Source organism: Podarcis muralis, chromosome 16 (genome assembly GCF_964188315.1).
Source record: "Podarcis muralis chromosome 16, rPodMur119.hap1.1, whole genome shotgun sequence".
In the NCBI taxonomy this organism is placed as follows: Eukaryota; Metazoa; Chordata; class Lepidosauria; order Squamata; family Lacertidae; genus Podarcis; species Podarcis muralis.
The window spans coordinates 40,234,340-40,519,182 of NC_135670.1; the positions used below are offsets into that span (position 1 = coordinate 40,234,340).

The window sequence follows — 284,843 nt, forward strand, 5'->3', positions numbered from 1 at the left end:
TTGGGTAAATAAGAACACCTTTGCCTGGCACCTCAAGGTTAATAGGGGTGGCACCAGGTGCATCTCCAGAGAAGGGATTCCATGGTTTGAGATCCCCCACTGAGAGACGGTCTGATCACATGTTGCCACCCTCCATTATTGTAAAATAAGAAATAGCAAAATGACCATAGTGAGTGACAATTGTTCCTTTTTTACTTGCAGTATCACCATCCTTGGGACAGGTGCCAAATGGCTGGCGGTGCTGGAAGAGAAGAACCTTAAACCATGTAAGCACCAAGATACTCTTTGAATTCTGTTTGCCTCTGGAACTGAACCACTTTGCTTCCCTCCCATTTCTAATTAGTTCCACAAAGGCATTATTGTTCCCCAATATAATAATAATAATAATAATAATAATAATAATAATAATAACAACAACAATAATAACAACAATAATAATAATAATTTATTTATACCCCGCCCATCTGGCTGAGTTTCCCCAGCACTCTGGGTGGCTTCCAATCAAGTGTTAAAACAACACAGCATTAAATATTAAAAACTTCCCTAAACAGGGCTGCCTTCAGATGTCTTTTAAAGATAGGATAGCTGCTTATTTCCTTCACATCTGAAGGGAGGGCATTCCACATGGTGGGCGCCACTACCGAGAAGGCCCTCTGCCTGGTTCCCTGTAACCTCACTTCTCGCAATGAGTGAACCGCCAGAAGGTCCTCGGAGCTGGATCTCAGTGTCCGGGCTGAACGATGGGGGTGGAGACGCTCCTTCAGGTATACAGGACCGAGGCCATTTAGGGCTTTAAAGGTCAGCACCAACACTTTGAATAGGTAGATAGTTACCACAATGGTGGGAGATGGAAACGTACTGGGAGTTGTTACTTTGCCCATGGATTGTGGAAGCACAGGAAGCAACCTTACACCAAGGCAGGAAGTAGGTCCATTTACTGTTGCATCAGGGGTGGGGAACCTGCAGCGCTCCCAGATGTTACTGGACTCCAACTCCCAGCAGCCCCAGCCAGGGAGGCCCATGGTAAGGCTTGATGGGAGTTGTAGTGCAGCTGTCTGTGTTGGTGGCCCATGTTCTAGAAGTTAACAGGAAACTTGGGGGGTCGGGGGCGGTGTTGATAATTGGCCAGGAAATAACAGTGTAACTCTGCCTGGTAATGTTGTTCCAAGGTGAAACTCATAACCTCCAAACGCTCCACACCATCCTGTCAACTGGCTCACCCCTCAAGCCTCAGAGCTACGAGTACGTCTACAAGCACATAAAGAGCAGCGTTCTGCTGGGATCCATATCAGGTAGGGGTTTTCTGAACTTGAGCCCTTGAATGTTTAGTGGGTTGGAAAGTTAGAGGGAGGAGGATGCAGTGGTTGCTAAGCAGTCCCCATTTTGGGTACTATTTTGCATCTCTTACATTGTCTTGTGTGGCCCAGAGGTGGGCAGAAGGCAGAAGGGGATCCACTGGTAGATCTGTGTGTTGATCGACAAGGATTCCCAATTCCTAGTTGTTTTAACAAGAGCAGCAGCAACATTTGGAAGAAGGTTTGAGCGGTAAAGAGCATTTACATTTATTCAGTTTTTCAAAAATTTACAGACAAATGAATTACAAAAACACAAATCACATACATTTCTAATACACATATATACACTTCCCTCCCTCCCCCTTTTGTGGTTATTTTAAAGTTTTACTATTTATACTCCATTTCGGCATAATCCATTAATTTAATTAGCCACTCTTCCTTGGTTGGTACTACATCTTCTTTCCATCTCTGGGCGAAAACCATTCTAGCTGCAGTTGTAGCATGCATAAACAATTGGGGGGAGGGGTCTTTTGGTATCTCAGTGTCTACTATCCCTGTAAGAAAAGTTTCTGGTTTTTATTGTTACCTTCAACATTTTCTTCAATTCATTGTAAATCATTTCCCAGAAGGCTTTTACTCTCTTACAAGACCATATGATAGAAAGTACTGTATTTACTCAGGGATGCGGGTGGCGCTGTGGTCTAAACCACTGAGTCTCTTGAGCTTGCCGATCAGAAGGTCAGCAGTTCAAATCCCTGCGACAGGGTGAGCTCCCGTTTCTCAGTTCCAGCTCCTGCCAACCTAGCAGTTCAAAAACACGCCAAAAAGTGCAAGTAGATAAATAGGTACCGCTCCAGCAGGAAGGTAAATGGTGTTTCCGTGCGCTGCTCTGGTTTCAGTGTTCCGTTGTGCCAGAAGCGGCTTAGTCACGCTGGCCTCATGACCTGGAAAAACTGTCTGCGGACAAACGCTGACTTCCTCGGCCTGTAAAGCAAGATGAGCGCAGCAACCCCAGAGTCGTCTGCGACTGGACTTAGCTGTCAGGGGTCCTTCACCTTCACCGTATTTACTCAGATTGAATGCTCACCTCATCTGGGCTGCAGGGCCAGTTGTCGTGGTGGGCTGGGGGTGCAGCCCGTGGAGTGGTGATGCTGGTACTCTCTGCTCTCTACTGAAGCCAGCCCATGCTAGTGGATGTGAGAAGCATAGAAGCTTCCTTATTTACTTGGTTCCACTTACGGATCACTTCCCACGAAAGCACTTCAGAGAAATTTCACAGTGAGAACACCGATAGAAACAATTGCGGAAACAACTCCCTATGTAGAAACAATGACAGACAGTTTTGTCTATAAAACAGAGTTTCATATCCGGTGCAAATACAGTCTGCATCTGTATCCTTAAACCAGTGTTAGACTATTGATCCATCTTGCTCATTATCTTCCCTTGACTGGCTGCTGGCTGTTGAGTAGAGTGGAGTCTTAACCCATCATCTACTCTCTGATCTGCTTATTTCTTTTAAACTCTGGAAACCAGGTTCTCTGCCACTGGGTTTTAGTCCATCAAAAGTTACCAGCCCAGCAGAGGACAGTTCTGATCCGTCAACCTCTGGGCTGCAGGCCTAGCACACTTTCACAGTCTCAATGACCTGGGAGTGAGGTCAATTCCAAGCGTATGCAGATTGATAATAATCAAACCATCATTTCAGAGTAATTGTACCACTAACGTGTTTTAAGCATGAAGGAGAGTTGCAGTTCAGCAACATCGGAATGGATGTATTTAAAGAGGTTTCAACCCTTTTGAGAGATGAGCTTATGGAAGTCCGTTCTGCCCCCCTCTCGTTTCAGGAGGCACAGATATAGTTTCCTGCTTTATGGGTCAGAATGTGTCCATTCCGGTTTACAAAGGCGAGATCCAGGCACGGAATCTGGGAATGGCAGTGGAAGCCTGGAACGATGAAGGTATTTCCCCCAGCCAAAGCTATCACTTTTTCCAAGTCAGAACTGTGGTTGGGGAAGAAGGGCTTCTGACAGCACAGACAACTTCAGGATCTCAGGGCGAATGGGGGCCCTTTTCTCATCCTCGCTGTCGGTTGTAAGGCTATGGGCTGGGGAAGGTTCTTTGCAGACCCCCACGTAGTTTAATGTGGGCTTAAAAAAGAAAAGGTATCACCAGAATTTATGGAGAGCCTTATAGCAGGGATGGAGCCTGGGTGTGGCCCTCTCTGGCCCTCGGGACTCTCCCAAGGCTGCCCACCTCACTTGTCCTTCTCTTCCCTTTCTGGGTGTTTTTGCCTGGCTGGAATGTGTCCTGGGATGATGATACAGTCGTACCTCAGAAGTCGAACAGAATCTGTTCCGGAAGTCCGTTCGACTTCCAAAATGTTTGACTTCCAAAGCAGCTTGGGGTTCATTGTGGGAAATGTAGAGAGAAATTAGTTCTCCCATTTCGCCTTTGTTGGATCCAAGGCCCCGTCTGCACTACATATTTGGAGCAGTATGATTCCACTTTAATCAGTTGTGGTTTTCCTCCAAAGGCTCCTGGAAACTAGTTTGTTATGGGTGCTCCTGAACAGTGTTAGAAGACTTCTATCCCTCTCCCAGAGCTACAGTTCCCAAAGTGGCTTAACAAGCCTCCTTCCCAGGAAACCTTGGGAGTTGTAGCTCTGTCAGGGGAATAGGGATCTAAAAACTCCCTGCACTCTTAAAAAAAGACACTTCCCAGGATTCTTTGGGGGATGCCGTGACTGTTTTAAAGTGTATGACCCTGCTTTCTAAGTATAGTGCAGATGGAGCCACAGTGGCTAGGCCAAGTCTTCTTCAGCCTTCTGATGTCCAGAAGTTGTTGAGCTACAGCAGTGTGGCCTGTGGTCTCAGGGATGTTGAAAGTTAGTCTGGCAACATCCATAGGGTGCCAGGTTGGGGAGGGCTGGGCTAAGTGATGACAGACCAGGTCTTATCCCACCTCCAAAGAAGCTGTAACAGGGAAGAACTGATCAATTGCCTGAGAAAATACTTGAGCTATGCATTCCAAGGGCTGGAGAGAGGGAAACGAGCCACCTTTGTTCTTGATCCTTACAACAGGCAAGCCCGTTTTGGGGGAAAGCGGAGAGCTGGTCTGCACCAAGCCTATGCCCTGCCAGCCAACACACTTTTGGAACGACGAGAATGGAAACAAGTACAGAAAGGCTTATTTCTCAAGATTTCCAGGTATGTATTGAGGCGGTGCTTTTTGTGTGTGTTGTGGGGGCACTTACAAAGCCTGCAGAACTAATATTTGAGCATGGCATTTGGGAACTGCTGTGGGTACCAATATTTGCTTGTGAAATTGTAAGCCCGAAAGCAGGGGTTCCTGCTTGTTTGCCCACCATCCCACCCCCTCACTTTGCTCTCTGCAAGTGCAGGGGCTGACCTCTTAATCTTTCTGGGGTGCTCCTTTCTCACAACTTCAGAAACCATCAGGGATCACAAACAGGTTTGATTTCTTTTTAAAAAGGGGTCTTCATTGTTGATTTGATAACTGAGGCTGCAGTCCTGTGCCCACAACCCACAAACTGTGGAGTGCTGCAAAAATGGTCTTCTGGGGTTCTGTTGTTGCTGCGTTCTAGAATATGGATGGTTAACCTGTTGTCCTTCAGATGCTGGTGGATTGCATCTCCCATTGGTCTCAGGCAGCAAGCACGATGTTCAGGGATGATGAGAGCAGAAGTCAAGCAACATCTGGAGGGTGACAAGTCCCCTCCCCTGTTTTAGAGGCTTGTCTGTGTTAGTCTGTTAAGCAAATGTGCAAGACTCTTAGGTTTTTTTTTTAAAAAACACACATGTATTTAAATATCTGCAGGTTCTCCTATAGGGAAGAAGGGGATGGGGTGTCACTGCCCACCTCTCCGCTGGCAGGAAGTCAAACTCTTTGAAAGGGTCAGCCAAGTGGGCTGGACAACCCCCCTCCACTCCAGGACGTTCTTGCCAGCAGCTCCTAGGGCTCATCAAAAAGCAAGTGGCAGAAAACACCATTTTAAAATGGCTTTCCTTTGCTTTCTCTGCTCCTTCACTGCAAAAATTATTCAGTCTCCTTCACTGCCTGCATTCCAGTGACCCAAAGCTTTTTCCCTTTCCAATCCTGGCTGCACGCATCCTGTGTGTAGTTGCCATCATTCACCAGAAGCTCCAGAGCTCACCTTCTAGCTTATTATTAAGCTCCTTAGTTTTCCTGCTGCAGCATCTCACCTGTTTTTGAGCAGGGCTTGCTGCATTTTTATCCTGGCTTTTAACACTGGCTTGAATTTAAATTGAAGTCGGATTTTCTAAATGGTTTTTAATAAGAGGAATAATGACATTTTTTTATTTATACCCCACCCATCTAGCTGGGTTACCCTCACCACTCTGGGCAGCCTCCAGCGCACACAATAATAATAATAATAATAATAATAATAATAATAAAACATAAAACATTAATAGTAAGAATCAGATCCTATATAAAAAGTCACAAAAACTTTAAAGTAAACAACTTATATCAAATAAAGTAATATTCAATAATCCATTAGAATCCAGTATTACATCAGCAAACAGTAATTTAACAGTTTACACTTATCAATTACCATAAAGAATTACTAATCTATAATCAATAAAATAACATTGAATTACAATGCATAAAATTCCACAAAGGGTCAACTTGAGAAACAAGGATACACAACTTAAAAGTTTATTTTTAAAAACTATCCCTGAAATCCTCTCTTCCCAGCTGTTTCTGCTGTTCTCAAAGTCAAGGTCTGGGAAAGGCTCCCGTCAGTCACTGGTGGACGAGGGGGGGTGCGCCCCGGGTGCCATGCCTGGGGGGGGTGGCGTGGCGGCACTCGCACCCCCGGTGGGCCAATCCTCTCAGGGGTGCCAGCTGGGGATGCGCCCCCCGGTGGGCGGCCCCCCAGAGGGTGATGCTCACATCCCTGGCAGCCAGCGCCACACGCTGGGTGTATTTGTGCGATCGGCGTGCGGCGCTGGCACCCCCAGGAGGATTGACGCCCCCCCCCAGGTGCACGTCATATTTGCCGCTCCAGCAGCTTCCTCCGCCACTGGGGGCAGTACTGGGTTTTATGGATATATAGTTGGTGAACCGCTCTGTGAGGCATTGTTGCTTTGAATATGTGTGTCGGGACCACTTGCTATTGCTGAACCACAACTCCCATCACCCCTGGACGTAGGCCATGCTTGCAGGGGCTGATGGGAGTTGTAGTCCAGCAACGTCAGGTGAGCCAGAGGTACCAACACTCTGGATGGCCATTTTAAGCTGTGATTCCTGCTTTGCGGGGGGGGGGGGGGTGGACTAGAAGGCCCTCGGGTCCCTTCCAACTCTATGATTTTCAGGAGTTAAATAATAATAATGCTAAAAATTATTATTATTTGACCATTAAAAAGGAAGGGAAAGAAGAAAAGGGGAGGTTAGGGGTAGGGTGACATGAAGAAGAAGAAGAAGAAGAAGAAGAAGAAGAAGAAGAAGTTGTTTAGAATTAAAAGGAAAAAGTGTGTGTGTGTGTGTGTGTGTGTGTGTGTGTGTGTGTAAAAATATAAAAGATTAAGGGAGAAGAAAGTATACAAGGGTAAGGATAGGAATTTAGACAAAGAAGTCAGGAAGACTATTTATAGTCAAGTGAAAAATGGAAGATGAGGTTAAAAATTCAAAAAGAAAAAATGTTTTTTTCTTTTCTTTTTTAATAACAACATCAACAAGGTCTAAAACCAAAATGGGAATTTTGTGTGGAGTTAAAGGTTTTCCCTGGCTTGGACTTTAGATTTATTTTGCAACGCGACCAGCATGGCTTTCTCTTGTTTCCCCGGGGGGGGGGGGGTGTTCAGGCACTGGTAATGGTGGTGACAGAGGAGGAGAAAGAAAAATTAATAATAATGGTAATAATAATAATGAAAAATAGAACCTGAAATAAAAGTAAAAATAAGGGGGGTACCCCAAGATGACCGTGAAAGGAGATCAGAAAGAAACAGGGGAGATAGTAAGAAGAAGAAGAAGAAGGGGTTTGGGCCCCCCCCCCCACCAAGGGGGAAAAACTGAACAAAGATACAAGGGAAAACCCTTGTCGGTTCAGGGCTCTTCTGTGCCCCCCCCCCCCATTTTCATCCTTTTAACAATACTGTATGCAATCCGTAATTTTGAAATTACTTTTCCATAACTTTTCCCAATCCTCCATTTATATATTATGTCCTATTATATATTATGTCCCCATGTAATCATTACTGATTTAACCTCCTCATCTTTGGTCTCCCATTCTAACAATCAATTATACATTTTCTTTAATAATTTATTGTTCTCTTCTATTATTTCTCTTTGGAATCTAGATACAGTATAACTAAATCCTTTCTTATTATCTTCTTTGAAGATCTAATTTAATTGTCGATGTTGCAGCCAATCATGGACTGAATCTTTTATCTCATCGTAATCTTTAAGTCTTATTTTCCCTTCTCTTTCTGTCAGTAAATCTCTATATGTCAGCCATTTTGCCTCCATATTTGTTCTTTTAATTTACATTGCCTCTGTTGGGGCCACCCACCAGGGTGTTTTTTGCTCTAACAAATCTTTGTTTTCCCCATACTTTTATTAATGCTTTCCTAATTATATGATTTAGAAATCCTTTGTGTATCTTCCCTTTATTATGCCTTAAATATGCATGCCAACCAAATCTATTATCATGTCCTTCCAGACCTAATAAATCGGTATTTTCTAATTTAATCCAATGCCAGATCCAAGTAATGCAGCTTGCCTCATAATAAAGTTTTAAATTTGGAAGAGAGAAGCCTTCTCTATCCTTAATATTTAATATTTAATATTTTATTCTCGGCTTCTTCCCTTTCCAGATAAATTTAGATATATATTTTTGCCATTTCTTGACGGAATCTGCATCACTTATTGTCTGGAATAAAAACAACATTTTTGGCAATACATTCATCTTGATTGCTGCAATTCTTCCTATTAAGGAGAGATTCATTCTTCCCCATATTTCTAGATTCCTTTTTATTTCATTCCAGCATCTTTCATAGTTATCTTTATAGATATTGATATTTCTAGTTGTGAGGCAAATTCCTAAATACAGTATTAACTTTTTTATGGGTTCTATTTCTGTAATTTGGGATAATTCTTTTTTATCTGCTTCTCTTAGATTTTTAACTAATAATTTGGTCTTGCTTTTATTTAATTTGAATCCTGCTACTTGTCCAAACTCCTGAATTTTTTCTGTTACTTTTGGGATAGAGTCTTTAGGGTCTTCTGCTGTGATTACCAGATCGTCTGCATAGGCTTTCAATTTATATGACTCTTCCCCTATCTTAATTCCTTCAGTATTTTCATCTGCCCTAATATTTCTCACCAGGACTTCTAATACCAATATAAATAATAAAGGTGATAACGGACATCCTTGTCTTGTGCCTTTTTGTATTCTACATTCCTCTGTTACCACCTGATTGACAATTAAGTTTGCTTTTTGGTCTGAATATATGGCTGGAATTCCTTTCCTAAATCTATTTCTGAAATTAATTTCTCCTACAATTTTTCCATAAATTCCTAAGAGACATTGTCAAAGGCTTTTTCAGCGTCTATAAACATCAATGCTACTTGTTTTTCATTTCTCACTTCCAGGTATTCTAGAATATCAGTGATATTTCATTTTTTCCCTTTTTTTGAATTTGCATTTTATTTATTTGTTAACATTCTTATATTACATCGATAAACATTGTCATATTACATTACAGGACTTACTATAATATAATTTCCAACATGTATACAAAAATTATATACAAATTTTATATACCTAGAAAGAAAATGAAACAAAAAAAGAACAAAGAGAAAAAACAAAAACAAATCCCCCCCATATCATATACATATACACTAGACTTCTTGTCTATCCCGTTGTATATTCCTTTTTTACAAATGAATGTACTCTTATTATTGTATATTTATTTATCTAATACATTCCTATATCAATATGTGCTCTTAGTCTTATTTTTCAGCTCATTCTCACTCCAACGTCATTCAAATGCTAGCATAGATAGCGACCCTTTACTGTATTTTTGAACATATGTTTTATATCTATCCCCCTTTTCCATAAATTTTTGTTTTGAATTGCCTCTCAGGGTATTTGTTATCTGCGCCATTTCAGCAAATTCTTGTAGCTTGTCATTCCAGTCCCTTATTGTCGGGGCTTCTTGTTCCTTCCCCCCCTTGGCCACCAAAGTCCGAGCTGCGGCCGTTGCACATAAGAACACCTCCCTAAAGGCCTGTCTTCTATTAGCCTTCGTCTGTATGCCTGGAAGGAATCCTGCCTGATCATGATGTATATAATCTTTCAATACTGATTTCATTCTGTTGGCCATTATGTTAGCAAATAATTTATAATCATTATTTAATAATGAAATTGGTCTGTAATTATTAACTGCTAACACATCAGCCTCTTGTTTTAGTATTAAAGTTATATATGCCTTTTTCTATGTCTCTGGGACTTTCCCTGAGATTAAAATTTCATTTATTATATCCTGTAATGGTATCACCAATTGATTATTTAATTTCTTATAATATTTTGCTGATAATCCATCTGTTCCTGGCGATTTCCCTGTTTTTTCCAGCTTGATTGCATCTAATATTTCCTGGCCATTTAAAATTGCTCATTTTTCTTCTGTTATCCTTGGCAGATTACTAGCCTTCAAATATTGGTCTATCGCCTCCTTTCCTATATAATTCTGTAGAATATTTGGAGCTGGTGACTTTGGACCCAGGATCCCTTCCTTGGTGGGGGGGGGGGTCTGGGATCGGAGTGGGATATGGGAGGTGGGGGCCCCACTGCCCCTTCTTGGCTCCCACCCTACTTTCCCTAGGCCCCACTTGGAAGCTGGCATGTAGCGCTCTCCCCTGGGCTCAGCGGTTCTCCTACCCCTTTGTCTATCCCCTTGTTTGTTTCAAGAGTTGGGGTGGACTTTCTAGCCCTTCAGCCGTTCAGTTTGGGGGCTCCTGGTGCGATACCATGTCCCTGGGTCCTGTTCATCGGTGGGTGGCCTGGAAGAGCACTTGAGATTGCTCCCCCAAGTCTGCCATCTTCCCCAACTCTGATTTCATGATCATATGGAGGGCCAACGGTTCCTGACCACTGGCCTGAAAGGTTATTCCAATGGTTCTCAAAGGGTGTGGCAGGAACTCTGACAGATGCAAAAGATCAGAAAAGACAAAAGCTTATTTGTGTTGATGAGGAGATAAGAGTTTGTCTGTCTTAAATTAGACCCAAAATTAAGGAGGCGAGCTAGTGGGGGAAGGGAGAAAGGAGGGACCGCCTCAGCCCGCCCAAGCCAAAATCCTGGACATATGCTTAAATATTTTAAAAATTCCCCCAGGTGCACATGTTTCGTGTACAAGATGACCCCCAATTTCTTACTAATTTTTTAAGCAAAAAACCTCATCTTATACCTGGAAAAATACGGTATATTTTGGGAATGACTTGTGTTCTTATGCAGTTGCATTGCTTTTTACTTTCTGGATGTCTCATGATCATATTATAAAGTAGTTGTGTTCTGTGTTATAAATCAAGCACTACTAGGATTTCTTATCAATAAAAAATTCAGTGTGGCACAAGCAAATATTTATTCTGAAAGTGTGGTCCAGAGGAAAAGGTTTGAGAACCACTGGGTTATTCAGTAAACAAAATAAGTTAAAAGGAGGGTCACTTGAATCCCCCTACAACCCTTCTAGTTTTCTGTGTTCTTGTAAATATATTTTTTAATTGAATTTATACACCGCCCTATACCCAAAACATTGTATTGTTTAGTTTTTTAATCTGTTCCATCAATTTCCACTGTTCTTGTGAATGTGAAAACAGATTTGAGTGCCATCCAGGCCTGGATTGTTGATAATTGACCTGGTTGCCCTCCATGTGGGTTTTTCTGGACAGGTGTCTGGGCTCACGGCGACTATTGCAAGATCAACCCCAAGACAGGAGGCATCGTCATGCTTGGCCGCAGGTAGGCCCATCACTTTGGCGTGACCATATGCGAGGGATGCTTCATGGCAGTTAGCAGAGGGGCTGCTGCGCACTTGTTGGCTGGGAATATAGGGACACATTGTCAGTCTGGCTCTGCTGACTGGCTGGCATTTCAGAGACTCCCTCCACTCTTTCTTCCCCCTCTCCTCTGTTTCAGCATCCTGTGGTCTTTGTCAGGTGGCACAACCTTTCCTTTGATGCAGGGCTGGCCCATGGCATACTGCTGCCCGAGGCAAAACAGCAAATGCCTCCTTCTCCCCCACGTCAAGTTGCATGATACCCAATCCAATGCCAAGCAAGTTGCTTTGGCATCTAAGGCAGGCTCCCAAGTCTCATCAGCCCCAGCCAGGGGAGCCGATAGTCTGCTGTGGCTCTCCCAGTGCAACGGCATCTGGGAGGGCTGCAGGTTCCTCTTCCTGTCTATAAAAGGCCCTTGGGTGGAGGAGTGGAGGAAGCTGCCTTAGTGAATCAGGCTACTGGTCCATCACACTCGGTATTGTGTACTGGCAATGGCTTGCCATGGTTTGGGGAAGAGTGCTTCTTCGCCCTCTTGAAGATGCCTGGGATGGACCCTGGATCTTCTGAGTACAGGGCAGATGCTGTGCCAGGGAGCTGCATCTCTTGCTCCTGCTGTACTGCAGTCCCCATAATTCTTTGGGTAGGACCCACAGTCATTAAACCTATTTAGATCTTTACAGTTCTTGTGGGCCTGTTGTTTATGTCTGTATAAAACGTTCTAATGGGTATGAATCTCTAACAAACAGCGGCCTCTTGGAATCCCAGCCTAAGGATCATTTTTTGTTGCCTATTTGACACAGTTGTTTTATTGAGAACCATGATAAATTCCCTATGTTTTGTCTCTTTTCATCAGACTGTGATTATGCTTTAATGATGCTTTAATAATGGTTATGCTTTTCCTCTGTGGTTTGTACTTGTTTCCTCCCCCCAGTGATGGCACACTGAATCCAAGTGGTGTGAGGTTTGGGAGTTCTGAGATCTATAACATAGGTATGCAATTTAATATTTATCCACTCTTCTTCCTCCCATTAATTACAGTATTGGCTAACTTGATTTCTCATTTTTCTATCTTGACTTCATTCAACAACAACCCTGTGCGGTAGAGAGCAGTGTGTGGGTGCTGTAGGATTTGAAGAGGCTCAAGCAAGCCAAGTCACGATTGGCCTCACCTGTAAGGCGTAGAGTACTGGGCCCTGCATGCACTCTATAAGTCTCTTCGTCTCTAAGAGTACAGTTGCCATTTCTTCACATGCCCTGCACTGTGGCTTGGTTCACACACAATGCTATGTTGTTGTTCATTTGGAATTTGCAAACCCAGCCCAGCAGACTAACTATGGCTTGTATTTTGCCAACAAATCACAATGTGAAGCCAAGGTTTCTTGTTGGTTTGAACTACGGTTTGACTTTATGGCCAAACTCAACAGTTTTGCCTAATAATGGTTTTTTTGGGCACCCGACCCCAGGCACAAAGTAATAGCAGCTAGAAATCAAACCAAGCTTTGGAGAAACAAGCTTGGCCTGTCTGCTCACCTAAGAAACCACTCATGCTTGGTTGCACAAACCATGGTCAAAGTGTGCAAACAATGGCTTAGTATTATGTGTGAGTGCAGCCATTGAGACTTTCCCTGAGAGGAAACTGCTCAGACAAATAGTGGCATTTTCAGGGATGGCTGCTTGCTTTTGGAATGCCCACCCATAGGAGGCACAACTGGCAGCATCTATTTTTAGGAGCCAGGCAAAGACGTAATTTGAAGGGTGGCATTGTGCCCTCTTTTAGCAGGGTGGGATCTGCAAGTCCTGCCTTTTACCTGTATAGCTGCATTTTTAGATCTCTATTGGATGTCCTTAATTGGTTTTAATGTAAGATACTTTGGGTCGCTTTGTAAAAAAAAGCAACCAACAAATATAATAAATCATCATCAGAATTTGTCCGTCTCTGTATTGTCTGCTCTGACTGGCATCAAGTATTGAAGGCAATGGGTTGGGAAATACTGCCCTGCAAATGTTGTTGGGCTTCCACCATCCCCAGTCAGCTTGACCCAAAGATCAGGGGTGATGAGGGGCTGCGGTCCAAAACATCTAGAGAGCGTCAGGTTGGGGAAGGCTCTTTAATATCTTAGACAGAGATTCTTTCTCATCATTTGCTACTTAAGCCTTTTACCTGGAGATGCCATTGTAGATTATCTCACGAAGGAACACCTGAGATACATGTCCAAGGTCTCCTGGAACCTGGGTTTGAAAGCCACTGGGCTGCACAGGATAATTTGCAAAATTGCTTGAGGAAAACTCTTGTTCTGGGTAGATGAGAGAGGCTTCATGATTTATTGTGAAGTTTACGCCCTGCCCTTCTTTATAAAATGATCCCAGGGCAGGTCACAGCCAAATGCTCGTGGTTTTAAGGTCCAGAATTAAATAGCCTTACGTTGTTCCTTTAGTTGGCACTCCTAAAGCAGGCTCTTAACAACATCAAAGGAGGCTTGCTCCATTACAGTGAATGGGGCACTGCCCCACTAGGCTAGTCTGCTCTCAGCACCCCCACCTGCCTGCTTTCTTAGCTGCATTCAGTTCAGAGGGCTGGCACTGCCTGAGAGCTGCCTCCTCCTTGGGCTCAGTGCTGCCCTTGGAGAACTGAGCAGGGAGGAGAAGGAAGGTGGGGACAAATCTAGAACTGGTTGTCTCTGCCTGCTGTTGCCTCTGGCGCCACCTGCTGTTAGTCTCCCTGCTTCTGCCCTGCCAGTCTCAATGGGTAGCAGCCACCATTCAGCAACACTGAGTCCTTTTTTCAACCACATTTTTTTTCCTTTTAAGCCACATGGAATGAAAGCATAGAGACACGTTGTGGTTGATGTCTTTATCAGCAAATGTGTGTAGCAAATCCTCATTTCGAGGGTTGCCTCAAACCATCTGGCGTGCCCCGTCCCAAGGCAGTTTGCTCTTTGCAAGAGTCCCCAGTGCCCACAGGGGCCCGGTTGTCTCTGGTGATGCCCTGTCAATGGATTCCTTTGAGGGTGCTTCACCGTCATAACTCTTGCGTGAGCACAAAAGTGATTGCCAGCCTGGTCCATGAAGTCAGTGGAGGGTCTGCAGGAATGAGGGCAGGAAAGGGGGAGGGCAGAAAACTCAGCAGTTGAGTGAAGCAAAGGACTGTTTGGCTGCAGGCCTGGTCCTCCAATGTGGGCAGCAGCTGAACTTTAACAGCCTTCCTTTCTCTCTCAACATCATCGCCCCCCCTTCTTTATTTTCTTGGAATGATCTCTCTGTTTGGCTCCCCCCTCCTTTTCTTTGGAGAGGGGAGGTGATTAGGAGAAACGGCAATTGAGAAAAGATAATATCCGTTTCCTATCACAATCACTGGCTATGCTGATGAGATACGGATTCCACAATGCCCAGAGTGCCCCCTTCCTCCTCTAAAGCTATTCAGCTGCCCAGGGGGAATCTCATCTGAGGTATTCTGAGATTCTTCAAGAGGAAGCAGGATAAGCATCAAAGAAGCTCCTACTTCCAATTCCTGCTTGAATGGCTTGGCACTCAGTTGTGTTATAATTTACTTTATGAATTCAATTCTGTTTTTAAAGTCTGCCTTTACTGCTGTTATTAATAAAGGCAGCATTTTATGTAAATCACTTTAAAAAAATATTAAGCAGTATATAAATCTTGATGGATGGATAAATAAATAAATGCCCTCTATTCTACCACTGGATTTCATACTGCACCTGTGACCAGCAAATTAATTATATTTGTATTCTGCCCAGCCAGTCAAGTTCATTGCGTGGTTTACATAAGTAGTTGGGGTCTAAGCTGGGAACCGCAGCTTAAGTGACCGGAATTACTTCTTACTGTGAATACATCTTATTTTAGTCTTGTTTCATAAAATAATCAACTTTTTCCTCCAAGGAGCTCATACATGATTTCCTTTCTCCCTTTGCCCCACCAATATTTTCTCCTCTTAACAAACTTGTGAGGTAACTTAGGCTGAGAGAGAGTGAGTGGCCAATCTTGACGAGTGGGATCTCTTCAGGCCTAACCAGACCCTTTAACTACTAAAAGGTAAAGGTAAAGGTACCCCTGCCCGTACGGGCCAGTCTTGCCAGACTCTAGGGTTGTGCGCCCATCTCACTCTATAGGCCGGGGGCCAGTGCTGTCCGGAGACACTTCCGGGTCATGTGGCCAGCGTGACGAAGCTGCTCTGGCGAGCCGGCACCAGAGCAGCACACGGAAACGCCGTTTACCTTCCTGCTAGAAAGCGGTCCCTATTTATCTACTTGCACTTTGACGTGCTTTCGAACTGCTAGGTTGGCAGGCGCTGGGACCGAGCAGCGGGAGCGCACCCCGCCGCGGGGATTCGAACCGCCGACCTTTCGATCGGCAAGTCCTAGGCGCTGAGGCTTTAACCCACAGCGCCACCCGCGTCCCCACTTTAACTACTACTTTAACTACTACTCCACACCAATTAAGAATCTAAAAGCCTCATCTGCCCTATACATTTAAAGAGGCACTATCCTGCTTTGAACAGTCAGGGCTTCCCCCAAGAATCCTGGGAACTGCCGTTAGTTAAGAGTGCTGAGACCATCCGTTCCCTCTGTACGAAGGAAAATGGGGACAAAACTAGACCAGGTTGGCTGTGCCTGCCATTGGCTCTGGTGCCATCTACCTGGTTAAAGTGTCAGCTGCCCCTGCAAGCCACCATGGCCTGGTTTTATAATGGGCACATATTTACTATTCCCTGCTGTGGGGGCACAAATAAGTCTAAGCCAAAATTTCCTTTGTCTCTTCAGTGGAAGCTTTTGAGGAGGTTTCGGACAGCCTCTGCGTCCCTCAGTACAACAAAGACGGCGAAGAAAGGGTGATCCTTTTCCTAAAGATGGCCACCAACCAGGAGTTCAGCCCAGATTTGGTGAAACGCATCAGGGAAGCGATCCGCGTCGCACTCTCTGCCCGGCATGTTCCCAGCCTCATTCTGGAAACTGAAGGCATTCCGGTATGTCAGCACAATCCTTTTTTCTTACTACTTGCTGCTGCTATATATATTTTTTCATATTTACCTTGGAATAGTCATTAAGGAGCACTTGTCATCTCTCTTCAAAGCCCCCACATGCCTGGAAATTTTAGTCTCTTATTTTTTAATTTAAAAAGTGGAGCGGAGTTTTATAGTTTGTCTGTGTTGCTTAGCAACTTGTGTGTGCTTTTCTTCCTGAATAAGCCTTCTCCTCTTTTTCCTCCTTTTTTTTTTAAAACAACTAAAAAAGAGTCCCCTAATAAACACCTCTCTTCAGTTTATAAATATACATGCGTCCTGTTGATATACTGAGAACTCTTGGGCGTTGCTGATAAGTATAAAATGAGATGATTGCCTTTCTGGTGTGCCAAAAAGCTGCTCCCCGCAAAAGCATTTTGGATAGTTCTGTTCTCTAAAAAGATAGGTTTTTGATTTGTTTTGCAGGAAGTCTCTCTTTAAAAAAAAACCTCAAAATATCTTGCAAAGCTTGTGACCTAATTTTTTCACAGCTGAAGGCTCCCAGAGACAAGTAAGGCCCGTGAATGAAGTTTTGATCTACTTCTGACTTTCAGGAACGTAGGAAACTGTCAGATCACTAGTCCATCAAGCTCAGTATTCTCCGCACAGACTGGCAGATCCTCTCCAGGCTTTCAGGCAGGAGTCTCTCCCAGCTCTACCTGGAGATGCCGAGAATTGAACCTGGGACCGTCTGCATGCAAGGTGGATGCCATGCCCCTGAGCTACGCCCCTTCCAGTGATAGCCTTGTTCTCCGTGACTTTGTCCAAGCTAGCACTGCCTCCCGTGGAAGCAAATTCCATAGTTTCAATTATGCACTGTATGGCAAGTACTTCTGTTGCCTGTCCTAAATCTCCCAACATTCAGCTTCACTGGATGGCCCCAAATTTCAAGCCGTGTACACACGACACCTTTTAAACCAGATTCAGAGCACTTTTCCCCCCTCAAAGAATTCTCAACAGAGTTAAAATTCTCACTGATCCTTAACTAATTACGGGGTCCAGAATTCTTTGATGGCGTTTTAATGGTATAGTGTGTATGGAGCCCTAGGGTAATGACTGAGGGAGAAGAGCAGTATTGGACAGACTTTAAAAATGATGTTGAGTTAATCACTCATGGCTTCTCATATATATATATATATATATATATATATATATATATATATATATATATATATATATATTGTGTGTAAGAGAAGAGAGGCAGAGATTTCACACATGGCTGAATCCCAACCTGTTGCATTTGGGAAGTTGTAGGACTGCAACTTGCATCCTGCCTTCCCATTGGCCCATGGAGTAAGCTTGTTCGTTTATAGAAGCATTTATTATACTGCCATATCATTAAAGATCTTGGTGTACAACAAACGAAATACCATTTAAAAGTAATATAAATAATAATTAAAGTGGCTGGCTAATTAATCAGTATGAAAAAGTCTCCAATAGAGGCCTGGAAGTCAAAGAAGCAAGGATGCCTCCTGCCACATCTCTGCATGAACCATGTTCCACAGCATGAGGCCAGCAGCACCAAATGCCCCACTTCCAGTTGAGGCCAGTCGGGCCTCTTTAACATGGAGGGCAACTAACAGCACTCCTCAAGATGATCTTGGTGATCCAGCAACTTCTGCAGGGCACCACGTTGGTCTAGCCAGTACGTACTTTAATGGGGTTGTTATAGTGTCTTGCCAGCCTGGGGCGAGCTGATGAGTGTGGCAGAATCGCTCACCCACATTATAGAAGCCATTGTCTTCAGCTTTTTGGTACCAGCATGTTTTGCTTTAAGCCACACTTTGCCCCAGCCTGCCTCCCTGAAAAGCAGCATCATCAGGCCCAGTGTGTGGGGTGGGTCTGGTCCTGATCTCTAGTTGTATGCTCCCATCCCTCTGCAAAAAAAGCTATGGAAGATCAGCTTCAAATGGCTCCATAAACTGAAACGAAAAAGGAAAAGGAGGCTTTGGGGTGTTTATATGACAGCTGGTTACCTAGGAGTCCTAGTTTAGATCATTAAGTAGCCAACACTCTGAAGGTATGTATAACTGAATTCTAATCACATTTTGAGGTAAAATATGTCCCTACAAGAAAGCACTCAGAGCTGCATTCTTGCTTTCCTCCCATTCTTTTTGTTTTGTTTTGTTTTGTTTCCTGCCTTTCTCCTTTGACCTATGCTTTTTTTGTCAAATATAACTCCTGGATCTGCAAAACAGTATTTACCTGCCACTGACCTCCCTTTTGGGAGCAGAGAGCTTACTGTTTCTTCGTGAGCCAGTGTGTAGGAAGAGTGGACTTTCCAGAGGCATCTGGCTGGTGACTGGGAGAGAACTGGATGTGGGATGCAGAACTTTTAACAGTCTGCAACCCAAGCAAGCACATTTATTGCTGGTTAGCCAGTCAGGCCTTTTGCATACACAGGCAATGTGATAGGTATTACGAAACACATGGAACCATAAGAGTATAATTAAAATGATACCATTACAGTAACTCAGTTACATATATTAACTTGTGATTTGGTGTCTTGGAGTCATGATCACAGCATCACCGTTTGCCTAGCAGTGGCTACTAGGCATGATGGCCAAATTTTCCCTCTGCTGCTGGAGGCAGCGATGCTTCAGAATACCAGTTTCTGGAAGCTGCAGAAGGAAGGAGGGCTCTTGTGGTCATGTTCTGGTTTCCCCCAGGCATCTGGTTGGCCGCTGGACTAGGAGGGCCATTGGCCTAAGGCAGCAGGCAATTCTTATGTCCTTATCTGCTTAATTTCACAGTACACAATAAATGGGAAGAAAGTTGAAGTTGCTGTCAAGCACGTTATCGCCGGGAAGGAAGTGGCTCAGCGGGGCATCTTCTCCAATCCAGAGACCCTGGACCTTTACCGAGACATTCCTGAGCTCCAGAACTTCTGAAGGAACCTGCCTTTTCCCCATCTCTGTGTTTGTGTGTGCGCGTGTGTGCGTGTATGGTTTTGTACTGTGTATATAATATGTATATGGACGCTGTATGCAAAAGAAACTATTTAAGCAATGGTGTTTCTTTTGAAAAAGGAGAAACGCTGTTTTGATTTGCCAAGTGCTTCATGAAAAGGCTTCTGGAAGGGCAGCCCTGCAAATTTTGGTGTATCGGCGTTGCTTTCCTTCCAGCCTAGAAGATCTAGCTTGCCTCTTTTTAGATGCAGCTGGGTACAGAGACTTTTTAAATGATCTACACTAAAAAAATGTGTCTTCTAGTTTGAATTTTATCTTTTAAAATCGAGGAAATAGGGTGGTAGGCATATATACCATTTGATTATGGTTGGAGGTGGGGCACCTGAGATGCTGTTGGACTCCAACTCCCATCAGCCTCAACCAGCATGGCTAATTGTCAGGGATTATAGGAATTGTAGTTCAGCAGCATCTGGAGGGCTGCATGTTCTCATTCCTGGTTATGGTTTAAAACTGCTCAAGATTCTAGGAAACTACTGGTGGCTTTTCAGTGGGAAGACTAGAAGACTATGGGCATGTTTCTCATGCTTGCCACTGTTCTTCACTTGAGGTTTTTTAGGCAATGGGGATGTTGAGTGTGATAGAAAGAGTGCATTCTCAGTGGTGATAGTGCCCAGTAGGCTTAGATAGCAGCATTCTGAAGAGCTGAGGGTGTTTTCCCTAGACCACATCCCCCAATCCTCAACAGGAGACGGGGGATTGATCTGTCACTGACAATTGCATGTGGGAAGCTTTCCCAGATGCAAGGAAGTGTTCACAGCAGCTGGATTCACTTTATTTTTACTTATTATTTTTTAAATAAAGAGATTGACTTCTGGCTCTGTGTTTAAAACTTTTTTTTATTTTTTAGAAATACCTCTTTTTAAGATTAGCTTTTAGGATTACTTTTGGACTTCTGCTTCCATCGGAACCAGCCAGAAAAACACCTGGAGGGCACCAGTTTGGCAAAGCCTGTTTTGGAACAGAGCACAGATTTGCTGCCACTGTTTGAAATAATACTTGACTTTCCTGCTAAAATATGAAAGGTTGCAGCCCTCATTTAGACACATCTTGCAACCAGTGGAACCGGCTAGCAGTGACTAGCAGATCGTTCCATCAGTTCCCCGGGACTTTGGGTTGGCACCAGGATTTCAATGCCTCATCTTCCCAGCCCTCAGTCTCTTTTGGAGAAAGGGGAGATGCTGGAATTAGAAGCATGACTATGCACTTAGTTTCATGAAACAGTTTTCCTGCTTTAAAATTTTATACAGATCTGAAGAAAGCAGGTCAATGTGGTTTTCATGCACAACCCGTTGTGGATCCTGAGCGTGGAAGTAAACGGCAAAGTCACTGATCTTGTACATCCCCATTTTTAACTGTGTGTGGGCTAAAGGAGGACATTGTCACCAGTGAAGGTCAGTGTGGTGCTCTCTGGATGCTGATGGATGCCAGCTCCCATCAGCCCAGCCTGCGTAGCCCAGTGGTCAAGGGTGATGGGCACTGTGGTCCTTGCAACACCTGGAGGGCATCGCATTGGCTCTTGAACCTTTTCTTCCACACTGCCAACAGCAATGGTAGCTTTGGCAGAACACATCCCATAGAGACTTTGGGTACTTAGCCCCCATTTGCCTGTGTTGGTTTACAAGTAGGGCCCAGGAAATTGGGTATGTAAGCGGGAGAGTGCTGGCAGAACCTCTCTTCCATTAGCTGCTGGTGGACTTGGAAAGGAAGTTTGAGAGCCCTTTATCTTAAAATCAGGTCACAACCACACCATCTGTTTAAATCACATGGCTTCCCCCAAAGAATTCTGGGAACTGTAGCTTTGCAGGGGGAGTATGTGAATGCTCCTGGGGTTACTTGAGCTGGAGAGAAGCCATGAGCTTGAAATGGTTGTGACCTCGGCTTTTGTGGGAGAAAACGAGAGAAGAGAAAAATAGGTGTGGAGAGTCCATGAGATTAAGGCTTAATACCAGGGCCAGAAGAGAAGCCCCTTTGTGGGCTGGATTGAGTATACAGGCTGCCGGCTGCCTATCCTGTGTCCCAGAAACGCTCAAGACCTTTGTGTTTGGTGGCCAATATGAGTAACTTCCTTTCTTTAAAATAATAACCCTACCGTGTGATCTTTTGGGGGCGTGAGGGGGGGAGGTGGAAGGAACTGTTTCTTGGTGCTTTGTAAAGGGATTTCCCCCCTAATAAAACAAATTGTTACTTGTGTATGGAAAACAACTAAACAGATTTTTTATGGTCCATTGTGTTTTTCATAATGGAAGATGTAGTTGTGTGAACTCTGCGAGAAGGAAAGGTTTGGTGCTTCAAAAACTCCTGCGTTATTTGGAATGATTGGTGAACAAATTCTGTCTTGGATCCCTCCCCCCTTTTTAAAATCACGTTGAGTGATCTCAGTGATGCTTTAAGGAATTTAAACTTAATAAAACTGCAGAATAAATTCTCATCTTTATTGTGGAGTGAATTTATCATACTTTGTAAGGAGCAGAGGTCAGTAAATCCTCCCTTCTTCCCTCCTCTTCAGCTTCTCCACACTGCTGCTTCTCCTAGTCCAGGCAGGGGGGGGGTTGTAGCCTGGGGGCCACATTCCCTCCTGGACAGCCTTCTGAGGGCCATGTGCTGTGGTGGGTGGGGCCAGTCAAAAGTGGGCGGAGCAAGAAACGTAAATGTTGCCCCATACAGTAGGCCAGTTTCTCCACACACTCAAAGCTCCCTTCTCTGTCCTCCATGTAGGCGATTCTCTCCGTTCCGTGCCCACCACACATTCAGAGGCCCCCGGAAGCAGGCATTGCATCATCCTTGCCGAAGGAAAAGAGGTTTCATCACAGAGCCTTGAGAAGGGGGGCAAAAGTGAGGCTGCATCATAAACTGGGCTGCTGTCCCTTACAGGGATCAGATCTGCAACCTTGACATGATCAGCACCACACTGTAACCAAACGAGCAAGTGCTCTTTATTGGGCATGATTTGTCAGGGTGGTTATACATGACTCTGCTTTCAGTAACGCTGGCACATGCAAACGCTTTGGGGCAGGCATATGGCTTCATTTCCAATCAGTGCGTGTCCCATAACTTCCTCCTGAAATTCTGTATCTTTTCAGAGCATACATATTCTGAGGTTGCTTTATTTGTGTGTGTCCTGATGTTGTTGCCTCTCCAGACCCCAGTAACACTGCAGCAGTATCACAGAACAACTAATAAAATGGAATAATTTGCACACTCTCCTGCTTAAATCCAGCACTCGTGCATTATTTTTGCTGCACAGCACCCCCACAAAAATCACCAGTCTGGAAAAACCCTAATATTGCAAATAAAGACACCATAAGTCCGTGTGGGGCTGCTGTCATTTAATTTCAAAGGTGAGATACCTTTGCAATGTGATGGCAGTTGTGGGGAGTCCTACTGCTCAGGAAAAAAGGAGTAGATTCAGTTTTGACAATGTCCCTTCTATATTTTCTAATTTATGCATGTAAGACTGCAGGTTTTGTTGGAAGTTGATCAATGCCATTTTATTATAAAATCAATAAAATATTCTAAAAAGAGAGCGGTGCTGAGTACACCCCTGGTCCATGCAAATGGTATTCCTGCCTGGGGCATCCACAGTACTGGTCTCATCTCACCTGCACCGCCACAAAGCTGCCCATGACCAAGTTCCTCCAAAGCCTTGCGCCCCCAGCTCCTTCTCCGGCATTCTTAAGCGTACATGTATTCATCATTCATGCAAAATGGCTGGCACTTACAAAGCACTGTGATCTTTATTAATTAGCAAATATGGAATAGTACATTAATTTGGTAGTTTGTTAAGAGTCATTGGGAATTGTAGCTCTGCTTGGGGTAAACTTTACTGCCCAGAATTCTTTCAGGGAAAGAATGTACTTTGAATATTCTTTAAAGGCATCATGGGTCCATAGCCTAGGGGTGTAGGGGGGGGGATTCAGCACTGCTTCCAGTCCCGCGGGGCGGGGGCGGGCGGACTCCGCCCTGGACGAGGGAAGGCGGCTCCCCGGAGGAGGAGGCGGCGAGGGCGGCCGGAGCCCCGCTGGGAGGAAGGGCCAGGCAGCCGGCCGGGCGGGGGCGCGGGGCCAGCGGAGAGTCTTTGCCGACGGGGACCTGGCGGATTTCTGCCTGCCTGCCGGCCGGCCGCCCCCTTCTGCTCGCCTCCGCTCTCTCGGAGGATTGCAGCGGCCCAGCCGGGATGCGCAGAGACTTTTCTCGCAGGTTTTCCCGAGGGTTTTGTTTTTCTGTCCTGAGCCTGCTCACCTGGAAGCAGCTGGGGAAATTTAGGCTTGGCTGACAGCTTGCAAAAAGGTAACACTGATTTATCATTTTATTTATTTCTTATAAAAATACATCATGAAAAATTTAAAACAAGTTAAAAACAAAAGGAAATTAAAAACAGACACCAGTAGCCCATGCTTGGAGTCATCTGTATAGGCCTGGCAGAAAAGTTTTCAGCAGGTGTTTAAAAGTTGGCACAGGAGGTGCCTGCTGACTCTCCAGTGACAGAGAGTTCCACAGGACTGGGCCAATGACACTTCCATATGGATTGCTGTACTGGGCAGTCTAAAAGAGACAAGGCTTCATGACAGCAGGGCATGTAGTACAGCACAGTCTCCAGGGAAGGAGCGCCAGACCTTTATTTAGAAGTATGTGAGCCAGGATTGGCGATGAGGCATCACACTTTGTAGTTACTTGCACAAAAATGAACTTTTGGGTGGAGGTGATGGTGGGGCATCTCATGGGGCAGAAGTGTGCACACTTCTGTATTAAAGCTTAATAAGCAACTAGGAACCACATTCAGCCACAGGGTTTTGAAGTCAGGCTTGCCTCTTTTTTAACCAGAGTAGGCCACCACACAAGAACCCTGGTTTCCTGCCCAGGTGCTAGATCAGCCGGCCAATGCCCCTTTAGGTGGCACTCAGGCAATCCCTGCTCTTTGTTGCTAATAGTCAACTGCTTGTAAACGATGCTAATTGAGACTTCCTTTGGCTGTTGGGAGCAGCTCCATGGACCACCTGGTTTCACAATGAGACTCTTGTGTGGTCCACAGCAGCTGGTCTGTGTGGTTGAACTTGCACCATGACAGCTGGGGGAAGGAGCTCTTCTGCTCTGCACCCAGAAAACTCAAAACCTGAAGATCTGTAACTGCCTCTTGCTTATTTTCATCATTTTTCTTTTCCATCAGTTTCTTCGACCAACTGGCAACTTGGAGGCATCTGTGTCAGTTTGCATCAGCAAGTGTTTAGGTAGCTGGGCAGCCACTTGCCTTTATTCTGATGCTCTTGGGGCAGAAATAGTTAGAGAAATGTTAGCTAAGGAGAAAAGAACATAGTTGTGTGGTGACTGAGGGAGGGGGTAAGTGAGTGCAGATTATAGGAGCAGAACTAGGAGCTTGCGTGTGCCTGAGAGAGGGATTCTGATCCAGAGCTTCATGTCTTTTGCAGTACACAGATGGAGCTCTTGTGCAAGTAAGCTTTGCCACTGATTTTACTTGCAAGGCACAGCTCCATGTGGGCCATGGAAGGTGTGTATTACACTAGGTATTACACTATGGTGAAATCATAGGTATAACCTCACTTGCACGTAACACCGTTTGTGAATTGGATTCCGCTCCATCCCACTAAGAGTCCTAGTTTTGAGCCAAATGCCTCTATGTCTTCAGTTGTGTCTTTTTACAGTCATGAGAACTACTCATTTGCTTTTTGTGTGTCTGGTGGGTTGCAATGAAAGTGGCAGTTCTTGGAATCTGATGCCTGCGTGGAGCTAGTCATGTTGGCTCACCCAAAATGAATGCCCCGCTTAGGGTAGAAACACTGAGAAATTATGTCCTGGTAAAAACAATAGCAAGGGCCTCAGGAAGACAATTTACAAGGATGCTGAGGTAATAAGCAGGTCTGCAGTATTTAATTGATTAATCTAACCAATTAAAAAAACCCTTTGATTACATAGTGCTCTTTGATTAATCTGTAGCAGATTTGACATACGCATAATCTTAACAATATGAAGTACTCATAAAACTGAATTTGGCAACTACTGTTTCCCTCTCTTCAGCAAGGAACTGTGTTGTTGCTTCAGCATTATTTTTGCTCAGATTCAGATTTGTTCAATTAATTTGCTGAAACTCATACTATTTATTTGCTAAGATTTCTTTAATTGGGTTGACAGCCCAAGTAATCGGGTGTGGGGTTGTGTGATTTTATCAAGGTAGTAGGAATCCCACCTGTGCTCATAGTATTTCAAACAGAACAGATTTTGTGCTCACTTGCTTAACTTAATACAGAGCACATGGAAAAGTAACCTCACAGTTGTCCTCCACCTTTGTCATGTAGGGGTTCAGTTCTCCGACATTGGTTGAGATGCAGACCAGGATGAGAAGATTCTCGGTGTACATCTTACCAGCTCTATTACTTGCATGCTTGGTCTACTTAAGGAGAGATGCCAAGCTGGTGGCGTCTTTGGCAAACAGAGAACTGCGCAGGCCAAACGTAAGCGTTCCCAAGCTGGTGAAATCAAGCAAATGCTTGCCAGACATGATGGTCGCGAATTCCTTTCCCTCCCTCCCTGAGGTTCACCGTGTTTTCTTAACCTATAAACACTGCCGGAATTTCTCGACATTGCTGAAGCCCTCCAGATGTGCTGCAGAGACCTTCCTCCTGCTAGCAATCAAGTCCACCCCTGTGAACATAGACCGCCGCGCAGCCATCAGGAGCACCTGGGGGAAGGAGGCCATTATTGGTGGGAAATTGGTGAGGCTCCTGTTCTTGCTGGGCCGCTCAGAGATCAAAGTTCAGGCTCACTCCCTCCACCAGCTTTTGGCCTATGAAAACCTGGAGTTTGACGATATCCTCCAGTGGGATTTTGTTGATAACTTCTTCAACCTGACACTAAAGGAGCTGCATTTCCTTCGGTGGGTGGCAGAGGACTGCCCCCATGCCTGCTTTGTGTTGAAGGGCGATGATGATGTCTTTGTGAACACCTACAACATTGTAGAGTTCCTTGAGCATCTGGACCCTGACAAATACCTTTTTGCTGGGGATGTCATCAGCAAAGCCCGGCCAATCAGGAACACCAACACCAAGTATTTCATCCCAGAGTCAATGTATCCGGCATCCTTCTATCCACACTATGCTGGTGGCGGCGGCTATGTCATGTCACGGCTGATGGTGCAGCAGCTGCAGGTGGCGGTTGAGGACACTGAGTTGTTCCCAATAGACGATGTCTTTGTTGGGATGTGCTTGGCCAAAATGGGGATCATCCCAATGCACCATCCTGGCTTTAAGACCTTTGGAATCCAGAGGCCCTTTAATCCCTTTGATCCCTGCCTGTACAAAGAACTGATGATTATACACAAACTGAACCCAACGGAGCTGTGGGTCATGTGGACGTTGCTGAAAGACGACAACCTCCGATGTGCCACGTCAGTAACTCAGAAACTATAGGATAGATTAGGATGTGTCTGGTGCAGTAAAACTACCAGACTGAGACTTTGATAGGAGCTGGCTTAAATTGATATAAACAGATATCTTTCCTTTTTTTTTTAAGATTATTTATGGTAGAATAATTTTATTGCACTGATTTCCCACCCCCGAAATTGTTTACAGATGTCCTCAAAAGTTAGCAACCTGCCATGCCCAGAGGCAGCTGCGGAGGAGGAGGGGGGGGAGGGTTTGCTTTCATGCTTTTCCTGGTAGCATCTTCTCCCTGGTACTGGAGTAAATGGCTGTGGCCAGGCTCTCCCTGCATCCTAAAATAAAGTCGTCTCTTGTTTCTGTTTCTTTGGTTACCTGCTGCACCAGCTTCACCTTGACTGGAAGTACTCATCAGGAGTACATTGGTTCATAAAGAGAAAAAACTTCAACTTGAGAGAAAACATTAAAAAATCGTATTTTCTCTGTTGAAGCACTACGGTCAAAGGTCAAGCAACCAGTGTAATACTTTTGGCAGTCTTTGTAAATGTCTCACTAGCGAATATGTGAAGTCTCAAATATTCTGGGGGATTGTTGATTGCAGGATGTGGTCTGAGGGCACACAAAATGGAGCTACGCAGGTTCAGTCTGTTCAGTGCCTGATAAGGCTATCAAAGACTACCAGCCATAATGACTATGTTCTTCCACTACTGTCAGAGGAAACGTCCCTCTCAGCACCAGTTGCTGGTACTTTCAGATGAGGAGACTGCTATGATACGCAGGTTCTACTCATGGGCTTCCCAGAAGAGCAGGATGCTGACCACTGGCCTGGTCCAGTAGACTCTTTTTATAAGCAGAGAGCACCAGTGGATACCCTGGGTTACATGATGGTGAAAGGCAGGGGTTTTTTTTTAACAGAAAAGGCACAACTAATAACATTCCCCATCAGACCATCCCCATGTCTCCTCTACACAGGTTTAAAAGGTAAAGGTACCCCTGCCCGTACGGGCCAGTCTTGACAGACTCTGAGGCCGGGGGCCAGCGCTGTCCGGAGACACTTCCGGGTCACGTGGCCAGCGTGACATCGCTGCTCTGGCGAGCCAGAGCCGCACACGGAAACGCCGTTTACCTTCCCGCTGGTAAGCGGTCCCTATTTATCTACTTGCACCCGGGGGTGCTTTCGAACTGCTAGGTTGGCAGGCGCTGGGACCGAGCAACGGGAGCGCACCCCGCCGCGGGGATTCAAACCGCCGACCTTTCAATCGGCAAGCCCTAGGCGCTGAGGCTTTTACCCACAGCGCCACCCGCGTCCCCTACACAGGTTTAGATCAGTTTAAAACATGTTTAATAATTTTCATGGCTTCCAGACGAGGGATGAGCTTGTAAAAGTACAAATCCCATAATTCTCAGGGAGAGAGGACCCACAACAGCTAAACTTGTTAAAATGTGTAGTGTTGCTAGACCATTGGAGTCTCCTACAGTAGCAAGCCACCTTGGCCTTGGCATAAAGTCCAGGGGTATTTTGAGCTGTTCTTCAAACTCAGGTGCTTCTCTTCCCAATTTGAGGGCCCTCCAGATGTTTGCACTTCATTAGCAGTAGACAGGGGTCAAGGAAGATGGGGTTGTACTTAAGCATCTGGAGGAAGGAAGGTGCAGAGTGCTTCACTAGGCCTGGGTCACTGGACTCTGAAGATAGAAACCCCGAATTGTCTTTTACGGTAACCTCTGTATTAACCTAAGGGGTAAGTCACTGTGCTGTAACAAAATACATGTTGCACAATATATTCATGCCTAACCAAGAGCCATAATATGTCTTCATGGTTTTCATGTTTCAGTAGTCATTTTTCTCACTGGAATTTGGGCAGGAAAAGTACTGTGTGTTGGGGATGGAACTGCAAATAACCCTGGCTTGCTTCGTTTCCTTCCCTTTCACACCAATGCTGAATTATTTGGAAGAATAGGGGTTGAACTCCCATGTGACAACAGAGAATAATGGATAGAAGAAATGTCTATGCAGCATTTAAAATTAAAGATTGCAGGGAGACGGGGAATAGAAAGTGGGCAATGCAGCTGATCACCTGCATGTGTGAAGTGTCTCCAGGTGACCAGCTGGTGGGGGGGGGGGGGGAGATGTTAATAAATAGGAAAACCGTTTTTTCTTCTTCTCCCCTTCACCCATTTTTTAGTCTTGTCAGCTCCATAAATTTACATAAATAGGGTAAGTGAACAGGCTAGTAAAGATGTTAATGGGCAGGTAACTTTCCTGGGCTTAGTTGTAAGGGTGATGTGCATTACAAGCACACATAGACACATCTTTTCATATTATTGTTGTTGAAATTAAAATCCTAGTTCAAATTTCTGTATTGATTTTTAAAAATTATTATTATGCAATGTCATCAGCAAGGTTGGATTCTCCCCTCCTTACATTTTCTCAAGCTGCATCTTTTGCATTCCCCTCTCCTGAAAATCTCTGGGCCTTCCATGCTGCAGTTTTTGTTTTGATGGACTGCCTTGTCGTCTCCCAAAAAGCATCATGCATTGTCAAACAGCAGAAATCCAAATCATTGCAGACAAGGCCCACAAGTCCCGGCTGTTCCTTTTAGCATACCTTTCCTGTATTTTAAAAAAAGAACTGTGACTACTTTCTTTTCTGATGCAATCTGATTTATGCTTCCCTAAAGTTGGGAGCTGGTGGCTGGAGAATAGAACATTAAATTTCGTTTGCAATCTATGAGAACGGTGTCTTTCTTGGGGAGGCATAGATGTGTTATTATTTTTGCAATTAGTGTGTTCATGCAGGGCTGTAATTGATAGCAAGGGGCATTCAATTATGGTGGTATGAAGAGGAGATGAAAGGACACTTGTGGTGTGTCTCTTGAGCCATGATGCGTGCAGCAGTGAGAAGTGAATGTTTGTGTGCAACAGTTCCATCTGACCACAGGAAGTGATTTGCCTTTACAAAAAGCCTAGCCCACCTTTCTTTCGCATTACCTGGCTCACATAGCATTCCAAAGGGTTCTCTTCACTTTGTGTTTGAGCAAGATAAAACCCACCTCTATATGTCATAAGCTCCAAGCTATATAGAGGTATATTTGGTTTGAAACACAGTTTTTGTTGGAGTTAGATTAAATGCACTTATGAGTAAGTCATATTGAATGTGCAAGATTGCACTGAAAATTTGAATGACTTGTCTCGAAAGGTGCCTTTTAGTAGTGTGACAGATGCTGCACAACCTATTCTCCCGATCCCCTTTTGAATTTTTTTACTCCATAATGTTAGGACAAGAGATTATTCCCATTGCTGGGTGCAGCTATCTGAACTGAATGATTAAATTACTGTTGGTGGTGGTGGTTGTGTAATAGTGGTGGTGGTAATGAGACACCCTTGTGTGACTTCAGCTACTGTGTGCTACCTGTGCCATATTGGGACTATTGTCTGCATAGTCCACTTTTGAGAATCTGCCTTTAGCTACAGTTAAAAGAAGTCCCACTAACTTTTATTTTTAAAAAGAGGTTGCTAAAGTTCACATAATTAGGGGGGAGCATATACACACACAAGTGACATTTATCTTTTAAACTGACTTTCTGGCAACTTACTTGTGAAATTTCAGGTGCAATAATAGTTGGCATGACTTCATTTCCTTTACAACCCAAGTAAATATTTTCAAAGAAAAAACCCAACCCTTTTGAAATTGAAGGTACAATTAGCTCCAGGCTTTTGAGAGTTTGAGGACCTGTTACTGAATCATCTTCATTAGCCATTCTAACAATAGATCCCCACAGCCAAGAAAGGACCCCTCAGCTGGCTACTTTCACATTTGCATAGTTGATTTAAATAGAAACACTTTCCCACAAATCAGAAATACAACTTCCAATGTCCAAGACCTGCAGCTAACAAGGTTGGTATTTAAACTTAGTGCCTCCTTCCCCCATCAAAGTTGGGGGCAAAATCCTCAAGGCTAGCAACACTTCAGTCTTCACGCAGGTAGGCTTCTTCATCGGTTTCCTCCACGCTGGCTTGTCGACCGGCTGGCAGCAACGGTGGCTCTTCTGTCAGCTTCATGAGCTCCTCAGTTTGAACTTCCGCCAGCTTAGTCTCTGCTTTCTGCGACAGCTGCCGCACCTCTTGCACTTGGGTTTTCACCAGCTGAATGTGGTTATGTGTTGAAACGGATGCTTGATCAGCTCCTGAAAAAGTAAGGTTAAAATCAGCAGTTTTACACCACAACACTGATTGGACTTGGGTCCAGGCACAGATCCAAGGGTGTTCATGGATGGGCACATGTCATTCACATTAAGACATGGCTGTCATATGACAGCAACGTGCAGACATACATGGTTGCAGATGCAGACTTCCCTTGCACCCGTATTGCAGAATTCCTTCCATTATTTTCTTTCACCACATCACAGGACAACAAATCCTGAGGCTGGTTTAAAAAGATCTCTCCAAACATGGTCTGCATTTGATGAAACACATATATGCATGTTGTGCTATTTTCTTTTAACATCTCCAATATGCTTTTGGAGGGGGGGGGGGGCTTCTATGGTACAACCCAAACTCCAAAATCAGGTGTGAGAACACCCCTACACGTACACTCTTCTGGACCAAAGTGTTTGAGAGACAATTCAACTGAATACAACTTGTCCTAAGATGCAAATGCCTTGGAAAGGACAACAGTAGGGAGCTATTCAGTGATGGGGATATGCTTCAGTGAATAATACCAGACTGATACGCTGCTTCTGCTGCCATCTCTGAAAGGCGCAATGCAGTCATCCACCTGGATTCTAACTTGAGGTACTCCTGTTGCTTCGCAGTCATCTAAAGACAAAAGCTACAATGAGAAACAGCGTCTGAACTTGCTTATTCCACCAAAAATAAACATTTTATAAGCAGGTTAGGTTAAATAAAAGCAAACTTCTGATTTGGCACAATTCGTTTACAACCACTCTCATTTGAACTTACAGCTGTATATATTAACGCATATGTTGTTTGAGAGAGAAGGGTACCAGTGCTATCGGTTACTAAAGACACAGCTCTTCGGATTAACGCTTCATTGCTAAGTGAGCTTGGATCATGTTTCTGAAAGACAAATATTATGCGTGGGATCACTGTTAAGCCTGCTTTTTTTTTTTTTGCTTTTTTTAAATAATAATAAAAAAAGCTGTGTTTCAAGTGAGAATGGAGTAAGGAATTTGAAATCAGGCCTTTGGGGTCCATATCCAGAATATCAATGCTGGAATACTGGTTCCTGAAAAAGATGCATTGAGTCCAGGTTTCTTGCTGGTTCCTTACCTCTACTCGAGCACCAATGATCACCTGCCAAACTGCATCCTCCTCATTGGAATTCATTTTCCCAAGGAGGTGTGTGTATTTCTGGTACAGTGACACCAAGGTGTAAACTGCCTGCAACAGGAAACAACCCATACTCAGTAGCACCCAGTTAACTAAAAGTTCGTGTTATGCTACAGAATTCAGAAGTTCAGAGACAGAGCATCTTACCGTTGTATACTCTGTTAGAGCTTCAATTAACGCATATGTTGTTTGAGAGAGAAGGGTACCAGTGCTATCGGTTACTAAAGACACAGCTCTTCGGATTAACGCTTCATTGCTAAGTGAGCTTGGATCATGTTTCTGAAAGACAAATATTATGCGTTTGCCAGCTTGCTTTTCAAAATAATAGCTCTTCAAGATCTGGAAACCTGACATGGCTGCTGGCAAAAAAGAAAAAAGCCAGAAGTCATTAACTTTAAAAAATATTGTATTAGCGTAACAGTGAGTACACCAATCAAAAGTATAAATATATATACGAATGTGTAAAATATATAAAATGATACCAAAATGATAATACTATCTGTTACTTATAAGAAAAAAATGACCTAAAACAACTGGAATGGTAAAACCAGTGTTTGCTCAGATAAAACCCATTTAAATTAATGGACCTAAGTTAGACATGTCCATTAATTTCAGTAGGTCTGCTGTGAGTAAAACCTGTTAACTAATTATTGAAACCTAGTACAATGTTTACTTATCCCCAGGCAATTCCTAATAAAGTATGTGGCTCGACATTATCCCATATTTACATAATTAAAAAGTCTCTACTTTTCACTGAACAGATTGCCAGGGCTTTTCTTCTTTTGTTCTGAGTTTGTCAGTTTTCTCACACCTTAGCTCTCCACTCATCTGAAGTCAGAGCATTGGGTTTCCCCCAGTTATAACTAATGGCGATCTGTGCAGCTGTCAATAGATGAACTGTTAGTTCTTTACCTTCTGGTAAAACTAAAACCTTTCCATAACCAAATAAAATAACTAGAAAATGCATTGGGGAAAGCCAAATGTTGTGATTTCTCCGTTAATTATATGAGAAAAAAATAAAGCAGTAATGATACCTTAGCAGCTAGGTGCTCTATGCTTATAATAAGAACCTAAGAAAAGCCTGCTGGTTCAGGCCAATGGGCCATCTTGTTCTCACAGTGGCTCACAAGATGCAGGTGGGAAACCAACAAACAGGATTCAAGCACAAGAGCACTCCCCTTTCGTAGTTTCCAGCAACTGGTATTCAGAAGCATTTATGCCTCCAACTGTGGAGGCAGAGCACAGTGTTGAACCAGACCAACAAGGATGAGCAACTGAATTTTTAGTTCTTTATTAGCAAAGCACTTGGTTACATCACAAGAATACTCATGCTGACTCATGTCTAGGCACCTACGACTAGCAGACCCGTGCTCTGTCTTGGACAGTTGGAGCTACAGTGTGGCCCCATCCCCTCCTGTCTTAAACTTGGAAGTGCATGGATCCTCCTCAACAGCAGCTCTACCTGTTCCAGGCACTACACGCCTCTCCTTGAGCGTGGAGACAACAAAGTGGGGTTTCCAAAACCATGACTGTCTCTAGAAGCACCCCGGTCTCTCCAATATCCGAGGCCTCCTGCAGCTCTTCTGTCTCTCATTGCCCTGTCTCCTCTTCCTGACTTACCTCTTGCACCACCAGTCTCTGCCTCCCTTGGCTCACACAGCACCCACCTCCCATTCCTCTGGCTCCTGCCCATCCCTGACAAATAGCCACATTTTCACATACTGTTTAAACAGCTGCAAACAAGTAGAGACACAGATGTCAGGAGGCAGCAAGTTCCAAATAAAAGAGTAACAAGGACAGAAAGGCTGGAGGTGTAAATAGAAGAAAAATTCAACCCCAAATGGAAGGGAAATGATTTGTTTTTAAAAAGAGAGACTACCAAAGAATTTAAAAATTAAGTTGAACCTTCGGTCCTGCCATTGTAACCGATAAATATTTCCCAGAGGGTTACCTGTGTAATAGGAATTGCAGACAAGGTTACTCCAAACCCCAGTGCTACCACTTTGCTCCATGGTCCCCTCAATCCTGACATGCAACGAGCTTTACCATTTGCCAAGATGGGAAAACTGTGCCTAGGGGGAAAAACATATCCATCTTAGGTACAAGTGCTATAAGCAATATGAATTCTGGAGGACAAATGAGCAAAGATCCACCATATTTGGAGTCCACTGCCAGCCAAGTCCTGCTTACAGTCCTCTCATTTCAAGAGTCAGGCTGTTAGGAAACTGAGCAGAAACTCCTTAACTGTACACATCAATGTATTCCTGTTGTGTTTTATGATTTTCCTGATATTGTAAGTGAGCTGGAACTGGTCTGTGACCATAATAATAAAATTCAACTGTACATCTGTCACTGCAAAACAGTCTACCTCCTCCAGGATTTAGACTATAAAACATTTTCAAAGATACCTTGTACCTTTGAAGATGCAGATATTGATTTCTTTATTTGCTCACGGTGCAATACAAGCAAAATAATCCAAATAAAACAATACAGGCAAACTACGTCCAGAACGAGCAGTTAAAAATCACAATAGCAACAGTTAGAAGAGAGATTTGTACAGTGAATACAAACTGGGTTCTGTTGTACTTAGTTGGGTGTCCAGATCAAATTTCGCTTCAATTATCTCCCGAGGATTTACTAATTCACTGCAGGGGCCGCTCCTATAGGAGGCGGCAGCACCTCCGGGAGCGAATTCATCCCAGGCGGACGTCGCTATGGAAGTGAACTGAAGCCAAAGGCGCGGCTGGGGGGAGACAAAGCTGCGGGGGCAGCAGAGCGAAGTGGAGGGAGCTGGTTCCTATCCACAGATACCTGAAGAAAGCGTAGCAGCTCCGCAGCCACCGGCTACTCCAGGCCGTCGCCATCTTGGTTCAGTCAAGGCGCAGCGGAAACACGTCATCACCAGCGCCACGGCTAATGCCATAGAGCTATTTCGTAAGGAGGGACGTAGCCCTCCGCGCCCCTTTTCTTCTGCGAGAGTCGTTTCGCGCCGTTGCCTTCCTCGGAGGCTGATCCCGGCTGGGTCTACGAGGGATTTATACAGCTAGAAGGACGACAAAAATCCTCATTATTAGGAAGCCGCCGCCTTCTATCGTCACTTCCGCTCTGGAACGGCTCTGCTTCTGTTTATGTCTTCGCAGAGCAGGAAGGAGAACGTGCGCGCTGCAGAGATGCGAAAGTGTAGAGTGGCGCTCCTCTATGGACACGGCAAGCCGGGCGGCGACGCGCCTTGCTGGAAATCCTGAGCGAGATGGAATTGGCGTCGACGGCTATGGGGACGGAGCGTCCTTTCGTCTGGTCCTGCAGAGTCCATCTGTTTAAATGACCCAGCGGCTGTTTCTTTACCGGAAGTTGAGCCCTTGTGGCTCTGCTATTTTTCTGGCTCTAGGAGGTTTCAAGCTTTTGCGCATGCGTCGGGGTCAGAGCGGGGGGGGGGCGAGAGGGCCTCTTGCGTGTTAGCACGTGATCCTTTGGCGGGAGAGACCCCCTGGCGCGTGCGCGTGGCGAGCCGCCCCCCCCGCCCCGCCCTCGCTGCGCCCTGAGGGGAAAAGCGCGCCTTTCCTCCTCCTTTCGCGCTGTTCTCGTGTGTGTGTCTTTTATGTTGAATAGAGTTTGCCTCAAGTTTATTCTGTATATTTAGGCCTCAGACTTCCAGAGTAGCTGACATATTAAAACAGAAAAAGCACGCAAATGAAATCAAAATAATATGAAAAATCGCAAGAAGCAGAAGAGCAGCATGACAAATCAGCCCAAAATAAAAGCAACAAGCAAAAACCCTCACAGGAGTAAACACATCTACAGATAAAACAGATGAAAACATAGGGAGGAATCAATAATGAAAAACAATTAAACATTATCGTTGCACCAAAAGCATCACAGCACCCGCCCTTTCCTTAAAACCCGTGGGTTACCCAAAGCCTCTTGAAACAATCAAACTCTCCCAAGTCAACAAGGAGGAAGCCAGTTTAGCTTGTCTAGGGAGGGAGCTCCCCATTCTGGCTGAGAAGGCCCTCGCCTGTGTGCCTGGGAGGCTGGCAGCGCCCAGAGAAGATCTCCACCCAGGCAGGACTGTATGGGGGAATAGAGTCCTAAGTCACGGAGCTACAGTCCCATAAAGGTCCCATCTGCATATGCCTGTGTGATGCTTGAAGGAGATCAGAAGAGCCTGCTGGATCCGGCCAAGGGGACCCATCTAGTCCAGCATCCTGTTCTCACAGTGACCAACCAGATCCTGCCTGTGGGAAGCCTGCAAGCAGGACATGAATATAACAGCACACGGCCCAGCTGCAGTTTCCAGCATTGCTTGCAGGTACAGTATTACTCTTTAATAAACATAACATTTCATAAAATGGCATCTAGACCAGATCTCAGCCCTTCTGAACATCAGAAACATTAACTTGTAAATACATATACATTATACACCATTACAATGGTAATGAACATTTCCCTAAATATAAACTGAAAGATTTGATGAACATTAAGCAAATTAAAACCTATAGTAGAATAGCTAACTTTAAGTGTTAGTTTCATGGTGCTCAGATTTATACAATATTTAATTAGATGTTTAAAATACCACTTCTTTTTTTAATTTAATTTTTTATTGAATTATTATGCAGATACAAACGAAACAAAGTATGCAAACATTTCAATTGAATAAAAAAACAAAAGAAAACAGAGCAAACACATAAAGTAAGAACATAAGCATAATACAACGTAACTATAATAGGCGTCCCAGAATTTCATTTCTCTACCGAGATGCTGACCCTTCTGGGGTGGATCTCTTTTTATTATACTTTTGGGTTTTTGACTTCCATCGACCTCACAGTGGTTCATTTCCTATAACTAAAACAATATCTCTATATTTCAATAAATTCCTCATCTTGGTATAAGGAGACATTTTCCCACTTACGGGTTTATTCAAAACACAACCAATCTTGGTTGTTGAACCTTAACTTGATAGGTGGGTATTTAGGCATTCCCAATCTTTCTGGACTATTTTATTTGACTTGTTCCTTAAGGCTTCAGTCTACTTAGCGAGTTCCAAGTACAGATGCTCAGCTTTTGTAGCCATTCTTCTCTAGTTGGTATATGGTTACCCTTCCAGTACTTGGCTATTAATACCCTAGCCGCCGTCACTGCATAGAAAAATAATTTTAATCTTTCTTTTGGAATATTGTCAGTTAGAATCCCAAGAAGGAATGATTCCGTTTGTTTTTGTTTTGTTGTTGTTTTTTTTGGTGAAATGTAATTTTTAGTAATTTTTTCATTTCCTCATAGATTGTGTCCCAAAATATAATTTCTTTCAGGGTTTAAGGTAACTATCTTAGCAGACCTGGTACCACGATAAACAATGTAGCAGTTGAGAAACTATTATATAGGTAACAGAAAGGTTAAGTGTTGTCACGTTTTCCTAAAAAAAAATTTAATATCAATTTGCATTGATTACTTCAGGTATCCCATGTAAATACCTTCAGAACATTCTGTTTTTTAAGTCCTCCTATTATTTGTGTTTGTTTTTGTTTTGCTGTTACAAGGTGTAGTGATACGTTTTTATCTTATGTTCTGCTCTGCAGTTATTGAGGATTTAATGCAAACAATCCCAATCTGAAGAACATAAATTATACAAGACCCACAGGTAACTCGGTTGCTTTTATTTTTAGAGAGAACAATTGCACTGGGGTTGAATCCTTCTCCAGACAGCATTGTGCCAGAGATTTTGTAACAGAGAGAGAAACTAAAAGCAGAAAACCAGGCGAGGGAACAAATCATAATTTAAAAAGTCAGCATCTGAACCTAGTTACAGCTTGATCAACTAGATTCTGTTTTTATAGCAGTACTCCCATGGAGACAAGAGAAAGAAGACGAATTTCAGAGGATAAATTTGTAATTGATCTTCTAACTGAAATACCAACTCCTGAAACAATATGCAAAAAGCACAATAAGATCTGCACCAGCAGTCTGTACTTCCAGAAGGCTGGAGAAGAGACTTACCATCATTGCCCTCCCTGATATTTGCCTTTTGCTGCAGTCAGCCTCCTCTGGAGTAAGGAAATGGGAGGCAGCTGCAGCCTGAAAGCCAGCAGTATGTCATTCTGAATTGTATTTAATTAAGCCAGGCTCCTTCGGGTGCAGCAAGACTAGAACCTTTACTGTTGGTTAACTTGTTTTACTATGTATTTATGATGTGGTGTTGCTGTTTAGTCGTTTAGTCGTGTCCGACTCTTCGTGACCCCATGGACCAGAGCATGTCTTCCACTGCCTCCCACAGTTTGGTCAAACTCATGTTGGTAGCTTCGAGAACACTGTCCAACCATCTCGTCCTCTGTCGTCCCCTTCTCCTCCTCCTCCATGGATCACTGCCTTGCCATGGCGAAGGGGCTTGAATAACTCAGAGAGGCTATGAGCTATGCCATGCAGGGCCACCCAAGATGAACAGGTCATAGTGGAGAGTTTTGACCAAACGTGATCCACCTGGAGCAGGAACCAGCAAGCCACTCCAGTATCCCTGCCAAGAAAACTCCATGGACAAAGGCAACAGGCATATATTTATGTACTTTAGCCTATATTGTTTGGAGATGGTTTGGGTTTTTTTGTTTTTTTTTGTAATGTTTGCCAAATTGTTTTTTTGTTTTTGTTATTTTGACAGAATTTACTCACGTGTTCTGTATTTTATATATTTGTATATTTCCAATGCTCTTCATTTCAGTGTTTTTTAATGTTTGCTGTGAAACTGCTTTGGGTACAATTCATTGTGGAAAAGCAGCATATAAGTAACCTCAATCAATCAACCAACCAAAAAATAATTAAAATAATTTGCCTTGCATTTTATATATCTAAAAGGTACATAATTAAGCAGGTAACAAAATAAACTTGTCGAGTCTCTAGAATAGAAATGGAATTGTGTTTATTGATTGGGTGTTGGATAGACAGTGCATCTGGGCTCCATCTGTAAGCTGCTGGTGGAAAACATGAGCTGTCACTTAAGCACCAGGAAATAAGTGGTCCAGCCAGCCAAGAGCAGCGCCCCTAACAGCACTGTGTAACTGAACAGCACAAAAGCTAGGAGTTCCTTCAGCACCTTCAGGAAATGGACAGCAAACGATTCCTGCATGATTCTGGCTTTGCAATGTGGTGGAAATAAATGCATGGGAATAGTCTGATCTGCAAGGGAGACAGAGACAAAACAAAAGTAGGATTAAAGATGTATTGTAAAGCAGAAACTGATCTTGTGATATACAACAGTGACCTAAGCCGATATATATAATAGAGCAATCACATACACGTTAACTCATAAGTAAGTTCTGCTGAATTCAACAGGGCTTGACCACAGTTTAAGTTGGTTAATGGCTAGAAATCTGTGCTCAGGCCGCTGATGGTTGTAGTACTCTGGGCAGATTTGAAAGTGGTTCTGCAAAATCTAAATTTGGAGTTTGAGACCAAGTAATATGTCATCTACACAAATGATTACTACACAAAGGGGTCAGCCAAACATGAGGAAATTAGACCCCGCAAATGGATTGTGTGCAGTTGGAGAACAAAACCTCTCAATATATAGCGGATAATGCATTAATACCACCTAAATGCACCAATAAAAAGCAGTCTGTTCCTCCAAAGGGAGGGAGCCTCCTTTAATATTTAATGTTATAATTGCATCTAATGGACAGACTGGCAGAAAACTTTTGCTTTGATTTAGGGTTGAGTACATATTGTTTAGCTTGCATCTTTTTATCTGCCCCAAATAACCAGCATTAAAGTGGGAAATCCATTGTGGTAAAATTGATATACAGCACTACTGCAACATAGCCATCTGCAGTGGCCCTTAAACTTTGGGGAAGTAAGGGCGCTGCACCCTTTCAGTTCCCAGGGCTTTGGAGCTTATATGCTTGGCTGCCCTATTCCATACTGCACATTTTTGCCATTATTAAGTATAAAGATAAAAAAATCCTATTCTATCTCATGGTGTTTGTATATGAAAGGGTTTTTTTTTTAAGAGGCACACACACATTGAGAGGGTCACAGACTAAAGAAACACACTTTTGTCTCAACAACAGAAAAATAAAGCCAGGAAGTTAATCCAGGAAGATTATTTTTCTCACACAATATGAAAGCTGTTGGAAGTGAACTGAGTTTCCATAATGCAAAGCACCTGCAATAATTATTAAAAGCAATGATCGGATAAATTTGTAAAACTGTGTTTAATAATCTGTTAATTATTCTTAATATCAATATATGTCTGCTGATCTCATGCAAGGTTTTATTATATATATGAAGAAAACAATATAGTTATCAGACCACAAGTTTAAAATATTTTACATGATATAAACTAAATTAGAAGAAGTTTCTTACCCTGGGCAAATGACGGCATTTACTTAAAGTTGCTCTGCACCTTTGTTTCTGGTCTCTCCCTTTAGCGTCTGGCTCGTGGGAGGCTTGTGATGTAGCTGGATCTTCTTCGAGTCTGTTAATCTGGAGAGGCAGGCATAATGACGCTGTATTTACAAGGCAGCTTAAGTAGGAATGGACTAGGTGTGGTCAGGGACAGGACCGCAGGATATACAGAACTCCTTTGTTCATCTTCATTGTCACACAAAAATATCCCTACTGGGTTTTTTAAGTGAAAGTTAAATGCACGCAGCCTGGGTGTCTTAAAAATTGCATTGTACTGAATTTCATAAACTCTCATTCCCGCCCCCCACCACTTACAATTGTGCTTTTGTTTCTGGTTCTCACCGTCCACAATTTTCAGTAACAGTTGTGTGTATGATTTCAGTTATATATAGCAGGTGCTTAAGACAGGCACAGAAACCAGGGTGGCAAGGGCTGGGAAGTTGTGGCCCTCCACATGTTGTTGGGCTCAGTGCCCCCTAAGTCTTAGGCAGCATGGCCAGAAGTCAAGGATTATGGGAGTCATAGTTCAACAGCAACTGAAGGGTCACAGGTTCACCAACCCTGTAGAAGGGAAACAAGTATGCATAATCCAAACTAAAAAGTCCTCTAATATGTATTGACAACTGTTGGCCGTGGGCTCAGGTGTAAGGAGAAGGAAAGATAACTATCAGGGTGACTCATACCTCCACCTCAGCTCCAATGTTTCAGGAAGCTTATGATTTCCTGTACATTTCCTGTTACAATATTTTTAATGGTCCTGTGCATAGAAGCCAACTCCTAGGGGCCTAGGGGGCCTTGCCCTCCCCAATAAAATATTTGAGGGTGCCATGCCCCCCCCCAGTTGTTGGGCATTGCCATTCAAATAGTGTGTGTACACCACATTGTGTGATCAATTATGCAGGGTGGGGCTTACCTGGGCCACCACAATATTTTATTCAAGTTGGCACCCCTGGTCCTCTGGTCCTTAACACCAAAGGCAAAAATCCCCTTGTTTAAGAAAAACGAGTGGGTGACCCGTGATGGTAAAGTTGCTGTAATTTGGCCCACTCAGCTGCCTGGTTCTTTCCACTTGGGATGATGGTGTGATTGTGACGTTGCTACCATTTTGATTTTCTCAAGATGACTGGACCACCCAGCACCCTATTGCATCAGAGCAAAGGCATCTCCATATGTTTTGGATGACAATTCCCATCACAAATATCTCATTTCTTGGTTGAGTCCAGAGAGACTGGCACAGGGCCCATGGCTGATTCTTTTATTAAGAGTCCTAATATAGCTCAATTTGCATTACTGAATCGGGAATAAAAGGCATCTTATCTCATGACAGCAGTGAGACAGGGCACACAGACCTCCCATTTCAGAACAGCCATGCCTCCCACCATAAAACTATATTATAAATTATGTGGTTTTAAACCAACAGCTTTATGTCTCCTGCCATAAACCAATAACACATTAAGTTTTTTTTAAATACACGTGCCTTGGATCGACTACACATAAATTGCAAACAATAAAACCATCAGTTATAGTAAAGGCATAGTAAAGTAAAGGGACCCCTGACCATTAGGTCCAGTCGTGGCCGACTCTGGGGTTGCGGTGCTCATCTCGCTTTATTGGCCGAGGGAGCCGCCATACAGCTTCCGGGTCATGTGGCCAGCAGGACTAAGCCGCTTCTGGCGAACCAGAGCAGCGCACGGAAACGCCGTTTACCTTCCCGCCAGAGCGGTACCTATTTATCTACTTGCACTTTGACGTGCTTTCGAACTGCTAGGTTGGCAGGAGCAGGGACCAAGGAATGGGAGCTCACCCCGTTGCAGGGATTCGAACCGCTGACCTTCTGATCAGCAAGCCCAAGAGGCTCTGTGGTTTAACCCACAGCGCCACCCGCATCCCATAGTAAAGGCATACATGTAGTAAATTGTTACTTGAAATCAATTAATTTGAACAACTTACTTTCTCGGGGTTTACCCCTGAAAATTGACATCTTTTCGAAACATATTGGGAAAGAGAATGCAATACTGTACTTGCTTAAGTTCTGTTTAGTAAAGGAATGTATTTATCTGCTTGTTAGCCTGAGGTTGGTTTCTCAACCTACAATTTTTGTGTGCTAAAAACAGGAGGCTAATTCTCCCCTTAATGCAGCATCTGTTGTAGATGGAAGTTAAGTGATTGAGCGGGTGGTTGCTGAACAACTCCCAGCACACCTGGAGGATGTGGACCATTTGGATCCCTTCCAATCGGGATTCAGGCTTCATCATGGGACTAAAACTGTCTTGGTTGTGCTGGTCGATGATCTCTGGCGGGCTAGGGACAAAGGTGAGTGTTGTTCCCTAGTCCTGCTGGATCTCTCAGCGGCTTTTGATACCATTGACGATAACATCCTTCTGGAATGTCTAGAGGGGCTGGGAGCTGGGGGCACTGTTATACACTCCTTCTGGCTGTGTCCAGAAAGTGGTGGTGGGGGGTGAGTGTTCAGACCCCTGGGCTCTCACTTGTGGGGTGCCTCAGAGCTCCATCCTCTTGCCCCAAGTTTTTTAACATTTATATGAAGCCACCTAGAGAGATCATCAGGGGGTTTGGGCTGGGTGTTCATCAGTATGCAGATGATACCCAGCTCTCTCTTTTAAATCAGAACCAGTGATGGCGGTGAATGTCCTGTGAGTGTCTGGATGGATGGCGGCTAACAGATTGAAGTTGAATCCTGACAAGACAGAAGTACTGTTTTTGGGGGACAGGGGGCGGGCGGGTGTGGAGGATTCCCTGGTCCTGAATGGGGTAACTGTGCCCCTGAAGGACCAGGTGCGCAGCCTGGGAGTCATTTTGGACTCACAGCTGTCCATGGAGGCGCAGGTCAATTCTGTGTCCAGGGCAGCTGTCTACCAGCTCCACCTGGTACGCAGGCTGAGACCCTACCTGCCCGCGGACTGTCTCGCCAGAGTGGTGCATGCTCTAGTTATCTCCCGCTTGGACTACTGCAACGCACTCTACGTGGGGCTACCTTTGAAGGTGACCCGGAAACTGCAATTAATCCAGAATGCAGCAGCTAGACTGGTGATTGGGAATGTCCGCCAAGACCATATAACACCGGTCCTGAGAGATCTGCATTGGCTCCCAGTATGTTTCAGAGCACAATTCAAAGTGTTGGTGCTGACCTTTAAAGCCCTAAACGGCCTCGGTCCAGTATACCTGCAGGAGCATCTCCACCCCCATCATTCAGCCTAGACACTGAGGTTCAGCGCCAAGGGCCTTCTGGCAGTTCCCTCATTGTGAGAAGTGAGGTCACAGGGAACCAGGCAGAGGGCCTTCTGGGTAGGATGCCTGCCATGTAGAACGTCCTTCCATCAGATGTCAAGGCAATAAGCAACTATCTTACTTTTAAAAGACATCTGAAGGCAGCCCTGTTTAGGGAAGTTTTTAATGTTTAATGCTGTATTGTGTTTTTAATATTTGGTTGGGAGCTGCCCAGAGTGGGTGGGGAAACCCAGACAGATGGGCGGGGTATAAATAATAAATTATTATAAGTGTCAGACCCAGAGTCTGCTATATACACATCACACTTAGAAGTCCATTTTGCACAGAAGAAAAATTGTCACAGCTTCTCCAGAACATTACAGCAACATTTAAAGGCGACTTCTGCTGTAAATGCAAGTCTCGTTTCCTGAGCTCAATCCAAGACATCTTTCCTCTAAACACCACATGGCAAGTGCTTTCTCAGCAGGCTTACTGCTCAAATTGTGTCTGTACACACCCTTTATCAGTACCACACTCACCTACACTTTAAAAATAAAGTATATTTTTGACCCTTAATGCTGCCTGCCTCCTTCTGGTTATTTCAGATGAAAGCATCTCTATTTAAAGTGACATGTTTCACTGAGATGCATTATAGCTTAGCAAATGGACTCTAAATTTAATCAGGCACCCTCATTATCGAATTATTATCCTTGGGATAAGCAAGCCCTTCCCCAGAAACAGATCAAAATCAAGCTACTCAGGAAGCCATTTAGGATGCAATTACTCCCCCAGTGATATGGTGAAAAATGCTAGCTTTTCCCCAGAAACATGCAAGCTCTTCCTCATGTACAATCTATAAACTGACCCTGGAAATTTGAAGAAAGCAATGAAGGACACAATTGCCTTTACAGCAATAACTGAAGCTTAATGTGAAAGTATCACGTACTTGTTCTGAAGGAGATTCATTTACTTGTGCTTCTGATACAGAAACATTAGTACACATTAACAATTGCAGAAAGAACTATTTTCCTTGCGAATTTGGCACTTGCGCGTTTTGCTTGAATTATAAATTCTAGTAGCTACTTTTCTTGTTTATCTTTATAGTTGCCCATTCTTTATTGGGAAATCCTGACTCCAGGTAATAATAATTTATTATTTGTACCCCGCCCATCTGGCTGGGTTTCCCCAGCCACTCTGCGCGGCTTCCATAGAAACCAAAGATACAGTAAAATATCACAGATTAAAAACTTCCCTGAACAGGGCTGCCTTAAGATGTCTTCTGAACGTCAGGTAGTTATTTATCGCTTTGACACCTGATGGGAGGGCATTCCACAGGGCGGGCGCCACTACCGAGAAGGCCCTCTGCCTGGTTCCCTGTAGCTTTGCTTCAGGGAAGGCAAAAGAAACCAAATTAATTTAGTTTCAGGGCACAAAAAATTACTTTTAGGGAACTTTAAGCCCATACAAAAATTGAGTTGATGGAACAGTGCTACAACACTGGATTTGCTTTGTGAGAATGCTTGCTCCCTCTGGAATACCCAAGAGAATGTGCTAGAACTTGACATGCAACACAACTTAAAAGTTAAGAGCAAGCAAGTCTCCAGGAGCAATGACTGAGAAAAGCACCTGGATGTTCAGGTGAACTATCAGGAGAAAGGCAAATCCATCAATTGTGGCTTTCCTCAGTTCTCATTTTCCCCATCTTCAGTTTTCTACATTTCACAATCAGTTTGAGGATTTTTAAAGTGTTTATGACAATTCGTCAGCATTTAGTGCAAAGTCTTCTTAATATAATTTTTTTGTATGCAATTTTGAGTAATATACACATTTTTGCAAAGCAGTGTCCCCTAATTTAATGCAGTTTTTGTATGTTATTTCCACCAGTACATTTTTTTTGTACACATTACTTGGGCTGGAGAAGTGCAAATTTCAAAGGTTGGTTATGTTTCAGTAGGTGTAAATTACGTTGATTTGCCTTTAAATACAAATTGAATCAAATTTCTCCACTATCCCCTAATTGTCAGAGACAAAAGTCATGATCCATCATTGTCCACAACCCAAGACGTGCAAAAGTTCCTACATGTTCCACAATCTCTCTGTGTATTTTTACCAAGATTAAACAAGTCTGACCACAACACTCTGCAACAGCAGCACCCTGAAATTTAAATATCCGAGATGACTTTGTCTTGAGAACTTATTTCGAAGAATAATAAAGACAATTTAATACTTATTTGTATTAAACAACATATACACACAATGGAAAACCGTTGGAACTGTATCTTTATAATCAACATTTGTCTCCTTGAATTTACACATGTAGAACTCCAGCACCCTCAAAAAGGTATCAGCATTAATCTGACCACTGCTGTCTTCAGAGAAAAACAGTAAAAACTGGAGGCACACCAAAATGATCCAGGATCTTTTTGCAATCCCCGCCCATTACATTCACTGTACAGGTTACAAACATACTTAATGTAAAGCTTTTAAAGTAAATTTTTAAGGAAAAGCTGACATGAAATGAGAGATTTAGATACATTTACAGCACACAAGAAAAATTGAGAACTCCCTCGTTTCTGCAGAGAAAATTGTAGGAGAGGGGGGAATCAGATTTTGTTGCTGTATGTCTCAGGATGTGTGGAAAGTAAAGCATGGGTTGAGAGAATGGAGGTGTTACCAACAGCATCATATAAATGGTCGGGACCAAAGAACTGAAGCCATTTGTAAACTTAACATATTCAGGGTTTTAGAACATGCTTTCAATAGGACTTGCAGAATGGTGGCCTAAGAGGAGACATAGCCATGTACAGGTCTACAAACGTTATACAACATCGCATGCGGAGAAAGTTTAAGAATGGCATTAAGAGGCAGAACTCAAAAAACAAAGTGACAGTACAAAGGATGGAGGGGGTGAAGTGAAGTATCAGGGAAATCTTCTTGAGAGATGTATGGAATTGTGGAATATGTTAATTCCCAAGGAGATGCTTAGAAACTGCAATAAACAGATAGATAGACAACCTGGGAATAATGATAGTGGATGCACTGCAGGGCCGAGTCAAAGCACAGGCCACATAATTTAAGTTTCCTCCCAAGCTTATTTTTCAGAAAGCAATGTAAGGAACTATCTTCAAGGCATTTCATTTCTTTTATCGTTCCCTCTTTCAGAGAGGCATCAGCCTCTTGCAAAGTTATGGACAGAGTCAATGCAAGAACACCACGCTTTCTGCCCTGTATCTAGCAGCAAGGCCAGCTTCCATTCGCACTGCCAGGATACCTCTTCTCTGCTTCTTATCATTACACCTATGCAGATTCTCGTTCTAAAAGGGCGGAGGCTCCAACTTCTCCATTAGAGATTTGACCCAGCTTGTTCCATTGATGAGTTTAGTTGTTGCAATGACATATTCTGTGCCCCCATCTTCCATTTGAGACAGAAAGCGGAGGGCTGCAATTTCGGCATATGTCACTCCACCCAGGAAAAATACCAGAGTGACTCTGTTTTCTCCATGCTGACCTGCATTGTTTACAAGGTAGAGAGTGGAAAACTGACTTTGAATATATTTTTGGTGCAACACAACTCCTACCCAACCCTCACTTCCCCCAGCTTGGTTTTAGATTGGTTATTTGACAAGAAGGTTGCTATGCTGCAGTTTGGAAGAGGGAAGCTAACCTAGGCAGAATGAAGCAACAGCGACTAAATATGCAACATCTATCACTCAGATACAAGGCCCAACCCACTGGGAATGCCTACACTGCATTGAAATCAGTGGGAGTTGTGGGAGGCTGAACCCATGCATCTGATCCAGGGCTCCATATGAGCTGCAACATGCAAGAAGAGTGGTTGAAATTGCATGGCCATTTTTTTAAAAAGTCCATACAAACTTGCACCCTCTAGGAACAAGGAAGCCTTTGTTTGCACTGGAGCTCCAGTGTTAACAAGAAGCCACTGTACTGCAGGTGAAGCTGCAGTTGTCATTAGCAGCCCTTTAAGCACTATATTACAACACAAATTGTGTGTCCAAAGATACCTACGTTTTTTTTGAAGCCCTGTTGGCAATTGCTGCCTCTCTTCAAAGTGTGGTCCTGGAAGCATCTTTAACACTTCTTCTATACTTCGCCACCCTGGACGGGCAAGCAATTGTGCCAGGCGCACACTTAGAGGAGCATAGCCACTGTATACATAAGAGATGTCGTTGGGATTCTGCAGGAAGGATGGAAGGAAGTGGGATCAATGAAGAGCAGCTTATCACCACAGTGCATTTCATAAAATTTTTAGCAATGCCATAACTGTGTGATGAAGCACTTAACTTACCTGTTCATTGACATCATCCATCCACAGACGCAGAGTTTTCCGAATTGTTGGGTAGTTGTTTCTACTGGTTAACTGGGTCTTCAAGAGTCCAGCCTTTTCTAGATTATTTAAAGTCAGTATATGTTCATAGCCATAAGTCTGTAACAAGAACATGTGTTGTCAGGGGTACCAACTTGAATAAAATATTGTGGGGGCCCAGGTAAGTCCTGTCCCACATAATCAATCACATGACACAGTGCACACACACCATGTGAATAGCAGTGCCCATCAACTTTGGAGGGCCCACCTCTTCAGATATTTTTTTTTTGGGGGGAGGAGCCCCCGTAGCCTCTAGGAGTTGGCTCCTATGTGTGCTGCTTAGTATTGGTTGTATTGGTGGACTGGTAATGTTGTTCGGATGCCTGATTATTGTTTTCCAAAGCAATCGCTCTATTTCAAACTTAAAAATGGAAAGCGTAATGCTGGTGGTCAACAAAATAAGTTTAAAGACTCTCTCAAGGCAAATCTTAAAAAATGCCGTATAAACACTGACAACTGGGAAACCCTGGCCTGAAAACACTCCAGTTGGATAACAGCCTTTACCTAAGATGTAATGGGCTTTGAAGACACTCAAACTCAGGACAAAAGGGAGAAATGTGCTAAGAGGAAGGAACCCTCACCGTGATCAACTCTTGCCCAGAAACCTATGTCCCCACGTGGAAGGACGTGTGGAGCCAGAATTGGTCTCCACAGTCACCTACGGACTCACTTTTAAGACCATGTATGAGGGCTCGGCAAAGAAGAAGAAGGTATTGTAATTTTCTTTTTTTTAGAAAAATGTTCTTTTAAAATTTATATTTTATGGATTTTCAGTTACAAATGAATTAGATATTAAAAAGAAGAAAAGAAAGAGTATAAACAATAACAAGTTGCGAGTACTGAGACATCACACACCAAAAGGGAAAAGTATTACAGACGCTATCCCAGTTGTACAGTTGAAAGTACTTGTCATTCCACTATGTTCAGTGTGATGCTTGGAGGGGGGTGTGGAAGTCATGAGGGTGGCCGCAGTTACAAGTTATAGGTCTATCTTACTATTTAATAATACACAGAAAAGGAACTGAGGCAAGTAGAGAATAGAGGAAGGGGATGGTACTGAAAACCATTGGGGGGAGTGTCAATGATACTATACTATATTGTATTTTATATAATATGTATGGATTGTCATTTGACCTGCTTAAGAGATGCACGGTCTATCTGCAAGAAAGCAAAGTGAGGTTGTTCAAAACCATGGACTGATTTAGCATTACCAGTCTTGGGTTCATTGACAGTATAATCCTGTGTACAGTCGTACAGTACTTTGGAAGTCCGAATCCATTCCGGAAGTCTGTTTGACTTCCAAAACGTTCGAAAACCAAATTGCAGCTTCTGATTGGCTGCAGAAGCCTGTCGGATGTTCAGGTTCCAAAAGAATGTTCGCAAACTGGAACAATCACTTCCGGATTTGCGGCATTCAGGAGTCAAAACGTCTGAGTTCCAGGGCGTTCGGGATCCAAGGTATGACTATATGTTGTAGGAGTCAATGTGATCAAAGGGAATTCCTCCAAGGTAAGTCTACATAGTGCTGTAGCCCAAGACTTCAATCAATAAACCATTTGATTTAAAGCTAAGAACACAGTGAAAAGTAAAAACAGGAGCTGAGCAAGTCTAGATTGAACCAAGATAGATAGCTATAGATTGGGCAAAAACAACATTTCTTTATATTTTTAACAAGTTTTTCTTCTGTGCCACCCAAACCTGCAGAGGTAACATTCAATTTAAAAATGCAATGCCCTCATCTGCATGTAACAGTAAGTCATGGGTCAACGGCAATGTCAGGATGGAGCAGTGTGCACAGTCCCCAAAAGTTCTTGCATTGCTCCTTCCTGGGTGTGAGCCATGAAGCCTTAAGTTATCATTATGTCTGAACCTGGAATTGTGGTTTGTTTCTCCTGAATAAACAACAAACATGAAGCCACTGTTCCTGCTTTTGCAATCATGGTTTATACAAAAGGAAGAAACCACAACCATGGTTCATATATTGATAAGTCAAGGTTGCCTGGCTTGTTGCTCTCACTTGCTCCAGGGGAGGAAAAGGGCAGCATGAGCTAGCAGACTGCAAAATCTCAATAAACTATTAACCATGTTTGTTTCTCTTTTTAATTATTATCCTTTAAAAAAAATGCTATGCAAATAGGAAATAGAATATAAATACATCAACCTTGACATTAGGTTTTAATTACTGAGATGAGTTAGCCAGCAGCTGGCGCGATGACTTGAGTTTCCCCACTAAACAATCGTGCATAAGGTTCTCCCAAGAGTGATCTATATTTGATTTGGCTAACCTGGAGAATCTCTCTCTTATAATGATCCAGGACCTTCTGTTTCAGTCCGCTGTTGCACACTGACTGCAGACAAACAAGTCTTAAAATCTTGATCAGAGGATGCTTTTGGGCAATACAGTCTTCAATGTAGTTGTTGACCTAAACAGAAAAATCAAACCAACAAAACTACACCAACTTTTGAAATGGTAGCGAAACAAAATGTTTAGCTCTTATTCGTAGGGATGTAAAAGTGGACATGGAACCTCCTCCATCACAATGTCAAGAACAATTTGCATCAAAGTGAAACCAGCCACAAAACAGGATGCAATTTTTGGTGAGCAGTTTTTCTTCATCAATAAGAGTGGTTGCAGTCTGGGGCAGAAGGTGGTGTTGAGGATGTTGGACCAAGGAAGTTTAACTTCCAGAAGATTCAGTGGAACAGAAACAGGTTCTATTTAGCAAAAACGACACCCACCATTATTCCAAGAGATACTAGATAACAATGGGGGGGAACTATTTTAAGAGCATTTTCACCTACCTTATCAGTGTCTATTCCTGACATAAACTCTTGTTCCACTGTTAAGTTATCAAAGAAGTCTTCTGATGCTTAAATAAATAATAATAAACAGTAAATGAACACGCTGCGTTTGAAAATAGTTTTCAGTCAAGAACAGTGCTGATATCTGGCCACTGGCAGCTTATCCACAGGGAATTTATTAAAGCTATAGCTGGAATATTCTGTAAGCCACCTTGAGTCCCATCTGGGGGGAAAGGCAGTGAGTGAGTGAGTGAGTGAGTGAGTGAATGAATAAATAGGTAAAAACTCACTAGTGATATCTTTGATGAGTTCCGCAATAGAAGTGTGGTTAGCTAAAGAGCTTCTTGCTGCTTGCATGTGCGGCAGCTGTGAGACAAACTGTTTGATCTCTCCAACAGTTTTAGCATGGTGTCTTTCCTAGGAAAACAGACCCAGCAGATAACAGTTTAGAGTCAATCCCCAAGAAAACATGGAAATCTTATGTGTCTCCTTTACAGTGTTCACTATTTTCAGTTAAGGAAAAAAATAGTTACGCTGCTGATGAGAGAATATCCAGTTCCCCATCCAATATTCTTTCTTTGTTGCATGATCAGTTTTGCAGTGTAAAACTGCTAAATGAATGGCAAGCTTGAGCACTTTCCTAACCATTTCTAACTAACTGGCATCTTTTCATGCATGTTGCAGTTTTACACATAATAAAAACATTCTTCCTTTTCTAACACCAAAAAAGCCTGTGGGGCAGTGGAAACTGTGCTGAATCAGGAGCTGCCTGGGGTGAGTGTGACCAGGTTGGATACCGGCCCCAGCAGAGTAAAACTCTTCTCTAACCTAATGAACTTCAAATATGAAACCAGCAGGAGACATTGTAATTCACACCGAGCTCATGACAGAGTGGAAAGAAAACCTCTATTTAAGTCCAAGATGCGCCCCTGCCAAATTACTAGAACACACATGCCTTCTTTAATGACCACCATGCACTCCCACGGTTACAAATTGTCCCTTTGTTTGGATGTTTGCATTTTATTGATTTTACGTTTATTTTGTTTCTAAATTTTGCTCTTTGATTTTGAGAACCCTGATTGAAAAGCAGGTTATAAATGATCCAAATAAAGAAATTGGTCCAACATAATGAAGTGAGAAATTATCTGAGTCCATAAGGATGTTTCCTGAAGAGACATAAATCTTGTTATCTCAGTAACGATGAAAAGCACAGAGCTTAACTCTAAGGACTAGATTGCCAGAGGTGTCTAATGACTATTAATAAGGACAATCCAGATGTATGTATTCCGCTTCCAGTTTCTATCAGACCAACAAGAAAGAACTACACATCCAAACACATTTATTGAAAAGTGGAATTTGGTTGAAGTGTAAACTATATGAATGGCAAGCCCAGGCAGGAAGATAATAATGAAGTATGCCATTAATAAGCCTTTTGCTACCCACAAGCTGCTGTTTCATTATCACCTATTATATCTGACAACCTTGCACTCTCTCTTGTTCCTTCCAACATAAAAGTGCCAATTATAGCACTCAATTTTAAATGGTTCCTCTTTCAATAGGCAAGTGCAGCTGGTCTGGCCTTCTAAAGGAGCAGAAAGAAATGCAGAAAATGTGACCAGATTACACAGCTCAGAGCTCAAGTCATCTATGCTTTTATGTACTATCATACTAGGCCAGGCATGATGGAATTTCCTGAAACTGCACAACATGGAAACTGCGCACACACACAACATGTAAACTGCACACACATTTGTGACTGCAAGGACAAAGCCACTTGCCCAAATTATTATATGGCTACACCATCCCATGAGATATGTGACATCAAGAAGATACATCTGATTCCAACATGCCATAGGAAAGTCCACATGTATGCCTTGGTAGTATGGAATTGGGGTAGGATTCAGTTCCCTAAGAATCTCAGCTTTCGTTAAAATACAAGCAAGTTTCCATGTCTTATGACTGTAATGACATGTTCAAAAGTGTGCTTTCTGAATTCTCAAAAGCTAATGGGGAGGGCTTCAGTGTCTTCCATAACTTATTGTCTCTCTTCATAAGCAGTAAAACTAGAAGGGTACAAAATGTGGAAGTATAGATTGTGTAGATCTATACACTTATATGCATAACACACTTATATGTTGCTGATTCAGGTTCTTCTTGGTGCGGGGTTTGGATTGCACAGGCACAAATTTTCATTGTTTTTACAGAACACACAGCCTTGATCAAGACTAGTGCTGAAGCAAAAGTGCAGATCTGACTTCTGATTTGACCAGCATCCTGCAACTGCAAGGTGTATGTGGAACACTTCTGAGGCTGAATGGACAAGCCAGTTGAACCTGGACTCATCTGTGGGGATAAGATAACACAGGTCGATTACCTCAAATGCGGCTGAGATTATTTTGGCTCTCTTGCTCAGCACAGAGCCCACAGCATTGAAATTCTTGTCCCGGATCTCTGCATAAAGCTCCTCAGCAGAATTCAGCTGCAGCTTCTTGGGCTCTGTGGGGAGATCCTTGCCACCCTCCCCCTGCTTCTTGGGGGCAAACTTTTCTGGAGGGAGTTTCACGTAAGCTGCCAAAATACAAGCCAAAGGAAACAGAGCTGACTTGGCTTCCCAACACACAGAGGAATAAACACTGGGAAATAAGGAACCTGAGCTGTCACTTGGCAAGTGCTAAGCTGGCTCTTGAGGGGCACCAGTTTTCATTTTTCCCAACTGAAACTGATCCAGGGGAAGCATCTTATTTCCCCTCTTCTCCTCTGCTGCCCACTTGTGGAACACTTTCTATACCAGATAATACCACTGGACAAAAGAGCAAAATACTTTCCCATTAAGTCAGGTGAAATAAATGAGAGTTACTAAACTGCTGCTAGAAAACTTGGTGGGATGGGGGCCCTGTGGCCCCCCAGGTGCTTTTGGACCATCCTGGTTGGGGCAGTCCAACAACAGCTGGAGAGCCACAGGTTCCACACCCCTGCATCAGACAAGATGAGGAGAACTGGAGTCATCCTATCATCCTCAGTGTCTCTAAAATGCTGCTTAAGGGCACGGGAGTGGGAGACCCTGAAAAATCCTCTGAAAAAGAAAGAAAGAAAGAAAGAAAGAAAGAAAGAAAGAAAGAAAGAAAGAAAGAAAGAAAAGCAGAAGACCTACAAGGAAGAGGAGTAGCCTTCCTTGGCTGGGGGAAAAGAAAGGGGACAATGACAACAAAAGACCAATTGGCATATCGTGAGGAAGCTGAGAAAAAATCTGTTACTGGGGATTGTTGTCCCTTCTCTGAACAGAACTGCTTACCTACTCCCTGACTAAGGAAAGGATGTGACCGGTAAGAAGAAACCGTCCACTACAACGAGAAGAGAGAATAAAGATGTATGTACTGGTCTAAGACAGGGTCTTTTTCCATCTGAGAACCAATTACTCAGAAATTTTGTTACATCCTGGTCACAGCTGCTAACTTACTATTCTGAATTCCGTATATCTCATCAATAAGCCCCTCATAAGTCAGCTGTGTGGCCAGAGGTGACATCAAGTCTATGTTGCGGTCAAGCAGCAAGAGGGTATCAAAGACTGGGAAGATTGGATTCTGGCTCCCAGAAAACTCCCGCTTCATCCTGATCATCATATTTGCCACGTGCTGAAGAAAGAAGCGTTTGGAAGATTATGACTCAGGCTACAAGCAGCAAGTAACACATCCAACATTGCAGACATCTCTGAATATGCACCTCTCACTTCCTGCAGTGGTGAGCCAAGCTCTAGAGTGGTGCTCTGTCATCCCCTTTGTGCAAGAGACAGACCCAGACTGACTGCTGCTCCTCAACCTCCAAGGACAGGGGCAGAATAACCAAAATCCGCAGCCTCATCTTCTTCATGTCTCTCATATACACCTCATACACCCACACACCCATTCACTATAACACAGAGTGTGTGGATTCATTAGACATTAAAGACCACATGCCTCTTTATATATAAGCAGGGTTAAGAAAAGAAAGAAAAAAGTAGAGCAATTCCAAAGCGATTGTTGTCCATACAAAGAGGCATTCACACAGTGAAATGGCAGACAAGGGAGGCGTTCTAGATCATATTTACCCTTGCGCATTCCCCTTTCCCAAAGATCTGTGGGATTGTTCCATAAAGTGCCTGGAGTGTCATGAGTCCCTTTGCTGCGTGATAGAGGCTGGTCTGGTCATTTTCTAAGTAACACTCCTATATTTTAAAAAAAGACAAAGAAAGCATGGTAAGAAACTTAGGATGCAGGTGGTATCCTCAGCTTACAGCAATAAGCAGAAAATAAAAAGGCACCCTACAAACACTGTACTTTAAATAAACAGGATCAGAAAACTGGCACAGATGACAAAGTGCTTCCTTGTGCTAATAGGTGTGTGTGTCAAACGGAATTTATTCTGCTGGCTCTCCTAGCTCCACAGAAGACCTTCATTCAGTGATCACAAGAAATGAACACACACGTATTAAGGACAGTTGAGGACAGGGATACTCTTTCTCCCCTCCCTTTCTTAACTTACTGGCAGTGTGGGTCCTGCTGCCAAAATTGTCACACTCACTTCTGTAGGCTGAGACTAGGTAGGGACAAGGTGCGTAAGCTAAGTAGTTGCTGCCTGCTTAAATTGTAATTTTACTGTCTGAAACAGCATTTATATATCCTCTCAATTTCATTTCATATAATAAAGCAAGCTTTCTTTGTCAATGTCTCTCAATAATCTTACTGTAAAGCCATTTGTTTGCCTCTAAGAATTACTGGGTTGCCCATCTGGCAGTTAATAGGTCTTTAGGATCACCAGCCCCAAACAAAAAGTATCAGGTGTCAGTTTTATTTAGGCAGGAATGGAGGCAAACAAATGTTCATAAACGGACACACATTATGATGTTAGCAAAAGATCCCAATCTTCTTTGACAGTGTGTGTATGAATACATGTGAGTGGTGGACACGCATGTGAGTTCAGACACATACTGTAACACCCCCAAGGTGGTAAAATTTGCTGTAATTGATTACTATATACTGTACCATATATATTGGCCAGCTTCCTTTTAAAAACCTCCAAGCAGAAGGCAGCCACCAGCTAATTAATTGTCACTGTCGAAGAGGGTTTCCATAGTATTCGTCATATTAAAATATACATACCCCACTTTTAAATCAATTTTTTCAAATCAGTTTATATAAAAAAACAGTATGAACAAAAAAACACTTAACACACCTTAACAGAGCAGCACTAAAATCAGTTGAAGGCCTAGGTGAAATTTTCACCTGTGGCTCTAGGAAGATCAACCAATAATCAACACTCAGAAGGCGGCTCTCTTTCTGGTCACCAAAACTCAAGAGAAGGGCCTCTGAAACAGTTCTTAATGCGTGGGAAGAAGGAAGTGACCCTCTTAATATGAAACCTAGATCTGTTTCCTTGCAGTTGAAGCTCATGACCTTGTCGTACAACGCAGAGAATAGTTGCTGTCCTTATAGCACTGAGGTGGTGGGGTATGCAGAAGATCTGGTTCCAGTCTAGACCTCAAGTCAATAGGAAGCCAAAGCCACTGCCAACTAATGACTCCTATGACTGAGCATTGGGATGCCAACTGGGGGCTATCAGCAGCCAGTTTAGAAATATACCCCACACTGTGCCACCCTATGCAAAGAAACCCAATACTGACTTTGAAGGCGCTTTCAGACTCCATGGATAATAGGTCTCCATCAAATGGAATGAGGTCCAGGCTGTACTCCTCTCTGTGAATGAAGGAGCCCAGAACTCCTTGATTCTTCAGTCGCTGCTCACACAGCAAGCTGCGGCGTGGCACAAACAGGATGTGGAAATCCCTCTGTGGACAACGGACTCTGTCTTCACTAGAAAGGACACAAGGAGATACCTCAAGAAATACAGAAACTACCAGTTAAAGTGAGAAGTTGGCCTTCAATATTCTGAACCAAGTTCGTAAGTGATGTCACCTGAGTTCAGGTGTAACTTTTCAGTCAAGGAAAACAAGTAAGGTAACCATGAGGTTTCTACTCAGACTGCAGAAAGCAAAAAGGTAGGTCTGGAGAGCTACTCTACCTGAGCACATTTTCAGCAATTATGTCCATGAGTTCTAGCCTTGGTCTGACAAAGAAAATAATATTCTTGACATCTGCAGGTGGGAGGCGGCCTGGTTTGAGAGTGAACATTTTCTCCACCTCATGTTCCTGGAAGGAGACAAAAGTAATAATAATGTGCAATCTTATTTTAGTCTTTAGAAGTTTATATATATGAGAAAGGAATGGATTTATGGTCAACTCACTACTGGGAGCATCTATCCTTGTGTTTTGTAAACTTGGTGTTTAGGTGGAATAACTACCCACCTAGGACACCAAAAACATTTTCATCACACCTACTGGATAAAACTCTCAATAGGAAAACACACTATTTATGGCAAAAATCAGACTTAATATTTTTTTAAAATCTTGCCCAATCCTACCTTTAGAAGTGAATACTGTGCAATCAGCCCAAATGGACCTGTAAGATACTCATCCCACACAATGGCCTATGAAGAGGAAAGCAGAGAATCAGCTGACATTTCAAGCTACGTCCAATATACAGAAGTGAGTGGGGTAGAGGGAAAGTCTCTGACAATTCTATGCAGAGAAACTTCATTATTTGCCCTCCTTCCTTGGCAAAGGGGCCTGGCTTCGCGAATGGGGCCCAAAGGAGGCCGAGGCCCCCCTGCTCCTGGCAGCGGACTCCCGAGGAGGAGGAGGAGACGGGGAGAGGAAGGGGAAGAGCCAGGCGGAAAAGGGCCGGCGGCGCGCGGCCTCCCCTCCCTCCCTCCCTCCCTGCGATCCCGGCCGACCTTGGATCCGGCGCACTTGTCGAGGAACTCGCGCAGCTCCTTGCGGCCGGCCTCCCGCAGCGCCATCAGGTTGACCCGGCCCGAGTTCAGGTGCGCCGCCATGGCCGCCGCTCCTCGCCGCCGCCTCGCTCCGCCCGCCGCCAGCCCAGCCCCGCGCCGGTCAGGTGGAGCCCGAGACCGACGGGGAGGGACCAAGGGGCCGCCGCCGCCGCCTCCAGCCCGGCGCCGGGGCCGCCTCCTCTCCTCCTCCTTCTTCTTTGACGATCCCTCGAAGCCGAGTAAGATTGTTTTCCATAAACGCGGTTTTAGCAGTAAGAGACTGCGGAGGCCAATTCTGGAGCCAGGAGTTGATCCCGGTGAGGGTTTGCCAAGCCTGCCTTCCTCTTAGGCGGCATTTTTCCACCTTCGCCGCATCAAGCAGTTGGTCCCTTACCTTTCCCACCCCGACCTGGCCACAGTGATCCATGCGACGGTCATCTCCAGGCTTGACTACTGTAATTCGCTCTACGCGGGGCTGCCCTTGAAGCTGTCCCAGAAACTCCAGCGGGTACAGAATGCTGCAGCGAGGCTCCTCACGGGGTCTCTGCCATGGGAGCATATTCACCCAGTGCTTTTCAAGCTGCACTGGCTCCCGGTGGAGTACAGGGTCAGGTTCAAGGTGCTGCTTTTGACCTTTAAAGCCCTTCACGGCCTAGGACCCTCGTACCTACGGGACCGCCTCTCCCGGTATGCTCCACGGAGAGCCTCAAGGTCCATAAATAGCAACACTCTAGTGGTCCCAGGCCCTAAGGAAGTTAGATTGGCTTCAACCAGAGCCAGGGCCTTTTCAACACTGGCTCCGGCCTGGTGGAACGCTCTGCCTCATGAGACCAGGGCCCTGCGGGATCGGATCTCTTTCCGCAGGGCCTGGAAGACAGAGTTGTTCCGCCTGGCCTTTCGCTTGGAGCCAATTTGATTCCCTGCCTCCCTCTCTTTCTTTTTCTTTCCCTTCTCCTCCTGCAGTGAGGCTACATTTTTAATATTTTTATGTTTCAATATTTTAATGTTGTATTTTAATCTTGTTTTCAAGTTGTAATCATTCAACTTGTTTTTATTATTGCTTGTTAGCCGCTCTGAGCCCGGCCTTGGCTGGGGAGGGCCGGGTATAAATAAATAAATAAAAATTATTATTATTGTTAGCACGTTTCTCCCTTGTGTCCTGAGTTCGAGTGTCTTCAAAGCCCATGACCCCTTTGGTCAAGGCTGTTCTCCAACTGGAGCGCTCGCAGGCCAGTGTTTCCCAGTTGTCGGCGTTTATACTCCATTTTTTAAGATTTGCCTTGAGACAGTCTTTAAACCTCTTTTGTTGGCCACCAGCATTACACCTTCCATTTTTAAGTTTGGAATAGAGTCGTTGCTTTGGAAGACAATAGTCAGGCATCCGAACCACATGACCAGTCCAACGAAGTTGGTGTTGAAGAATCATTGCTTCAGCACTGGTGATCTTTGCTTCTTCCAGGACACTGGTATTAGTTCGCCTGCCTTCCCAGTGATGTGTCACATTTTTCGGAGACACCATTGCTGGAATCTTTCAAGGAGTTAGAGATGGCGTTTATAAGTGGTCCATGTTTCACAAGCATACAGCTGGGTTGGTAGTTCAAGAGCCTAGACTGAAGCACAAAAGACTAGTTTCAATGGACCAAGAATGGTTTTCATGGCTGGTTCTGACTTTTCCCAGTGGGAATTCCTACTTGTAGAGCAGAGGCCACGGCTGGTCGGCAGCTGCAGTGCCTGTGTGCTTTGTTCTGTTTTTGTTGTTGTTGTTGTTTAGTCGTTTAGTCGTGTCCGACTTTTCGTGACCCCCTGGACCAGAGCACGCCAGGCCCTCCTGTCTTCCACTGCCTCCCGCGGTTTTGTCAAACTCATGTTAGTAGCTTTGAGAACACTGTCCAGCCATCTGGTCCTCTGTCGTCCCCTTCTCCTTGTGCCCTCAGTGCTTTGTGCTGGAGGGCACTGTTTTGTGGCACTCACTATTGGACAGTTCTTTGGATAGTCTGAGCAGATTGGTTGAGCGAAAGGCTCAGCCTTCATTAGGGCAAATGTTCTACCCTTATTTATGGGAGCCTTTGGAATAGAAAAAGGAAATGACTGTGTCAGGATGTGTTTTGTGGGGAAATTTGCAGAAGTGAAGATGTTGATTTGGGGTACAGTCGGAGGGGGGGTATGGTGCCTGCTGGAGGGGGAAACCCCCCCCCCACCCTTTCCAAAACTTCCGGTAACAATGTTAAGAATGACCCAAAGCTCTCCCCTCTCCCTATTCATTTCATTTGCTTCCTGAAATTTATACACTGCTTGACTGCATGAATGAGGGGACCAGGCCCTCTGGGTCCTGGCATGGCCATAGCTCTTGAACCCAGAGCGCTTGGGACCTCCTTTCTCTCTCTGCCAGCCCTCCATGCTCTGGGCTGCCTCTTTCAGACTCTGATGATGCCCCTTCAGGTCACTGATCTGCAGAGAGATGGAAGGAATTGGTCGTGATGGGCAGGCAAGGATTGATTAGGCTCCACATAGGTATTTCTGTTCTGCAAATTTGGCAGGGGTTCACTGTTTTCTCCAGATGCCCCTCCTCACACACAAACACCCCCTCAAGAACTGGAGCGGCCAGCGTCTGAGTTGCTCTTTCCGCTCATCTCTTCTAGGATCAGGTGCTTAAGGCGCCTGTTCAGACGCTGTCACGTCTGATGCCACGTCTGGTGGCCCCCCAGCAAGACCCAGAGCAGCCTGTGGTGAGCCAGTGGCCCTCCTTTTTTGGACAGAGGAGGGCAGGAATGGGCATGGGGGGCAACTAGTCCAAGGATGCAAAAGAGGACTCACTTGTTCCCATGTCCTTCTGTTTGCAGTTCTGCTGCGGTTCCGCATCCCAGCCCCAGGGGGTGAGTATTGCAGAAAACAAGAGCAGGGACTGGATCCCTCAGACCTGCCCCCCTTTGCCCCCCACTCTGCACTCTCAGATGCGGAGAAGCCCTCCCCTCACGAGGAACTGACAGCCTGACTTTTGCATTTCAGCTGCTGGAGGATGAACAGCGCTACCTCCTGGGGGCCATCCAGAGCTGCCAGACAGCTGAGCTCAGGGGGCTCCGATCCCTGAAGTGCTCCAAGCAGGAGACGGCCCAAGCCATTCTGGTGAGTGATGGGGGGTGTGGGTGGAAAGGGTTGTGCATCTGCGTAGAGGAAGACCCTGCCAGCTCAGGGCATGGGGTTGCCATTCCCCTGCAAAGCCAAGCCTGGTGTTTGGGGTCAGAGCTGATTTTCCTCCTCTTCCAGGACATCTTGGGGCCCTTGGAGCACTTCAGGGATCGCCCCCTGACCCTGGCCCTTGCCTTGGAGGCCCTCATCCAGCTAAGGTCGGTGGGGTCTTTGGCGTGGATGGGGTTGTGGGTGGGGGGCAGAACTCCAGGGGGAAAGAGCAGGCGGGAGGGAGAAGGGGCAAGGGAGAATCTAACCCCCTTCCTTTCATTTCTGCAGCACCATGAGGCCCAAATTCAGCTGCTATATGATCAGTGCCATCCTGCACAGGACGTTGGAGGCCGTGCTGAATGGGGCCGAGGAGGAGGAGGAGGAGAGAGAAGTATGTCCTTGGTTTTGACTTCCCTTCACAGGCTCTTTCTTCTTCTTCGTCACACACTTGCAGAATCCAACCCAGCATTCACACTCTCTTCTCTCTTTTCCCGCAGGAACTGAAGAGGCACTTCCGGCTCCTGCTGGGGAGTCTCCTTATGGAAGCCCCCAACCCTGGCACCCTCCTCCACCTTCTCAGCGTAAGTGTCCCGATGGCATCAGGGGTGGTTTTAGGGTTGTCCCCCCCGTCCCTTACCCAATGGACTGCCCCATTTCTGGGGCACAGAGCCTGTTTGGCCCCCAATTTGGTCCAAGACCAAAGCTGGCAAACCCTCATGGTCCAGAAGTGCCAGGGACTCCGTGGTGGGGGCAGTGGGGGCTGCTTTGGCCCAGACTGGCCCCTGACTCTGAGATGCTCTTTCCTCTTGCAGGACCTCCAAGGCTCAAGAACTAGCGGCCTGCAGCACCCCCTTGCTGCTGGCCGTTGCCTGGAAATACCCCAACCTCAGAGTAAGTACCTTGCCTTCTTCTATTCATTTCTTTGGTTAATTTCACCTCCCCCCCAAGATCACATCCCCAAGTGATCTTTAGCGCAGATGATGTGGGGTGTGTCCCTGGGGGCCAGGATGAGGCCAGAGGCTTTTCCTGCCCCCTTTCCTACTGCTGCCCTTCTACCTCTGCCCAGGAGGCTGCAGGGCCCAGGGAGGTCCTCTGGAACAAGGGATTGGGCCCAAGACAGAGGGAGACCCCTCCTTCCAGACTTGGCGCTGCTTCTGTGCTCTCTTGCTCCCATCTGACCCCGATTTTTCTTTCCTCATCAGCAGTAGTTTGGCCGGACCTGGCTTGCTTCCGCCTGAAGACGGAAAAAGGTAAGCCCCACACTTTGGAGACAGCGACCTTTGACTAAAGGCCTGTGGGAAAATCTCATTTTCATTTTCATTCTGTTCTCATTCTCATTCTCTTCCATCCAGATGACATCATCATTGAGGATTTATAGGTAGTGCGGACCTCGGGCTCCACTGGACACCCGAGAGAGGCCAACATCCAAATGCACTCAGCACGTAAGACTTTCTCAAAAGCCCATCTGTAGTTAGAGATGCCCTGTTTCATCTGTGAGAGAAGCAGGCACTCCTGGCGACCTGCTTACCTTTTTTCTCTTGCAGGTGACAGAATGATGCCGGCAAGACCGCCTTCTCCATCTTTTTATAGCAGCAGAAGGGAAGCAGTGGCTGTGGGACCAGATCAGGTAGGGGGAAGCTGCCTTGTGGGGACAGAGGCCAAGGGGTGGAATGGTGTCATGGACTGGTTGGGCACAGAGGAATGGTGGGAGGAAGCTGCTGGAGAACCAGGAAGGGAAGACGTCTCAGAGCCCAGGGAGTGGAGGTAGTGGAGGGGGCACAAGGAGCAGCAGTCCGAGGGAGAAGAGGCCGAGGAACCAGGGGAGGGGAGCCAATGGGTCTCAAACCCTCGGTGAGTGAGGGACTTTCCCCTGTGTCAGAAGACAGGCTCCGGCAGATGGAGCGGACAAGATCCATAGAAAGCTGTTTGTGCACGTGCCGTAGAGGGAAGCCAGGGGCCGATGGGGCTCATCCCCCTGGAAGGGAGCCCATCGAGGAGAACTCTGATTCTAAACCTCCACTGCCTCATGGGATGGCTTCAGGAGAAGAATAGGCTCCAGAGTAAACCCGACACAGATGTAGAGTGGAGTCCCTAGGATGGTGGGGTGGCGTTTTGCAGGCCTCCTTCTGGAAACTCCTGCAGCCCAGCTGGTGCCTTGTGCCTTGCTCTTCTTTCCTTTGGACCACCTCAGGGAGGCCGAGGGGGGGCGGCTCTGGGCACAGGGTTGACACCTTTGTTTTGACAAAAGACAGGACAGGGCAGGGGACAGAGAGAGATCTGAAAGCTGTTAACATTATTTTGCCTCAAAAGTTCTCACGGAATTTTGGGTTTTTCCATTCCTTAGGTTATATAATCTATTCCCTGTGTAACTCCACGTGTCAAGAAGAAAAAGAACTGGAAGAGAATGGAATAAAAATAAATATAAAAATAAAAATAAATATTTTTTAATGGATTTTGAATAAATGCACAATAAATTGTTACTGTTTTGAATTTCATTGTGTTATTGTCTTCCATTGATCTGGACACTTTTGTTGTTTCAGCCTTAGTTGTGGTCCACTAGGATCCCTAGATCCTTTTCCCTACCAGCAAACCAGTGTCCCTCATCTTTTATTGGTGCAGCTGCTTCTTCCTGCCAAAGTGCAGAACCTTAGATTAACCAGGAGTCCTCTTTGCTCGCCTTCAGGGTGTGACCATGTCGCAGTCAGTGCTGTGGTAGTTCTGTGTGACATTAACACAGTTCAGTGCAATTGCCTGGTGACAATCCAGTCCAGCTGGTGCCAGTGACCTGAGATCTAAGATGTCTCCAGGACACTGAGTGTTTTGCCTTGGTAGAGCATACCATGTTCGTGACATAGAGGCTGTGGTATGAGCACACTTCAGGTAGCCTTTGTCCGTTCTTGTTCAGGTCCCGATACCAAGGGGCCTCTGCGGTTATGCCAGCTGTGATGAACTCTTTCAGCAGGAATAGTAATAGTAACAATAAGAATAATTTTATTGTTTATATCCCCCCCCCAATCTGGTTAGGTTTCACCAGCCACTCTGGGCAGCTCCCAGCAGAACACTAAAAACAGAATAAAACTTCAAACATTAGAATCATAGAATCATAGAGTTGGAATAGACCACAAGGGCCATCGAGTCCAACCCCCTGCCAAGCAGGAAACACCATCAGAGCACTCCTGACATATGGTTGTCAAGCCTCTACTTAAAGACCTCCAAAGAAGGAGACTCCACCACACTCCTTGGCAGCAAATTCCACTGTCGAACAGCTCTTACTGTCAGGAAGTTCTTCCTAATGTTTAGGTGGAATCTTCTTTCTTGTAGTTTGGATCCATTGCTCCGTGTCCACTTCTCTGGAGCAGCAGAAAACAACCTTTCTCCCTCCTCTATGTGACATCCTTTTATATATTTGAACATGGCTATCATATCACCCCTTAACCTCCTCTTCTCCAGGCTAAACATGCCCAGCTCCCTTAGCCGTTCCTCATAAGGCATCGTTTCCAGGCCTTTGACCATTTTGGTTGCCCTCCTCTGGACACGTTCCAGTTTGTCAGTGTCCTTCTTGAACTGTAGTGCCCAGAACTGGACACAGTACTCCAGGTGAGGTCTGACCAGAGCAGAATACAGTGGCACTATTACTTCCCTTGATCTAGATGCTATACTCCTATTGATGCAGCCCAGAATTGCATTGGCTTTTTTAGCTGCCGTGTCACACTGTTGGCTCATGTCATTAAAAACTTCCCTAAACAGGGCTGCCTTCAGATGTCTTCTAAAAGTCAGAGAGTTATTTCTTTGACATCTGCTGGGAGGGCGTTCCACAGGGTGGGCGCCACTACCAAGAAGGTGCTTGCAGGCTCAAGACATCCTGGTCTAGTTCCTCGCAGAACTTGTTCTTGATCGGTATATCAGAGCACACATCTGTGGAGCGTAGGGGGCATATGCCATGATTTATTGGCCCATAGATGGTCTTTGTGGCTTTAAGGAAACTCTGTGCATCATGAGCGTCAGCTAAGTGCTGGATCTCTTGAGCTTTTTTTATCCTCCAGGTGTTCTTTAGTTCTCTGGTTCTTCTTTGAACCTCAGCCTTAGCATTGGCATAGGTTTTTTTCTTAGTGGCACAGTTTCTATCTCTTTGCCAGATCTGAAAGGCCTTCCGTTTCTTGTCAATAATGTGTTCAGTCTCACCGTCATTCTTATCAAACCAGTCCTGGTGTTTCTTGGTTTGGTATCCAATAGTTTGTTCACCGGCTGCAATAATGATGTTTTTAGCTTGGTCCAGAGTTCCTCAATGTTATCAGGGAATTCTGAATGCGGATGGTCCTTAAGAGTCGTTTGGAAGCAATCCTGCTTAATATGATCTTGAAGGGCTTGAGTGTTCATTTTGTTCATTTGAGTGTTCCCTTTGCGCCTTGGTTTCCTTCCTTGAAGCCTGCGTTGAGGATAGCCATCGTGGAGCATAATAACCGGTGATCTGTCCATCAGTCGTCAGCACTCGTCATAGCTCTGGTAAGGAGCACATCACGGCGATCTTCAGCTCAGACAATTACATAGTCTGAGAGGTGCCAGTGGTTCAACCGAAGGTGCCAATGAGATGCACCAAAGCCTTCCTTGTCAGCCCAGACTTACAACCCTGCGAGGTAGGCAGGGTTGAAGAACCACATCTGACCACAGGTCTCTTTCTGGGCTGCCTCTGAAGGCAGTTCAGAAGCTTCAGCTGGTGCAGAATTCAGCAGCCACATTGCTCACTGAGGCAAGACGGTTTGAGCATCCTGGCCCGACTGTTCCAGCTGCCAATTAGCTTCCTAGCCCAATTCAAAGTGCTGTTTTTGACCTATAAAGCTTTAAATTTAACCCAGGACCACAACACCTGAAGGCTGGCAGCAAGAGAATGGGCCACAAGACTATTGTGGTTTTTGTTGAAAGGATTAATATATTTGGAAACTGAGAGATTGATGTACTGTTTTATTGCACATTCTTGCCCTTCCATGCTCTGCTGTTCTAATGCTGTTGGGATGATGGACATGTTCACTGTGCAAAAGTGGTGCACAAATAAAGCTACAATCTATGTGCCTGTGTACACTTGCACAGGTAGGTGCGTTGCCACCCAGGACCACCCCCCTGCCCATCTGCAGTTGAAACTCCTGGTATGGAACTGGCTGTGGAAGCAGCCAGATGTTAGGCCCCAGAGGCCAGGAGTCTCTTCGTGGGCAGAACTTGTCAGGTCCAAGCAACCTTGCACACCTCCCGTCAGCAGAGGGTGAGCTGAGACTAACAGATGGGGGGAATACACTCTGTGATCTCACTGGAAGGACAGATCCTGAAGCTGAGGCTCCAATACTTTGACCACCTCATGAGAAGAGGAGACTCCCTGGAAAAGATGCTGATGTTGGGAAAGATTGAGGGCACAAGGAGAAGGGGACGACAGAGGACGAGATGGTTGGACAATGTTCTCGAAACTGACTTCTGGGTTGGCGCCATCGGTAATGGCAGATTCCCTCTGACTTTGAGGGACCGGCTCTGCGGGAATCGGGTCTGCACCGCTACGGCGAAGCAGGGACCCTTCAAAAATCACAGGCGGGTGAAGCCTGTGAGCGTGGGACTCGGCGGGCACCTTTCGCGCGCGCCCCCAATTTGCAAAGGAACCCATTTTTGGGCTCCAGAGCAAAGCGGGGCGAGTGGCGCGGTGCTGTGAGTCGACTGCTTCTTCCGCGGAGCGAAGCCGCACAGCCGTTATTGGAGAGCGCTGACTTTTTCCTGGGACAATTCGGCCATAAAAGCAACTACCCGTGATTAAGATAAAATCGGAAATAAAGAAAGAAAAAGGATTATTTCGGCACTGAAGCAGGGAGGCATAAACAGGAAGTCCGCCTTCCGTTTCTTGTAAATAGACTAAAGCAAAGAGACTGTAAGCTAAAACTTTGAGAGATGTTTGAAAAGGTCAAAAATCCTAACGTCAAATAAGCAATCTCCCCTCCTGATTGCAGGAGAGGAGGGTGGTAAGGTTTGAAACGTACTTTCCTGCAAAAAAGAGAGGAAAGGAAGCTAAAATCCACCGCTTAAAACCTGGGAACGGACTGCCTATGGACAATAGGAATGCCGTACTGTGAAAAGCGCTGCTGGCAAATAGAGTACTTTTGACAGCTAACTCTGCAAGAGAGATACAGTGTTTCTGGCTGGCTTCTCCTGGTTTTAAAGTAACTGGAAATTAAGTGTAATTGAAACTGTTGTCTTTTTGCGAATTGGGGGATTAAAAAAAAAAGTTACCTTTTTTATGGTAACAAGTTTTGACTGCTACTGTGTCCCCCTAGAGGAAACTTGAAATTGTTACAATAACAACTGGGCCAGGGGAATTTTCCACTTCAAAACAAACTCAGGCCGTGGGACTGACCTTGGACTTTAACTAGAGTGTTATGGCAGATGGAAAACAAAAGATAAGAGTTGCTTCAAGAAAAAACTACGAGGTCTGGTAGATCCTTTCATACAGATATTGGGCTGCAGCGAAGAGCATCAACATCTGGTCCTTCTGGACCATCAGGGGCTGCACCTGTACAAGTTAAATCAAAAGGAATGTCGTCTGAAGATGTTTTAGCTTTGGCTTTAGGAAAAATTAATGAATCTTTGGAAAATTTAACTAAACAAGTAGCTGAAACAAATAAACAAGTGGCTGAAGCATCAGTTAAAATTGATCAAAACACTACAAGTATTAACAATTTGGGACAGAAGGTGAACACCAATACAGAAACTATTGAGAAATTGCTACAGGAATCTACTTCGACCCGAAAGACAGCTGAAGAAGCAAAGGAAATAGCAACTGCTACTGAAGAGAAGATACCACCGATATACAGACAACTTGAGGACCATAGGTCGATGCTGTCTATGATTGAATTGAAGGAGAAACAAACGGATTTGAGGATCAGGGCTGTACCTGAACTTGAGAAAGATAATTTGATTGACTTTCTTATGCAGGAATTTGCAGACTTTTGGAAACCAGATTTGGAGAAGGAAGAATTTAAGATAGTGAGTGCATTTAGGCTTGGAAGTGGAGGGAAGAAGAACAAGGTGAGAGACTGTTTGATTACCCTCCGAACAAAAGAGGAGAGAGACAAAATCTTGAGTCTGCATTTCCGAAAGACTTTGGAGATACATCAGTCAAGAGTGGAAATATTTAAGGACATTCCGAAACATCTTCTTGATCTTAGGTTTAACTACGGAGATTTGGTGGCCCTGTTGAGAAGTAACAGAATAATCTTTAGGTGGGAATTTCCCCAAGGCCTATCTTTTAGCTACAAAGGAAGAAAGATAAAAATAAAATCAGTTGACGACAAAGACAGATTTTTGAAAGATCACGGAGAAGATTTGCAGAAAGAAGCTGAATCTGGAGAAGAGCCAAGAGCACTGGAAAGAGGAATACTAGATATAGCAAACCTATCTTTTGGATTGCCTGGTTCAGAGAAGGTGACACCACCGACAGAACATGAACAAACACTTGGTGCAGTTGGAGGGAAAGCAAAGTAATTACATCATGGCTCTGCAACTATTAAGTTGGAATTGTAATGGCCTCAACTCTCCTCAGAAAAGGAAAATAATCTTTCATTTATTAAAAAAGGAACAATTGGACTTGATTTGTTTACAGGAAACACATGTGATAAGGCTACATAGAAAAGTATTGATCAATAAAAGACTGGGTCAGGAGTTTATCTCATCGGATAAAGTTAAAAAAAGAGGAGTAGTGATTTATGCACAGGAGAGTTTATCACCGAAATTTATTTTTAAAGACGACCAAGGAAGATTTGTGGCAATTGAGATTCAAATACAAGGAGAGAAATTTCTGATAGTAGGAGTTTATGCACCTAATGAGGGGAAATCTGAATTCTTTAAAAAGTTGCATGAGATCTTGATGGACTATTTGGACTATAATCTGATTTTGATGGGGGACATGAATGGAGTGGTATCTACAAATATGGACAAGGAACAAAGACAGGTAGTCACCAAGGATGGTAGATTACCGAAAACATTTTTTGAGATGACAGACAATTTGGACTTAGTAGATATCTGGAGAACAAAGAATCCCTTGGGTAGAGAGGGAACTTTCTTTTCTGAAGCCAAAATGACATGGACAAGAATTGACCAAATATGGGTTACTAGAGGAATGGCACCGAAGACAAGAAAAGTGGAAATCTGCCCAAAAACCTGCTCCGACCATAATGCTGTGAAGATGGAGATGAAGCTAACACCAACTGGCTCTTTCAGATGGAGGATGAATGACACCTTATTTAGAGACAAAGAAGTGACTAAGAGGGCCAAAAAAACCCTGAGAGATTATTTCGAGATAAACATTAATACCAATGTTGAAAAAAGAGTAATCTGGGACGCAAGCAAAGCGGTCATGAGAGGGTTCTTGATACAACAGAATGCAATAAAGAAGAGACTCCAAAATGAGAAGAAAGATAAAATTTTGGAGAAAATAAAGTGAGAAGAAATTGAGAGCAAAATCAAAGTCGCAAGAGATCTTGAGAGAAATAAAGTTATATCAAGTACAATATATGAAAATGATCAATCAGGAAATAGAATGGAAAATTAAACAAATGAGACAAAAGACATTTGAGTCAGCTAACAAATGTGGGAAATTGTTGGCCTGGCAAATGAAAAAAAGACAAAAATTAAACACTATTATAAATATAGAAGTGGAAGGAAAGAACATACAGAACCCAGCCGAGATTAGAAACTGTTTCCAGAGGTACTTTAAACAACTATATACACAAGGGCCACAGAAAGAAATTGACATAGACCGATTTTTGAAGATTAATGGATTACAAAAAATCTCTCAAGAAAATAAATTAATGTTGAACTATAAAATAACTGAACAGGAGGTAGAAGGTGCCATTCAGAATATGCAATTGGGCAAATCTCCAGGACCAGATGGACTGACTTCTAGATATTACAGATCTTTAAAAGAATGGTTAGTACAACCTTTAAAGGAAGTCTGTAATGAAATACTGGAAGGGAAAAGGGCACCAGAGTCGTGGAAGGAAGCGTATATCACTCTTATAGCGAAAACAGAGACTGAAAAGACTCAGCTTAAGAACTACCGCCCCATATCATTGTTGAATGTGGATTACAAAATCTTTGCAGATATTTTGGCTACAAGACTAACAAAAGTGTTAGTGGAAGAGATTCATAAAGATCAAGCAGGCTTTCTCCCGGGTAGACACTTGTCTGATAATATGAGAAACATAATCGATATTTTAGAAAAACTACAAGTGAATATCAATACTAAGGCAGTTTTGATATTTGTGGACGCGGAGAAAGCCTTTCAATATTTATTGGAGCTTTATGAAGAAGAATCTACAGGGGATGGGGGTGGGTCAAGGTTTTGGAAATGGTATAAGTGCAATTTATTCTGAACAAAAGGCCAAATTAATTGTTAACAATGTGGTTACGGAGGAATTTAAGATAGAAAAAGGGACACGACAAGGTTGCCCAATCTCCCCATTGCTTTTTATATCGGTCCTGGAGGTTTTGCTGAATATGATTAGAAGGGACCGGTTGGTTAAAGGTATACAGGTCGGAGCCAAACAGTACAAACTGAGAGCATTTGCAGATGACTTAGTATTGACATTGCAGGAGCCAGAATCTAGTACTCAAAGAGTTTTGGAACTGATTCAAGAATTTGGTCAGGTTGCAGGATTTAAGCTGAATAAGTTAAAAACAAAGGTTTTAGAGAAAAATTTAACAGCGATTAAGAGAGGTTTCAGAACGAGACAGGTTTAATAGTGGTTAAGAAAGTGAAATACCTGGGGATTAACATGACAGCTAAAAATGGGAATTTATTTAAAGATAGATGATATATAATGAAATGAAAAAGGTATTTAAATATACCTTCCTGAAGAAACCAGAGGCCTTTCTCCTGGGCATGGTCGGCCAATTGGTGCCAAAGAAGGATAGAACTTTCTTTTTGTACGCCACAACAGCAGCAAGAATACTTATCACAAAGTATTGGAAGACACAAGATCTACCCACCCTGGAAGAATGGCAGATGAAGGTGATGGACTACATGGAATTGGCGGAAATGACCGGCAGAATCCGAGACCAGGGAGAAGAGTCGGTGGAAGAAGATTGGAAGAAATTTAAAGATTATTTACAGAAATATTGCAAAATTAATGAATGTTAGAACGATGTTGGATTGAAGCTAAGTGGTTTTTAGCAGTAATGTTATAAAGATGTGTAAAAATGGACTGTTAACAGGGGATAATTCAAAGTTCTAATATATTAAGATTAAAGATTAGGATAAAAATAAAGAGGGAAAGGATTTGATGAACCAACCAATTGAACTGGATACAAAAAAGGGAGGTGTGAGGAGGTCTGGGGAACAAGCGAATGAAAGATAAGACACGAAAAGATTGAATTGTTTTTAACTGTTTTTATTTTGTATTTTTTCTTTTTCTTTTTTTCTTTTTGTAATACTTTGAAAACTTTAATAAAAATCTTTAAAAAAAAAAAGACAATGTTCTCGAAACTGCAAACATGAATTTGACGAAACTGAGGGAGGCAGTGGAAGAGAGGAATGCCTGGTGTGCTCTGGTCCATGTGATCACAAAGAGTTGGACATGACTAAACAACTAAACAACAACACACTCTGTGGTCTCTCTTTCACACACACAAGGCAGGCTTGAGAAACTAGCTCCCCATGTAAGGCATAGAATTCAAAGCCATATTTGTAAATATGAAGAAAATGTAAGTAAAGAACCATTTTTTTTCTGCTTCCCAATGGGACCTGTGTCTTTTATTTACTCTTTTAAGCAATGATAGTGATGTGTGAATGAGACAGAGGTGGTGGAGGAAGGATTGGTTAGATCCAGCTTCTAAGTTTTTAACTCTGCTATATAAACTATAAGCCAGTTTTATTTTTTAAAACCCAAGAGAACTTGCACAGATGTTGTCTCTTACAGCCTGTAGTGCTGGTGGCAGGTGCAGAAGGCACAGGGGAAGCAAAAGTATTAGAAACCTCTCCCTTCAGCATGTCACAAAGTCTCCAGAGCTTGTGTTACTGAATATGTGTCTAAATGACAACCAGGACTTGGTGGATAAACCACTAACTGGATTTCTTTTAGTGGCAGCACATAGAGTTATAGCCACATTCTGGAAGGACTTAAAAGGTGTGAACTTGAATGCTGGGTAAAGAATGTGGTGTATGGCCCTCATGGAAAAGCTGACTCACAAAGTAAGACTGGCAGAGGAACGAAGCACAAATATACCTTTGCCTGAGGGGTAGAGCTTCATTTTGTTTACAAATTCTCCAGAAAACCGAAGACCAGTTTCAAAGGTTTAAACTAACTTGTGGATCACTTAATAAATAAGATGTGTACCATTGCAAGTTGTGGTTTTAATACGAGAATTCAGGTTTTAATAATGTATTTTGGGGGTATCTAGGGAAATAAAAAAAACTTTTCCCCAGCTGTCAGATGCTTCAACTGCACTGGAGTGGTTATTTTTCTAATGAAAAAATATACACATATAAAATCAACTCAATAAGATAACTATATATAATAAAGTGCAGTTATAATATATATTATAAAGTGTATATGTTCGCTCACAAAGTTTAGAAATAACCTTATTCTTTTTTAAAAGATCTACTGCTAGTTTCATTGGATTGGGGCATCTGAGCAACTAGGTTTCAACCTTACTTTCTTAATGTTGCTTCTCTGAAAAAATCTGTTCTTCTTTGGAAGGATAAGAAAATTGCCATGCATGCAACACAACATTTTTTTCCATGTGGCATGTACTGAAAAGTCATAGATGAAGACAGCAGCGGTAGTAGGGAGAGTGAGTGCAGTTACCTGCTATTAAACAGATACAGAAGTATGATAAATTGTCTAAGGCAGTGCCAAGAAGATACACTGGTTTGGTATATCCATAAAATAAGGGCTGGGAACATTGGTGGGCTTGGATAGAATGCCTGAGTCATAAATGGTGTCAACACGTGCATTGTAGGGGAGGGGATGATATAGGCCTACTTTTGGGAAGTCATCAGGTATTGGAGCAGGCAAACATTTTCCCGATTCTAGGTTCAGATGTCCTATAAAGGGTTCACATTATGGTATTTCTTGCTCCTACTGGAACCTTCAGCGGCTAGCTTCCCACCTCTCTCTTCCCACCTCTTATCAGTGCAATCTGATGCATGTCTACTCAGAAGGAAGTGCTACTGCATTAATGGGGCTCACTTCCAGGTAAGTGTGTATAGGACTGCAGTTTAAAACTCTCAAAGGTTTGTCTTAGAGCAGGGATAACTGATCTGGGACTATCCAGATTTTGCTGGGAGTTGGGAGTCCAACAACATCTAGAAGGCACCTGGCTACCTACACCTGCCTGAGACACAAGTAAGAACACTTGCTTCTCACACCCAAATTTCCCTTAGCAAACCTGATGAAAAACCATTGCACCCTAATAAGATGATAAAAACATGTTTAGCATTAAGTGATGATGACAAACAAAAAGAGCAGAACCTGTCACAGAGCCGACTTAACACTTTCTTGGGCATGGTCCCAGTCCAACCTGGGCACTGCAGAATTTTTATTTGTTTACTTACTCACTTATACGCCTAAATGGCTTGTAAGCAGTTTGGCATTCTGGGTTTTGTAATCTCAAAGAAAAAGAAAAACAACACAGGTGACAAGAGAATAACCGTTTTATTAAAGCTACAGTACACTCCGTTTAGTTTAATACTGATTTCCCTGCTTTTTTCCCTAACCCTTTTATACATTCATTACTCCAAATTTCCAACAATTACATTAAATTGTACTCATATGCCAAATACTGTCTGTAATCTGGAGGAAAAATACATCAGAGGTGCGCATATATATATATATATATATATATATATATATATATATATATACACACACACATACACACAAAGTTATACAAGAGTTAAATTCCTCTAATGTACAGAGAGCAGGGAACATATAGCTTCTCTTTTTTACATTTGTTTTTGAGACATTCAAAAGAAGAGAGACCTAAACCAGCTTAAGTGGTGTCACCTTGACCTGGGTTCAGTGACCCACAGCATTAACTCCATCAGAAATTTTACATCCACTTCAATGCATGGCACGATTTCACCCATAACAGCACAAGCCTGTTGGTTTTACATTTTCTTCATTTCATATAAGGTTTTTTTTGCTTCTTAGAAAATCCATAATTCTTAAATATTGAATTTTCTGTTTTACATTCATCTGGAACTAAATTCAGACCAAGGGGGAAATAAATAAATTATTTGTTCATTTAAAAAGTCTTGATTTGTGAATGGGCTTTAATAAAAACCTTTTACAGGATACAAATTTGCTGATTTATTTTCCTTTTTTTGCAAACACACACAAAATAAACTCAGTCAGAAAAAATCTCCCAAGATTGAGGCTATCTAAAGTTATTAAATCAAGTGACTGTGCTGTGCACAAAGGTCCTCTGAGGAGTTCAGATGAAAAGAAGCACTAAAGACAACAAGAATTTTTCAAAATATAAACCTTTTTCTTAAATATATTTATATATGTACTTATTATGTACAACTCTACAGAAGCTGAAAGAACGTGGAAAGGGAGGTCCGTCCATGTGCGCAGCTTAGAGGCTTTGTTATAAAAAGTTTCTGCACAGTAGCTTGTTGGCTTACCTGCTTCATGATATTTTTCTAAACAAAATTTCACACCATTAAGAAATCTTGCTGAAATAAAGGCACTACTGATCTCTAGGTAGTGCACCAGAGCTCACATATTCTTTGAACAAGAGATAACTGAGCAGTTGAAAATAATAAAGAAGAGCTCATCTCTTAACTCATTCCAGTGTTGAAAACTTTACAAAATCTAAAAACGTACAACTGCAGCTTTAAGAGCATAGTGCAAATATGAAAATTAACAGCATAATTTTAAGGTCTTTAAATAAGCTAAAACATAACTAGAGTGTTGCTGTTTCCCTCTTACAGCTAAACAACATGACATATGGGAAGTTCCTCTTTAAAGATAATGCAAACCCAGAAGTTGGAAAAGAAAATGGCAGCAATCTGCCTAGTAAATTATTTATTTCTATTTTCATTTAACTTAGGGTTATTTTGCTATGGAAGACCAAAATATCTCTATGTCTGTTGGTTGTGAAGAGGTTGGGGAGGGCAAGGGTGGCTGCCCTTTTCTTTCCGGCGCCATCAGCCCCTCAATGGTTGGGGGTGGACACGGTCCGACTAATGCACAGAGCAAAGTTTCTTTTCCCTGGTCCTCTCCTGCATCAGAAGGTCTCGTCGTCATTGCAATTTGTAGCCCAGTGCCCAAACACTTCGCAGATTTCGCAATAGGGGCGCTCTTCCTTTCGGCTGCCATGGTAAGTCGAATGTGGAGGTTCGTCTAACGCCTGTGCTTGAGTCGGACAATCTTCAGTGTCATGGAGATCAAAACAGTCACAAATGTCACAGAAAAGGCGAGGCTTCTTCTTGATTTGGTTTTCTTCCTCACTGCCAAGATCAAAATTTGATAAGTAAGACTAGAATTTCATTATGTTTTTACGGAGAACAGTGATTCTAAAGAGACAGGAAATCTATAGGAAATAATAATAATAATAATAATAATAATAATAATAATAATAATAATAATAATAATTTATACCCCGCCCATCTGGCTGAGTTTCCTCAGCCACTCTGGGCGGCTCCCAATTGAGTGTTAAAAACAATACCGCATTAAATATTAAAAACTTCCCTCAAGAGGGCTGCCTTCAGATCAAAACACTTCCTGCTTTTGTACTGATTTGGGAGGGTTTGGGCCCGCAGGCAAGATCATCTGCCTTTTGCAGAAGCTTTCTACACTTTACCTTGGAAACCTACACAGAAATACATTACTGCTTGTTGTGAACTGCAGAGATTTCTCATATCTCAACGTATTTGCGGGGGGGGGGGGAATAGGGATACAAACAGTCTGAAATTCACACCAAGGTTTTAGACTAATTTAAAAGAGGATTGTCCTGTGTCCTTGACTAGTCTGGGAGTCATGCACTAAAGAGAAACAGGGTTAAAATCTTAACTTGTCTATATCCTTGACAATTGTGGGTCAAAGTTTCAGCGAGTCTCAGATGGGGTAGCTGTTAACTCACTTCCTGCCATCTGTATGTGGGAATCAAATTCACTGGGCTGGAGGAAGTCAAAGCTCTATCCACACTGGCAGCACAAAAACAGTGGCTTAATCATGACACTCAGCTTAGTAAAGATGAACAGTAAATAAAGGTGCATGATGTGAATTAGTAGTGACATAGCCATAGCATTTAAAAATCCTTTCTGGGCACTCAGAGGTTCCTCAGAAGCTTACCAAGTGTTTGTCAATTAGAAGGTCAATACTGGTGAAATAACTCCCCAAAGATAGCCTGCCCACCATAACTGTGTGATGCACAGTTGCAGGAAGACCCTGGGGGTGTCTGAGGTCATCTCTCAATTGACCTAGTGGCCATGGGGAGGTCTAAAATGCTCACTCTGTGAGCCCCATGAACAGAGTGTGCACTCTACAGATGGCCCAGGATCCTCTGCAGTCCCAAGGTTCTTCAATAGGGTTACTTGCAAGTATACAGTTTGAAAACCACAGTAATACTTCAGGAATTTCTGGCTGGCATTTAATGAGGCCAGTTCAACAGCCTCAATTCTAAAATGCTACCAAAATTTCCAGCTGATATTGTAAGTAACCAACCTGTCATAATTAATAGCTTCTTCCTCATTGCCATTGAGTGCTGCCTCAGACATCATTTCCACTTTCAATTTCAGTTCTTCATTTTTCCTTTGAAGATCCACGATCACTGAATTTAGAAAGTCAATCTGAAGGGTACATGGTGGAAGAAAGAAGAGACAGGATTATAAACTCAGAATATTTAAGCTGAAGGTTTTAAAAAACACAGCATGTGATGTAAGCAATGAATAGGGCAGAAATTGGGCACAGAAAGAAATTGTGCTGACTTAATTTATACATAGATAGAATGCTTGTAACTTTTATTTTTAAACACAGAACACTTTTAAGCATTAAACAAATATTAATAAACCTCATGGTATGTAGAGGAGTGAATTGTCAGAGCTGGAAAACCGTAATGCACAGGATAGCAATTCTCTTAGATAAACATGTTTTGCTCTGATGACCTGTTTCTAGTATCATGGCAGATTCTGTTTCCATTTTCTCAACACTATGCATAATTTTATACTCCCCTATTGTGCTCCCTCCCTTGTTTCTAAACCAAACGAAAAACCTTTCATAAAGGGGAATTTTTCCAGCCCCCTGGAACATTTTGGTTGTCTGCTTCTGGGTCTTTTCTAAGGAGACCTGTCAACTTATCCTGTGAAAGCTAAGCTCACTTGGGAGTCTTTGGAGAGGGACTTGATCAAACCTTCCAGTATACACTCCATATACTTAGAGAACCAGATGCCTCTGAGAAGGACATCAGCAGGGGATGAAGGCAGCAGCCGGGGACACAGAGGCTCCATGACAAGGAGCTGCTCCTGCTCTTCACAAATCTCTCTGGTCACCCAAGTCACTGACAGCCACTGTGTCTTGCTTTAGTGAATTCCATAAATTCTGCAGTGTGTGATGTCATTTCTTTTGTCTGTTCCGAATCTACTGCCAATTCATTTTATTGGGTTACCCCATATTCAAATCTTATGGACCATGGAGGATCCCTTTCCCCACACACTATTTATTCACTCTTTCCACAACATACATAAACTTACAGACCTCTGTCACATCTTCTGTTAGTCACCTTGTCTTTAAACCAGGGGTAGCTAAACTTTTTTGGGCCATAAGCAGCATTGACCAACAATCCTGAGAGCTGAAGTGTAAAAGTGGATGTGGCCAATTTTAATTTTTGTATAACTGGCGAGCCACAAAAAAAACTTTTGGCATCAAAGAAACTATGGGAGCACTCAGCAAAATAGAAAAGAAAAATGTAAATGATTTTTTTTTTAATTACTGGGATGCTTTGGGGGCAAAAAGAAAAGTGTTTCGCATCAGAAGACCTGTGGGAGCACCCAGAAAAAAACAGAAAAGTGTGTGTGTGTGTGTGTGTGTGTGTGTGTGTGTGTGTGTGTACTTGGAGTCTTTGTGGGGCAGAACAAGGCTTTTGGCATCACAGCAGGGGAGCACTAAAAGCAGTCAAAACTTGGCTTTAAGAAGGTAATTTATATTTTTTTAAAAAAATGACTAATTTTTGTTTTGGGGCCAAAAAATCCATTTGCTTAAATTAAAAGCCCCCAAAGCTGCAACATTTTTGTGTCGGAGAATTCCCAATATTTTTTTTAAAAACTGCCCCTTGTTTATTCCGATGGGTCTTCCCCCCCCCCCCATGATATCTCTTTGAATATATGGCACCCCCAAGTACTGTCCTCTGGCAGATTTCCTTAATAGTTAACCCTGGTGGTTCAGTATCCAAAAGGCTGGCTCACAACACCCAGGGCATCCTTCTAGGACAGGTGTCAATTTATTCATGTAAAAGTTCCCAGAATAGTGCAGGTTTCCTCCTTTACTTGGGTACAATCAAGGGGTGGTCCAGAAGAACAAAACCCTGGCTCTTCTGCGTGGGTCCTGTCTCTCTGGGCTGTTTTATATACAGTTTACGCTGCTCTGCAGGACCACTGGGTGCACTGCAAAGTGCAGTACCAGTGAGACTGCAGCCACCTGCACTGGGTCTAGAAAATCCTGTTGGCACCCCATAGCTCAGGGTAAGCTCTAGAAGCAAGAGCTGGGGTTTACCCCCCACCCTGAAAGTGGCCCTAAATATGCATCTATCCATATCAATTAGCGTATGCCATTTTTCTGCAACCTTGTGCCATGGGCCTGTGCCCCTAAGCTTGAATAGCTAGCACCCCCCTGTCTCTTTGCACTATTCCTCTTACAGAAGGCAAAGCAGAGGAGAACTATGGGGCAGCCGCACAAGGGATAAGACAGTGAGAACTGCCCACAGCAAAAAGCTTGAAACTGACTAAGCTATTTAAAAAAGGAGAGAAAGTGGAAACAAACCATATGCTGATTGGAGAAAAACGTTCCCAGAGGCAGATGGAAGCAAGGGAAGGTGGGGGGAAGAAAAAGCAAGCAAGCATTAGTATGTTAATTATACTATAGTTCTAATTAAGCCTATGTGAAGTGTATTACACTGAAGAAGTCCCGGCAGATACAATATCTAAGCTTGCCCTTCCAACCTTTTACCCCAGTTTGGGTGATGAAGCTGCAGCCTGGAAAAGGGGCTTCCCAGGGATTTCAGGAGGGCCAGTGCAGGAGCCTCTCTTCCCAGTGCAGCTGCTCTCTCTCTGCTCTCCAGAGCTGGGCTTCTGTAAAGGTTCCACACCGATGGGGACGAGTGTGCTCTTTGTCCCTGAGTCAGCAGGAGACCATTGTGTATCGGTTTATTTGTGTGTGTTTTCATTCTTCTTGTGTGGTGTGTCAGACCCTCAAAGTGTTCCTATTTTCTAGGGATGTCCCTGACTTAGAGAAGCTGCTCCGGTTTCTGATTTGATCCTGGAATGTCCCACTTTTCCTTGGGATGCCCCTATTTTCATTGGAGAAATGTTGGAGGGCAGGGAGATATGTGACCCCCCAAGCTGAAGGCAATCCTGTATAAGGAAGGGTTTTTTTTAATGTTTAATGTTTTATTATGTTTTTATATATATGGGAAGCTGCCCAGAGTGGCTGGGGCAACCCAGTAAGATGCATGGGGTATAAATAGTAAGATTATATGGAATGGGATGTCCCTATTTTCATCAGAGAAATGTTGGAGGGTGTGTGTGAGCCCTGGGTCTGTGTGTGCATGTCGGCCTTTGTGGGGTGTGTGTGAGGGAGACAGTGGGATACAGTCACTCTTGCTGTATCCATAAAAAGAAGCCTGTAAAATCTGCTGAGCTGGTAGCTATCAGTTCCTAATGAAACTCATCACTAGGCTGGGTGATATTAGGTTTTTAACGTTGCAGTGCATCACCAGTCAAACATTGTGGTTTGGCGATATACCGTGATGCTGAAAGAAAGCTGCATTGGCCCCATCCCTTGAGGTGCTGGGTAAACTGCCACAGCTCTCACCACAGGAGCTGAGGCTCTTTCACCCCAGAGCCTTGCAGGTCGGGGCCAATGCAGCTGGCCTAAGTCCGCTGCTCAGCTTGTGGGGAGGCTCCCGCCTGACAGCCGAGTGAGCCAGACCACGCCCCAAGATAGAGGGAGCCTGGACAGGCAATGGGAAGGGGGCAGGCAAGCAACCTCCTTCTCCTTGGAGAAAGAGGCCGCTTGCTTGCCCCCCACCCAGCTGAGGGAGCCCCAGTCCTTCTCCCGCTTGCGCACTAGCACCTGGGGAGTGGGAGCAGTTAAGGAGTGCCCCTACCCCACCAATGTATTGTGCGAGCTGGTGTCGGGTCCGGGGCTCCATAAAACTTCTTGGCTGAGGAGAGCCAGTGAGGAGAGGACAGCTGGCAGGAACAAGCTGTATTGGAGCCTCACCGATGCAGCTTGATTCTCCCTCTGCGCTGGTATGAGGGACCAACCATGATGTCGGTTTCACTCAGTGGTATGTCGCTGGTGAAACTGCCGTGGCTCCTGAGTCCCACTGCCTCCAGCACCCGGTTACAGCTTGTTTCTCCTTTGCTGTGCTGGGTGCTGGAGGGGCTCAGGAGCAGCGCAGTTTCACCAGCCATATACCACTGAGTGAAGTCACCATCGCAGTCTGGCCCTCATACTGGTCCTGGGCAATATGTCAATATGTCACCCAGGCCTACTCACTGCCTTTTACCCAAGACAGACGCTTGGTAGTCAGTCTGCTCTGATTTGAGGCAGCTCTCCAGAGCCTAAGCCAATGACGGGTGCAGGGACCTGGACCCAGGACCTTCTCCATGCCACAAAGTGGTCTGTTGCTGAGCTGCGGCCCCTTCCCATTCCAGTATGGGTGGAAAGGATCCATCATAAAAGGAATCAGGGTGCAGTGATTTTGCATATTATGGGGCAGGATTAGAAACTGATATGGATATGTTCTACCTGGACACTGAGGTCCAGCGCTGAGGGACTTCTGGTGGTTCCCTCACTGCAAGAACCCAAGTTACAGGGAACCAGGCAGAGGGCCCTCTCGGAAGTGGCACCTGCCCTGTGGAACGCCCTCCCATCAGGTGTCAAAAAGAACAACAACTACAAGACTTTTAGAAGACATCTGAAGGCAGCCGTGTTCAGAGAAGCTTTTAATGTTTGATGCATTACTGTATTTTAACATTTTGTTGGAAGCCGCCCAGCCAGATGGGCGGGGTATAAATAAATAAATAAATAAATAAATTATTATTATTATTATTATTATTATTATTATTATTATTAGGTTTTGGAGGCAATTTCTAATGTCTGATAATGCAATAATTCTACTCAAATACTTTCTTATCTGAGAAACGACAAATCTCACTGCTGATGTTAGGCCCAGCTCTTACTCCTGAGACATAGATTAAGTCACTGGGCCCAGAGAAGGGTCGGAAGGGAAGAGACGTGGTTCCACTACCAGAAATTAAGTACACCTGAGCAGCTCCTACATCCAGTCATACCTTATTCACCCCCACCAGTGGCTCATCCTTCACTCAGCCAGACAGGCACCACCATCTCTGGGATGCTGCCCTACCAATTGCTCTTTCACAGGTTGCTTTTCTTTACGCAAATTAAGACATCATTTTTCTTCCCCCCCATGAGAAACAAATGAGGTAGGAGTCATCCCATGTTAATCGTACGCGTAACCAACCCGTGAAATGCTGCTTTGCAGCTGTCTATTTCTGCATGGGGCCAAGAGGGTATAAGAAATACCTGGCTTTCTTGGTTATTTTCATCCTGGAGGGCATCACTGGCTGTGTCATCTTAGAAAAGTAGAAGAAAAAAACACTTATGAAAATATTTCCAGCAAATAATCATTACTTATGTGCTGATTCAACTGGAATTTAGGAGAGAACCAGGGGGGTGGGGAGAAAAATGGAGAGATATGAGAGAGGGAGAGAAAGAAAAGGAAATCTGGCCTCATATCTATACTCTGATTAAAACTTCCAGATTGGAGTAATGTAGTGAGCTGTACCTAAGACTGCCCCTGGAGGCTAGACAAAATCTTCATGCCTGCTTTGAAACTGTAGCGTGGGTTACTGGTCTGGTTCTGAGCACTTCAAGCTCCTCATTCTTACCTTTAAAGCTCAAAATGGCATGAAGGGACTAGGATACTTGGTTCTGCAAGAACCTGCCCATATATTAGGACAATGTTTGAAAACCCTGCGCCAAATCTCTTACCTTTGGAAGTGATGTCTGAGGTGACCAGGGAATACTCTGCCATCTTTATTGAACCATGTAAAGACCTTACAAGGTTTTATTTTAGATCTTTTTTAAACCTGGTGCTCCATATGCTTTTATTTGATTCCTCAGCTATAAAATGCTGCATTCTGCGACTTATTTTTCAAAGTATTTTGAAATCATAATCAGATCTCAAAGTGATTAGCTTACTAGAGTGAGTTAACAATAAATAAAATACAATTTTTGTTATAAGTGATTGTTCAAGGAAAAGTAAAAGCACCAATGTCATAGAATCATAGAGTTGGAATAGACCACAAGGGCCATCGAGTCCAACCCCCTGCCAAGCAGGAAACACCATCAGAGCACTCCTGACATATGGTTGTCAAGCCTCTGCTTAAAGACCTCCAAAGAAGGAGACTCCACCACACTCCTTGGCAGCAAATTCCACTGTCGAACAGCTCTTACTGTCAGGAAGTTCTTCCTAATGTTTAGGTGGAATCTTCTTTCTTGTAGTTTGGATCCATTGCTCCGTGTCCGCTTCTCTGGAGCAGCAGAAAACAACCTTTCTCCCTCCTCTAGATGACATCCTTTTATATATTTGAACATGGCTATCATATCACCCCTTAACCTCCTCTTCTCCAGGCTAAACATGCCCAGCTCCCTTAGCCGTTCCTCATAAGGCATCGTTTCCAGGCCTTTGACCATTTTGGTTGCCCTCCTCTGGACACGCCCCAGTTTGAACCACACACAAATCCCATATTCCTTTTAACAAAGGAGCAAATGCAGCAAAGTTGGAGGGATTTTGCAAAAGGAACATGGTGGGTGGTGTGGTGGTGAAAGGACTTAAACACAGACATGCAACAGGAGTGATGCATTGGATAGCAATATGAGGAAAAAATACTCCTCCCCAATTATCTGAAACCATATTATCCCATCTCTCTGTTGAATGAATTTACTAGGTGCATGGAGTCTCATGCTACTTAACAGTATGGCAATATCAGCATTAAACTCATAATCAAAGTCTCTGACTATTGAAATGCCTTGCTTATTTCTGAGGGTGCTTTGATAAATGAATATGGGGACCATTATTTCAGGTTCCAGAGTTTTAAAGCCTGCAAGTTATAAATCTGAAACCAAATGCCTGCAAACCTATTGTTTGAAAATCCATGCATGAACAACTGAAGTAGCCCCACTTTTCTAAGGCAGGGAACTGACCAGCAATATCATTATGCCAATAGGTGCAAATGTACAGAGTAAGACGATTGTCACCACATGTGACAACCATACATTCTGAGCAGTTTATTCCGTGATTACATGCCCACTGTGGCAACCCTTGGGAGAATGGTAATCTGTGTTCGCTCTCCAGTTAGAACAGGAGATGGTCATGGTTGCAGAGTGGACATCTGGGAGGGAAGGGAATTCAGGTCTATAAATTACACATCCACTCAAGCTGTTAAACTACTACCATGTGGTAACATTCTCACTGTTGAGTGCAATATTGGGTTCAAAGGGCCTCTGAAGAGCTACAACCCCAAAGGGCTTCTCCTACTTTGTTTCCAAAGACACAGAAACATATTTGAGTACTACAGAATATAAGACAGTTATTTAGGATTCTGTTGCTGCTGGAATCCAGTGATGGCCCTTTCACATCCCAAAGGTTATCAAGCAGTAACATCAACCACCTACGTAATGTGGCATCTCACCCCTAACTGAACTAATAAGTCACTTAAGTGATGCAGGTTTTTACCACCACATGAAGGGACTTAACTCTGTCATCCGATGGGATCTGAGGTGCCATATACCCTGCAGCCAACTCACTTTCAGCGAGCTGCACAGTGAAGATACAGCAAGCAGACCAGAGCTGGTTTTACCTGAGGAGCCACGTGGCTGTTTCTGGCTCTCTCTGAGCTTCTGCTCCAGGTTCTTTACTTTTAGTTCAAGTTTCAACTTATCAGACTCCAGAGACTGAACTACGGAATGCAAATTCCTCGCAGTGGCATTCTCTCCACGGAGCACGGTCACCTGCAAAAGTTAAACAAAGAGAGGATGCGGCGGCTCAGGGGAGGGAATCCTTTTCAGCCCGAGGGCCACATTCTTTGGTGGGGAACCTTTCAGGATCCATAATCACTTTCTGCTACTTCCCTTTCCATGCCCACAAATTCCTCTGCACTTTTTTTTTTTTTCTGGCTGTGCGCATAAATATTTACAGAATGCACCTGAACTGAGGAATATATACATACTTCTGATCCCTCAGATTTGAGCAAAATTTGAACACTGCACAAGGAAACTACATAAAAAAAATTATACACCAGAAGTATTGAAAAGTGTGTGCTGAGAATTTACAATCGCTTTCATTTCTTTTTCAGCATGTTAGTAAGGGTGTTGTTGTTGTTTTTATTATTATTAATAATGTATTATTTATACCCTACCCATCTGGCTGAGTTTCCCCAGCCACTCTGGGCGGCTTCCAACAAAATATTAAAATGCAGTGGTCTGTTAAATGTTAAAAACTTCCCTAAACAGGGCTGCCTTCAGATGTCTTTTAAAATAGGATAGATGCTTATTTCCTTGACATCTGATGGGAGGGCGTTCCACAGGGCAGGCGCCACTATCGAGAAGGCCCTCTGTCTGGTTCCCTGTAACCTCATTCTCGCAATGAGGGAACCGCCAGAAGGCCCTCGGCGCTGGATCTCAGTGTCCGGGCTGAACGATGGGGGTGGAGACCATCTTTCAGGTATAACGCTCCTTCAGGTGTTTCAGGAGCTTAGACTTTTATGAATATTCTTTTCTTCTGATCCCTCAGATTTGCACAAGAAAATTTAGAATTGCCTGACTGGGTGTTTCTGCACACTTCTTGGGTAGGGCAGTGGCTGCGCTGAGCCCTGCCAGGCCTACTCATACCTGTGATGGGCCCTCCCCACTGGGCCTCCTCTCGCCGCATGATGTAGTGAGCGCATGCCAGGCCTCCTTCACCCAAAATTGGGCAGAACCCGGCGCATGTATGTGGGCAATGGACTTTGCTGCTGCGGAAGGAGAGCGTTTCCCGCAGCCGTGAGGGAGGCAAGCTGCGTGGCCGCCAGCCAGCTGGTTGGCAGGCGTGCAACTCCTCGCCCCCCAGCTGCTGTGGGAGACGCACACTCTAGGGAGCATTTCCCACAGCAGCGTGGGGGGTGGGTGGGAACTGTGTGGAACCCAGTTCAGCTACTGATTGATTGATTGACTGCAGAAATGGATAAAGCCCTCCAACCAAACAATGACTCTCATCAGTGCAGGTAAGAATTTTTTTTAATTTTCATTTTTATCATCTACAATATTGTTTTATTTATTTTATAGTACAGTACATTGATAATTGTTTTCATTATATGGATAAATTGTCTCATTAGATAGTAAAATTAATGTTAAATTGCTGATTTAGGGGTTGTTTTTAAAAGTCTGGAATGGATTAAACCATTTTGCATTAATTTCTATGGGAAAGCACGCCTTGGTTTAAGAACACTTTGGTTTAAGAACAGACTTCCGGAATGGATTAAGTTCATAAACCAAGGTACCACTGTATTTGAAAGGTTTTTTATATTGTATTTTTATATGTCTTATCCCATACCAGCCCACCTCATCACCCGAATTGAAGGGTACATTTTGCAAACCAGCTAAAAGTCAGCAGACAGTGCTTCTAAAAATAGTACCTCATTTCTGAGCTTTTCCAGTTCTTCATCTTTCTCTGTGATCAAGGCACTAGTAATACTGATGGATTTCTGCAGGGATGTTCTCTCTTCATCAATTTCTTTTTTTAAGTCAGATTCTCTAAAAGAGAGAGTCAAACGGTTTCATGAGTTAGGTGAAGACTTGCTCCATTACTATTGCTTAAAAGGCCAAGTTGGGCGGGGGGAAGAGGTGGATTTTTTAAAACTATTATAGAAGTAGAAAAGGTTCTTATCAGAAGTTTCAGTTCTAGCTTTGCTTACTGAGATTTAATACTTGGCAAAATTATTTGGGATTTTACAGCAGTAGAAATAAAGTGAAAAGTTTTACCTATGTAGATTCATGCCAGAATCTGCATATCATTGTATCCATTTGAATTTAAAGAAAAATGTTAATAGGATTGGGAGATAGAAAACTGAAAAGGAGGGGTGAGGTCGCATAGAGTGAGCCTAATTTCAAACTTTTGTTACTTCTTGGAACCATTATTAACAAGCAACGAAAAGTGCGTGCAAAGCTCGGGTACACAGCTGTCATGCAAAGCAGGGGTGAAGCTGGACTTATCAGCTGGTCCTCACTAATTTCTGTTAACATCCACATTTCCAGAGAATGCACTTTTTGACCCAGAGTAACTGGGAGCGTATTAACAGAGGGTTGGTTGGTCTGTAACAAACTAAAACACAAATGTACAGTTCAAAGGGTTGTAAACTATTATTATTCAGCATATAAAAACACTAAACACCTCTATTTTTTGCTTGCATCACAACAAGTGGCTTCCTAAGCAAATAGCATGATAGATGGCTATGGAAAAAACCCCACCAAGGAGTTGGCTGAGGGGCCTTCAGAACACACTTGCCCAGCTGTGCGGCTGGAAGCTATTTACATTTGCCTACATCTTAAAATTGGTTTTGTAGCATTTGGATGGTGGTGGTAATGTATACCTCTCTCAGCATTCAGGAAAGGCTTGGCAGCTGAGGCTTTTAAGACTTTCTTCTTAAGCATTTGACATCCACTTGTTTTGATAAGAAACTTTTAAAGATGAAGAAGGCAGTCTGAAAATCCAGGCACAAGCACTTGACGTAGCCTAAATTTACTAAGGGAGCTGCCACTAAACAGGGAACTGGTGAAGAAAACAAAGTTGCCTTCAGATTTGTTAAGACACTGGAAACACAAGAATTGAAATGCCTTGGCCTTCCAATATTTCTGCATCACTGACTCAGCGCGTGAATCACAGGGGGCTCTGCCCTTCGTAGCAATTCTGACAGCCCCCTTGACTACTGCCTTCAGAAGGCCACAGGCCAGGGCCAGGACTTGGCTAAGAAGAGAGGAAGAGACACTTTGTGCCGTTCATTAAGGGCCCCTTCTGTCTTTCCCCCGACAATTCAAGCTGACTCCGCAGGGCTCCTTCATTGGCCTTCCCACCACCACAGCGAGCAACTGCTGCTGCCAGGACTGGCCCTTCCAGGAGGCAGAGGGAGGCATTTGCTGGGGGGGGGGTGGCTTTAAATGTGTGCCATGTGGTCTGCCCAGCGGCCCCTAAGCTAGCTTGCTGCTCTGCGCTTCCACCATGAATGCTGAAGTAAGAGCCAACTACCAGTCTAGTCAGGTTCTGTGCACAGAATGGGGAATGCACCACCTTGCCCTTTGCCTCAGGCAGCAAAATGGCTTGGGCTGCTCCTGGCTGCTCCCTTTCTGCCACCTGCTTGCCTAATCGGCTGACGGGCAGCGGCCTCTGCTCCTGCCGCCTCCCATCCCCACGGCTGAGGGGGCCAGAGGGAGAGGCAGGTGAACTGCCAAGAAGGCTGCAATGGGGAAGAGCCAAGGGGGCTCGTGTCAATGGGTTCATCCTGGGCCCTCAGCAGATGACCGGCAATATCAGCCCTTGAGGCAGGGCCCTGTTACTTTTCTGAACACAGCCACAGAAAACAAGGCCTCTAAGAGCCGCACTGAAAATAGCGGGATGCTACTGTGCAATTCCTACTTATTTAAATAGGGCCTGAATGGGAGACACTACAAATTGGTTCAATCCCTTTACTGGGAGAGTAGGCCTGTTTTTTGTTCTTGTTTTTAAAGACAGCCAACAATTGCTATTGGAGGAAACTAAAATCGAGCAGAGCTAGCCAGAGAAAGAGAGAGCAAGAGAGTATCTCATGCACATCCAGATGGAGCAAAATGCAAACTGAAGAAAGGGATAATCAATAGCCCTAAACCAAAGGTTGTTAAGTGTCCATGGTATCTACAGTTAGTGAGAACCACGATAACCAGCGGGTGAAAAACAGCACAGTCCTTGCAGGAGCCCAAGAAATATGGCAAAAACAAACAAACAAACAGCAGTGATAATACATCACAGAATTCTATCTGAAGTTATGCAGATGTTTAGTCTTAGTCATGGAAGCAGCAACTGGAGAATCTGGGATGTACAGACATGAAGGCACACACCACAGCTGGGTCAGGGTTGTTGTTTTTTAAGACAGAGAAGGAATTGAACAGAATCAAGCCACAGCCCCGAACAGCTGCCCAGAGTGTCTCTTCTAAATATCAGAAAGGCTGTTTTTTGTTCCAGAAAAGCTCCATGGCATTTAAGTCTGCCTTTGATTCTGCAGAATGCTTGTTGAGCACATGAGTGACAGCTCCTATATGTCAAGCATTGACCACTGGTCTGCTAAAACTAACAGTAGCATGCCTTGCCTAATTATTCGGGTCGTCTGTGCATCACTGGGTATAACTGTGTGCATTCGGGGTATGTGCTTGAGTGTAAGTAAAAGTGTGTCCATATAGGTAAACTCTGCACACACAAAAAGCAAGTTGTATTCACAATTTTGGGCTAGTTTTGCATCATTTTTGCACTGGCTTACACAATTTGAGAAGAAAGGAAATGGCAGGAGGACACAGAGAAGAGTATAAGCTTCTCCTGACAACCATGGGGACTAGGAACTTGATTGAAAAGCAGAAAAGACGAGCCAGGATTATTAAGATGCCAGTCTTTGCACTAGACAGAAAACATTGTGTTTCGGGGGGTGTGTGAGAAATGCACCTAATTTTGGAGGTGTTCACAGCTTATCATACAAACTGTTCTTTTGGCCAGTGACATTCCACACTTCCACATTTCACAAGCCCTTCTGTAAGTGGGAAAACACATGGCCAGTAATTACTTGGGCTGCAGTGCTTAGTCAGTTAAAAACTGTGGACAGACTAAAAAGGTGCACACACACACACACATATATATATATTTATATTATTATTTATAATACAACTACTTATGGAAGTGGCAAGTACCATCCTAACTGAGGGTCTCTCTCTAATGTGAGAGACAAGGGCGAATATATGCCTTTTCTAAGATGATGTACAGCTACAATGCATGCACACATCATCTGAAAAGCATGCTTTCTGCATCAGAGCATTTCTTTACACATATGAAAATTTAAGCAATTAATTAGAAGCCATATAATTAATTAGGTAAACTATTTCAAATCAAGTGACAGGCCTAATATATACACATTTCAAATGCCCTTTCTTCTCAGACACCTCTCGCATTCATTCCCTTCCACCTTGACTTTGAAAAATGCCTCTTGCATACACCTCCAAACACTTCAACTGGATCTGCCAGCACAGAACCCCCATGATACATAACAGAGGCCCAGAACCATTGGGCTCTTAAAGGTAAAGGTAAAGGGACCCCTCACCATTAGGTCCAGTCGTGACCAACTCTGGGGTTGCGGTGCTCATCTCGCTTTATTGGCCGAGGGAGCCGGCATACAGCTTCCGGGTCATGTGGCCAGCATGACTAAGCTGCTTCTGGCGAACCAGAGCAGCGCACAGAAACGCTGTTTACCTTCCCGCCAGAACAGTACCTATTTATCTACTTGCACTTTGACGTGCTTTCAAACTGCTAGGTTGGCAGGAGCAGGGACTGAGCAACAGAAGCTCACCCCGTCGCAGGGATTCGAACCGCCGACCTTCTGATCGGCAAGTCCTAGGCTCTGTGGTTTAACCCACAGCGCCACCCGCGTCCCATCTTAGCATCAGGCAAAATGAGACAGTCCACCGCTGGCCGCAGTAAGGTAAGGCACAGCAAATAATCATTTTATTATGTTTTTACTAACATAAGGGAAAATAGTCTTTTGGAAATTCTGCCTTGGCACCAAAATGCTTGGAAAACCTCTGCCAATATTTATCCTTGGGTTAAAAAATGTGGCCATTCTATGGTTAAATTGGAAGATGTGCTTTGAATGACAAACTATATATATTTCTATGTATTTGTGTGTATGTGTATGTATGTATACACCCACATCCCCACACCCAGCAATTTGAAAGCTCAGTCATGCTGAAAAACCTCATCCGTTTTCTTGTAGGATGGGAGCACAGTTATTATCAACTTGAAAAGTATAATTTCATGGCTCAAAAGACCCATTTAACAACAGTTTCCAATTGGTTTATTAGGGCAGGGCTCATGACCATTTTGTACAGTAATTCCCATGTTTTGCACCAATTTTTTTTAGTGACATTTAAGGTTGCAAGGGGCTCACCCCACCAGAAGCATCTCCTGAGCAAGTTCCACTGAAATGAATGGGATTTGCTCCACTGAGTGAAGTAGATTTGTGCAGGAGACATTCTTAGTGGTTTGTGCCCAGAAGCAGCTACTAAATAGATCACATGGGTGACTCCAATAACCCCCAGCTAGAAGCACACCCAGATTCTTCGCTTGCCACAAAAGAAACCAAGAAATTCAAATAATGAAGCAAGTACCTTAATGTGATACTGGGCAAGCTTTAAAAATGCAAGATAACAAGAACCACATGTTAGAAACATGGAAGAGAAATGCAAAATACAGTAAAGGAAGAACTAAATTTGCACTGAAGTGGATTCTGTTGTTGTTTAAAAAAAAAAAGATTTAATACTGCTGAGTATTTTACGAAACAAAAAACCAAACAAAAAAGCAAGACACTAAGGAAACAAAAAGGCAGCCGAAAAATATGTACAACAATTTTTATTGGCAAGGAAAAAAAAGTTATTTATTGTAACGTGGATAGACTTTCTTTAGTCTTACCATTAAAGACACACAGATATAGCAAAGGAAGCAAGGGTAGGAAAGGGGAGAGAGAGGAGTGAAATGAGTATTGAGAAAATAGCGCAGGCTCAGAGACAAGTCAGACAGTTAGCAAATCCACCATGGATCTAATGAGCTGAAGCAACACTGAGCCCCCTTTGAGCTAGAGAGTCCCAAAATTCTCTAACTCCGCCTTCATCAACCTCATGCCCTCCAGAGGTTTTGAACTACAACCAATAGGAATCAGTGGCACTTAGCTGACCTCCCACCACGTGCGTCACTTTGGCTTACCCAGGGAGAGAGGGAAAGGGGCAAAGCCAGGGGGGGAGCGCCCCAGGGGCTCCGATGGTACCAACCTCGCTGCCACCTCACCTCTCACCCTCCCGGTACCCTGAGGGCTGCTCTGCTCCCTGTTGCTGACCCTTGGCTGCGCTGGCTGGGGCAGACGGAAGTTGTAGTCCAAAATATCCAGAGGGCACCAGCTTGGAAAAGGCTGTTCTAATACCTACTTTCACAAAGACAATTTTGGGGGCAGGAGAAGAAGAACTATTGTGGGTGAAAGGGTGATGGGCAAGACTGCTCACTCCATGAGGTCTCTCTATATCAACTGACCAAAGATCTCTTGTTTTTGCATCACAAAACCTGAGAGGTTAGGCAGAAAACCTACTGCTAATTCCTGAGCCTTGAAAATGAACTGTTTGGAAAGTCCCTGGTTATTTAAAACAAAAAAATTCCTTCCAGTAGCACCTTAAAGACCAACTAAGTTAGTTCTGAAGAAGTGTGCATGCACACGAAAGCTCATACCAAGAACTAACTTAGTTGGTCTTTAAGGTGCTACTGGAAGGAATTTTTTTGTTTTGACTATGGCAGACCAACACGGCTACCTATCTGTACCTGGTTAATTTAACTGTCTCAATCACTACAAAGTTACATAAACTACAAGGCACCCTGTAAGCATACTTCAGAAATAAAACTCATTCATGTTTCTATCCAGTATATTTTCTATCCAGAATATTTATGTTTGCTAGGATGCTTTTTTTCTAAATTAGTTATCCCCTGAAGGTGTTAAAATGTCAATGTTAAGATGTTTATAAGTTTTATAAGTTGTTGGCCAGCTTTATAAGTTGTTGGCCTCTGTCTGTCTAAAGAGACAATGGACAAATGTGCCATTGGGGTGGGGAGGTTTAAAGTCAAACTGAGAGAGTTATTTGCCTGCAGTGGGTGTAGAGTTTAGCAATATTTTGACAAAACCACTTAATGAAGACTTTTGAAGCTGATCCACGGGGAGGCTTTGCGCAGTTTCCAGATCTGTTAAAGCGATTCAATAATCTAGTGCTAAAAATGGCACAATTATCTAGGTGCTGAAATGCAGAGAATAGAAGGGAACATCTAACAGAGTATGGTACATGCTAGATTAAGCAATGTTAAATGCTTCTTAAGGTCAAGCCTTTTCACACAAATTTTAGTGATGAGAAGGATGAAACTTTTTGCATGTATTTAGTATTCCACATGTATTGTCAACAGCTGAAGTGTGCAGTCCTGGGTTATTTCAACTAAAGAAGGGTAGATGGAATCAAACAGCTTCACTGTGGGTTTATTTAGTCCTATTTTCCCCAATTGTCTGTAGGTACACACACCCAAACACCCCCCCCCCTGTGAGAAAGCTTACCTCTTTTTCATCTCTAGCAACTGGTTATTAAGGACAGATCTCTCTTCGTCCAGCTGAAAGAGAAAATCAGTCTCATTTACCATTTAAGAATCAAACAGTGCTATCTTCTAATTCAAACATCCTGCAACTTTGGCTAATTTGCAGATTGTCTTCTCTCCAGAGGTGAAAAAAGGGGGGATCCTCTGCAACTTAAGCCATTTTCACAGAAATTTTTTATTTTCAGCAGGCGCATGAGGCAACGCTGCCTCTTCCCCAATTCTTTCTCCCCTCTTCACATGCTCTCTTTGACCAGAGGGATTTGTTGAATCCTGACAGGAGAGTCCTCCTCTGCCCCTTTTAATCCCACAACAGCAGCCAGCCAGATCCCCTGGCCCCCAGATCTCCCTAGCTATAGCCATTCCCCTCCATGTCTCTCAGCTCTGAGCTTTGGCCCTCAGTTCCCAAGAGAAGCTGATGCTCTCTCTCTCTCTCCCACAAGAGAGAGAAGGAAAGTGCAAACCATGGGAGGTTTGGCCTAGAACAGACATCATATTGTGCCGAGAATGTGCTTGAAGTCTAATATAGCTATTTTCAGTGACAGCTCCAGAGGACAGCTCATCTGCCTCCCCCGCACAGGCAGGCTGCACATGCTACTGCTCTCAATTTCAAGGCTTGCTGTAGAGGCAAGAAAACTGAAACTCCAGAGGTGGAAGGAGAAGAATTTGGAAGGGAAAGTGCCTTTGTTCTGAAGGATGGAGGATACAAGGGCTTAAATCGGAGGTAAACAAGGGCAGCCCATGAAATCTCCTTCCTGCAAGCTGCAGAGATGTAACCTACTACAAAAAGGTAAAATTCACATTTGTTGCTCCACCCACCACGGCCATGCCCCCACCCCAATTGACTTCAAGGGGCATCTTTGGCAATAGCTTGTCACGGAGAGCCCTCAGAGATCTCCTCTGGACAGCAGACTTCCTCAGAACTGAGGAATGTTGTGAGGTGACAGGCACCCCCTCTGCACCTTCTGAAGACAATTGTTCCAATGGGTTTTCCCAGCTAGATGAACGGCTCTATGGGTGTCTATTTTGTATTCTTTTGATTTTAAAAAAACATGTATTTGTTTTCCTCTTTCTACTGTACATTGCCTCTGATGCACTTGTGTGGAAGAATATTAATAAATTACTAACTATAATAATAATAATAATCTGCCAGTTTAACTGCTCCACAGTCTGAAAATCCTTATAACGCCCTAGAGCTGGGTCAGTATTCATGGAGGAACAGGTCTGCTGTACACAGTGTTTGATGAGAAAGTATCAACTCCCTCTCCCACTCAAATGGTGCAGCCAGACTACATGTACTTACTACTTAGGAACACCACATCTCTACATATTATGTGATATAAATAACCACCACAAAAGCTCTGAATATGACATACTTATTTTACAATTTATTTTTAATATATCCAAGAAAAGACCTTTGCTTCTTGCTGAGAATTTCTGGCAGTAGCCCTTCTCCCTGCCCCCATCAACTGAAAAAAATTGCATATGCTACCCCCAGCAGGACCAAATGGATGCTGGGAAATTCTTTCAGCAAAAAATACGTAGAATGGAGGATTATTTTTTTTAAGTAATAAGACTTCCTAATTTTAAATTAAGGGCTGCCACACGAAGATTTGAAATACTGCAAGTCAGAAAATTTCCCCAAGGTAAGGGTCTAATATATGATTGAATATCCTTTAATTAATTACAAAGCAGCTAATTACTTAAGCAGTCATGAAGAGAACACCCATATTTCCTCTACTCAAATACACAAACTTCAGATGTAAATATAAAACACTGATGAAACAATACCAATTAAATCTGCAAAATGCCTCAGGCATATACAGATTCACTAACAGATACTGGCCAGAATTTATATTGTTATCATAGCAGTACCAATCAAAAATACCTGCAAGGTAAGTGGAAGACTCATCTTGCTAGTTTTAAAGACATTAAATCTCACTCCGAAAAATAAGCTCATTCTGGACAGCTTTCATTTACTGCTTTCTAACTTCCTCTGGACAAAGAAAGGCTGGTCATCTGAATTTTATGCAAGCCCCTCTCTGACGTACATTCTAAAGCAGAGGTCTTCAGGGACCCTTTCCACACTGGCTTCTCCGCCATAGAAGCAGAGAGTTCTTTTAGGGCTGCCAGGGCAGGAGCCTCCCGCGTCCTGAGAGTTCAGGGCCAAACCTGAGACCTGGGGGCGGCTCCTGGAGATGTCATGGATCAGGCCTCAGGGATCTCATTAAGCACAGTCCTTGTTATTTTCAAACAAAAAACACAAGGTCCAACAAATGAGCAAATAGGTCACTCATTGGAATTTAAGTCAGAAATCTTAGTGAAAGGGGGTACAGTGGTACCTCAGGTTAAGTACTTAATTCATTCCGGAGGTCCGTTCTTAACCTGAAACTGTTCTTAACCTGAAGCACCACTTTAGCTAATGGGGCCTCCTGCTGCCACCATGCCACTGGAGCATGATTTCTGTTCTCATCCTGAAGCAAAGCTCTTAACCCGAGGTACTATTTCTGGGTTAGCGGAGTCTGTAACCTGAAGCGTATGTAACCCGAGGTACCACTGTATTCCCAGGTCCAGCTGAATTAAGGGGATCATTCCTTCTTACCTGCTTAGGCAGCCTGGGTAGGGCAGCCCCACATGGAGATTCAAGCCTGCCAGCTGGAGGCGGTGGGTGTACCCGGAGACTTCAGGCCCAAGGGGCCTGACAACCGTACACACACTCAGTTTACATGGGTGCTGGTCAGGTTTCATCACTGCTCTGTGTGAGCTAACAGTGCGCCCTAGAACATCTTGCTGAGTTATAGTGGTAATGATAAACCAATGGACTTGGCTGCCATTACTGATCTTTTTGATAAGGTTCCAAGGAACATCCAGGGTTGCTCACAACACTGTTGAAAAAACCTTAGCAAATCAACATGTTTCACTTATGTTTTAGGGCTAGCCAATTCACATTCCTTGGCACCCCAACTTGGTAGGTGGATATTCTTCCTAGGCTAACACTCCAATTCCAGTTACCAGATTTCTTTACTCTAGGACTTCTGTGCCAACAACTGTCATATGCAGCAAGGGAAGGTGAAGAAGAGGCAGAAAGTCCTTGGACCAGATTTAACTTTGGGTTAAGCTCTTTCTCTTAACCAATTTACACCCAATCACCCACCCACCCACCTGGAAGCCCCTTCCGAAGCCTTATGTAATGGGGGCAACGGAAATGCAGATAGGTGAGCAACTTCTTCTTGTTGCAAGAGGGCCTGTGCAGGAGAAGGGACTGGCAAATTGGGCTTCCTGGTGTGATTTTGAATTTTAAGAAGTTAGAGAGGTAAATTTAGGATGCCTCCACTTCAGCAATCCTTACCCACCAACTAGGTAAGCTACTCGCTTCTGCTGGGCTGGGGGTGCTCCTGTATTGAAAGGGAGCATTGGGATGCCTTACAGAAGTGGCTGATCTGGGCTAATTAGCTACACTAGGCTTTATCACGTATTTAGCTCCATGACTACCATGCCTTGGGCAGACACCCATTATTAGTGCCCCCTCTTTATCCAACAATTTAAAGTTGCTTACAAATCAAATTTAAAATTCAATTAAAAAAAAAAAAGTATGTCTGCAAGCCATACCCAGAGTTCTTTGTTGGCGCACATCCAGCATCGGAGCCTGTGCTTGCAATAAGGTCTACATACTATTTTAGTTCACATTAATTAGTCCAGGGACCCCTGCAGGTTTCCCCAAGAGACAAAAGGACAAGAACTGCTGTAAGAGGCTGAAATGTAATGCCCGGGCTCTCTGCCTCCTCAGTGTCCCAGTTTCTTCTCAGCTTCCCAACTACTGCTGATATAGTTTTCTCAGCTTCCCAACTACTGCTGATATAGTTTGGGCATTGTCGGCCAGAGGGTGTTAAAGAAGGATTATACATTTTTCATGTATGCAACAACAGCAGCAAGAATACTCATAGCTAAACACTAGAAAACTCAAGACTTGCCCACGCTGGAAGAATGGCAGATGCAACTGATAGACTATATGGAACTAGCAGAAATGACTGGCAGAATCCGTGACCTGGGAGAAGAAGTGGTGGAAGAGGATTGGGAGAAATTTAAGGACTATCTACAAAAACATTGTAAACTGTATGAATGTTAAGATGATGTAAGAGTAAGAAGAAAGGTGGCATCAGTAAATTAGTTGATAAGAGTTTGAGAATAGATGAGATTTGAGAAAAAGTTAATTCACTGGTTAATATTATGCATATATAAGTATCTAAGACTTTGGAGAACAAATTTAAAATTGGAAGACATAATATGGGAAAAATATAACTAAGAAATTGAAACAAGGTGATAATTTGCTGTCTAGAATTTTATAAATTTGGAAGTGGGAACGAAAGACGTGAGGAAGTCCAAAAGTGAGGAAAGTAAGAAATTGACGATGATGTTATAACTTTTTCTTCTTTTCTGTATGTTTTTCTTTGTTTTTTCTTTTTGTCTGTTTATTGTATTGTTGGGGATGGGGTTATATGTGTTGGAGGATAAATGTTTAGAAAATTTTGATTAAAAATGAAAAAAAAAATGAAAAAAAAATGATATAGTTTTCAAGTCCAAAGCGATACTAATGACAAAGCTTGGGCATTCTGCATATCCCAAGGTTGCTGAGGACATCTGCTTCTCTTTTGAATAACCAAGTTCCTAGTCCTCATATTTGCAAATAAAAGCTTGTAGAAGAATCCATGCTTGTCTCCTACTCATTCCTCTCGCACAAAAACTCTAACCCAAATCAAAATACGATTGCAAATTACTTCAAAACATGATGCATGTGGCAAAATTAGAAAGATATTAAGTAGATGTACCCAGATACTTGGTTCTGACTACAGGTTTTGGATCGTCTTGTTACCTTTGCAATGAATACACTTACTACCCAATGAGGAGAAGGATGAAAAGATGATAACAGATTGTGTGAACATAATATGCTCTCTAAGGTGTTGGGGCCATTGCAGAGTTTTTCTTAGATCCCTGACTTAGAAGTTAGCTGAAAGTTGCTTGTGTGTGATGTGCAAAGGCTGAAGCAGAACACAGATCCCTTGAGTCAGCACCAAGTGTGTGATCCTGGCCAACTCCCATTCATTTCAACAGAGATTGTGCATGAAAGGCCCATACTATATGTATATGTTAATAAATGGTATGAAATAGATTTTAAACAGCTACTAAATGACCACACATCTATCCCAAGCAAATCTCACAGCAAGCACAATGAATCTCATTTGCACATATTCCAGTTCAGAATCATCAAACACAGCTTTCAATACTTAAAAACAGTTTTGCTCACTTGCTCAAACATCCCTTTTACAAATTAGTGCTGGGGTGTGTTGCTGGTTTGGGAGTGGGAGGGGGGAGGGGGGGGTTCAGCAAGCAGCTTCAGAAGGTCACTGTGATGAAAACCCCATTATAGAGATATTAATGTAAGGAAAGCCACTGACAGAAAGGTTGACCAATCTCTAAAGCCAATAGATGTAGACCCCTGCTAACAATCAACACTTCTTTCCATCAAACCTCCTCTCTCCTGCAAAGGATTTGTTGGGCATTATGCAATTTTCCCCCTTTCTTGGATATCTTTGAAGATATTATGCTCAAATGCTTTAAAACCCAATGGAAGAGCCACAAACGTAGCACCTTGGAGATAGACTGGCTTTCCTGTCAGGGTGGACTTTTGCTAGCTTCAGCCGCCCACAAGAGATCACACCACAATACACACTGAATTCATTTTAAGTTCTCATTGCCTTGTTGCTGCTGCTGCTTTCCTGGCATTTATACTCTGAAAGACAATTCCCCTCAATCATCAGCATATGCCGAAATCTATCTCTCTCTCTCTCTCTCTCTCTCTCTCTCTCACACACACACACACACACACACACACACACACACGAATGGAAGAGCATGGCTAGCTCTTAAAAACTCGCTTATAGCAAACTCCACCCCTGGAAAGTCAATGTGAAAGGACATACCTTCTGGTGACTGGAGACTTCCCCTTTGCCAAGCTCCTCGGCAAGTTTAATGTTCTCTTCTTGCAAGACGGCAAGCTGCTGGGACTTCTCAGCCTCTACCAGCTTTAGTACTTCTCTGTGAAGACAGAGAGCGCATGGTTACCATAGGAACAAGAAGGGCAAGGGAGGGGAACAGTGGGAGAGAAATCAGCTTTGCAGCTTGCAAAAAAAGGAAGGGAGAGAAAATCTCATGCTTGATGAGATATTTAATAAGGTGACACCCACATCCCAAATGCCCTCCTCTGTCCAGCATCGATCTTCGAAAGGAAGGCAGTGGATGCTAGGTGTGGAATCACTTCTTTTTAAATGAATTACTTTCCATGCCATTTGAAACATGTTTTTAAAAAGTAAATACGCACATTTATCATAGCTGTAAGTGGGCTGGGTCAAGTATAACCGTGTTAAGATTCTTCTCTCATGAATGGTGTGAGCTGAGAGAGACTGAAGAAGAGTTCAGGCAACAGACTGCCACAACCCCCCCCAACAACACACACACACAACCAGTCCCCAGATGTTGCAGCAATTTGTTTCTAATTAAAACCCCGCTCAACGATCTTGCAATAAGTACAGGGTGAAATATGCAATAAGATTTACCATATTTTTCGCTCTATAAGACGCACATTTTTCCTCCTAAAAAGTAAGGGAAAATGTGTGTGCGTCTTATGGAGCGAATGCAGGCTGCGCGGCTAAGCCAGAACAGAGAGAGGGAGCGCTGCGCAGTGCTCCGTCTCGCTGTTCTGGCTTCTGGGACAGCCCGCGAAGCCTCCGCAGGGCAGGGGGATGAAGGCTGTGCAGCGCTCCCTCTAGCTATTCTGGCTTCTGGATAGCCCCCGTGAAGCCTCCGTAGGGCAGCGGGACGAAGGCTCCCTGCTGTCCTGCGAAGGCTTTGCCTTCCTCTTGCGGGAAGTGGGGGGAAGGGACAGAACGTGCGACTCTGTCCCTTCCCCCACCTCCCAGAAAAGCCCCCAAGAACCGCACTCCCTTTAAAGAGCGCACGGTTCTTGTGGGAGATGGGGGAAGGTACAGAGGGCAGCTTACCCGCGGGCAGCCTCTTCCGGGCAGGGAGAGCCTTCATCCCGCTGCCCGGGAGAGGCTTCAGCGGCTATCCCAGAAGCCAGAACAGCCAGAAATTGGTTTTGAAATCACACCGCGTTAACGATTTTGACTCGGCAATACACAGCAATATGAGTGCAGGGCAGCCAATGTCAAGGCACCGCTGATATCGCATGATGATCTCAGCCGATAACGCTGCTGATCTGAGCTGCCTTCCCTCATGCTGAGGGAGACCAGGGCAACCAATTGCGAGGCACTATCTTCCCCTTATGCTGACGGAGAACAGGACAGCTGATCGCCCGCACGTCAAGGCACAGTGGCACTACCTTCCCCTAGCACCGAGGTAGAGCAGCTTTTCTCAGTCAGCAGGAAAGCAGCAGCAGCCACAGAGGACATGCATCTTCACTGGCTGCCCCGCCGACGAAGGCTCCATCCCTATGCCCTCTGACTCAAACCACGTGATGAAAGTGCCTCCGCTTCCTCTCCTCTCCCCACCCATCTGATCTCTATGGCTGCTCCCTCCCTCATCCCCACGCCTGACTTCAGACACTGTGATATATTGGAATATCGTGATGTTTAGTTGCTGATATATTCCAATGTTGAAAACCAGATATCGCTCAGCCCTGGGTTTGTTTGTTTATTTTTTACTATGTACCTAAAATCCTTTGCTTATTAGGGGCCACCTCATATTTTGTTCAAAAAATTGCTTTGCAGAGGTAACTACCACAGTTACCAAAATTTTCTAAAGCAGGGGGTCTGTGGCTTGGCTTTTGATAAACAGGGAGTCCTCAGTAATTAGCTAATTGGGAACCACTGAACTAGAGAGAAGAAGTGCAGGAAGCATCAAGAATCAGCACAGTGCAAGCAGCACACCATCTAGTGTGCTCCTGGGTTAATTTCCATCCACAGAGGGGTCATAACCAAAAGACTCAGCCACCCAGCTCAAATTCAAAATGTTGTATGGTGAACGATCAGTGTCAGCAACACTGAAGAGCCCTGAGATCATCTGCATTAGGAGTTCCAACATCTAAGGGTTTTCTAGCTGTTTTGGTTTGTCACCTCAAAAAGCAACCATGCACTTGTTCTGTAAGTGGTCTTGAGTGATGCTTGGATTGCTGAGAGTAAGAATGAGGCCCACTAATATGGTTGTCCAGAGGAGGGCAACCAAAATGGTCAAAGGCCTGGAAACGATGCCTTATGAGGAACGGCTAAGGGAGCTGGGCATGTTTAGCCTGGAGAAGAGGAGGTTAAGGGGTGATATGATAGCCATGTTCAAATATATAAAAGGATGTCACATAGAGGAGGGAGAAAGGTTGTTTTCTGCTGCTCCAGAGAAGCGGACACGGAGCAATGGATCCAAACTACAAGAAAGAAGATTCCACCTAAACATTAGGAAGAACTTCCTGACAGTAAGAGCTGTTTGACAGTGGAATTTGCTGCCAAGGAGTGTGGTGGAGTCTCCTTCTTTGGAGGTCTTTAAGCAGAGGCTTGACAACCATATGTCAGGAGTGCTCTGATGGTGTTTCCTGCTTGGCAGGGGGTTGGACTCGATGGCCCTTGTGGTCTCTTCCAACTCTATGATTCTATGATTCTATAATAGACATTTTTGGAGAAGGAATAATAGAATTGTAGAGTTGGAAGGGACCCTAAGGGTCATCTAGTCCAATCCTCTGCAATGCACAAATTTCAACCAAAGCATCCATGAAAGATGAGCATCCAACCTCTGATTAAAAATCCTCAGAAGGCGGAAGAATCCATTCCACTGTCAAACAACTCTTATTGTCAAATAGTTCTTCCAACTGTTGAGTCAGAATCTTCTTTCTTGTAACTTGAATCCATTGGTTTGGTCCTACCCTCCAGAGCAGGAGAAAACAAGTTTCCTCCATCTTCCATGTAACAGTCCTTTAGATATTTGAAGACGTCCATCAGATCTCCTCTCAGTCTCCTCTTTTCCAGCCTCTTCAACTGCTCCTCCTAAGGCTTGGTTTTCAGACCTTTCACCATCTTGGTTGCCCTCCATGTTCCAGTTTCTCAATATCCTTCTTAAACTGCGGTGCAGAACTAGACACAGGACTCCAGGTGCGGTCTGATAAAATGGGACGATTACTTCTCTTGATCAGGACACGAGACTTCTGTTAAGCCCTTTTGCTGTTGCATCACACGTGTGAAGCTTGTGGTCTACTAAGACCCCTAGATCCTTTTCACATGTACTGCTTGCTAGTAAGCTAGGTGTACCCCATCTTATATTTGTGGTTATTCCTGCCCAAGTGCAGGAATACATTTGTCTCTATTGAAATACATTCTGTTAGTTTGGGTCCAGTTCTCCAACCTTTTAAGGTCATCTTTAATCCTGATTCTGTCTTCTGTGGCATTAGCTGTACCTTGTAGTTTGGTGTCATCTGCAAATTTGATGAACAGCCTCTCAATTTCTTCATCTAAGTCATGGAATAACAACGGGCCCAGGATAGAACTCTGCAGTACCCCACCTGTCCCTTTTTTCCAGAATGATGAGGAACCATTGGTGAGTATGCTTTGGGTTCTGTCAGTCAACCCACTACAATTCTACCTAACAGCTACCGTATTTTTCTCTCTATTACACGCAGATTTTTTCTCCTAAAAAGGAAGGGGAAATGTCTGTGTGTGTTATGGAGCGAATGTGGGGGGTCCCTGGAGCCGATTAGGGGAGCGCAGGAACAAAAATCAGCAAAAATCAATCGTGCGTTGTGTCCGAGAGGGAAACCTGAAAAGAGGAAGTGGTTGCTTTCCTGCATTCTGCCTCAGGGTCTTACTGCCCACCCTCCTCTGTTTCGTTGCTGTGTTTGCTCAAACGGAACAAAGAGCAGGCAAATCCCCTCCCCTCCAGGCAAGCAGAGGGGAAAGCAGAGGTCTTTCCTTCTAATTCCTCTCCGTGCTCTTCGCAGGCAGCCAGAAAACATGCAGGAGGAGAGAGAAAGCTGGCTTCGGTTTGTGGAAACTTTTGCCTTTCTTTCTTCCCTCCCGTAAAATCCCTCTCCTGCTTTCTTAGCCAGCTGCTTCTCTGCACACCGCTCTCTTGTCCCTTCTGTGTTTTTCCTTCACTCCCCACTTAAAATGTAGTTACAAAGCATGGATCCACATGGATCCTCAGGATCTTTGCATTGGGCCACCCCAAATTCACCATCAGATCACATAGCAGCCTGCCCCCCAAAAATCACACACCCACTGTTGCCTGGGGCTGCAATGGTGCAAAAATGTGGTTAAAAAGCATGGATCCACATGGATCCTCAGGATCTTTGCATTGAGCTACCCCAAATTCACCATCAGATCACATGTCTGTGGCCACAGCATGAAGCACAAAAATGATACATCCAATGTTTCATTCAGAATTTTTTCCCTTGTTTTCCTCCTCTAAAAACGATGTGCGTGTTATGGAGCGAAAAATACGGTACTTCCTTCAGTGCACATTTTGCCAACTTCTCTGCAAGAATATCATGAGGGGCTTTGTCAAAAGCCTTACTGAAATCAAGATACACTACAGTGGTACCTCGCAAGACAAATGCCTCGCAAGACAAAAAACTCGCTAGACGAAAGGTTTTTCCGTTTTCGATTTGCCTCGCAAGACGAATTTCCCCTATGGGCTTGCTTCGCAAGACGAAAACGTCTCGCGACTTTGTTTTCTTTGTCTAAAAACAAAGACATGTTTTGTTTATAAAGTTAATTTATTTTCCCTTCAATTTTTGAACTGCTCTTTACAGTATGTGTGACTTTAAAGAGCAGTTAATAAACTGTTGTTGTACCAAATTTGGCTTTGTTTGGACTTTTTTTGACCATAGGAACGCATTAATTGATTTTCAATGCATTCCTATGGGATTTCGTGCTTCGCAAGACGAAAAATTCGCTAGACGACAAAAATTGCGGAACGAATTAATTTCGTCTTGCGGGGCACCACTGTACATCCACAGCATTTCCCTGATCCACCAAGTTTGTAACTCTATCAAAAAAAGGAATGAAATTCGTCTGGTATGACTTGATTTTGAGAAACCCATGCCTTCTATTTAGCCAGACCAGTTGTGCCCAGTATGGCCAAGACTGGCTTGGCTAGACCAGCATTCAGATACAGGTGTCCCCTCCCCCCCCCAAAAAAACCTGGAGAGTCACTCCAAACGTTATGTGGTAGCAAGCATGTTTACCACTGGGTGGGGAGCCAAGGCCAGTTTCAGCACTTGTAGCTGTGTGAAACATGCAATTGTAAAGGCATATTTCACCTCATCTGTCTCCTGAGAAATCTCTATGTGGGACAAGAAGCTACAGTTAGAACTGAATATAGAACAACTGACTGGTTCAAAATTGGGAAAAGGGTACGGCAAGGCTGTATATTGTCTCCCTGCTTATTTAACTTATATGCTGAATTCATCATGCGAAAGGCTGGGCTGGATGAATCCCAAGCCGGAATTAAGATCGCCGGAAGAAATATCAACAACCTCCGATATGCAGATGACACAACCTTGATGGCAGAAAGTGAGGAGGAATTAAAGAACCTTTTAATGAGGGTGAAAGAGGAGAGCGCAAAATATGGTCTGAAGCTCAACATCAAAAAAACAAAGATCATGGCCACTGGGCCCATCACCTCCTGGCAAATAGAAGGGGAAGAAATGGAGGCAGTGAGAGATTTTACTTTCTTGGGCTCTATGATCACTGCAGATGGTGACAGCAGTCACGAAATTCAAAGACGCCTGCTCCTTGGAAGAAAGGCGATGGCAAACCTAGACAGCGTCTTAAAAAGCAGAGACATCACCTTGCCAACAAAGGTCCGTATAGTTAAAGCCATGGTTTTCCCGGTAGTGATGTATGGAAGTGAGAGCTGGACCATAAAGAAGGCTGATCACCGAAGAATTGATGCTTTTGAATTATGGTGCTGGAGGAGACTCTTGAGAGTCCCATGGACTGCAAGAAGATCAAACGCATCCATTCTTAAGGAAATCAGCCCTGAGTGCTCACTGGAAGGACAGATCCTGAAGCTGAGGCTCCAGTACTTTGGCCACCTCATGAGAAGAGAAGACTCCCTGGAAAAGACCCTGATGTTGGGAAAGATTGAGGGCACAAGGAGAAGGGGACGACAGAGGATGAGATGGTTGGACAGTGTTCTCGAAGCTACAAACATGAGTCTGACCAAACCGCGAGAGGCAGTGGAAGACAGGAGTGCCTGGCATGCTCTGGTCCATGGGGTCACGAAGAGTCGGACACGACTAAACGACTAAACAACAAACAACAATTTCTTGCATGTATTAACACATCAAAAGAGTTCTGTGTAGAGCAGCTAGAGATGCTTTAACAGGGTAGTGGAGAACCTCCAGTCCATGGGTCTGAAATATGTCATTCAGCATGGGAAAGTTCTATCCATGGTTGCTGCAAAAGAAGAATCTGGAGCACACTCTAAGTACATTCCTGAGAACTCTGTGGCCTGGGTTTCTTTCCACTTCTACCAAAAATCTGACCACATAGATAAAGGATAACTCTAGGACAGGCATCAATCAACTCAATAGTAATCTCCCACCTTGCAATAAAATCTAAATAACATTTTTCTATATAGTTTTGAACCCTGACTGATTCAATCACACTTGTTCTGTTCTGAAGCCCAGAGCAGCATTCATTCCTGGCTCTTTTTGAACCATACACAACCCTGGAAATAATTATCTCCTCTTGATGTCTCCTGAGAGCAAATAATTTGGTTTGGAAATCAAGAGCTCCCCACCATCAAATAGCTTCTCAAATATGCAAATATGGGGTTGGCTTGGTTTTAAAGAGAAACGAGGGACCACTGTGAGTTGAATTTGAAGCAGACAGTGCTTTGCGTGGCAGAGCCTGCCTCCCTCTCTGCCCACAGAGACTGCAAAACTTGGCTGGACCTGCATCTCTCCCACAGCTAGTCGTGAAAAACCAACATGTTTGTTTCTGCTCATGCAAAATATGGGGGGGCGGGGCGGGAAATCCCACACAAAATGAAACAAATCATCACCACCCTGCTAGAAATTAAAAATAAAGGCTTTTTTGCAAACAAAATCCCTTATCACTTAGGATTAAGCGTTTCACATTCTCTGGTATCTGTGCTTGGGCTTGTTCCTCTAAGTCTAAGGCAATACCAGTAATGCTGTTATCAGGATTAGTAACAAGCAGAGCAATGAAAAAAAAGAAAGAGATCAGCTTTGTGTGTGCGCAATGTGGGGAGAGAGGAAAAGCCCCTCTCTGAAAAGTGCTCATGCCCCCAGGTGGCCAAACGACGCATACTTTCAAATCAGTAAACACAAACACAGCAGTCGACATAACATGATTTGTATTAACAATCGGTATCGCCCAGTAACTTTCAGTGACCCATAACTGCATAATTTTTACCACTACAGTGGTACCTCGGGTTAAGTACTTAATTCATTCCAGAAGCCCGTTCTTAACCTGAAACTGTTCTTAACCTGAAGCACCACTTTAGCTAATGGGGCCTCCTGCTGCTGCCGGAGCACAATTTCTGTTCTCATCCTGAAGCAAAGTTCTTAACCCAAGGTACTATTTCTGGGTTAGCGGAGTCTGTAACCTGAAGCGAATGTAACCTGAAGCGTACGTACCACTGTATCTTTTTTTAAAAGAGTCTTGTGGCACTTTAAAGACTCAACATTGGTTTTTGTGGACTGCTGTCTCCTGACGCAGGAACTGTCACCATGCATCTGATGAAGTGGACCCTCATTAAAAACAAAAAAGTTTGTGCTTTTATATAAAGATATTAGTCATTCTTTGTTATCCTCATAAGTTTCAGAAGGAAGAATGGTTCTCGCTACACAATTTCTCCACTATTTTTTAAACAACTGAAAACATCCCTCATACACCATGAACAAACATTTTGTTTTCACGAATAATAAACAGAGTCTCACATAAAGAGTAAGAGAGTTAAACACTTACAGTTCTTTTCTCATCTCTTCCATTTTCTTGTTCTCGGTTTTGAGGAGCTCCTGAGACTTGCTCAGCTCTTCCTTGCTCTTTACGGCACTTCCTTTAAGGGCATCCAACTTGGAAGAGAAAAGGAAACAAGGAGGATACTTGGCTTCCTATTCTGGGGGACTGAAAGGACCAAGGGGGCTGAGGCATTTCATTTCATTTATTTATCCATTTTTAATATTGCTTAATATACTAAAAATTGCTAAGTAGTTTACAGAAAAATAAAAATACAAAAAACAGTATCATTTTCTTTAGATAAAAACAAGGTAAAGTACACAACACAACATTGTTGCACAAATAAAACTGATCTGTGTACAAAACAAAACAAATTAAAAAGGGAGAATCCAGGAAAGACTGGCAGGCATTTAAGCTTGAAAGAGGCCTTTAAAGGTCATTCTTCTTTCCATGCCATGAATTACCTGAGGGAGGGCCTTGCGGGGGAGGGGGGCTGTTTTCATGTTGTCACTAAAGGACAATTTGCTGGTCATCCCAGGACCACCAGGTCTCTACAGAAGACTGGCTTGCTCTGGACCAGAGGAGGGGGCTCTCATCTATTTTGCTTTCTTTTAAAAGCAGCTGGAGGATTGCATGAATTGGACTGAGACTGCAGCAATAGGAGGGGCATTTTTATTATTAAGAAAAACAAAACTGCAAGTTGTTATTTTCCACATTACAGAAAGCAACTTGTTTTTCAAAATGGTGAAAATAGGGTGTGTGTGTGTGTTAGTTTAGGGAACTAGTATAAGAAAAGAGGTTAACCCTGCATTCTGCGTCCCACAGTGTAACAATCTTCAGCCAATTAGGAACCCTGTGGCTTCTTTTTTAAAAACCTGAAAGATTCAGGAGACCGTGTCATGCCTTTCCAATGCCTTGTTCAATACCTTGCCCAATCTGGCCATACAACAGTCTCTTTGATATTGAATACTGCCTAAGGCACAACCAACAGTAAATACTAAACAGTACAGAACAGGGCTGCTTCAGGTTTCAGGCCATCAAAAGTAAGGGAGAACAAAATCTAGGGTTGCTAAATGCTTTAAACATGATTCCAAGGAGAGGACTATAAAGGCAAACGGGGAAATATATCAATCCAGTGAAGCAATCCAAGTCCCAACACATTGCTAGGGGAACAGGATAAAACTCACATAAGCATTACTGCCTTAGAATGATAGTTTTCATCTGAATCTAAGGTAAGTAATGCCTGCTTGGAATCCTTTTAATAGAGCTACACTTGTCAGAAAACAAGAGGCTTGTACACCCCAAAGTGCATTGGCGTTTCAATTACTTTCCCATTTCTTAAAGTTGTGACACACCTCTGAGTCTGCTTTAAAACAGGTTCAGTACAGTATTGGCAGCATAATCCTTTCTGGCACCTTCCAAAAGTAAAATGTATTAAGCTTAATAAGCTACAAGTTCCACCAGAACTGGCAAACCAGCTAGCTTATAATTAGGTAAACCATCTTGCAAAGAAGTTTTACCATAAAACTTCTAATGTGAATTAAGAGCCCCATCAAAGGAGAGATATTAATCAAACATTAATTGGCAGCAACGATGAAAGGCAGACAACCCTAATTTGACATCCCTACACATTTAGCAGCAGATGACGGATGGAGTGTGCCCAGACAAAAGAAAGCCCTCTACCCTGAGCTGCTACAGTACCTTAAACAGAGGGAATCAAAGAGAGAAGCACTGAGCTGGCGGTGCTGAGACTACCATCCTTTCAATGAATCTGATGTTTCTGGTCCAAACTGACCTCGAGCCTTTATTTATGGCGGTTTCATTTTCCCTGTAAGAGCTTGCTAGCAGCTGGTAAGCCTAGTCTGTTCACATGCACTCAGCATTGTGTTTTATTATGTAACAGATAATCTCCAGATGCCCTGTAAGAATTACAGAGCTGCTGGATTTTAATTTTCAGCTATCTAGCAATCAACCATTGGCATTAGCTGACTTCAAGGTCCTGAGTGCTCTATGATCTCCAGTAGCATTGATGGCTGCTGCTGTAGGGAACAGGGAACACCAGGCTGGGGAAACGCAGCTCCAGGACTTTCTTCCGTCCAGGAGCAACGGCACTGTCTGCGGGGCGCCAGGGCAGCTGACACGCCCTCCACAGTCCAGAAAGTGAACTGAGTAATAGGGAGGCTTTCAAGTTCAAGTATTGTTTGTGGCCAATTAACAATGCTGGAGGAAATCAGATTGTAAATAAAATAATCGGAGGCTGTGCACTGCTTTCCTTTTTATGGGTTTCCTACATCATGCTCCCAGGATAAGGGTCCAGAACCAGACATGGATGGGAAACTGCCTGAGATCTTGGAGAATTGTCACCACTCAGAGTAAACAGAATGGAGACCTCTGTCTGACTCTACATAAACCAGCTTCATTTGTTCCGAGGTAAAATTATTTACAGATACCACCAGAAGATACACATTCTCTATAATGTTCAGCACACTGGGGCAAGAAAAGGGAAAAGGGAGTGGCATTCCCTCTACCAAAGGCTACTAGGATTTAGGCTCTGGCCATTTGTCATTTGATAAGGAAGAAGCTGCCTTGTGCTCGGGGCCATCCACCCAGTAACATCTGCTCTGAATGGCAGAGGCTTCTTCCTTATCATCTGCTATATGACCCCTTTTCTAAAATGGAAATGCCAGACATTGGGCCTGGGACCTCCTGCCCACAAAGCACCCATTCTGTCACTGAGCTACAGCCCCTTCCATCTCATGGTGACTGGATGCACTATTCAGAAACATTTCATTGACCTGCCCTTGGATACCCAGCTATCTGCAGGAGAGATTTAAGAACCAGGCTCTCCAGCTTTGAGTGACACACCTTTTATCAAACAGCCAGGATTTGGGTTTGCTTACCTCCTTCTGCAGCTTCTGATTAGCCTGCCTGGAAGCCTCCAGGGATGTCAAAGTTTCCATCTTCTCTTTATGAAGGACTTCCTTCTCTTTGGTCACCTGCTCAACTATCTGCAAAGCATCTTCTGCTGTTTGTGCAGTCTACGAGATAAAAAGCCACATCAAATCCTGTGCAAAACCATGCCAGACTCTGGATACAAATTTATAGATTGCCTACTCCACAGATTGTTCCTCAAGCCAATGGGATTTCTCTTTAGCAGCATGTAGAGGCCACATGAACTGACTGCAAGCCGTTTGCTAGTTGTAATCACAAGCACTCCATTTCTACCTGTGTTTGCATTCCAGAACTTTGCAAAATATATTGAATTAAATCTATCAGTCATCTTATTCCATGCACAAATTACAGTCCCATGCTAGTGTCAGTCTTCAGGTGAGACTGGTAGCCCTAATTATGCCATCCTTTTAAATTTTGTAAAAAAAAGACAGTAGTTCCAGCAATATTCACTACCAACAGATTTGTCATTTGTCCTCTTTGCACTTTCATAGGACTGAGATATCAGGACTGCAGCCCTGCATCTGAATTTGGTAGAAAACACCGAAGTTAAGAGATGGGGCAAATATATGGTTGCAAACTTTTAGTACTGTGATGTCTTTTGGGGAGCAAAGCAAAAGCTTCAGACCCAAGCAAGATGATCTGAAATAGTCCTTGGAATAAAAACTTTATGGTTTATGAAGCCCAGAGAGGAATGTCTCAAAATTCCATTTTGTGCTCAGTTGGTAGAGAATGCAAAGCCTACTGTGAATAAAAAGATAACAGACATTGCCAAATCCTTTGTCACAGAAGCAGTTCTGCTTGGACAGTGAGTGCCCTGCTGCCTTTTATCCAATTAAGAGTAAGAAGGCTTTGGAGGAAGTTTTAACAACTAATTTTTGGATAACAATTTGAGTGTACATTTAAGAAGGTTACATGTGCCAATACACATGTGTGTCATTTTAAGCTCCCGCAGATCTGGAAACCTGCCTTTTTATTCACAACTGAAAAATTGCCTTGCAACATTCAATAGCTGTGAGGCCCTTGAAAGTTGGGTGTGACATTTTCTCCTCCCCTGCCTGATTCTTACAGCAGTTGAGAGGGTTTTTTTGATATTCACAAAGAGGGAAATTCTCTGTGAGCAAGATAATTAAGGAGGGTGTTCAGACTAAGCCAAGGTGCTGGATCGTGCAAAATTAAGTGCAGACACCGAAACAACTGAAGTTAGTGTTGGGTGTTAGTAACTATACTCGACTGATTTATCAGTGTCTTGATACCTCAAATCTTTGCATTACCGCATGTGCCTGAAGATTCTCGAATTCTTTCAGTTTCAAGATAAGCTCATCCTTTTCTTTCTGGAGCACCAGGTTTTTATTCTGAGATGCCAAGAGGCTGGCTGACAGCTCACTGTTGACCTGTGCTAGAAGTGTTACCTCCTCATGAAGCTTATAGTAGTCTTCAGAGAACTTTTCTTTCTCTTTCAAGATTTCTTCTTTTATTGTGATCAGATGTTTCTGCTCAGAAAGCAGAATCTCATTCTCCTGAAGAAGTTTAACACGTTCCAGTTCAGATGTTTCATGGCTGGAACGGAGATCTTCTAGGATCTTGGAGACGCAACTGTGCAGTTCCTGGAGTTCAGCTTTGGACTTCGTCAATGCCACAAATTCACCCTTCAACTTCTCAATATTGGATGCGAGTTGATCTGTTTCGACCCTAAGGATCTCCTTTTCCTTCATAATTTCCTCCAGCTTAGATTCAGATTTTAACTTCTCTTGTTTCAGCTTATCCCTCTCAGCCAACAGCTCCTTGTTTTTGGATGTTAGCTGTTCCTTCTCACTCTCTAACTGGCTGACACTGTTATGAAGCTGTGTGTTCTCTACCACAAAGGACTCTTTCTCCAGCTTCCTGCTGTCCCGTTCTATTATCAGATTATCATGGACTGTTTTGAACTCTTTATTCAACTTTTGACATTCCTCCTGCAACCGAACCTTCTCTTGGCTCAGTAGCTCTTTCTCAGAAGAACTACTTTTAAATGAAGCTGCTAACAGTTGCTTGGCATGAAGCAAAGCAGAATACTCATTTTCTAACACTGTTTTGGCACTCTGGGTCTCTTTCAGGATTTTGGACAGCTCACACTTGTAGCTGGCAAGCTCTTGGTTTTCTTCCGTTTTTTGGTCAAGCTCTTGCTTCAAAGTTTCAACACTGCCCTGGAGTCTGGCCTTCTCTTGAGTGAGGATCCTCTTTGCAGAGATGTCCAATTCATGCTTCCTCTTCAAGTCGCATAGGGCTTTGGTCACAGACTGCTTCTCTGCCAGAAGCTCAGCACATTTTGCTTCCAGAATGGCCTTTTCCTTCAGAAGGTTCTCATTCTGCTTCTTGAGCTTTGAGGACTTCTGAGAAGTCAACTCCTTCTCTGCGCTCATCTGGCTTAGCTTTTCATTCAGCATCCTCTCGGTAAGAGTGGCATTTTCAGAGACATGAGCCAGCTTTTCAGAAAGGGCCTTGTTTTCATTCAAAAGCTCTTCTCTTTCACTCGAAAGTCTCCTCTCAGCAGAAAACAAGGCTTCCTTCTCTTGCAGCAACTGAATACATTCAGAGTCTGTTGACTCCCTACTGGCCTTGAACTCCTCTAGGAGCTTCGAAAGGCTGGCATGAGCAGCCTGCAGTTGAACCTTGTCTTTGGTAATCTTTTTCAGCTCCTTATTTGCTGCTTCTAGATCAGTGCGCAGGCCTTCACTTTTCACATCAAGCTTCTGCTTTTCATCCAGAGCCTGCTCTAAGCTTTTATGCAGCTCTTCCTGGCTTTTCAGGAGAGCCTCCTTATCTGACTGTAGATCCTGGCTAGTCTGCAATAGATTATCCCTTTCTCTTTTCAAAGCTACATTCTGGTTTTCCAGATCCAAGTGTTTCCCCAAAAGCAAGTCCCTCTCAGCAGCCAGGGAAGTGACTTCTTCAAGCAGCTCCTTTTGATCCCTGGCCATGTCTTCATAAGAACTCTTCAGCTTCTGGATGACGTCATCCTTATCTTTGAGAAGAGCAGCATTTTCCTCAGAAAGCTTTCTCTGACAATCCTGGAGCTCTTCCCTTTGGCAGACATGCTTCTGACATTCCTGTGCCAAGGCATCTCTATGGGTCCGGAGCTCATCCACCTGGCGGAGGAGAGCCACCTTTGAGGTGCGTAGAGCATCATTCTCTCTAGTGATTTTAAGAAGATCATCTTGGGCTGCCTCTATTTCTAAGAGCAACTTTCCTTTCTCAGAAATTAATTCATCATTTTTAGTTTTTTCCTGCTGCGTTTTATTCTCAGCTTCTTGTTTCTCCTTTATGATTTTTTTGTTCTCCAGGTTAAGTTCTTCATTCACTGTCCAAAGCTTTTCCTGATCTTGTTTTAATAACCCAATCTTGGACTCCAACTCTACAAGTTTTGATAACAAGGAACCTTTTTCTAATTTTAAAGCATTCCCCTCCTGTGCCAAGGTTTCTTTCTCTGATATCAAAGCCCTCATCTCCTCTGACATTAGTTCAATCTCTTTTCTGGCTGCTGCTAACACAGAGGTTAAGGACTAAAGAAACAAAGGATGGGGAACAGGGAAACAAAAAACAAAAAATGAAGTCAAGCAGACTAGTGCAAAGTGTGGATTAAAGACAAATAGCGTTACTGTTGTTTTTTAAAAACAAAAGTATATAATGACACACACACAGCCCTGCTGAATACTTCCAAATCCTTTTGAATGCTAAACAAATGCCATTATATTGAAATGTCTTAAGCTCACAAGTTGTATGGTCTTTAATAAACTTTTGAGCTCACAAATGATCACACAGCCCAACTATCAAATGAGTGCTTAAGGCAATGCAGCAGCTGGAATATAGAAGGGGATTCTAGCTAGACAAAAGCTGTAATCATGTGTTTGCCAAGGCAGGTAAAAGTCTAACTTATTTAAAAGCAGCAAGATTAGATCCTTTGCTCAGTTTCAACATCTGCTGCAATGTCAAAACGAGATTTATATTTCAACATGAGCAGTAGTGATGGCACAATCTTTGGCCTACTCTTTGCAGCTGAAATATAACCCCCCTTCCAATTTTGAGAGGAAAGAACTGAGCATGTTGTGCCTGGACAAGTTGTCAATGAACATGAAACCCAAAGAAATAAGGCTGAGCTGGTGAATGAGCGAGGGCACAGCCACTGACCTATGGCACTCTGACAGGGGAAACTTCCCTGAACTGTTCCATAAGGAGAAGCAGATAGCTCAGTTGGTAGAGCATGAGACTCTTAATCTCAGGGTCATGGGTTTGAGCAAAAGATTCCTGCATTGCAGGGGGCGGATTAGATGACCCTCGTAGTCCCTTCCAACTCTATGATTCTGTTATGATAGCTAATGTTAAAAGTGTCCCATCTTTAAAAGGCATTTTCACCAGTTTGTGAGCTGGCTGTCATTCACTCAGCTCCAATTTAAAATGATTTTTCCTGAGGTGTTAAAGCCCTACAATGGTGGTATTAATTAAATGTCAAATAAAGGGGGAAAGCTCAGTAGTCTCAAAGTTTAATTTATATCAGCTTTGGTGACAATGCAAATCCATCCTTTAGAACATGGCAATTTACAGCTGTATTTCATGCTTTTCTCCCCTATGTGGAGAGCATTTTATATGTACCTTATTCTAGTAATTAAATGCAAATAACCATATAGTATTAGACCTCAGCTCATAGCCCTTTGGCCTGTGTGTCAACATATACATATGCAGCTACCAGTGTAATAAAACGTAAAGCTCAAAGCACATAGGCAATGAATAGGAGATGAACGCAAGGAACAATGTCAAGGAAATGCAGAAAACAAAATTTAGGCTATTCAAGTCACACTAAGGACAATGTGGAACACGGACAGCTTTTTGCAGGGTGTCAAGCAGTAAGAAATGCCAGTAAAACCCACCACCTCCAAAGCTTGTTTTGCCACTTCAAATGGGATAAGGGATTTTTAAGCATCCAATGAAAAGAATTTTTAAAAAAAAGTAAAATCAGTTACCTACAGAATAAGGAAATGAGAAATTACAGGGCTACAAAGGATCTAGAATACATTTACTTCCTATGTCATTGAACTGGGCCTAAAGGTAAAGGTAAAGGTACCCCTGCCCGTACGGGCCAGTCTTGACAGACTCTAGGGTTGTGCGCCCATCTCACTCAAGAGGCCGGGGGCCAGCGCTGTCCGGAGACACTTCCAGGTCACGTGGCCAGCGTGACATCGCTGCTCTGGCGAGCCAGAGCTGCGCACGGAAACGCCGTTTACCTTCCCGCTGGTAAGCGGTCCCTATTTATCTACTTGCACCCGGAGGTGCTTTCGAACTGCTAGGTTGGCAGGCGCTGGGACTGAGCAACGGGAGCGCACCCCGCCACGGGGATTCGAACCGCCGACATTTCGATCGGCAAGCCCTAGGCGCTGAGGCTTTTACCCACAGCGCCACCCGCGTCCCTGAACTGGGCCTAATTGCACTTAAATTTATTCTTGGGAAGACTTTGTCCTTCTTGAAAATTTTAAAAGTAATAATACTGGGCATATTGCATCCTCCAAGCAGCTTCTCTTTCTATCTGATCATTTTTATTTTTATTTTATAAATTTTCCCCATGATTGCAGGTCTTAACTTCCTTTCTTGCATCTAATTCTTTGGAAAGAAAGGACATAAAATCTGTAGCCAACACCTGAGAATTACACTGGCCTGATGGACAAATACAAAAACCCTAATGCTCAAGGAACATGCCCCCCCCCCCCGTTGTTTGCTTGCCTGCCTCCTCCAGCCATCCCACGACGCCCGACCCAGGGGGCCCAGCTGGGGAGCATGATCTGGTGTTGCGGCCCAGCCTAGAAGCGCAATTTGGCGCTGTGACCCGGCCGAGAGGCACGGTTCGGCGCAGCGGCCAGGCCGGGGGGCGTGATCTGGTGTTGAGGCCTGGCCGGGAGGCATGATTCGTTTGGTGCGGCCCAGCCGGGAGGTGCAACCTGGTGCGGATCCGCCGGGGGAGATTTTGTCACACCCTGCCCCGGCAGGATACCCGGGGCAGACCGCACCCCCTGCACCCCCCTTGCAATGCCCCTGCTTGTTCCATTAGGCTCGGGAAGCCAAAGTTCAGTCTGACAAGGTACCAGTCATACAGCTCCCTCATGGGTGAGTGGCTCAACAATTGATGCCTTTCCCATGTCAGCTCCATGGGCCAGTCAGCTATGGACATATATTGACTTAAAAGAGCCATCAAGCAAATGCAGAGAGTTTGGGACAGTGTAATTGAGCCACCAAAAATGTCCAAACTTTGGCTACCTGTTTCAGAGAAATACACACCTTTGCATGCTCTGCTTCCTTTTTCAGCTCCTTGGTCTGTTTTTCTAAGTCACTGTTCACCTTTTGTGCTGTTGTCAATAGCTGTTGCGTTTCCTGAAGTTGTTGCTTAAGCTCCTTGATGGCTGCATCATGCTTGGCGGCCATCTCTGAATGTGTTTTTTTGTGCGTTGTCTGCAGATCTTTATACTGATTTTGGCCAGTCAAAATTTTCTTCTCCTGTGAATATAGAGAGCCAATACAGTTCAGCACAGTGTCCTGCTCCCTTCCTATACAGCTAGCCATGGTCTTCTGCAATTGCTTTCTCATCATGTAAGAGCACATTTTTCTTGAATTAGAGTTGAAAGAATAGCTGTGCTAAATCTAGCGTAAGCAGGGTTATTGAAGCCTTGTGGTTTATTAGGTGTAAAATAGGTTGTGTGTGTGTGTGTGTGCGCGCGCGCGCGCGACAGAGAGAGAGCTTGAAGTAAGTAACATTGGTGTAATGGTTTCAAAGAGATGAAGAGTCAGCATCAGCGGTAAAGCAGCAATGTTTTGCAACACAAATATCTCAAGCTACAGAACGGCTAATTAGGTTTGAATGTTTTAAAGAGAGAGAAATTGAGTTAGCAAGAGCAGTGATGCATTTATTCCCAGCATCACTATTTACTTGAGCCATCAGTAGAGAGCAAGAATGCTTGTGCTGGCCTATAGTTGCTTCCTGGCCGCTCTGGAGAAATGCCCACGCAGCTGCTCTTACCAGGTTGCTTAATTTGTCCTGCATCTTTTGCAGTTCAGCCTGGTGCTTCTTGTGCACTTCCTGTTGCTCCTCTTCAGCTTTACGTGTCGCCCGCTCCAAATTTTCCTGCAGCTGAGAAGCTCTCTCACTTGCCTTGGTGAGCTGAAGCTGAAGCTCCTCTAGCTGCCTAAAATGAATCATAACCAAAAAGAGAGAGTCAGCACTGCAACTCTTGGAAGCCTGTGCTTCATAGCACAAAAGCATTATCTTCCTTTAAAAAATGGCACCAACCTGAAAGGTACCGAAACTGAGTTCCTCCAAGTTCCTGCTGCAAAAAAAGCCCTGCATGTCACTATGTGTCTGTTCTTACCCTTGCTTTTCCCTTTCCTCCCTCCATTGTCTTCCCCTCCAAGAATAGATGGTAAAGTCCATAGGGCAGGGCCAGGTTGTTGTTTTTATACTGTGACCATGTTGCTTTTTTAGGGTGCAAAGGACAAAAACAATTTAAATTTTGCTTACACACTTTTGAATTTCAGGTCGAATGGCAGCAGACAATGCAGGTATCACTACCCACTGATCATACAAGTGGACATGTGAAAATGTTTTGCAGAGGAGCAGTAGGGCAAAGAGGAGCATATGCTTCCGTTTTCTACCTCCCTCTGCATTCCCTTGCCGTAATTTACAGATGTAAACTAGATACAGGTTTACAAAGAATTCAAGGAAGCTTCAAGCCTTGAGCTAAACAGAAGCAAACAAAATAAAAGATCCTGGCTGCTATATCAGACCAAGGGCCCCATTCAGTCCAGTATCTTGTCCTCACAGCTGCTGACCAGATGTCTCTGGGAAGCCCACGAGCAGGAAGTCAGTCCCACCCTACTGTTGTACTTCAGCCATTCTTATTTAGACAAGCCGACCTTATCATTACTACGGAAAACCCCAAAGAAAGTTTACCAAAAGTGACTGAGATAAATAAAAATCAAACAAAAGAATTTGGACAAGTGGCTGGTTTTCAAATTAACTGTAAAAAAACACAAATTTGTTAGTTAAAAATATGGGGCCAGAGGAAAAAAATGAAATAAAACCTTTCAGGAAGAAAAAGATAAAAATTAAAGAAATTTGAGATCTGAACACAACTAACTGGCTCCAATATTTTCAACATAATGAAATATTTAGAAAAGACAAACAAAAAGGTTTTGCAACAGAGCTATCAAGTTTAGAGAAAGATTTAATTCAATCGAAAGAAAAACTTTTATCCAAAATGAACCTGGGTAAGTTGGAGGTGGTCAAAAATGAGATGGCAAGAATAAATATTGACATCCTGGGCATCAGTGAATTAAAATGGACGGGAATGGGCGAATTCAGTTTGGATGACCATCACATCTACTACTGTGGGCAAGAATCCCGTATAAAAAATGGAGTGGCTCTCATAGTCAACAAAAGAGTGGCGAAAGCTGTACTGGGATGCAATCTCAAAAATGATAGAATGATCTCGATACGAATCCAAGGCAGACCTTTTAACATCACAGTAATCCAACTTTATGCACCAACTACTGGTGCTGAAGAAACTGAAATTGACCAATTCTATGAAGACTTTATAGAAATGACACCAAAGAAGGATGTTCTTCTCATTATAGAGGATTGGAATGCTAAAGTAGGGAATCAAGAGATAAAAGGAACAACTGGCAAGTTTGGCCTTGGAGTTCAAAACGAAGCAGGGCAAAGGCTAATAGAGTTCTGCCAAGAGAACAAGCTGGTCATCACAAACACGCTTTTCCAACAACACAAGAGACGACTCTACACATGGACATCACCAGATGGGCAGCATCCAAATCAGATTGATTATATTCTCTGCAGCCAAAGATGGAGAAGCTCTATACAGTCAGCAAAAACAAGACCTGGAGCTGACTGTGGCTCAGATCATCAGCTTCTTATAGCAAAATTCAAGCTTAAACTGAAGAAAGTAGGAAAAACCACTGGGCCGGTAAGATACAATCTAAATCAAATCCCTTATGAATACACAGTGGAAGTGAGGAACAGGTTTAAGGATTTAGATTTGGTGGACACAGTGCCTGAAGAACTATGGATGGAGGCTCGCAACATTATACAGGAGACAGCAACGAAAACCATCCCAATGAAAAGGAAACGCAAGAAAGCAAAGTGGCTGTCCAACGAGGCCTTACAAATAGCAGGGGAGAGAAGGCAAGCAAAATGCGAGGAAGATAGTGAAAGATACAGGAAATTGAATGCAGATTTCCAAAAAATAGCAAGGAGAGACAAGAAGGCCTTCTTTAATGAGCAATGCAAAGAAATAGAGGAAAACAACAGAATGGGAAGAACTAGAGATCTGTTCAAGAAAATTAGAGATATGAAAGGAACATTTTGTACAAAGATTACCATAATAAAGGACAAAAGTGGTAAGGACCTAACAGAAGCAGAAGACATCAAGAAGAGGTGGCAAGAATACACAGAGGAATTATACCAGAAAGATATGGATGTCTCGTACACCCCAGGTAGTGTGGTTGCTGACCTTGAGCCAGACATCCTGGAGAGTGAAGTCAAATGGGCCTTAGAAAGCACTGCAAATAACAAGGCCAATGGAAGTGATGGTATTCCAGCTGAACTATTTAAAATTTTAAAAGATGATGCTGTCAAGGTGCTACACTCAATATGCCAGCAAGTTTGGAAAACTCAGCAGTGGCCAGAGGATTGAAGAAGATCAGTCTACATCCCAATCCCAAAGAAGGGCAGTGCCAAAGAACGCTCCAACTACCTCACAATTGCAATCATTTCACACGCTAGCAAGGTTATGCTTAAAATTCTACAAGGAAGGCTCAAGCAGTATGTGGACCAAGAACTCCCAGAAGTGCAAGCTGGATTTCGAAGGGGCAGAGGAACCAGAGACCAAATTGCAAACATGCGCTGGATTATGGAGAAAGCTAGAGAGTTACAGAAAGACATCTACTTCTGCTTCATTGACTATGCAAAAGCCTTTGACTGTGTCGACTACAGCAAACTATGGCAAGTTCTTAAAGAAATGGGAGTGCCTGATCACCTCATCTGTCTCCTGAGAAATCTCTCTGTGGGACAAGAAGCAACAGTTAGAACTGGATATGGAACAACTGATTGGCTCAAAATTGGGAAAGGAGTACGGCAAGGCTGCATATTGTCTCCCTGCTTATTTAACTTATATGCTGAATTCATCATGCGAAAGGCTGGGCTGGATGAATCCCAAGCTGGAATTAAGATTGCCGGAAGAAATATCAACAACCTCAGATATGCAGATGACACAACCTTGATGGCAGAAAGTGAGGAGGAATTAAAGAACCTTTTATTGAGGGCGAAAGAGGAGAGTGCAAAATATGGTCTGAAGCTCAACATCAAAAAAACAAAGATCATGGCCACGGGGCCCATCACCTCCTGGCAAATAGAAGGGGAAGAAATGGAGGCAGTGAGAGATTTTAAAAGACGCCTGCTTCTTGGGAGAAAAGCAATGACAGAACTAGCCAAAATGACTAGAAGTTTAAGAGATGATTCAAAATAGAGATTAAATAAAGAATGGAATGTCTTTAAGGAATATTTACAGATACATTGTAAAAATTTAAATGCTTTGATGAGCCTAGACTGAACTTTGCAGGACAATATGGAATACGAATAAATTAAGTGATAATTAAAATCAAGAAGTGATAATACGAAGTGTGAAATCGAAAAAGAAGCCTAGAAAACATAGTGGGATGAATGGAAGTCAAAGGAATATGTGATTTTTTTCTTGTTTGTTTGTTCTTCGGTGTTGTTATTGCATTGTTTTGTTTGTTTTTGTTTATTGAAACAATACTTTAAAAACAAAGAATAAAGTATTTTTTTAAAGAATAGACAAGCCTACCCAGATGTTTAGAAAGTTTGTATGAGTTCAAATTAGTTTTACTTTACTGGCATTTTAACCTTTTGTATGTTTCTAATTATGGTTGTAAAAACTTTAGTGGTTATTTTTTGTAAACCGATTTGAGGTTTTTTCCTACAGTCAAGTGGTATAAATTTTATGAAATAAATAAATACATAAAATTGGTATCCAGAGGCTTCCACCTCTGATCCTCCATCAAGATTAATAGCCATGGGTAGCCTTGTCACCCATGAATCTGTCTAATCAAGCCCCTTTTAAGCCATCTAAGTTGGCGTCTCCCGCCACTGCTTATGGCAGCAAATTTCATTGTTTCAGCTAAGGCTAAGCACAAGCCATTTGATTCTCTTCAGTTTAATTTTCAGCCCTGGCTGGGTGACGAGGTGGTACCTGCACACAGCTCTCTGCCCCCAATGCACACACAGTTCGCAGTTCTGGACTGCTTTCAGATTGGGAGGGTGGGGATTTAAAAAACGAACAAACAAGACTTTCCTGCTTACCCCTTTGGCATGCAGAAATCATTCCTGGCCATACCCTAGATTCCTTGGCAACCAGCATGTCCGCACCAGGGACACCTATTTTGCTGGGGGCAGAGCGATAAATATTTCTTCTGTTGAAGCAGACCGTTTGTCCATTTAAGCCAATACCGCTCTACAGGTCTTGATCCAAAGGTCTTTCTCCACCTGTGCTGCTGAATATCCTTCTAACTCCATCTTTGGGAGGGAATGTAGCCCAGTGCTAGAGTACATGACACGTTGGGATGGGCAATATCTGGTTTTCAACATTGTGACATATCACCAGCTAACCATCGTGATATAGTGATATATCATGATGTCTGAAATAACACTGAGAAGGGCTGGAAAAGCGGCTGGGCTGTGGAGGGAGGAGCGACCAGGAGGGAAGGAAGGAGGTTGCCTGCTTGCTCGGGCGAAGGAGCTCCTGCTCCCTCCCTCTGCAGCCTGGCCTCAGCCGAGGGGAGCCTGAGAAGGTGCTCCATCCGCCTACCTGCACATTTGGCAGCCTCTTCCCTCCTGGCTGGCAGCAGGAAGAGCAACCAACCAAAAGGAAGGAGGCAGCCCACTTGCTCAGGCAAAGGCAAACACACAGGCAGGTGAGCAGCCACTTTGAACTGACAATAAATTGTGGCTCACTGGCCGCTGCCAGCACAGTAGAGGCAGGCAGGCAGGCAGGCAGCTGGGAGTTAAATGCACTGTGCTGGCAGTGGCTAGGAAGCCGTGATATATTACTAGCTCAAAATGTCTGAAACCAGTATCGCAATCTGAATTTCATTCCAGTTTCAGACGATGAACTGAAATATCACCCAGCTCTAATGACATGCATGCAGACTGTTCTGCTTCCAGGATCTCCAGGCAGGGCTGGGAAGGACCTTCAACTTGAGGAAGCTTTCTGAACCTGAGATGCCAAGAACTGACTTCCGCAGGTGATCTGCCACTGAGATCCCCACCCACCTTGCTCTAAAGTTTGCTTTGCTTACTAGCCAAAATACATGCAACAAAACAAAATTCCTTGGTTAATGTTGCCCACATTCCTTGGGTTGAAATCAACAGCACCACACATGAGGAACAGTTTAGAAGTATTATAACCCAAGAGCCAGATGCACAACTAAAGAGAGTTTGGTAAGATGAACTCATCCTCCTCAAAACGAAATCAGAGAAAATGCACAGCTCCTGGCAACCAGGTCAAGGATAGCAGAAATTGCCAGGAAATGTAAATTACTTCTCTTTTTGCCGGAGATCATCATTCATCTTTGTAAGCTGTGAAGAACTGTCTCCTGAGGATTTCATTATTTCGGCTATATCGTTTTGGAGTTTGGCTTTAGCCTCGATCAGTTGGCGCTCTCTCTCTTCTCTTTCTTTCATTTTCTTCTCCATGGCTGAACAAGGAAGAAAAGTGATCAACCAAGTACATAAACAGTATATTCAAAAACAAACCACATGCCCTGAAGACATAAGAGATGGAAAGCATAAACTTTAATGTAAAGTAAGGATCTATCTGTCTATCTAATCTCCAAGAATGCAGCTGACTTCAAATGGAAAGTTACATGTGGAGTTTCAAATTTGGAATTGAATGTAAATGACAACAAAAGCTTTGACCAACAGGATGAATAGCACAAAAGCAAAAGTCTATCTGGAGTTAAGCAACTCTGGAGAAATCCTGCAAAAGAAAAACTTGTTTTTTTCAGTGGAGGCAGGACAGAATCAGAGAGGGGCTTCTGCTAGTATGAAAGATAGTTTGCAAAGCCCCGTCTCAGAGGGTGGATGGGAGCCGACCACTAGGAAGGAGAGGAGTGCCAGCAAGTCCAGTCCAGAGGCTGAGGAAAGTGGGCAGAGACGAGGGGTCATGGGAAGGGGATCTGACCTTCCAGCAATGTTGTCTAGATCTAGGGTGGCGGGAAATGTCTAAGCAGCCAGGAGGCTAAACTTCAAGATCTAGACTTCATTTTCAAGAGGCCAGATGTCACATGCCCTGTGGTGGATTTCTTGATGCTGTTTTTAGAATTGTCTTTCAGGTTGCATTAAAGGTAGGATAAAATTACCAAAAATAAACCTGTAACATTCCTGTTGTTTGTCCAGAATTTATGAATAAAATAAAATGTGCCACATGTAATGGTTGGAACATCACATGAAAATGTACTATAAAAAAACCCAATATTTCAACCTAGTCACCTTCTCTTACCTGCCAAGTTAGATCTCAGCTGATCCAGTTCAGATGACATGTGTGCAAATTGTTGTTCTTTTTGGTTTAGTTTTTCAACAGTTTCTATGGGAATAAAATGTTAGCATTGGTAAGATTTTTAAACAATGTCACATTACATTTAGAATAAGGCATGTATGATAAAAGGAAGCAATTCTGTCTGTCTGCCACACTCATTTAAAAAGATTTAATTGCATTCTTAGGAACCATACCTTGCATAGATTTTTGTATACTTTCTGCCTCATCACCAGCCTCAGTAAATTTTTCTTTCTGGGAGGTAGAAAAAAAATCACATTTAACCATTTGGCTTAATATGGTAAGGAACTACATTGATTTTTTAAAAGATATACTGTAATTGGTTCAATACACCTTTAAGCCAACAACACAGGATCTTCACAGCACCTCACTCTTCTTTACAGGGCATGTGAAAAGGACATGAAGTCACCTGAAAACTGTGGACAAAACAATGACCTTTGCTACAGACCAATGGAGAAAACTCTGACTTGGTGTATTTTGAGTCTGAGAGAGCATCTGGGAAGCAGAACTCCTCCTTATTTTATGTTAAAACCAACAGCTTTGGGTTTTCCCAAATCTGTAACATGTGGGCTGTTGCACAGACAGATGCCTGTACCCTATTGAATGGTGTGCTGTTATAAAGAAAAAAACATCATGGACCATGTGTTGTTATAACACTTTTCTTGGTCTGTGGCAATTGCCACTTAGTCCAACATCACACCTATCAATAAGTGCACAATAGACTGGGAGGCATGAGGAGTGAGTACATCGTTGCTTCTATTTTCAGATATAAGCGTCTGTGTGGAGTGTCAGCCACTGGATATGTCTTTGCTTTCTGTCAGATGCTCATAAGGGCTGCAGCCCAGCACTGGGACCCATGTTTTGCATGCAACTAATTGTGCTGCAGACTGCATAGAAAGAGTAGTGGTCCTACTCTATACAATGCAGCTTCCTAGGTTAATAAAATATTGAGCTTTTAATACTCCAAAAATTGCAGTGACCCTGAGAAAGGCAGACCAGCAACGTGTGGACCATGAGCAACCAGTGGGAAACAAAAGACATGGCTCTTGCCCAGACACAAACATACCAGTAGAATCCAACAGATGGTGCAGAAAGGCACTTCACTATGTTTTTAGGATTTACTACAAGGCAACATTTCAAGCCACAGAGTTTTAATCAACAAGAGAGCTAATAGTTTCCCGTCCAATTTTGCCAAAGACACAGGGGGATGTAAAGATGACTAGATCTGAAACTTCCAATAAATCCCAATTATAAAAGCTGCAAAGCATAGCTCAGGGGGGGCAGGTGAAATTTCCAACAGCTACTTACCAAATCTTCAAGCTCCTTTCCCAAAGAATCTTTAAGCTGATTTACTTCACCCAAGTGATTTTCAAGATCAAGAATCTTTTGCTCTTTCGCTTGTAGTTCTTTGACCAGACTAACAGCCTAGCAAGGATTATTATGTTGTGTGAAAATTAAAGAGTTACAAAAGGACAAAACAAAGGATTTTGTTGAAGTATTAAATAATAATAAAAAGGAGGTAAAAATAAACAAAATGCATGAATATAAACTAAACAGAAAATGGTATGTGAACTAAATTAGAATTGTGTTCAGAAGTATCATGTATATTTTCATTTTTGCATTAGGAATATAATCATGATTACTGAATTTTTTTAATTGTCTTAGTTTTAGGCTCCAATACTAAATACTAAATGGCTAGTCCACTGAAATTAATGGGGCCTACTTCTGATCTTAAGATTGTGCAAGTATTTGCTTTGATCACACTGTGAAACAATAAGCATTTGTGACATTGGACATACATTCATTCCCATGATTGAAATTATGGTCAGTTGCATAAGTCATGAACAGCCTTCTAATGATAAAGGTTTAACTGTTCAACTTGCAGGAAATCTGCAATTCCACAGGACTTAAAAAAACAATTGATGCCTGAAAGGAAATATGTAAAAGCTAGTATCTAAGTTATCATGTGAGAAGGTTTTGTGATAGAGCATGACAAGCACTGTTTTTATCACAGTGTTTACTTGTGCAAGAAGGAAACCTGCTAGCTATTTGCTCTAGTTGGAACTTGTAAATCCTGAGAGCACCTGGTGCTACAGCACTGCTAAAGCTAAGCAGGTGTCCACATGCTCAGTAGCTGCACAAAACACCACTAGGAGCCCGGCATAACTAAGAACAATAAATAACTAGGAAAATCAAAACCTATCTTTTTCCTAATTCAAGAAAAACAACCTCTCTCTCTTAAAGATCTTTCACCTCTCTCATAGGGAAATATAGTATTTCTGTTGTTGCTATAATATTATTCTATATACTGCTTATATGCCAAAATAGCTTCTTGGTCAAGGCAGAGGATGGAGGGAGCACTGGAGCCCAACACTTCCTCTGCATCTCACCCTGGGCAGAATTCCCAGGAGCCAATAAGCAGTTCAGGCAGACTCTGAACTCTGGAGTTGCAACAAGCAGATTTCTAGACTGGATTAAAACTCTGGTAGGTTGCAATACAAACAGGAAGTGTGCTCATTGCTGCCTGAATAGTTAACACATATACCAAAATAGTACTCAAAATAAAAACACATCTAGCCCACCATCCTATTTTTCCATAGTGGCCAACCACAAGCCCACAGCAGGCCCATAAGCAAAACATGGGCATAAATGCATTCTCCTGCTGTTGGTTCCCAGCAACTGGAATTCAAAGGCACACGACCTCTGAACCAGTAGGCAGCATCTAGCCATCATGACTAGTAGCCATTGACATTTATCCTTCAAGACATCGCCTAATCTCCATCTAAAGCCATATAAACTGTGGCCCTGACAGCCATCTTGTGGCAGCAACGACATAGTTTATGCACTGCATGAAGGACTTTGTTCTGTCTGCCCACTGATAGATATGTTTTATGTCTGGATTTCTAAAAACTCATCACAAAATAATATTTCATAACACCCTTTCTCTAAGAACAGACTACCACAAAACAGCATAAATAAAAGTTTTTTAAAAATGAAATAAATAAATGGATGGATGGATGTTGGTACAAACCTGGCTACTTTCATTATTCCTGTCATTCTCTAAACTCTGTATCTTTTTTTCAGCTGCCTCAAGCTCCTTGCTAAGCTTCTCCAGCTCCAGTTTACCTTCAGAACTTGCCATCTGAAGAGCATCTAATTCCAAGAGCTTTGTTTCAGTGCCTTTGATCTTTGCTTTAAGGTTATCAATCTCCTTGGCTTGTTCTGTGCACTTGGCCTGGAGCCCCTCTAGCGTCTTTACCTTTATCTCGGCCTCCTGCAACTTGTTCAGAGTGTCTTCCATTTCCACCAAATGCTGGTCTTCAGCACTTTCTAATTTGGTGTTCAAGGCCTCCAAGCTTCTCTCCTTGTCCTCTGTGACTTCCAGCAGCTTCTCTTTCAGAGTTTCAACCTCCTTCAGGAGATGCAGCCTCTCGTTTTCTTGCTTTAGTTTCAGGTTGGATGTTTCGCGCTGATGCTCCACTCTCATCTTCTCAATCTGGGTCTTGAGCTCTGCAAATTCAGCTGTCTGAGCCCCAACTCCTTTGCTGAAAGAGGACTTCAGCTCTTCCATTGCTTGATGATGTGAAGCAATGGCAGACTCCAGCTTGGATTTCCATAACTCAATCACATCTGAATTCTCCTTGTGGGCAGCATCCAGCTTCATTTTCAGGGACTCGTTCTCTTTCAACATCTTTTCATTGGATGCCAACAAGGTTTTAATTTCCTTATGGCATGACTCTTCACTGATTCCAACCTTCTCTTTCAGTGACTTCACCTCATCCTGGTGCTCCTTGCTTAGCAGTGCCATCTTCTCTTGCAGTGTGCTGATTTCTTGCAGCAGTGAGAGAGAAGTGTCCACGTTGCTGACTGGCTTACTGGACTCTAATCTTGCTCGTAACTCAGTTACTTCTTTCTGCCGCAGTACTAGATCTCTTTCCAGTTCCATTATCCTAGATTTTTCTGATACAGTGGCCACCTAGCATCAGAAGCATTAAAAAAAACAAAAAGAGGGCAGAAATAGTTAAAACAGTGGATTTCATTTAAAGTGGAGAGGTTTGCTGATCCTTCCTCAGGACAGTAACTTGGCTTTTCTAGCACTTCCAGTGCAGGGTTTCTGGAAGGTTAACTAAATCTTGGCAATCTATTTTAAATTTCTACCTTTGGTGATATTGCAAATTGAAGTCAAGGAATGATAAGTTAAAAGCTACTTAACATGTGCCTATAACAGCTTCATGTCCATCATTTAGTTGTTGTTTTTTAAAAAAAGTCTGCCTCCAAAAGCACATAGTTCTCAGGTATATTCTTTAGCTCTAACTGATCTGAAGGTTATCTGACTGAAGTTAGTGATAATACAAAACAGGTTAAGTCAAAAGCTTAGAACGGCAGCACATTTTGGCAGTTTGTAAAGCACAAGGCAGATCTAGCTCTGGCTGGAACTGGAGGCAGAATGTGGTCATGGCCCTTTCAACCATACTAAAAGGGGCCTTAGACTAACATTTCCTTTACATTTTTAGGATTATACTAAAAAAGTATACAGTGGAACCTTGAGTTGTGGACGTAATCCGTCCCAGAAGCACGTCCACAACTCAAAGCTTCCGCATCCAGAAGTGCCATGTCTGCGCACATGAGTGGCATGATTTAGCACTTCTGCACATGCGCGAGCGGCAAAACCAGGAAGTAACCGTTCCGGTACTTCTGGGTTGCCATGGGATGCAACTTGAAAAGACGTAACCTGAAGCGGATGCAACATGAGGTATGACTGTACGTGCTGGATAGGACTGATTAAGTGTTCTAGTCCAAATCATCCAGGATGGTGAAGAAGGATGTAAAGCATCTAGAATAAATGAAAACAAGCTTTTCATAAAATCCTGGCTGTGGTAGACAGACAAGAGTTTCCCTTCCCAGTCCTATAAACTAAGCTACCTCCATCCAAACCCAAGCTCACTCTAAACTTTGTCAAGTCTCTCTCCCCCCCCCCCCATGAGACTCTGAACAAGTGTCATGTGCTAATATCTGGACACTGGCACATTTCCAACTGGGATGAAAATGATCCATTTGGTTAAGAGTCTTATTCAGATGCAAAAGAAAGATGATTTGATAAGCTGCAAGTACGTTTTGGAGCAGGACGCAGCAAGTTGACATGCCTGAAGTAAAGAATCAAGTTTTGACCTCCAGAAGTGAGATGTCTAACTGACAGAGGCTCAAAGTTAAAGGAATGCTTCAGGTTCTAGCCACAAACTATTCCATTTCAAAGCAAAGTATTCAAATAAAAGTTGTGTTATGTCTGCTAAAAAGTACAAAACAGAAGTTCAGGGTACAGCTACAAATATTTTCAAACCCTGACTGTCTGAAGTGATTCAGATCCAGATGAAGCACCAAGGGTGTAGGGGGAAAGTTTGCCTCATCTAACTTTACTGTCTTCAGCAGAGCTCTTATTGGAAACAGCTTAAGGACTGGGGATGCTGCTTCTAACCAAGACAAATGGCAGCGTGTGTAGAAATGGATAACGATACAACTCCATCCCCTCAGGTTCTTCACAAAAGGTCACGTTTCCATACAAGCCCCACAAGTAACCAAAGCAGCACTGAGCTATCCAAGAACTTTTAAAGCCCTTTCCTTACAACATCAATCACTGCAGGAAGAATCACCACTAAATCGAACCAAAACATCAAAATTCGTCTTCACAACAAACTATTTTATCATCAGCTGAGGAACGACTATGTAGAATTGCAAGGTCTTCACTCACTGAGGATGTGCTTTTGGATGTTATTCTCTACTCTTTCATTTGAAAGTATCTTACCTGGATTTTGTTACAGTAAGAAAGCCATTTTAAGAAATTAATTGTATGTTTAATTGTACCCAACACCACTGTACTCTTAACAGTGTAATGGCAGTAGAAGACAGGGTGACATATCCGATCTTCTCCCCAGACATCTTATGCCCATTCAGCTTCAGCCTCAGGAAGCTTCCCCATCACGAAAAAACCCAAAACCAAAATCAGGTCTTGTTCATTTAAAACAGTGAAGTTCATTACCCTAGTGTCTTCTAACTCCCTCTGGAGTTTCTCAGCTTTGGTCTTTTCAAAGAGCAGGCTCTGTTCAAGCTCCTTAATGCGCGCATGCTCCAGTTTGGTCTGCGTCTGTTAGTAAAAAGGGAAAGGAAGAGAACACAACAGTGCCACCATCACATGCCAGCACAAGAGGAAAGAGGAGCTACATGCAGGATGTGCCACCAGTTGTCTTCTACCAGTGATGAGCAGCAAAAGAGGCACGTGGGTAACAAAACCAAAAAAGAAAAACTAAACAAGGTGATGTTGCAGGTGAGAAAGACCGACTTGAAAGTGTGTGACGACAAATGGCTGATATGTTGAGAGAAAAGATGTGCACACAGAGAGACAAAGGAGCATGGAGAAGAAGAAGAAGAAAAAGAAGAAGAAGAAGAAATGGCAAGGTAAAGTCATGCAGCCAAAGTTATTTATCAGTGTGACAATTATCAGCACAAATTAGAATAGTTAATGCTTTGTAAGATGCGATTCAAATACCTGAGGGCAAAGACTTGTTCTGTGCTGATCCAGAGGGCAGGACTAGATCTATGGCCTCCACTAAATTATTGGAGAAGAGATTTTGGCTGGACTTCTAAACAGCAGGAGTAGTTGGGCAATGGAACTAATGAACTACGTGGGGTTCTCCCTCGCTGGACCTCTTCAAGACAAGGCTAGGCAGCCATCTGCTGGGGATGCTTTCGCTCTGGATTCCCTACATCAAGCAGGGCACTTGATGGCCCTTCAACTCTCTGAAGCCCTCCTTCACCACTGCAAGACTGCTGGGGCTCACTGTGAAATGTTGGCTGGCTTTAAAAAATAAAGAAAGGCTTGCTTATGAGCAAGTCTGAATGCATCCCTAGAGACTTACAAGCTTTTCTGCTCAAGGTCTTGATGTACTTAATAGTTTCTACTATTACGTTTCTACTATTAAGAGAAGAGTAGAAGATTAGAGATTCACTTGTCACCCAAAACGCAGAAATTGTATGAATTGGCATTAAGTTCCAGATTTATCTAAGTTGGGGGGGGGGTGACTAAAGATAACTTGGATTCCTTCCAAAGATTGATCTAGGGTTTCTCGGGGCATCTTATTAGTGAATTACCACAGGATGCCCACCAAAAAGAACTGCTACAAAATTGATCAGAAGTGGTAAAAGGTAGGGCCCCCTTCCCCAAGGCAGAGAGCTGGAATTGCTTCAAACCAAAAAGTGATGCAGGAGGATTTGGGGATTTTGTGATGTGAAGAGACACAATTGCCTTGAACAGGTGTCATGTGACATGCCTATGAATCCTGACCATAAACAGGTGCTGCCATCTGTGGAAGATCAAAACATTCACACTGACACTCTAAGTCCCAGGTTCCCTCCAGGAGGGTCTTGCAACCCCCGCATGCCTTCTCCTTTTCTTCTGGGCCCAGAGAGGCACATGGGAGTGCATAGTGGCAGCAGCCGTGAGCAGGAGGGGGCAGGCTCATTTGGGGAGGGGAGCACTGCACGGCACCTTGTCCAAGGGCCCCTCCAAACCTGGAACCAGCACCAGCGAGGGGTGATGTACTAGGGCATCAATAACCATCCCTGAAGTGGACTGCAAGGAAAACCTAGTTGCTGGGTCAAAACAAGTACCAAACTCCTTGTTGAACACTGAGAAGTTATTTTTGCCTATAGAAGCCATTTTCTGCTCACCTCTTTTGCTGCAAGGTGGACAAATGAATGGCTGGACAGCATCCTAAGAAGCCCTGAAGCCTTCAGTTGCTGACATTTAACTCAGAATACTTGTAAGCAATATCTGCTTTTAGTACAGGCACATAAGAGAGCTCTCCAAGAAAGCCCTGCATTACATATAGATGACAAAAGTATTTCGCAGTTATTTACCTCATGACTAGCATGCCAGGTAGAGGAGTCACCTCCAGAATTAATTACTGGGTGTGAATCTGGAAGGTCTGGTTGAATTTTGCCCTCCCTGAAGGCCTGGCAGGCTTAGCCAGATCCCAGAGTAGCTGCTTGTTCAAAGGTGCCTTCGCTGTGAGCACCTAAGGCCAGTCCTGAACATGCAGCTAATGAGGTGGGGATTGGGGGACAGGTCCCGAGGGGGGCTAAGGGGGTGTCGTGCTGTTGAAGGCACAGCTGGGTGAGACAAAAGAGGGCCATTCCCAGTGGCTGCACCCAGATTACGGAACAGCATGTCCTGTAATGGACAGTCGGTCCCCTCCTCTTCTTCACCACTTACCAAATGCCATTTTTCTTAAACAGGCTTTTTTGTTGATGAGGCAGACAATGTTTCTTTGGTTTTTCAACAGCTGACGCTGTCCCGTTTTTGTAATTATTTTATGAAACAGCAGTATTTTATTTTATAAGCTGTCCTGAGTGGTATTTTTACACCAGAAGGGCAGGGTATAAATGTTTCAAATAAATTGATTTGAAGAGCTCAATTAATTAATAGAGAACTTGTTTTTTATGTGTAAAAAACAAATGAGGAATGGCTAACAATGAGGTATGGCTAACTTTTTACCACTTGCAGCACAGAATATTTCCACCAATGGGAGTTAGAAAGTGAGTAAAACACGGTGTTGGCGGAGCATCTCTGAAAAGTTTCACCGGAGAGCAGCCACAGCTCAGTACAAGATACATTTGTGGTGATGGGACAATAACAGGCATAATAACCAGCAGCCACCATCTCTAGTATACCAACTGGAAAAGATCAGTCAGTCTCAACCCATTCCAAATATACCCAAAAAATTGGATGAGACATATTTCTTTTTATTACCTGCCATTTAAATATCACTTTTCTACAGCTGTGTATAACTAATGAAGAAGCCACATATCATTAAAATCAATTAATTTAAACAATATTACAACCAGTAACACTAAAGAGGAGGTAGAAACAGAACAATTAAGGCAAGTTTTTTAAAATTCTAAATGCCTACTAAAATAAATACTTCTTAACAGCTCACTTAAAGTAGGGGTGGCTGACCCATGATTCTCCAGAGGATGCTGAGCTATAACTCCCACTGTTGGTGGGGCTTGGTCTCCAACAACATATGGAGGGCCACAGATTACTCAACCCTGATCTAAAGGCAGGAAAGGAAATAAAGTGGCTGACTTGAGCTCTCCAAAGAGAATTCCATAATTGTGGTGCCACTGCTGATAATGCCCTGTCCTTAGTATGTGCCAATGGTATGGCCCATGGAGGGGACCCAAAGAGTGCCTCTGAAGCTGCTTAAGGACTCAGGCAAGTTCGTATGGGCAAACACAGCCCTTCAGGTAACCTGGTCCGGGATCCCTCCTTCAACAGTGTCCCCTTGAAAAAGATGGTCCTCTCGATAGGACCATCACTGGACTAGATGTAAATCATTGCAGTGTCTGACTCTTCAGTTTCCCAGATAAAGAAAGGAGCAAGAAAAAGGGGATCTAAACGAGTCCCTGGATCAGTCCTTGCTCTCCTTCTTCATACGCATACTGCTGAGCTTGCAAGGCAACCCTGCAGACAGGCACAAAAGCACCCTGGGAAAATCAAATTCTTCCATGGTAACAATCCAAAAATTAGTTACCAAGAAGAACTGTTAAGAAGAAATCACCTTGTTCTACTGGGGTTTTTGGGGGGTGGGGGGGTGGAATTTGGTCCCATGTATGGCATTCTCTTCTAAATTCTGTTTTAAAATTGCCTGTAGGCAAATGATAGCTGTACAATTTTTTTATTTTACTCATGAAAATGTGAGATTATGCTGAATTATGCTTTCCTCCAAGGGATGTTTCTCAAGACAGCTAATTTTTTGAGATGTTGTTTTCAATTTTACATCAATGGCTCCCATTTCTCGAGATCTGATACAAATCCGAAAGAGGCAGGGATGAAATCTCTAGAAGAAAAGCAGCTGCCCTTGTATCTTACTTGTTGAAGGTAATATGGACATACACAAAATTGGGAGTATGGAAGAAAATAATTTTAAAAAATACACTCTAGTTTTGAAGTGTGAGGCCTGCATCTCTGCAGTTACAAAAAATATCTCACCCACTATTTTGGGCCCTCAGTATAAAATCTATAACTTTATTTCTGCATAAAAACTCCCAGAGGGGCAGTTGCATTAGTCAGTTGCAGGGAGAAAAATCAGTGTCCTTTAGCACCTTAAAAACTTAACTAATTTATTTTGGAATAAGGTTTCATCATGCAAAGTGGACTCCAGGACTCTTTCTTCTTTCTGCATAGAGTTGACAAGCTTTTTACTAGCTGTTGCCTTGTGCTTCTCATAGCAGTTTGGCCTTCAGACATTGTAAGTCAACAAGGCAGTTTTTCCTTTCAATACCATACCCTAAATGTATACAATTATGGTGTTGTAAATGCAAAGGAGCATCAGACAACTAGGAAATATATTTCTGCTCTAGCACCTTTCTACAGGTACAAACTGGAATATATGGGGTGGTGTTCATTCCAAATCCCCTGTCCTGGGAGGCTGAGAACCCTATAAGATGTGGCATCAACCTTTTAGCAAACGCTCAGATGAAAAGCCAACAGCTAGCACTTCAGCAAGCTTCCCTGAAAAACAAAGACGCCGATGCGCCCAGATGCCTGCTACTGTACATTAAAAGTGAAAGGAGGCAACCAGCATATAAAAGATATCAGAGCATGAGGAAAGCACAAAGTATCCAAATAAAGAAAAGGGGGAAAGGGACAGATTGCATGCAGATTTATTTGAACACACTATGGCCTGATTTTGAAGAACAGAAGAGACCAAGTTTGCTACACTTAGCTCTGTGCAAATGGAACATGGAAGAACGCACAGCTGAAAACAAGCTTCATATTTCTATTTTGTTTTGGTTGTGTCCCTGGGGATCTTAGAAAAGCCACTAACTTTTTTGCTTTTGCAACAAGCAAAACAAGTCAAGCAAGGAAGAGAATCTTCCATGTAATGAAGTGAAACTATTTCTCTAAAACATTTAAAATTGAACAGGTGGGAGATATGCTAAATGAAGCTTAAATTTTTTATCTTCTCCTTTTTGCCTTTCTCTCTTCTCATGGAACATGGGAGTCTCATCTTCTGAACTGCCATCCACTGAACCTATGTCAGAGCTCCTAGGCTGGCCAACAGAATTTTGGTAGAGGCTGAGCGTTCTGCTGGTTTTAAACAGAACCCAGGTAGTGTTTTAAACAGAACCCAGGTAGTGTTTTAAACAGAACCCAGGATTAACTGCCTTCAAAAAAAGATCACAAGGCTTTAGAATTAAAGGCACTGTGTGAAGCTTGAGGACTGGGTATAAAACACAAACCAAATCTATGAATACAGCATTATTTTTTAACAAGAATTACACAAGATCCTACATTTAGAATGCTGCAGTGGTTCTCACAACTACATGCACACAAACAGGGAAGCTTAGGCCCCAACAGCAGATTATTTCATTAGTGGTTTAAATACATCATCATCAAAAAGAAGTTTTACTGGTAAACTGTCTGTGTTAAAATGGGTTGGGGGGAATATCTCCACACATTCAGATGTCCTCTTACATTCTCAGGATCTTCAGAAATCTGCCTCTTTTGCTATCAGCAAAATTAAAACAAAGAGAATTCATGGGAATGCTTAACACTACAGTTTAAATACAGTGAAAAAAGTTGGTACATTCAGACTCTTCAAACTGGGATGGATTTATAGAATTGCACCTCTTTCTCTCTGAAATGATTTTCCTCTTCTCCCAGTGATCCCATAATACAAGAATTACCTGAAATTGAGGGACTGTCCACAAGCAGACCCACCCATGGAAACTGTTGGATACGGAAGTTCCACAGGTTGCCAAAGGCTGTTGTAGGGCTGTGTGTGCCTGCGTGCAAATGTGTACACATGCACGGGGGGGGGGGGGGGCTGGGTTCACCGTGTGATCTTTTGTTAGAACTTATACATAAACTGAATTGTATGCTATGTCCGGAATACAAAGTGGGCATGTAGCCAATGTGTTTTCCAGCAAAACTGATTTCTAAGACTTTTCCAAGGTCAACTTCATATAACACTGTACTTAAAACTTCTCACTGTGGTGATGATGGGGAGGGAACAGCCACTTTTCAATGGGAGAAAGTTAATACATTTCCACCCTTTATTAACCTAAGTCCACAAAAATTAAGGCTGGGTAGAAGTTATTGAAATAAATAATAAAATTATTGGGGCTTTTTGTATATACTGATAACACAAAAAGGACACAAGACTATAGGCTGAAAAGAGTAAATGAGTGTTCCATGAATTCTAGATAAAGTGTATGAAAGACTAATGTAAAAGTTGAACTAAAGAAGATTTGAAATGGACATCTCAATACAAGACTAGCATTTCCAGATTGAAACTACTTGCGGCTCTGCAAGTCAGTTCTGAATTTTGCATTGCACATATTACAGGGGGAAAGGCAGCGACTAAACATTCTGGGGTTTTTTCAGACTAAGCAAGAACATGTTAAAGAATCTTCAAGGTAGCCAACGTTATAAATTAAGAGCCCAAAACAGCGATGTAAGCACGGAGCTTTTCTGCTTAAGCCCAACATGCAAATCAACGTGCCTACAGATTTTGGTAAAATACGTGTATTGGCAGTGAAGCAAGAAGATGCTCACCATCCACATTTTATCCAATACTTGAATAGAACATAGTCTAAGAAACTAAAGCCATTGTCTAGAAGTGCAGAGAGATATTTACTATAAATGATGGACTGGGCTATTTACTGGCGCCTTAATGTACATACCAAAATATACCAACTTCAGCATTCATTTCCGTAAAGATATAGCTATACTCTGCAACTTTTAAAAACTTTAGCATTGGATTTTTAGTTTGCAATTGTAATAAATATTTTGGAGTGGTGCCTGCAAAATATATAAATGATGGAACTAAAAACATATGGATGAAACTAAGTTACTTGTTCAGATGCAGGATGAAGAATTAGGAAAAAACCCCATCAGTACTCCTACAAGCTACACAACTTTAGAATATATTCCAGTAAAGAATATGACAGTATCTCTATTTGTCTTGTGCATTTCTGGACTGTCAACCACAGAGCATAAAATCCTGTAATTTACATCTGTTTATAATCTGCAATAGTAGTAGCTAGAATAATCCTAAACCATACAATCAACTTTGCAGAGCTGGAGGCATTTTACCTCTAAATCGCCTTTTGTAATAGATTCCTCTTCTACACGGAATTGGAGGTCTTCAACCTTCCTGCAAGGAAGAAGAGAAGGAAAAAGATCTGCTCACTTTTTTGAGGTGGAGGTAATAAAGCATCACAGCTACTTTATTTTACTTATTCAAATTTATATACCATGTAATAAAAGAGCTCTAGGTGGTCAACATAAAGTATACAACTATCAAATAAAAAAACTATCAAAAGAAACTAAGTAAAAAAAGAATAAAACTATATAGCATAGATTAAAACTGAGCACTACACAAATGAAAGAAGTCTAAGAATTAAGAATTAGAGCTACCGAGGGGGAGGGGCACAACCCAAAGAGTAGGTGCTACCACCGAGAAAGTCACTTCTGTATTGTCATTACCAAGTGACAGTCTCCTGGCCATGGAAAGGTACAGACTAGAAGCACTATAAAATTAGGAGGCGGCAGTGGATCCCTGCTCCCACTATGGAAAACAAGGGCAATTCCAGCTGGGGCGTGCAGACAGCACACAGCATCCATTACTTCTGCAGCCTCAGGGGGACATCTGATGTCAGGTGACATCAGAGGGCCTATCCTCTTCCACTGTCTCATAACACCAAGCCTTATGAGGAATGTTTGCAGGAGCTGGGTATGTTTGGGCTGGAAAAGAGGAGACTAGGAGGAGATTTGATAGCTATCTTCAAGTATCTTAAGGGCTGTCACATGTAAGATGGAGCAAGCTTGTTTTCTCCTGCTTTGGGAGGTAGGACTCAAATCCATGGCTTCAAGTTACAAGAAAGGAGATTCCAACTAAACATTTGGAAAAACCTTCTGACGGTAAGAGTTGACTGACAATGGAACAGTCTCCCTCAGGAGGGTGCAGGCTCTCCGTCCTTGGAGGTTTTTAAGCAGAGGGTGGATGGCCATCTGTCATGGGTGCTTTAGTTGAGATTCCTGCATTTTAGGGGGTTGGACCAGATGATTCTATGAACAGTCAATGCCCTCTTCAAACACAGGTTGTTGCTGAAAGAGAACATCTAGTACTTCCTCTTGACCACTTGGATGCCAGGTGTCCATCTAACTGCTCAAAGGACTTGCCAGTTTACACATCCAAGTGCCTGAGACCATGCTATTTTTAAAATGTGTGTCAGTTCTTTCAACTGTTCTAGATATAATTCTTTCCTTGGTACATGTTACATCCTCCAAAACAGGCCATTGAGGCAAACAAGTGGATTGTATTACACAGCTGGTCTATACACAGCACATCTTTGTTGTTACACCTCTGGAAATTTATACAACTCAAAGCCATTTAAATATAGAGAAATGTTTATCTATGTATTTGGCAATCCCTGGAAGCATGTGGGAGTTCACGGGGAAAATATATCTTCTTTACCTTAACCACAGTGACATTCATAGCCGACACATTTCCAGAGGAAAGGAGCAGTTCCGATGAGAACACCGCTCTTCATTGCTGCAGCCTCAGCAAAGGGTGAAGTGGATGAAAAGAGGTAAGCTGCTGCTGACTGGCGGAGACCGCATTTTGGGTGCCATTATGAGCAGAGATTGGGACGCAGGTGGCGCTGTGGGTTAAACCACAGAGCCTAGGACTTGCCGATCAGAAGGTCGGCGGTTTGAATCCCCACGACAGGGTGAGCTCCTGTTGCTCGGTCCCTGCTCCTGCCCACCTAGCAGTTTGAAAGCACGTCAAAGTGCAAGTAGATAAATAGGTACCGCTCCAGCGGGAAGGTAAACGGCGTTTCCGTGTGCTGCTCTGGTTCGCCAGAAGCAGCTTAGTCATGCTGGCCACATGACCCGGAAGCTGTACGCCGGCTCCCTCGGCCAATAAAGCGAGATGAGCGCCGCAACCCCAGAGTCGGCCATGACTGGACCTAATGGTCAGGGGTCCCTTTACCTTTATGAGTAGAGATTAGTCACATGGAGAACTGACTACCTACTGGAATGGGTGTGTTCTGTCTCCACTTTTGGATGCATTATGCCTCTGAATACCAACTGCTGGGAATCAGAAGTGTGTGGGGGGGGTGCTATTGTTCTTATGTCCTCCTTGCGGGCTTCCCAAAGGCAACTGTATGGCCAGTGTGAGAGCAGAATGCTAGAATGGATGGCCCCCTAGACTGTTATGTTAACCCACTGGGAAGTTTTCTTGTGGAACCATCATGGAAACAAGCAAAAACACTAACAATCAACTCATTCATTTCAAACTGTCTTTCACAGGAGTTCACCGTAGATTGTTCTCTATATTAATTAGCCATATGAACTTCTTGCGCTGGGCACCAAAATACCCCCCACAGCTTCCCACAGGAAAGCCCTTGCATGTGATGAAAATCCTATTTACTACATCGTGTGTGAGCATTGCATGACATTTCTCTGAAGTTACTCAAAATTCAACAGTAAACACAAGGTGCGAACAAGACCCATAGCAGGAACAGAATTCTAGAGGTTTCATAGAGTTGGAAGGGACCCAAGGGTCATCTAGTCCAACCCCCTGCAATGCAGGAATCTCAGCTAGTTTGTCAGTGGAATGCAGAGAGACTCAATTTCAAATCTGCATTTATCAGCAGTTTCTGATGACTCCATAGTTTTTCTGCTTCTGAGGCTGCTCAGTTACAAGTTACAAGGGTACGTGGAAGTGGAAGAAATACTAGACGTCCGAAGCCATGAGTATTTCTTGAGCTGCAAAATGCCAGTTCAGTGAATGTGTACCAGCCAAGTACACTGGTTCTATTAGGTTGCTTGGCAACTTGCTCAAGGTCAACCAGGGACAAAGTTAAAGCAGTCACTGAACTGGAATTTCCATGACTTGCAATAGTTTATGCCTTACTGCTGTACAATATAAATATAAAGCAGTAAGTCTGCTCAAAAACTTTCTGAAGAGTATTAGTACATTTACAAAACTGTTTTCAGATGCAAAATTACCTCCCACCTTTATCTGGTTCATCTCTACAACCCTGCAAAGTTAGCTATACTAATATTCCCAGTTTTTACAGAAATGAGGAACAGAGATTAGACAACATATTCCCTCCTCCCAAGGAAGACAGACAAGAGATTTCTAAAGAAATAATCATTTTAACCTAAGTGCAATTCCCAAGATGATTTGAGGAAGGCCTTTACAGCTAAAAGTGGAATAAAACTGATTTGAGCCTGCAGTACAGACACAGAGAGGGGAAATCAACAGCAAAGATGGAAAAGGAACCTAGCCAGCCTCGTTTCTTCTCTTCTTCCTCACCAGCACCACAATCTTTTTGTTCTCCATCAGCATCACCATCAAGTACTTATAAGGATGATTTACTCAATGCCACACAATGAGTACCAAGAATTATAATTTGTTCTAAAATGTCAAAATACATCTTTCTGCATACGTTCAAATTACAAATTTAGCATACCTTCTTTCTTCCTCCAGTTGGTTAAGCAGTTCCACCTTTTCTCTGTCAGCGGCTTCAACCAAAGCCCTCAACTGGTCCATCTTAGCCTCCATTTCCAGTATTCGCTGATTAACAAAGATGCATATTAGACAAGCCACCCATTTACTTAAAATCAGGTTACCATGAACTATATGTGGTTTAACGCCTTGAATTTGCCTGCATCAAGAAAGTAACATCATGCCTTATCAAAATTGAGCTAATGCAGAATTAATGTCTTTATCCTGGCCAGTGCAGAAAGTGTTTGGGGTTGGATGGTAAGGGTCATTTTTTCCATGTTAATGATGGAGTCTCTTTAACAGACCCAAGCAAAACTTCTCTCTCAGTTTTTGGCAGAGTCTTTTTACTTATCCAACCTCTTGCACTAGGAAACAGAACAATCCACATTTCAATGGGTAAAGGGCCTACCTGATCATGGCCATCTCGGGCCAATGCCAGCTGTTGCTCTACTTCCCCAACATGGCTGGTGGCCTTAGCAACCTCTGCTCTCTCCAGGTCCCTCTCAGCCAGGAGCTGCTCAATGTGCTGCTGTTTCTCTTTCAGTGCTTCCTGCAGAGCAGTGGTGCCTGAAATCTTCCTTGCATATCGTGAAGATGTTTCTGTCAACTTCAAGGATAAGACATGCATCTTTAAGAGCCTAGCTACCACCTTAAAAAGCATTAAAAGCACCCTAACTCAGCATACAATCTATCATTTCTTCTTCTATACATAAAAATGTAAGACTGTCATCATGCAGCCCCAATTGGAGGGTTTGTAGTGCTTCACCACAATCTTAAATGTGGAAGAGGAGGGGAGCAAAAGAAAAGGCATGTTTTAGAATGTCAGTTTTAAGCAATAGCAGAGGTTTGTATAAAACAGGAATGGAGAGAGACAGAGGAGCTGTGAGGATATGGGGCTTGAGTCAGTAAAGGTAAGTGAGGTGGGGGCAGGTGGGACTGGCAAGCAACGCAAGGAGGGGCACCATCCCCTATGCACCATGCATAGGTTTACAGGCTGATCTTCCATCACGGGGCAAAAACAGCCAATGGGGAGGTGAAGGCAGGGATAGGAGAACCACCCTTAGATTATAAACAGTTCACAGGATCCAACCCATGTGTATGTTTGTCATTCAAGACCACCACAGTACAAACGGACTGATTTGGTCTGAAGTGAGAGGGTAGATAGCATGTTCTGCAATGGGTACCACTTTAGTCCAAAGAAGCGGACAGCTTAATTAGCAGTCCTAAGTGCATGCCTATACAGGATGCTTCCCTGACTTTTGGTATGTGCTTTGTTTGATAGATTACCAACAGCAAGAGCAGCAAAGAAGTCTGCATTGGAGCAGCGGCCGTGGGGCCAACATCACTGCCTCTCTTTGTCCAATCAGCACATGATTTCCATCACAGAGGGCCTTCTTGGTAGTGGCATCCACCCTGTGGAACGCCCTTCTATCAGATGTTAAGGAGATGAGTAATTATGTAACTTATAGGAAACACCGGAAGGCAGCCATGTATAGGGAAGCTTTTTAAGGTTCAATGTTTTATTATGTTTTTATATATGTTGGAAGCCGCCCAGAGTGCCTGGGTCAACCCAATCAAGTGGACGGGGTACAAATAAATTATCATCATCATCATCATCATCAACATCAATGCTGTGTGGACGTGGTGGGTGTGGCATGTTGGAAAGAGAAAGAATCAAGCTTGAGTTTGCATAGATGGCTTCTGACCACTGGGACTTTGCTGCATCAAACAAGTACCATATTTTTCGCTCTATAACACGCACCTGACCATAACACGCACATCGTTTTTAGAGGAGGAAAACAAGGGAAAAAACATTCTGAATGAAACAGTGGATGTATCATTTTTGTGCTTCATGCTGTGGCCACAGACATGTGATCTGATGGTGAATTTGGGGTGACCCAATGCAAAGATCCTGAGGATCCATGTGGATCTATGCTTTGTAACCACGTTTTTGCACCACTGCAGCCCCAGGCAACAGTGGGTGTGTGATTTTTGGGGGGCAGGCTGTAGCCATGGACATGCTATGTGATCTGATGCTGAATTTGGGGTGGCCCAATGCAAAGATCCTGAGGATCCATGTGGATCCATGCTTTTTAACCACGTTTTTACACCATTGCAGCCCCAGGCAACAGTGGGTGCGTGATTTTTGGGGGGCAGGCTGTAGCCATGGACATGCTATGTGATCTGATGGTGAATTTGGGGTGATGTCATAACAGCCACACAAGGCGGCCAGGCATGCTGTTGGCACCCAGTGAAACCAGCTCTACGAAACTGCTATAGCTCCATGCTGGCCCTTCAAGGGTCATTCACACCAGTAGCAGATCTGGGACAGGGTGTGCCTGCTCCGTGTAACCAGACAGTGGGTGGAGGAAGATACCTGGCGCCAGCTCACCAGCTTCAGTGAGGTATACCTTATAGGGAGATTTTTGCCTGAGAAAGCTAGTATTTACTTTCCTGTTCAGTTTTTCATTTTAGTAGTTCAAGAAAGGAAGCAAACATACCTGTGCAGCTAGACTCTTAATGCAGCAAGGGGAAGATAGGAAGCAGAGGGTTCAAAGGGAAACAAAGGGCTGGCCTCAACCTAAGATGCGAGCCTCAAGAGCAGATTAGCTTGTTAAGCTGCTAAGCATTCTTTGGCATGGCTGCGGGCTAAATATAAAGAGCGTCCTCCTGTTAAGCCAAAGAATTCTCTCACTTATTCAAGTCAACCTAGGATCACATGCAGCAAAAAGCAGTTTGCCAATGCCTTGTGGAAAAAAATATTCTGGTTAGAAAATATGCATCACCAGTTCTTGCTGTCTTTGTTGAAGCATCTACCCTACCAAAATTGGAAGGAATCTTAAATGGACTAATAAATAGAATTTTTGGGAGTGCCATTTTTAAGATCCTGGTGGAAATTGGAATTAACCTGCTCAAATTGACTCAGTAGGCTCTGTGATTAGTTAACAGTTGCCCCTTGCTCAGAGGACACTGCAAAGAGGGATTCCATCACCACAAATCCCAGCAGATAGTGAATCAGAGAAGCAAGGAATTATTTATGATTAGGCAGCACTTACCCTTTTATTAAAAACTCACATTTTTTGTCACATTCACTTTGCCGAATGGCTAAATGCTAGTTCTATTAACAATTCTACCCATCTTATTAACCAAAATATATTGGTTCTAATGGTTTTTTAAAAACCATATGTTGTCAATGCCATCTGTTCTAATAGCTGGCATGGAATAGTGCATGGAATAACAAACTGCAATAGATCATTGTTACCAAGTTATTAAAAATGGTCATTTGAATGGTCATATGAAACGAAAACAAAACTTTCTGAAACTTTCTGTGATGTTTGGCCTAATTTTAATCCATCAGTATAAACTAATTGGCAGAGCTGCAAATTTCCATTTGCTGCAGGTGACCAAAGGTTAGAATATTAAAAGTTAGATATTAAGGTTAAGCATTTTATCTACAGCATATAAGATTTTAACATAATACAAACTCTACACTTTTCTTGTGTCCAGATCTTATAAGATAACATGGTTTAGAAACGAAAGGAAGAGGCCTTGGCCCACAGAAATACTTCTGACTTGAATACTCAGCAACTGGGAAGTTACATAGAACCATGATTACTGTAACAAAGAGGTGGAAAAAACTGTTTTCAAAACAGTGTTGAAAATAAGTGTGTGGAAATACAAAAAAGAAAAAGACACACCATTCACACACACATACATATATATATATATATATATATATATATATATATATATATATATACATATACACACACCAATCATTTCTCTTTAAACTAAGGAGGGCCAGAACTGAAAAAAGGAATGAATGAAGCCAAGGTACCATTTTAACAGTGCAGCCCCATTGCGCATCTGAGTCCAGTTGTCCAAAAGGACTTACCTGGCTCATAAGTGCATTCAAGACTGAAGCCTAGGTCTGTTACTTGGAAGTAAGCCCTACTGGCTCCAGCAGGAACTGCTTCCAAGTAGGTGCATTCAGGCTTTCCGCCCTGTTTTACCACAAAATGCATTCCAGGGGAAGTTATGGTGTAGATCCCAGGCAAGTTATCCAGAAACCCATTTGTTTCATAATTAAAGCATATGCCTCTTTCTTATTTTAAGTAGCAACTGTTAGTTTGAGTTAAACCTTAAGTCTACGAGCTTAAAAATAATCTAACTTTTCTATTCTCCAGGGCTAGCTAAGATTCTTTTCATGCATGCTTTAAGCGAAGACAAAACAGAAGAAAATGGACCATGGAAAATGGGCCGTGTCTTTCCCAAGAAGCCAAGCACAGGCCACATGCAATGCCAATCTCTGTAAAGCATGCAGTCAGAAAGTAAGCTTACTAGTCCTGTACGGCTTGGCTTGCTGCTTACTGATGAGGCCACAGAACTCAGTGAGCTGATGGAAGAGGCACTTGGGCTGCGTTTCAAGCTGGAGGGCATTGGGATGGCTTTCCTGACCGCTGCCTTGGCTTTTGCCGGTGTAGTTGATGGGAAGCCAATCTTGGTAACTTTATGGACAGGAGCAAACAAACCATATTTGGGCTGGCACTGGAAGTACCTGTGGGGGAGGGGAGAACACCATTAATGAAAGCCATACTCCACAGACAAACATAATTGCTAATGTATAGTTCTATTCAAGTATGTAAAAATATGTTGTGCATGCAAACATTCACAAAGACACACACATGTCTGCACTAGTCATAAATACCTTGGGTCAGAAGCAATTCAGTGAGATGCTTACATGTTAAATTGCCATACAGTCAATAGGACTACAGCAGTATATGAAGAAATGCAATTGCTCTGTTATGGCTTGGAGAGACTATTTTTTTAATTCAGCAGATTTTATATATACCGTATTTTTTGCACCATAACACTCACTTTTTTCCTCCTAGAAAGTAAGGGGAAATGTCTGTGCATGTTATGGAGGGAATGCCTACGGCTGGCATGCCTACGGATTTTCCTCCTCTTAAAAACTACGTGCGTGTTATGGTCGGGTGCGTGTTATAGAGCGAAAAATACGGTATATTCTGTTTTAACTCATTTTAGGTTGTTGTTTTTTTAAAAAAAGGTTTAAAATGATTGTACCCCTCCTTATGCTGGTCTTTGATCGTAAGAAAGTGTTGTTGTTGTTGTTGTAAAAGGTCCTCCTTGTCTACATAAGACTGACTCCACATTGCACGACTTAGGGGGAGAGCTTGAAAATTAGCATCACCTTGATGCTCACTATTCAGCATTTCCAGAGATGTTTAGTGAACAGTTTGCACTCTCCTTCCTTCACTTTTCATAACCTCTCATACACTTCTATTTTAAGAGACCCTTCTGAGCGGCCTGCATGCGGGAGGCAAGTTTTGGGGGTGGTGTGTGGCCACAGAAATGCAGAAAATCTGAAGAAGCCATTTGTACCAGAAAAGGGGAGTGGGGAAAATGGGTAAGGAGTAAGTGCCCATGCTTCTACCTGGGGCAGGTGGCCCCTATGCAGGAGGCAGGTGGAATGGTTGTACAGTGGAAGGAGTTGGGAAACCTTGTGAAAATTCTGTTAACCCCACAGTTTCTAGTATTACCTCCTTTAGGAACTGGGCCAAATATCAGTTCCTGTTTACTTTGGTATCCATTTAATGTGCTGCTACATCTTATGCATGCTTATTCCAAAGGGGTGCCATATATTTTTGTCACATGGGAAGCCATAAAATGGTCTGAAATGGCAGCTTTCACCCATGGTCATGTTCCCTTGACTGACACTCCCCCTGCCTCGCATCTATGGAAAAAGTTACTTGCTGTGCCATGGGGGGAATGTGGGACACAAGATACACAAGATGCGAAACGGGAAAGGTGGAAAAGGGGGGGGGGGTTCCTACTAACAAGAAAACTAAGGAAAAAGGAAAGGCTCACTATCAAAATAGGAGTTTGAAGGTGACTCACAGAAAGCAAGTTCCCTAAGCTGCAGCTGGAGCAGTACCATGTGGCTAGCTGCTCATTCCGCTCCTTGATGCATGTGCAGTTGAGATTAAAAAGAGATTTCTCTTGAGTAGGACGTGGAGTGAGTGCAAGCTCCCTGGCTAGGCTGCTGGAACAGACAGAAGTTGGCTCAGCACAGGTGCAGAGCCCTTGTGTGAAAGCACAGAGACAGTGATATGCCCTCCCAGGGCTTCCTGGATTTTGAACTAACCTTGTTCCAGCTACTGCACCATCGTTCTTCCCTAGGGGTTCATCTAATTCAACGCCACACCATTCTCCCTTCGCAAAGTCAGTCTCCCCCAGGAAACGGACTACACCAGCTTTTGTTCCACCAACCTGATTGCAAGGAGAAAGAAGGATTTTTTAACAAAAGAAATTTCCTTTTAAAAAAGAAGTACCAAAACTAAATTGGAAGCACAAGATTTACTTTGCATACTCCAATCATTTTCATTGCATTTTCATATTTAGCTAATTTTTAACCTACTACCATGCATTCTCCAATGCACACCCAACAATTCTTCCAAATTGGTTACTTTGTTCCTCACACAACTCCTCAGAGACTTTGACAACAGATTAGGAATCTTGGTTTGGCAAGACGACCAAACTGGCAAACCAGGTTTTCAATCAACCAGCAACCAGAATTAGAAACTATGGTTTGAAGTGGGTTTGCAAAGCATGGCTTAAATTCAAGTTTTGTAAACCACTGTTTGGCCCCCAGAAGCTGTTGTGCCATAGAAACAAAACTGTAGCAGGGATGGAAGCAAAATGCCCACTTGCATATTTGGAAGCTTCCATTGAACATTTGCCCAACTGAGACAAGACTGAACCACTGCAGATGCACCCACAACAAATTGTCGGGAACTGCCATTCTCAGCACATGTCAAATTCAAAATAGCAACTAGTTCCTCAAAGAAATATATTTCATTCAGCTTAGTTATTTTGGACATTTCATTTCTTTTTTTGGCAGAGGAAGCTACCTGTTACAACTGCCAACAAGCACAATAGACCAGAAACCTTTTAACTTTGACAGGAAATTTGAAGGCCAACCCACCAACACAAACTTCCCTAATACTAAGAGCTTCTAATACATTTATATGCAAGAATATAAATTAAGTTTTATTTTTAAAGTGCACGTTAAATTAAGGTGTCAGGAGCACTTTGTGTTCACAGCACCTACTATATGCACAATTTGATTCAGGTTACAACTTCTCCCAGGTCTTTGGATAATTAAACAATCTATGGCCTTTTAAGCTGGGGCCATAGAATGGAGGATGCAATACTGGGGGGCCAGTATTGTTTTTGTTTGCTGCTATGTTATGTATTTTTGTGTTTTTATGTTATAAACTGCCATGTGATCCTCAGATGAATCCTCAAATTTCTTTATTTAATAAGCTGTTCTTGTTGTTATGGCTTTCTCACCCTTGATACGGGTGGTATAATTTATGCTCTAAACCTTAAGAAATAATAAGGCAGAAGTGGTCAATGTATGGAACAGGAATTTATGACAAACCTGAAGACAAACCAGCCAGGGAGGGGGAAAGAGGATCTGATAAGCTCATGAAAATTCAAGAGTCCTGTCTACACTTCAGCACAACATTGCTGCCTGTTCCCTAGAAGAATAGGCCAGAGCCCAAACCACAGGAGCCTGCATTGAGACTGCAGCATGCCCTGGAGCAATATGTCAATTAAATTTCAACAGCTTTTGCAGAAAAAATTACGAAACATAATCTATTGCTAGTACTTAGCTCGAAAATAGTATAGTTGGTTGACATGCTACTATGCTTTAGTTTTGCTGAATGGGAAAACTTAGTTCCAGACCACACAGTCAGCCCTGTATTGGGAAGTTTAAATGTTTGATGTTTTGCTATGTTTTTATGTGTGTCATAAGCTGCCCAGAGTGGCAGGGAAACGCAGCCAGATGGGTGGGGTATAAACAATTAAAGTATTGTTATTGTTACTGGTATTGTTACTGGTATTATTCCCCTTTTCTAGAAAGTCCACTTGACAAATTTAGCAAAAACAAGGGCAATGTTGCAACATGATTAAAATAGCTGCACTAGTGTCCTTCACTCAAATGGAGGGAGTGTGCTAAAAAATTGAAGAGCATAAATAAGAAGAACTGCCAGATCTTTTTTTAGCAGAGCATGACAACGCCATATAATTCAGAAAGGGTGATATAAAATAGTAATGAGCCAAAGCAGCTGATCTGGCAAATCACTGGGACTATTTTGCAGCCTGGGGTGATGAGAGGAAGAGTTTAGTTTGGTACTCAGTCGTGTTTTTAATCACAAGCATGGATAACACCATGATTAAACTTCATTTGTCAAATTCAAAAGTAGCATATATTTTCCACAATGTGGACTCGAAGGAGATGTTTATCTCTCTTTTCTACAAGCACATAAAAGGCTTCCTGAGGAGAACAGATGGCATGAACAAGCCTAGCAAGGTAAACAAGTGTCTTTAAAATTCTTCACCTGCAGAACACAAAACTGACTGTGTGGTATGCAGAATGCAAGAAGTCAATGAAAACAGTCCAGATCCAAGGATCCCCAGGGATGCACCTTCTGCTGGTGGAGACGTCAGGTGCCATCTTAGTTGCAAGTGGATGATAGTCAGGTGCCACATGTGCCTGGCACCTGCCAAATTTCAAACACTGGCTCAGAGTGAACAAGGCTGAGAGAGAGAGAAACTATCCTAGCAGGGCCATCCCACTCATGAGGCAAGGTGAGGCAGCCATCTCAGGTGACTGGATCCACAGGGTCAGCAGATTCCAATGTAGATCTTTATTCCCTCTTGTTCCTGATGTAGATCTTCACTCACCCAATCTTCCCTGGCAGGGAAGGAGACAACATTTTGTGGTTTGCTTGAGATGCCAAAATGTCTTGGGCTGGCCCTCTATCCCAGGCATCCAGGGAGCTCAGAAATTTGAAGCCTATATCCTAGGCTTTTGGAATAGTCCCATGCACAAAAACAGGGCCCAGGCAAAACATCCAAACCAAGAAAATGCTAGATTTACAGGTGTGTTTATTGGGGCATGATGCATTTCACAGAGAAGAACCAACTTTATCTAAAGCACAAAATGGACTGAGCTGAGAATGACGAATGAATGCGTAAATACTAGAGCACTAGAGCATGGATGGGGAGACTCACACACACAGTGGTTAAGCCTCCAGAGTGTTTATCTTGTACTGTATTTTTATGTTGTGATCTGTCCTGAGTTCTGCAGATGAAGGGCATTATACAAATTTAACAATCAATCAATCAATCAATGTAACAAGAGGAAACGTCACTCATCAATCTCAACATTACCAAAATTATCCTGCAACAGCTATTTTTTTCTGTATTACTGATCTAAAAATTATATGTTTGATGTGATACTATAGTACAAATGTTACTGCTGTTTAGTTACTATCGCCAAACCTCCATTATATTTTAATCTTTTTTTGCTGTGCACAACAAATGTGAAATTTAATGTGGACTTTGCCTTATCTATCCATACTCTGAGGAAGATCAATAAAATGAGAGATGAGCTGAACAATTCACAATAAAACCAAAAGCTGCCTCCTTTTAAGCCCCACCCAAGCAAGGAAATCTGCTTTGCAACATTTTGTGAACATCTGGCAGCACAAGTTTCTGCTTTAGAACTCATCTGTAGCAATGGGAGATTTTATCAAGCTATGTCAAAGCCATACAAGACCCAACTGTAAATCCTACATCAGGAGCAATCTTGTTTAGAGACCACAGAACTGTATCCAAATCCAACAAGCCACAAAATGATTTAACTGTTCATTTCCCTGTTGCCCTGCCAGCTTCTGCAACAAGACCTTATGTGAAGTACACATGCACTATGGCCTGGTTGCAGATTTAATGTGTTCAGTCCAGTCTTCATACAGTGATATAAGAGCTTGAAATAACATTTTAAGTGAAAAGCAGTTCCTTAGTCTAGAATTCGGGGATAGCAGTGAGGTAGCCAATGCACTTGGTTCGCCACAGGATGCCTTTGTCTTGATCCAGTAGAGTTCTTCTTAGGCTCTTAATTCCAGTTGTGATCCTCTGACTTGCTCCTTTATTGCCTTTACTCTTAACTTATAGGTGCAACCACAAGGGCTAGACATTCCTTTCAAAATTTTAATAATTTTTAGTTGGTCTACCCAAAAATACATTTGGGAATCAAATGCCTGTGCATAGCTGCACACTTTCCTTATCCCTCTTTCGTCCCTAAGTGGAAACTTCTGCTCTGGACCATCACACCATCTTCTGAGCCCTGCATTACCCCCCTTCTTGGGTGCCCCACCTCCAGACATAAATAAAACCAGTTCCATTTCTTTCTGCAAACTACAGAAACTTCATCTGAACAAGATGTTGAAAAACACACTGTATTCCTTTCAAAGTTATTCCTTTCAAAAGCTCTGAAGTGCTTCTGATACAATGGCAGGAAAGGCAAATGTTTTAGATTGTTTCCATTTGGACATGCTTTAATCAAATATGGGTGCCCATTGGCTTCTAAGAAGGACAAGCGCTTCATCTGGTTGCTGAATGCAAAAGCAGACATATCACTGACTTTTCTATGCTCCTTATCTTCTAGAAGAGTATCACTTGGCTGGAACTCCATACACCCTGAAGCAACAATATTCTCAGAACCCTTTTACTGTACAAGGAAAGCCACAACCTCCACGGACTTTTAAAAAGCAGATTCAACCTTTGTGTACCAGGATCATTTAAGATAGCTCCTATTACACAATATTCAGTGTGACCATTTAAGGCAAGGTCCTCTCAGGTGAGCTATATTTTGACTACAGAAGCACACGTTAAGAGAACTTAAGTACATTCACCAAATTGGGTCAGAAGCATCCCTCTTCCTTTGACAAGAACCAACTCTGAAGGAAAGCCACAAATGCTTAGGCTCACATCTGTCATCAAATATCCTCCTTAATGGACACTGAAAATGAGAACCATCTCATTGGGCTGTTTGCTCTGTGTTCATTATAACAGGGGAGAGAGGTGTGGGCAACAAGTAGCCCCCCAAAGTATCCCAAAAGCCCTCAATAGCAAAACAGGTGAAAGATAACTAGCGGTATGTTATGATGGCTGTGAAGGTGCATGAAGGCTGCAGCAGTAAGAGAATACCAACCGTGGTGATACTCATGCTATCGGAAAAGAGCCTTTCTGCAAAGACTGTGCATGGATCAGTGTGCACTGATCTCCACACATAAAACAAATTAGCGCACAGGCGTCTTCCAAAACCCATCCCCCCCCCCCCAAAAAAAGTCTCATGGAGAATAGCCTGTACAAAAGGTGTGGTAGATTTTGAAGAAGCACAAATTCAGGACAAAAGGGAGAAACAAGCAAAGAGGAAGGCACATTTGACAAATCGTCTTCATGATCAACTCCCACCCGTAAACTATGTCCACACTATGAAAGGATAGTGTGGATCCAGAACCGTCCTCCACAGTCATTTACGGACACACGACTAAGAGACCATCTTCCTCAACCACGCAGGATCACCGAGAGAGAGAGAGAGTACAGCTACTACAAGTTAAAGATTACAAATAGGAGATGAAACAGTTGCTCTGGTGGGGAGGGAGCTCAAATAATAAAGCTAACCAGCAAAGTTATCTATCAAAGCACTGAAAACTATTTTCTTACTGAAAACTAATAAAGAAATCATGTTATCTCAAAAAAATTAAACAAAGTATCCTATTCTAAATAATGTAGCAATTTAACTGCAAATTAAAATGATCAGATTTACACCACTGGTTAAGATATCTATGTAGTAGTATCAGTGGGAAACTGGATTTAAGGCTGCAATCCTACACACTTTTACCTGGTAGCAGATAATCCTATTGACCTTTATGGGGCTTACTTCTGAGCAGATATGTATAGGTTCACTTTCAATGATTAAACTGGATTTTTTCTTGCTCAGGTTATACATGTGTTAAAATTCAGACATTAAAATTCTCATTTCAAACCCACTTACTTCCATTCTAAAATATGGTGCCATCGCAAGAGCCTATATAAACAAAAGCCGTAATTCTAGACAGGATGGATCCTTACTGCTTTTGACAGGCCAAGGCCATGATGAGAATGATAACCAAAATGATTCCCAAATGACGGGCCCTGAAAGGCTTTCCAGATTCCCCTTCCCATTGACAGCCCAGTCAAAGCATCTACTTGTATCTAACAGGTCTCAGATTAAGTTGTGCCTTTTGGGGAGAAACTGCCAGGTCTGCAGAGCTGTGACAAGCAGGCAAACAGAGTCACTTAACTTGTCTAAGAAAGTAACAAGAAGTACTGTAGACAGACTTCATGTAATGTTCCTGCTGTCAGTGTGTGCAAGGTAAATGAGCTTCTTCCTTGAAGTGGGCAAGCCCAACAGCATTTATGTTGCCTTAAGGAAGAACCCCACGGCACAAGCTGTCACTTATGTGTTGTTTTTACCTGTATGGGCCTATGGCCGTAATAAATATTATCTATCTATCTAAGGAAGAACATCATTCAGACTTGCAGCAGCAGGTCCTGGGCTGGTCTTCCCCAGCAACTGCCAACACCAATTGGCCTTAACTGCCCACAAGCATGAACAGCAAACGCAGCTGGAGAATGTCTGGGTCACAGGATATTGAATGAGAGCGGGGGAACCCAGGAGAAGACCCAGGAGAAGACTTTGCTCTGACAAGTTTCTGAACTAGCGGGTTACACGCCATAGACTTATGGTCCTTCTACCTTTGGTTTAATTCTAGGGACTTCTATGGTTTGATTAAATCCCTGCAATTTAGCCACAGAATACCTAAACCCGACTTCTTAGCTACAAGATGTGAAATGCTGGGGAGGCACGAGATTGCAATTCTCAAACTGTGCTGCTGTAAATAAGTTGTTTCAACTATCAAAAGGTCCCTGTGAGCCCAAAGGGTTGTATCCAATGCCTAGACCTACGCAAAGCAGTTTCACTGATGTTAACGGACCTGTTAGTCATCTCCATTAATTTCAACTGATCTACTCTGAGCAGGAGACACAACAGATACAACCCAAAGATTTTTGCCCAATGCAGAGGCTGCCTGCTGCATGATCCTACCTCCTTCCAACCAGCCTCTGCTGGACAGGCAGGTGGTCCTGCCATATCTGCATTTGGTAAGCCTGGATCATGCAGTCTCTCCTGACAAAGAGATGCTGCTTAATTGCCTGCCCTTTGTGGAGGCTGCCTACTTATCCCACCCACTTCTAAAAGGCCACAGATGGCTGTTTCATTTATATATGAGAAAAATCTTCCATAAATTAAAAGATCTTCACGTGAGTCCTAAACAACAGAGCTGGCCCCTGGCAATCCACTCTGGGTAGGGAACACAGCAATTCACCTGCAGCCTCCGCCACCCAGAAGTCTCTCCCGGCAGCAGCCACCTGCCTCAGCTCTTGAAGGCCTACAGTGGAAAGCTTCCAACAATGATGGCAGTGAATAGGCAGGTTGACATGGAGGCACAGTTTGTTGGTTAGTGGAAATAAAACAAACTTACCAAAACTCTGTCCCCCATTTTGAGTTCTCTTTCTCCTTTCTTCAGAGAGCCAGCTTCAGAAAGGTTTGATATGGATTCGCTTGCCGTTTTGGAAAGATTGGTAATTTGAGAAGTGGGGAGTTCCTTAGCAGTAGGAGGCGATGTCTTGTGGGGAATACCTGTGGGGGGCAGGTGCGCTGCTGCAGAAGGTGAAGACACGAGGCTAGCAGCTGACACAGAGGTTGGCGAAGTTGCCCGGGAAGCAGAAGAGGCCTGCGTACCATTGGCTTCATCCTCAGTCACTACTTTCCGTGTTAGCTTAGAGGGTCTCGTAAAAATTCCCCTTAGAGGCTCGCACTGGAAATAGCGAACTCCAGCCACAGAGCCATCGTTCTTGCCAATGGGTTCGTCCAAAACAATCCCTGCCCACTGTCCAGGAGCAAATTGTGTTTCTCCCAGGAATTGGATAAAACCAGGCTTATTCCCATTGACCCAAACACGCTCCCCGATTCTGAAGTCATCCACAAACTCATCCTGTGCTTCTGAAGTGGGTGCAGTTGGCGTCTTCTCACAGGCTGCTGTCTTTTCTGACGGGGCTGGAACCAAACACAGCAGAGAGAGTCAGACATATTTATTCTGAAGCTATGTATGTCTGCTTTTGTATCCACACTTCAGTCACATCACCTAATCAGAGTTTCTAGTCCCGTCAGACCAATAAGGACCAGGTTATATAGTCAGGTCAGTATAATGCAGTGTTGGCTGGAGGTCAACCCCCCCACCTCCCTGTGAAATGAGAGGATATCATGTCCCAAAGGCTTGGAGGGGAGCTGGGAGAACACACACACACACACACACACACACACACACACACACACAAACATCCAACTGACTCCTGTTTTTGCAAAACATCTTCAGAAATTCATCCCACTACATAGCAGCTATTAAAAATAAGCTTGCATCAGAAATGTGCACCATTACATTTTTATCAGAAAATGTTAAAAAAGGAAAAGCCACATCCCTCATCTTCCTTACCAGGAGCAGCTGATGCAGCTATTTTCAGTAATGTGCCTCCAGGCTTGCTGATTTTGGTGGGGGCCTTAAGCCCACTCGGTTTTAACATACTCATCTTCTTGTCAGTGTCTGATCCCCTCTTGTCTGCAGTAACTATCTTTTCCCAAACATGGATGCAATATGGGTTTCTACGCCGTTTGCCTCCAAGTTAAACCTGTGAATATTAGAGAAAAAATTAAAGATAAAATGTACTTTTTGCTCTTAAAGGACTTGTAAAGAAACTTCTGGGCACAAAGCCCACAAGCCTCAGCAAGAATAAAGGAACATTTGCAGGGCAAGGTTGGCTATTGCCACATTGGAAGCCTATTTCATATTAAAAACAAGTTGATTTTTTTGAAACTTAATTTCCACATTTCATCTAAAGGTTGCTGGGGGGGGGGGGGGGAGGGAGAGAACAGAGCCCTTTTTGACATTACTAACATTACCATAGAAAATATTCAGCTATTTGAGACGTTCAGACAATTCTATGTATTTATAAAGTGCTGTGACGTTGCAGAGCAAAACACACCAGCAAGCCAAGGGGAGTCAAAGAGTGGAGGGGGTGGGTGGGGAGGGAGGTGGCACATGCGGCCTGTAGAGGAATCGAAGCTTTTAGAGAGCTGAACAACAGCAACAACAAAACTCATGATGCCTTGCTCAGCATCGCATTATCCCTGGCAGCTGATGAAGAGACACCCACCTCTTCTCTAGGGGAATTCCTGGCTGAAGAGCACAAGACATTCTACAGGCCCCCATGCAGTCCCCCAGCCCTGCAGCCAGAGTTACAAAGGAGGCTCCTCCTCCTTCCCAGTTTCTGGGGAAAGTGAATGGCTTTGATTTAGAGGCCCACTAAGGCTTTACAGAAGGAAACAAGTGGCAATATTATTTTTCCTAAATCAATTTTAATCAAGCATTCCTCACTACGCGTTGAGGACTGGCTTCCTTTAACTGCAACAAGAAGGCAGCGGATTGTTTCTTTTCAAAACTTACAACGCACTGGTGATCTAAATGTATCTTTGGCTGTTTGTCAACACACAACGTACACCAAAAGGTCCTTGAGAGAGGCATCATTTGTGTGCTAGTGGTTACAGGTGGTGGAGGTGAGAACAATTAAATCACCTACAAGGAGCACTTAGAGGAGGCAGAGAAGTTTTGAAATGGCTTCGAAAAAGCAACTTGGTTGCTCAACTGTTTTCTCAGAACTTGACATACAAGTTATGGAATGCAGATCCTGGTCTACAGTGTACACAGAGTGTCCTGGCAGCAGCACAAGTCTCTGAGCTTGCAGCATTTTTAGGTCATCCTCTAGGACTGCTAGCAATACTCTGGCCTGGCATGGAAATGTATTGTAAGAGGACAGAATGCTCCTCTGTAGGAACAGAAGCAAACTCTGCACATGTCTTCCACTCCTCTTGCCCCCAGATGGGTTTCAAACTTTTGTTTGAATATTTATTAGGAAACAAAAACAGGCAGCTTCTTTTACCATTTTGTGCAATGTTCAGGGACTTGCTGCTGTTTAGCACAAAATCTGGATCAGAGCCTCCCAAACCGTCCTGGGACTTTTCCCCTCCTCTCTCTGCACCCTTATTTCCCATCTATATCTGTCTGCATGACCCTCACTCCGTCAACTCTGTGGCCTTCAGCTGCCCTTTTCTCTTAAGATGACCCTGTTCTTCTTTGCTGTCCTCCATAGCAATATGCCCACCGCCAAAAGCTAACTGTAAAGTGCTACCTCTCTTATCATTTATTTTATTTAAAACGTTTAGTTCCTGCCTTTCCATTAAAATGCCTGAGGCAGCTTACGATAGGAGTTAAAATAAGAAATTCAGAAGGTAAGAGATCAGGAGACAGCACATTAAAAACTATAAAACCAGACAGCTTTAGCCACCCGTGGCTTGGCTGCTAGCAAGGCAGGCTAGCCATCCTGACGAGGTGCCATTCAGGGGGCGGCAAAGGAGGGGGCTGTGGGCTCACCTTGAGGAGGCTCGCCTGGTGCCCAACCTCTTTATTCCCCAAGGCATTTTGTATTTTGAAACATTGGAAATGAAGTATTTAACTTTGCTACTTTACTTGTGTGTTGCATTGATTGTTATTTAGTACTTTTAACAGGTTGACTGTATTTTTTTGCTTTAAGTATGCTGTAAAATCATCCTGAGATAAATTATAATGGAATTTATATACCAAAAATAAATATGTCAGCAGAGTTTGAAGGACAGGCCTCCCCGCCCCAACCCTGCTTTGTGCTTTGCCTTAGTACTGAATTGTATGCTCTTTGAGGCAGGGACCCATCTTCTTTTGCTTATGTTATTCTGTGAAGTGACACATATACTGAGAGAGCCCTATACAAAATAATAGTCAAGTCAGGACTTGGGTGTGCATGGATGAGCTGGTGGTGAGCAGGGGGGCAGGAGATGCTTATGGTGGCGCCAGAGTTCCACAAGTGCCTCCTACCCCACCACAACAAGAAGTGAGGAAAAGTAGCAGCAGCCAGGACCCCGGCTTTGGTGGGGCGGTTGAGGGAGAGAGAGGGGCAACTTCCTATTTCACCTACAGTGGCAAAATGGACTGTGCTGCCCCTGCCTCTGACCATAGTTTGTTCTTGGTTTATGAATGCTGGCTTGCTAGGGTGCTGGATCTGGCCATCACAGGTAGGTAGCCTAGTTTTAATGGCAGCTCTCTGGTCCATTCCTCCCCCTCACACCAGGGGAGGAGCACAGCGGGCGCACTCAAGCAGCAAGCACCAGCACATTGCCCACGAAGCTCCAACAATCCTCCAGCCCTGGCTTGCCCTGCTGCAAGAAGGCACACAAGGGGTGGGTTGTGAGATCGGCCACTTGTTAATAGAGTGGACAGAGTGACAAGGGAAAATGGATGAAAAAGGCCTTTAAAAGCATAAGAGAATTTATAGATGGTCCCCAAGAACAGATTCTCCATGTGGAAGGAAGGGGAAGCACTTCTGTTCCCTGGTATTTCACAGGCCCTTAAAAGCCACAATTCATTTAGTCTAATGCCAGCGGTGTAAATCCCTTGAGCTAAAACACCCCCTGAAACCCTTCAAATGATAATTCCAGCAGATTGACCACAAGAAGTGGTTATGGGGGGAGGAGAATAACTGGCATGCAGAGCATTAACAGTTCATCTGCTAGGGAAATCAACAAGAGAATAAACCATAGCCCAGTCACAAGGAAAGGGGAGGAACTTAAGCAGCAATTGATTTCCATTGATGCTTATATGGCTATCAAGGAAATTACAGGGCTAAAATGAAACCTTATATTCAGAATCTCAGGTTTCCCCCTCAAATTCCCTTTAGAGGGTCCAAACGTTAGATGTTCTGCATGGTAACCCGCATTCTACAGCATTATTTTAATTGAATGTCAGTGTTCAGGATAAATGCCCCTCGCTATCTCATTAATTCTAAGAGCACAGCAGCAATCCTATGGAGTCAGGCCAAAGGTCTCTCTAGGCCATCTGACAATCAGCAGCCAGCACCAGATACAACCAAAAAGCAGTTCTCTCCATACACTTTCCTTGCAGCTTTGAGAAATCCAAAGTTCAGGGACATGTTGAACAAACCCAGTTATCCTTGTTTAAGCATAACAGAATCAAACGTCTGAAGAGGATCCAAATACCGTTCAACCCTAGACATAATTCTCTATGCACTGTCCCATTTCTCATGACCCTTCCTTGCGGCCCTTTTACACTCAGTATTATTTAATATTAAAAGGAGCAAAGGTTAACATAAGCTCCAAGACCAGGGACTGATGAATACATTTATATCCCACCTTTCACTTCCATGAGCCCCAGGAGGTGTACATGGGTCTCCTCCTTCCTGTCCTCACAGCTGCCCAGTGGGATAGGTTAGTCTGGAAGAGAGAATAACTGGCCCAAGATTCAAACTTGAGCCTCTCATGTCCTAGTCCATGGGTAGGCAAACTAAGGCCCGGGGGGCCAAATCAAAATGGATCTGGCCCAATCGCCTTCTCAATCTGGCCCACGGACAGTCCGGGAATCAGCGTGTTTTTACATGAGTAGAATGTGTCCTTTTATTTAAAATGCATCTCTGGGTTATTTGTGGGGCAGAGGAATTCATTCATTCCCCCTCAAAAAAAGAATATAGTCTGGCCCCCCAAGTCTGAGGGACAGTGGACCGGCCCCCTGCTGAAAAAGTTTGCTGACCCCTACCTAGTCAATATTCTAACCACTACAACACACTGCCTGCAAAGATTACCTTACTATACCATCCAAAACAAGCAAGAGAATCAAAGCCATTTTGCCAAAAGCTTTGCTTTTGCATCATTTAGCCAAACTGCCTATTTGCTTTTCTGTTTTCTTTTCATATGTTTCCCTTCTCTCCCTCACCATCTCACTTTCCCTAAGCTGCTAGTTTTCTTGCATGCAATAAGCCTGCTTTTTTGTTTAAACACAAGGCAACATTTAGAAATGCCACCCCGTCCTGGCGGTCCAGAATGATGCAGTCTAAGGCGAGCTTTGCCAAGTGACCTTGCCGAACATATAGATCAGCACAGCAAGCAAAACGCCAACAAAATCTTTCCGCAGGCTGCCTGGTGTAGGGGTTAGGCTGTTGTTGTTCTTTAATAAATCTGTATACCAACCTACACCCACAGGTCTCAGGATGCTTCACAACATAAAAGTATAATATAAAAAACACAAAATACATAACAAAAGTAAGAACAAAGACAACCCAGTAATTCCCCCTTCCACAAGACCTTTAAAAGGGCATGGGGTGTCAATCAGCCAAAGGCCTGGCTGACGAAGAACGTTTTCACCTGGTGCCTGAAGGTATATAATGAAGGCGCTGCCTGAACCTGCATGGGGAGAGCATTCCCTGGGAGCCACTGCAGAGAAGGCCTGTACTCATGCTGCCACCCTCCAGACCTTTCATGTGGGAGCACACCAAGAAGGGCTTCATAGGATGACCTCAGGGTCTGGGTAGGTTCATATGGAGAGAGGTATTGTGGTCCTGAGCCATTTAAGGCTTTATAGCTCAAAACCAGCACTTTGAATTGGGCTCAGAAACTAATTGGTAGCCAATGCAGTCAGGCTAGGATCAAGGTAAGATGCTCAAGCCATCTTGCGCCAGTGAGCAACCTGGCCACTGAATTCTGCATTAGCTGAAGTTTCCAAACCATCTTGATCGGCAGCCCTACATATAACACATTGCAGTAATCTAACCTAGAGATCACCAGAGCATAAGATAACAGCAGTTAGGCCAGGCTTCCTCAACCTCGGCCCTCCAGATGTTTTTAGCCTACAACTCCCATGATCCCTAGCTAGCAGGACCAGGGGTCAGGGATGATGGGAATTGTAGTCACAAAACATCTGGAGGGCTGAGGTTGAGGAAGCCTGAGTTAAGCTATTCCTGTCCAGATAAGGGTGCAGATGGCTACGAGCTGAAGTCACCTTCATTAGCTTTTTCAACTTCACAGAATTATAGAATTATGCATCTCAGTTTTGCTTGTCAAACCCACAAGAACATAATGCACCAAATGGATCACTGAAAACAGTTTGATTCAGGTACCTTGAACACTTATGTTGAACATGATACCTGGGGTCAGAGGAAGTAATGCTGCTGTTCAGATTCAGCTGATTTCTTTGTGATGATAAGAAGTGGGTGGTTTGTTTTTTGGAATGTCTCATCTCCTTAGCCTTGGAACAGATTTCCTTCCATGCCAGCAGAGTACTAGGGATTTTCCCACTCACCAATTTTCCCTTCACCCACTCTTTCTTCATTCAAATGCTAGTATTGAATGATAACTAGTCCAGGAGCTAAACCAACTCCGTGTATTGTCTTCTCAAAGGAGTCATCAACTCCATAAACTGTAGGATAGCTCAACATCTCCTAGGCAATTAGGAAAAAGAATTGCATGAAGCTCATTTAAACAATGCATTGAGAGTAAAACTGATTTAATACGAAAAAGAGGGATTAAAAAGGTGGGAAAAATGTGAAATACACTTTCACAAATGCATGTTAGGTCACCTAACATGTCTGAAATAAGACAGGAACACCCATAAAAACTACAGCCATACAAGCCAGCTTTGACTCCGCTTAGAAAATAATGCAGCTTCCTAAATTGAGGGAGCAGCCTCAGAGTCCCACAAGTCTGTCAAGTCCAAGGTATCAAATGCCCACCAGGTGCTCTTTTTAGGGGAAAGGGGTCCACTCCCCATTGAGGTTCTCACACTATTTTCAAAAAGCAGGCAGGTCATATTCTGCTCCCCCCCCCCTTTTTACGCCAGGCAGAAGAGGCACATGAAACAGGCCGTCCCCAGATCTTAACTGCTTGGTGGGCTTGTACATTAATATGTGAGCATCTAATTTTTGTCAGTCTTAATACAGTAAGGTTGGCAGTCAAAAGCAACGATAAGTGGAAGCAAACTATTGGGAAATTAAATTTTAAGCCCAGCAACATATTACACCACAGGGATGGAACTTCTCTGATACAGAAAGCAGTAGAGAGTCCAGGGTGTCAAAAGAGCAGAAGTGGAATTATTGCAGCAGGTGATATTCAGCTAAAAAGTTGCAACCTTTAAGGATTTCTGCCACAAGGCGATGTTTTGTGGAAGTAACAGTTGAACCATATGCAGAGATATGAAATAACAAAAAGTCTATTTAAAGCCTGAAGTTCTGGTCATTCTATAAGTTACCTACCTAAACTGAGATATGGTTGCTTTATTTCTGTTATTCACAACACTAATATCTAAGACAGCTTCCAGGGGATCAAATCCTTGAGTGGCTTGGGAAAGCTTCAAGTGCTGCAGCCTGAAATTCCCTCAGCTTGTGCTCTTTAATTAGCAGCACCAGTTAAGTGCACAGTTAAGTCCATGAGGGGGTGGGCTCTCTCCTCACTCCTGCCTTTTGTATTATGACTTCATTGTCTCTGACCTCATAGCCAAGCATTCAGGAATGTCTGCAAGAACATGCCTTGGAATGCCACTGCTGGTCAGGCTCAGTAGAGACGAGAGGGGGAATGTTTCTCCAGCTTCTGCCAATCCAGGGAAAGGAAGGAAAAGCTCCTGGATGCCAGCCTTGTTATTGCTTTCTTTAGAAGAACAGGGGCTATAATTCCCAATGTATTACTTATATATTCACAGAATCATAGACTTGTAGAGTTGGAAGGGACCCCAGGGTCATCCAGCCTGACGCCCCTGCAATGCAGAAATCTCAAACAGATCATACATGACAGGTGGCTATCCAACCTCTGCTTAAAAACGTCCAAGGATGGAGAGTCCACAACATCCCAAAGGAGACCGTCCCAAGGGATTCCGTTAGAATCTCCTTTCTTGTAACTTGAATCCAATGGTTTGGGTCCTAGCCTCCAGAGCAGGAGTCCCTCCGCTACCTTCCCAGGGGCAACTTGAAACCTGCGTGCCCTAAGGGAAGGCAGAAGATAGGAAGCCCAGGTGAGTTTGTGTCATCAGCTCCTGAAGATCATCAGCTGGCCTGAGAGGACTCTCTTGTTCTACATACCATATTTTTCGCCCCATAGGACGCACCGGCCCATAGGACGCATCAAGTTTTTTTGGGGGGAAATAAAGAAAAAATGCGCTCTTCTCCCCGCAGTCCGCCTTCAGACCACGTCCGGGGACAGCGGGAAGACGCGCTGCGTCTCCCTGTTGTCCCCGGAGCTTGCGGGGCAGGCAGCGGGGAGAAGCGCTCTTCTCCCCGCCGCCCGCCTTCAGATCAGGTCTGGGGACAGCAGGAAGACGCGCTGCGTCTCCCAGCTGTCCCCGGAGCTTGTGGGGCTGGTGGCGGGGTCTCCCCGCCGCCAGCCTCCAAACCACTTCGGGAGACAGCGGGATGGCGGCGTTCCGCCTCCCTCTGTCCCCCGACCTTGTGGGGCTGGCGCTGGGGCTCTCCTGAAGCCTGGAGAGCGAGAGGGGTCGGTGCGCACCGACCCCTCTCGCTCTCCAGGCTTCAGCGAAAGCCTGCATTCGCCCCATAGGACGCACACACATTTCCCCTTCATTTTTGGAGGGGAAAAAGTGCGTCCTATAGGGCGAAAAATACGGTAAGTATTTTGAAAGTGTATTATGTCTTGAGTGCTTGACAGAAAGGCAGTATTAATGAAAGCTAGTCTGGGGCTTGTTGACTAAAAAGCAGGATATAAATGTTTAAAATAAATAAACGGTTATACAATATTGTTGTGTATGGTTATAACACAGGAAAATATTTTTTCCTGACAGAGGGAAACAAGTCAAAACAACAAACCTACTGCACTTCTACTATAACTTCTGCCATAATGTCGATATATTTGCTCTTGCCTGTTGTCACACAGTAGTTCACGTGAGTGTGAACTACAGCGTGAAAAGTGGTGGCTGCAGCAGTCTGCTGGCTCTTTCCCCTGCCAGCCTCAGGGGCCCTGTCCCTGGGATCCAGATCCACAGGCTGGCCAGTGCCTCTATTGGCTACCTTCTTCCCCCTCAGCCAACCTAGGGATCCACTGCCACCACCAATTAGCATGAGGAGTTGGCAAGGGCAGAAAGAGGAGCCGCATGGAGAGGAGGAGGCTTCCAAAAGTGGTGGCCAGTTGGCCTCAGAATCCACAGGAGTGGCATAAAAAGGTAGAAAGAGGAAGGATGAAGACGTTCCAATGGGTGGAGTGGGGAGGGTGAGGGGAGGGAACAGGGAGGGGTCAGTGAGCCCAAGGAGGTACGCACCTGTAGACAATGACAACTGAATGACTGACAGAAGCCTGAGCACAGTGGACCAACACCAGCTGATTACAAGGCTCCCCAAATCTCTTTTCTGATGAGAGCAGCTTTTGCATCTCATTTGGAAACCAAGGACCCAGAGTCTGGAGGAAGAATGGGGAGGCACACAATGCCAGATGCTTGAAGTCCAGTGTGAAGTTTCCACAGTCTGTGTTGATTTGGGGAGCCATGTTATCAGCTGGTGTTGGTCCACTGTGCTTCATTAAGTCCAGGGTCAACGCAGCCGTCTACCAGGAGATTTTGGAGCACTTCATGCTTCCTTCCGCAGACGAGCTTTATGGGGATGCTGACTTCATTTTCCAGCAGGACTTTGGCACCTGCCCACACTGCCAAAAGTACCAAAACCTGGTTCAATGCCCATGGGATTACTGCGCTTGATTGGCCAACAAACTCGCCTGACCTGAACCCCATAGAGAATCTATGGGGCATTGCCAAGAGAAAGACGAGAGCCAGTGTGGTGTAGTGGTTAAGAGCGGTAGTCTCGTAATCTGGTGAACCGGGTTCGCTTCCTTGCTCCTCCACATGCAGCTGCTGGGTGACCTTGGGCCAGTCACACTTCTTTGAAGTCTCTCACCTCACAGAGTGTTTGTTGTGGGGGAGGAAGGGAAAGGAGAATGTTAGCCGTTTTGAGACTCCTGAAGGGGAGTGAAAGGCGGGGTATCAAATTCAAACTCTTCTTCTTCTTCTATGAGACCGAGCAATGCAGAAGAGCTGAAGGCTGCTATTGAAGCTGCCTGGTCTTCCATAACACCTCAGCAGTGCCACAGGCTGATAGCATCCATGCCACACTGCACTGAGGCAGTAATTGATGCAAAAGGAGCCCAAACCAAGTACTGAGTACATATCTACTCAGTAGCTTCTACTTCTCAGAGGTCCAATATTGCTCTATTTGCAATCCTTGTTTTGCTGATTTCATTTAATATTCTAATTTTCTGAGATTGTTAATTTGGGGTTTTCATCAGCTGTACGCCATAATCATCACAATTACAACAAATAAAGGCTTGACATATCTCACTTTGCATGTCATAAGTCTATCTCATATATTAGTTTCACCTTTAAAGTTGAATTTCTGAAATAAATGAACTTTTCCACGATATTCTAATTTTCTGAGTTTCACCGGTAAGCCATCTATACTCAGCTACCTATCTATACACCTGAGCTGCCACCCTCACTGTACTTTTATCAGATCTTGCCCTTTAGAGACAGTTTAGGTGTTCTTTCCCCAATATTAAAGGTGACTTGATATTTCAGCATCTGCCCTTAGGTTCTGAATAGTTCCCCCCTTTTGATGCTGTCAATTCTTCTGCTACTTAAAAACGAATTAACATCAGCTCACTTCCTTTATTTGCAAGCAGTGCTTGCCCTTTTCTGTTCCTCTTTGCTCCTCACTGGAGGAGCGCAGTTTCCTAAGTTTATCAAAGAAAAACTGAGTGCTTTTCAAAACCTTTCCCCTTTACACTAAAACATTTTTTAAAAATCCTAACATAACCAGCGTGACAGCAGGATAATTCACAATATAAAGTTATTATTTACTAGTTCAGTAACTAACATAAAAGTTTTTATGCATCTCAGAAATTTAAAAAGATGTAACTGAAATTAAAATGTTTATTTTTTAAAAAACAAATTTGATAAACATTTTTGTAATAAATCCTCAAAGAACTTTACAAAATTAATTTTCTTAGTGCAACACAAATAAATGGCATTTGGATGGTTTTATAACATGAATCTTTCATACAAGCTACACAAGCTAAAAAATTTATCCCTCTAAGTCGGGGGTCTGCAACCCGCGGCTCCGGAGCCGCATGTGGCTCTTTTACACCTTTGCTCCGGGGCGGATACTAGCGAGGGGAGGAGGCGCATTGTGCGCCCCGACACTCCCCACTGTGGCGGGCGCTGTACTGGCTGTGACGTCGCATGGGGGCGGTGCGTGCGTTAGTCACACACTGTCCCGACGTCACCTTCCCGCCCGCTGTCAGATCGGACATTAAGATAAGAAACAATATATGCAGTGTTATATTTGTTCTAAATGTCGCAATGGTTTTGCGGCTCCCAGTTGTTTTTTTCTTCGGAAACGGGTCCAAGTGGCTCTTTTTGTCTTAAAGGTTGCAGACCCCTGGTATAAGTGGATCCAATAGCTCCTCAGAAGCTTATCAGTGTAGAAACAAGTCATGGTTCAAAGCTCCTCTTAAAAATAGCTTGATCACAACTAAAGAGCCCCCCTGCAGCAAATAGCTGCAAACAGGATCCTGAGCAAGTTCTAAGACGAACACAGCTCAGACAGAACATGTCTTGAAATCCCTGCTGTTTGCAGGAATGCTGCAACAGATGTACACAAGCAAACTGATGTGGAAAGAATTCCATGGCGGTAGATAGTTTAGGAGATCACTGGTCTAAGGCACTACAATTTGCACACTGCGTTAGCCAACAGCTCACAACACACTGTTATATCCTATGAGTTATGGCATGCAGATTTGGACACAACAACTTGGTTTAGGCATTACATTAAACTACAGTTAAAATAATGGTATAATGTGAACAAGCAGCATGCTGGTGCCCCAAACTCCATGTTATATTTGTTGTTATGTGGAATATGGGCTTGTGGTTTGTTACTCTCCAAACAAACCACAAATGAAAGCCAAGGTTTATCTGGACGGGGGGGGGGGGGGGGCATGAGTCCAAATTCCATGAAACAGCAAGCCAGACTCTGGATTGCTTCCTCCCCATTGCAGAAGAAGCAACAGAAGCAGGAGAGGAGTGAAGAGCAGACGACTTTTGAGCACCAGCACAGGACAAAAAAAATGAAGTCAGGAGAAAAGATCAGACTTCTCCATTTTTAAAACTCAAATTTTTAACAGCTGATATAGCAACAGCCAGTAATAATACCACAACTAATTAACATGCTTGTTAGTAAGTTAGGGTTTCCATTTATTATATGTCTTCTGCTATTATTCCAAAGCAGGAACCTCCAGATTCTTGCTAGAACTGTAGTTATATATAAACCACAGAGTAACTGGAGGATTTACATATAAGGTAAAAACGTATGTGGAGCCAGGACAACAAAGAAAATAGTCATACACTGAATCCACCCAGCATGTTGCCTCCAAATGGGAATTCTGAGCAGACAAAGCCAGTCTTAAATATTCCGCTTACTGTACAATCTTCTGTCTGCTAAAGATTGGGGGGGGGGGCAGTCTTAATACTGAAACTGTTTTATGCCACCATAGGTCACCCTAGGCCTGCTTCTTGTACAAGAACTATTTTTTGGGACAAACAAAGATACAGTACATATATATTCAAATACAGTGGTACCTCGCAAGACGAATGCCTCACAAGACAAAAAACTCGCTAGACGAAAGGGTTTTTTGTTTTTTGAGCTGCTTCGCAAGACGATTTTCCCTATGGGCTTGCTTCGCAAGACGGAAACGTCTTGCAAGTTTGTTTCCTTTTTCTTAACACCGTTAATACAGTTGCGACTTGACTTCGAGGAGCAACTCATAGAACGCGGTGTGGTAGCCTTTTTTGAGGTTTTTAAAGACTTTGGTGATTTTTGAAGCTTTTCCAAAACTTTCCCGACACCGTGCTTCGCAAGACAAAAAAAATCGCAAGACGACAAAACTCGCGGAACGAATTAATTTCGTCTTGCGAGGCACCACTGTAGGTAAAGGTAAAGGGACCCCTGACCATTAGGTCCAGTCGTGGCTGACTCTGGGGTTGCGGCGCTCATCTCGCTTTACTGGCCGAGGGAGCTGGTGTACAGCTTCCGGGTCATGTGGCCAGCATGACTAAGCCGCTTCTGGCAAACCAGAGCAGCGCATGGAAACGCCGTTTACCTTCCCGCTGGAGCGGTACCTATTTATCTACTTGCACTTTGACGTGCTTTCAAACTGCTAGGTTGGCAAGAACAGGGACTGAGCAACGGGAGCTCACCCCGTCGCGAGGTTTCAAACTACTGACCTTCTGATCGGCAAGCCCTAGGCTCTGTGGCCACCCGCGTCCCTATATTCAAATTGCTATGTGTTAAATCCCTGTGCAAACTCAAAGAGAGAAATCTCAAAGAGAAATCTCAAAGAGGCAAACTCTTTAAAATGTACCGTCAAAAGATATATTCTAAGTCATAGAAAAACATTAAAACTTTTTCATGGTACATCTAAGAATGCCTGCATTAAGACATTCAAAAGCAAGGCAGACTACTGAACTAGAGAGGTGAAGTATGGGAACAATCCACCAAGCATTTCTCCTATGCAAGCCCCATTGAAAAAAATGGCTCATTCGTTCAAATGTTTTGTTTTTGCTCAAGTTCCATTTATCATTGAGGGGCCTGAGTAGGAAACACTCTCATTTAATGGCAGCCTACATCTTACATTTACAACCCCAATTAAATTAGAAGAAGAAGAAGAAGAGGAGTTTGAATTTGATATCCCGCCTTTCACTCCCCTTCAGGAGTCTCAAAGCGGCTAACATTCTCCTTTCCCTTCCTCCCCCACAGCAAACACTCTGTGAGGTGAGTGGGGCTGAGAGACTTCAGAGAAGTGTGACTGGCCCAAGGTCACCCAGCAGCTGCATGTGGAGGAGCAAGGAAGCAAACCCGGTTCACCAGATTACGAGACTACCACTCGTAACCACTACACCACACTGGCTCTCAGATTTGTTCTCATATCACCGGATGGATTAGGAGATGCTTACTGGATGCACATGGACACCACTGCCTTCCATGAGATGAACAATTTTTTCGTCGAAATGTGCATTCCTATTTGGGCACATTTTAAAACACACATTGTAATACAAGTATCTGGAAAACCAAAAACTGAGCATTGAACAAATACTTTTCTTTTCTTTTTTATACATGATATGAAAAAAAGAATCAGAAAGTTAAAGTAGAATATTATTTTTAACAGCGCTTGAAAAATTATGAAAAAATAATAAAATGCACTTTTACCCCATGTAGGAACTATTCTCCTGATCTGTTGTTGTTTTAACTTAATTTTTGATACTGGTGTTAAATTAATTTTGAAAAATTAACTTTGAGGTTATCAACCTCCTGCCTGCCTTTCAGCTACCCACCTAGGACTACTATTACAATGCTAACATACATGGAGAGCCCAGTGGCACACAATTGCTTTGTACCCAGGAGCAGCCATTGTAGCCCCAAACAGCTGCAAGGGGAACTTATGGCTGGTGTGAAGCGCTTTGCATGCCTTGCAGCCAGGCTGGCAACTGAAGGGAGCCAATCAGCCTCGCCAGGGACTGAAGTTGGGCCCTTCTGCTCTGCCACTGAGCTACTGCCCTTCCCAATATATAGGATACCCTCTTGGTGGGTGGCATTTTCTGTCCTGAAGCCCAGAGTCAGATAGGCCGTGGTCCGTCCCCCCCAGCAGCCAGGGGAGGTTCATCATATCCTTGCTGTGGTAGACCTCAGCAACCGTCAACCTGGCTGTTGAAAAAGCTCATCAACCAGCAGGTAGGCTGGTAGATAACATGGATTCATGCCCAATGCCTATCCTAAGAAAGCTGTGGCCTACCTTTATCCAACTCAGGTTGTGCTTGTCTTCTATTAATACTTCTTCCCACACCCCTCCCAGATAAAATGTGCATGGGTCCACAATATGGCATTCTTGGTTAGGTATGTGCAAACCAGAGACGAATAAAACTTGATCTTGGCAACAGATACAGACACACAGTGCAAGAATATGCAGAACACAGCATGCTCAAAACTTACTTGTTTGCAAAACTATGCCATTAACTATTCCTCAATAGAACATATCTGTGGGTGCTAAATTCTTGTGTCTGATTAATGTTAGGATTTAATTAGGACCGGTATGTAGAATAGCTAGACCCAAGTGTGGTATCAGGGGTAATAAGGTGTGATGGAACCACTCATCACCCTCTGTAACAGCACATGTAAAAGCAAGTTAAGCAGGCACACTTCCTGGGTTGTATATTGGACATTATAATCCTAACCCAATCAGCAAGTGTTAATGAAGTCAGACAGACTTCTTTGTGAGATGACCACATGGGGGAAATAAACAACAAGGGAGTTCAGAGCAGAGGGAGTTCAGTGTGTGTTCCCACTACACAGGATCAAAGGAAATGGGTGTGAGAATGCAAATGTGAGGCCTCTCCATGTGTTAGAAAAGGAGATCTTAGAAGTTATGAAGTCAAGAGTTGGGAGTGATGTAACCGGGAAGCAGGGATGAAGGGTTTAGCTGGGATGTATGCTGCAGAGCCAGAGAGGCTGCAGAGAGGGATGCTGATACTGTTACTGCAACCAGTGTTCGAATTAGGCAGGTGCCAGGTGCATTATTGGCCACTTGCAACCAAGTGAAGACACCCCCACCACCTAGAGGTGCATGCCGGGGGGATCATTGGAGCTTGACTATTTTCACACACTAATACCCCATTCTGTATAATTTTATCAGTTATATTTTATCTGCACAATCAGAATGAATTTTAGGAACCAAAATGCCTTTTCTGTGCCACCTGAGCAGGAGCAGTGAACGTTATAGTCAATTGTTGTAGCTTGTCTTCACTTACCCCACCCCACTGCCCTGCTCACAGTTGTCAAGAATATCCCTAAATTATGAATGGTCCATGTCACCATTAAGAAAAAGAGGTCAAAAGAGGCTAATATATATGTAGACTGGCCCTGGATAAAGTGACTTTTCTTTTTTAAGTTCTCAAAGTTCTTAATCTAACTCAAGGTTGTCATCTGTGACTTGCCATTATTTTTATTGATTATAGTTTAGTAATTTTTTTGTAATTGATAATCGTAAACTGTTTGATTATTATTTGCTGATATTTAATTTACTGTTTACTATTAAATTCTAATGGATAATAATACTTTTATTATTTATATCCTGCCCATCTGGCTGGGTTTTCCCAGCCACTCTAGGCAGCTTACAGCATATATAAAACGTTGTAAAACATCAAACATTAAAAACTTCCCGATACAGGGATTACTGAATATTGCTTTATTTGATATAAGTGATTTATTTTAAAGTTATTGTGAATTTTTTTATTGGATCTGATTATTATTGTTTGACTTTTTAATGTTTTTATATTTTAGTCTCTTGCCTAATCATAGCAGCATTTAATTCATTCCAACAAGAATATGAAAACAGTTCCTCCTCCCGGCGAAATCCAGCTATCTGCCTATTGTGCTTGCTTTAACAACAATATGAAGTCTCTATAATTATTATATTTATTTACTGCTGAAGACAGTGTTCGTGGCTCTTATTTTATCCTCACAATAACCCTGTGAGGTAATTTAGGCTCAAAACCACCCAGTGATCTCTCACAGCCCACGGCTGCAGCCCAGTCAGGATGGCTCTCTCTTTGCCCATGCACATAAACACAAAGACTTCCCAAGTATCTGGGTAGTTTGAACTTTATTCATCAACAACTTTTGAAGTTGATATTAACAAACATACACGTGGGGGGACGGACATCTCTCTAAAGACATTGTTGTATCCTTGAGCACTTTAAAAAACAAGTGGACATGGAAAACATCCGCAGGCACAACCATTTGCACATCTGAATAGATTAAACATGTGCAAAGGTACCAGTCAGCCTATAAGTCAGTTAAGAAATAGTCTTCCTTGTATCATCACCAAATACTAAGGGTTTCCATCTTCAATTTTGCAGCAATGAAGGCAACAACGTGTGTTTTCTCTCTGATTCTCAGGACTGGGAAGCTAATGACATATATTCTTTTTCTCTAAAGAGTGATGGGTTTGGAAGCTCATGGACATGGATAAAATCAATGAGAAAAGATTTTAAATCTCATTGAGTTATGAGTGTTGCCCAGCCCTGGTGTGAGCCTCCAAAAATATCTACAGTATATGCAGGAGCTGTAAGCTGTGACACATTTGAAGGCTGCCTGACTTCTGCAGGCCTCCACTTTGTGTTTGTTTGTTTTTTAAAACATTTTGAACTGCTGTAGATGGTTGATGATGGGCCTGTAAAGTAATCTTTGTGCTATTTCAAAACAGCAACTTGAGAAAATTCCCACCTTTAATTAACAGGGGAGGTAAAACAGCAGATGTTTTTAAAAGTCTAAGTAAAGTGTGACCTGCTAACACCAGTTCAATTTGCCAGAATCTGTTGCTGCTTTGTGGATGCTGTCACACAACCCAGTTAAGGGAGGCGTGGGGGGCTTCAGCCTCCGGAGGCGAAACAGGCTGGGCCACCCCTGCATGGTTTTTGTCTGCAGGTCCTTGTTGTCCATATAGTTAAAGCCATGGTTCTCCCAGTAGTGATGTAAGGAAGTGAGAGCTGGACCATAAAGAAGGCTGATCGCCGAAGAATTGATGCTTTTGAATTATGGTGCTGGAGGAGGCTCTTGAGAGTCCCATGGACTGCAAGAAGATCAAACCTCTCCATTCTGAAGGAAATCAGCCCTGAGTGCTCACTGGAAGGACAGATCCTGAAGCTGAGGCTCCAAGACTTTGGCCACCTCATGAGAAGAGAAGACTCCCTGGAAAAGACCCTGATGTTGGGAAAGATGGAGGGCACAAGGAGAAGGGGACGACAGAGGACGAGATGGTGGGACAGTGTTCTCGAAGCTACCAGCATGAGTTTGACCAAACTGGGGGAGGCAGTGGAAGACAGGAGGGCCTGGTGTGCTCTGGTCCATGGGGTCACAAAGAGTTGGACACGACTAAACGACTAAACAACAACAAGCTCCTGCCCTCTTATTTTGGTGGCATGGCAAAAAGATAACAGTAGACACAGTGCTGAGGATATGAATTCCCAACCCTGATGGGAATGCGTATCTCATCCCTATCAGTCATAAAATCCATCATTTGATGAGCCAGGAGGGAGGACATGGCATCCTGGCTGAGTCCTGGAAAACCTGCTTGTTCCCTGCCTTGCAGGTCTTTTTCTGCCTGGCCTGGGACTGACTCCAGCTAAGAAAGCTGAAGCTGCTGAACAGACTCTTGGGCTGGGGTTTTTTGGGGGGGGGGGGCGTTGTTGCTGTTAGTTTTTTGTATCTTTATTTTAGACCTTCTTTTGATTTATGTGGAAATTGTTCAGTTTGGTTGGGTATTTTTTAATGTTTTATTTACTGTCTGACTACTTTCATTATGTGGTAGTTATTTATTTTCTTCTTGTTGTAAGCCACCTTGACTATGGTTTGAACTGTGGAAAGGTTACATTCAAATAAAATTATATATGTTTCCATAACCTCGCCACCTGATCTGCATGCATTAGCTCAGGAGCTGTGTGTGTGTGCATGTGAGAAAAAGAGTTGGATGTGGCCACACTGACCACTGACCTGCAGCTCCCAGAGAGCAGGGTCAAGAAGGCTGAACCAAGCCCTCAGGCACCCTGCATCAAATTAACCCTAACATACTCATTTCCGGATGAATCCAAAGCTTTCTCCTAGGTGATTTTAAGAACATATTCTATTAATAAAAATAGCTAAAGAGCTCCATTAGTTAGGGTGAATTTTTAAATTCCTTTCCCATTTCCTCCCTGAGAAAACACTCTGCAAAGTGCAAAAACAGCACCTACCCCCTCACATTAGATCCAGATTTCTCAGGTTAGGAACAACAGGGAAGAATTAGTCTCTTAAAGATTAAAAGAAAATTTCTAATTCTTCAGGCTTCCTTTGCATCTATAATGTCTGTTTCTAATTTAATATTCCAGCACAATTTTTGAAGGGTTTGGAACACGTCAGGAACCACTCAAGATGCAGAGCAAGAAACCAATTTAATTAGAACTTGAAACAGCTAATAAGGGTGAAGAACGAGAGGGGGGGGGGTGAAGGAGATCTGTGTTCTACTGCCTTTCCAATATTCTCCTGCTCTGCATCCCAGGCCCTTGAGCAGTGCAAGAAACAGGGCTGGCTTCCATGCTCCAGAGACACCACTATCAGGCAAGCTAAGAGTGCTGTTCACAGTTAACTCCCCCACTAGCCGAAAAAATGCCTCAGAGAAGCTGAGATCATCGCCCATGTGCTGCAAGCAAACACTTCATTTAAATACCCAAAAGCCCTTTTCCAGCTGAGGCAGCTGGAAACATGTTAACCCAACAACTTAGGAAATACTCCCCACAGAAACGCCAAGGGTATAAACAAAGGTGGCTTTCATGAGTCACACACCTCCCTCTGCCAATTCCCAGGCACTAGAGAACTTGCACCCTCATTTTAACAACTAAACTGAACTGAAGGTTGTTAATCCTTTCAAGCAGGATATACAAGGAAGGGAGAGCAAAATTAGGGGCAAGGCAAGTTTATTGACGGGAACCAAGACGATGTTTTTTCCTCAGCCACCACCAAGCAGGATGAAAGGAATAGCATAAGAGGAGACAAACTCTTTGGCTGGTGAACACTTCAGTTTAGGGAAGGGAAGCCTGGCCATTTTGACATTTTTTGGCTTGTGTGCCAAGCCCTCTAATTGCGTTAGATCACTGCTTCCAATGAAACCCCCAAAGAAGACTGAAGTAAATTAGACACAAATGAGGTCCCAAAATATACCTCTAGTTTAAACCCCCCCCCCCCCCACTTTCTGTATCTAGCTTTTTAGGGTCCACTTGCAGATGTGGAAAGACTCCAGGGCAGCTAACCCATGTCTACACAGGTTTACTCACAAGCAAGTTTCATTGAAGTTAATCACTCAATGGTCTGGAAACCAAGCGCTACAAGGCAATTGGGTATGTTTAGCCTGGAAAAGAGAAGACTGAGAGGAGATATGATAGGCCAGATACAGACTATTTAAAGTTAAGACGAAGAATGATAGGAGATTTTTGTAAGGCATCTTGTATTTCTTGGCATCTTATTCATGGCCTTTAGCATGTTAGAAATCTCCAAGAACTCTTAAGGCAGAGGGGTCAGAAGGTAGCCCACAGTTTGTTAGTGGACTACCTAACAGCAGCTGGTTACTGGGATTCTTGCAAAGGAGGTAGGACTGAGTGGGCCTTGGTATGGTCCAGCAAGCCACCCACTTCTGACTTAGGTAAGAAAATGTACTGTAGTCTCTCCTCAACTATTAAGAGATCCGGATCTTTTATACATTCATTTTGATAAATTAAAAATGTATTGCTGAACACAGTTTTCTAGTAAAAAGCAAGCCTCGTATGTTTCAAAGTCTGCCTTCCCTTGTCCTGATGAACTTGGAATCATACCTTAGTATTTATTGATCATACTTTTCCTGTTTGTACAATAAAGGGGATTTAAATTTGAATTCCATCCCCCTTTCATGTAGCATAATGGGATCATCAGGAGTTACAAGACCTTCATTAGCAGGGTGGGGTGAAAATTAACTGGTACTCAGAGGTGGGTCTATGTGTCAATGCCCATTTGCCCTATATATTTTTAATACCATTCATGAAAACATGACACATACAGTCATCAGGGATTCAGCTTATTAAGAAAACTCTACACATGATTTCACCAGCTCAAGGATTAAACAATGCTAGTTATTCCATGGCATGGAGGAGTAAACTGGGAGGAGGAAGAGGGAGAAACAGACTGACTAGATAGAACCCTAATCAGCTTCCCTTACCTAAAATTACTAGTTAAATTATATGTAAAATACAAAGCTTTGAATGCCTTTGGTTACATTAACCCTACTTTGAAAACAGTGTGCAATTATTTTATTTAGATGTGTTTCTCTTCCAGTTATTCTAGTTGGGCAATTTAGAAATACTGTCCTAAGTCAACTATGCATCCTTCCTTTATTCAACTGGACTCAAATATCAAAACATAAAATTAGAAGAGCCGGTTATGAGTATGATATCTCTTGGCCCCAGATACAGGCATACCAAAGCAGGCCTTGATCATAAGCCTGGTTAGGACTGACCCTTTACAGCATCACAGTCCCATGGATATCATGCTTATCCCCTTATTTCCACACTTTAATTTTCAATAATAGATCCAGCAGCCCTCAGTAGAACAAAAATGTGGCCCTTGTTTGTTTTTAAAATGAAAAGCTATTACACATCTGATGCTGCCTGGGACACTAAAAACAATTTTGACAGGCTGCATGAGCTGCCATTTTACTGTTACTTTAAGAAGTACAGTGGTACCTCCGGTTACGAACTTAATTCATTCCAGAGGTCTGTTCTTAAGCGGAAACCATTCTTAACCTGAGGTACCACTTCAGCTAACGGGGCCTCCCGCTGCCGCCAGCGCGCAATTTCTGTTCTCATCCTGGGGCAAAGTTTGCAACGAGGAGCATCTACTTCCGGGTTAGCGGAGCTTATTACCCAAAGCGTTTGTAAGGAGGACAGTACATAACCCAAGGTTCCACTGTACAAATAGAGGAAACCCTTCAACAGTAGGAAAACAATACTATCTTAAAGGAAATTAAGCCCCCTTACTTACTTTCCAACTCTGGGTCACTGCACATTTCTGGTACATTCACATAGTCAGAGGTATGACAGCAGTTAAGTATTTACAGATTTTAAAGATTAAGATACTATAGGATTAAGGGCAATATGAAAGGGACATTTAATATGCTCCCATTTACGTAACCTACAATTCCATTTCAAACTTGAACAGAAACAAAACACAACCCTTTCATTGTACTAGACATGTGCATGCTCTCATGCACACTCTCTCTCACAGGTAGGTAGCTGTGTTGGTCTGCCGTGGTCGAAACAAAATAAAGAATTTTTAAATTTTGTTTCGACTTCTCTCACATTCACACACAGAATTATAATTTGCTAGATCATTTTTTACAAGGCTAAATTTACATGATGGCAGAATACGGTATGTTTTACCTGCTTTTATTTACTACAGAATCTAGTTCTCCTACATTTATTACTAAAATGTGGATTCACAGTCATATTGTAGTTTTAAAAGTCACAAAGATGCTAAAACACAAAACCTCAAAGAGCAGAAGTTACAAGACGTACTTGAACTTAATCAGAGTTATTTGATATTTTCCCCTTGCACAAAAGCTATATATACGGAGGCATGAAGAAACTTATTTGCACCATGCACAAGAGTGAGGGAGAAGCATGCCACTCTTAATTTTTTTAATCACAGGATATTTAAGCTCTAGATGCATATCAGCAACGGAAAGATTCTTAAACCACCAAATGCTTGGCAAGGATAACTATTCTAGCCAGCTATCCATGCAACAAAGTCCTGGTCATGTGCTAATTTCACTTTACACACATCTCTCTCACACACCAAGCATAGGTGATTAATCGCTTAAAATGAATCTGAAAATTGAAAAATCAGTCTCTGGTAATAAACATTATCTTTGAGAAACAACTTAAGGGTAATATAGCATTCTAAACATGCTGTTCCTTGCAATCAAGGTATTTCCAATTGTAAAAGTATACATTCCTAGCTGCTCTATAAGGAAATCTATAATCTCAACACTCGTGGCAGGAAGTTCTGTACTTACTCTGCTCGTCTGGCCAATGGCACTTCCACCCACCCAGTGATGTCATGCAGCAGACTGCTCACCAGTTGATTGCTTCATCTCTCCACCCAGTTCAAATGAAACTGCCTGCCTCTCGGCTTCCAAGAGCTTTTGTGTTGGAAGGAAGGAGATCAAGGAGGAAGCACCTTCCTTGCTAACAGCAGTAATCTGGAACCCTTACAGGGTCTCCAGCACAAAGCAGATGGCCTGCACCTCCCAATGCTGGTCTACCTCCGTCGTCTCCCTCTCTCAGGCCAGATCGCTGCCTGGGTACCAGAGAAACCTGCTGCTGTCACCAGAGGCAAGAGCAGATCAGATGGCGGAGCACAGTCTGTGTGACTCCATTAGCAGACTGACAGGCAGAGCTCAGGAATGCTTCTTCTCAAAGCCAGCCCAACCATGAGGCCAGGCCAGGCAACCGCCTTAGGTGGCAGGATCCACGGGGCAGATGATCTCGATGTTGATCTCCCACCCCTCTTCCCTCGCCCCTTCTTCCTTGGCAGGGAGGGAGGCTCCATTTTGGGGTCCACGGCAGGTCCCAAAATGCTTTGGGCTGGCCCTGCTTCTCCCACCCTCCTTATGGCAGGCTGAGAGGGAGAACTTGACAGCTTTGAACCCCACACCCCTCCAGACACACATTCCCTAAGTCTGCATGGAGAACAAGGCTGGCGAAGGGGCACCGCAGGGCCTTTCCAACTCCAGTCTGGAGAAGCAGATACAGAGCCCGACCTATGCTCAACCTCTGCCACACTCCTTTTACAATCCTATTAGCTCAACAGCCATAGACGCAAGCCTCCATGCCAACTGAAAAACATAAATAGACCCCCATCTACGAACTAAAAATTTAACCTAAGAGTATTAAAACATCAGGGGCTCTAAATACAAAACACCCCCCACTCCCCCAAGCTTGCAAAGGAGCCTTCAACACCTACCAATTAACCCTTTAGTGAAGGCTGAGATCGGCTTCAGCTGCTGCCTGGGGGGCAAAGAAAGCTTCTCATCCCGATCCTCCCAGGACAAATAAGAGTCCGAGCTGGAAGGCAGAGTCTGCCCCCTCCCCGCGCCTCAAATATCATATTATACCCCAACAAAGCAATCAACCCCGGGGCTGCAAAATGAGCAGGTTAGCCCTTCCAGCGACGCCTGGCAAAAGCGATACAGGCTGCTACCACCGAAGGGGGGCGAGGACCCCCCCCCCGTCGCCACTCCTGACGAAGAGTCTCGCGCAGCGCATCCCTCGCCCCCCTGGGCGGAGAGGAGAGCCCCCTCCTGCTCCAACCCACCACACCTTCAAGAGGAGGGCAGAGCAGCCAGATCTCCCCCCCCCCCGCCCCAAGAAAGACAGAATGCAAGCGATGCTGCTGCTCCTGCTGGGGGGGGCACAGCTACCAGACGGCAGAGCAACAGACCCCCCCCCCCGAAAACGCCGCGGTCCCTCTGCGGGCGAAGCAGGCAGGGAGCAGACGGGGAGGCGGAGCGGGGGCCCCTTCCTCGAAGCCGAGACAAAGCAGGGGACCCCCCCCCGCGCCCCGGAGAGGGAAGAGAGAGGCGAGCCTGGACCCCCCCCCCCGGCCTCACCCCGCCAGACGCGCCGGCAGCGCCCTCGGCTCCCTCCGGGCTCTTCCGCCTTCCTGCCTGGGCTCCGCAAGGCGGGCGGGCGGGCGGAGACGCGGAGCCAGGCCAGCCCCGCCGCCGATGCCGATGCCGATGCCGCCGCCTCCTCACGTGCTGCGCGCGCCGCTCTGCGCGGCTCTCGGCCCCCTTCTCTCCGCCCCGCCTGCCTGCCCCCCTCCCCACGCCCCTTCTCCGGGCCTCCTCCTGCCTCGGATGGGGCCAGCGCCAGCCCGCCCCCTCGGGCCGCGGATCCCGACCCCCGGGAAGCACCGCAGATCTTCCCCCCAGTGGTGTTTGGCCCTCCCTCTCTCATCTTAACTGGCTGGGGGGGGGTGCCCTTTTGCGGCTCACCCACCTCAGGTGCCAAAATGTTTCGGGCCGGCCCTGGAGATGGCCAGGAACTTGGGTGGCTTGAGAAGAGGATTCGGCTGCTACTTCATGCCAAGAGGGCTCTCTCTTGCACCCGGTCCCGGCCTGATCCGGGCGAAGGCTCTTCTTTCCTTGTGCCAAGTCAGATCTAACTGGCAGCAAGTCTCCAGGGCTTCCGACAGGAGTCTCCCCCAGCCCCACCTGGAGACGCCAGGATTGCACCCCTGGCTTCAGCAGGCAAGGCTTACATCCTCTTTCAGTAGGAGTTCTATTTTTTAAAAATCCTCTTCTTTTCCCCACTTTGTTTCCTCATAGGCCCACCCAATCCTAAACATAAATTAATTAGCTATATCAATACAGCTTCTCCCCCACCCTTTCTCTCTTCCCCTTTAAAAATTCCTTCATTTTCACTTTCTCTATGAAGGACCAACCCTGGCCACATCCTATTGATTTCAGTGAGGCTTCTGTTTCCCCTACAACCTCTTTTTGTAAAGCACCCATTCCTACTTTTCTCACAACGAATCAGCAAGCCATATGTACATCCTATTGATTTGAATGGAATATTTTCACCGCAGACAGGCTGGCCAACAAGTGGAATCTGACACATACTTACCCTGCAGTCAGTCCTACTGAATTCTGTTGGGCTTATTTCAGCTGAATTTCAGCTGGAGCAAAGTAGCAGACAGCAGAAGATAGCAGGGTGGGCACATTTCTTTGCAAAAATCCACTGATTTATGTGTAAGACAGCAGAATAGTAGGTGTTGGTTTTTAAAATAAAAGCAATGACTTTGTTCTTCAGGGAGAAATTGGCAGGAGGATTCATCAGCCAGAATTCCCACCTTAAAACACACCAAGTGCTATTGGAAAACATTTGAAACATTGTCAAAGAAAATGGGAAAATTGATGATTTAACTGGTCTTTAGGGACATGAGCTACGTTATGCCATATTGAACTATAGCACTAGAATTCAAGTCAGCGTGGAAATTCATGCCACATGAAGACACCATGAGTAAGGGTTTTTTAAATTAACCCTTTTCCTTCTAAAGACCAATATGGTTCTGGGCTGATTAAGAAAAACACCTTAATGGGATGCTTTACTTTTATTCATCTACATCAGTGACAATGAGTAGGATCAATACAGCAGTGTTTCCCAACCTTTTTTGGGCAAAGGCACACTTGTTTCATGAAAAAAATCTCGAGGCACACCACCATTACAGCCCCGTGACGTCAGCGCGCAGCGTCACGCCGGGAGGGACATGAATTGCTAGCAAATTACATAATCACCTCCTTGAGGGCTGGCTCATCTTCTCCGAAGGCAGAACCCCATTAATTAACAGCACAGACTCACACCATAGCCAAGACGAAGGGGGAAAACCTCAGTCATGCACAGTCATGCACATGTGGGGGCTAAATGAGGACGAAGACCGGGCAGAGAGCAGGGTTCAAATCACCCCACCTGGCCAGGACAATCCCTGGGTGCTCCCTTGGGCCACTCGCCTGACCCACCTCGCAGGGCTGTTGTTGCGAGGATAACACGGGGAGAACCACGCACACCCCCGGGAGCTCCTTGGAGGAGAAAGCGGGCGATGAATGCAATGCACGAAATATATGAGAGGCGACCAGGTTTTGCAGGTGAGGGGCCCCCGCCAGCCTCCGCTTCCAACACCCGGCGCAACGACGCCGAAGTTTCCCCCCGGGCTCGGCTCGGGGAGCAGCGCTGCTCCCCCCCGGCTCCCCTTCGCCCTCCCGGCTCTCTCTGCCGCCCACTGGGGACCCCCCTCACCTGCCAAGTCCGGAGCGCTGGTGGAAGTTGCATGCATGCATGCAGGGCGCCGCGTTGCCATTGCATTGCACTGCACTCCATGCAACGCCTGCACGCATGCATTGCCTTGCACGCCCGCCAAGGGGTCTCCCCGCGGTCCGATGTGTCCCCTCCGGCGCGGATGCAGCATTGCAAAAATAAACCCCCCCCGACGCAGCCCTACCTGGGGGGCAGCCTCCGCCTCCGCCGCTCCGCCTCCGCGGGGATCCCCGGGCTCCATCCTGCCGCCCGATCTCCGCGGGGGCGCAGGCAGGCTGCGCGGGGTCTGTGCGGAAGAGCCCCTGCCCGCCCGGCCACCGCCGCTGCGCTCATTCCATGGCCGGGAGAAGAGCGCTTCAAACAAAACGCCCGGCCCGCCAGGCCACGCTGGGAAATGTAGTTCGCGCACCCCGCGCGGGCGCGGAGCCCAAGGGCGAGGGGACTACGGATCCCGGCAGCCCCCGCGCCGGGGACGGAGGGGGAGAGGCCGGGTGCAGGGATGGAGGGACGGGTGGGTGAGCGAGTGAGTGAGTGGCAGCCGCCAAGCCTTGGCCGAGAGCCAGGAAGGGCCTCCCCGGAGGAGGAGGAGGAGGGAGGCGCAGAGCAGGAGGGAGGGAGGGAACCCCAGGGGTCATCTAGTGACGGCGCCCCAATCGAAAATTTGACTTTAAAAAAAAATCTTTCAATTTTTTAATTTTTCCCGCGGCACACCAGGCAACATCTCGCGGCACACTAGTGTGCCGCGGAACAGTGGTTGGGAAACACTGCAATACAGTATGCTTTTTATTTTTTAAAAAATAGTAGTGATGGTGAAAATGCAGAATGTAATAAACAGTTTCAGAGGGAGGCAGCTCTTTGTCACTTACAACAATGGAAAACCCACAGCTACAGATAAAATGGGAGCAGTCTCTTTATCCTCAGTGGCCACATGGCCATGAAATTCCTGTGTCTTGTGCTGTTTGAGCAGATATATACATCACCACCCCCTGCTCTTTCCCCCTGCAATTGGCCAAGCAGAATCTGAAGACTGAGAAGCGCCCCCCCCCCGCAAGCCCCATAGCAATGCAACTACCTTCTGCCACCTTTTGTTCCTTTTTGCCTACAGATATTGCATAACTGTAGCATAAGCAACAAGAGTTTACAGAGTGCAATTCTTCAACACACAAACAAAAGGGGGATCAGGATAGGTTTATTCCTGTCTGTTTTTTGGGGGGTGATTATGTACTTTTTGGACAAAATAAAATAATTATGGGAGACTAATATTCAATAGTTATATAATATTCAATAATATTCGGGACGCGGGTGGCGCTGTGGGTAAAAGCCTCAGCGCCTAGGGCTTGCTGATCAAAAGGTCGGCGGTTCGAATCCCCGTGGTGGGGTGCGCTCCCGCTGCTCGGTCCCAGCGCCTGCCAACCTAGCAGTTCGAAAGCACCACAGGTGCAAGTAGATAAATAGGGACCGCTTACTAGCGGGAAGGTAAACGGCGTTTCCGTGTGCGGCTCTGGCTCGCCAGAGCAGCGATGTCACGCTGGCCACGTGACCCGGAAGTGTCTCCGGACAGCGCTGGCCCCCGGCCTCTTGAGTGAGATGGGCGCACAACCCTAGAGTCTGTCAAGACTGGCCCGTACGGGCAGGGGTACCTTTACCTTTAATATTCAAGCAAGTACATATATGGGTGCTGCTTAAATCTTCATATTTTTTTCTCTTGTAACACTCTCAAAATGTTCAACTCCACAGAATAATATCATTATTGCTGGTCCATTTTAAACAGTTTCAGAGGGGCACCAGCATACTCTCTGTGTTTATCAATTTTACCTGTTTGTATCAGCAACAATTGTAGATATTTTTTTCTTGAGACAAAATGTATTTGTTTCTTCATCTTTCCAGGTGGTCACCATCTTCATGACGAAGCAGTAAGTAGCCACTTCTCTATAGATAGCTGTGCAACAATTAAATATTCTTATTTAGTGTGTACAGAGGACTAAGAAAAATGTAACACATTTAATTGTCTGACATTACTAAATATGGAAGAACAATAGCATGAAGTTAAGGAAATTACTTGGTTCAGGGCAACCTTCCAAAGAAGCCCACAAAAGTTATGGACCCATAAATGTTTTTAGTAGTTAACACATATTCTGTTAGTCATTTGCAAGAAAACAACCCCTCACGAGCCAGATGATGCTTGCAAAGCTGGACTCTGAATCTCCAGAGGTGCTGAAACTAAAACAAATTAAGCTGGCAGCAGAGCCATGGGGAAAATAAACACTGGATCAGAGCAGCAGCAGAAAGACGAGAGGAGTTTCAAAGTACACCAGGAACTGCATTATTTATTGTATGGGTCTTTGTGCCTCGTAGAGGAAAACAGGATAAGCACTTCCAAAATAAATTTGAGCAGTTTTGCTTCAAAGCATTTGCTCTTGGTGTGTGTGTGTGTGTGTGTGTGTGTGCGCGCGTGCGCACGCACTCACCATTACCTTTTGGTAAAAAGGGAGCCAGAACACTGATTGCATTCAAAAGCACATTATGACCTTGTGCACGGCAAAGAAGCAGTAAGTTGGCAATGCCAATAAATTGATCGAACAACATGGCAATTCCTTCTTCTAAAAGATGCGGTGAGCGCTTTCTAATGTGCATTGTTAAATATTGGTTACATCTGCACTGTGTAAGCGCTTCAGCAGAAGTGGGAGTGAATGATATTATGCAACCCTCAGCAGATGTTCTTTTCACTCCTGGAGTCAATATGGTACTGGCAAGTGCTGCCACATTGACAGGCCTGGACAGCAAAGCTCTTTGTTCCACAATGCACAGCACAGGCTTCATTCATGCTCCTGGCAACGAGACAGAATGCCTTCATCCCTGAAGAAGCTGAAAGGGAAACTTGGAGGCTTTGAAAGGGTGAATAAACACATGCAATGGACTTAGAAGAAGAATAAAATATAGATCAGCAACACGCACACCTGTTGCAAGCTATTTGCGTTACAATCCTGCACACCCTTTGACTTGGGAGCAAGCCTACTGAAAATGGAAGTTTCAAGAACACATAAAAGGAGCCCAGCTGGATCAGACTAAATAAAGGTTCATCTAGTACTGCCTGGCGTGCTCTGGTCCAGGGGGTCACGAAGAGTCGGACACGACTAAACAACAACAGCAGTACTGCATCCTGCTTCCCCAAGAAATGCTAATCCGAAGGCATCAAGGGCAGGAAAGGAAACGGCCATGTCTGCTGTGGCTAACCAGTGCCTGAGAGTCCAAAGCCTGCCCCTTCAAGAGGTTCTATATAGTTGTTTCTTTCTCCACATCCAGCCACCTTAGTTAATGGCCATTACCACTCCATGGGGCAACTCAAACCATTAATTTTGTAGTTTGAGTAACTATTTTCTTTTGTCTGTTCCAAACCATTCATTCCCCTGGGTGACCCCAAGTTCTAGTTCTTTGGGATAGAGGAATGTCAATTGGCTTTCTCCACACCACACATAAATTTATAAACCCGTTAATCCCCATTGTAGACATCTTTTTTTCCAAGCTGAAAAAACACAACAATGTATGTGCCTTTGGCAACCTGGTGCCCTCCCATTCCCATCATGTGTTACGCTGCCTCTTTTAATAGTAGTGTTCCTTGATTTTGATTTTTCTGCTGTTTTTCAGGGATTTCTTAAGATGCAATTCAGCGGGGGAGGAAAAAACCACAGTTCTCAGACCTGTGATAATAGATCCAATACAAAATAGTAGAAAGCACATGACAAAAGTGTGGATGGACCGTAACCTAAGCCCCCTTTCTTTCAAAGGGACTTAAGTCACCACTTTAGCTGGGTTGGAACCTTTGCCATTCACAGCTCAAATCATTTAAAGTAGTCCAACAGGTCTGCATAAATCACCATCAAGTTTATGTGGTAGGAGGGCTATCAGCCAGGTATGAATGGCATTAGAAAAGTTGTGTGGGAAAGCTTCAAGGCTCACATCACTTTTACTTAGATCAAGCATTATTACTCACTCACTTTAATTACCTGGCCTAGATTGTCATAGAACACACCCACAGCCTAAGGGAGAAAATACACACTTGTTAATAAAGTCAGCCATGAGAGACCTTCTCACTGCAATAGACAAGGGTTCATTATGTAATAGAGAACTGTAAAAGATGTGAAACTGAACAAATATTTTAAAAAGCAAGAAAGGACAGGAGGAATGAAACCAGAAAAAATAACAGTACTATTATGTATGTGCACAGAAAGAGTAACAAAGTCTAGCTTTGGTAATATACTATTTAAGAGTTCTGGACAGAATGTTAAAAATAAACATACACATACATGACAACAGATAGAAATTAATTTCCCTAATATCTAAATTTAAGTTGCCTTGGAGCAATAATGAAACTATAGGGATGCTAATTACTCAAGCAGTCAAATAATTTTTTATATATTTTCAACTGCTATGCTACAAAGTAGGCCAACATTTTAATTCCTGCACTTCGCAGGTTCAGACATGAGATGAAGATTGGCACAGAATGGTAGTAACTCAATGGTGGAGCGTATGTCTTGCATGCAGAAAACTTTCTCCAGGGATGATGAGAAGCAGAGTTCAAAAGATCTGCAGGAACACACTAACACACATAGGCTACATGGCTCTCGGGCTCTTTCCTAGCATTGTGTTTGCTAGCTGAGCAACTCCATCAAAGAGGGAACGCCCCCAATTCCTCAATTTAATCCCTGGCATCTCCAGTTTAGAGCATTCTATGGGAAAGGCTTGCACTGGAGACCAAAGAAAGCGGCTGCCAATCAAAAGCAGGCCACAGTTCACACAAACCAGTGATAGCATGGGCAAGTTCAAACAAAGTTAGAACTGCTCCACCCATTTAAAATCTCCTGTAATGTAGCCAATTAACCCTTCAGATACAAGCACTTCTCAGAGTTTGCTTTTTATTTTATTTTCAGTGATAGGTCGGTCATGTAACCTAGAATGCATGATATTAAGGATATATTTATTTATACCCCGCTGCCATTTTCCCCTGACAGGAATGAAAGCAACGCGTCCTTCCACAGATAGAAACAAGAACCACTAAAAACATACAAAAGAAAAACAATATCTGAAAAACAATTAAACATGGATACAATTAAAAACTATGTACTTTCTTATTAATAATACTTAATCAGTACATCTTCAATTCCCTGTTCAGAGCCCCTGATGAATGCCGAAGAAACAGAAGTGCCAAATGCAAGACACTGAGGCAAATGGAAGGAGCTACCTGCCACCCTGGAAAAAAAACACTGGAAGGTATGGCACGAAACCAAGACACGCCCAGGATGGGCCTGGAGTTGTCCTACTCTCATCCAAGGAGCATTATTCATGGTACGTGGATCGTTAGAGGATAGTGGTCAGTGTCAGACGAGGATCCGAGAGACCAGGAGTCATAGCTGCACTCAGCCATGAAGTGCACACGGGCCAGTCTCTGCCTCTCAGCCTAATTTACCCCACAGGGTTGTTGTGGGGATTAAATGAGCGGAGAATCATTTATACCACCTTGAGCTCCTTGCAGGAAAAGATGCGATAGAAATGTAAAATGTATCTATTGGGCTCTTCTCTGGAGAAGCCTTCCTTCAAATGCTGCCTTAGCTGAGGCATATGTCAATTTTATAGTGCCTGGAGAAAGGAGATGGAGCAGCCTTTGTAGCCATCAGTGGATTTCCAGCAAGGAGATGTTAGTGGAAAAGATGAGAGAAGCAGCTGGAGCCCTGGTAGAAGACCTACTAAGGAACAGATGGTGGTTATTATGTCCTATGTAAAATCACAGAATTCAAAGGTGTACTTTCTTTTTCCCATGACTGTATTCGCCCTCTCAGAGGGATGAGTGGGCTTAGGGCAAAAGGAATGGAGAACAATTTCCTATAAAGGCTGAAATAAAGAGTAAGAAAATAGATGAAGGAAAACCATGTTAGCTGAAGAAGGAATCTCTACTCAGCGAGGCAGGCAAAGGGAGGGGGAAGAGTAGGAAGAAGACAGCACTTCCACGGATTCTAGGCCACGTCTTGCCTAATCCATGCTTGTGGTGGAGGCCTCACACATACCATTGAGAATGACCATACACATCATTGGAGAACCCTTCAAGCAAGTGAAGTAAAAAACTAATTTGACATGGCACAGCATGTCCATATTTGAAAACAGCTAGCTCAGCTATATTTTGAACCATAGGGCAGGTTCCTCCAAGGGCCAGGAGGACACCAGTCTTCCAAATAACCAAGGTGCCTGCATTGGAGCCTTTGTGCAAGGAGGACGGGACAGCTGCACACAAACCTGCAGTGTGCTCCTGAGAGACTATCCATGCAATGCCACACCTTCATTTTCATGGCAAAAGAAAGGTAGCATGCAAATGTACAAGCAGCTAATTATGCATTCAACTTTAGAGAAGGGCATTCAACTTCTTTTCCAGCTGAGGGCCTCATTTCCTAATGAGCAACCACCTGGGGGCTGCTTGTGGTGGGCAGGGCCAAAGGGGGTGAGAAACGGTGTGATTTTTACATTTGTACAGCAGGCTGTGCACCCAGGCAAGAAAGAGGCTGATTTTTACCATTCAAGAACATGCAAAAGCACTTGAGGAGGGAGTGCAGCAGGGCTGCGTGGCTTGAGTAGAGTCCCAATGGCTGAGGCCTAGGAAGGCACAACTGACCCCCCAGGCCTAAAGTTCCCCACTTCTGCTTTAATGTTTGTTTATTTATTTATTTATTTAAAGGCAGGAAAAGGGAGTGTAAGATTCAACCACAACAGGATTTTCATATTCAGTTTTCCAGCGGTAGGTTTTTCTAGTCTACCTAAACATTTACATACAAAAAAGTTATGAAATTTTTTTTTATTAAACCTCTGTACAGAAGCATCAATATGTATGTACAGCAAGTTCAAATATGGGACATTACTAAAAAGAAAGAAGAAAGAAGGTAGTACTAAAAAAAATCTGACCCACATAAATTACTTATAAAACTCTTCAAAAAGGGCAGGGATAATTGTGAAACAACCCCTGATTATTCCCATTTCATTGCTACAATTTTTCTATTTTAAATGAAGGAGAAACCATGTAAAATGTTGAGAACCTTTTAAAAACTACTGAGAATAAACTGGTTTACAGTGATGCAGAAAGCACAGACAAAATCCTGCAGTTGCCGCTGCTCTAACTTCACAAGTCAAACAGGGTCAGAAAGATTAACTCATATTCAGGAAACATTTTCAGAAAAGTTAACTCACTTGGTAGCACTTTCTTGTATTAGCAGAAACATTGGTTTTAGGCAGCAACAGGCCCTGAAGTCAAAATGGAAGCTCTGTACACTGCACTTTTTAAAACAAGTAACATAATTATAGGAGGAACAAAGCAGGAGCTTTCAATGTGTCTGTTCTTACTTGGTCATTATTTATAAAGCAAGTACAGAGTAGTATCCAATAGTAGTAATAGGGCACCTAGGAGGAAGCCTTCTTGCTTTTCTGCTGGTTCCTAGGAGAGTTCTTTAGCACACTTCTTATTCGGAGGTAAATCCCAGTAGATTCAGCCATATTGTCAAATTCAAAAGGTGTTATCCCAGCAGCGAACTTGCTCATGTCAGGGACAGGGCTGGCATTTTTGGACACCTCAGCACTGATGACCACAGGAGAGTCACTGTGGCTTACCCTGGACACTGAGGTTGAGGGGCAGTTCTCAACACTGCCTTCAGAATCCATGGGATTCGGTTCTTCATTGTCTGTCAAATCAATCAGTTCATCACCTGAAATCTGTTTCTTTTCAGACTCTTCTGCTTTGAGTACCTGTTCACTGTTGTCTGAAGTCCCAAGTTCCAATACATCCAGCTTCTTGCATGTTATTTCTTCTGGGAAAATGTCTGACTCAATTCGAGACGGTGATGAGGCTACAGAGTTTCCTGTTAAAGGATTCTCTCCAGGTATGTCAGAGTCACTGTTTGCACTATCTGCTTGCTCCAGGGCTGCCCAAATGAGGCGCTGCTGCTCCTCAAGCTCTTCCAGAGTCAAAGTGTCTTCATCCATAGCAGAGCCCTCTGCTCTCAGTGGAGCAGAATCACTGGAAGGAGTCAAAGGTGGAGTATCACGGGTGACTGGTAGGGGAATACATGGAGGAAGCCGGGGAGGGGTAATGTTGGGGGGAGTACACGGAGGGGTCCCCCGTGGCAATGGGGGAGGAGTGGCGTTCAGTGGTGACCCTGGAGGCAGTGGAGGTTGGAACTGGAAGCTATCATAACCAGGAGAACTGTGTGGAGCTTCAAAGTCTGAAATCAGAAAAAGAGCAACTGTTAGTAAGCATCCCTATCCCTATCTTGTTTTCAATGGAAGCTGGTATACAGGTGTAAAGGTAAAGGTAAAGGTACCCCTGCCCGTACGGGCCAGTCTTGACAGACTCTAGGGTTGTGTGCCCATCTCACTCAAGAGGCCGGGGGCCAGCGCTGTCCGAAGACACTTCCGGGTCACGTGGCCAGCGTGACGAAGCTGCATCTGGCGAGCCAGCGCAGCACACGGAACGCCGTTTACCTTCCCGCTGGTAAGCGGTCCCTATTTATCTACTTGCACTTAAGGGTGCTTTCGAACTGCTAGGTTGGCAGGCGCTGGGACCGAGCAGCGGGAGCGCACCCCGCCGCGGGGATTCGAACCGCCGACCTTTCGATCGGCAAGCCCTAGGCGCTGAGGCTTTTACCCACAGCGCCACCCGCGTCCCTGGTATGGTGGTATACAGGTATGGTGGACCATAATTTTTAATAGGGATGGGAAGAAGGAAGTTTTAAAGCTATTTTATGAACTATATTTATTGCACAGGTTTATTAGTATTGAAAGGCTTACCAGAATCCATCTCCATGTCAGCTGATGATACTTCAGCACTGTTTCCTTTCTGTCTTTTTGGATGGTGAGCGTTCTGGTGAGATGAAGATCTTTTATTGCTGGACTTTGGGCTTGACTAAAGAAGCATCACAAAGGAACAAGAGAGATTAAGAGTATTCAACGTGATTATGAAGATACATTCATGGAAGGTGCTCATGTGCTCTGTGGGCCACAGCCATGGAGAAGGAGGCCTCACAGGGTCACTTTCTCTGAGCTTTCAATGTTTATTTTTTTAAGCATTTAAACAAAGGCAATTTCCATCCCTTTTCCTTACTGCTTCTGACTTCCAGAAGTCTGGCCAATGATTCTAAAGGTACCAAAAGAACTGGAAAACACATGGAAATTTATATACTGTACACTGCTTGGATTTAGGTTTGTTTTAAAATGTATGTATGTATGTATGTATGTATGTATGTATGTATTGCTATTTTGCAAAATAAATACTAAGAACTGCCTCCAGCATTCTCTGTCTGCTAGCATAAAGCTCTTGCACTAGCAGATGAGCAAGTTTTAATGTTGCATAACCAAGGAATCTATTGTGCAGCACATTATCAGCAACCTGCTGAGCACTCTCTTGCACAACATTTTGCTGGTGCAAAACATTACATCAGCAGAACAAGTATTCCTCTAACTTATGCTACACTGGATTCCACTACACTGGATACAACCCTAAATTTAAATCTCCACACTAATATTTCTGGTTATAGAACTGCACACTCTTTATTCACATTATCATAGGTGGTTAAAATGGTTCAAAAGAGTTCAAAGCAACCAACTGCTGTATCTTGAAAATATGTTCCCATCAGGGACCCTAGCTCTTATGTGATTTATGTTAACAGATTTCAATAACTCCTATTGCACTCTTCAACCCTGAAAGGGTTCCTAGAGACAGGCTAATGGAAAAGTAACTAATTGAAACTAATGAACAAAATATGACATAAAGACACCAGAAGACAAGTATCAAACATGGCAACAATCTACAGAAATGTACACCTATACATGTTCCTCTGACCTATGTATGCTTTTTACTATCATAAATTAGAGAATTCTATGCAGAACTAGAAATATGATTGTTAACTGGAAACATCAATACACACAGCTTTCACAAGCACATTTAAATATAGTCACCGAATGATAGGTAGAAAGATAGTGGGCAAAGATATCCTTCTGCTGACTGGGCTGAAGGGGAACGGAACCAAACATCCTCCATTCCTGCAGGAATATAAATACATGGCTATCAGTAAAAGAAGATGCTGATCAACGTGCAGGACTAGAAAACTTGCTTGCATATATGTGTTTAGCAAAAAGAGGAAGAAAGCAAAGAATGAACTGTAAGAAAAATATTTAACAAATGTGTATTCCAAACACAGAATTTACAACAGGTGGGAACATAATATATCAATACAAATTAAAAACAAGACAATACAGCTTAGAATATAAAAACATTGGGAGCTGAAATACCAAGCTGGTGTTAAAAAGTAGAACAGACTAAAATGCACATGAAAGGTCTGCATGAAAGAAACCAAAGAGGAAACCCCTCCTCGGGAAGGGAGTTCCAAAGTTGAGGAACCACTGTCAAAAAGGCCCAGTCCATGGTACCCACCAACCAGATCTGCATTAATGGTGGGCCAGAGGAGAGGGCCTTTGAGGACCATCTCAAGGCCAGGGCAGTTAGCTGTGTTGGTCTGCCGTAGTCAAAACAAAATTTTAAAAAATTCCTTCCAGTAGCACCTTATAGACCAACTATGTTTGTTATTGGTATGAGCTTTTGTGTGCATGCACACTTCTTCAGATACAGGCCAGGGCAGTTCATGTGGAAGCAGGGAGTCCCTCCAAATAAATTTTGAAAGGACTGTCAGATACAGATAACGTGTAAAAGAAATTCTTTGTCACTCTTTGGAGGAAGGAGGTGATGAAAGTGTAAAACTAGTCACTTACATCTGTTACTCCATTCGGAGTGGACATATTAAAACCTGGATAGTTTATCAACTTAGAGACATCATAAGTGACACGCCAATTCTGTTGGTAATATTCTTCTGCCTCTGTTTCACCACCAGGAGATGCTGTAACAAAACACCACAAATAGTTACTGATACTATTGACAAAAGAGGACTTGGCACATATAATGGTGAGCTCCGGTTGCTTCTAACCACTTTGACAACAGGGTGCTGGAATGCACAGATTCTGTGATAAAAAGCAAAACAACGTTGTATAATTAATCACAAAAGAAATAACCAGTCATTTTTTATGCACCACATATTCAGAACTGAAAAATTTAGCACCACTCCACCAGAAACCCCAAGATAAACCCATAAGCTTGGGTTATGGTACTTATTTAAGGTTGTAGTCAATGCTAGTCCTACCCAGAAAAGACCCATTAAAATTAATGAACATGACTTAGGCACACTCATTCCAACAGGTCTACTCTGAGTAGGACTTCATTGGCTACAAATCTAGCAATTAAGTCCAACTCCCCACAATGCAGGAATCTCAATCAATGCATCCATAGATTGTTCCAATGAATTTTAGTAACAATGGAACTTTTTCTGAAAACATGGGGGGGGGGTGCCCTAAGCCACACACTCGTCTCATCACACATATAATAACTGTTTATTATCATATTTGGACTTACAATCCACCCCAAACAATCCCAGGGGGAGGGGTGTTTCAGGTTTCAAATAAATACAATGTACATTAAAATCAGAAAATAAAATGAGAAAAACAACCCATATTAGAACAACAGCACAGAAAAGAGGAGAGACATCTACTCAACCAAAGCACTGGGTAAAAAGGTGTGTATTGACCAACTGTTGAAAATCTTATGTGTCGTTCCACAGCTTAAATTGGGCTCCACAGTGGGCTGATAACCAGTGCAGATTTTTCAAGGCCAGCCAGACTATGTATACATCCACCAGCAGCTTCACTAGTGTGTTCTGCACTAGCTGCAGCTTCCGAATGATCTTTAAGGGTAGCCTGACATGGACTGGGAAGTGACCATGGATCACTGTGATAAGTTATCCCTATCAAGGAACAGCATAACACTGGGTCTCAAATGACATAGAAGGATAATGTAGTACCCACCAAGCTACACACCTGGTTCTTCCAAGGGAGTACATGCATCTCCCTACTGCTGAACTTTAGAATTGACAACAGATATTACTTTCATGTCTGGATTCGGCTTCAATTTATTGGTTCACACCCAGCCCTTCATTACCTCCAGGCAATGCTCAAACACCTGAACTGGCACTCCTGATTCAGATGGAACATGGAAATTGAGATGGGTGTCATCAGCACACTTGACATTTCACTCCAAACGGCCTGGTGACATCTACCAGTCATATGGATGTTAAAAAGCACAGGGGACAAGAGACTGACCGCCCCCCCGGGAACCCCACTAGTGAGCTCAGTGTGCTGAGTAATAGTCCCCCATTGCTGCTGTCTAAAATCGGCCTTGAAGGAACTTCCGGGTTAGTGCCATCGGCGAATGGTGGAGTTCCTCCGACCGGAGGAACTGGCTCCGTGGAAACTGGGTCTTCCCACCGCGGCAAAGGTGGGGACCCGCTAGAAATCCCAGGCGGAGGAAGCCTGGGAACGTGGGGTTTGGCAGGGCACCAGGAGCACCTCCCCTACTCACGGGGAACCCCATTTTGGGGCTCCGGAGCGAAGTGGGGTGAGCAGCGCAGTGCTGCGAACTGATTGCTACTTTCACGGAGTGAAGCCGCACAGCCATTGCCGGAGAGCGCTGACTTTTTCCTGTGGACAATTGGACTCTAAACAAGTACTCGTGAGTAGAAACGGAAAATTGGATCAAGAAACATACTAATTTGGCATCGAAACAGGAAGTCCGCCTTCCGCTTTTTGTATATAAACTGAAGCAAAACCTTGTAAGCTAATAGCCTGGAAAGTCGTTTATAAAGGCCGAAATTTCCTTCATTTATAACCACTAAAACCCCCCTTGGAAGCAGGAGACTGTTTAAACCTGCAGGAGAGGGAGTAAAGAAAGATAAGTTTCCACCGTCTCAAACCTGGGAACGGGGTGTCAGAGACAGAAATTGTTGGAGACATTCATTGACTGTAAATGGAACATTTTGACAGATAGCTAAAAAAGAGAAACAAACTGATTCCAATGTTGCCTTTTGCATTTTAAAGAAACAAAATATTTGAAAAATGAAAGTAACCTTCCTTTGTTGGACTTGCTTTAAAAAGATGGATACAAATAGAAATTGTCTCCTCTAGAGGGCGTTTGTTAAATTGTTGCTGCAGTCCGCTTGGGGACTCTACAGCTGTAAGATTAAGATCGTGGGACCAGTCTTTTGACCTTGGACAAAAATGTGTTGGGAGGAAGCTTTGGTGCTTGCTTTGTGCAAGACAAGTGCTCTGTTGGAGCAGATGCATGAGAAGATGGATTTGATGAATGAAAAGATGGATTCAATGACGGCTGTAGGGAATACTGACACAGAAATCATTCAGGGACCAACTCAGGAACCTGTTTTAACTGGGCAAGTACAAGTGCAGAAGATAATGGACGAGGTTGCGGTAGCACCTCAAGTAATACAAATGGAGAGATGTGAGGCCCTGCAGGAGCATAAGCAGCTGTTTTTGGAGATTGAATTTGGAGTGGGCCAGGGGAAGTCTGGAGCTGAGGAGCCTCTTAATTTCGGAGGGACTTTGAAACATGCTGTTAAATATTTTTCGGATTACGCTGATGACTGCGGGGAGTGGGACTCTGGGGAATGGGCTGGTCTGATGATGTGTGATAAGGCAAATTGAATAACAGAATATGGTGAAAGATGGAAAGTTAAGTAATAAGTTAGACTGTTAAGATAAATTATTTAGTAAAAATTGAGAAAGATGAAAAGAATTTGCTGAAACAAATAATTAAGCTAGAATACAAAAAGGGAGGTGTGAGGAGGTCAATGAAACAAGCAAATGAAAGGTAAAGATATGCAAAATGGGATTTGTATCTTTTTGTTGTTGTTGTTGTGTTGTATTGGTTTTTTATGTATTTTTTATTTTTTGTTATTTCTTCTTTTTTTCTTCTTTCTTTTTGTAATTCTGTAACTTTTAATAAATATTATTTAAAAAAATAAAATAAAATAAAATCGGCCTTGAAGGTAGGAATGAAATCACTGTACAACAGTGCCCCCAATTTCCAACCCACAAGTCGTTTTGAGAAGAATGCTGTGGTCAATAGTATTGAAGTCAAAAAGAATCAACAAGATTGCACTACCCAGTTCCTTTCCCAAGAAACCAGGCCAGCCAAGGTAGTTTCAATGCCTTGAATTGAATTGGGTCCAGATAATCTAATGGTATTACAGAATTTCCATTATTATTGGAAAGAATCAATAGGCAAACATCTCATATAACAGGCTGTAACAATAAAAAACACTATTTTAACTATTTTTTTTACAGTCAGAAACCAGAAAGGTGGAACACTTTTCAAAGTCAAAAGCCAAATAATGGACAGGTATCCTCTTATTCACCTGCCAACCTAGCAGTTCGAAAGCACCCCCGGGTGCAAGTAGATAAATAGGGACTGCTTACCAGCGGGAAGGTAAACGGCGTTCCGTGTGCTGCGCTGGCTCGCCAGATGCAGCTTGTCACGCTGGCCACGTGACCCGGAAGTGTCTCTGGACAGCGCTGGCCCCCGGCCTCTTGAGTGAGATGGGCGCACAACCCCAGAGTCTGTCAAGACTGGCCCGTACGGGCAGGGGTACCTTTACCTTTACTATCCTCTTATTACGAAAAAATAAAACACATTTGCAGTAAGGTAATGAGGGCCGTTCTCACCACTAAACTTACCTTTTCCATCATAGAGTGTTAGTCCAGATTTTTCCATTTCTGCCTCCTTGAGCCAACCTGGGGGATAGCCCAGTTGCCGCATTCGATAGATGAAAGGCGGAAGAGTCTTATCAGTGACACCAAGTGCATCCTGAAGTTCCTCACTGCAATAGGACAAATGACATCCTGTTAGAAATACGAAGGGGCTGAACAACACTATTTGGGGAAGTTGTCTGCTACATTTTAAGAAAACAAACAAGAGAGATTTGTATCCTGATGGAAAACTTAAGGTCACGCTGGAATTATATAAGAAAGCTGCAGAGTTGTGTCCAGCTTGAATATATTTGCCTGTTGTTACATATAAGTGACTGATTTTCATGAATTTCATAACTGTTATAATAATGTATAAAGACAATAATTTATTATTTATACCCCGCCCATCTGGCTGGGTTTCCCCATGTGACTCCCATACCAGCCAGGTCTGGATGCAGCTTTATTGCTAAGGGTTCCAAAATGGCAGCAAGCACTCTTTTTTAAGAGTTTGCAATCCTTGAAGCAGTTTTATTTTCTTGGTTCTTTTTCTGGTTGTTTGACAGTGGAAAGATCTTTCTGATGGGTGAACACTGCCGCTCCTCCTGTGGCCCATTCTCCTATTTCGCACTATTTGAGATACGATGTACACCTTCTATCTGGGTTCTTTTTCTGGATCTTTGCTATCTTGTTGTTCTAGATATTCAGCTATCTCAGGAACGAATGCTGCCGGTAGATTTGTTCTCTGAGATTTGCTGCTGAGAATGTTGAATTTCCTGTAGTGACTACCAGATGGAAATGAAAAGCCCAGTAATATCATATTCCTGCTTCTTGCAACTTGAACATTACTGGACACATTTCTCTTTTATTCTCTGTTTCCAGAGATAAATCCTGAAGCACTGTAACTGGGTGATTTTCATATTCTTCCTTTCACATTTGTTAAAAGCTATCCAAATCTTGTCCTTTTTGAATTGGTGAAAGCACTTAACAGTGCCTCACAGACTGATAGTGCTCTGTGAGCTCTCTCTTGTCCCCAAAGGTAGCTCCAGTGCTTTTTTCTTAAAAAAAAAAGAAAGTAAGTTTAGGGGTACTCTCATTTCCCTACTCATATTGAAATACTGCCGCTCAATGAGGCCAAACTTAAATTCACAAAATGTTTAGGGGTATGCGTACCCCTGCGTTCCACCCAGAAAAAAAGCACTGAGTAGCTCTAAGGTGGGTATCACACTTTTGAATCACTGAAATATGAAGTCCATAATACTGTCTCCTTCTGCCCCCTCTTTAATGACTCTCACGTGTAAAGTAAGCTTTCAGGCTCTGTTTTCCACCTCCTCCAGCTTAGATTTTGTATCCTTATTTTCTCGGAGGAGCCGCTTCAATTTTTTTCATTTAAGTGTACCAGATCCATTGCTGCTGAGATGGTTTCGGTGGTGCCAGCAAATTTCTCCACTATTGCATCTACCATTCTTTCCAAAGGGGTTATCAGCTCCTTCCATGTCTCCATAATCATGGTTTTAAGTGAAATATGCTGTGCTGCAAATTCTTCTATGAGTATTGTGTCTAAGTCTTTTCCTGCTGCAGCTTCAACTGTTTTAGGTGGGGCAGGCACCACGCCTTACTTGTAGTCCACACCTTGCTTTTTCTTTCAGCATAAAAAATTGCACTCCGCTTGTCTTGGGTGCAATGTGATCATGAGGCCGCTGCAGTGGGCCTTGAAGTCTTAGGTGCAGACCTGGGTGGAGCCACTGCAGGTGCAGATCTTGGTGCTAGTAGCAAATATTGAAATGAGAGTGAGCAAAACATTTTAAAGGTATTTTCAATATTCGGTTAGATTTAGTAAAAATCAGGTACCTGAAGGCAGGAGTTCTGAGCCATCCAGTCCCTGCCCCCATGTTTTCAGCTTTCTCCAACTTTGTGCCTTCCAGATATTTTGGACTACAAGTTCCATCAGCACCAGCCAGAAGAGCCATGCTGGTCCTTGCTGATATGAGTTGTAGTCCAAAGCTTTCAAAGAGCACCAGGTTGGGAAAGGATGGTTTATATTCAGTGAGAGAGAGAAAATACCTAATTATTCCTGGTTTGAACCTTCCAAACCTTTCTTCAACTTCTTCTGCATGGTACCGCTGTTGGAAGTTTTGGTTTCCTGCTTCCCCACAAGCATCCATAAACTGCTTCCTTTTTTCACTTATACGGGCAGCATTTCGTGGCTAAAATGTAGTTAGAGGGGGGGAAATCAGGACAATACCAGCTACCAAGTTACACATACAAATTCCCTTGATTCACCTGTGGAATAACAGTCTGCCTAGTACTATACAGAGTTGGACTATTTGATACTTAAAAGTTTTGGCCTTACAGAGGATATATGTTGCTGAATACAATTGTTTAAACTTGTTTTTTAAAAGACCCTAGAATATTTTAATAGGGACATACGTAGCAAAATATGTGTCTTAAGATATAAAACATATCAACAATATTCAAATGGATTATACAGCTTTATCAAAACCCAACTGAATCCTTTCAAATTACCGGTAATCTATATCTGGTTATCAATGTGCTCTGAGGACAGAACATCAGAAGGAATATTTTACCTGTGGACAATCTTTCATTTGGTGGTCTTCAGAGCCACAATTGAAGCAGTGAGATTTTGGCCTGCTTTATAAAAGTAAACAGTTTATAACACTAATATTTAATACTGACTTAACAAATATTTGTGTCCATTACATATTTCCAACAGCCTTTTTAAAATGTCACCCATATGCCTAATATACCAAACCCAGTTGTGACAGCACAGAATAATGCAGGAGGAAGTATACTAACAGCAATGTCATCTGAACATTTTAAACATTTTGTGACTATGCTACAACAGTCTGACAAATAAAGTAGTATGTAGTGGAAATTTGGATGTTGGAAAGAAAAAGAAAAAAAGTGCTCTGATCCAAGACATCATAGTTGGACTTCTTGTTATGGACTTTGTGATTTTGTGCTCCTTCTTTCTCTTGCAACCCCTCCCACAGACCACGCCACAATTTGCCATGACACCCAAAGCAGGTGGAAACGGTGTGCCTGAACCACGGAAGCCCATTTTAAAGTGTGGCTTCCAATTCAGGTTTGAAGGGAAACCACGGTTTGTGAGAATCAGGAAGTGTGAGAGGAAACTGAATGGGTCAGTGCATGAAACAATTATTTTCATACTTTGGCCATTATGGAGAAGGCCACTTTCAACTTTCATTTGCACCAGTGCACTGCTTTTCAAAATATTTTGGAAATAACTACTTAAAAGTCTATCTTAAGATATGTCAAGGCACATGGCCCTCTCCAATTATAAAGCTGAGGAGTAAATTTTTATTTTTAATTGTTCATGAAATGTTGGCTCAATCTATTATTCTAATGCCCTACTTGAGGACTCATCTAGTTAATTCTTAATGAAAGTTAATAAGCCTGTCTCCTAGCAGATTTTATCTGTGTTTCTATCAAATTAAAGGGGGGGGGAATGGAGTTTTACGAGAGTTATGAGCAGGAAGATGGACAGCGAGGTCTGAGTAGCTCTTGCTAACCTGGTGTCCTCCAGCATGGCTGTGCTGACTGAGGTTGATGACAGTTGTAGCCCAAAACGTCTGGAGGGCACCAGGTTGGCAAAGGCTGCTATAGTTATTTTGGATGTGCCTGAATAAGGTCTTCAAAGCACCCAGAACCTTCCAGCTCCCTCTCCCCCTATACTTTTGGTCATAAGAGGCTGCACTTCACACTTAGTATCACAAAATGCCTTAAAAGTGGCAAGCTGTTACATCATGAAGGGTGCTCTTTATGCCAGCAATTTAATCTGCACTTTGCTCTCATTCTAAGTCATATCCATTACTCATCAACCACAGCACATTTCAGTTTTTTAACAGGAAATTTTCATAGATTTAGAGAAATACAAACCTTTTAGGCTTTACTTGTATCTCCTGTCCATCTAGAGAAAGAATCTGCGTGAAAACTTGCTGGTATCTTGAGAGTTCAATAAGGAATTGCCATTGTAGAAAACAGAACAACTGAGGTTTACGTGTCTGTGTATGCATGATGGCTATGACCCAGAAGTGTTTTGGTATAAATTGTTATTACAAAGTTTAATTTTGTTTGTTTTTTGCTTAAGAAAGGTAAGATGAGACTCATAATCAATACCATGAAGGCAAGATTCTGCTTGAAAGGATGGCTCCATCATTGTTGAAAGCATGCTGTCTTTTAATAGTAGAGTTTAGCCTGATCAGTGTAGCGTGTCAGCTGCCTGACTCCACTATTGAGAAATATAGCATGGAAGCCCAATAGCATCTTTAAGCAGAGCAGGAAATCCAATCACCAGAAATAATGTTGCACCAAAAAGGGCATGCCCTGTAACGTATGACACCACAATTACGTAGTTAATAGACTCAAAATATGTAGATTGAATCTGGTTTAGTACTGATTGGATTAAGTTGCATTGATAGCAGGAAAAGAGGAGGACATTAAACTAAATAGGATACTTGGGTATTTCCCATCCATCTGTCAGCTGAGGGTTTTCATTTAATATAGGCTGCCCCAGTTTATCAAGACAAAAATTGGTAAAATAGAGAACACTTCCTACAACCTGTAGAAAGAGTCAAAAATTGTCAGCATTTTATCAGATTGAAAGACAACATTCCTTTTTAAAAATGTACTTAAATATTTCACAAATATATATTTTGATATAATTAAGTACATTACAATAAAGGTTCTCCTGTTTTAAGGTTTTACAAACAAGATCTTACATCTTACACACCCATAACTAAAAGCCCAGCCAATTAATATGAGTTTTGGCCTCCCAAGAATTACAACAACTTAACAATAATTAAATACAGTGAGAATTACATGGCTCTTTAAGCATCTTGTCAACCCTTTTCTAATGCTATGGTTCAGAAAACTAAAATGTAGGATTCAAGCACATACACCACAAAGCAAAGGAGTAACTTACACTAAAGGCCTCCTTGATTTTTTTTGATGTATTTGAGATTGTCACTTTATGGTCTTCTTCCAACATAAAACTAGAAGGCTAATAGAAAGACAAATCACAGTTTGCGAAACTAAGATTATATTTATCAAACAACAAAGTATATAATTATGAGCGTTCTCCTATATAACTCATTATGCCTGAACGCACTTCCAGAACACCTGTATCAGGAATAGGGAACCTGGTGCCCTCTAGAGGCTGTTGGGATTCCAATGCCATCTGTCCCAGCAAGCATGGTCTATTGTCAGGAATGATGGGCAACTCCAGAGTTGAGCAATATCTGGAAGGCAACAAGTTCCCCAGCCTACAGGATTCTTTAAAAAATTCTTGCATTTATATCCTAACTTTCTTCCATCAAGAAACTCTTCCCCCTTCCCCACCATCCCTTCAAATTTCAGCTAAAAATCCACTCTCTTTGCTTTCTCTGAAGTCTTTAGCTTAACCTCCTATAAGCATAGCGATGCCCTCTTCCACAAAGTGAACAGGGAAGGCCATGTGCGCACAGGTGCTCTGAGTGCACACTGGATGAACATAGCTCAGTGGCTGCTTTGGATGTAGTGGCATCTCAAGCGAAAAGGACTTCAGGTAGCAGGGCTGGGAAAGTCCCCTACCTGAGGCCTTGGGAAGCTACTGTTAGTCCTGAGAGACAATACTGGGCTAGGTGGACCAATGGTTTGACTCAGTATTGCCTATCTTCACATGGAGTAGTGGCATCATACACTGTGCTACTGAAGAACATGACCAGTTAGCACATTGCAGCAGGACATTTTTGACAGACCAGTCATATGAATACAAACATGTTATTTCTCGAAAATGTAGCTTATGTGCTTCTCTTCTTATGCTTTTAAGGAAACATGGTATAACAAAGGCTATTAGGGCTAGTCTACTACAATAGTAACAACGGATACCAATAAAAGAAAAGGTTTAGATCATTTCATTAATATATAAATACCTGCGGCTTAACATTGAAGTAGGTCTTGTCAGATTCAGCACTTTGTTGCTCCTCATATTTTTGAACTAAACAAGATATAAAATCTTCTATTTCTTGATGATATTGCCTATACAAGAATTTTCAAAATAGATATGCTGTCTTTTTTTGTTATAAAGCATCTCTCTCACAGACTGCTCTTAGACACTGTTCAAGCTGAGGATTTTGTTCTGCAATTCTGCAGAAGGAAGAGCTTGTAGATCAAACTTTGGGGGGAAAGGTACAGGCATCTGTCCTATCCAGTGTTTTGGTAGCACTGCAGAAATTCAAAATTCCTTTCATGTTGCACACGTTTTCTTTAAATATCTGTAGAGCAATAGCTTTCAACGTTTTTTAGACTAGGGACTACAACCTACTATGTGGGAACTTTAATTTAACTTTTTAAAAAAATCTACATATGGCTTATTTACCCAACCACCCAATGTTTCCAGTTCTCATTTGAACACACACATACACACACACACCTAAAAAATTGGGGTACACAGCTACAGACATGACACACCTTATATTGGGGGACAGTAGACTAGTGGGTTCTGACCCACCACTCAAAGCTCAATACTCTAGAAGGCACCCACGATACAAACATTCTGAACATAACCGATATAAAACATATATACTTACTTTGAAACAGTATTGTTCATAAATAAAATTTGTAACAAAGGCCCATCAAGTTTAGAGTCGTCAATGGTAAGTCCACTAAAAAAAGAAAGCATAAAGCTACCATTACATTAGGTAGTAGCAGTTCAGACAGGCCCACATGCCTCTTTGACATAGTTTGGAAGTATTCTGACCACATTAAGATACTTTAATATATGTAGGGACGCGGGTAACACTGTGGTCTAAACTACTGAACATCTTGGGCTTGCCAATTAGAAGGTTGGATGTTCGAATCCCCGCTGTCTGTGGACAAACGCCAGCTCCCTTGGCCTGAAAACAAGATGAGCGCAGCAGCCCCATAATCGCCTTTGACTGGACTTAACCATCCACGGGTCCTTTACCTTAATATGTATATTTATTTATTTCTCTCCCCCACCCCCATTCTTAGTATTAAACTTTTCTCCTTATTGCAGTTTGTTAAGAATAGTGCATACTAAGCCAAAATTATTTTCTTTTGGTTACATGCATTAGATTCTACAGCTTAATAGTAGTGAAGAAGTGTAAGCACTCTTCCCTTGTGACCACTCAATACAAACAAATGGCAGGTATTTTCTGCTACACCCAGTTAATCCATAAAACCATGCTGCTAGCTTAACGTGCTCAAGGAGGCTTTGTGCCCCACCCCATAAATGGAGCAGGTCAAACCACGTTTTAAAAATTACCTAACATTTTTAAAAGTACTAACATAAAGTATGAATTACATCATACATCTAAAACATGGCAAGCCAGTTTGGAAACTGAAAGGGGTTCCACAAGCAATTTATGCTTTGGCATTGTGTGGGTGGGTTGGAATCACACAGGGCATGCCCAAATCCTTACACATATCTACTTTTAAACAATGTACTAAACATCACAGATGATGAAGCAATTTACACATACCTTGGTCGAGTCAGCATATTCAATTTTCTTCTGAGTTCATGATGTTAATTATTTGTTAAGGAATTTCAAGTCATGCTACTATTTCAGAATAATGACTGGAATAATTTATGACTGCCCCGTTCTGCACTCTCAATCAGTAATAATAATTATAACCAGAGCTCCAGATGTAAGCTTATTTGACATATAAAAAGTAGGTATGAAAGTTAAAGGAAAGTACGTTAGCCTCCCCACTTGTGAATCAGAGAGTTGCTGAAACCCACTCATGGTACTCAATGTACATGAAGGAAGGAAGGCATCACAAGGGAAGCCTGAAGATGGCAGAACTGAATGAATACCTTGTCAAACGCTTCAGGCCACATCCTTCTAGGGCTGCTGACATTTATGTCACAGTTCTGCTAAAGGAAGAACTGTACTCCTCCCTGGTACAATTCATGCTTATGAACAGTGCCTTCTTCTTTGAAATCTGGTATCCTGTGCCCTTTAAAAAGCTGCACAAGTGATATATTCAACAGGTGCTGTTCTCCCCACCCCAGCTTTGTCATGTGTCCTCTGTGTGTGTGTGACCACAAAACAATTTGCAGAGGGACGATGACAAGCCAGTGTAATATAAGAGTGCTGGGTGTTCAAATCCATGCTCAGCTACACTGTTTGCTAGGTGAACCTGGATAATTCAGCACCTCATGTACTTCACAGGATTGTAGCCAAGGAGAACAGGGGACAGGGGAGAACCATACACCACTTTGAATAGAAGGAATTAAAAAAGTCAGTGAGGCAGACTGCACGACATAGTGCTCAGAGTACTGGCCTAGGACTGGGAGGACCCAGATTCAAAGTCACACTCAGCCCTGAAGGCCCCTGTGTGATCTTGGGCGGCCACTCTCTCTTGCAGTCTATCTTATCCCACAAGTTGTTGTGAAGATAAAATAGGTGGGGTGGTATGGGATGAAGTAGTATAAAATTAAATTTTAAAAATCACAGCAAAGTTCCAAGATACAACTTCTCAAGTGGATAGCAGTATGTTGCAGCAAACACAACACAGACAGGATCAGCAGAGTGGAATTCTGGTCAACTCGAGGGGGCAGCAAATTGAATAAATTCAATTTATTATTGCATTTTTACTGCCATAAAGGAAAAGAAATGCTTGTCCAAAGTGTCGACATAACTTTGCCAGTCTTGTGTCTTATACACTCCAACAGGAGCAGGACAGGGTGAGAGTTTCATTGTTCCTGCTCTCCCTGAAGCACAGTGATGTGGGGTGGAAACTTTTTTCGGTGCCAGAAATAATTTCTCCAGTAACAGTGAATGGATGCAAACTACAAATACATTATTAGGTAAGGCTGGCAGCTTCAACCTTCTTAGCATTGCTTATAGAATATATTCAGTTGGTTAGCTTTACTGCACACAGCCAAAGCAGCTTATGAAATAAAAGTAAAACAAATGTACTAAATTAGATCACTCTTTAGGGCAGCCTTTGTCTGCCTGGTGCCCAGATGTTGTTGGGCTACAACTCCCAACACAGGGCAGCCAAACATTTGCTAATGCAAAGTACCTTAGCATTTACTTAAGTATCCTTTTGCAAAAAATCCTCACCCCCGCTCAGGCAGCAAAACGTCTTGGGCCGGGCCAACCCTGAAAACACGAGACTTGCGGAAGAAGCTCTCGTGCTCCAGGGGCCGGACTGTGTCTCTGCTGCAAGAGGCTAGTCCCTGGCACTTTCTGCAACGACAGCCGAAGCCACGGAACTGAAACCACCGCAAGTTCTAGATTACAAATGGGGCAGGGAGGGGGTTACAAGGGCTGGGACCCCTTTGCGAAGATAGATAACAAGATGTCAAGAGCACACACCCCCCCAGCCCCTTTGAAGGAGGCTCCGCTCAGGGGAGGGGCGCCCCCGGGCCGGCCTGCTCCCCCCGCCAGGATATTCTCGGCCTGCAGCTCCCTGACGGTCTCCTGGCACTCCCTCAGCCGCTGGCGGAGCTCCTCCGTCTCCGCCCCGGCCTCCTCGAAGCGGGCGTGGAGCGGCTGCGCGGCCGGGATGGGCGCCGCCTCGCCGGCGTCCAGCTGCTGGAAGAGCTCCTGGTCCCCGAAGTCCACCTCGGCCGCCATCTTAGGTCGGGGAGGGAAGGCGCCGGCCGCGCGTGGCCCGCCGGCCGCACGGCCAGGCGCTGCGGAAAGAGTTGCCGCCGGGCGGAGAGGAAAGGCGGCGAGAGGCCCCGGCCTCACCTCGGAAAGGGCCGCAGTTGCACGCAAGGCCTTCAGTCGCCAGAGCTCTTCGGGCAGGCGACTACAACTCCCACAATGCAGCGAGGCCGGACGGTACCCGCAGCCCCCAGGCCCGAACTTCACACTGGGAGAGCGGCTGGGGGCAGCGATGCATGCTGGGATAGGCCAAGCACTTCCGCCCGATTCTCAAGCTTCCGGCAGCGCAGGCTGGCGGAGATTGACTCGCAATGGGGGGAGGGGGGGGCGAGCTGCAGCTCTTTTTGCTCAGCCTCTTCCTGTGTGCTTTTTCTTGCAGAGGTTTCTTGGTAGCTCGGCTAATATACTTGCGTAGCTTGGGTAGGAATTACTAACTTGTACAGCTAGGAGGAAAACGAGTCCCCCTTTTATCCATGCTCTCCAACATACTAGCAGATGTCTTCACTAACAGAGTAGCTACAATCTCATTTTTCCAGTTCCACAAACCTGAAGTGCATCACCACTTTCAGGAGTGGCAAAAAGCACAAAGAACCTGGTTACATCACAAGCAGGAACCAAGCAACTGACCCTCCTTTTCTCCCACTATTGTCAGGTCTCTCTCCTCATTAAAACATAGGGCAGCAACAGACCATCCAGGTTCAATCACCAGGCATGTTCTGATAGAGGTAGAAGAGATACCCTGGCTGAAACCCTGGCAAGCCACTGCCACTTAAAGCGTGTTTAGCTTATTTTTTAGTTGCTGTTTGGTTAATAGTTTTACAGGTGATTTGTTCATGATATGACTTATGCTGTACTTGTGTTCTATTATGTTACTATTATGTTACAATTATGTTTGTAAGCCACTTTCCATTCAAATTAATCAATACATCTATATTTCTGGGTACAGAAAAGCATACAGTAGTTCATTGACGCAATCCATCACCAAGCACTCCCTACCTCTTTCAGTTATTTCTCTTTGAATAAATTCCACAGAAGTCTGTGGGCTTCAATTTCAATTTTAATCAAACTTACTTTTGTAACTCTATAGCATATGAAGCCCCTGGAACTATCGCAAGAGTACCACTTGAGAAAAAGAGCATGAGAAGTCAATCTGGGGCAGACAGTATCAAAATTCTGCTACTGTTCCAGACCACCCATGCAAACTAGAATGCTAGCTTTGGGGAACAAGGGCTCAATAACTGAACAAGAATTATTGACAAGTGATTCTGCAAAGAGATTACCTATTGATTTTACAACACTTCTTGTGGTAGTTTCAGTTCTCTTCTTCAACAGCTATCCTAATCTTATTTAATAATAAACATTTTATTCACTAAAACTGAGGAGACATGCCACATTACATGGGCATTAGAATCTTAACATGCAACAAAAGTTAAAGTTCAAAAGTTGCAGTGCAACATACTCTGTTGCTATGCAACTTTTTTTATTACATTGCACAGCCTAACTAGAAGATATAAAGCCCCCACACAGCATATTATGAAAAACATGTTTTTCATACACGTCACATTGCAAATGTTGAGCTGGTGGTGATAGTTTTACGTTGCCAAAAGCTTTTATCAAAACCTACTGCTAGAATAAGCAGGCACGGGACATGGTAACATTCATCTTGTTAGATATGGTATGGTTTACTTCCACTTGTTTGGGCAGGTTGGAATAAGACTAGAGTGAGTCCAGTGAGAACTCTGCCTAGAGGAGAGTATCTCCTGAGCAAGGGCTTGCAGTAGCATAATGCAGGAACTCATGAAAACTCAATTTTGCTCTGCTCTAGTTATGTTGAAGTAAGCTTCTTTCTAGAGATAAAGTTATAATGAATTGTACAAAATTAAGCTCTGAGCAATTCATCCACTGAACTTAAAAACAGTACTATTTGAGAAAAAACATTTTTATTAACCAGGTTTTTGCACTGCATTATGCACCCACTGGCCCAGTCTGCTAGAGTAACACCTACACAATGTGTTTTATGTTTCAAGAGTTGAAAATAACTGTACAAGGTTAAAGTACAAAAGTACACAAGACAGTGGACACAAAATATCCATGTATGAGTTTATCCTCACCTGTTCTGTTTTGAAATACAGAACTAAAAATGTCCTCCTACAGCTCTGTCAAGTATAATGGAAGTGAGTATAACCTGATTACAACATGGAACACCAGTTATCACTGATCTGATATTTACAAAAATTGTAATGTCAATAAATTAAAGTCAATGCAACACCCCATGCAAGCTAGAATGCTAGCCTTTGGTGAACAAGGACCCAATATCTGAACAATCATCTTTGACAAAGTCCCAGGCTTTAAGATCACGTTCTTTCAAACAGCATCCATTCCTCGCATCGAAGATGTGAATCCCAATCCCATCCCTCTTTGGGTGTGTGTTTGTGACCTTGCCATTTCATATTGTGCATCTAGATTTCTGAATACTTCTTCCTGCTGTTTCAAAGTCTTGTAACTTTCTTCATCCACCGAACTACTACCACCAGCTTCCTCTTCACTCTAGAATTGAAATAATATATTATGATTTTTATTAAAATATGTTAACAGATATGTCCTCTAAACTAGTCATCTATTATTCTGGCAATTCATTCATTAAAGCATCTTTTCTGCAGCTGGAATTTCCAGAGCAAGTAAATGCAGAGTGCAAATGCCTGGGGAAATATGTTATCAGTTTCAAGGATATATAGCACACGTAACCGTCATTAATTCATTTTGGTGTAGGTTTATAGAAAGAATTTGCCAAGAATTTAACGTTTAAAGATGTAATCTCCCTTGGGTCAACCCAACACATTTTTATTTTTCCTTGGAATATTACAGCTTATCTAGTACTTGTCATGGGCTGGCTGGATGCAGAGGAATAGGGGGAGGCACCAGCTGGGGAACCCCCAAACTAAACCCCCAGTTGAGTGGTGGTGCGATGATGGTCAGAGGGAGAAGACTGGGAGGAGGTGTCAGAAGCTGAAGAGGCAACAGGGCTTAGTGAGAAGGGAGAGTCTGTGGCAGAGAGAAGTGCAGAATCAGAAGCAGCAGACTCATCTGAGTCACTGTTGAAAAAGTATTGGGGGGGGGATCTCCCCCTCCTGCTGCAACAAGCTCCCCCCACCCCCACCCCCACCCCCGGTCTGCCAGCACCAGGAGAGACATGAAGTGGGAGGAATGAAGGCCAGCACACCGCCACCATCTCAGATTGCTTGGGAAAGATCTGGGAGAGGAGGAGACTTAACCAGCTGTGGGAAGGTGAGGACGTTCAGTCCCCACAAATGTCTCATGTGGAAGACCTTCTGAAAAAGAGTTCCTGTGCTCAATGCGTTTGGTACTCCTGAGCAGTTACTGTTTCTTCTAATAAAGAGTTAACTCCACTTGTGTTCATATAAGTGCATTACATTTAATAGCACATAATCTGTGTGATTTATTGCTGGCTCACTCTTAATTATTACTTAATTAAATTTATATTTTGAAGTTAGGTTTTGTGGGCTCATATACCTCCCCTGATTATACTGGAGATCCACTAAACTGGCAATGTATTAAACTGACCACCTAGTTCTGGGCCAGAATCTGCGGTGAATGGCGTCTTGCTGTATATGCCGATTTGAACCGCTTCGAGAGAGTCGTTTAACCTGAGCTCTTACTTGAAAGCAATTTCGGTTACGAGTTTTTCTACATTTCACATACCTTAATACCCATTAATTTTCTAAATTTGACATTTTGGTCCTTGTTTCCAAAGTTCAGTTTCTCCCAGATTTCTGCAGATTGTGATTTATCCTATAGAAACACAAAGTGATTTACTACATACATATATGACACATAGGTAAATTTGCAACTCATTTTGATTTATAGATCTGATGATACAATGGGGGAAACTGTTTAAATATACTAATAAGCAAGAGGTCCTAAAGTATTTCTCACACACTCTTGTTTTAACACGTTTCCTTTGGAACTGGAACTAGAAACAAACAATCTGGCTGCAAGCCTAAAACTTTCAATAATGTAAATAAGAATGTTGCAGGACTGCTGGTTTAGTGAAGATTAAGCAAATATTTTTAATCCCAGCACCCTTAGGACAAGTGCCCCTTCTGAACTTCTCATAGAAAGTCTTTTTTGACAGCTATTCAACATGTCAACTAGACCACCTACTGGCTCTGTAGACCTTAAGACACTTGAGATTACGATGGCAGGTGCTCGTTAGAATTCTGAACATACCAGACTTTTAAAAAATAAAACAATGGTTACACTGCCAAGTATGACCATTAGATGGCTAAATGTTCTGTGTGCTACTAAGAGGCCCCTCTTGCTGACATGTGGCTTGTGCCCATTGTATCACAGAATCACAGAACTGGAAGGGACCCCCGTGGGTCATCTAGTCCAACCTCCTGCAATGCAGGAATATCACAAGTTATGTCCTTGTCTTCAACAATTCCCAAAGCACAAAGTGGAATAATTAGACAAAGAAAAATACCCCTTCTTTTTTGCCTTGCCACAGCATTTTCCGCTTCTTCTCCTGTTCAGCAAACTTCATGGGATTTACTGCTGCTGGATTATAATAGCTTGGAACAGCTATTCCTGTCTCTGCCAGGGCCTTTGCTTGCAGGGCTGCCATTTGAGCTGCCATAGCTATCTGAGGAGTGACTTGTGTTCCAGAGGCCAGAAGAGCTGCAACATTGATGACAGAAGTGCCGGTGGCAGCAGCCGCTAAAATGAAAATTAACATGTTATAAAAGAAGAAGCTTCCAGAATTTTTTTTAATCTCAGAAACATGGACTAAGTAAAAGTTTCATCATAATGGGCATTAAGTACAAGCTAGCCAATTGAAAGACCTTAGACAGCTTTTGCATTTGCATTTGCATTTCTAAGCATTTGTCTGGTGATGCAACTATTTTTAGGGACTGTCAAAAAAAGAGAAAAGTTTGAATAGAGAAGTTTCTGTTGCTTTATTTTAAAACAAATGAGGTTTCTTCTTTTTATAGCTTTCCAATATGAAGCTATAAATATTTCCACTACTATTCATTATGTTCTAGCAGTTCATAAAAACAGAATTACCAGCAGCCATTTCTTGTTGCTTCTGTTTTTCAACCAGTTCTTTCTCTCTCTGTTCTTGCAGTTTTTTTGCTCTTTCCAATCTAGGAAACATGCAAAATAAATCAATTGATCAAAAGTTATTATTTTCCCCCACACTGATCTCTTTTCCCCTTTGTTTTTTATACTAACAATTGTTATGTTATTCCTGAAGGGCATTCATAGAACCCTCCAACTTAAAGAACATAACGGAGTGGTTCTGTGTTGTATGTTTCTAGCTTTCACTATAGCAAAGGTACTTTTCAGTTGTGTATTGATAAAAGTGCAAATACATCAAGCAAAAATGTTGAGTACACTATGCTTTTGACTTCATCTAGGTATCAGTGCCTAAAATAGCTCTCCACATTTTAATATGTTAAAATTTGGTGCAGGGGTGTGTAGAGAATGACAATGGTCCCCCCTCAAAGCTTGCATGCTGTGCTTCTACTCTAAGTCAGTAAAAGGTAAACAGAGTAAGTTCTTGGCTTCTATAAACTTAAGGCCAAAAAAATCATAGTACCTTCTAGCTAATGCTTCCTGTGCATCCATTGCTGTGTTCCGTCCCCTAAAAGGAGGTGGACTTGGAGTTCGGCTGTGACTTCTACTGAATCTTCTGGGCTTTTCAGGTCTCTTCTTTCTTTCTCTGCAGGTAAAGGTATTTTATCATGTAATTATTTGACAGTTTGACCATAAATTAACTGTATCTACCTGCTCTTCAGAGTGCAACTTCCAACTGCTAGCACCGACCCTATAATTTGCATCTCAAGGAAAAAAGAAAGAACTTAACATACCTGCTCCTGCTCCTAGTTCTGCTCCTGCTCCTGCTCCGATGCCTGTGTCTAGATCTTGATCTAGAACGTGATCTTACACGTCGCTTTTTATCTCGGCTTCGAGATCGTGACTTTTTTCTATCACGGCTTCTACTACGGTGACGCCTGCAAACACATTCCAAACTTCTGGTAACATTTTCTAGCTTTATTATTCACATTTAATAGCAACAAGATGCAAAGGAAACCTGCTCATTATCTTCTACTGAGAGGTCACAAAAAGCTGTCAGTTTTGGGCTCATCTACAAATAGTGTAACTTCACTTCAAATGAAGTCAGTGGCCTGAACACTACTAAGTATTTTCATTCTGGAAAACAAATTTGTGGCATAACCTAAAGGTTTGGCAAAAGGGTTACAGTAAACAAATCCTACATATGGGGAGGAAAAACAGCTGAAACACTGGCCACTTGATCCTCAAAATCAAAAAAAGTTACAAACAGTAACACCAACCCATACAAAAAACCGATCTGGCACATCTGTGACGTTGCACCAGGTATGCTGGAACAAAGGATGAAGGTGTAGCTGGGCACGTCTAACAGAACAAGAGCATAAAGAACAATGAAGCATTTCCAAAGTAGAAATTGTTAAGTGTACCTTTCACGAGACCTAGATCTTGAATGACTTCGTCCCCTTGAGGATTTCCTCTCCTTGCGCTTATGCCGTTCCTCACCATTTTCTGAAGTGCCCAGGCTCTCTCTTCCTTTATCAGAAGAGTGTTCTTTGTCGTTATGGTCTTCAAATTTGTGCTTCTTCGAGGACTTCTCTTTGGACCCATGTCTTCTTGCCTGTTTTAAGAAGAAGTTGGTTCTTTCAGGAAAATAGTGCAACAAAGAGAGTTAGTATGGGCATCAGCAGATAAAGAATGATATGTTGTGATGCAACATTAGTAACCTTAGGAGTGTGGCCCAGACAACTGTGATGGCTTTTAACACCATCAGCTACACAATGTTGCAGATGCTCGCTATCATTCCTCCTCCCATTTCCCATCCCACACTTTTCAAACATTTTTGTACCGTGTTGTTAAAGCAACTCAAACCATTACCAGTTTCACAGCATTAGATAGAACAGCAGCCTCTCTAGTTTTTGATTACCTCATGCATAGTGACCATGTTTTTCCACCCCTATGCTCAAAAGCTGGATGGGATAAGCATACACAGGAGAACTGTCTAAACGTTTTACGTACAAGCTCATCAGCAATTAAGAAAGCATGGAAGTACATGCACTGGCCAACTTTCTAAGTATTATAAATAAGTATCTCCACCCTAAAGTCTTACACTATAGAGGTCCAATAAGACCAACTGTCATGTTTTGAATCTGCAGCAGTCTGTGTGCTATTTTCTTTGAAGAAATCTCTTACCATATAAGGCCAGTTTACCCAAATTTCTTATTATCTCAATAACTTTCTTTCTTTGTAAGTTAATTGTATATGGATAGATTTCTACTCTAAAGACCATGTGAGTCTTTATTATTTTTTAAATCCCCAAAGGTAGAAGTAAAGGTAAATCCTAGGTGCTTCAACTACTACTTTGTTTCTTCCAGGTGCAACTAACCCCACTGAAAGACAATACTGCACATGAAAGACAATACTGCCCATCAACAACTGCCAAAGAGAGTTGGCTACGCAAAGAAATATCACCTTCCTACTCTATAGAGATTTTAATACTTGTTCATCTTAGACATAGTAGGTGATGAGTTTTTGTTCCAAGTAGTTCGTAACATCAATTAGATCCATTTCGGCTACTTTTTCAGTCACTTGAAGAAAGATCATTAGAATTTTGTTGTAAAACAAATAGTGCAAAGAGTCCACTTATTATATACAGGAAATGGGCAAGCCAGCCCGCAAACATGGAATGAACCCTCCACAAGGTAGAGGCAATCTGTGAGCTTCCTGCGGTGGGCATGCCTCCACACAGGTGCAATGCCCATACCCTTCTGCCCTTCTTCCTTTCAATTGTCTCACTAGAACCATAAAAGTCAGCGCATTAATTCAACAGCTATTGAAATGTTACAAATTTTAAGACATCCACAGCAGTTTCAAATATCACCACCAGTTACTCCCCATTGAATTTAAAAGCTAATGTGTACAGGTTGTACATAAAGAACTTGTACATAAAGAAACCAGCCTTTTAAAACAAACTTTTAACATGTAATCCTCCTTCTACACATAATTTTTTAAGTTTAGTGAAAGATTTTCTTACTTTAACATAATGGAGCAGTCTTCTAAATATACACTTTGTATTTAAAACCACCATAATATCCCATAACCGATTTAAGTTGCTTTTTAAAGGGAAATATGAGTTTGAATGACTAATAGTTACCTTATCATGAAGTAGGCTTATAATTTTGCTATCTGAGTCTGGAGCGTCTTCAGTTCAGTCTCTTCGCGCATTAGCACGCTGAGTATGATTTATTATAGAAATGTTATCATGTGATCTAAACAATATAATCAATTTCACAAATACTCTAATTTCTTTTTAAAACAGAGCTTCCATTGGGTAAAGAGAAAAAGGTCCCTGGCCCCACATTAGAACTGGCCCCATCTCTCTCTAGCCTAACACTACCCCATCAGAAGTTGGCTAACCTTCTGGCTACTGCTAGGGCTCCTCCACTGATATTACTTCACCACTGGAGGAAACTGGCTTACCTAACAATGTTATCACTACCACTGTCTTATCTCAGTGCCCTTGCCTTTGATTTACTTTTACAAACCCTGCCAAATGCACTGGCACCATAGGAAAACTTAAAATATTAAGTGGATATTTAAGAACTAAGTGGATAAGATTGAGGGCAGGGAGAACACCTTTGCAAATTCTTGAGGAGAACTCTGGTCAATGGAAGCTCTGTGAGAATCAAATATACCAATCCTATTTCTCCAAAGAAATGTTTATTGTGGCTGTTTCCACAGTTAATCTGTCAGTGAACTTTTGTCAACTGTTACCTTTTTGTCATAATGATGGCTTCAGTCATGCTTCTCTCTCCAAGCATATTTTTCTGAATTATCATTTTTTGTACTTACCATTAAGACATTTATATACTAAGATTTACACATGCTATGATGTACTTTTAAATACATCTTGTACAATTACCTAAGCACTACAAAGTATTAATTACCTCTTTGCTTCTGCTCCGACTTCTGTACTTTTTCCCGTCATTATCTAAGGAATAAAACATTTATTGTCAAATAAAGGCGCTTGGAAAAGGATTTTCATTCTTTACAGACATGCCATTCCCAGTCATACCCAGTACTTAAAATATTTCAATGGTTTACATTTCTATTTCGCCAGAGTGGTGCATGCTCTAGTTATCTCCTACTTACTACTGCAATGCGCTCTATGTGGGGCTACCTTTGAAGGTGACTCGGAAACTGCAATTAATCCAGAATGCAGCAGCTACACTGGTGACTGGGAGTGGCTGCCAGGACCACATAACATCGGTCCTGAGAGATCTGCATTGGCTCCCAGTATGTTTTTGAGCACAACTCAAAGTGTTGGTGCTGACCTTTAAAGCCCTAAACAGCTTCGGCCTCAGTATACCTGAAGGAGCATCTCCACCCCCATCGTTCAGCCCGAACAGTGAGATCCAGCGCCGAGGGCCTTCTGGCGGTTCCCTCAATGCAAGAAGTGAGGTTACAGGGAACCAGACAGAGGGCCTTCTCAGTAGTGGCGCCCATCCTGTGGAACGGCCTCCCATCAGATGTCAAGGAAATAAGCAGCTATCCTATTTTCAAAAAACATCTGAAGGCAGCCCTGTTTAGGGAAGTTTTTAATATTTAATGCTGTATTGTTTTTAACACTCGATTGGGAGCCACCCAGAGTGGCTGGGGAAACTCAGCCAGATGGGCAGAGTATAAATTACAAATTATTATAATATAATTATTATTTGAAACAGCGTTTTCACATCTATGTTACCTTTCTGCTCCTCACCTACTCCAACTCTCAACCCTTAACATGATGCTGAAGCTTAAACTGTTGAGAAATTTCACATTTTTAAGAGGTTGAAACATAGAACTCAAAACGTGTTGAATGTGGTCTCGTGTGGGGCACCAAGGAGAGCTTGGCTGTCTGGCTGGTGTACCGACCACCCAGCACACCTGCAGCCACCCTGTCAGACCTGCTGGAGGTGGTGGCAGGCTGGGCCTTGGAGTTCCCAAACCTGCTGGTTTTGGGAGACTTCAACGTCCATGCCGATGCCGCTCCCTGCTCACAGGCTCTGGACCTAGTGACTTCCATGGCAACACTAGGCCTCTCCCAGTTTGTTTTGGGCCCCACTCATCAAGCAGGCCACACGCTGGATCTGATCTTTGGGGCTGGCATAGATGTGATCATGCTCCCCCCTGTGGAAGTGCCATGGTCTGATCACTACACTCTGAAAGCCAAGATTGACTTCCTGCTCCTCCCCTGCTCGGGTGGCGAACCTATTTGGGCTCGTCCGCGAAAACTGATGGATCCTGATAGATTCCGACAAGCCTTGCGGAACCCTGCTCCTCCTGGCGACTCATTAGATGACCTTGTTGAGGACTGGAATAACCGGCTCTTGGCAGCCATTGATGAGATCGCGCCTAAGCGCCCTCTGCGACCCCGTCGAAACCGGGCCCCTTGGTTTACTGAGGAGCTCCGGAAAATGAAGCGGGATCTCAGACGGCTAGAGCGAGTATGGTGACGGACTCGTGACAGAGCCTCAAGAACATCTTATAGGACACTTATGAAAGCCTATGAGATGGCTATGAAAGCTGCTAAGAAATCTTACTTTGCAGCTTCCATTGCATCCACTAGCTCTCGCCCGGCACAACTTTTTAGAATAATTAGGTCAATAACGTCCTTAGGAGGACAACCAAATTTAAGCACAAATTTGACCCACAGCTGTGAGGCATTCGCGAGCTTTTTTGCGGAGAAAGTCCTGTTGCTCCGCCGTGACCTCCCTGCCAATTTAGATACAGTGACCGAACTGGAGGCCCCTCGACTGACTTCAGGTCCAGTGTTGGACCATTTTGATCGGATACTCCCTACTGATGTGGATAGATTCCTCCAAGTTGGTAGGCCCACCACCTGCCTCCTTGATCCGTGCCCGTCTTTGCTGATTAGGGAGTGTCCAGATGTTGCACGGACCCCCCTGGTTGAAATTATCAATTTGTCCCTTGACACGGGTACATTCCCAGGGGAACTGAAGGAAGCAGTGGTGTGTCCACTCTTAAAAAAAACTTCATTAGATCCCTTAGACCTATCCAATTACTGCCCAGTTTCAAATCTTCCATACCTGGGTAAGGTAATTGAGAGAGCGGTTGCTGAACAGCTTGGTAGGTTTCTGGAGGAAACATCGGCATTAGATCCATTTCAGTCCGGTTTCCGTCCTGGTTTTGGGACGGAGACGGCTCTGGTTGCCGTAACAGATGATATCCGTAGACAACTGGATCGAGGCGGGTCAGGACTGCTGATCCTTTTAGATTTGTCAGCAGCCTTTGACATAGTCGATCATGATCTTCTGGACCACCGCCTCGCAGACGTGGGGATACAGGGCATAGCCCGTAACTGGTTGTGCTCTTTTATCTCTGGTCGGGGACAGAGGGTGGCACTAGGGAGGGAAATGTCGTCGCGCCACTCCTTGGTGTGTGGAGTGCCGCAGGGCGCAATTCTCTCCCCGATGCTTTTTAACATCTTTACGCGCCCCCTTGCCCAGATTATCCGGAGCTTTGGGCTGGGCTGTCACCAATATGCTGATGACACTCAGCTCTATCTGCTGATGGATGGCCACACCGACTCGGCCCCGAACACACTGACCAGATGCTTGGAAGCTGTAGCTGGATGGTTTCGTGGGAGCCGATTGAAACTAAATCCTTCGAAGACAGAGGTCCTATGGCTAGGTTGGGATGGCATGGGGATGAGGGACCAACTCCCTTCTCTTGCGGGGGCCCAATTAATGCCATTGCCTTCCGTTAAGAGTTTGGGTGTAATCCTTGACACCTTCCTTTCCATGGAGGCGCAAGTTACAGCAACAGCCAAGGCGACATTTTTCCACCTTCGCCGCATCAAGCAGTTGGTCCCTTACCTTTCCCACCCCGACCTGGCCACAGTGATCCATGCGACGGTCATCTCCAGGCTTGACTACTGTAATTCGCTCTGCGCGGGGCTGCCCTTGAAGCTGTCCCAGAAACTCCAGCGGGTACAGAATGCTGCAGCGAGGCTCCTCACGGGGTCTTTGCCATGGGAGCATATTCACCCAGTGCTTTTCAAGCTGCACTGGCTCCCGGTGGAGTACAGGGTCAGATTTAAGGTGCTGCTTTTGACCTTTAAAGCCCTTCACGGCCTAGGACCCTCGTACCTACGGGACCGCCTCTCCCGGTATGCCCCACGGAGAGCCTCAAGGTCCATAAATATCAACACCCTAGTGGTCCCAGGCCCTAAGGAAGTTAGATTGGCTTCAACCAGAGCCAGGGCCTTTTCAACTCTGGCTCCGGCCTGGTGGAATGCTCTGCCTCATGAGACCAGGGCCCTGCGGGATCTGATTTCTTTCCGCAGGGCCTGTAAGACAGAGTTGTTCCGCCTGGCCTTTCGCTTGGAGCCAATTTGATTCCCTGCCTCCCTCTCTTTCTTTTTCTTTTCCTTCTCCTCCTGCAGTGAGGCTACATTTTAATATTTTAATGTTTCAATATTTTAATGTTGTATTTTTAATTTTGTTTTTAAGTTGTAATCATTCTTCTTGTTTTTATTATTGCTCGTAAGCCTCTCTGAGCCCGGCCTTGGCTGGGGAGGGCGGGGTATAAATAAAAAATTATTATTATTATTATTAAAAGGACATGCACATAAATCTAAAACGTTATTGTTTACTTGGAAGTTGCAATAATTTGAACTGAATTCAATTTTACCTCTAAGTAAAGATGCTTAGGTTAGCAGCCTAACTACACACTACCACTAAATCACAAGTTTATGCACCAGCAAGTTTTTATAGGGAAAACTCTTAACAGCTAGAGGCTTCCATACCTGACTTTCGTTTTCTCTCTCTTGATCGTGAACGTGACCTTGAATAATGATGTTTTGAAGTTCTAGGAGAATTAGATGCATCTTTTTTCTTTTCTCTATCAGGAGATGATTTCTCTGGGGCTATTGCCTCTCGCTCTGTATCACTAGCCTATGATGAAATGAAATATTGTTATTATTACATAGTTCACCACCACTCTATCGCAAAGTAACTTAACTGCCTGAAGCATTCTAGACCACTATTTTTTAATCATCACAAACACCCAGAAACTAGCTAATGTTGAATTGTCAAAGCTATATATTCCACTAGTATGAAATCAAGTCCACAGCCACTAGATAGGGTGTTAAAATAACCAAATTCAAGCACTACAATGTTTTCTACTGCAGAAGAATGAGATGGATTTTCTGTATCCAATCCAAAAATGATGTTCCTCCTCAGTGACATCTATGTCAACAGATACTGATAAAGCAACCCATAGTTCCTTCTTTGAATTGCTTCTTTTCTGTACCTCAGGTGATTTTAGATGTTTTGATTAGTAAATTTTCAAAGAGAATGGCACATCAGTCCTTGGCCTATTAAATTTTCCATCTGTTTATCGCCACCAAGCACAGCAACTGTGGTCTTTACTCCCAACAATAGAAGTCAATGCAGCACAGTTTGAGGCATATTTTAATGCATTACAGCAACTTACCTACAACATGCACTTTCCAAATAGAGTCTTATTTTAAGCACATTTAAATCCAATATATAATACTTTGTATTTTTATGCTGTGAACTGCCCTGAGATCTACTGATGAAGGGCAGCAGTGTTAGAAACTGGGATAGGGGAAAAAAGCTAGTTGCCACCCCCCCCCCCCAATGCAGCACCGCCTTCTATTTTTATAATTGTAGAGAATTTATTTCGTTCTTTTTGCAATTAGTGGTATTTAGAGGGTTGCAACCAGCCATAGCAAAACAGGTTGTATAGAGAGCACAGTGGGATTTAAGTTTGGGAATGTGTAACACACTATAACTGCAATGGTAATTTGAGGTGGGGGCAAACCTTCAAAGAAACCAATGATATTGAAATGGTGGAGCATCCCCCTACTTTTTTAAATGTTTGCATGAGTGCTCCTGTACCATTTACAGGGGAATGCTTTCCTATACAGAAATAAAAACATTAGAATTTTTAAAATAATCACATTACGTGGGCATGAATGGACAGAGTGAGACAATGTCCCTTACCGGCAGCTCCACCTATCACAGAAACTATGACTTTGCAAACTGAAAGAAAAAAGGTTCACCCCAGTGAGAGCCACTGTGGTGCAGTGGTTAGTGTGCCCATTTGAAGAGTGCACTGTTGGAAGCTAGACCCTATAAATGCTTACTCAGAAGCAAGTCCCAGTGTATGTTCTTTATCTTATTAAATTGGGAACAAATCATATTGGTGTGCCTGGTTCACAGGACCCTCGAAGTGCATCTATGGACCTCAGGTTAAGAACCCTTGCTGTGTATGATGCCATCCTTGTGCTTAAGCACTAGCCTGATAGGCATAGATGACACAAAGCCACATATTGGCAAGCACATGAAATTCCACGCAGGTCAGTGAGTGAGAGCACTCTGCCCCTCCTTTGCAGGAAACACAAGAAACAAGAATCTCACTCCAGGTCCAAGAGAGATCAGCAGCAGGGGGTGGGGACACCTTCTCCACCGTCCCCACCAAGTTAAGTCCTCCCCAACCCCCAGACTACTAACTTCTGGGGGGCTTCCTCACAAAGCTGGAGTGAGTTCCATTGAACTCAGTAATGTCATTAAGCATAAAAGGATCAAGTTGTTAGGGATCCAATAATAACAACAATTCTGCCAGTTCTGCTGAGGTTTAAGTTGCACAATTTTTCAAGTTACCACATAATGGCACATTTCCTTCTCCCACCCCATCTCACGTTAGGGCTCTCCCCAAATCCCCATATATCATCACCCTCAAAATAATCCCTTTCCTCAGACTCGATATTTAATTTAGCATTGTTAATTTAACTAGCTCTCCCCTGTTTTCCTTATTTACAAAGTGTTTAATGAAAACATTATATATAGGTGAGCATGAACCGTGAGAACCTTCATGCATTTACCTGGAAAGAAGACCAACTGAGCATAGTGGGCCTTTCTGTGCAAAAACACATGGAGCCGAGCCATCAAATAACAGCCACACTTCTAAAAGGGCCTAATATCAAATATTGTACCACTCATACAGACTTTTCTTAGGGAGGGAAAGAGACGGTGCCACTACCTGGCGATCTAAAACAGTCAACAGGAGTGTGGAGAGGAGAGGAAACCTCTTAGAAACATGTGCGAATATATCATTGCTAATTAAATTTGTATACTACCCTTTACCACAGATCTCGGGCCGGTTCACAACATAGAAATGCAGGCTAGAAACGGAAAATACATAATAATGGGGGGAAACACTCGCAGACCAATAACCGCCCCTCCCTGGCGCCATCAAAACCAAATCCCCAAGGGACGTGGAAACGGAGACGTTTCTGCTGGCTTCCCGTCTCCGGGGCCCGAAGGCGGAGGCAGCTCCCCCCCCCCGCCCCTCCCGGCCCCGCGGCGAGCGGGCGCCATCTTGGCTGGCGAAGACGACGGCGCCTCCCGCCGCCCAGCTCGGCCTCCCCCTCGGCCGCTGGCGGCGGCCCCCGAGAAGGAGCGGCAGGGGCTCACCGCCATGTCGGGGGTCGGGAAAGGCGGCCCCTGGCCGGCCCGGCAGCTCCGGCTCCTCCCTGCGGCTCCAACGCCCGCGACGCCTCGGCGGCGGAGAGCGGTCAGGGATGCCCCGCCCACTTGCCAGGGTTCCCGGATGTACCCCGGGCCCCTGGCGGGGAGGGAGGAAAGGAAGAGCGCCTGCGCGAGCGAGAGACGCAGAGGCATGAAAAGAGCAGAGGGGACCTCGAGCTTGTTCAGCGACGGAGATCCTTGGGGTTCTGACACTTGTTACTTACTTGATAAAATCTCTCCAACTTATTTTTATGCACAGTGGATCATATTGCGATACACTCTCTCTATTTAGACTGGCAAATTAAAACAAGCAATAGAGTCCTTAATCATTATTAAATTATTTCCTGGGGTAAAATCCTAACAAGTTCAAAGTTCAACTCTAAAAAAAGCTCAACAACTTTGGGGTAATACCATAAAAAAAGCTCAAGCTAAAAAAAGGCCCTCTTTGAAAAAAGTTTGGACACCACTGCAAGTTTAAACAAAACAAGAGCCAAGCAGATCTATCCTGTTTCCACTTGCGGTTTTAATTTAATCCCATGATCGACCAAGATCAATCCCACGATCTACTGGTCAATCGTGATGGACTGGTTGGACATGCCTGAAAATTTTAGACCACAGTACCTGCATCCCTGGAGATTGCCTAGAGCTTCAGGGCAGCAGCTGAAGAAGGAACAAAAAGGGTTTTCTTGTGTGAGTTTCTTGTGGCTGATTAGCTGCTCTCTCTGGGCAAAGGTCAGAGGGGGCAGGGCTTCTGTTGAGGTAGGTGATTAGCTGTGGGAGGAGCTTATCAGAGTTTTAGGGCAGCAGTTTGATCCATATTTTAGATTTAGGGGAGCTAGTCTCAAACATTTGTTGGGGGAGACCTAGGTTTTTTGGGAGGGATTTATTTGTCCTGTCTCCACACTTTTTATGATAGAGGACCACTGTAGTCACCCCCAACAACACGTTCCCAAGATGGAGGGTGAGGGAACAGCTGCAGTCGCCTGTGGTTCCTGCGCAATGTTTGCCCTCTTGCCAAAGGTTGCAGGCAGCTTTACCTGCAGCAATTGCATGTTGATTGCCCTCTTAAAAGACAAAGTCCAGCAACTGGAGGAACGTGTAGCTACGCTCCAAAGAATTAGAGAGCTGGAACTCTTCTTGGAAGCAACAGAGCACACCGTCTCCACCAATGAAGAGACAGGGGACTCCCCTGAGAAGGTGGCTAGTTCACCAACACAGGAGCCAGATATATGGAGAAACGTGACTCAAAGAAGTAGGAGGCCCAGGGTTCGCTCTGATTGTTTAGAAATACGCAATCGCTTTGAGGTCCTTTCCCCTAGCATGGAAGACGAAGAGCAGACTCCATTTGAGGATCTCTCCCTCATTACAGTCGATCAGGTATATGAAGACGAGGAGCAAAGGCAGTCCTCTGGGAATGTCCAGGCGACCTTGGAACCGACAGCTCACAGAAGAACCCCGACCAGACCTAAGAGGAGGCGTGTAGTGGTGATAGGGGATTCCCTACTGAGGGGAACAGAATCAGTGATCTGTGGGCCTGACAAGATGTCTCGGGAAGTGTGCTGTCTCCCCGGGGCTAAGATCCAAGATGTAACTGAACGACTGCAAGGAATCATAAAACCCACTGACAAATACCCCTTCCTCTTGGTTCATGTGGGAACCAATGACACTGCAAGCAATAGCCTCCAGAAGATCAAAAGAGATTACGAGGCTCTGGGCAGGAAATTGAAGCAATTAAATGCACAAATTGTCATATCATCTGTCCTCCCAGTTGAACGACGTGGCCCAGGGAGAGAGGGAAAAATAGTGGAAGTGAACAACTGGCTTCGCAAATGGTGCAAACAGGAACAGTTTGGATTCTTAGATCACGGAATGCAGTTTCTTGAAGATGGACTTCTGGCAAGCGATGGGCTGCACCTCACAACGGTTGGGAGGAATGTTTTTGCAAAAAATCTCAGAAACCTCATCAGGAGGGCTTTAAACTGACTAATGTGGGGGAGGGAGACAGTGCTCCTGAAGGTAGGAGTCTATCAATTGATGAAGATGATCATCCAAATGTCATAGACCGAATGGAGCAAAGAGCATGCAGACCTAGTGGTGGGAGGAGAAAATCCTTAAATAAGAGACACGGGGGAATGATTAATGGACTTCAATGTCTGTACACTAATGCGCAAAGCATGGGAAATAAACAAGATGAGCTTGAGCTCCTGGTACAGCAAACTAAATATGACATAATAGGAATCACTGAAACCTGGTGGGATAAATCCCACGATTGGAATGTAATAATGGAGGGATACAATCTATTTCAAAGAAACAGACCAGACAAGAAAGGAGGAGGAGTGGCGTTATATGTCAGGGATGTGTATACCTGTGAAGAGATCCAAGATTTAGAACCTCAAAGCCAAAGTGAGAGCATTTGGGTCAAAATTAAGGGAGAGAAGAATAACAGTGACCTCATTGTGGGAGTTTACTATAGATCCCCAAGCCAAACGGAGGACATAGATGATGCCTTCCTGGAACAGATGGCCAAGCATGCAAAAGGAAGGGAGATAGTAGTAATGGGGGACTTCAATTACCCGGATATTTGTTGGATGTCAAACTCAGCCAAGAGCATAAGGTCAAACAGATTCCTCACTGCCCTTGCAGACAACTTCATTGTCCAGAAAGTGGGAGAAGCAACAAGAGGAACAGCCATTTTAGATCTGGTCCTAACCAATGTTGATGACCTGGTTAGTGGGGTAGAAGTGGAAGGATCATTAGGCGCGAGTGATCATGCTCTTCTGAAGTTTACTATACAGCGGAAAGGAGCAGCCAAGCATACTAGGACTCAATTTCTCGACTTTAAGAAAGCCGACTTCATAAAGCTTAGGGAAGTGCTGGGTGAGATCCCATGGACAGTAATACTAAAAGGAAAGGGAGTTCAAGATGGCTGGGAGTTTGTTAAGAGGGAGATAGTAAAAGCACAACTTCAGGCAATACCAATGAGACGGAAACATGGAAGGTGCCTAAAGAAGCCAGGGTGGCTATCTAAAGAACTTTTAACTGAGTTAAGATTAAAAAAGGATGTGTACAAAAAATGGAAAAGGGGGGAAACCACCAAAGAGGAATTCAAACAAATAGCCAGCACGTGTAGACACAAAGTCAGAAAAGCTAAAGCACAAAATGAACTCAGGCTTGCTAGAGAGGTTAAAAGCAACAAAAAAGGCTTTTATGGGTATGTTCGTAGCAAAAGGAAGAACAAAGAAACCGTGGGGTCACTCAGAGGAGAAGATGGTGAAATGCAAACAGGGGACACAGAAAGGGCTGAACTCCTCAATGCCTTCTTTGCCTCAGTCTTCTCCGATAAAGAAAACAATGCCCGACCTGAAGAATTTGGAGCAAATGATTCAGCAGAGGAAACACAGCCCAGAATAACTAAGGAGATAGTACAAGAATACTTGGCTAGTCTAGATGTATTCAAGTCTCCAGGGCCAGATGAACTGCATCCAAGAGTATTAAAAGAACTGGCAGATGTGATTTCAGAACCACTGGCAGTCATCTTTGAGAATTCCTGGAGAACAGGCGAAGTCCCGGCAGACTGGAGGAGGGCAAATGTTGTCCCTATTTTCAAAAAGGGGAAAAGAGAGGACCCAAATAATTACCGCCCAGTCAGTCTGACATCAATATCAGGGAAGATTCTGGAGCAGATCATTAAGCAAACAGTCTGTGAGCACCTAGAAAGGAATGCTGTGATCACCAATAGTCAGCATGGATTTCTGAAAAATAAGTCATGTCAGACTAACCTGATCTCGTTTTTTGACAGAATTACAAGCCTGGTAGATGAAGGGAACGCAGTGGATGTAGTCTACCTTGATTTCAGCAAGGCATTTGACAAGGTGCCCCATGATATTCTTGTAAAGAAGCTGGTAAAATGCGGTCTTGACTATGCTACCACTCAGTGGATTTGTAACTGGCTGACTGACCGAACCCAAAGGGTGCTCATCAATGGTTCCTCTTCATCCTGGAGAAGAGTGACTAGTGGGGTGCCACAGGGTTCTGTCTTGGGCCCGGTCTTATTCAACATCTTTATCAACGACTTGGATGATGGACTCAAGGGCATCCTGATCAAATTTGCAGATGACACCAAACTGGGAGGGGTGGCTAACACCCCAGAGGACAGGATCACACTTCAAAACGACCTTGACAGATTAGAGAACTGGGCCAAAACAAACAAGATGAATTTTAACAGGGAGAAATGTAAAGTATTGCACTTGGGCAAAAAAAATGAGAGGCACAAATACAAGATGGGTGACACCTGGCTTGAGAGCAGTACATGTGAAAAGGATCTAGGAGTCTTGGTTGACCACAAACTTGGCATGAGCCAACAGTGTGACGCGGCAGCTAAAAAAGCCAATGCAATTCTGGGCCTCATCAATAGGAGTATAGCATCTAGATCAAGGGAAGTAATAGTGCCACTGTATTCTGCTCTGGTCAGACCTCACCTGGAGTACTGTGTCCAGTTCTGGGCACCACAGTTCAAGAAGGACACTGACAAACTGGAACGTGTCCAGAGGAGGGCAACCAAAATGGTCAAAGGCCTGGAAATGATGCCTTATGAGGAACGGCTAAGGGAGCTGGGCATGTTTAGCCTGGAGAAGAGGAGGTTAAGGGGTGATATGATAGCCATGTTCAAATATATAAAAGGATGTCACATAGAGGAGGGAGAAAGGTTGTTTTCTGCTGCTCCAGAGAAGCGGACACGGAGCAATGGATCCAAACTACAAGAAAGAAGATTCCCCCTAAACATTAGGAAGAACTTCCTGACAGTAAGAGCTGTTCGACAGTGGAATTTGCTGCCAAGGAGTGTGGTGGAGTCTCCTTCTTTGGAGGTCTTTAAGCAGAGGCTTGACAACCATATGTCAGGAGTGCTCTGATGGTGTTTCCTGCTTGGCAGGGGGTTGGACTCGATGGCCCTTGTGGTCTCTTCCAACTCTATGATTCTATGATTCTATGATAGGCCATTAAGGAGAACAAAGGGGAAATGATGAGCCATTAGGTATGCCAGAGAGAGAGGCCCCTCCTTCAGCACAGAGTTAGTTAGAAGGCAAAAGGAAGGAGTTTCAGAGAGTTTAGGCTTGGGTTTTTTCAGAAATGTTGCAGTCTGTAAAAATCATCAAGCTGGAGAGCGGGTCACAGCCACGTTTTGGAGCATGTTTGATTTCTGTTTGAACCCTATGCTGCGATTATGGGAAAAGCAAGAATCTTGTGGGGTGTCAATGCTGTAAACTCCATTGTAGTCTTATATATGTGTGTAAATAAACCATATATCCTAAAGACAGCACAGTCTCTGCTGTGCCTCATTTCTGTTAGAGGGAATCCGGGTCCAGATCGGAGGTCACAAGCAAAAGACTTCAGCCAAGAGACGGAAGCAAAAACAGCAGCCAGCAGGCCTGATCACTTTATTCTTAGAACTAGACTTCTAACTACAACAAAGACGAAACAGCAAGAAGCCTAGAATTGTAGTTACATCATTTTTTAAAGTCCTTTATTTCCCTATATTTCCTGGCATGGTCTGGTCCATGGGGTCACGAAGAGTCGGACACGACTAAACGGCTAAACAACAACATATTTCCAATAAAACATGCATCATCAAAACATCATAGGTATGTCACAGAAAAGGTATGGTGTCAGGCAGAAATCTGAGATCTAGACATGTCCCTGTCAATCATGCATGGTTCAAGTACTCACTTCTCACAAGTTAATGAAAATATCTACATATCCTTTTGTCAGGAAGGCCTCCCTCACCATCTTTATTTCTTCTTCCTTGGTCTCATTTGCTTCTGATAACACCTAGTCTGGTCCCTTTGTCATAGCTGCTAGCACCTGTTTGGTAAATTGGGAGGGGTATCCTGAGTAGGGCTGCCATATTTCAAAAAGTGAAAATCTAGACAGAAAAATTGTGTTGGTTTGTTTTGTTTTGTTTTGCAAAATTCCAAATAAATTGGACATTTTTTAGCTATTTTGAGGGAAATCAGGAAAACCAACACTGCCAACAACAATTGCCAGATTTCCCCGGACATTTAGCTGATTTTCACCCAGACATTGTTTTCAAAATATGACAACCCTAATCCTGAGTATGTGATGGTACATTTTGAGGATTATGGCCTCCCTGCTCCTTCTGCCATGAGTCAGGTCCCCTCTCCTCCACTGCACTGTGTGCATGTACTACCGTGAATGGGAGTCCTTTATTGTGTCATCAAAGGATATACAGCAGGGATAGTGGAGCATACGGATGGGGTACTCTTCCAAAAGGAAACTTAGACCTTGCGTAGGTGCCTGGAACCCTTGGAATCTCACACCACTCAAGAGATTCGGTTGCTTGTGACAATATAAAGGAAAATGGGCCGACAGTGTTATTCCCAATCAATGTGTGATGCATCCTGAGGGGATCGAGTATTATCACCAACCAGCCAGGGGCATAGGAAGGGGGGCTGGGGCGGGCGAACCACCCCAGGTGTCATCCGGGGGGGGGGGGTTTGACAAAATCTCCCCCGGGCAGATTGCTGTCGTGCCAAGCACCCCCTGGGGGGATTGACAGGTGCACGTGTGCCACTCCGGGTGCCCGAGTGTCTAGCTCTGCTGCTGCCACCAGCTCTTCTTTGCATACTACAGCTGCTCCCTTTCCCTTATGGGGTACAGTATTCCAGAGCCTGTATAGAGTCCTTAAGTGGGTTCTCTATCAGTAGGAGAAAACACAGGCCAACCAGAACACAGTGGTACCTTTGTTTAAGAACAGCTTAGTTTATGAACAACTTGGATTAAGAGCGCTGCAAACCTGGAAGTAGGTGTTATGGTTTGTGAACTTTGCCTTGGAAGCAGAACATGTTTCGCTTCCTGTTGAGTGTGTTCCATTGTGTAAATTTAGTCCCCTGCCGCTATGGGAAAGCACGCCTTGGTTTAAGAATGCTTTGGTTTAAGAACGGACTTCCAGAATGGATTAAGTTCGTAAACCAAGGTACCACTGTATATTGAGAAGCAAAGCAACTAGTAAGCCTGATCTTTATTAAAGGAACTGTTGCAACAGGGTCCCCACTCACCACACGCAGGAGAGAGGAGAACCCCAAACAATGGGGCACAAGCCGTTATATAGACTTTTGAAATTGCCCACCCTGTAGCCCAAGACCTCCCCCCCAATCATACATACATCCTTTCTGCCAGAATACCCAATAATGATCACTGATTGCATTACCTCAGCAGCCTGGCCATTCTTCTGTGATGGTTAATACTTTAGTTCCTGAGTCCAGGTCACAGGCTCACCCTATTCATACACAGATACACCCTTAAGACAGGTCTTGCAAGTAAAAAGACAATGGGAAGGCTTTCTCCATTTGCCTCCCTTACTTGCAGAGGAATATTTGAGGTCATGGGGAGAGTTAAAATGGTTTCAGGATTGCTCTCCCAAACCATGTCAGGCACATGGTTCATATATTTCGATATGTGTGCATTTATGAATAATTATTCTATATTTGAGACCTTGAAATGAAGGGGACAGGTCACCACCCCACCAGGCCTCAAGACTTCAAATTACCTTCTCATTTAGCTTTTCTCACAGATGCTGCTGCATAATCAAAGCATTCTTTTTATCAGTGCAAGAAAGCTTCAAAAGCTAATGAATGGCTCTGTCAATGCCAAGCAGAAGCAGGCCTGAGAACTGAGTCTTATCTCACCCAGTTGCAACAAATCTTGGACACACTGGCTTCTCAACCCCCTTTTCCCTGGGAAGGGCGCCAGGAGTCCCAAGACAGGAGTTTCTGTTCATGCTCAGGGAAACTCATGAGGCAGGGCTCCTGAGGAGGGGGAGAAGGGGGGCAAGGGGCCTGAAGGGAATATATGCTGGGTGCAATGGCTGTAAAACTTGTGCTTGCTTGTGAGTTACCAGGCTGGCTCCTTCTGTTACCCCCGAAGGCAGAATAAATAGCTCTTTCTCTCGATTAACCCTTCGGTGTCTGTTGACTCCTTCTTCCCTCCCTGGGTGCAATGCTCTTCCTACCCATGAAAAAGGCCTAAAAAGGCTACAGAAATTCTTATAACACCTGTATCGGGAAGTTTTTAATGTTTGATATTTTACTATGTTTTATATATGCTGTAAGCCATCCAGAGCAGCTGGGGAAACCCAGCCAGATGGGCGGGATATAAATAATATATAAATAATAACATTATTATTAATACTATTATTATTACATCAGCACCTTCTTCCCTACATCCCACATGCTATTCCAGATGTTCTCCTGTCCACCCCCCTGAAAAAACCCTAATTTACAAAGAGAGGGGAAAACAATTACAGAAGGAATAGTTCAGGTTTTGAGATTTTTTTTATTTTTAAATGACCTGGCATTTCACTTGGTATGGCTAAACTTCCAGCGCCCCAAGCAATATCAATTTTTAAAAAATGACAACACACTAAAACAAAACGAGGCACCAAAACACACACACACACACACACACACAGAGAGAGAAGTGTGAGACATTGTTTGGTTTTTTTAAAAAAATTAACAACAGCTTTTCCCGCTGTTTTTTCTGTGCAAACGCACAAACGTTTAAGGAAAGAATACTGCTTCCATGCAACGTCCCACTTGATATTAAGCACATGAGGACACCGCCGGCGCCTTTCGCTGCCTCTGCCCTCCTCCGGTCCTGGCTGCCGGGGCTCCGGAGCATCTCTGAGCGGCTCCCCGTCACAGGACATCACGGGCAGGGGCGGGGGAGAGAGAAGCCGACTTTTGCCTCTCTTTCCTCTCCCTCCAGTTAGCCACCTCCTTCCACGCCCGCTCCTTGTCCCTCCAATGACTATGGGTAGATCACTGCCAATTTTTTATACTGGGTAGTAGATTGCAGCTTATTTTAAGTTGGACATGCCGAGTCTCAACCACTGAGCTTCAGAGGCAAAGGGCAGAAGAGGCACAAGTGAAGGCATGATTCCAGTGCTGGCGTGGAGGCATCTATTGTATTTGAGTAAAAGCCATTACAGATCCAGTTACAAAAGCATCAAACCCAAAGACCCAAACTCTAGCTCCCAGATTCATTTGCTCTTCAGATATCTGGGCGCTCCTTTTTTCAGCTTGTCATAGTCTGCATTCACCGCATAGAACTGAAAGAGGGCAGCACGGTGAAGCGTTATCTCCAGCTTGGACTACTACCATGCGCTCTACGTGGGGCTGCCATTGAAGGTGACTCGGAAGTGGCAGGAAAGGATCTCTAATCATTCTTTGGAAGGTTTTAACAATGCTTTCGGATGGCATGCATATTTGTGGTATGAGAAGGTTAAAAGTCATAAGGCTTTCAAGAACCATATTGTTAGGAAAGCACTGTTTAATATCTGGATAAAGTACAAAGACTTACTAGAGAATAAGACGCCAAGGTGGCTGTCACCTATGGAAGCTAAGGCCCACAAAAGACTCAATATGGAGGCCAAATGGCCGAAATATTGGGAAATACTAGAAAAGGATGGAGACTCTTGGAAGCTGCAGAGTTTCGAAAAAGTAAAAGATAAAGTGAGAGATTGGTTACATTATGCTCAGATTAAAGAGGTGTTTAAGTTGGACAGAAAGATAGGATTCCAGGTGGAAAAGTCAAAGCTAGAAACAGAACTGTTAGAACCTAAAACCAAAGTTCTTTCAAAAATGTACAACCTGCTGCTAAAATTGAATACACAAGATGAAACGGTTAAATCAGCTATGATAAAATGGGCACAGGACATTGGGTATAACATTATGTTTGCTGACTGGGAAAAGTTATGGACCACCGGTGTGAAGTTTACGGCATGCAATGCCCTAAAAGAAAATATTATGAAAATGATATACAGGTGGTACATGACCCCAGTCAAGCTTGCAAAAATATACCACTTGCCTGATAACAAATGTTGGAAATGTAAAGAAACTGAAGGAACGTTCTTTCACCTCTGGTGGACTTGCCCTAAGGTTAAGGCTTTCTGGGAAATGATTTATAATGAGCTGAAAAAGGTATTTAAGTATACCTTTCCTAAGAAACCAGAGGCCCTGCTTTTGGGCATTGTTGGCCAGAAGGTGTTAAGGAAGGACTACACATTTTTTATGTATGCAACAACAGCAGCAAGGATAAGGTAAAGGTAAAGGTACCCCTGCCGGTACGGGCCAGTCTTGACAGACTCTAGGGTTGTGCGCTCATCTCACTCTATAGGCCGGGAGCCAGCGCTGTCCGAAGACACTTCCGGGTCACGTGGCCAGCGTGACAAAGCTGCATCTGGCGAGCCAGCGCAGCACACGGAAACGCCATTTACCTTCCCGCTGGTAAGCGGTCCCTATTTATCTACTTGCACCCGGGGGTGCTTTCGAACTGCTAGGTTGGCAGGCGCTGGGACCGAACGATGGGAGTGCACCCCGCCGCGGGGATTCGAACCGCCGACCTGATGATCGGCAAGTCCTAGGCGCGGAGGTTTTACCCACAGCGCCACCCGCGTCCATGCAGCAAGGATACTGATAGCTAAACACTGGAAAACTCAAGACTTGCCCACGCTGGAAGAATGGCAGATGCAACTGATAGACTATATGGAGTTAGCAGAAATGACTGGCAGAATCCGCGATCTGGGAGAGGAAGCACTGGAAGAGGACTGGAAGAAATTTAAGGACTACTTACAAAAAAAAAACATTGTAAATTGTATGAGTGTCAAGATGATGTAAGAGTGAAAATAAATGTGGCATCAGTAAGTTAGCTGATAAGAATCTGAGAATAGGTGAAATTGGATAAAAAGTTAATTTTATTTTGGTTGAAATTGTGTCTAATTAAGTACTCAAGCGTTTGGAAAATAAATCTAAAATTAGAGGCATAATATGGGGAAAAATACAAATAAGAAATTAAAATAAGGTGATAATTTGCTGTAAATAATTTTATAAACCTGGAAAGCAGGAATGGAAGATGTGAGGAAGTCCAAAAGTAAGGTAAGCATGAATATTAAGAATTTGAATACGATGTTACAATTTTGTTTTTTTTCTTTCTTCTCTTCTTTTATGTATGTATTGTTATTGTTATTTCTTTTGTGTTTGTTTACTGTATTGTTGGGTATGGGATTATATATGTTGGGTGTTAAATGTAAAAAATCTTGAATAAATATTTCATTAAAAAAAAAGGATCTCTAATCATTCAACTTTAATGGGCTTAAAAGCAATTTTGCAGGAAGAACCACAAGTCAATGGCAGAAACTCAGGGATCTATCCTGCTTATTCAGTCAAAGATTAGAAGATTGAACTGGAGAGGAGAATGAAGCATCATAGAAGGAACCCAAGGGTCATCTAGTCCAACCCCAAATGCTGTGTTCACACACACCAGGCCTTCCAAAGCTGAAGCTTATTATTCCTCCCACCAAGTGGCCATTATTATTATTATTATTATTAGCCCATCTTCCGTAGATTTCAGTGATGGTAATGGGTGCATACTTTCTATCCATTCACCGTGGGTCACAGTGGACATGAAACAGTAGCCAAATGGGCACTTTAGAGGCTAGTAAATGTATTATTCCATAAGCTTTCATGAATTACCAAGAATGATGCACGTGATTAAGTAGACCTTAGCACCCCAAAACTTATGCCATAATAAATTTGTTCGTTTTTAAGGTCCTACTGCTGGTCTTTTTAATGTTTTGTTTAAACTGTACTGTGGTCTACCGTACTTTGCAGGGTTGTTGAGGATAAAAAGACTTTAAAACAGTTTGGCATATAAAGCCTTCAAAAACTTGGGACCACTTCACCTGCAAGATTGCCCTACTCCACATGTGCCCACCTGACTGCTTTGATCACCAGAATTGGGACTACTGCAGGTGCCACATACCTGTTCCATATTTGTAAGAACTCAGTCATTCAGTGTGGAAGCACCTGGACTTTGGAGCTTCCTGCCTATTTGTTAAGTTGTGGGTAAACATATCAGACAACACAGTGATTCTTCAAACAGCTCTTGTTTATTCACAGGTCAGAACAGAACTGAACTGAAGGGTTCAGCCAGCCTGATTATATAGAGCTCCAGTACAACGTTACTGTAGCAACTTTCTGTAACTATCCAATCACTGAACGTCACTTTCGATCCCTTATTTGCATATGCAGACCTGAGTGAAAACTATCTACAGTATCCCCCTGCTGGCCCAGGGTGAGAACTTCGGTACATAACACCATTGAGATCTAGCAGGCACCTTCGCTTTATTATTTTTTGGTGCCTGCCAAAAATATTATTGTAATATTGATTTATGAAATAATGATATTGGAAACTGCTACATTCAATTTAAGAGGAAATTCAGATGTGGAGGCATATAAATTGGACAAAAAAGTTGGTTTCCAGGTGGGAAAATCAAAATTGGAAACAGAATTGTTAGATCCAAAAACCAAGAATTTGTCAAGAATGTATAACTTGCTGTTGAGATGGAACACTCAGGATGAAACGGTGAAATCAGCTATGATTAAATGGGCACAAGATGTTGGACATAACATAATGATGGCTGACTGGGAACAGTTATGGACCACAGGTATGAAATTCACGGCATGTAATGCCCTAAGAGAAAATTTAATGAAAATGATTTATAGGTGGTACATGACACCAGTTAAGCTTGAAAAAATCTATCATTTGCCCGATAATAAATGTTGGAAATGTAAGGAGACTGAAGGTACATTCTTTCACCTTTGGTGGACATGCCCAAGGATTAAGACATTATGGGAGATGATTTATAATGAAATGAAAAAGGTATTTAAATATACCTTTCTGAAGAAACCAGAGGCCTTTCTCCTGGGCATGGTCAGCCAATTGGTGTTAAAGAAGGATAGAACTTTTTTTATGTATGCAACAACAGCAGCAAGAATACTCATCGCGAAATATTGGAAGACACAAGATTTACCCACCAGGGAAGAATGGCAGATGGACTACATGGAACTGGCGGAAATGACTGGCAGAATCCGAGACCAGGGAGAGGAGTCGGTGGAAGAAGATTGGAAAAAGTTTAAAGACTATTTACAGAAATATTGTAAAATTAATGAATGTTAGAAGAACGTTGGAATGAAGTGATATGGCTTCAGTAGAAAGGTTATAAGGAATTAAGTACAAATAGATTAATAGAGTATTAATGGAAAAATAAGGTTAAAATGTGTTAAGATAATTATAGGACAGAAAACAGGGGAAGATGGAAAGGAATTGCTGAAATAATTAATAGAAGTGGAATACAAAAAGGGAGGCGTGAGGAGGTCGTGGAAATATGTGAAAGAAAGATAAGATATTGAAATTTCTTTTTCCTTTTTTCCCTCTTTTTCTTTTTGATGTGTTTTTAAATTGTTTTTGTTTTGTCTTGTTAGTTTTTAGTGTTATGTAGTGTCTTTGTATTGTAATGTATTGTTTTTTCTTTGTTTTTTTGTGTTTAAATTGTTGCAAAAGTAATAAATATTATTAAAAAAAGAGGAAATTCAGATGGAGGAGATTAGAGGAAGTCAACTAAAATGTTTATGAAAATGGATTTTAATTAATTGATTTTTTATTTTCTGTTTAGGTATGTCAAGTCTGTTATTTTTTTTAATTTCTATACTGTTGTTGTTGCTATGTTGTTGTGTGGTTGTATATATATATATTTGTTTCTTTGTTGTTATGTCTATTGAAAACTAATAAATATTATTGTCAAAAATATTATTGTTTAGACAAGTCTAACTTTTATTTTGTTTTAGTATTTGTATGTTTTATAATAGGGTTGTGAATTTTTCTAACTTTCCTTCTTCTATCTTTTTGTAAACCACTTTGAGGCTCCCCCCCCCCCCATTCAAGTGGTGTATGAATCCTATGAAAGAAATAAAATGGGTGCGCTCAGGGGTGCACAGTAGCGGCACCGTTTTTTCCTGGAAGCGAGGAAGCTGCGCACTCCTATCGGGGAGCGACCCCGGGGTCTCTGCAGATCCCCCGCTCTTCCAAGAGGGGCGGCAGCTCTAAGGAACCAAGAAGTCTGTTTCCAGACATCTCTCTTGCCGCTCCTATCTCTAGTGGCCGGGGGGGTTTTCCCAGCAGCCCCGCCCCCTGTGCGCTGACTAGATTTGACCCTCGAGGGGCCCCGTAGCCGACTGCCACTGAGGAGCGTGCGCGCCAATTTGAGCGGCGTCTGAGGCGGCGGCGGCTTCGGCGGGGAGAGGGGCGCGAGGGTGCGTGGCTCTCGGCGGCGTCCTTTGGCGGGGCTGGAGCCGGGCGGGGAGGCGAGGGTTGGGGGTTGCCTTCTCCTGTGGGATTTCTGGCTGCTGGGAGCCGGGCGGGAAGCAGCCTGTCCGCCCCGCCGGGAGGGAGGCGGCCCTCTCTCCCATCACGCAGGAAAATGTCAAATGGGGGCACGTGTGACTCACACAGGACTCTCTCAGGCTGGGTTTTTTAAAAAAAGAAGAAGCTAAAACACACATATTAAAAATACATTTTAATAGATACAATATTTTAATAGATTTAAGTGCAGTTATATTTTTCCAGAGGAGTAGCTACTGTATTTGTATATGAAAAACCTAAAGTTTTGAACTCTTTATTACTGTCTCTCACAGCCAATATACATAAATTAGTGTGTAAAGAGCCTTAGGATTTAATGCTATTTATGATATTTTTATTAGTTAGAAAAACTGTATAGAGTGATGTTTGTATATTGGAGGCAGGATATATTCCTAAAATAGAAGAATGGGAAAATGAGTTTCATGGTGTTGATGTTTCTGCTAAATTGACTAGTTAGTTTTGTCTTCTTTAATGTGTGTGGTATTATCTTATTGAGAACGAGACATTTTATTGAATACAGTACTAGGAAAAACACAGGTCGTGCCTCTAATACTGGTGATACATTTGATATGTTTAATCTTGTACTTTTAAAGTATATATTTTAAGAAGTATAATCATTTTTTAAAGTTAAACTCGCCCCCCCCCCCCGGTTTATTCTCTTATAAAAGTCGCACACAACAGGGAAAGCTTATTCTGCTACATTTCTACCAGCTAAATAAATGCATTTCAAATTTTTGCCTGTGGGGACATTGCTTAAAAACACAGCATGGTTATTTTGTCTTAATACAAAGGTTCAAATCATTACTTTGCTGGTCTATGTTGTTCATTAGTTTCTCTTCTGATTTTCTCCAGGGCCATGTGGGATACTGTGGAGCTGTTGGGTGGTGATGATACAGGGAGTGGTGCCCTGTATCATATTAACACACTGCTTAAAGTCACCGCTTCTGAAAAGGTAGAATTTCTTCTTGTGGCATCACTGCAAGAGAAGACTATGTAAAGACCTGTATAATGAATAACTTTAAAACTGAACTAAAAATCATGTTGACGGATGTTTCAAAGGTGCCATTGACTATGATTTGTCCTGTCAGTTGAAATGGGACTATAACTTAGGTTAAACTACTGTGGCATTATGGACTATAGTATCTGGTCAGCATCTAGATCTTCCAGAGGGCCACATTATTATAATAAATAATAAATAGTAATAAATAATAAATTTTATTTATACCCCAGCCAAGACTGGGCTCAGGGCAGCTAGCACCAAATACATACCGGTAGTTGAAAATACAATTTGAATCACATTTAAAATCAAAATACAATTAAGTGGGAACCCACGAATCATAACCGTAGGAGTAAGGAATTAAAAGTTCACCAGGCCCAGCCCCCCGTTCTGCTCCCATATGGGCCGATAGAAAGAGCCAAGGAGGCCACTTACATACAGGGTCCCATAGAAAGAAGGGGGTCAGACTGGGCCCGGACCAAAGGCCTGGTGGAACAGCTCCGTCTTGCAGGCCCTGCGGAAAGTTGTCAAATCCCACAGGGCCCTGGTCTCTTGCGACAGAGCGTTCCACCAGATGGGGGCCAGGACTGAAAAGGCTCTGGCCCTGGTCGATGCCAGTCTAACCTTGAGGCCTGGGAGCTCCAAAGTATTATTGTTTGCGGACCATAAGGTCCTCTGCGGGGTGTACCAGGAGAGGCGGTCCTGTAGGTACGAGGGTCCTAGGCTTGGGAAGGACATGCTAAATAAAGGTTTTGCCTGGCACCTAATTATATATATTGATTACGTTAGGTGAGCCTCCTTGTTCCACAAACAGGGAACCACCACTGAAAATGCCTGTTCTTGTGTTGCCACCCTCTGGGCCTCCCGTGAGGGGGCACACGAAGAAGGGCCTCAGATGATGATTCCAGGGTCTAGATTGGTTCAAATGGGAAGAGGCATTGAGGTATTGGGGTCCTGAGCCTTATACGTCAAGAGCAACACGTTGAATTGGAAATTATTTAGTAGCCAGTGCAGTTGGGCTATGATTGGTGTTATGTGCTCACAATGTCTTGCCTAGGTGAGCAACCTGACTTGCATTCTGTACTAGCTGAAGTTTCCAAACCATTTTCAGAGGCAGCCGCACATATAACGCACTGCAGTAATCTAACCTGGGGGTTACCAGAGCGTAGACAACAGACGTTAGGGCGGCTATCCAGATGGGGTGTAGCTGAGCCATGCCATGCCACCAAGGCCACCTGAGCCTCAAGTAACAGTAATGGATCCAGAAGTACACCCAAACTAGGTACCTCCTCTTTCAGAGGGAGAGTAACCCAATCAAGAGCAGGCAACCTCCCATTTATCTTGTCTAGGGAAGCATCCATTAACAGTGCCCCTGTCTTACATGGATTGGGCTTCAATTTCTTGGCCAGGGTGGATAAAAATCAATGATTTTTAAAATAATAATTAAAAAAATGATTTTTTACAAATTTAAATTGATTTTTTGATTTAAATTGGATTTTTAAAAATAAAATGCTTTTGGAGGGAAAATCTTTACAGATAGTTTTCTATTTAAGTTACATTATACAGTGGTACCTCGGGTTACAGACGCTTCAGGTTACAGACTCCACTAACCCAGAAATAGTACCTCAGGTTATGAACTTTGCTTCAGGATGAGAACAGAAATCGTGCTCCTGCGGTGGCAGCAGGAGGCCCCATTAGCTCAAGTGGTACCTCAGGTTAAGAACAGACCTCCAGAACGAATTAAGTTCTTAACCAGAGGTACCACTGTAGTCCAAAGGCTGTTCATCAGAAAATAAGGATTTATTTTAATTTTTTGATAAATGAATTCCATTAATCCATTCACAATGCCATGCTCTTCCAGAGGTTTCTGTAAGATTATTTGGGGCAGTTTTTCTAATGAGAAGATATTATCACATATGCTTGTTTTTGCAGTTCTCAAAAGTGTGAATTTGTGTCTGCAGAGATGACATGCCTTTTCTTCACAGGAAAAATGTTATAAAATAAACATACAGAGTCGAGGAAAAAACCTTAATCCCATTGTTCCTTTGCAAATTCATATTCACAGAATCAACCCCTTACCTCTTAAATGCTGAGTTCCAAGAGGTTCAATGAATAGTGGGATATATCTGCACAAGTAGCTAAGTGTGAAGCAGTAAAAATGAAAGTGCAAACCTTGTGAGCAGAATACTCCACAAATCTTGGGATCTTTGTGTAATGATTGTGCAACTCAGACTTGAGGCAAGCGCTGAAGGCTCTTAAGGGCTGGCAACCTCTTCCCAGTCCCACTGGGTTCCAACAGCTGCACCAACACTTAACTGTACAGAATACACACCTGAATTCAAAGAGGGGTGGTGGTGGTGGAAATAGTAACTGGCATCTGTAAGTTCTTGGTGAGACTTTGAATTGCTTGCCAGACAACTAATAAGAGTTCACTGGTTCCAGGTCCCCCTTCCCAGAGCTTGCCTGACATTGTCCAAACAATAAAGTCTACCTGGAACTTCAGTCCTGCAGCAGGAATCCCTGAACTTCTCTACTCCAATCCTTTGCTCCCCTTTTCCAGCTTTCCAGCTGTTCATTCTGCAAGCCTGTTCCAGCCTAGGCCTACCACCTGTATCTCCCCCCCCCCCCGCCCCCCGCACTCTAGAAAAAGAAAGGCCAGCCTCTCCAAAGCCAGGGCTGCTGGGAGATAAAGCCCCTTTTAGATTCCATTACATTTGTGTGTAAGATCCAAGTTTTTTTTAAAAAAAATGTTTAACCACATCAGTTAACAAACATGGATACATATGCTATGTTATCATTTTAGTTAAATAAATGATTTAAGTTGTTATTAAGGAAATTGGTTTCCCCCCCTCCTTCCAATAAAGGAGAAAAGTTGTCCAAATATGAAGTTAACTTATTAAACCTCACAATAATATCATAATTATCAGTCTATGTATTTCTAATAGTATAACCAAATCAGTAATTTTTTATATAACTATAAAAACCACTATGAAAATTTATTATTCCAAAAATGAAACATTCATCTGGTTGTAAATATTAAGATTATACCAGCAAGAATGAGCCTTTCTGTAAAATAGTTATTTAAATCAAGTCTTACTGACTAGTGATTTAAATTGTGATTTAAATAGATTTTATTTAAATCAAATCCACCCTGTTCTTGGCTCTCATCCAGTCCACAACCGAGACAAGACGTCGGTCCAGTCAGATGCTAGAAAGTTACAACACACAATTTAATCTGGACAGACTGCTTATCTGTTTGTATTTGTAAATAAATTCTGTTTATGTTCAGATGCTTTCTTTTATTGGTCAGGTTTTGTCTAACCCAAAGTTATATGGCTGTTCCTCCCATGATGGATGTGTGTTGGTGGCTGACAGAACAGTGGTGGTGCTTGATAATATTTGCCAGTCTCTTAAAATGTTTCTTCAGTTTGGTGAGTTTACCATTTTGTATCTTGAAGCAGCCATAAATTGAATACTTGGAACTTTCAACGTAGTGTACCTCAGTTTGTTTTCTGTGCTCTGATCTGGAGTTTTGCATGTTCTGTGATATGGTTTTGAAATCCTGAACACAGGAACTCTTTCCCCTTTGAAGGAAACAGATCAGCCTGGTGCTGTCATGCCCTTATAAAATCACTTGATCAGGGCAGTGGCTCTCAGTATTAATGTTAGTATATTATAGATACATAGCCCAAATTTTTAAAAAGTTTGTCAAAATAATTTTGCCATCTTTTGACCTATGAGTTGTTAAGACAGTAATAACTATCTAGTATTTCCCACAGCAGAGGAGTGTATGAGGCAAAAATTCACTGCATCTCGTTATGTAATAATAATACATCATCATTTCTGAATATAGTCACCCGTTGTGGTATCTGAATACTTCTTTTTAAAACCTTTTAGAGACTGAGGTGGAAGTTGTTGGATTGTGTCAAGAAGCACAGTTTCTTGTGATTGGGGAGAGAAGTGGAAACCTACATCTGATTCATGTGTCAACAAAGCAAACCTTGTTAACTAATGTATGTAGCTTATTTCTTTTTTGCTTCTATATAACTATATGCAGCTGCCTCAGACATTCTTAAATATATGAGTTTCTAAAAAGTTGCCTCATACTGGTTGCATTGATATGTGACACTAAACCCTGGGGATAAACCTAGGTGAGCTTTGGCTCACTTATGGCCCCCTTCCCTTTCCTCCTTTTGCTGATTGCAAGGAAGAGATTGCAAGCTTTTGCTTATATTTTCAGCTAACTGTAGTTACTCATTTTGTCCCAGAACTGTGGTTAGGGTTAAATATAGTTTAGGGAAATAAGGTAGGATTGTAAACTATTGTTTGAAGTTGGCTTTCTCCCTAAACCATAGTTAGTACTAACCATAGTTTGTCTGGATTTAAACATAGCAAGTAACCATAGTAGATAAGAGGCTTGGCATGTAATACTAAACCATAGTTCAGTGTTACTTCTGAACCATTCCAGCCCAGTTACATCAATAGTCCAGTGTTATCAAATCAGTTGAATTTCCTGCTTTGCTATCAGAGGTCTATTTCACTAGAGATGCTGGTAATTGAACTGTGGGACTTACGGGTGTGAAGCATATATTCAACAATTGAACTTTAGTTTTGGTATCCTGGTGAATTTCTGCTGTTGATGTGCTGACTGATTTTAAACTATAATAGATACTAATGTAATTTACAAAATTCATGATTTGAGTAGGATTAAATTAATATGTGGTGTAAATTACATTGCTTTTTTGAAACTCATTCTAATAACCTTTTTTTAAATTAAAAATGTGTTTAGATGTTGGTTCAAAGATCTTCAAATGACAGGACTTATCTGAATCTTATTCTAGAAAAAGATAATGGAGATACAGGTACGATATTTTTTCTGAATAAGCTCAGGTTTTTCTCTTGTAAGCTCAGGTTGAGTGGGGGAGGGGAGGAAATGTAATGCCACAGAATTCTGCCTGGTACAGGATACTTATATGATGCTGATTTGAACATGATTCTGTGAATTTTCATCATATTTCAACTTGTGCACCCTTGATTATTTTTATTTACTTTGATTTCAATTACCTTGGTGTAAACCAAGTTTTCTTCCTTTATTTGCTCATGTTTGGAGATGCCAGATGGCAGTTCCTTTACTTGAAGAAGATCACATGGATACAATTTGATAACCTTTGCTGGGAAGACTTCTTGACATTTACCTTGTCTTTGGTTATTTTGACAGGAACCTACCATGCATTTATTCTCACAAACAGTGGCTTCTTCTGCATTACGCACCTCCCATTTGCCAAAACTCAGGAAGGTAGGACAATGTTCTTTTAGATCTAAAGCCTAATTGTGCATCATTGCATGGAAACATGTACAGTGGTGCCTCGCAAGACGAAATTAATTCGTTCCGCAAGTTTTTTCTTCTTGCGAGTTTTTCGTCTTGCGAAGCACGGTTTCCCATAGGAATGCATTGAAAATCATTTAATGCGTTCCTATGGAAACCGACTTCAGACCAGGTCCGGGGACAATCTGTCCCCCGACCTCTTCTGAAGGCTGGGGGGGGGGGGACCAAGGGCTTTTCTTCCCACCCCCAGCATTTTAAAAAACCCTGGGACAGCGGGGGACTTCTCCGCTGTCCGGGGCGATCTTAAAATGCTGGCGGGCGGGAGCGAAGCCTCCGCTGCCGCCCGCCAGCATTTTAAAAAGCCCCGGGACAGCGGGGGACTTCTCCGCTGTCCCGGGGCGATTTAAAAGCCCCCGGGAAGGCAGGCAGGGGGGACAAAGACTTTTGCCCCCCGCCAGCCTTTAGAAGAGGCCCAGGACCTCTTCTGAAGGCGGGCGGGGTGCGAAAGTCTTTGCTCCCCCCCCCCGCCTGCCTTCAAAAGCCGTCCGGGATAGCGGAGAAACGAAGGCTGGCAGCGCGCTGCGCTTCCCCGCTGTCCCGGAGATTTCCCTATGGGCTTTCGTCTTGCGAAGGAAGCCCATAGGGAAATTCGTTTTGCGAAGCGCCTCCCAAACGGAAAACCCTTTCGTCTAGCGGGTTTTCCGTCTTGCAAGGCGTTTGTCTTGCGGGGCACCACTGTAGTAAGAGATGGAGATTTTCTTTCTGCTTTCTGTAATGATTAGAATCTCAGGTTTGTAATGTGCTGAGCACCAACATCTTAATACTGCAGGAGCAAGAGATTTTGTTTAAGTGGTAATTGATTATGTGTATTAATTGAATTGCACTGGCTTTGATAATCTTTATTGGTTTGTAGTATTCAATGCAGACCAATTTCAATATGTTTGCTTTAGAGAGCCAACAATAACCACACAACTGCTGCAATTGTAATATTTATAAATGAATGCAGGATACTTTTCACATGACCTTGAGCAGGACTTTCTCAGTATCACAGCTTGTTGTGGTGTATTAACCAGAGATTGTAGTTTGCAACTAACTGGTTAGTTTAACAAGTTGTCTTCATAATCCATGGCTTGATGTTGGCTTATTTTGAAACTAACCAGAGTTTGTTGTAAACTGAGATTTTTGGTTTCTTCACAATTATAATCTGGGATTTTGTGAAAGTGAAATTAAATGCTACCAAATCCTCACAATCTTTTCAGAGGAAAATTGTGTGTGTGTGTGTGTGTGTGTGTGTGAGAGAGAGATAGAGAGAGAGGTGTGTGCAGGTGGGTTGTTCAGTTTTGCTTCAACTCTTGCATGTAGTTTTAAATTGTGGATTAATTTTGCATATGAATGTGGCCATTGAGTCATCTGGAGTTACCTGCCTTGTAAGCATACTTGTGTCATGCACTAGTCTGGATTGTATGAACTGATCTGTGATGGTGGTAGTGGTGGATTTTGCCTTTGGTCTGTTCTAAATCTAGTATTTATGACAATATTTTTCTTTCTTTGTTCAACATATATCTAGCCAAAGTGTTTTGTTTTATATTCTTGATCATGCAGATTTTCAAAAACTGAAAGTTATTGTCTATCTTTATTTTAAATAACAGTATCAATATTTATTGCTTAATTATTAGATAAAATTCTGAGGAGTAAGTGAGTTATCCGGCTGCAATCCTAACCTCTTTTCCTGAGAGGAAGCTGCATTGAATTCACTAGGAATTAATTCTGAGTAGACATGGTTAGGGTTGTGCTGCAATAGTATTATAACCAGCAAGGAAAAAGTATACAGTGGTATCTCGTGTTGCGTAACCTCCAGGTTATGGAATCTTCGGGTTATGGCCGTGGCAAACCTGGAAGTATATACTTCTGGGTTTCGCCCCAGGCACTGAAGTGCTCCATTGCTCTGCTTGCGTGCGCAGAAGGGTGCCTCCAGTTATGAATTTTTTGGGATACGGCCGGGGCTCCGGAACGGATCCCATTCGTAACTGTAGGTACCACTGTAATGAGACTTTTTCAAAGACTGATATATCATGGTATTAGATTTCATTGATGCACAGACACTAGTCCATGGAAGCTTAAATTACACTAAGCTGTTAGTCTTAAACTGCTTCCAAGACTCTTTCTTTATGTATGTATACTATAAGTTATTGTAGTAAGCTACTGCAACTGCAAATTTCCTGAAGTATACATTAAAAAAGAGGCCAGGCTAATAAATGTGTGATCAGTAAAGAGTTTACAGAAATCAAATCTGCCTTCTGAATCTGTGACTACAACAGCCCAATAGAAAATACTTTAAAAAAATAGATATGTAATGTTGCTTTTCTCAACACACATTTTATGTTTATGCAGCAATTGACAAGCTGGACTTCAATTCTGCAAAGAAGGCAAGTGGGAGCATTCATATATCTTATATATTGTGTTTTGGTTTTTGAAATAGTTTGGTTGTGATTCATAGTACTGGGTGTGTGTACGGATCTACTAGGGATGCAAAATGTTAATTGCCACATTAAAAATGAATTAATATATCACATTTGTAATCCACTGCTCTTCTGTGATGGAGATTAAGCAGAGTAAGTTATTCTTTCCACTTACCTCAGGAACAGGACGATGCAAAGAACTTTGTGCATCACTCTATTGATGGAAGGAGAGACCTTCCCCTGTTTCAGGAAGCTGAAGAGATTTCATAGAGCTTTGCTAACATTCTTATAAGGATAGCTGCCAGATTCAAGGTTGATATATCTGACCCTGATGGAAAAGTATGCCCTATATGAAAGCAGATGGCAAGCACCAACTTCTCTCATGGGCAGGAGAGAATGCCTCTTCTAAGATGATGCCTGCTGCAACACATGCGTGCATCACCTTATTAATAAATAAAGCAAGCATGCTTATTCCATTAGAAATGCTATTTTTATCCATATCCAAATATCTGAAATGTAATTGATAAAACTACTTGGCTAAAGAATTCATTAGGTTTTTTTTAATCAAGTTACTCCTCCAAATTAATTTATCATTTCTCTTGCGATTGTGAGTTATTTCTACCACTTTAACAAAAAGTAAAATCTGTGAGTGGCTATTTGTCTACCTTACAGTTACAAGGGCAGGTGGAAACATGTTTTATTTCTACAAAAGACTATCACACCATTGGCTGCCTGACTTCCACAACTAAGCACACAACTAACAAGATCACTTTGATAATAGGGGTAAGTATTATTATTTGAATACCTTTGTCTGTGAACTTCCTGCAGCAATCTGTGCTGACTTCAGGATGTGTGCAAAATATTTGGCTTCTGTAGTCCCTCTTATGTGTTCCCATCTCTCTGTTGAGAGATTTTGTACCCAGGTGTGTTTTGCTCTTTTTGTCTTCATATGTCTAAGGCCACAAAATGTGTCATGTGATGTTGTTTCCTTTTCCCAGCCACTTCATTGCTAGCTGTTGCAGAGACAGGCAACATCATGGTTGAATATCCCTAGTGTTATAAGAATTTAAGGTCTCAAATATATAAATTAAATGTTCATAAACTTACAAGGCACATAAACACATACATAAGTATATAAACCACATGTCTGGAACAGTGCAGGAAAGCAGTCCTGAAGCCTTTTTGACTTTCCCAGTGACCTCAAATATTCCTCTGCAGCAAGGGAGGCAAATGGGGAAAGCCCCATTGTCTCTTTGCTCACAAATCCTGTCTTAAGGGTGTATCTGTGTTTGAATAGAGTGAGGCTGTGACCTGGATTCAGGAACTAAAGTATTAACCATCACAAAAGAGTAGCCAGACTGCCCAGGTAATGCAATCAGAGACCATTATCAATCAATCAGTGACCATTACTGGTATCCTGGCCTTAGGCTTCTGCTGTAGGCTGCCCCTTCTGTGATGTATGTATGATGTATTGGGGGGTGGTCTTAGGCTTGCAGGGTGGCAATTTCAAAAAGTCTATATAAGGGCTTGCACACCATTGTTCTGGGTTCCTCTTCCTCCTGCATGTGGTGAGGTAGGACCCTGTTGCAACAGTTTAATAGAGATCAGGCTTACTAGCTGCCTTGCTTCTCAATACTCTGGTTGGCCTCTGTTATTTTCTCCTATCGATAGGGGACCTACATAAGGACTCTATACAGGCTCTTGGGTACCCCATAAGGGGAAAAAGAGCAGTTTTTCTTATAACACTACATAGGTCTGGCAAGCGGGGGCATAGAAGTAATGTCTAGTTCCTGTTTGGATGTATGGGCACTGGAAGTGCTAATTTCAGCTTCCTGGCATTTTTATGCTCGGGGGACGACGACCCATTAATGTGATGATATATTAATGTGATATGTGCAGTGATCTACATGCAGGTTACAGCTGGGCTCCAAGCACCTTCTCCATAAAGGGGATTTTAATAGTAGTAATTGTTACCGGAAAAATCTGCGGGCTCCCTTGGACAAAAAGTAAAGACACCAACCAGAGTAAATTGGAGCAAATCAGCAGCCTGTAGGCTTGGCCTTTATTGAACTGTTGCAACAGGGTGTTCCCCTCACTTGCAAGAGAGAGGAAAGACCCAGAAAGATGGTGTGCAAGACCTTATAAAAACTTTTGAAATTCCCATCCTCATCCTGTAGTGTGTGAGTGTGTGTGAAGTTTGTACAAACTGAATGATTGGGGTGGGGGTGGGGGTTCCTGCTACATAATAATTTTATTATTTCTATTATTTATACCACCCATCTGATTGGGTTTCCCCAGCTTTTGAAATTCCCATCCTCTAGGTCAAGCCCACCCCCAGAAACATCATGCATACATTACAGAAAGGAGGGGTTGAGGTAGGAGTTGTGGTGGTAACCTGAGTGTCCTGTCACCTGGCTGGTTCCTCCTTTCCCCCTCCCCATGAGTCATTTTCTGACGACAAAAGGTAGTCGCAGTTTCCTGCCCCCTGAGGGAAGATCTGATCATTGTTCTTTGTTCCAGTCCATGCTGAATCCACTCCCATATGCAAGTTCTTTGTGATCTTGATTGTCTTCTGTCTGGGATCATCAGGGTTGGCATAGCAACTGGGCAGGGCTCCTGTGGATGTGCTGGTATGGTGAAGGGATTATGGCTGACCAGAACCAAGCCACCCCCCTTTGATAGTCCTTGTCATATGGAGTAAAATAAAAATGGAACAGTGCAAATCCGATGTATGGTTGATTTTTCTATGAATTTATAACAGAAGTGTGGCGTATGTAGTGTGTGAGTGTGTGTGAAGTTTGTACAAACTGAATGATTGGGGTGGGGGGGTTCCTGCTACATAATAATTTTATTATTTCTATTATTTATACCACCCATCTGATTGGGTTTCCCCAGCCACTCTGGGTGGCTTCCAACAAAATATTAAAAATACGATAAAGTATCAAACATTAAAAACTTCCCTAACAGGGCTGCCTTCAGATGCCTTCTAAAAGACAGATAGTTGTTTATTTCCTTGACAACTGATGGGAGGACTTTCCACATGGCTGGCGCCACTACCGAGAAGGCCCTCTGCCTGGTTCCCTGTAACAGTCTACAAAAATGCAAACGCAACACGCTGGCTAATAACTGTTAGTAAATATATAATCGGTATGATATCATTCAAAATATACAAATAAGCCACTTCAAAACAATATATATATATCATACAACACATCTCACAAAATATACAAGTAACTGCAAGACAGTGCATCCGGAATAGTTCAACTGTTTCGGAATAAAGTCTTCATCAGGGAATAATTATCAATGAAATATACATACTAGTGAAGATCATACTAGTGGATCAGGGAGACCTTCATACCTGCCCAACCCGTCCCCCCAAAACAATACTTCCGTCTTGTCAGGATTCAACCTCAATCGGTTAGCTTCCAGCCACTCACATAGGACCTTTACTGCATTCACTGGTTCTGATTTAAAAGAGATGTAGAGCTGGGTATCATCTGCATAATGGTGAACGCCCAGCCCAATCCCCCGATGATCTTTCTCAGCAGCTTCATATTCATGTTGAAAACATGGGGGAGAGGATTAAGCCCTGAGGCACCCCGCATGTGAGAGCCCAGGGGTCTGAACACTCATCCCCCAACACCACTTTCTGGATATGGCCCGGGAGGAAGGAGCAGAATCACTGCATAACAGGGCCCCCAGCTCCCAACTCCTCCAGAAGGATTTTGTAATGTGTGTAGCAGTTGCAATTCAAAGCAGCACTGGAAAAATCCACCAGCAACTGGTGGCCCAGAGTCTTCCAAAAATGTGATGCTGAGCCCAGAAATTGGGGTGGGAGAGGGTTCCAACTTGGCTATTACAATTTTAAAATCTTTGTGCCTATAATGATTTTCATAAGAACTAAATATCTTGAGAATCACTGATTAGGTCTGTTGTGAAACAGAATGCAGGTTTCTGATACAAATACTTTTTCTTAAAAGGGTACAGGTGACTGTGTGATGTCTGTGTGGGAGATGAATCCTAACAAAAGGCAGATAAGCATTCAAAGTGTTGCTGATTCAAGTTTGATTGAAGGTATGTTTTCCAGGCATAGGCATCCTAAAGAACTCTTTTTTTCAAAGACTTAGTTTCCCACGACCTTTGGTATTTATTTAAAAGCCTTTGTTTCCATACTCTTCCAGCTTGTCAATATCTTTTTTAAATTGTGCTACCCAGAACTGGACACAGCAGTTCAAGCGTGATCTGACCAAGGTGGAATAGAGCAATACTATGATTTCCCTTGATCTAGACATTATACTTCTGTTGATGCAGTCTAGAAGAGCATTAGCCTTTTTTGCTGCTGCATCACACTGTTGACTCATGTTCAGCTTGTGGTCTACTAAGACCTTTAGGTCTTTTTCTAAGTTCTTATGCTGGGGGTGGGGGGCGCGGAAAAAGCCACTTGGAATCTGCAAGTGACTAACAAAGATATGAACTTTGGATTTCTGAACTGTACATAGTTGCACTAAATAAAACCTGGAAAAGGCAGGTTGGAGTCCTGGCTGTTTACTTGCAAGCAACCACCTAGAGACCTGATATTTTCACATGTACTATTGACAATCCAGGCGTCCTCCATCTTATATTTGTGCAGCTGGTTATGCCTGCCTAAGTGTGTTACCCTACAAAGGGGGTCTGGAAATAGCCAGTCCTTTTTAGCCAAATAAAGGCAAGCAGCATCTTGGAAAGGGTTCAGATTTATTGCAGACTTTTGTAAGAATAAATGATCCAGAGGAATTATGGACTCCGAGCATACATTTCAAAACCTCTTTATAGCTTTTGCTTTACATGATTAATTTGTGATCGATTCTTTTCAGCAATACGATTGGATAACAGAACATGAACAGCTTCATTGGTTTACAAAAATTATGCTCCTATCTACCAGCAATACAGTGGCAACAGATAGTTCTGAGCAAAGTTTATAGATTCACTTTTCTTCTGTCTCATACAAATGCCTTTGAAGTTTCTGGTCTGCGAAGGGCAATGAGCTCTTGGCGTGTTTTGCTAAGCTGATAAGAAAATAAGAGGCCCTGCTTGCTAGGAAAAAGACAGAAATATTCTCAGGTGGGGATGCAGGGAGAAAATGCTTAAACTTCCAACTCTATGATTCTATTACTCTACAGTGTAAATCCTTCATTTACTCAATTGACAGATTATCTGATTGATACTGGACATCTCTGGCTTTGGGATTTAGTGAGCATTACATGTGTGGAAAGAGAGAGATGCCTATCTTTCCAGTACATTTCCAATAGAAGACAATGGCACAGATACATTGTAGTTGTGACTGTGAGAATGTGCTTATACAGACTTAGCCTTTAGCAAGCTTAGTGAGGTCAGTTGTGTTTGAGAAACATGTACTGCGATAGAGAATGTGAGCATAGGTGCATGCTGTGCTGTGTTGAGCTGAGGGTCTTGACATCTGTCCCAGGTTATGGGTCCCAGGTTACGACAGCTAGGTACATTTGTCTCTTGAAATCTTTATTAGCTTTGACCCTGTTTTCTAGATGGTCATCTTAAATCCCCAGGGCAATGCTCAGGGCCTCAGGACCCTAGAGTTTCTGTTCAGAGACCCCAGGTGTTTTACTGTAGGGATGGGGAACCCTGTGACTCGCCAGATGCTGCTGGACTGCAGCTACTATCCTCCTCATTGCCAATGCCATCATCATTTTATTATTTGTACCTCACACATCTGACTGGGTTGCCCCAGCCACTCTGGGCGGCTTTGAACATATATAAAACATAATAAAATATTAAACATTTAAAAACTTGCCTGACTGCTGGTCCTACTGGCTAGGGCTGTATTGGAGTCCTGTAATATCTGGAGGGCCACAGGTTCCACACCCCTATTTTACAGTTTCTATTTCAAATGCAACTTTTTAAAGCAAGAAATTAACAGACTTACATCCTTTTTTCCTTTTTACATTTTTTACAGCTGCAAAAATGCTTCAGGTTGTAGATGAATTATTGTTTGTCTTGGATAATGAGGCAAGTGCTATTTTGATTTATTTGTTGCCCAGTTTTACAGATTGCTCCTGGATAAGGTTATGTTCCATAGTTTCAGTATTTGGCAAATGGACAATTAGTAAGAAAACGTTTGTTTCCACTAGTGGAATTCAGGGGCATTCATAACCATGATGAGCTCTTATTTAAATGGTTAATTAATATATTGAACTTTGGTTATGTTTTAAGAATGTTTAAGATAAAGGCTACTTATATTTTTAATTGATTTTTAATTTCAAGTAACAAAGCATACCCATACAAGGAATATAGAGTTTAGTAGAAAAGAAGGAAAAATAGCAGCTGATGGTTTTAGTTTTAGATGTTTCAAGAAAGCCAGTCAAATGAAAGTGTTTTTCGATAAGGTTCCATGACTTGGAGGGTGAAAACCTTGTTCGATTGTCTTAACAAAGTCAGTAAAAGGATACCATGTCGAGGTGTGAGTCTCCCCCCCCCCCCCCCGATTGATACTCCTTTTGTGAAATGGTTAATTTGTCCACAAGTAGGATTTCCAGTGTTCAAAATTTGCCATGCACATTTTGCACCTGGCTATCAGTGCCTGAAGTCTCCACCATCTGGTGGTGCATACCTAGGGATTCATGGAACTTGACTGTTTTTGCATACTAGCAACACATCCTGTCATGTGGGACCAATGTGAGAGAAGATGTGCACTGTGGAGAAAAAATGGAAACGATGAAGGGACAGAAGCCATTGACAGCCCTGATTAATGAACATGACAAATTATCCACCAAAATAGAAATGTTTGTTTCATAGTATGAAAGATCTAAGTATTAGAAATGTATACCTTCATGGTTCATATAGTCAAAGGTAATAGGTCTTAATTAGTTACATCATAATGACACTTTTGTTTTCTTTTTCTTGTAGAATGGTTTGTCTTTGTGGAATATTTGCACTCTTACCATGATTTGGAACTGTTGTTCTGTTCACATTGAAGAATTTCTTCTGATTTCAGAATCGGATTTTTCAGCAGCTGCAGGGTAAATTCAGGATTATAGCATACTTGCTGAGAAATATGAAAGGGTGTGCCACAGCAGAATGGCTCCTCCCCATGCCTCTTACCAGAGCTGATGCCCCCACTTTCTTGAAGTTTTGTATTCACTGACTTCAGAATCAGCCCCTGGGAACAAAGAAGGACCTAATTTCTGAGCAGACATCCATAGGAATGGGCTGTGTGTATGTGTTGTGTGACTAATCAGTTGCTATTGAACTACATCTCTGGCCAGTAGCCATGTTCCATGCTGAAAAACAGGGGTGTTGGGAATCCATAATCATTGCAGGGCCACAGGTTTCTTGTCCCCATATGGCAAGGATAGGCAACTTGGTGCCCCCTCCTGATGGAGCCAGCATGGTGCAGTGGTTAGAGTATCCAGCTGGGTTCAAATTCTCACTCAGCCGTGAAGCTCACTGGGTGACCTTGGACCAGTCACTGTCTCTCAGACTAACCTACATCACAGAATAGAATGGGGAGAGTATGCCACTTTGAGCTCCTTGGAGGAAAGGTGAGATACCAACGTAATAAATAACTAAAGTACTGAAATAAAATGTAAATGGTGATGGCTCATAACTTTTGTCATTAGTTGATGCATTTCCCTTCTTGTGTTAAGACAGGGGATTGCCAGTCTTAAGCTAGTTGCTTTGACAAACCCTGATGATGGTAAACAGGTAATTGTCTTCTATCAAAGAAAAGCTTCAAAACATTGTGCCTGTATTTTGGCATCATCCTTTAGGATTATCCTAATTGCACTATTTTTCTGTAGATGAGGAACATCGTGGTGTTTTCACTGCCTACTATGCACCAGCTCTATTCTTTGGAAACTACTAATGTTTCTTCATTGATTCAGAGCGGAATAAATACGGTATGTTTTTCTCTTTTCTTCAATCCTAAGTAAGGCTGATGAGGGGGAATGTAAAAAGAAATCCAAATCAGAGTTTAAGTATTGTAGGATTTGGTACAGTGATTCATCAGATATTAAAAGCTTCCCTAAACAGGTCTGCCTTCAGATGTCTTCTAAAAGTCCGATAGTTGTTTATTTCTTTGACATCTTGTACAGTTAAGGCACATGCTACGTATTGTTTCCCATGCAGGATACAATTTACTTTTTGGAAGGAATGTATGAAAATAACCAAAGGTAAGTTTGCACTTTAATAAAATACAATAAAAAGCTGCTGCTTTATTTTTGATGGTTATCAAAGCTCTTTTTTAAACCACACACTCATTTCTAGGGCATCAGACCATCCAGTCTCACTTCTGGTATTGAGATGCTTAACTGAAGCCTTGCCTGAGAACAGGTATACATATATTTTGACTTCTACTACTGCTTATGTAGAAAATTTGGTACTTGTGATATGGCTGAGCCAAAGTTAAGTGTGTCGTAAGCCTCAATAACTTCAAAGTGAAAGAGTTAAACATATGCTTAACATTACAATCCTATAAGTGTCCACTCAGAAGTAAGTCCTATTGAGTTAATTGCAGACTCATTCTCCCAGTAAGAACATAGGAAGAGAAACTTATCTCCAGATGGAAATCCCTAAAGGTAAATGAAATGGGCTTTGGACCAAGAAACCTCTGAAATCAGTTTCTTTACATCTAAGAGAATAATCACTAAAATGATTGCATAGATAGCACCTCTTTCTTGTCTTAATGTCAGATAATTTCAGCTACCACAGCTGCTTGCTGGAGAGAGTGTGAGGGGGTTTGGTCATATTTCCTTATGTGGTGGTCCTGTAAGGCAGTCCTCAGTTATTTAATTGTAGAATTGTAGAGCTGAAAGGAACCCCTAGGGTCATCTAGTCCAACTCCCTGCAATGGAGGAATCACAACTAAAGCATCTGTCACAGATGGTCATCCAACCTCTGCTTAAAGACCTCCAAGGATTGGATTGGATTGATCTTTATTACGGCCATTGGCCCGTCACACGACAGTTTCCCATACCACCATAATGTACTTGAACCTCCAAATTTAAAACCGCCAAAACTTACAAAAAACAGACAAGAACCAAAGCAAAACAAAAACGAAAGACCAACATCATACATTACATATTTGTAACATAAACATCGCCCTCTGCTCATAAATTAATAGAAGACATCAATGGTGATATCACCTAATTACATCCTAAAACATAGATCATGGTTTAAAGGGATTATCCGAGCCACACAGGAGTCCGTTTCTCTTCTTTAGGGATAGGACGCTGATCAAGAATCTGGCAACCATGAGTGATCTTAGGGGGTCATCATCATTTAATAGATATCTCAGTTTGGCTTCAGTCGTATCATCGGCAATTCCCTTTAGATATTGAGCAAGGAACTTGCTCCTGGCCGATAAGTGAAAAGCACAATCAAGAATTATGTGATGCAACGATTCCGGTGCCCCACAATTACAATCACATAAGAGCGATATCTGTCCATTGGAGAATCTATTTCTCAGCACGTTCGATGGGAAGGTGTTGAATCTTGCCTTTACAAAGGCATTTCTATGAGCCGAAGAAGTTAAGGAATTCAAATAGTTTGGGAGCCTTAAGAGGGGTAATAAACCAAGGTTTAGAGGTGAGCAGGTACCATTGCCCAAGACCATTTTCTGCTGCAAGTCCATCTCCTCTAGTTTACAGGTTACTGTTCTTTTAGCTGGAACTATGTCCTGCTCTAGTAATTTGGATGGGGAGATTCCCATTGCCGTAATTTTCAGCTGTAATTTTTTTACCCATGGGCTCTGGAAATCATCTCTCCACATACATTGTATCAAGTACAAGTTTGGGAGATTGTGCCATAGAGATAACCAGTGACAAAGTATGTGCTTCCACAGAGCGTTTTCCAGGGATACAGTGTTAAGTTCCATGTGTAACGCTGTATTACTTACACAGTTGGGCAGTTTCAATATCCCTCTTAAAAACTGATTTTGAATAACCTCTAGGTAAGATAGGTTGACAAAAGTCCCCCAAATTGAGATGGCATAAGCAATTGTCGGAATCACCTTGGCCTTGAAGACTTTCAACGCCGATGGGATATGAAGGGCCCCATCGGTGAAGAAGAATCGCAAAATCGCCAAGGAGATAGCTTTGGCTCTATTTGTAACATAGGCTACATGGGCCTTCCATCTGAGGTTATGTTGTAACCAAACTCCCAAATATTGGAATTTATAGACTTGTTCGATGACTCTTCCATCAATTTTCCAATTACGGAGTTTCCAGCTCTTTGAGAAAATTAGGATCTTAGATTTTCCATAATTAATTGTAAGGGAATTTGTGTTACAATATGATCCAAAAAATTTTAAGGCCCTCCTGAGACCTACTCCAGAAAAGGAAAGGATGACTGCGTCATCCGCATATAGTAACAAAGGGCAGCGATAAAGTGCTAGGCGGGGTGCATGAATCCTTTCTTGAGCCTCTATTAGGGGAGTCCTCATATCGCTTATGAACAAATTGAACAGGAATGGAGCCAATATACAACCCTGTTGGACACCTCTGTTAATGGGAATTGAATTGGTGAGATCACCCTCCGGGGTGAATCTCACTCTAGCCGCTGAGTTCCAAGGAAAGAGAGTCCACCATCCTTCAAGGGAGTCTGTTCCACTGCCAGAAAGTTCTTCCTGATGTTAAGTCTGAATCTTTTTTCTTATAACTTGAAACCATTCATTTGTGTCCTATCCTCCAGAGCAGGAGAAACTAGCTTGCTGCATCTTCCTTGTGGCAGCCCTTTACAAATTTGAAGATTGCTGTCGTATCTCCTCTTTTCCTGGCTTGACAATCCCTGCTCCCTGAACCGTTCCTTATAAGGCTTTTTCTGTGGTGGAGAAGCCTTGCTGAGTGCATTGGTGGTGGGAAAATAGTTAGTTTAGTTAGTATACCAGCCTGTGCCTGTAGATCTCAGGGTGGTTCACAACATAAAATTACAATATAAGCCCCCCCCCAAAAAATACATAATAAAAATAAGAACAAAAACAAGTCACTAATCCCCCTCCCGCAACACATTTAAAAAGGGATTGGATGTCAATCAGCCAAAGGCCTGGGAGAAGAGGAACATTTTCTCCTGGTACCTAAAGGTGTATAATGAAGAGTGGGTTTCTCCCACTCTATTTATTTATTTATTTATGTGATCATGTAACTAAAGTGAGTGTAAGTAATTAGATGAATAGATTTAACTGGCTGTAACCATTTTTAAGTGGGAGGCAACAGCGCTTTGTTTTCTCCCCCTTTTTAGACTGAGCCGTTTACTTCACAAGCACAAATTTACTGAAGCTGAGAATTTTGCTGTTCAGTTTGGACTGGATGTTGAGGTAAAGGACTTTGTCTGCAAATCGTACCTCGTCACTTACTGCCAACTGCAAAACCACAATGAAATAAGTAGACAAGGAAGAAGCTCTCTCTGGTAGCTTCTATGCCTACTCATTCCAGTCACCCACTACAGCAGGAGTTTTAAATGTAAATTTCAAAATTGTTAATGGAGGCAAGGGACTGGTAAAGAATAAACAAATGTTCTGCAAATTTTTCTCTGACAATACTAGACAGGCCTGCTACTCTGAAAATAAAGAATATTTTTTTCCCAAAGGGGAAATAATGTGTTATGTGTGTGTTTAAAAAACAACAGAACGTTTACAAAGTGAAAATGAGCTCTATTTTGGAGAGATTGGCTTCAGAGTCTGTTGCCGGAGATTGCCAGTCAGCCTGGCTAGAACTTGTGGCTCAAGCTAAAGAAACGCTGGATAAAATAAAGGTATGGATTTATCCTACTATATTTATTTAAAAGCATTTTTATACCACTTTATATACAAAATATCTAAGCGACCTACTACATAGAGTGCACTGCAGCAATCCAGTCTCAAGGCTGCTGATAGCCAGGATATCCCTTTCAATGAGCTGTTGTAGGCATTTCAGCCAAAGCTGGTAAAAGGTACTCATAGTCACAGAGACTAGAACCTCCAATGATCAATGATGGATCCATGAGTACTCCCACACTATGCTCCAGTTCCTTCAGAGGGTGTGCAATTCTGTCTATAAAGGCAATTCACCTGTTTTCTGGATCCAAGTACCTCTCACCCACAGGACCTCCATCTGACCAGGATTCAGCTGCAGTTTATTAGCCCTTACCAGGTTCAGAGCCTAGACCGCTACACCTTCTATGGAGAAGCCATACTCTATGCGTATCTTGTGCATGTGTATCTGTAGCTCTCTTGCAGTAGATAATTTGCACATGGGCGTATGTGAAAGGTTTTTCTTTTAAGCTGTTTAGAAGATAAGTTTATTCTGTGTTTTTAATTGTTTCTCCTTCTAAATAGGATAACCAGTTTGTGACTGACTACTGCATAAATACACCATGGCCAATATATGAAAGTGTTCGGGAAATGCTGAACTATGCTAGAAGCAGGGTAGGTTTTGATAGGTGCTTTCACACATCCTACTCGACTAGGGCCTTGGGAGACCCATCTTGGAGGAAGAGGTGTGGGACCCCATAGAGAATCAAAGCTTAGCTGAGGGCCTGGAAGAACCTGCTACAGTTCTAAAGCAGTGTAAAGTACCTAGTGTCACCTGGGTTGCTGACAACCTCTCCAGCCACATTACTGGCTTTGCCTCAAACCCTGATTCTTTTCGCTCACCCAGACCTTAAGAGTGAAGATGGCAGAGCATCTGGTGGGAAGCCCCAGAGTCAGCCTCTGGGAAGTTATCACCAGATGTCTCTGTAGGATGAAGTCTCTTTGGACGAAAGAGTCAAAAATTGCAGCTGAGAACAATGACCCAGGAGATTACCAAGAAGGGCAGGGGCTGGCAGGAAGATTCTAAGCTGGGTTAACAGTTGTTCACTGAGTTCCCTCTAGAGCTCTCTTGCGCAGGCCCTGCTCCGGCACTAGATATTGGTCACCGACATCCAGAACCAAACCTAGTTTACAGCTACCCATGTAGAATTTGTTGTTACAATGTTTGCATTGGACTGCAAGTTAATTTAGCACTTATCATTTCAGATCCTGAAGAGAAATGACAAAACTGTTTCTTTCTTGACTGGGGACCCAGCATCTCTTACAGAGGTAATGAAAATCAAACTATCCTAGACCTTTAAATTATTACTGGGATGTGGGTGAAATGAGGAACTGGAAAGAGAACCTTGGCCTCTACACTCTGGCTTGGCTCCTCTAGCAAGTGTATAGAGGCTGTGAGGCGGGGCACTGATATTTCTTCTTGTCAAGGGCACAAGGGAGTCTCGGTATGCTTCTGACTCAAGCACTGCATTATGCTGTTTCATCTACAGAGTGAAACATTTAAATTTATTTTAATACATTTCTGCTCTACTTTTTAGGGCAGACCTTCACAATGTGGTTTATAATGAGAATAGTAATGAAACAATTAATGAATAACATAGTAAAGAATAGCAACATATAAAAGCTATTTTCCAACTGGATGAAAAGGCTTAGGTGTTCATTTTGTATTGTTTTTCAAGTTTTTCCAGTCATTTTTGTGCTATTCAAAATATTTTAGCTGTTTTTTGTGACGTGTGTAGATCAACTTGAGAGAGATATGTAAAAGGTGATTAATAATTTTAAAAATGCCTCCCTAATAAAAAAATTTTTGGCAGAATTAAAGCAAAAGCCCCTCTAGGATCTGCTTAGAATGCCACAAGATGTGAGCAAGTGGCATTTTCAGAGGAGATTCCAGAAAAGGCTAAAAAGGCTCAGCCCATCCCTGATATCCTCTAACCTAATCGTGCACAGTGGAATACTGAGTTGGCAGTTCTGAAGAATTTGTCAGTTTATTGGCAGATCTCTTGTTAAATGTGCATCCAAGTATTTTTCTTGTCAAAAATCAGTGGTTTTTTTCCCCTCCAGGTGATGAAGGCACAAGCAAAGCTAACTACATTTTGTGGAGCATTTGGATCAGAGATGTTCAGGTCTATCTTGTTTTTTTCTTGTGTTGATTTTAGGTTTGTGCATGTGTAAATTATAACATTTTCTAGAATGATGTATATTAACTGTAGTAGAATTTTTTTCTATTTTGCAAGACTAGGTAAAGGTAAAGGTACCCCTGCCCGTACGGGCCAGTCTTGACAGACTCTAGGGTTGTGCGCCCATCTCACTCTAGAGGCCGGGGGCCAGCACTGTCCGGAGACACTTCCGGGTCACGTGGCCAGCGTGACATCGCTGCTCTGGCGAGCCAGAGCCGCACACGGAAACGCCGTTTACCTTCCCGCTAGTAAGCGGTCCCTATTTATCTACTTGCACCCGGGGGTGCTTTCGAACTGCTAGGTTGGCAGGCGCTGGGACCGAGCAACGGGAGCGCACCCCGCTGCGGGGATTTGAACCGCCGACCTTTCGATCGGCAAGCCCTAGGCACTGAGGCTTTTACCCACAGCGCCACCCGCGTCCCATTTTTGCAAGACTACAGAAGACAAAAATAATGGGGATTTGAATTTTTAAAAATCCTATTAAGATTTATATACCACTTAATCATAAGATCTCAGGGCAGTTAAAATACAGGATAAAAACAAGTAAATAAGTAGATTAAAACAGCAAAACAATACTCCCCCTTCCCACAGACACATTTAAAAGGCTATAGAATATTAATCAGCCAAAGGCCTGGTTGAAGAGGAAGGTTTTCGCCTGGCTTCTGAAAATATAAAATGAAGGCGCCAGGTGAACCTCCCTATGTGGTTCTGTGTGAAATAAGTTTTTTCTTCTTTATTTTCCTTATCTTCCTGTTGTAATCCAACATTCTCTTTGGTGACCCTTCACTTTCGTTTTCTGCACACACAGACAATTCTCAGTGCGTCACAGCCAAGACAAAGGGAGACTGGCCTTCCGCCATTAGCGCCAGGCATATATCCAAACTTCCCTTCTTTGGTCTCATTCCAGCTGCTAACGAGCTACTGCTTCAACAAGAACACCATTACTCCCATCATAAATTCTTTTATCATTCCATTAAGAGTCTTTGCCAAAACCTTAGTCAAATTTTCACAGTCAATTTTGTAGTTAAACCATAACCATAACGATAGCAAGATATTCTTTCAATTCCACTTGCATTTTCAAACAATCAGGCAGTCAGTCTTTTAAGGGGAATTTGCCAAATAAAACAGCAGATGCAAAATATATCAAAAAGAATAATGGAGGCTCACCCTTCCTCTGTTCCGACATACCAGTCCAATTGCGACGATAATCCTTCTCCAGGTCAAATCCTTGGCACCCAGTGGCTGAATCAGTTAGCAGAGTACTTTATCTCCCCTAGTTCAGAGCATGCCTGTTAATTAAGTTCAAATTTCATCTTAAAAAAGCAGGTGTCCTCTGCTCATGGCGACAGCTTTGGAGATTGCCGAAAACATGCGGTGCATTGCACCCAGCGCCCCCTGCCCCCTCTTCCTTCTGGGTGGGCAGCAGGTATTGGGTGAACTGTGGGTGGAGCTGCCCCCCCAGCCCGGGGGGGTGGGTTTGGGAGGATAATTACTCCCATATTATCCTTGATTAACTGCACGGAAAGGCAGGTTACAGACGCTTCAGGTTACAGACTCCGCTAACCCAGAAATAGTACCTCGGGTTAAGAACTTTGCTTCAGGATGAGAACAGAAATCGCACGGTGGTGGCGCAGCAGCAGCAGGAGGCCCCATTAGCTAAAGTGGTACTTCAGGTTAAGAGGCACAGCGAAAGAGGCACAGCGAAGGACGAAGAGTTCCAGATACGCGACGGACTGCTCATCCGCAAAGGGGCTCTCTACGTGCCGGGAGACGACCTCTGCGCGAAAGTCCTGCAGCAGTTACACGACGCGCCCAGCGCTGGGCACTTCGGCAAGGACAAGACGGCGGAATTAATAGCCAGAGACTTTTGGTGGCCCAAGATGAGGGGAGAAGTCGCGGATTACGTCGCTCGGTGTGACACATGCCAAAGGGCCAAACCAGTACACAGGGCGCCGGCGGGACTGCTGGAACCGCTACAGACGCCGCTCGAACCGTGGGAGAAGGTGGCCCTGGACTTTGTCACAGATCTGCCCAGCTCGCGAGGCAAAACAGCGGTACTCGTGGTCGTAGACCTGTTGACCACGTGTTCAGAGTTCACGGCTTACCGCGGTCCATCCTGTCCGACCGCGGTCGCCAATTCATCTTGGGCTTCTGGCAGAAGCTGCTGGGCATCCTGAACGTCAAGATCAACTTAGCGTCGGCACAACACCCGCAGACCAACGGACAAGCGGAGAGGGTCAACGCCATCATGCAGCAGTATCTGCGATGCTACGCGAACCAACAGCCCTCGACCTGGGTGGACTACCTACCGCTGGCCGAGTTTGCCTACAACAACACGAAGCACGCGTCTACAGGGGTGACGCCGTTCTTCGCCAACAATGGGCGGCATCCCAGAACCTTCCCGGGATTAGAGACGAAGGGGGAGGGGGAGCCACGGGGAGCAGAGCACTTGGCAGCAGAGTTGCAGGAGGTCCACGAGCAACTCCGAAGGCACTTGGAACTAGCAAAACACGCCTACAAAATGCAGGCAGACAGGCACAGGAGAGTCGGGGAAGACATCCAGGTGGGGGACTGGGTCTGGTTAGCAGCCCAGGCAGTGCCGGCCAGAACGTTAGCTAAGAAGAAGCTTAGACACAAGCAGCTAGGGCCTTACCAAGTCGAGGCACAAATCAATCCAGTGGCCTATCAGTTGACGCTCCCGGAGGGCTCCAGAATGCACCCGGTATTTCATAGGTCAGTGCTCACACCCTACAAGGAACCCCACAGGTTTCAGGCGCCAAGAGACGCACCAGACCCACACAGCAAATCGCCAACAGGGGAGGGGTCACCGAGGGCGGCACCACTCAACGAGGTCACGGAGATTTTAGACTCGAGATGGGGGGAAGAGGGAGTTGAATATCTCCTCGCCAGGGAAGGTACCCCGGCCAGCGCCAACAGGTGGGTACCGTACTATGCCGTGGAGGAGCACTACCTCAAAGATGAGTTCCATGCACTCTTCCCACACAGACCTATGCCGGCAGATTTTTTCGACGAATGGCTTTTCACACCCACACTTTCAGCCACCACGTTCCAGGGGTTCTCATCAGCGGAGGAAACGGCACCAGAAACAAGCTCCCCAGAGGGATCACTCTCGGGGTTTGGCACAGACCGCTCTTATTGGTGGGACAATCAACCGGAGGTGGGGTGGAGCAGGGAACTGCCGAGGGGACCCTTACACGCAACATCACCCGAGGAGACAGGGGAAGGGAAGGACATGGACGTGTTGGGGGAGGATCCTGGATTCGAGCACAACTGCAGAGAGATGGAAGCAGAGGAGATCGACGTCGACGAGCCCATTACGGGCTGGCCGGATCCAGCTGGCCGGCTGCATACCAGGGGGAAGGAACGGTATCCCGCACTCACCCCCACAGCACTGGAGCACCCGGAACCCACACCCGAAGAGGGGGAGGGGGGAAGGGGGGCTTCGAGGGGGGGATGGATGTCAGGGGCTCAGGAGCAGAGGCACAGGGGAGAGAGGAAATGGAGAGCGAAGGGGAAGAATCTGAGGGCAGCGGAGGGGAGAATGACAGTGACCCGAGAGATTCCATGAGCCTCTCCAGCGAATCAGAAGATTCCCAGAAGGGGGCGCCGATGGTCAGGGCAAGGGGGGTCCCAGGGGGGACGCACCAGAAGCAAGGGGCCAGCGGGGACTCCCAAAGCAGCAGCGGGAGATCAGGACCAGCTTCCCCACCAGAGCGTAGTGGGGGGGAAGAGTCCCATGTGTCAGGGCCAGCGTCTCCTCCAGCAGGGAGAGAAGATGAGTCAGGGCTGACCACGCCTCTATCGGAGAGTGGGGGAACGGAGGGGAGGTCAGATCCAGCTAGCCTCCCCGAAGGGGGAAGCAGTGACAGGAGCAGTGTAACGGTCAGGAGGAAGGTGACCGGCTGGGCGCGCGCGCCAAGTTCGAATGTACAGGCGCGCGGGACAGCAGAAAACCCGGATTGGGAACCAGGTCCTAAAGCCCGCCGGAGGCAGGGGGAAGACTCAGGGGACTCAGCGTCAGAAGAGTCTAGGAAGGGGAAGACCCCAGCGGACAGGCGGACCCAGAGGAGGAAAGAGCAAAGGAAGAGGTGGAGCAAGGCTAGAGTCTTAAACTGGTGTCTGGGGGGAGGAGACTCAGACGGAGCTTCGGCGGTCTAGAGTTTGAGACGTAGAGCTGCGCGCCGCGGCTGTGAAAGCGAAACTGAGCTTCAATAAAGACTGTTTTATATAACAACGAACTGGCGTTGGTCCTTTGTGAGCTGGGACCTAGGGCAGCTCTGACAACGAGGTACCACTGTAATGTAATGAAAAGTGTAATGGGTGCAGCCGTTCACCATAGCAGCCAGACAGGAGGTGTTTATAATTCATGTTTTGAATCTATAAGCAAGGCTTAGCCAGCAGAGTACCATGATAATTTGATTTTTCTTTTGTGTGTGTGTGTGTTATCTAATCCAAAACCTTCGGTTGGTTACAAAACTCAAAGCTGAACACATTTTTGGAGGAAGAATCTTCTGTATCTTAATTGCACCTCTGTTTTCGTATTTGTAATTTATGTTTTTGTTGGGCTATGGTTTAATGTTCAATTTTTGTGGTTCTAGTGGAACTGCTTGGTTTGAATTTCTGAAGAATGAGGACCTCTTCAGGGACATCCTTTTACAGATAAAAGGAGGAAATCTCATGTCTGCCCAGTACCTCTGGCTAAGGCATCAGGTAAACGGTTTTGGATATTTCCAGTGGTCAGCACCACACTCTGTCCTTGCCACACTCCTCCCCACTGCTGTTTTGTGTTCCTGAAGTATCTATGAGATACCTTGCTACTTGCATTGCCTGATCTTGACTGCAGCTCCTCAAGATCTCTTACGACTCCACCGCACGTCCATTAGATTGGCTTGTATCCCCTTTGTATGATACAATACAAAGGTAGCAGGACTGGCAAAACCCTCTGCCTGGACCTGATAGTCTTTGATTTAAGAAAGCAGCTGCATATAATCACAAGCCATTCACTAACTACCACAATTATTGGTCTGATGGTTGTGAAAATCTCTTTCCTTTTCTCCAGGAAGACTTCAAAAGTGACTTTAATGTGAAAATGCTGGACAAGTTGCTTAATACAATCCCTACAACAGTTTCCCTCAAAGAACTATGCCTGTGGTTTAAGGATGTTATCATTCCTTTTGTAAGGCGTGTTGTACCCAAAGGACAGGTAGGGTCTAATGGGAGACAAGGGGGATCCTTATAAAATATGGGTGAAGAACCCACATCTCAGGAGCCACATGTTGTCCTTGGTCTAATTTCATGTGCTCTGGGTGTGCCTGGCACTGGCAGGCAGTCCCTAAGGGGGGTGGGGAGATTTCTCATCCTCTGTCTTTATAAGATCTCAGTTAGTGAAGATTGGTGAATAGGCAGATGCACTGATTTATTTATTTTTAAGTCCTGGTAATTTTAAGCTCTGGTAAAGGTGGAGATTGCACAACAGGTTGCACAACAGTTGTGATAGAAAACAGCTGCAATAAATTTGTCCAAATACTTCTTAATATTTAAAGGACATTGAAGTAAAGTTAATACCTGCTGGGTTTTTAAAGTACTAAATTTAGCATATAAAATTATGGGGGAAAATGAAAATTGAAAGTGGATTACCGTATTTTTCACTCCATAAGACGCACCAGACCATAAGACGCGCCTAGTTTTGGGAGGAGGAAAACAAGAAAAAATTATTCTGAATCCCAGAAGCCAGAACAGCAAGAGGGATCTGGCTTCTGGGATACCGTGTGGCTGTTCTGGCTTCTGGATAACCGCACCAAGCCTCTTCAGGGCAGCGGGATGAAAGCTCCCCCTGCCTGAAGAGGCTGCGCACGGCTAAGGCAGAAGCCAGGACAGGCGTGTCGCTGAAGGGGCGCTGCGCAGTTCTCCCTCTCTGCGCAGTGCCCCTTCAGCGAAGCTGGAGAAGGAACAGAAGGAGACCTTCTGTTCCTCCTTCGGCTTCCAGGACAGGCGCGTCGCTGAAGGGGCGCTGTGCAGTTCTCCCTCTCTTAGAGAGGGAGAGCTGCGCAGCGCCCCTTCAGCGAAGCGGGAAGCTGAAGGGGTGCTGCGCAGCTCTACCTCTCTGCGCAGCGCCATTCGCTCCATAAGATGCACTCACATTTCCCCTTACTTTTTAGGAGGAAAAAAGTGCGTCTTATGGAGCAAAAAATATGGTACATTTTTTTTTAAATGCCCTAAGTCGAGGCCAGATGTGGATACCCAAATCAAAATACATAATACATTTTTGTTCACCCTGGTGCTAGATGCATTTTTCACAAGACAAAATAGTTTGAAAGCTACGATGGTCATCTGGGCCTGCCCTTCTGTATGCCTTGTTTTTACCTGGTGTGTGAGTGGAAAAGCTACTTCTGTTTTGGTGCTCAGGCAATTGAACTCACGGCTCTGGGTAATCCATCTCTGCTAGGGATAGGGGTTTATTTTGTTCACTATGCATTTTGATGTGAAATTACCTGATTTGCCGTTCTCATACCAGTGCTTTGATTGGAACATAGGTACTGGGAGTTGTCTGCGTATCAATGAATTTCTTACAGCTTATCTAACAGGTTATGACTTGTAAGGTGGTCTGAGGGGCACATTTTTTTCTTAAATCTTTTTACATTTTCAAGCTGCCTATAGCAGCTAGCAAGCACAGCACTGAGTGAAATGCCTTTTTAAATGATCCAGGTAGCAGCTGTACATCGTAATGTGTGACCTGTTGCTAGGGAATTGTATAGAGAAAAGGATGGCTGCCCTATTATACCTAAGCGGGTAACTACCTTTTCTTATACAATGTCCATGGTAGCTAAGTAGGTGTGGCCTGATGACAAGTTCTAGTGCTCTCTCCTGTAAGGGACCATCATGTAAAAGCACTGGATATATATATTTAGTATGTGGACTAGATGACACTCATGGTCTTTCCCAATTCTACAGTTTTATGATATTCTCATTCTCTCTCTCTCTCTGTCACTCTCTCTCATCTGGTTTGATCCTTATCTTCCAGGAAAAAATAGCAAAGTGGCTGGAACAAAGAGCACGAAACCTTGAGTTAATTGACAAGGTAACGTAGTAATTCTCCTGTAAAACCCTGCATATTGCCTCCCTCCAAAAAATGTCACTAATGTTTCATTTTTCAAAACAGGCCAACTGGCCAGAAAATGGACTTGAAATGGCACAGGTGTTTTTTATCAGCAAAGATCCAGGTGAAATTGGATCTGCATCTTCCTGGCAGGGAGTTTCTTTGGTAAGGATTCTGCTTTCATGAAACCCATCTTTGGGAAAGTGTGAGCCTATACATGTGTTTAGAATTTGGGGGAGGGGCAGCATATTCTTAATTTATCCTGTTAAGCAAATTACCCCATTGCATTTATTTTAATTAATGAAAAATTTTGAAAGCACACAATTTTCCAGAATTTAGTAGTTTTCCTTTTTTATTTTTCTGTTAAGTGCAGAAGGATAATTTTGATGCAGGGAAATTTCACTGTTTTGTGTTTCAGGACAATGATGGTGAGGAGGTACGTGGTTTAGCAGAATTAGTCAGTGCTCTGCAGGGCTTGGTGGACCTCTATAAGAAATACAACTGCAGGCTGGCCCTCTGCGACTTCGAAAAGGTACAGTAAATTTGTGACATTAAACCTCTGTGTAGATGCCTGTGTGTGTGTTTTGGTAAAAAGCAAGAATGAAAGATTACTGTTACATTTAATTTATTAATGGGATTCTATGCCACTGAGTCATGATTTACATGTAAGATAATTAAAAACACAAAAACAACAAATAGATACCAAACAAGACTAAAATCCTAACGATCCAGCTGGGGAAACCTATCAGAACAAAAATGTCTTCAGCTGCTTCTGGAAAGTGCAGATAGTGGGTTTTATCTCAACAAAAATGCTATTCTGTGGAACATGGGCAGCTGCACTAAAAGCCTGCTCCAAGTTACTGTGGAGTGCCCAGGCTTCTGAGATCTTTGGAACTTCAGGAGAAACTCTCCCATTAGCTGCAGTGATTTACTGATTGTATAAGGGATAATGAGGTCTCTCAAGTACCAATCCCTTGAATTTGGGTTGGTAGCAGACTGGAAGCCAGTGCAAATTCCCCAAGCAAGGTGTTACATGCTGGCGGTAGTTTGCCCTTGGAAGCAACCTGGCTGTAATGTCCTGCACCAGCTGCAGCCTCCAGAAGAATTATCTCTGAAAAGCCGTTAGAAGAGCCAGTGTGGATATTGGACTCAGATGAAGGAACCGGAATCTGAATCACTGCTTCCCATGAAGAATCATTGCTTCCCATGTGTATCTGAAGAAGTGTGCATGCACACGAAAGCTCATACCAAGAACTACCGTATTTTTCGCACCATAGGACGCACTTTTTCCCTCCTAAAAAGCAAGGGAAAATGTGTGTGCGTCCTATGGAGCGAATGCAGGGGGAGGCAGGCGGGAAAAGCCCCCAAGAGCCGCACACAAGCTCCGTGCGCTCTTGCGGGCTTTTCCACAGGAGGGAGAAGGGACTGACTGGCCGCATCAGTCCCTTCTCCCACCTCCCAGGAAAGCGAGGAGAAGCCGCGATCTCTTTAAAGGAGTTGCGCGGCTTCTGCGGGCTTTTGCGAGAGGTGAGGGAACCCCCCACCTCCCAGGAAAGCCAGAAGAAGCCGTGCAGCCCTTTTACAGTGAGCGCGGCTTCTGCCGGTTTTGCGGGAGGTGGGGGAATTCCCCCACCTCCCAGAAAAGCCAGGAGAAGCCGCGATCTCTTTAAAGGAGTTGGCGGCTTCTGCGGGCTTTTGCGAGAGGTGAGGGAATCCCCCCACCTCCCAGGAAAGCCCTGTGCAGCGTCTCCCGGCAAGGAGAGGCTGCACGGGGCTAAAGGAGAAGCCAAAACAGCGAGCGGGATTCATCCCACCCCCTGCCTTGGCTTGCTCCATAGCTGCGCGCAACCCCTCCGGCAAGGAGAGGCTGCACGGGGCTATGGATTCTTTAGTCCCACGCAGCCTCTCCCGGGAGGGGGAGGCTGCGTGGGGCTAAAGGCGAAGCCTAAACAGCGAGCGGGATTCATCCCGCCCCCTGCCTTGGCTTGCTCCATAGCTGCGCGCAACCCCTCCGGCAAGGAGAGGCTGCAGGGGGCTATGGATTCTTTAGCCCCACGCAGCCTCTCCCGGGAGGGGGAGGCTGCGTGGGGCTAAAGGCGAAGCCTAAACAGCGAGCGGGATCCATCCCGCCCCCTGCCTTGGCTTGCTCCATAGCTGCGCGCAACCCCTCCGGCAAGGAGAGGTTGCAGGGGGCTATGGATTCTTTAGTCCCATGCAGCCTCTCCCGGGAGGGGGAGGCTGCGTGGGGCTAAAGGCGAAGCCAAAACAGTGAGCGGGATCCATCCCGCCCCCTGCCTTGGCTTGCTCCATAGCTGTGCGCAACCCCTCCAGCAAGGAGAGGTTGTGTGCAGCCTGTACGCTGCTCTTTGGGGCTGGGGGGGAAAAGATTTTTTTCTTGATTTCCCCCCCTAAAAACTGGGTGCGCCCTATGGTCCAGTGCGCCCTATGGTGCGAAAAATACGGTAACTTAGTTGGTCTTTAAGGTGCTACTGGAAGGAATTTTTTTGTTTTGACTATGGCAGACCAACACGGCTACCTATCCGTAACTGCTTCCCATGAGATACACACTGGCCGATTTTAAGCCATTCAACCTCAAAGGTTGTTGTGAGGCTATGATCTGATAGTCACATAGGAAGAGCCTGCTGGGTCAGGCCAATGGCCCATCTAGACCAGCAGCCTGTTCTCACAATGGCCAACCAGAAGCATGCAGGAAACTCATAAGCAGGATCCTGGACCAGGTAAAAGGGCTTTCTGCCCTCTTGTGGTTTCTGGCAGCTGGTATTCTAAAGCACCCCTGTCTCTGATGGTGGCGGCAGAGCAGAGCCATAATTGGCTAGGAGCCATTTAGCCCAATCCTCTTTGAAAGCCATCCAAATTGATGGCTCTCCTCCTGTGGGAGCCGATGCATTCCTTGAAAGAAGGGGGGGGGGTGAATGTGAGCAATAAATTGGAACAGATGGAGTGGGCTGCTTTGAATGCATAGTTTGGTTTAAGTAGTCTTGTATTAACGGACAAACTATGGTTGTTTTTATGAATATTTTATTGAATTTTACTTTAGTTTACATCAATACCTCAAGTATAAAAAGGTAAAGGTACCCCTGCCCGTACGGGCCAGTCTTGACAGACTCTAGGGTTGTGCGCCCATCTCACTCAAGAGGCCGGGGGCCAGCGCTGTCCGGAGACACTTCCGGGTCACGTGGCCAGCGTGACGAAGCTGCTCTGGCGAGCCAGTGCAGCACACGGAAACGCCGTTTACCAGCTTGGGAGTCAAAATGGTTTCAGGACGGTCTTCCTGTGCTGCTCCAGACATGTGGTCCACATATCTATGTTTGTGCTTGGTTGGTACAATTATGAACATTTTATAGACCTTCAATTTTTATTACAGTTCCAAGAGCTGCATGGTGAGCGCCGGCCTGCGGGCGGGTGAGCAAGCCACACCGCATAACCACCCAGTGGGAACGCCACCCACGCTCCCACTCGAGAACACAACTGCCTCTGGGGCCAGATTAAACCAACCGGCGGGCCAGATTTGGCCCGGGGGCTGGACTTTGGACATGCCTGAATTAAACGTACTTCTACTTTCCCAGGTGTAAGCCCCATTGAATTCAGTAGGGCTTGCTTGTTGAGTAGACATGCATTTGCTTGCACTCCTTCCTGAAAAACACCCTCCCCATCATTCTCACACAGTACCCAACCTCCCATTTCATCATAAGGCAGCCAGCTAAATCTTCTCCCCTCCACTACCCCCCCAGAAGGGCCCCCCAAACCTTCATCCCACCTGTCTCTCTCTTTTTATCAAAGGGAAGGAGAGAGGGGAAGCAAGCTAAAGATAGTCACATTTGAATTATGTGGGATATGTAGGAAAGCTATTTAGGGGGAACCAACAATAAACACCACCAGAAAATAAAAACTCTTCCCCCTCTTTTTTTCACTGAATGAGGCTTCCTCTTGAAGGCCTTTCCAGTTCTTTGTTTATGTTCTTTTTTGTCCAGCTTTAGAATAACCTGTATTGTTAGCAGGCTCTGCATAATTAGCTGAGCTCTAAGTGGAAAGACGGGGGACGCGGGTCTTTCCACTTAGAAAGAAACTCCCAGGTAAAGGCACCTTCGTAGCTCAGGAAGGCGGCACACAGCAGACAGTCTCCCAACAGTTTCACTTGTCGTTTCTTTAATTCTTCCAAATCATTCATCCACCTGGCCAAAAATGAAGGAAAACAGAGCTCCTCTAGTAGATTAATAATAATTGAATTAATCCAACGAAGACTGCACCATACCAAGATCCCTGTTGCCTTGCCCCTCGCGGTAAGCAGCAGGAACACTTACTGGGAGAGCAACGCAGCCCAACCCACCCTGCCAGCCACTATTGGGTGACACTGCAACCCACAATTCTGGAATGCTTCCTCCACTAGTTTCATGCTGATATTAAAAAGTGTGGGTAAAAACCTCAGCGCCTAGGGCTTGCCGATCGAAAGGTCGGCGGTTCGAATCCCCGCGGCGGGGTGCACTCCCGCTGCTCGGTCCCAGCGCCTGCCAACCTAGCAGTTCGAAAGCACCCCCGGGTGCAAGTAGATAAATAGGGATCGCTTACCAGCGGGAAGGTAAACAGCGTTTCCGTGTGCGGCTCTGGCTCGCCAGATGCAGCTTGTCACGCTGGCCACGTGACCCAGAAGTGTCTCCGGACAGCGCTGGCCCCTGGCCTCTTGAGTGAGATGGGCGCACAACTCCAGAGTCTGTCAAGACTGGCCCGTACGGGCAGGGGTACCTTTACCTTTACCTTTACCTTAAGTGGAAAGACACCAGTGAAGCTGAGAGTTTGCTGGTTCTGTGAGGGCTTATCATCATTTCTTATCAGTTAGGAGGGAGGAGGGAGAGAGCAAACAAAGCTGGAGACACCATGCCTGCAAATTATCTGCAAAGCAGAGCTACCCCTTGGGAAGCTGTTAAGTCTCCACCTTTTGTTCACTGGTATATTGCGTTGTTGAAACACTTATCACAATGTTATTTCAATACCAGTATTCAACTATATGGCAATTTATTGCACAGCCCTCCTCAGGAGCTGTCTGTTACACTGTGACTCAGAGTAGCTCCCTGGTTGTTGTTGTTGTCTATTAGATTCATATGCCTCGCTTTATTCCAAGATATCAGGGCAGTTCACAAGATAAAAATACATGGTGAAAGCATAAATAAATAGTTAAAACAAAAACAACAAAATACCCCCCCCCCCTTTGCACAGACGTATTTAAAAGGCTGTAGTATGTTAATCAGCCAAAGGTGTGATTGAGGAGGAACATTTTTGCCTAAAGATGTAGGCACCAGATGAACCTCCACAAGTAGGGGGCCACTGCAGAAATGGCCCACTCTTGTGTTTGTCACTGTTGTAAATAAAATATACAGTGGTACCCCGCAAGACGAACGCCTCGCAAGACGGAAAACCCGCTAAACGAAAGGGTTTTCCGTTTTGGAGGCGCTTCGCAAGACGAAGTTCCCTATGGGCTTCCTTTGCAAGACGAAAGCCCATAGGGAAATCTCCGGGACAGCGGGGAAGCGCCTCCGCTGTCGCCCGCCAGCATTTTAAAAAGCCCCGGGACAGCGGGGGACTTCTCCGCTGTCCGGGGCGATCTTAAAATGCTGGCGTGCGGGAGCGAAGCCTCCGCTGTCGCCCGCCAGCATTTTAAAAAGCCCCGGGACAGCGGGGAACTTCTCCGCTGTCGGGGCGATCTTAAAATGCTGGCGGGCGGGAGCGAAGCCTCCGCTGTCGCCCGCCAGCATTTTAAAAAGCCCCGGGACAGCGGGGAACTTCTCCGCTGTCGGGGCGATCTTAAAATGCTGGCGTGCGGGAGCGAAGCCTCCGCTGTCGCCCGCCAGCATTTAAAAAAGCCCCAGGACAGCGGGGGACTTCTCCGCTGTTGGGGCGATCTTAAAATGCTGGCGGGCGGGATCGAAGCCTCCGCTGTCGCCCGCCAGCATTTTAAAAAGCCCCGGGACAGCGGGGGACTTCTCCGCTGTCGGGGCGATCTTAAAATGCTGGCGGGAGGGAGCGAAGCCTCCGCTGTCGCCCGCCAGCATTTTAAAAAGCCCTGGGACAGCGGGGGACTTCTCCGCTGTCCGGGGCGATCTTAAAATGCTGGCGGGCGGGAGCGAAGCCTCCGCTGTCGCCCACCAGCATTTTAAAAAGCCCCGGGACAGCGGGGGACTTCTCCGCTGTCGGGGCGATCTTAAAATGCTGGCGGGCGGGAGCGAAGCCTCCGCTGTCGCCCGCCAGCATTTTAAAAAGCCCCGGGACAGCGGGGGACTTCTCCGCTGTTCCGGGGCAATTTAAAAGCCCCGGACCATGCCCCGATGCCGGGCGGCGGACGGGAATGCCTCCCCCCACCGCCCGCCATCGGGACCATGCCCTGATGCCGGTGGACGGGCGGGAACGCTTCCCCCCGCCGCCCGCCATCGGGACCATGCCCCGATGCCGGGGGCGGGGCCGCGAAGCCTGGGCGCGCTGATCTCAGCGCGCCCAGGCTTCGGCATGCCGGCAACTCTCCGCAAGCTGCGGCAGCGCTGCCGCTGCTTGCGGAGAGGTCAGCGAACCCTGGGCGGACATCTTTTGAAGGCAGGGGGGGGAGCAAAGACTTTTGCCCCCCGCCAGCCTTCAGAAGAGGTCCTGGACCTCTTCTGAAGGCCAGCGGGGGGCAAAAGTTTTTGCTCCCCCCTGCCTGCCTTCCCGGGAGAGCGGAGAAACGCAGCACGTTTCTCCGCTGTCCCGGAGGGCTTTTGAATGCAGGCGGGGGGAGCAAAGACTTTCGTCCCCCCCCCAGCCTTCAGAAGAGGTCGGGGGACAGACTGTCCCCGGACCTGGTCTGAAGGCGGTTTCCCTAGGAACGCATTAATTGATTTTCAATGCATTCCTATGGGAAACCGTGCATCGCAAGACGAAAAACTCGCAAGACGAAGAGACTTGCGGAACGAATTAATTTCGTCTTGCGAGGCACCACTGTATGCCCTTTTCCCTTATGGGGTATCCAAGAGCCCATATAGAGTCCTTACATAGGTTCCCTATTGGTAGGAGAAAATAACAGAGGCCAACCAGAGAATATTGAGAAGCAAAGCAGCTAGTAAGCTTGATCTTTATTGATCTGTTGCAACAGGGTGCTCCCTCACACGCAGGAGAGGAGGAGGACCCAGAAAGATGGTGTGCAAGGGCTTATAAAGACTTTTGAAATTCCCATTCTCTAGATCAAGAACACCCCCAGAAACATTATGCATACATCACAGAAGGGGTGTATCCTAAGACCACCCCTCAGATACATCCCACCTGCATCACAGAAATTTAAATGTTGTTTTTCTCCTGTCACAGTTTATCTCCTGTCTGGCAAGTTACTTGATTGGATTGCCTGGGGAGCCTGGCCATTCTTTTGTAGTGGTAAAATACTTATTTCCTGGGCCAGGTCACAGGCTCACACCTTATTCAAACAGACATATCCTTGAGACAGGATTTGTGAGGAAAGAGACAATGGGGAGGCTTTTCCAGTTTAACCTTGCAGAGAAAGGATTTGGTCAGTTTAGGAATCAAAATGGTTCCAGGTTGGTCTTCCTGTGTTGATCTATGTATGTGCAGTTATGAACATTACCATATATCTAAGACCATAAAATTCCTATCACAGTCACCCTCCAGATCTCACATGGAGGAGGCACATGAAGAAAGACCTCAGATGATGAATGGGTAGATTTATATGGGGAGAGGCAGTCCTTGAGGTACTGCTGTCCTGAGCCATATTGCTGGTTGTAGAATACCTTCCCCTTTGAGGTATAGCTTGTGCAGACTCTCTTGTTCCTACATTTGGTTGTTGATACACTTTTGGAAATGTTTAGACCAGTGTTTCCCAACCACTGTTCCGCGGCACATTAGTGTGCCGCGAGATGTTGCCTGGTGTGCCGCGGGAAAAATTAAAAAATTGAAAGATTTTTTTTTTTAAGTCAAATTTTCGATTGGGGCGCCGTCACTAGATGACCCCTGGGGTTCCCTCCCTCCCGCTCTGCGCCTCCCTCCTCCTCCTCCTCCTCCGGGGAGGCCCTTCCTGGCTCTCGGCCAAGGCTTGGCGGCTGCCACTCACTCACTCGCTCGCCCACCCGTCCCTCCATCCCTGCACGGGGTGCGCGAACTACGTTTCCCAGCGTGGCCTGGCGGGCCGGGTGTTTTGTTTGAAGCGCTCTTCTCCCGGCCATGGAATGAGTGCAGCGGCGGCGGCCGGGCGGGCAGGGGCTCTTCCGCGCAGACCCCGCGCAGCCTGCCTGCGCCCCCGCGGAGATCGGGCGGCAGGATGGAGCCCGGGGATCCCCGCGGAGGCGGAGCGGCGGAGGCGGAGGCTGCCCCCCAGGTAGGGCTGCGTCGGGGGGGGTTATTTTTGCAATGCTGCATCCGCACCGGAGGGGACGCATCGGACCGCGGGGAGACCCCTTGGCGGGCGTGCAAGGCAATGCATGCGTGCAGGCGTTGCATGGAGTGCAGTGCAATGCAATGGCAACGCGGCACCCTGCATGCATGCATGCAACTTCCACCGGCGCTCCGGACTTGGCAGGTGATGGGGGTCCCCAGTGGGCGGCAGAGAGAGCCGGGAGGGCGAAGGGGAGCCGGGGGGGAGCAGCGCTGCTCCCCGAGCCGAGCCCGGGGGGAAACTTCGGCGTCGTTGCGCCGGGTGTTGGAAGCGGAGGCTGGCGGGGGCCCCTCACCTGCAAAACCTGATCGCCTCTCATATATTTCGTGCATTGCATTCATCGCCCGCTTTCTCCTCCAAGGAGCTCCCGGGGGCGCGCGTGGTTCTCCCCGTGTTATCCTCGCAACAACAGCCCTGCGAGGTGGGTCAGGCGAGTGGCCCAAGGGAGCACCCAGGGATTGTCCTGGCCAGGTGGGGTGATTTGAACTCTGCTCTCTGCCCGGTCTTCGTCCTCATTTAGCCCCCACATGTGCATGACTGTGCATGACTGAAGTTTTCCCCCCTCGTCTTGGCTATGGTGTGAGTCTGTGCTGTTAATTAATGGGGTTCTGCCTTCGGAGAAGATGAGCCAGCCCTCAAGGAGGTGATTATGTAATTTGCTAGCAATTCATGTCCCTCCCGGCGTGACGCTGCGCGCTGACGTCACAGGGCTGTAATGGTGGTGTGCCTCGAGTTTTTTTCATGAAACAAGTGTGCCTTTGCCCAAAAAAGGTTGGGAAACACTGGTTTAGACATTAAAGATGGCTATTAGCTGGTGTTAAAAGAGAAGATAGTATGTATGTCAGGTGCTACTTGTGAATTTCCCAAGGTGTTTGACTTGTCAGTGTTGGAAGCAATGTACTGACCTAGATGAGCTTTTGGTCTGATACCAGCAAGCCCAGTTTGTTTTTAAAATCAAAATCAAATGGACCTGTTGGTGGATGGAGTTGATGGCTTTTGTGTGATAATGAATCCTCTGAGCAGTTGTTCCTAAACTCCATCCCCTCCCCTCCATATGAACTACAGTGGTACCTCTGGTTATGTCCGCTTCATGTTACTGTTGTAAACAAAAATTGCCCTTTTCCCTTCTTAGGGAAAAGGGCAATTTTTGTTTACAACATTACGTTCTTTCAGGTTATGTCCGGCGGCGACCCTGAAGTACCGGAAAGGGTTATTTCTGGGTTTTGCCGCGTGCACAGACAGATGCACAAAATGACGTCATGCGCAGAAGGGGCAAATTGCGACCCACATGTGCGCAGACGCGCCGCTGCGGGTTGCACTATTTTCATGTTGCCAACGGGCCTCCGGAATGGATTCTGTTCGCAACCACAGGTACCACTGTACTTAAACATTGTTGGTCTCTTGATGGACCACTTAGGGCTGGATTCAGCTTCCCTGTTCTGCTAGAAGCAGCCAATTTTTAGTGCTTCTTTTTTATTCTATTTTATCGTATTACAATTTTCATTCCATAAAATTAAAATTATAGTTCAATAAAAGACAATATAATTAATTAAAAACAATAAAAATGCAATTAAAAATCAATATGAATATTTACTGCGGACACACTGTGGACCATTTGAATGAAGCTCACAGACCACATTTTGGTAACCCTGCTTTAGAGCAGAAGGTGGGTTATTGTATCACAATCAATTATACGTTCTGCTCATCTTGCTACATAGCTAGTTCTTCTATTGTTTTATTTTGTTTGTTTCATAGGAAAATGCAAATAGGACTGTGTTTCGTATGCTTGATAAAGTACTTGCAGCAGAACTCATTCCAGCTACCTTAGAGAAGTATATTGAACCATACATGCACCATCATAATCTGGAGAAAGATGAAATTCTATTGCAGTACATAAAGGTATGCTCTTTTCTCTATTCAAGATCAATACAAAATCTTTTCTGAGTATTAAATAACTAAAGACTTTATTTCCCTCTACAAGGAGCCAGGTGCTTCTTTTCTTAGGTAGAAAAGTATGAATTTACAAAGAACTAGGCTAATTTGCATAATATTTAGCATTTAAATACTTCATTTTTTTCTCACCAGTCTGATGTATTCTAAATTTTCTGTTTGGGACAATGCTGTTTGGATTCAAGGAAGAGTAGCTACTTGGTATGGGCAAGCACTCCAAGACTTCTCTTTAGAGTGCTCTCTAGAGTGATTTATTCCACTTGTGTAGCCCTGGGAGTTCCATGGGTGTAGGTTGATGGGTTGAGACAGTGTGATAATGTGTGTCAGACCTGGAAAAGGATTTGTTGTCTACTCTGGAGTTCACCTGGGCAAGTCTTGCCGAAATACCTGCTTGACTGTGCAGCTTAAAGCAAATGGAGAAAAATATAAAGAGATTAAATGAGATTGCCACAGTGAAGAATCCTCATGGCTTGGTGTGCAGGAGGCAACAGAGTAGTGGCAGAAAGAGGAGGCAGTCCCCTATTTGGAAGCCTCCTTCTGTTGTCAACAAAAATCTGCCCTTTTTCCCCTTATGGGGTATCCAAGAGCCCATATAGAGTCCTTACGTAGGTTTCCTATTGCAGTGTTTCCCAACCTTTTTTGGGCAAAGGCACACTTGTTTCATGAAAAAAATCTCGAGGCACACCACCATTACAGCCCCGTGACGTCAGCGCGCAGCGTCACGCCGGGAGGGACATGAATTGCTAGCAAATTACACAATCACCTCCTTGAGGGCTGGCTCATCTTCTCCGAAGGCAGAACCCCATTAATTAACAGCACAGACTCACACCATAGCCAAGACGAGGGGGGGAAACCTCAGTCATGCACAGTCATGCACATGTGGGGGCTAAATGAGGACGAAGACCGGGCAGAGAGCAGGGTTCAAATCACCCCACCTGGCCAGGACAATCCCTGGGTGCTCCCTTGGGCCACTCGCCTGACCCACCTCGCAGGGCTGTTGTTGCGAGGATAACACGGGGAGAACCACGCGCGCCCCCGGGAGCTCCTTTGAGGAGAAAGCGGGCGATGAATGCAATGCACGAAATATATGAGAGGCGACCAGGTTTTGCAGGTGAGGGGCCCCCGCCAGCCTCCGCTTCCAACACCCGGCGCAATGACGCCGAAGTTTCCCCCCGGGCTCGGCTCGGGGAGCAGCGCTGCTCCCCCCCGGCTCCCCTTCGCCCTCCTGGCTCTCTCTGCCGCCCACTGGGGACCCCCCTCACCTGCCAAGTCCGGAGCGCCGGTGGAAGTTGCATGCATGCATGCAGGGCGCCGCGTTGCCATTGCATTGCACTGCACTCCATGCAACGCCTGCACGCATGCATTGCCTTGCACGCCCGCCAAGGGGTCTCCCCGCGGTCCGATGCGTCCCCTCCGGCGCGGATGCAGCATTGCAAAAATAAAAACCCCCCGACGCAGCCCTACCTGGGGGGCAGCCTCCGCCGCTCCGCCTCCGCGGGGATCCCCGGGCTCCATCCTGCCGCCCGATCTCCGCGGGGGCGCAGGCAGGCTGCGCGGGGTCTGTGCGGAAGAGCCCCTGCCCGCCCGGCCGCCGCCACAGCGCTCATTCCATGGCCGGGAGAAGAGCGCTTCAAACAAAACGCCCGGCCCGCCAGGCCACGCTGGGAAACGTAGTTTGCGCACCCCGCGCGGGCGCGGAGCCCAAGGGCGAGGGGACTACGGATCCTGGCAGCCCCCGCGCCGGGGGCGGAGGGGGAGAGGCCGGGTGCAGGGATGGAGGGACGGGTGGGCGAGCGAGTGAGTGAGTGGCAGCCGCCAAGCCTTGGCCGAGAGCCAGGAAGGGCCTCCCCGGAGGAGGAGGAGGAGGAGGAGGAGGGAGGCGCAGAGCGGGAGGGAGGGAGGGAACCCCAGGGGTCATCTAGTGACGGCGCCCCAATCGAAAATTTGACTTTAAAAAAAAAAAATCTTTCAATTTTTTAATTTTTCCCGCGGCACACCAGGCAACATCTCGCGGCACACTAGTGTGCCGCGGAACAGTGGTTGGGAAACACTGTCCTATTGGTAGGAGAAAATAACAGAGGCCAACCAGAGAATATTGAGAAGCAAAGCAGCTAGTAAGCCTGATCTTTATTGATCTGTTGCAACAGGGTCCTCTCTCACCACACGCAGGAGGGAGGAGGAACCCAGAACAAAAGTGTGCCTGCCCTTATATAGACATTTTAAATTCCCTCCCTGGAGTCCAAGACCACCCCTCCATACAGCATACATACATCACAGAAAGGATGGCCTACAGTAGAAATCTGAGTGCTTTGTTTACCTCCTGTCTGCCAGGTTACCTGTTTAATGGTCACTTGATTGGATTGCCTGGGGAGCCTGGCCGGCCTTTTGTAATGATAAATACTTAGCTTCTGAGCCAGGTCACAGGCTCACACCCTATTCATATCTTAAAGGTGCCCTTAAGACAAGATTTGTGAGGAAAGAGACAATGGGGAGGTTTCCTACTTTGACCTTGCAGAGAAATAATTGAGGTCCATTTGTTCAGGACTTTTTTTCTGTGGGGTTTTCAGACATGTGGTTTATATATTTATGTACGTGTTTGCTTGGTACATTTATGAACATTTATTACATATCTAAGACCTTGAAATTCTTATCACACTACACACCCAGTGAAAGACTGTCTATACAGCCTAACTGTATTGGCTTGTAGCTGTAAATAATTTCCTGTGCAGTCTAGAGCTCTTTCAAGCCTGATTTCATTCTGAGGTTTTGCCCACCTGACATTCTCCCTGCAACAGTTGACAACTGATTTCTCCTTTCTTCCATTTTTATAAATGCCCATTCTTACATACTCAGCTCATCTGTAAGTTCCTTATGCAGACACACTGGTTTCTTTAGGTGCCTCCCACTTTTCTTTCTTGTTGGAATTGTCTGCCTTTGTGCTTTCAATATTTCACCTTTAAGAAGCTTCCATTCACCTTGGAATCCCTTCGCTTTGAGAATTTCTAACCGTGGGACTTCAACCAGTAGTTCCTTAAGCATTTTGAAATTATCCTTCCTAAAGTCCAGAGTGCATGTCTGGCTATACTCAGCTTTCCCTTGCCTTTGTATCATGAAACCCAAGAGGACATGATCACTTCCTCCCAAGATTCCCTGTACTTCTACGTTGTCAATCAGTTCCTCCCTGTGGTGAGGAACAGGTCCAGGAGAGACGACCCCCTTGTTGCTACTTCCATGAAATGAAATTGTCATTTAGGCAATTGAAAAATTTATTGGACCTTACAGTTCCAAGAGATATTGGGGTAGTTTATGTCTCCCATGACTACTATAGCTCTCCTTTTTGAATGTTTGTTAATCTGCTGTAGGAAGGCATCATTCAAGTCCTCAGTCTGGCTTGGAGGTCTGTAGCAGCACCCACAGCAAGGCCACTTGCTGTTTCCCTATTCTACAGTTTTTACCCATATACTCTCAGTCTTCCATGTTCCAAGTCCTGGATCTCTTCACAAGTGTACATTTTTTCCTTCTCCTCCCTTCCTGCTTGATCTATTTCTTTTGAGCAGGTTGTATCCCTCAATTTCTTCCTGTCTTCTTACCAGATTTCAGTAACACCTTTTCCGAGGTAAGTGTGTGTAGGACTCTAGTCTAAAAACTGCATAGGAATTATACTAATGAATGGCATCTATTTTTAAAAAGGTTGATTTGTAATACTTTTGAAATACTTTTGCCACAACATTTTCAAAACTTCTTAAAATACTCTTTAGGACTTACTGGAGCGGTATTGTAAACAGTCGACCTCTGTCTTTGACACTACGTGGGAAGCAAAGGCCATCGCTGTCTTGAGCTGCATGTCCAACATAGATGTGAGTAGGACAAGTGTGCCAATGTTCCAATGATCCCTCTTTTCATATTGAAATGCATGCGGGATAAGAAACGCCCCTGGTTTGGAAAGAAGAGGCCAGTGGGACATAAGTCATAGAAATTTTCTTTTATAGTTGATCTTTGAAGGCGTGCTAGCAGTAACATACAGTGCTGTGGTTCCTTGGAATCCAGGAGTGGAACAGCTGGTTCAACAGTACCTGGACATGGACCATGACAAGTAAGAGAACAAACACATATGTACCTCTTAGCCTTTAAACACAAGGGGTAGCAAACATGATGCCCTCTGCAGCTCCCATCGTCCTTTGGTCTTCACCAAGCTGGATGGGGCTGGTGAGAGTTGTGTAGTCCACAAGATCTGAAGACCACCAAGTTGGCTACTTCTACTCTAACACTTAGGGACTTCAGGAATTGTTCCTTGTTTGTTTGACTTAACTGCTCACTTTTCTCTTTGTTAAAGTTTGAAGACTGTATAACATTAAAATAATGACTTACTGTGGTTGGATAGTCAGTGGGCCAGCATTGATGGTTTGGGCCTCTTGAAGCCTCTCATAGCATTGGACTGCCAGATACCCAACTGGGTCATTATATTAAATTTCACTCAGTGCCCCCTTTGGGTAAACAGTATTATAGTGCTGTTTAAAACACCTGCAAATGCATAAGAATCTTTCACGGATGAGGTGTCTTTTGTGGTGAGAATGGCATTGTGATTGGCTAGCCCTGTGTGTCAAGGGGCCCTACTAATGTACACATGGGGAGTTTCTTAAGGGGATTCCTGGGATCAATCAGGAGGCCCCCCTCATAAGGAGGAGCACTACATTCATACATCAGTAAACAGGCAATATCTTTTTTCTATTGTCAGTCCATTAGTCCATCCAGCTAGTATTGTCTCCACTTACTAGCTGAGTTCTCTCCAAGCCCTTATGCCATTAGGGATACACTAGGGATGCCATGCCCAAATGTGGGGCCTCCTGCGTGCAAAACATGTACTCTGTCACTAAGCTGTGGGCCCTCACTGAATAGCTCACATACTCTTCTTGCTCTCAGCTGCCCAACTGGTTTAGTATCTTCATGCTTGCTCTCCCAGGACTGAACTTTTAATTGGGTGGGGAGGGAATTGAATTTAAATCCTGTCCCTGAATGTTGGTAGAACAGAAGCCATTTGGACTTATTTTTTCCCATGTCTTACACAGCTTAGCTGTGCAAAGACAGGAGTGAGAGGCTGCTAGAGCAGCCTTAGGTTTTAGCTGTAATTCATATGGGTAATTTTGTACCATTATACAGGGGTGTTGAAGTTCAGGACAAGAGAACAAATGTGGTCTACCAGGCCTTGTGGTTCTCTCCAGACTATACACTCACGAACGTTTGCCTAGTGGAAATGAGAGATGACCAGAGGGAGAGTGCAGAAGCCCCCAACTTTTGCATGGCTAGTACATAGCTAATTGTCATTGCAGGCATTTGCTCTGCCCTGGCCCTGCCCATTGGTGGCATATGGTCTCATGAAGTATGCCCATGAGAAATGGTTCCCTGTCCTGGCACTGTTGGGAATCATTTATTTGTGAGAGGTGGAGGGAAGATGGCTTAAGCTGCAAGTGGGACAGAAATATATGGGGTTGGCCCCCTTTGGGGAATGTTCTAGCTGCTTTGGCACAAACTTTTCTTTGTGGTATTTCTGCAACTGAAACAGCTTATTAGATTAGTCTGCCAATTTGTCAGAAGCTGAAATGTAAGTGCAGGCACACTTTATCTGCAGGGTGAAGCTTCTGCAAGAAGGTTATAGGCTAATGGAAATGAAGAAACTTTTGCGGAATTATGGTATAAGAGACACCAATCTTTTAAATGATAAACAAGTGATGATGGTAAGTGGGGCCCTTTTTTTGGTAAAATGTACAGAAATAAGTCCCAATCATTTGAGTTGAAGAATGCTGTCATTGTTTGCAAGATTACAGCCTTTGTTCATATGCCAATTTTGGTTTATGCATATTAAAATTTAACTTTATATGCAAGAGACTATGTTCTGTGATGAATATATTATGTCAGGCTTCCTCAACCTTGGCCCTCCAGATGTTTTTGAAACTACAATTCCTATCATCCCTGACCACTGGTCCCGCTAGCTAGGGATCATGGGAGTTGTAGGCCAAAAGCATCTGGAGGGCCGAGGTTGCGGAAGCCTGTATAATGTATTATAGTGTACTGATTTGTGTCTTTTTCCAGATGCTGGTAAAGTACATTCTACAACAAGACTCAAATACTTCTTTAGAAGATGCTTTGAAAATAGTAAATGCATATATGTTGCCCACTGCAGATGTCTATGTCTGGAGGATTGTGGAACTTATTGATAAAGAAAAGGTGTGAACCATACTCATTCTTTACATTTTTTTTCTTTAAATATCCAAACTGTCCATTAGAAATACTTCAGATTTAATTATATTAGGTTACGTGCTCTACAGCAGCTAGCTGTTCTATTTTTTTTTTATGTTTATAAAATATATTTATTGAAATTTTGAATAAACAAAACAAACTTCGCAATCAACCAAAGAAAAAACACATCATCACGATCACACAAAAACAGAAAAATACAATAGAAAATACAAACAAGGTAAAAAGAAAAAAGATATTAAAAAACATAAAGATCCAATTTTTTACTTATTGTTCTTATAACCTTCTTTTCTGACTTCCTCACACCCCCCTTTTCTGTGTTCCCTTTTACAAACTCATATTCAGCAGTACTTTACCTTCTTTCAAATCTTATTCTGTATTATGCTTTTCAAGCTATTATGTCTCCAATTTTTTCTTTCCTTTTAAATCCATTTTTACCTAATCCTTATAGCTTAATCCCTTTGTGTCATATAGTTTACATTTGACATAATATTATTCAATTTTTCCACCCTTATTTCTTTAAAACATTTTTTACATATTCCTTTCAACTATGTCACTAATGCCATATTATCTTTGCAACTTGTGCATCATTTTAACATTCAAACATTTTGCAATGTCTTTGTAGGTAGTCTTTGAACTTCTTCCAATCCTCTTCTACTAACTCTTCTCCCAGGTCTCGGATTCTGCCAGTCATTTCTGCCAATTCCATGTAGTCTATCACTTGCATCTGCCATTCTTCCAGAGTGGGCAAATCTTGTGTCTTCCAGTATTTTGCGATGAGTATTCTTGCTGCTGTTGTTGCATACATAAAGAAAGTTCTGTCCTTCTTTGGCACCAATTGGCCGACAATGCCCAGAAGGAAGGCCTCTGGTTTCTTGAGGAAGGTATATTTAAATACCTTTTTCAGTTCATTGTAGATCATTTCCCAGAAAGCCTTGACCTTTGGGCACGTCCACCAAAGGTGAAAGAATGTTCCCTCAGATTCTCTACATTTCCAACAAGCAGCTAGCTGTTCTACAACTAGCAACTATTGTAGAAATAATTCACATAATTAACACAATCTTACTTAGTGGTCCATAGCTCAGTGGTAGAGCACAGGTTTGATCCCTGAAATCTCCAAGTAGGATCTAAACCCCCATATTGCCAATCAGTATAGACAGTACTGAACCAGATAGACCAAAGAGCTGACTTAATACAGTGGTGCCCCGCAAGATGAATGCCTCGCAAGACGAAAAACTCGCTAGACGAAAGGGTTTTCCGTTTTTTGAGTCGTTCCGCAAGACGAATTTCCCTATGGGCTTGCTTCGCAAGACGAAATGTCTTGCGAGTTCTTGCGAGTTTGTTTCCTTTTTCTTAAAGCCGCTTAGCCGCTAAGCCGTTAATAGCCGCTAATAGCCGCTAAGCCGCTAATAGCCGTGCTTTGCAAGACGAAAAAACCGCAAGATGAAGAGACTCGCGGAACGAATTAATTTCGTCTTGCGAGGCACCACTGTATAAGGCAGCTGCCAATGTATCTGGATCTAACTTAACTAGAATTTAACTAGTGCCACATTGCCAAAGGGGTCTCCAGATGTGTTTTTTGAACAGTAGATCTCTGTGCCCCACGGCAAGCTGTTTGTGAACTGAACATAGAATTAATACACTTTATGTATGCTTTCAGGGGGATGATATTATAAGTTTATTAAAAACACTGCCTCCTGCTAAAGCTGTGGAAATTGCAGATAAAATGTTGATATGGGGAAGACTGACATTAGAGAAAGAAACAGATGACTCTGAAGAAAAGGTAACTTCCATGAAACTGACTGCTGCTGATAATGTGTAAGTTATCCCCCAAGAGAGAACATGTTCTCTGTTAAAAGGACAATGCTGTTCTCAAATGTTAACAGTAAAATCTTGCTCTTTGAGGTTGATGGGAGTATTCTCACATTTTCTTTTTCCTGTCCCCTTTCCACTGTCAACAGAAAATGCAGCTGTATATTAAAAAAATTCTTGGGGAGATCCTTGAATTCCTACCTGGTTGTTGTCAGAAAGGTAAATCTTGCATTTATTGTGTTTTAGGTTTTGTAATAGACCATCCAATAACCACTCTTATTCACTCCGACCCACTCTTTTTTTTTTTTTGGACAGAAAATATTTTGAAAAAAGAGGAATATGAAACAAACTTTAAATTGTTTAAAACTCTTGCAGCCTTACAGGTAAGGTTCATAAGGCATTGAATTTTTTTAATGTGCTTTCTAGGTTGAGGTGAATGTAATTATTTAGAGGGAAAATGTAATCATGTATGTGTATTTCTTTAAAATACCCACATTCATCATTCACATATATGTGAATTCATCATTTTCATATATATGTATATGATCAGTGCTTTTTTCTAGAAAAATAGGTGCTGATACTCACCATGAAGTTTTTCCAGTAAGTGCCACACTTTTAACAGCCAAAAAAAGAGGTGGTAGTGCTGTGTACCCTTGAGTCCCCCCTTGGGGAAAATCACTGAATATGATTGAACCAAACCTCTTCACTTTCTAACCTGAGGGGTTTGGGGAATGGCATTGCTCCGTAGTAAGATTGCAAGCTTCCATGGACATGGTTCCGGGTTCAACCTCCAGTACTTCACTAAAGCAGGGATGAGGAACCTGTGGCCCTCCAGATGTTGCTGGACTACAGTTCCCATCTTCCCTGACCATTGGACATCTTGGGTGGGACTCCTCATCAAGGAGTCAAAGCATCTCTGATAGCAGGGCTTTGGGGGGGGGGCATACTCGGGGAATCACTGCTAGTTCCATAAGAGTCAGAACTGGATTTGATGGAGCTCTATTCTGCACACTATGAGGTGGCTCATTTATTTTCTCAGTGGAGTGTGTACATTTCATCACCTATGAATGAACTTGAGCGCAAGTATGTGTTTAGCACTGTAAATAAACACAGTTTCTATGGGGGCGAAGCTGGACGTGAAGCTACGCAATTCTATTATTCTATTATTTTCATATTTTTCCTTTCACCCTCTTATTTTATCTTTTTGTTTAGGAGAATTTCAATACCTGTACTTTGGTCGGAGGTCATTGGAATCAATTATTAGTATCTCAGCTCCTTGAGAAAACTGAAAGAAAAGAGTCCAGTTCACAAGATATCAGCATGAAGAAACAGTTGTCCCATGTGAAGCTTGACAAACTGGCTTTGCTTCTGCAGAGGAGCAAGCATGAGATGGCCTTAGAACTGGTTCTGAGAGCATTAGATGCTGGAAAAGTTGAAGAGGCACTAAATATATGCAGGTTTAAAAAATACATTTGGGCTTAGCCATTACCAGTCACTGTGTAATAATAATAATAATAATAATAATAATAATAATAATAATAATAATAATAATTTTATTGTCATTACCCCCTCTCGGGGACAATGAAATTACTTGACTGCTCCATAAAAACATTAATTAAAACAATACAGTATAGTACAGCAAGGAAGATTAGATGACTTTCAAAGTCCAGGCTTCCCATTCAGGGCCGAGATCGCTCTGGAGAAGAAGCTGTTCTTAAGATGGCTCGTTCTTGTCTTCATCGTCCTGTATCTCTGTCCCGACGGCAGGAGCTCGAAGAGACAGTGACCAGGATGCGATGGATCTTTTACTATGTCCAGTGCCTTCCTATGGCACCTTGTGGCATAAATCTGCTCTAAGGTGGAGAGTGGGCAGCCAACAATGCTCTCTGCTGCCTTAACAACTCTGCACAACCCCATCCTGTCCTGGGTAGTACAGCTTCCGTACCACACTCATAAGCCATAAGTGAGCACGCTCTCAATGGCACAGTGATAGAAGGCAAGCAGCAGTTTCTGCGGAAGATGGTTTTTCCTTAGAATTCTCAAAAAGTACAGTCTCTGCTGCACCTTCTTCACAAGCCCCCTTGTGTTGACACTCCAG

At 43.8% G+C, this 284,843-nt stretch overlaps 10 protein-coding genes and 2 long non-coding RNA genes across 53 annotated transcripts in view; 6 read left to right on the plus strand and 6 right to left on the minus strand.

Annotated features, from left to right (window-relative positions):
* Positions 1-21,745, plus strand: part of AACS (acetoacetyl-CoA synthetase) — a 56,707-nt gene extending 34,962 nt beyond the window's left edge. Inside the window, exons 11-18 of the mRNA XM_028709357.2 lie at positions 202-266; positions 1,170-1,292; positions 3,140-3,253; positions 4,376-4,501; positions 11,227-11,296; positions 12,266-12,324; positions 16,110-16,312; positions 19,102-21,745. Coding sequence (XP_028565190.1) covers positions 202-266; positions 1,170-1,292; positions 3,140-3,253; positions 4,376-4,501; positions 11,227-11,296; positions 12,266-12,324; positions 16,110-16,312; positions 19,102-19,239 — 898 coding nt within the window. The 3' untranslated portion in view covers positions 19,240-21,745. The remainder of the gene's footprint in view (positions 1-201; positions 267-1,169; positions 1,293-3,139; positions 3,254-4,375; positions 4,502-11,226; positions 11,297-12,265; positions 12,325-16,109; positions 16,313-19,101) is intronic.
* Positions 21,746-23,297: 1,552 nt separating this feature from the next.
* Positions 23,298-29,433, plus strand: B3GNT4 (UDP-GlcNAc:betaGal beta-1,3-N-acetylglucosaminyltransferase 4). Its single transcript, XM_028710975.2, has 2 exons — positions 23,298-23,604; positions 25,626-29,433. The coding sequence occupies exon 2, from the start codon at positions 25,653-25,655 to the stop codon at positions 26,733-26,735; it is 1,083 nt and encodes a 360-aa protein (XP_028566808.2). The 5' UTR covers positions 23,298-23,604; positions 25,626-25,652; the 3' UTR covers positions 26,736-29,433.
* Positions 29,434-30,176: 743 nt separating this feature from the next.
* Positions 30,177-35,117, minus strand: DIABLO (diablo IAP-binding mitochondrial protein). Of its 3 annotated transcripts, none has more exons than XM_028710155.2 (6): positions 34,866-35,117; positions 34,006-34,126; positions 32,202-32,333; positions 31,995-32,105; positions 31,424-31,520; positions 30,177-30,889 (listed from the first exon to the last, which is right to left on the minus strand). In XM_028710155.2, exons 1-6 carry the CDS (start codon positions 34,916-34,918, stop codon positions 30,672-30,674), a joined length of 732 nt encoding a protein of 243 aa, XP_028565988.2. In that variant the 5' UTR covers positions 34,919-35,117; the 3' UTR covers positions 30,177-30,671. The 3 variants fall into 3 exon arrangements, with proteins under 3 accessions (XP_028565988.2, XP_028565989.1, XP_028565990.1); XM_028710156.2 differs by lacking the exon at positions 34,866-35,117 and adding an exon at positions 34,626-34,760; XM_028710157.2 differs by lacking the exon at positions 34,866-35,117 and adding an exon at positions 34,641-34,729.
* A 135-nt stretch (positions 35,118-35,252) lies between these two features.
* On the plus strand, positions 35,253-38,877 carry LOC144325754 (uncharacterized). Its single transcript, XR_013390941.1, has 2 exons — positions 35,253-36,363; positions 37,628-38,877. It is a non-coding gene; the product is annotated as an uncharacterized LOC144325754 (long non-coding RNA).
* A 64-nt stretch (positions 38,878-38,941) lies between these two features.
* Positions 38,942-42,018, minus strand: LOC114586625 (uncharacterized). The gene is made up of 2 exons (XM_077919994.1): positions 40,401-42,018; positions 38,942-39,215 (listed from the first exon to the last, which is right to left on the minus strand). The coding sequence occupies exons 1-2, from the start codon at positions 40,417-40,419 to the stop codon at positions 39,031-39,033; spliced, it is 204 nt and encodes a 67-aa protein (XP_077776120.1). The 5' UTR covers positions 40,420-42,018; the 3' UTR covers positions 38,942-39,030.
* Positions 42,019-45,932: 3,914 nt separating this feature from the next.
* VPS33A (VPS33A core subunit of CORVET and HOPS complexes) lies at positions 45,933-57,815 on the minus strand. 3 transcript variants are annotated; one of them, XM_028709331.2, is made up of 13 exons: positions 57,683-57,815; positions 57,311-57,376; positions 56,911-57,038; positions 56,513-56,702; positions 54,941-55,057; positions 54,314-54,488; positions 53,231-53,424; positions 51,147-51,273; positions 50,857-50,924; positions 50,340-50,477; positions 47,977-48,114; positions 47,697-47,865; positions 45,933-47,178 (listed from the first exon to the last, which is right to left on the minus strand). In XM_028709331.2, exons 1-13 carry the CDS (start codon positions 57,782-57,784, stop codon positions 46,985-46,987), a joined length of 1,806 nt encoding a protein of 601 aa, XP_028565164.2. In that variant the 5' UTR covers positions 57,785-57,815; the 3' UTR covers positions 45,933-46,984. The 3 variants fall into 3 exon arrangements, with proteins under 3 accessions (XP_028565164.2, XP_077776344.1, XP_028565166.2); XM_077920218.1 differs by lacking the exon at positions 57,311-57,376 and having other exon boundaries at positions 57,683-57,796; XM_028709333.2 differs by lacking the exons at positions 45,933-47,178; positions 47,697-47,865; positions 47,977-48,114; positions 51,147-51,273.
* Positions 57,757-63,388, plus strand: LOC114592682 (uncharacterized). The gene is made up of 12 exons (XM_077920219.1): positions 57,757-57,960; positions 60,361-60,447; positions 60,562-60,594; positions 60,728-60,844; positions 60,986-61,065; positions 61,187-61,289; positions 61,396-61,479; positions 61,711-61,789; positions 62,101-62,148; positions 62,251-62,340; positions 62,443-62,525; positions 63,243-63,388. The coding sequence occupies exons 2-10, from the start codon at positions 60,403-60,405 to the stop codon at positions 62,274-62,276; spliced, it is 615 nt and encodes a 204-aa protein (XP_077776345.1). The 5' UTR covers positions 57,757-57,960; positions 60,361-60,402; the 3' UTR covers positions 62,277-62,340; positions 62,443-62,525; positions 63,243-63,388.
* Positions 63,389-73,562: 10,174 nt separating this feature from the next.
* Positions 73,563-178,480, minus strand: CLIP1 (CAP-Gly domain containing linker protein 1). Of its 17 annotated transcripts, none has more exons than XM_077920205.1 (28): positions 178,363-178,480; positions 154,267-154,459; positions 153,256-153,830; positions 145,962-146,086; positions 144,137-144,353; positions 140,205-140,402; positions 139,761-139,864; positions 136,369-136,429; positions 134,746-134,778; positions 129,247-129,351; positions 126,244-127,188; positions 124,521-124,637; positions 123,389-123,446; positions 123,159-123,242; positions 122,199-122,355; positions 116,588-116,753; positions 115,852-116,067; positions 110,805-113,090; positions 109,500-109,637; positions 106,609-106,715; positions 98,593-98,707; positions 92,580-92,632; positions 90,610-90,630; positions 85,851-85,968; positions 84,039-84,189; positions 81,700-81,749; positions 76,600-76,724; positions 73,563-75,383 (listed from the first exon to the last, which is right to left on the minus strand). In XM_077920205.1, exons 2-28 carry the CDS (start codon positions 154,358-154,360, stop codon positions 75,161-75,163), a joined length of 6,642 nt encoding a protein of 2,213 aa, XP_077776331.1. In that variant the 5' UTR covers positions 154,361-154,459; positions 178,363-178,480; the 3' UTR covers positions 73,563-75,160. The 17 variants fall into 17 exon arrangements, with proteins under 17 accessions (XP_077776331.1, XP_077776338.1, XP_077776334.1 ...); XM_077920212.1 differs by lacking the exon at positions 178,363-178,480 and adding an exon at positions 177,972-178,073 and having other exon boundaries at positions 110,961-113,090; positions 126,472-127,188; XM_077920208.1 differs by lacking the exon at positions 178,363-178,480 and adding an exon at positions 177,972-178,073 and having other exon boundaries at positions 110,961-113,090.
* Positions 178,481-178,497: 17 nt separating this feature from the next.
* Positions 178,498-189,491, plus strand: LOC114586735 (uncharacterized). Of its 5 annotated transcripts, none has more exons than XR_013390976.1 (5): positions 178,498-178,635; positions 182,065-182,090; positions 185,348-185,520; positions 187,938-188,090; positions 188,974-189,491. It is a non-coding gene; the product is annotated as an uncharacterized LOC114586735 (long non-coding RNA). The 5 variants fall into 5 exon arrangements; XR_003704175.2 differs by having other exon boundaries at positions 185,348-185,445; XR_013390977.1 differs by lacking the exon at positions 178,498-178,635 and adding an exon at positions 186,899-186,958 and having other exon boundaries at positions 181,635-182,090; positions 185,348-185,445.
* Positions 187,001-204,756, minus strand: ZCCHC8 (zinc finger CCHC-type containing 8). 4 transcript variants are annotated; one of them, XM_028710498.2, is made up of 14 exons: positions 204,294-204,756; positions 202,374-202,414; positions 201,459-201,533; positions 200,802-200,907; positions 199,814-199,891; positions 199,347-199,450; positions 198,769-198,834; positions 197,436-197,499; positions 196,912-197,054; positions 194,839-194,981; positions 190,975-191,099; positions 190,165-190,248; positions 188,998-189,112; positions 187,001-188,432 (listed from the first exon to the last, which is right to left on the minus strand). In XM_028710498.2, exons 1-14 carry the CDS (start codon positions 204,477-204,479, stop codon positions 187,615-187,617), a joined length of 2,148 nt encoding a protein of 715 aa, XP_028566331.2. In that variant the 5' UTR covers positions 204,480-204,756; the 3' UTR covers positions 187,001-187,614. The 4 variants fall into 4 exon arrangements, with proteins under 4 accessions (XP_028566331.2, XP_077776342.1, XP_077776343.1 ...); XM_077920216.1 differs by having other exon boundaries at positions 197,436-197,496; positions 204,294-204,755; XM_077920217.1 differs by lacking the exons at positions 202,374-202,414; positions 204,294-204,756 and adding an exon at positions 203,923-204,268.
* A 1,677-nt stretch (positions 204,757-206,433) lies between these two features.
* Positions 206,434-220,238, minus strand: RSRC2 (arginine and serine rich coiled-coil 2). Of its 3 annotated transcripts, none has more exons than XM_028710502.2 (10): positions 220,109-220,238; positions 217,414-217,561; positions 213,551-213,594; positions 211,034-211,224; positions 210,404-210,547; positions 210,133-210,255; positions 209,598-209,677; positions 209,017-209,249; positions 208,233-208,322; positions 206,434-207,059 (listed from the first exon to the last, which is right to left on the minus strand). In XM_028710502.2, the coding sequence occupies exons 1-10, from the start codon at positions 220,112-220,114 to the stop codon at positions 206,877-206,879; spliced, it is 1,242 nt and encodes a 413-aa protein (XP_028566335.1). In that variant the 5' UTR covers positions 220,115-220,238; the 3' UTR covers positions 206,434-206,876. The 3 variants fall into 3 exon arrangements, with proteins under 3 accessions (XP_028566335.1, XP_028566333.1, XP_028566334.1); XM_028710500.2 differs by having other exon boundaries at positions 211,034-211,246; XM_028710501.2 differs by lacking the exon at positions 220,109-220,238 and adding an exon at positions 212,758-212,835 and having other exon boundaries at positions 211,034-211,246; positions 217,414-217,511.
* Positions 220,239-234,238: 14,000 nt separating this feature from the next.
* KNTC1 (kinetochore associated 1) overlaps positions 234,239-284,843 on the plus strand; it is a 94,949-nt gene continuing 44,344 nt past the window's right edge. For 7 of the 13 annotated variants that reach the window (XR_013390956.1, XM_028711173.2, XM_028711167.2 and 4 more), the window contains exons 1-34: positions 234,239-234,327; positions 235,286-235,385; positions 238,741-238,861; positions 239,328-239,443; positions 240,220-240,292; positions 240,649-240,726; positions 243,148-243,182; positions 243,888-243,998; positions 247,196-247,289; positions 249,184-249,236; positions 250,134-250,246; positions 250,874-250,931; positions 251,027-251,125; positions 251,355-251,398; positions 251,493-251,558; positions 254,463-254,538; positions 254,850-254,975; positions 255,538-255,627; positions 256,219-256,281; positions 257,077-257,138; positions 261,812-261,923; positions 262,273-262,416; positions 264,235-264,291; positions 264,373-264,474; positions 264,728-264,841; positions 274,487-274,630; positions 278,440-278,538; positions 278,671-278,774; positions 280,308-280,413; positions 280,769-280,903; positions 282,594-282,716; positions 282,895-282,964; positions 283,061-283,128; positions 283,958-284,202. Coding sequence is in view for 12 of the 13 variants with exons in the window: in XM_028711173.2 (XP_028567006.2) it covers positions 235,290-235,385; positions 238,741-238,861; positions 239,328-239,443; positions 240,220-240,292; positions 240,649-240,726; positions 243,148-243,182; positions 243,888-243,998; positions 247,196-247,289; positions 249,184-249,236; positions 250,134-250,246; positions 250,874-250,931; positions 251,027-251,125; positions 251,355-251,398; positions 251,493-251,558; positions 254,463-254,538; positions 254,850-254,975; positions 255,538-255,627; positions 256,219-256,281; positions 257,077-257,138; positions 261,812-261,923; positions 262,273-262,416; positions 264,235-264,291; positions 264,373-264,474; positions 264,728-264,841; positions 274,487-274,630; positions 278,440-278,538; positions 278,671-278,774; positions 280,308-280,413; positions 280,769-280,903; positions 282,594-282,716; positions 282,895-282,964; positions 283,061-283,128; positions 283,958-284,202 (3,197 nt within the window). In the remaining variant the exon portion in view is untranslated. Of the gene's footprint in view, positions 234,328-235,285; positions 235,386-238,740; positions 238,862-239,327; positions 239,444-240,219; positions 240,293-240,648; positions 240,727-243,147; positions 243,183-243,887; positions 243,999-247,195; positions 247,290-249,183; positions 249,237-250,133; positions 250,247-250,873; positions 250,932-251,026; positions 251,126-251,354; positions 251,399-251,492; positions 251,559-254,462; positions 254,539-254,849; positions 254,976-255,537; positions 255,628-256,218; positions 256,282-257,076; positions 257,139-261,811; positions 261,924-262,272; positions 262,417-264,234; positions 264,292-264,372; positions 264,475-264,727; positions 264,842-274,486; positions 274,631-278,439; positions 278,539-278,670; positions 278,775-280,307; positions 280,414-280,768; positions 280,904-282,593; positions 282,752-282,894; positions 282,965-283,060; positions 283,129-283,957; positions 284,203-284,843 lie in introns of those variants that run through there. The other 6 variants (XM_077920049.1, XM_028711169.2, XM_028711168.2 and 3 more) reach the window with 6 other exon arrangements.

Excerpts from the sequence above, each read along its gene's own strand:
- CLIP1 (XM_077920205.1), bottom strand. The coding sequence starts at position 154,360 with ATGAGTATGTTAAAACCGAGTGGGCTTAAGGCCCCCACCAAAATCAGC. Across the intron at positions 124,638-126,243 it reads GGAATAATGAAAGTAGCCAG|GCTGTTAGTCTGGTCAAAGA; the intron begins GTTTGTACCAAC and ends AATCCTTGCTAG. Across the intron at positions 90,631-92,579 it reads TTGCTAGAGATGAAAAAGAG|CTTGCCCAGTATCACATTAA; the intron begins GTAAGCTTTCTC and ends GCATTTTTAAAG.
- RSRC2 (XM_028710502.2), bottom strand. Across the intron at positions 211,225-213,550 it reads GTCGGAGCAGAAGCAAAGAG|GCAAGAAGACATGGGTCCAA; the intron begins GTAATTAATACT and ends TTCTTAAAACAG. Across the intron at positions 210,548-211,033 it reads AGATCTAGGTCTCGTGAAAG|GCGTCACCGTAGTAGAAGCC; the intron begins GTACACTTAACA and ends ATGTGTTTGCAG.
- DIABLO (XM_028710155.2), bottom strand. The coding sequence starts at position 34,918 with ATGGCGACGGCCTGGAGTAGCCGGTGGCTGCGGAGCTGCTACGCTTTC. Across the intron at positions 31,521-31,994 it reads TCATTGGTGCTCGAGTAGAG|ATGACTGCGAAGCAACAGGA; the intron begins GTAAGGAACCAG and ends TTTTGTCTTTAG. Across the intron at positions 30,890-31,423 it reads AGAAGCAGCGTATCAGTCTG|GAGCTGATCAAGCATCCGTT; the intron begins GTATTATTCACT and ends TTACTTTTTCAG.
- B3GNT4 (XM_028710975.2), top strand. The coding sequence starts at position 25,653 with ATGCAGACCAGGATGAGAAGATTCTCGGTGTACATCTTACCAGCTCTA.
- VPS33A (XM_028709331.2), bottom strand. The coding sequence starts at position 57,784 with ATGGCGGCGCACCTGAACTCGGGCCGGGTCAACCTGATGGCGCTGCGG. Across the intron at positions 55,058-56,512 it reads AGTCTGAAAGCGCCTTCAAA|GAGTGTTACTTAGAAAATGA; the intron begins GTCAGTATTGGG and ends TTTAAAATATAG. Across the intron at positions 47,866-47,976 it reads TGGATGATGTCAATGAACAG|AATCCCAACGACATCTCTTA; the intron begins GTAAGTTAAGTG and ends TCCTTCCTGCAG.
- LOC114592682 (XM_077920219.1), top strand. The coding sequence starts at position 60,403 with ATGCCACGTCTGGTGGCCCCCCAGCAAGACCCAGAGCAGCCTGTG. Across the intron at positions 60,448-60,561 it reads AAGACCCAGAGCAGCCTGTG|TTCTGCTGCGGTTCCGCATC; the intron begins GTGAGCCAGTGG and ends TTCTGTTTGCAG. Across the intron at positions 61,790-62,100 it reads GGAAATACCCCAACCTCAGA|CAGTAGTTTGGCCGGACCTG; the intron begins GTAAGTACCTTG and ends TTTCCTCATCAG.
- ZCCHC8 (XM_028710498.2), bottom strand. The coding sequence starts at position 204,479 with ATGGCGGCCGAGGTGGACTTCGGGGACCAGGAGCTCTTCCAGCAGCTG. Across the intron at positions 202,415-204,293 it reads GGGAGCTGCAGGCCGAGAAT|CATGAACTCAGAAGAAAATT; the intron begins ATCCTGGCGGGG and ends AATAATTAACAT. Across the intron at positions 191,100-194,838 it reads AACACTCTATGATGGAAAAG|CATCTCCTGGTGGTGAAACA; the intron begins GTAAGTTTAGTG and ends GTTTTGTTACAG.